A 240,197-nucleotide genomic window follows, 5' to 3' on the forward strand; every position below is an offset into this window, starting at 1 on the left:
TGGGAGAGATAGGGATAGAGGTAGGAAGACAGTCGCATGACCGCAGTCACAAGAGGTAGGGAGAGAAGTAGGAGAGAGACATGGAGAGAGATAGGGAGAGCAGTAGGAGAGAGATAGGGAGAAGGACAGAGGTAGGTGATGGGAAACGGGAGAGGTAGGAGAGATGGGGGGAGAGCTAGGGAGACAGTCTCACGGCCGAAGCCATAAGCAATAGGGAGAGAGGTAGGAGAGAGATAGGAAGAGAGATAGATAGAGGTAGGGAGAGAGTCACATGGTTGCAATTGTGAGACATAGGATGTAGGAGAGAGGTCGGAGAGGTAGGGAGATAGCTACACGATTGCAGCGGCCATGAGAGTTAGGGAGCATCTGTGTATGTGAGAGGTCAAGAGAGAGGTAAGCGTGAAGAGAGGTAGGTGAAGGGAAAGGGAAGAGAGAGGAGGGAACGAAGGAGAGTTAGGAGAGAGAGGTAAGAGGGAGAATAGAAAGGAAGAAAGGGAAGAGAGAGGAGAGACGAGACGATGGAATGGAGAGAAGGAAAGAGAGGTAGGTAAGAGGGAGAACCGAATGGATGAATGGAGGAGAGGACTAGAGAAGAGGCAATGGAATGGAGGGAAGGAAATAGAAATAGTTAGGAGGGAGAACACAATGGGAGAATAGAAGAGAGGAGGCGATGAAATGGAGTGAAGAAAAGAAATTGAGGCCATGGATACATTTTTTTTTTTAAATGAGATGATTTATAAAGAAAATGTTACAAAAATGTATCTTTATTATTTTTAATAGAATAAGTAATATATAATTATATATTATATTATTGCTATATTTTTATATTATTTTTATATAATAAATCATACATTATAATAGTTGTGTCCTTAAAACTTATAAATACATAAAATTTTTTTTAAAACAAACTTTATATTTATATTTATATTATAAAATCAAGATAGTTTATAAATATTTTTTTAAAATTACATCTTTATTATTTAAATATGATAGCTTTCACTCTTTGATTGTTTTCATTAGATTTTTAATTTTTACCATTTGGGGTTTTTAGTGTCTTCTTTACGGCAATCTGGTGGTTTTGTGTTTAATTTCCATAGTTATTTCTTAATGATTAGTATATAATTTTAGTTTAAGACTTTTTATATTTTTGTATATTTATATATATGTTTTTTAAAGATATCTTAGCATATAGATGTGTCTTTTTAGATTCTTTTTCATTTTTTGGTTCTTCCTTTTTTTGTCACTAATTAAATAATGACTATGCAAAAGTTTTTTCATTCTTCTAATCTTAAGGGTGCATAGTGTTATATATATATTTATTTATTTATTTTTCTATATATATATATATTTATTTATTTATTTATATTTATTTGTAAAGCTTAAATTCCTTCCTATTAGATTCAAACGTCTTTTTTTTCTTTCTTCGTTAATCTCAAGGTTTATTCTAGATTTATATATATATATATATATATATATATATAGTTATAGTTATAGTTATAGTTATTTAGATGCGGTTTTGATTTTGTATAGTTAGGCTTGTTTATATATATCTTGATATTATTTTAGTCTTGTAGATTAATTTTTGCTTGTTGGTTTCTCTAATTTTTTCTTGTATATGTGTTCTTCTTTACAAGCTTTTATAAGTTCAGTATTTCTATGTAAATAAATAAATAAATGTTATGTTAGATATATTTGTGTATACATTTAAATATATATATATATGGGGGGGTTGTAATTTTATATTCCATAGCCATGATTAAACATGAGCATGTCACATATTGGACATTCAAAACACATACTAAACAAGATATATGTCGTTATATTGGAAATTACATAGATGACACTACACTATTCAACAACTTGTACATCAAATTAAAAAACAAAAGGGCATTGGATAAGGTTCATTTGATGCTAAATAGGATTGGGCATACCTATTAATATTTATTTGCAAAGTCGGATCACATGCCAAGACAAAAACCAAACAGGTATACACTAGACATAACATAGTAAATAGTGAATTTGTTACACTTAATTGTGACACTTGGGAGATGCATTACAAACCTTCCTTCCCAAGGTAACATATATTATTCTAACAAAGTGTTATTTTGGATGGTGGCAGGTTAGTATCTATCCTTCAATTAGTTATGACAAATTTCAGAAAGTTCAACGATTATAATGGGGTATTTATATCATAGTAGCATTATTCTGATTGATATTTAGATCTTTGGAAATTTATGTAAATACAGTACTAGAAAAGGAAATTTACCAATCGATTGAAATATTGCATGAAAATTTGAAGTATTGTATTATTATACAAAATAATGCTTACAATTTGATTTGCATTGAATCTTTAAGTTGAATTAAAGTTCAATAGTATAGAGAATTGGTTTGCATAGGTATTGTAAACGCACACACACACACATACGTACACACACACACACACACACACACACACACACACACACACACACACACACACACATACACATACATATACATATACATATGCATGCACATATACATCTCTCTCTCTCTCTCTCTCTCTCTCTCTCTCTCTCTCTCTCTCTCTACACACACACACACACACACATATACGTATACATACATACATAGGTGCTTGTGTTCTTAAATGGCAAAGGTAAGTATCCAAGTATAAGTGATTGAAAAAAGAAAAAAGGTCTAGTATATATCTAGAAATAGTTGAGAGGGTCTTGTCACCTTGTTCAATAGAAAAGTAACATATCATAGGTGTTTTGTAAAAAAAGGCATTTTATTTGGAAAAATATTACACTGAATTGAAAGAGAACTCATTAAGGTGAACAAAATCATGCTCAAACTCTAACTTTACTCAAACATGAGGATATGATATCTGCCACCATCAAACACAAACAATAACAAGGTACTCTATGATGGGAAGCAGGTATCATGGGTCCTAGCTACTTGTTATCGATGTCTAAAATAAACATAGAGTAATCAAAGCAACAAGTTTTTTAAATTTACTAAGGGAATTATAAGAAGGATACCATAATACCACCTTAAATCTTCAAGAAAAAAATATCCAATAATGAATAAGTGTGTTAAGGTTAGAGATATCCATTAGAAATTTCAAAGGACGTGAACATGATTACAAGGTATAATACATGTGTCGAATTGTAGTGATGCCCATTGGAACATGAGTAATTAAAATGTGATTACCCTCATCCAATATATGAAAATCAGCATGCTATCATATAATAAAGAATAACAATTTAACAAACATCGTGATAAGACATTCCCACAAGGAAATTCAATAGTTAGTTCGATTGGAAAAGCAATTATCATATTTTAAAATTGTAAATGCCAAATAATTTCAAATCAACACTAAAGACCAAAGGGCGCAGGTGCTAATGCTGCAAGACGAAGAGCAAAGAGTGATGAGAACGATGAAGACAAAGGAAAAGGCAGAACAAGAGGTGCAAAAGGGCCTAAAAGAGTACATGCAATACGACAATTTGAAAAAAGATATCCATTGGATATTGCTATTCATAGCACTACAAAATTAAGGACCCAAAGTTATGTTGATTTGAATTTCAAAGAGCCCACTTTCCAAGCCCATTTTTGAAATACTCTAGCACTCATTGAAAAATGGGCTTAGAAAGTGGGTCTAGTACCAAAGGTGTTGCATTTACAAATTAAACTAATGAAGAGTATGATCATGTACACTACATTTAGAGAGTGAGCAAAGAGTGGTGGTGGTCATGTATGGCCGACTTACTCTAATCATGACGATTAATGTTAAAGATTAAGATAATCTTAATCCATGCTATGTCCATCATTCACTTCGTACTAGTATTTTAATAAAAGCTCACCAGCCCTCCTTGTTTTTCATTTTCTCATGTACCAATAGCATGATTGCATGGCCCAGATTGTCTCTAAACAACTACCTATCACGCCTTTACTAGTTTGGTTGATGAGGCTACATACTGAAGGGATCGAATATCAATTTACTATTTAAATACAAGTATGCCAAGTTCAATGCAAGGCACATCATGCACATGGCCATTCCTTACGATGACACTACAAAGGCAATCCTTTGGAAGGATTCGCCATACCCCTTATCAATATTGTTTCTAGCATGTGTCCTATATACCAAGAAGAATGGGTTATCATTGAGTGTTTTTGAAAAGGCTACATTCAAGGCGCTAGATGAGTTTCTTATTGACTAAATGCAGCCAATCCCACAGATCGATGCTTATCGCGGAATGGTCTAATTGTAGGGAGGGTGGTAGCTCAATGAGGTCACTGTTATGATTACATCCCGAGGAGGGTAATTGCCATATTGAGCACACAGGTAATATAGCTATACTTAATATGGAGAAATGCATACACATGATTGAAGTCCATGCACAGATGATAGCAAACAACTGTATAGAACTTCATTTGATTAGGACCTGCAATTCAAAGTCCCTCGAGGCGACTTCATTTTTGTTTTTAGGTATTTGTAAACCATCCATCACGTGCTCTATAGGGACATCTCAAAATCAAAGATGTTTAAGTGTGAGGTGACAAGATGTATGGGCATGTCACAATACCTCGATCGAGGTATCGTGGCATGCATGCAGAATACCTCGATCGAGGTAGCTAAACCCTAATTTTTCTTATAAAAGGAGAGCGACCCCCCTCATTCCGCATACCTCGATCGAGCTCCTCCTCATCCACCGATTTCGGATTTGCGGGACGTGGACGGAAGTGCACGAGCGACGGAGAGCCACCAACGGACATCGACGGAGATGGACGGAGCCGGAGCGGGAGAGTCCAGGTAGGGTTTTTTTTATGTAGCATTTTCTTTTTGGTAAAATTTAATTAAATTTTAGTTTATAAGAAAAATTATAAAAAATTTCTAAATTTCAAATGCATTTTAATGTTTTTTTGAAATTTATGAATTACGACATTTTTTTGTGACATGTGACTGCATTGTGCTTGCTTTATATACCCTCTAGACAAAGTACATTGTTATAAAATAAAAGTAGCCTAAAGGGGTGTGATGGAATGTAATGTTTAGTGCTTCTTCGATTCCCCAGAATCACCTTGAGGAAAGGCCTACTTCATGATGTTGTTCTTGAGGGAAGGTGTTGAGAGATCACGCTCAACACCATGTGATCATGTGTGCATAGGACCATCATGTGATCATATGTGCACAGCACTAACCTAATAGAGTGCTATAAAGGAAATGGTTAGATGCCCTAACCCTAACCCTAGCCCTAAATGGGTTTGTATATATTCTACATTTTCAACTAAATCTAGTGTACAATTATTAGTAATTTTGTGGTGTGCTTATTAGTTGTGCCCTCTCTCCTCATATCCACTCTTCTCCTCTCCCCTTCATTGCTCTCACTAAACGTGGCAATGAGCATCCATCTCTATTCCAGATTGACTGCACTCAGCTTGGAACTGTTACATCCCGTTTTAATTTGATACAGGATGCAGTGCCACACCCGCATATGTTACCCTATGCTCGTCGTGAGGAGGCGAAGCGTCGGCGATATGAGGTGGGATCTTCAGGAGGGACCGTTACGGATGCATGGAGTGATGGTGATAGTAGCCCTCTGCCATTACCTCATGAAGCTGTGGAGGAGGAGGTGTTTGATGATATGGTGCGGGATTTATATGTCCTACCTGGGCAAGTTGAGTAGAGGTTCCATGTTCATGTCATTCCTCAATAGCATTGATGTCCACATGTAGAGGTGAGGGAACGTCAAGAATGTCCTTTCAACAAATAAGTAAATTGTGAAGATCACAATAAGATAGAGAAAGAAGGCAACACCAATTTCCCCTACACTTTTTTTGACTAGATGGATATGCAAATAAGAGAAGCCCGATTGATTGAACGAGTCAGCATTCAAGGGGAGCTTCCAAGGGTACCTCGGTCAACATAGAAAAACTCCAAAGACTGTAGAGTTTGTACAAAAGGCCGCTAGGCATGCTATTGCGATGTCAAGCCATCTCATTTATAGTTGGAGCAATTCGATCGAGAAATGACAATTTTAGGCTAGAGGCTTGTTCCCCTTGAGGAGGAGCAAAAAGCAATTATCAAAGAAAATGCCAAGCTAAAACATGCATTGGCAGATTTTGAGAGGTGCAATTGTAATTCTGAAGAACTATCAATCAAATTGTAGAGCGCCATGGGAGATGAATGTTGATGCTTTTGATCTCTCACTTGACGAACTCGTAACTGCTTGGTTTATGACCTAACCCGACGCTATGCTCGGTGAAGATGCTCGCTCTTATAGTCCTAAGGACAGTGTGCTCGAGTGCAAAACAATGCCAACATATAAAACACTAGGAGGTTGGGGTTAGCTATGGGAGAAGAACCGTGTGATGGCAAGAGAACTCCGAGTTAGAAACACACTTAAACAATGAAGTATACACAACAGTATTGAACATAATAGAGAACCAATTGCTCGTTCACTTCTATTGCATCACACTGGGTCTATTGTAGACTGATTGTGGCCATGGCATCAATGGCAAACAACTAAGTACATTATAATACATGTAGGGATATAGTATCTATGGACAAATTAAAGCTTCATGCTTAACAGCGACTACTAGTCCACAAGGACACAAGCAAGGACAACTGAGGGGAGATGTTAGCCTTGGGGTTAGGCTAACAAGCATGTGCTCACTGAGGGTCGAAAGCGGTGGTGTTGGTTGAGCACCCATTTTGTAGGATAGGTGCAGTTGATCACGGCAACACACCCAATCGAAGAATGGAGGTTGGTGCAGAGGGGAAAACAAGAGAGCAGTGTGCCGAGTTCTCTTCCATTCACCTTAGTTGCTAGGATAGGGAGTGTTCTTAGCAAGCCTAGGTGGCTTGGTTGTATCAAGAGAGTGTGATGGTTAAAGCCTCATGGTTGTCGATGACGCCTTCAATGGATGGCAGGTCGGGGATGAATTGGCTATCAAGATGGATTGGCCTCATTTGCTATTGAAGTGCAAGGAGGGAAACGTGGTGGCTTTGCTTCATAACATGGCCCCCTCGGTGGCCACAAGAATATATGTTGTTGATATCAACAGGGGGTCAATGAGCTATATACCAATGTCTAGGCTTTGGCTACTATATCTTAGGATGGAACATCAATATCTAGTGTTGTTACAAAATTAGTGTGGTACCTCTGGACCTGGCTAACCCGCTCCTACCACTTCACACTCAAATCCTTGCATAAGTTGTGGATATTATCGCGCATTGTCTTAGCATCCGTTATGTGGCTACTAATTAAATGCTCGAGCTCCCACCAAATTTTGATGTAGTAGATGGGTAGCTTGACCATAGTAGTAGGCAAAGTACCCATGCAAGAATCAACCTACGATCAGTCTTAAAAATATTGTGCTCCCTCTGAGCGCACTCCTTGATAGAATGGTTGAACTCTCTGATCGCTTGGTTTTATACCGAGATGTTATGAGAATTGGAATTATCCCATTAATTTAATCGTTCAGTATTTAGTTTAGTGAGATCTAGCATTTTTGTCGCACAGCTGATGCATGTGTGCTTCTACATGGTTGGATATACGACTGTGGTGGTTGTATGAGTATGTAGCATTGTGTGCACCACTTACGCGATGATGGTATGTGTAGCATGTGTGCACCATATCCATAAGATTTTATTCATGTGTAGCATCAAGTGCACCATGAGATGGTATGTGTCGCATGTGTGCACCATTCATCTATGATTTATTGATTTCGCATTACTATAATACTGAAAGGTTGATTGATTGTGGTGATTAATTCCAAGGTTATCTTATGTTTGTAATATTTCATTACTATTGATTGGCAAATTCAGGGGAAGAGTAATTGATCGAGCGATGGCATCTGGCAAGCATGATCCGCCATATTTTGGGCACGTAGGCGCAACTCCAGTGATGCGGGGATGAATAAGGCTTATGCCTAATTTTTTATATTACAAAAGCTTATGTACATATTTGAATTTTGGATTATTAGTGGCTTGGCTGTGTATAAACTAAAGTTAGAAAAAGCTTTATTTTTAGAAAAAGCCAGCTATTCTAGAAGTTGGATGGGCTTTTTGTAAAATTTGGTATGGAGGAAAGCACAGAGATTTTTTGTATGATTTTTGCTCAAAAGCTTTTTGGTGAATATACATAAATACATAGGAGGTGGAAGGAGAGCACCACACCTATGGGGGGAGATTGTACCCAGCAGGCTTGTTCTGTCTCTTCCGTTTGTGAGTTTTGAGAGTTTGTGCATATTTTCGGAGAGTGTTGCTGTGTTTTTCAAGGATTTGCAGGTTCTGTGAGATTTTCTCGTTGCAGTGGTATCAGAGCTAGGTTTCATCATCCATAGCACGGGAAGCACACGCACCTCGCGTCCTCAAATAAGAAACCGCACCATGCATCAGATTGCGGACACTGTATTGCGGACACTGTGCACAAGAGCACAATGAAGCAGCAAAAGCAAACAATGCAGAATGGCTCACAGGCAGGAGAACATGTGGAAAAAAAAATCACAACAAAAGAAGTTATTTGTACTTAGACAGCAGGTCAAAGATTGTGAATGCACACCCATGCTTGCTCTAAGCGTACGACAAAGGCAGCGACCAAGGTGTAGTCCTTGGCATACCTAGCACTGAAGGCACCATTGGCTACGTGCGAGGAAGCCTTGGGAGATTGCTCTTAAAAACTTCCTAGGAGGTCCTCCATCCCAGTACTATTCTAGCTTAAGTCCCCTTAACAATTGGTGACTATCCACTAGATCAAGTCACTTTTTGTTGCTCTATTCTTTGAAGTTCCTAGCCATAAAGATATCCTTCAAGGCAATAGTGCAAACAAGGGAGCAACCCAACAGATTTTGGAAGAGGAGAATCTCAAAAAAACAAAAAACAAAACAAAAGCAAGTGTTCACAAGAGCAGGAGGCAGTCTACAAGTGCTATCGGACACAAGCTTTGCTTTGTACCTTACAACGTGGATTCACTTGTTGGAATCGTGTGAGTTTGAGAGCTCACAGAGATACTATTCGACAAATAGCCACTTTCAAAGCTTGGAAACCGAATTGAGATAAGTCTTCTGTTTGTGTGTATTTCCTTTCATAGTGATTTCTTCTTTGCACCGTGCACATACTTAACTATGTCTGGAAGGCGTATTCCATCAGAGATAGGTTATCCTCAAGATCTACATCATGATGAGGATGTGGAAAATGATCACCATCAGTTAAGAAGAAGCTCAACACTGATGACACTTACTAAGGAAGAATAGCGAGAACGCTATCAGCATGAGAAGCAACAACGTCAAGAGATTGAAGATGCTCTATGCCAAGTGATGACAACTTGGAAGCCACCAATATCGATTGAGGACGAGGAACCTATGCATGCATCAGATTCACTAGATGCATGGAACCATCATGCACGGGACCTTGAGCAAGAACTCGAGTACATGCGCAACATGTGCGACACACATAAAGCCAATAAAGAATGCGCAAATCGAGTGTTAAAAGAGATGACTGAAGTCACAAAGAAGCGTATGAAGGATAGAGATGATGAAAAAGTGAAAGCAGCAAATCATCAGACACCAGTGATAGTGAGCCTGGAAGAAGTAAGACAATACATCAAAGGAAGAAGAAGCGACATGTGAAGACTTCACTGCAATGACATCATGACACTACTCCTTCACATGAGTCCAGCGATGAAGACAACGTGGGAAAGGCCATCTTGAAAGCACTCAAGCTTCATGATAAGAAGAAGTCTAGTAAGATTAATTGCAAAACTTTTTCTTTTCCAAAATATGATGGTAAAAGAGATGGACAAGCTTTACTTGCGTGGATTAGTTCTTTCAATCAATACTTTTTGGGAGAGTGGTATGAAGAGATCGAGAAGGTAAAACTTGCTGCTATGAGTCACATGACAAGCACTGCACAATTATGGTGGAGTGTGGTTGCCAAAAGCACTCATGTTCCAAAGACATGGGAAGCATTTAAAGATAAAATCAAGAAGCACTTCCTACCTACACAGTTTGAAGAGGATACTCGTAGGCAATGGCAAAGATTGAGGCAGTTAGATGATGAGAGTGTGGATGCATACAACGAGAAATATATTTCCTCTCTACTTCAATTGCAAACCATTGAGAAAGTGTCCCGAAAGGAGCAATGTCGTACCTTTGTTGAGGGTTTATGCCGTACTATTCGTGCTGATGTTCGTATGCTTTGACCATCTACAGCTTCTGATGCTATGGATTTGGCATTAGAGTCAGAAAGAAAGTAGGGAAGAAGCTTTGCTACTTGCACCCCTCGAGCAAAGAAGCATACTTCATACTTTAAGTAGGAGGGTGTAAGTGGAAAAGTTAGCAGATATGATGGTAAGTCTAATTGGAAACATACTAAGTCACGTATTAATCAAAGAACCAAAGAACTTGTCACATGTTATGAATGCAAAGAGAAGGGACACTACTCTTATGAATGTCCAAAGAATCCACTTGCTACACACAAGATAGGTACCCAAGCAAAGAATGCTACCAACAATAATGGAGGCAATGGAGGGAGAACCAATGGATGTACCAACGGTGATAGTCAGCGCAACAACTCCACACGGATCAACTACATTGATGATGGATCCCATGATAAATATTTCAAGCAAGAGGGCGAGGATTAGGACAACGACACTGAAGATGCCGACTACACCCCTTCAGGTAAGTGTTATTCAGGTAAAAGTGCATCTTATTTTTGTACTTCTTTGTTACATATGATTGCACTATTGCACGAAAAAGAACATAGTGTCTAATTTGATGATGGAAGCACCCATGATTTCATTTTACAACGTTTAGTTGAAAAGTTAGGGCTCGCAACCATCAAAACAAAATATAAAGTCAAATCAGCTTTTCAAGGATCGAATTATAATTGTTTGCAAATGGTTAAGGATCTTGAGGTGACTTTAAGGCCATTAGTTGAGAGCTGTGATTTCTTAGTGGCTCCTTTACATGAGCAAGATCTCATTCTAGGGATGCCCTAGCACGCCAATCATAATGCCAAACTTGATTATCTCGAACGCACCATTATTATGACTCAAGGCACTAAGACTATGACTCTAGAATGTGACAAGAATGTTCCCTCTTAGCCTATATTGTCACATACCCAAGCTAAAAGAGCTTTGCACAAACGTGAGAAGACATATCTGGTTATGGTCAATAAGATTGAGGCTAGTCTTGAGACTAAGAAAACTAAGCAAGAGCCTTTGGATCCTTTTCTAGCTACCTACGATGACTGCTTTATGGAAGACTTACCCCCTGGCCTAGCTCAATCTAGACCTGAGGATCATAAGATTGACCTTATCCCAGGTAGCGCACCACCATGTAAATCACCATATAGACACAATCCTACTGAGCAGCAAGAGATTCTATTCCAAATAGAAGATCCTTTGGCTAGAGGCCTAATTTGACCTAGTAGCTCACCATTTGGGGACCTGTTCTTCTTGTCAAGAAGAAAAATGGAACTTTTCAAATGTGCATCAATTATCGTGCCTTAAATAAAATCACAGTGAAAAATCGATACCCCATTCCGAGAGTTGATGATCTACTCAACAAGTTGAAAGGATCCACAATCTTTAGTAAGATCGATCTTAAGTCATGATATCATCAAGTGAGAGTGATCGAGCCCAATATTTTCAAGACTGCTTTTAGAACCCAAACTGTTCACTATGAATTTCTTATTATGCCTTTTGGATTGACCAATGCACCTGCCACATTTAGTCAGATGATGAATCGTATCTTCCTACCCTATCAAGACTTTGTGGTAGTTTTCTTTGATGATATCATGATTTATAGCAAGCGTCGAGAGGAATATGAGAAACACTTGGATCATATTCTCTCTCTTACATGAGAACCAACTGTATGCCAACCTAGAGAAAAGTTCTTTTTCCCAGCTTGAAATTGAATATCTTAGACACATTGTTTCATTTGAAGGCATTCAAGTAGATCCCAAGAAGGTAGAAGTGATAGTAAACTGGCCATAGCCTAAAGATATCCATGAGTTAGGATCTTTTCTAGGTTTGTGTAGTTTCTATCACAAATTTGTTAGAAAATTTGCACACAAGGCACATCCATTGATCGAACTACTACGTAAGACTCGTGCTTTTTAACGACTTAATGGTGCAATGACACACACACTAGTTTTGACCACGCTAGACTTTACAAGACCCTTCTTTGTCATGGTCACACTGATGCTAGTGGACAGGGTTTTGGGGCTGCGCTCATGCAAGATAACCATCCAATTGCATTCGAGTCACATAAATTAAAACCAGCAGAGCTAAACTATTCCATGTATGATAAAGAATTAGCCACTGTGGTGCATGCCCTTGAACTCTGGAAACACTATCTTATGGGTTCCGAGCTACTCATTGAGACTGATCACCAGATTCTTAGACATCTCCTTACTCAGCTGGTGATCTCGGATCGGCACATTAAATGGGCTGCCTTTATTGACATCTTTAAATCGATGATCCAATATCAACCAGGCAAAGACAATGTAGTTGCCGATGCACTAAGCCATTGACCTAGCATAAATAATATCTCAATCATCGAGGGAGACCCTTTCGAGCCTATGAAGGCAGACTATCCTACTGATCAAGACTTTTCAAAATTTTGGTATAAGATTAAGCAAGCTAATAGCACCCCTATGGCCTCATATTCCATTCATAATGACTATTTATTCTACAAAAAGCGCTTGTGTGTCACTGCACCATTTTGACACGGTACTAGAAGAGGTACATCAGCCACCCCACATGGGACATAGACGCATCACTGCTACGTATTAGACTATAATTCAAGATTTTTTTTTGCTTAAGCTTAAAGTTGATGTTGCAACTTATGCTGCACAATGTCTTATTTGTCGAAAAGTCGAGAGCTACAAGGGCAAATATCAAGGTTTACTTATGCCTTTACCAATTCCTAATGGCCCATGGGAGCAGATTTCTATGGACTTTATTACTGGTGGATTTCCTACGACTAGCTCAAGTTTTGATATGATTTGGACTATCATTGATAGATTTAGCAAGCAGGCTTACTTTATTCCTTGTAAGAATACCTTGACTGCAGTTCAAGCTGCTCATTTGTTAATCAAGCACATCTTTATACACCATGGCCTTCCAAAAGTAATCATGTCAGACTGAGATAGTAAATTTTGTAGTAACTTCTAGACTGCACTCTTTGACAATCTTGGTACGAAGTTAGATTTTTCCACTGCTTTTCATCCCGAATCTAATGGCCAAACCGAGGTCACACAAAATACTATTTGTGACATGTTACATGCTTACATGTCTAGTCAGCCAGGCAAATAGGACAAATTTATACACATATTACAATTTGCCTACAACAACATTAAGCACTCTGCTACAGGTAAATCTCCATTCCAAATTGTCTATGGAAAGACCATTCCTACTCCATTGACCCCCTTAAGCACCAAGTAGAGGCTGCTGATCGATTTACTGAAGATTTCTCTAGCATTTTGGCTACTGTAAAAAAGAATATCGAGCATGCTCAAGCTGTGTATACTACACGTGTAAACAAGGGTAGAAAGAAAGTTTTATTTGTTGAAGGTGACCTAGTCATGTTACGTATTAAGAAGCGCACACTTAAGAGTATTGAGACACACACTGTAGTTAAGTTTACTCCTAAATCCTATTGTCCCTTTAAAGTTTTGGAGCGCATTAATGACAATGCCTATCGGCTCGAATTACCACCCGATTGGAAAATCCATAATTCTTTTCATGTGCACCTCTTGAAACCTTTCCATGGAGACCCACCAGTTCGACCTCTTTTAGATGATGCACCGTTGCTTCAAGGAGAGACCCAGCTCTTAGAGCCAGACTAGATCATTGATAAACAAATCACTTAAATGAGATGTGGAAACTCGTATCCTATTTATCTAGTTACATTTAAGAACCACCCCATTGAGGATGCTAAGTGGATGCCCGAGCAATATTTTCGCCAATACCCTGATTTATTGACTACTTTTTTGTCATGCAATTGAGGGCAATTGCGATTTCAAGTAAGAGGGATGTTACGAGAATCAGAATTATCCCATTAATTTAATCCTTCACTATTTAGTTTAGTGAGATCTAGCATTTTTATCGCGCAGCTGATGCATGTGTGCTCGCTGTTCCATAGTGATGCATGGTGCTCCTACATGGCTGGATATACGGCTGTGGCAGCTGTACGAGTGTGTAGCATTGTGTGTACCATTTATGCAATGACAATATGTGTAGCATGTGTGCACCATCCGTACAATTTTATTCATGTGTAGCATTAGGTGCACCATGAGATGGTATGTGTCGCATGTGTGCACCATTCATCTGTGATTTATTGATTTCGCATTACTATAATACAGAAAGGTTGATTGATTGTGGTGATTAATTCCAAGGTTATCTTATGTTTGTAATATTTCATTACTATTGATCATGTGAATTCAGGGAAAAAGTAATTGATCGGGCGATGGCATCTGGCAAGCATAATCCGCCATATTTTGGGCATGTAGGTGCAACTCTAGTGATGCGGTGATAAATAAGGCTTATGCCTAATTTTTGATATTACAAAAGCTTATGTACATATTTAAAATTTGGATTATTAGTGGCTTGGCTAAGTGTATGAACTAAAGTTAAAGAAAGCTTTATTTTTAGCAGCTATTCTAGAAGGTGGATGGGCTTTTTGTAAAATCGTGTATGGAGGAAAGCACATAGGTTTTTTGTATGGTTTTTGCTCGGAAGCTTTTTGGTAAAATATGCATAAATACATGGGAGGTTGAAGGAGAGCACCACACCTATGGGGGGAGATTGTACCCAATAGGCTTGTTCTATCTCTTTCGTTTGTGAGTTTGTGCATAATTTCAAAGAGTGTTGCTATGTTTTTCAAGAATTTGCAAGTTCCATGAGCGTTTCACGTCGCACGAGATGATTGGCTGTATAGGTTTTAAAACCTCTTGGTGCATAGAGTGTGAGGGAGCAAAAATTTTGGCTGCTTCAATTTGAAGATCAACCCCATAATGGATGGGCATCTCCTCCCTAACCAAAATGCGATGCAAAACTTTCATGGTGGGAACTGCAAAGGGTAGATCCTCAACTGGCACAATGGGCTCGACTTTTGCCATTTGCTCCATCTGCAACTCTTTGTCTACCATCTCTGCTACCAAAAATGGGACCTGCTAAAATTGGAGTTTGTTCGTGTTACCTACTCAATACTCACTGCTCAGCCTATGGAGAGCAGCATAAGAAGAGTTTGTGCTATGATCCCTTCTACTCCCTTTGTTTGTGAGGCACCTCCCCCCACCATGGAGTTCTGGCCTAAGGTGCCCACTTGCTCGCTTGGAATAGAAGGACAAAGCCGATTTGGCCATTAGCACCGTCATTATCTGGTGGTTGTCAGCATGCATGAAGAAGGCTTTAGCAATATTGAAACGAAGAATGTCACCTATCCTAAGTAACTAACAAACGAGGAATACGATTTACCAACAATAGTGATCTTCAACTCCAATGCCCATCCTAATACATCCCATTTGTGCCACACTGCTCTACTAATCTTAACCACCCATCTTCTTCCCCCCTTAACACTTACCTCAATTTTCCTCATCCCTCCACTTCTTCTGTCTCCACAACCCTCCTCCTCGCAACCCTCTACAAGCACACAATGGAGCCACCTCTAGGACAATCTCAAGATTATCCCATTGAGTTCATTCCTGAGTAGGTCCACACCATACTCTACCCAACCTTCATCCAAGTGGAACCCCTTCCACACGACTCAATCTTAGCTAAGATGGACCACTTACCAATTGAAGGGCAGGATCAAATCAAAGAAATGCCTCTCGAAGGCCCCAAGTGGTATTGGGTGCTGCACAAGTGCAAACTATTTGAAGACATTACGAATCTTAGTGTGTGGAAGGGCAACCTACAAAGCTTTGACTTAAAGGATGTGGACATTATGGAAGTTCGGTCCCTGACCACTTTTATAGAGAAGATCTTTCGAAAGTGGTAAGCCACAAATACACCAAATACTAGAGGCAGATACACAGATCCCAATCCCATCAATGACACAGATTTGGGAGTAGATCTAGCTTGGAGGATTCCTTTCTTAAAGCAGCCAAAATATTGGTAGATGTATTATAATGCCTACAAGGACCATCGTATCCACCCAACCTATATGCCTTTTCGCTGCCGCTGTCATTGGAAATGGGGTCTATTTCGATTGATCCAAGAGAGAGACCCTAATGTGGTCTATAATTTCCCATGCTTTGACTTTTCATCGAAGGGGGACACTACATATGGTTTCACCTATCAAATGAAAAATTTTATTGACATGTGTGTAGAGGTTCCAAATCGTGCAGTCATCACATCAATCCACTTTTTTGATTGCTAACCATTTTGCTCTGCAACATCACCAAATGAGCTCCCATCATTGAAGAACAATAGTTAAAGATCTGCCACGAGTTAGTCTTTGATCCAGATGAAGGACCCTCCTACAAGCAAGTAATCCACATGTACCTCCAAAAGCACAAGCTTTTCATGCTCATCACATACAAACTTTTGAGGACATGCATGACACTTATTTCTGGGAGCCCTATTTTTCCATTTTGAAGATCTCCCAGTGACTACTTGACCAACATTCCCTTGTCCAAGCAACACAATCTTCTAGCCTACTTAGGACATCTTGATCCAAGGATGGATCAACTACAGAAAGGGGGGCATGTTAACACATGGGTTAACATCGTCACATTGTGTATCTTCCTGCAAACTCTTATAAGTAAGTGCAATGTGCTCATGAATCTTGTTAGAAGATGCCTTGGAGCCTTAGCGGCCCAAGAGAAATATAATTCGAGGAATAAGATAGTAGCATGATAGGTTGCCCTTCCCTTTAAATGGTGACTTATGTAAAAGGCCAAAAGTCAAACTTTGGTCTTCCGTTGTTATGAGTGTTGTCTACGCTCTTCTTGCTCTTGCCTTTGTGAATGCCTCTTAACCCCCCTTCCCCTATTTTGCTTTGTTCTCCCCACTCCCCTCCCTCTTCTTCTCCCTCTGCCTCTCCCTCTCCCTCTCCCTCTCCCTCTTCCATCTCCCCTCTCCCTTTCCCCCTTCTTCTCATGAGAATTCACATTGCAACAACTCTGACGGCCTGTATGTGCTTGCATTGCTTCCACAAGGAGTCACAGAGTAGGAGGCTCCATCGACATTCCTCCAAGGTCCCCATGCCAGAGGCTACACATTTTTGGCACCATTGCCAGGGAATTAGAGGTATGCTCTTGCTTGCATGTGCTTATTCTGTTATCTCCCATTGAATTAGAGGCTAGGTGAAAAGTGGTTGGTTTTGGTATTTTGAGAGAGGAATGAGCTGAGAAAAATAGAAAAGCGAGTGAGAAGGAATGTAGGTAGTCATTTCAAGATAGTCTTTTATGCTTTTGAGGTTTTCAAGGTGTACCAATCTAGGAAAAGGTAGAAAAGCTGAAACGTGATGATTGGGTGTGTGTTTTAAGGTCTTGGGAATGACAAGTAGTCCCTTTTTGGAAGAAAACACTCTATTTTTCTCTAAACATGCTTGTTTTTGTTGTTTTTTGTTCTTTCTTGTTGCTTCATGTTTGTAAGTAGGTAGAGTAGCTTGAAAAGTACTCCCTAAGCACTCCAAACACTGCACAGAAGCCATAGAAGCTCTCAAAATTCTAGAATTTTCATAGGTAATAGAGTATGGGAGAGACATGTTGGGTTATCCTAACCCACTATGGGAGCTATGCAAACACGAACGGTCCACAGCTGTACGAGGCTCCTACTCCATGCTAATCCTTGTGGGATCTATGCAAGCACAAACAGTCTAGATGTGTAAGAGGCTCCATCAACATTCCTCCAAGATCCCAATGACATGTGACCACACAACTAAGAAGGGTTGGGTTGTGGTTGTCATATATAAATAAATAAGAAAATATCTTAATTTTATTATATCTTGAAATTTTAAAATTATGATATATGATTTATTATATTAGAAATAAAATAGTATTGTGAGCTCAAGATATAATTTTATGACATATCATTAATTCATACTACAAAGATAAAGATATAATTTTAAAGTCTTTTTAAATAAAATATCTTATTTTTAAAGAAAGTTTAAATATATAGTTAAAATTTTTATATTATTAATATATATAGGTTTAAAGAACGTGTCTGACTTTAAAGAAGGAAGAGTAGATTAATAGCAAGGAGACTAAGCTAACTTCACATTTTGAAGTGATTCAAAGCATTAATGAATTGCTTAACAAAGTAATATTGACTACATTTATACAAAAAACATGGAAGGCCCATTGGACCAAACAAGGTAGCACCACCACTCAGCTCCCCTATAAGAAAGATTTAAAGTGACACTAAAATAAAATCTTCTAATAACTTGTAAAAGAGAAAGACTGAAGGAGTAGATAGGGAGGAGAGGAGAGAAAAAAGCAAGTGGAGGTAAATACGGGGAGGGGAAGACGAGTGAATGAACCAAGGTATACATATACATTGACATTCCATGGGCACCGTCAAATAGGAAATAAACCATTAAGTATAATTATAGTAGTCTAAGCCACTTTTAAAAAGGCCAACTTGACTGAATACTCATTAAAAAGGGCTACCTACATGATTACCAAAAACGTCACCATGAATCCATAGTCCCTTAGGGGGATAAAAAACCAATGATCTCCCCATAGTTTCTTAGCAGGGCCAACAAGGTGAGAACCACCATAGCTTGGTTTTTAAAAATAAAATAAACAAATTAACACTCTCACTCAAGGTCCTATCAAGGGGCATACTGCCCTGGACCAACGGTGTTAAGGTCTAGTCCGGTGGGGTAAAGGGACTAGTAGTGCCTTTAAAATGTCAGCAACACCCCCAATAGGGAGGCAGGTGCCACCTACTTTCCTCATAGAAGAGGATGATATGTCAAGCTCATTTTATGGACGAACAATGCCTTAGTACCGGCCCTTGCACGACCTTTGGCTCCCATAGTACTCTATGGTTACACAAATTTTTTTAAAAAGAAAAGGAAAAAGAAAGCTCCGTATTACTACTTGATGGCCACGATAGCTTTGAACTTGAATTCCAATTTCATGAAGGCCATTTCCTCCATGGATTAGTGCTAAAAAGTTAGCCCTCCATAGTGCCGTCCCCCTTACTGTAGTTGAAGTCATGCACGTTTCCTCACATATTCCTACTTACAATGAAGCTACAACATGAGGACCCCACCATAGCCTAGTTATGAAAATATACAGAAGGTCCACTTGACTAACGAAACAAGAGTGCACAAGTGCACGTGGCCGTTGCTTCTTAGTATACTGATAAAACAAGCACTTATGTATCATGCAAAGAGAAAGCAAACGATCTTTAAGAAGATGTTGAGCTATTAAAAAGTATTTTTATAAGATGATCTCCATAAATGGCAAATTGAAACACTAAGTTAGATAATTTGATGTGGAAATTCACCAAGGGGTTTCAAAGCTCCACTAGGGTTTTAAAATTGGACATGGAGAGGTAAAGGGGCCATTCTTGTGTACCTTATCTTTTTCATAGTGTAAGGGGTTGTGCTTATGGATTTTCAATCTATTTCAAAATGTAAGGCCATCGCATGAATGCTGATAGAGAGAGACTATAAAATTTCCCAAAAGTTTGAGGGGTAAAATTTAACTTGGTGGAAAACCTAAATACCCAATACTAAAGGCATTGGTGGGCCAATACTATGCCATAACTTAACTTTTCAAAAGAGTTTAACACCTAAGGGTGTTTACACACAGTTGGCATGCCCAAGGCTCATGGGTGGGCAAGATGTTGAGATTCATTGGAGTGGCCAAAGTGTGTAAATGCCCTAAGCATAGTTCCCCTTTTTCATGCCTCTTTATTAATCTCTCCTAATCGCTCCTCGATTCATTTTAATTAATTAGAGCGGCGATAGTGTGTCTCTAAGCATATTTCCCTTTTTCATTTAAGCCCTCCTAATCTATCCAAATCGCTCCTCGATTCATTTCAATTCATTAATTAGTTCTTGCTATTGCTTGACTAAATTAACATAAGCTTAACATTCACATTTAGCTTTCATAATTCAATTAACCTACTCCCTCCGCTCCGTCCTTGCTATGTCCCTCCATGCCCTCCTACCTTTGCTTCCTCTCGCCTCTCCTTCAGCTCTCCCTCTCCCTCTCCCTCAGCTCCTCCCCTCATTCCTCGCCTCTTCCTCCACGGAGCCCTCCTCTCTCCCTACACTCCCTCCAATCAGCCCTGCTCTTTCCGTCCCTCTCTCCCCCCTCTTCCTCTGCTCAACCCTTCCCTCTCCCTCCCCCTCTTTAATTTTTGCGGTGCCTTGTTAATGTTCATGGGTGGGGGTGGTGGCAAGTGGGTAAGTGACATAATTTGTCACAATCTGGCGCTGTTCTTTGCGCTTTGCTTCACTACTCGAAAGCTCGATAGCTGTGGCGGACTACCTCGGATCGCTTTGAGAAGACTAAGACTCCCTCCCCCCTCATACTTTGCTGAGGTATGCATACGAAGCTTTTGGATGAGTGCAAATTTCAGAATTTAATGGACTACCTTGATCGACTACCGATTAATTAAAATTAATTGCTCCCTATTCCTACTGGGTCTAATAGGTCTTTCCATGGACAATTTTCAAGGCAAATGAATAACTTGTTGGTTTTGCAACATCAAGTAGGTCTCCACTTTCGATCTTTTATCGTTCTTGTCCGGAAATCCAAGAAGTAATTCGAGCTCCGACATGAATTCGAAAGAGGAAGCTGAGGGTGAGGGTACTTCGCGAGCTTCCAAACGGAGGCTTGACGCTGCAGAAGGGGACGACGATGAAGACGAGAGCATGGCGGGCACCGTTCTTCACGTCTCTTTGCACGTACCCCAGTTCAACTCGACCAGAAAAACAAATTTTGCTGGGCTGTGGAGGACATGCAGGTGCGTTGCTGTTCAAATTCTACGTCTGCATTTCTGCTGGCCGTGGAGGTCATGCAGGTGCGATGGACTCTGAGCATGCTCCATCGCAAGATACGTAAATTGCATAAGCTGATTCTCCTATCTGATTCTACTTCTAAAGGACACCCAGGGCTTTGTGTCTTATTAAGCTAATATCCAAGCCTAAGCTTTTCGTACGACTTTCACAGCAAAATTTCCAAGCGTTTCCCCGGAATGGCTAAATAAGAATCCCTGCCTACTTCAAATTGCTCCCATCTCTGAGTGCGAAGTCAATAGATCCACTCATCTACAACGCAGCATTAGAAACTACCAATACTTCACACAGAAGAACATCAATCTGAAGGAGTTCTCGTATCCTACATTTACGCCAACTGCTGAATGACAATGAGCCCCAAAAGACGTCAATGGAAGAAGGAAATTGTCAATTTAGTTGAGATGAGTGGAAAGTCTTAGCTTTCTTGTTACATCTTTTTGATGTATGGCACTGCCACCTCCTATACGTAATAGGGTCTCTTTGTGTCTCCGCATCTCCTTCAAATAGAGACCAATGCAAACCTGGTCGTGAAAGTTGATCACCCGAGAGACAAACCTGTGCCCCTCTTGAAAGAGACATTGGTACTGTCCTCGGGTCTCATAGTAGACTGGGCAAAATACAGAAAGAAAAAGAGAGGAAAGAAAGATGTATTACCTTCTTTGGGAGGCCTCGCGGGCCTATGAGACAAAGTACAATATCAGAGTAACTCATACTCATACAAGCCACTATGGGCTGAGGCAAAGGTCTTACTAAGACCCTTTGTTGCTGAGTACTATACTAAAGTAAAATCCTTAAATTCAAAACTCAAGGCTGGAAGCTAATACTCAATCTTAGAGTCAGAATACATAGCCAAGTGCCATGGTGTAACATAGGGAAGGAACTAAGCAGCAAAGGGGCCTGCAAACAGGGCCTGGAAGAGGGCTGGCTGTCGTGCAGCAAAGGCCCTACATGAGGGCCTTATATAGGCCAGGTTATGGCCTGCCTGGGTCGGCCAAACAGCCGACTACAGGGCAGCTTATGGGGCTGCTGCCCAGGTTGGTGCATGGGGCTGAGTCGGCCCTGGCTGGTCAGTGGAAATGCCCTAGGGCCAGGGCTATAAAAGGGCCTCATATCCCCCCCCATTCCTCACTCACTCCAGCCACTGAAATCTACCAAAAGACAGTACATACAAGAGTCTTGTGAGGAGAGTTTTACAGCAGGGTGTACCTCAGATTTGAGGGGTGTTTTGTGCTCACCTTCCACAGCTAGTACTCTCAGTTTCTCTCTCTCTTGCTGTCTACATAGATCTCCATCTGTGAGTGTTTCGTGAAGTATTTCTGAGTGTACTTTGAGCTGAAGGTCAAAGAGATCTGTGAGTGTTTTGTGAAGTATTTCTGAGTGTACTTTGGGCTGAAGGTCGAAGAGAGGTGTGAGAGATTCTATCCTCCTATTTCCAACAAGGTGTGCAGCCTATTTAAGGCCCCATTGGAGGGGCACAAGGGCCTGCTGTTAGCCCTGATTATGGGCAGCAATGGACAAGCCAGTAAGGGGTTTTATAGGTCCCAAAGGGCTGGTCTGGTTGGGCAGTCCCCAGACTGAGTCGGCAAGCAAGCAGACTCGGTTGATGGTACGGGGGGCCCCAGCAGTTCCAGGGGGCATGCAGCCCTATATAAGGCCCCCATCGGGGGGCACATAAATCCTCTGCAGACTGCAGAACAGCCCACCAGAAGTGCACAGTAGGCACTAGAGGAGGCAGCAGCAAGGCAGGGAATCCAGCTCCTTTTCCAGCCCTCATACGTGCATCAGAGCACCAGAGAAGGTGGAGAGAGAGGCTTCAGAAAGGTACATCAAAGGCGCTGCCAGATCCAGCAGCCCTTAGTTATTGAGCAGAGTTTAAATATGAGCAGATCACATAGGGCAGAAAGGGTGCTGGCAGCCCAAGAGTTTGGGGCTCCTCCCATAGCCACTGAAAGCCTCATTGAGAGGTGCGCAGCAGCAGGAGTGAGCAAGAGATTAGGGCAACAATTTGTGGCCTTAGTTCCAGCAGTAGTGGGCACCCTGCTGTCCACGTAGTGCATGGTTTGTGAGTGCAGCTTTTGTAATACATTGTGGTTCCTCTCTTTGGACATTCTTATTCAGTTACTGGTTGCCTACCACTTAATTAGTCCACTCATATTATATTTGTTTTTTAGCATTGTCACCTCCCGCATCTTTATCTAAATTTCTTATCACATCTAATAATATTCATTATCATATGATTATTCGTAATAGTATTTGTTGAGAACAAATAATAATAATAGTTAATTCTTACTACCATAGCCACTTTCCTTGGGATAATTGCAAAATAGTGACCATGATCCGGGCTTGCATGGGCATCCTCCAATATGTGTGGGATCTCAGGGGGTTTGACACATCTCCGAAGAATGCCATCTCCGCCCATTTATTCTAGGTTTGAGCGTGGTTTAAATATGTATGTGTGCACATCCCTAGTACATGGAATTCCTAGAGGACACTATAGCGAAGGAGGCCAGATTGGAGAAAGGGGATAGAATTGGCAGAGGGGAGAGAGAGGAAGGGGGAGAAGGAGTGAGAAGTGAGGAAAGGGGTGGAGGGAGAGAAGGGTGAGGGGAAGAGAGAGAGAGAGAGAGATTGGGAGAGAGTGTAGGCATCACGTACTAGGAAGGAGGAGGGAGTAGATAGGATTAGATGTCACATAAAAAAGTGTACAATGAGTGGTGGATGAGGACTTATATAGTTTCTCCACATTTTCCACCTAAAAGGCCTCTAAAGGGCCTCTAAAATAGCCCTTCCCCCCCCTTCATTACAGCCATCCCTTCCCATAGAATTTTGCCCTCAAAATTTTACATCCTGATTTCTGGCTGTCCAAAAAAAGTGCAGCAAATAGCAACTACTAATCAGCCTGGTAGGAGATAGGGGTAGTCCTGGATGATGATTTCTGGCTGCCATGAATTCTCATCCTCAGGGAGTCACTGCCACTTGATGAGATACTCTATGTAGACCTTGTTTCAGATCACATGGTCTCTGAAACCCATGATGCGCTCCGGGACAAAGAGGATGTGACCCTCCTCATCCATAGGTGGTAGCTCAGGAAGAACTTGGACAGGCTGTCTTACATGCGGCTTCAGCAAGGACACATGGGAAACATTATGAATCTAGGGTAGCTGCAACTCATATGCCACCTGTTAGAGACTCACTGTTCCCACCTGTGAGCCCCCGTTTTGTGGGGACAAGGGGCAGTGAGGGTAAGGAGGGATGGGAAAGAGAGACTCAGCAAACAGCAGAGATTTGGGGGGGGCTCCATGCCTTCCTAGATGCAATGGACTGGCTGCACAGGGCACCCTTTTATAGGGGCCTGTGGCAGGGCCAGTCGGCCCAACCAGGGCCACCGACCAGGGCCGACCCTGGTCGGTTTTCCAGACTGATCTGGTCGGTTCCCAGTCAGGGAACCGACCCTGCTGGTCGGCCATACCAACAGGCCTGGGCAGTGCCTATAAAAGGCCCACACTTCCCTTCATTTTGGCATCTAGTGCAGGACAGAAAGCCTCTGTTTTAGGCTGTGCTGTGCACTCAGATTTGGCATCTTCTGACAGAGAGAATTCCTTCAGTTTGTCTCAGCACTTGGCTGAGTTTTGTATTGCTCCCCTGGAGCCAGTTTTCTGCCCACCATCCGGTGGATGAATATATTCTCTCTCTGTCTAAGTTTTCTCTGAGTGAGTATTGTATCTGTGATCAGTTTTCTGAGTTGAGTGTTGCTAGAGCGGGAGAGATCTTGGCTGGAGGTTAGAGTGATTCTTTCCTTCTGTTTTCTAACACCACCTCTCCAACTTTGTGGATGATCTTGTAGGGACCGTAATACCTGTGAGCAAGCTTCGTGTTGGCGTTACCTTTCAGCGAGGCATAACTGTTCTTATGGAGGCATAAATGCACATAATCTCCTTCTTCAAAAGATAGATACCTCTTGTGTTCATCTGCATACTTCTTCTGCTTGGCTTGGGCATCCTGCATATTCTTCTTAGCCAATTGCAGAAGGGCATCCATTCTTTCCAAGTCACTTCTTGCTTGCTGATTTTTCACAGCCATGTCTGAAAGGAAAGGCGGCATCCCAACCTTGCATCCATACATTGCTTCCTAAGGGCTCATGCCAATAGAAAGATGCTTGGTACTGTTGTAACAAAATTCAGCAAAGCCAACCATTTATCCCGGGACTTCTATGTATCATGACAAAAGTGCCTCAAGTATTCCTCCACCCACTTGTTCACCCTTTCTGACTGTCCATCCCTGTCAGGGTGGTAAGCAGTGCTAGGCGTGAGGAGAGTACCCACTGCTGTGAATAATTCCTATCAAAAGTGACCCATAAATTTTGCATCTCTGTCATTGAAAATTTCCTCAGGGAAGCCATGATGCTTAAAAACATGGTCAATAAATTGCGAAGCAACCTGTGATGTTGAATACCGGGTCTTAGTGGGTATGAAGCGAGCCTGTTTTGTCATTCTATCCACCACCACATAAATGCTATCCCATCCCCTCTCTGTAGAAGGCAACCTTGTGATGAAATCCATAGCTATGAGTCCATTTGCCTTTTGGAATAGGTAATGGCTGTAAAGGTCCTGCGGGTAGCTGGCTGTCCACCTTATTCTCTTGGCAAGGCAAACATTCAATGACATATTTAACCACTCCGCCACATGCCATCCCAGATGAAGCTCTGTTTGATCTTTTCATGTGTCTGAGTGATATCCACATGTCTTGCCGTAGGAGATGAGTGCATTTCATGCAAAACCAACATTCCACACTTTGAGTCTGGCACAAGATAAATTCTGTCCTTCAGTACAACAGCCCATTATGCAGCTTAAATTCAGCATGCCCTTGGCTTGAAGGCTCTTGTAACTCTAAAACTATGGGAGCTGCCTTTGAATTCTGCACATATTCTTCCTGAATCCCATGAATCACAGATGGTGGAAATGGCAGATAAACTACAAGCCCACATTCTAGACAAGGCATTGACAACCACATTTCTTTCCCCTTCCTGTACTCAATGTCGAAATCATAGGACTGAACTGCAGCCAACCACCTCTTCTGCTTCCTGGCGTAAGAAAGTACTTGAGTGTCCTATGATCTGTCTTAACCCTAGTGCCATTTCTCGAAAGCATGTAGGATAGCCAACATTTCCAGATCATAAACATGATAGTTCAATTCCTTGGCCTTAAATTTCCTGCTCTCAAAAGCTGTAACTCCATGCTCGTCTTAGAACAGGCCCATGCCTTTGCCACTTGCATCTGTCTCTACAATGAAGGGCCGTGAGAAATCCGTGCATACAAGTACATGTGCATTACTCAAGGCATCTTTGAGGTCCTCAAAACTGAGTTGTGGGCATCCCATTTAAACAAATCAATGAGAGGGGCTGCCCTCTTGGCAAAAGGTTCAACAAATCTCTGTAAAAAGAAGCAAGACCCCAAAAGCCTTTGAGCTGGGTGGGATTCTGTGGCTGTGGCCACTCTCTTATGCATTTGACCTTGGCTGGATCCACTTGAATTCCATCCCTGCCCACAATATGACCAAGATACTTAACCTCTTCTGCCATGCAGTTGCTGGCTTTAACATAAAGCTGATGCAACCTCAAAATTTCCAGCACCTGCTTGACATGTTGGATGTGTTCCTGCTTATCCTTGCTGTAATTGAGGATGTCGTCAAAAAATACCAGCACACATTTGTAAAGAAGAGGCTACAAAATCTTGTTCATGAGTGCCTGGAAAGTACCTGGTGCATTGGTCAATCCAAAAGGCATCACTTTGAACTCATATAAACCTCTCTCTGTGCAAAAGGCTATCTTGTGCTCATTTCCTTCTTTCATTCTGATTTGATGGTAGCGTGACTCTTAGTGAAAAATTGAGCACACTTGAGTTCATCCAACAGGTAGTCTATCTTGGGGATTGAAACCTGTTCTTGATAGTGGCCTTATTCAAGTCTCTGTAGTCAAAGCACATGTGATATGAACCGTCTTTCTTCTTTACCTGGATATTGGGGATGCAAAAGGAGAAGTGCTATGAGAAATAAAATTCTTCTCAAGTAATTCTCTGTCACATGCACCCCTACACTTGGGTGCAAGGTGACACATTGGCTACATCGACAAGTGTATTATAATTCCCAGATAGGAGATTTTGTCGTATGCTGTGACCCCTTTGTGAGCCCTTGTCCAGGGACAGTCAGGCGCAAACTACGTAGGTCAGTCTCTCAGCCTTAGGTCAAGTCAGTAGTCAGTTCTTGTTCACTAGTACCCACTGGAGAATAGTAGGTTAAGTGTTTCCATCTTATAGTTTAGGTCTTAGCCTAGGTTCGGAGTCCCTTTAGGGTCCCCAAAGGCTGGACAGGTAAGCAGGGAAGGCAGCCTGCAAAGGCTGCCCAAAAACTCCCCTGGCAAATGAGCGAGGGAGGGCTTTTTGTAGGCTGGTTGTAGGCCAGCCAGTCTGTTTACAGACTGGGTTGGCTCAGTCCAGCGCTATAAAAGAGCCCCTTGGCTGCCCTGTTTTCTCATTCAGTTTGCTCCTGCCTTCAGTCCTCCTACAGCTCCACTTCAGCCGCCTGTGCAGCCCCTGAGATCCTCAGATCTGGCCCTGCTCTAGCCTCAGTCCCTTGGCCATCAGTTCAGCCTGATCTGAAGGTGACCACGCAACACAACAGTCGGAGGTTTGGACCAGCAAACAGAGAGAGGTTTGGACACTGTTTCCTCAGCTTTCTCAGCTCTCTTTTACAGTTTACACAGCTCACTCTCAGCTCTATATTTCCGTCATCTCTCAGTTCTCTCGTAGGATCTATCACTTCTAGCTTTTCACTCTCTCACCTACGCAGTAACCCTGCATTCCGCTAGACAGCACAAGCCTCTTCCTTGCCTTGCAGAAGCGTCCTACATCGTCAATGTGGATAGCATCAAGGTCTTGGTATTGGTCGGCGTTGCCTCTCAGGTCTTTGGGTATGCTATATGTGTGCACAGTGAGCTCTTCAGAAGCATGCACCGTGCTCTCTTGAAGAGTGTTCTTTGTATTTCTCAGTTCTCCAAGTATAAAGCAAATTCTCCCTTGATTGGGGGAGGGGGCTCTCAGTGGGTATAGGGACCCAATCGGTTGTCGACTCTACTCTCTCTCTACCCTCATCTCCTTCCTCTCTCTATGGTAAACAATGCTCATTCCTCGCTAAAGGTTTAAAGAAGGTCTTGCTGTGAATTACACGATCAGATAACCGTTGCATGTTACATTGGTGTCAGAGCTTCGGTCTGTATCCAGCTTGACTACCGCGAGTGTATGGTTGTGCTGAGATCCGGAAAGGACACACAATCAAGCACCATGGAAGGGTTAGGAAAAGATTCCAACTGTGAAGACTTTGAAGAGGAGAAAGACTACCAACAAGATACGCTTCCGCCAAATGCTCAAGAAGTGATGGCGAACCTTCTAGAGCAGAATCGGGTCCTGCTGTAGCAACTCGAAGAACATTATCCCAGCTGGAAGAAAGCAGAAGACAGCTGGACCAGACAAAACAACGTCTGGAGGAAAAAGAAGCAAAAAAGCCGCTGGAAGAAAGAAGAACCACCGATTTTGAAAAATTGCTCTTGTTGATGCGTGAGGAACGCAAAAATGAGGAGGCACTGCGACGCGTAGAGCTCGCCCCTAGGGTTTCTAACCCCGAGTTGGGCCAAACTCCTAGCCCAACTCGGGGGTTAGGTTCAGCTAGGGAGTTCTAAGAAATAGCCAATATGGATTGGCCTACCCTCTCCTCCAAATCCCCCTCAACTCCATCAACCTCAACTATCGGGACTCGGTACTCTACAGTTGCAGCCATGACACCATCTCCGTATGCATGCAATTACCAGCAAGAAGGGTCCAAACGACCTATGATTGGACAACATGAACATATTTATTATTTGCAGCAAGCAGTCAGAGAGTTAAGGCTTGAGCTAGCTGAAGTAAAAGCTCGACTTCAAGTTCTAGAGGGACTTGGCAAGCAGGCAATAATTGCTGAGGTTGTGGACTCATGTAAGAATTCTCCTCCTCCTCAACTAGTCTCTATAGTCAAAGATATGGTCCATACTGAAGTACAATCAATCAAGAAAGAAGTGATTGAGGAGTTTGACACAAGGCAAACAAGAGTGATATCCAAGAAGAGATCAAGGAACATGAGGCTAGACGTGATAGTGCATTGAAGATTAGAGTAGGGGGGCTCCCTGAAGGATGGTTCAAAGATGATGACTCTTTCAATGAGACTTTTGTGAAGATCCACACTTTTCAAAAATGCAAATGTGTGCAATGCGTGCAGAATTTGAATTCCGATTGGCCCTCCAATGGGGAAGAGCACCCTTGTGAGAGTACTTGTTTCTTTTTCGACCTACATGCAAGGTGGGAGAGAGATGACGGATGAATGCAATGCGGTAGAGAGAATGCAACGTGAGATTCACAATGAAAGGGTGATACCCTTTCATTAATGTCCCTTGAGATCACTCAAGTTCCATCTTCCCATTTACACCTACCCTTAGCCTATGACCCATGCACCTACCATTCAATGCACTCTAATGCACCCTTTCCCTTTCCTATTGCCCCTAGGACCTAGACACGTGTGTGCACATCTTTATTACTAATCATTGGCCAATGTTACATAGTTTTGGCGGTACTCTTTACACCGCTTGATCGATCATAAATACAAACATATAACCGCACCATCAAATTGGCGCCTAACAATAATAAGGTTCTAATGACTATTAATTAACTAAATAATCATTTCTCTTGTCATGACACTCCCACCTGCTTGAATAAGCAGAAGTCCTCTTCTGGATTATTGCTTGTCTCTTTCTCTTACGTGCACTTTCTCTTGTTACTTCTGCCATTGCATTGCCTCTTTGTAATCTGCGAGTATCTGTGGAAAATCTGTAAAGAACTCTTCTTCCATCCATTGTGCATCACTAGCTGGCTGGTTTTTAAACTTGAGTAAATACATATATCTCTTCTTTCCACGAGTACTCTTCTCTTTATGGTACACGATCTGTTCCGGAGTAAGAACTTCAGTCCCATCTTCAAGTTCAGGTTCTTCTTGATGCTGAGTATCCAAAAACGCAGAAGTATCGCCATGGTATCTCTTCAAATTGCTCACATGAAAGATGTTCTTCATATGCCAGTGGGCTGGTAACTTCAGCTCATACGCTCTGGATCCTTCTTTTGGATATAAAGCTGCTGAAATCTGAAATGGACCATAGAACTTCGGTGCTAGCTTGACATGTTTTGTACTTCCTCTCACTGGCTTGATTCTTCTTTTATCAATCTTCAATAAAACCCAATCATCCTCCTTGTAATAAACTTCTTTTCTGTTTTTATTGGCTGCCTTGGATTGTTGAACCTGGGCCTTCTTAATATGTTCTTTTACTTGCTCAATAACCTGTGACATATCCTCAGCAAACTGGTTAGCAGCAAAAATTCGCTCCCCGAAGTGTGTTATTGGAGTGGGTAAACATTGCCCATAGATGATTTCAAATGGGGCTTTCTTGGTGGAAGTATGTACAGTGTTATTATAAGCAAACTCTAACATGGGTAAGAACTCTGGCCACCTTCTAGGTTGGTCATGGACATAAGCTCGAAGTAAAGTAATTATGGTCTGATTGGCATTCACTTTGTCCATCTCCTTGAGGATGGAAGGCTGTAGTAAATTTCAGTTTGGTTCCGAGATTCTCTAATAGGGCTGTGCAAAAGTTGCTAATGAAACGGCCATCATTATCGGACACAATGGATTTTGGTAACCCATGTAACCTAAAGATATCCCTAATGAATAACCTTGCTGTTTCAGGAGCCGACAACTCTTTTTTACAGGGAATAAAATGAGCTTGTTTACTCAGCCTATCTATAACAGTGAAAATCTGCTCAAATTGACCAACCTTGGGGAAACCGGACACAAAATCCATTGTGATGTGTTCCCACCTTTCCGAGGGAATAGGCAAAGGTTGCAAAAGACCAGCAGTCTTACTTGTGTCAGATTTAATGCGCTGACATACGTTATATTGTTGAACAAAGGTCGAAACTTCTTTGCGAAGTTTAGGCCAATGGAAGTATCTCTCAATATTGTCAGTGGTCCCTCTAATGCCTCTATGTCCAGAATATGGGCTCGCATGTAACTCACTCATGACTAGATACCGAAATGTTTTGGGTACACATATGGCACGTCCCAAAAATAAGTATCCATCCACGATGGAATAAGCCTCTAAATCCTCGACCTCATTACGCTGAATCTTCCCATAAATGTCAGCGAAGTCCTCATCTAAAGGATAAGCTTCAACCATTGCTCCTAATGATTTCTCCTTAATCACAGAAACGTGATTAACTTGGGGCCGTCTACTCAAAGCATCAGCTACTAAATTCTCCTTTCCTGGCTGATATTCGATATTTGGTTGCCCAAAAGATTGAATATATTCAGCCCATTTGATTTGCCTTGAAGAGACAATGGGTTGAGAAAACAAGTGCTTGATACTTTGATGGTCAGTCTTAATCTTGAAAGGAGAACCATATAAATAATGCTTCCATAACTTGAGCATGAATGACTGCCAATAACTCCTTCTCATACGTGATATATTTCAATTCAGCCCCTTGAAGTTTTCTACTCTCATAAGCAATGGGATGCCCTCCTTGCATCAACACTGCCCCAATCGAGGTACCACTCGCATCCGTACATACAACAAAGAACTCTTTGTCCATGTCCGGAAGTGTTAACACTGTTGCAGTCACCAATGTTCTCTTAAGCTCCTCAAAAGCTACTTGATGAACCTGTCCCCACTCATACAAGGAATGCTTCTTCAACAAATCTGTTAGTGGGGAAGCAAGACGTGCAAAATTCTTAATGAATCTGCGATAATAACTACACATCCCTAGGAAGGATCTCAGCGCATGTATGTTTTTGGGTATTGGCCACTCAATTATGGCCTTGACCTTTTTAGGGTCAACCCGAATTCCCTCAGCAGACACAATGTGTCCCAAATACTCTATTTCTGACTTGAAGAACTCACTCTTCTTGGTATTTAGGAACAATTGATCCTTCCTTAGGAGCTCCATCACCTTAGCAAGGTGATCCTTATGCTCTTCCTCATTCTGGCTGAATACTAAAATGTCGTCAAAAAAGACTATGACAAATTTTCCCAAGTAGGGTCGTAAAACCCTTCTCATCAGCCTACTAAAAGTGGTTGGAGCATTAGTTAGGCCAAAAGGCATGACTAAAAACTCATAATGTCCAGTGAGAGTGCGAAAAGCAGTCTTATGTTCATCCCCATCTTTCATACGAAGTTGATGATAACCAGATTTCAAATCCAATTCGCTAAAAACTTTAGCACCTTTAAGCATATCCAATAAATCATCCACTCTTGGAATCGGATTACCGGTTCTTAATCGTAAGTTTATTCAAAGCATGGTAATGTATACACATACGATATGATGCATCCTTCTTCTTAACCAATAATACAGGTGCTCCAAATGGAGAACTGCTTGGTCGAATCAGGCCTTTTTGTAAAGTATCGCTCAAAATGACGAATCCAATTGAGGATTTTGTCAGCCTCCCTTGCCCCATCATATTTGGGGAACTCAATTCTCTCTCGCGGTTGGAATTTGGACCTCCTAGAAGGATTACTCAACTCTTCATCCCCGAAGTTTAAAGTCCTCTTAGTCCCTAATCTTGTCATAATGGACTGCTCAATCATATTGCTAAGCTGGAAAACCAGCTTATCAACAGGAGTCTCCTCTCTTCCTCTTGCGCTTGGATTATAATCCATGTGTACTGGGTTTTGAGTTGAAGGCGTGAACTCATCCCCTTGTTCTTGGCTGGTGTCATTTCTTCTTTCATTACGAAAGGAGAACTCCCTATCAAGAGGTTCTTGAAGGAGAGACTGCTGTAAATCTATTTGTGGGTTACCATACTCAAGATGTGTATAACTCTCACCTAATCCATCCTCTTCAAGAGGGAGTGAAGGTGTTCTTTCTCTCTCTCCTTGGGGTAATGGAGGAAAAGGAATAAGTTCATTGTTATATGTCCCTTCCCCTTCCATTCTTTCCTTTTAGTAATACAAGAGAGAAAATGTCTTACTGTAATTTAAAAAAAAAAGGTTTATTTTACAGCAAAAGTCAAGTGTTGTAGAGTTGGTGGTACTTATCCGACTCCTGCTTCGTTTGTGTTGAGAAGACACTTAAAATGACCTCCTTTCCCTTCTCTTTCAAGCTTTTGTTCTTGTATTTCTGCTGTAAACTGGTACGCTCTGTTTGGGCTACTTGTTTTGAGCGGATTGGAACTCTAGATACTGTTATAGGGGGTACTTGATGGGTAGATCACTCCCTTAAGATCTTATTCCGATCCGACTTTCCGTTGGGGAGAACAGTTGATCCCTTTTCCTCACGGTTTAAGGATTTTAAGGGTACATTCACATTGGGGGGGGGGGGGATTCACCCTGTGAGGACACCCCGTTCACCGTTGAAGACCAGAAATTTTTAGAAAAATCCCTTGTCTCAGAACCTCGAGATCGGTCAGTCGTGATCCTTTTCCGCAACCTCTCTTGCGACTTCCATCGTCCGCAATTGTCGCCCTCTTCTCGTCCCGCTTGTGGATCGTTACCGCTCTGATACCAAATGTGAAGATCCACACTTTTCGAAAATGCAAATGTGTGCAATGCGTGCAGAATTTGAATGCCGATCGGCCCTCCAATGGGGAAGAGCACCTTCGTGAGAGTACTTGTTTCTTTTTCCACCTACATGCAAGGTGGGAGAGAGATGACAGATGAATGCAATGCGGTAGAGAGAATGCAACGTGAGATTCACAATGAAAGGGTGATACCCTTTCATTAATGTCCCTTGAGATCACTCAAGTTCCATCTTCCCATTTACACCTACCCTTAGCCTATGACCCATGCACCTACCATTCAATGCACTCTAATGCACCCTTTCCCTTTCCTATTGCCCCTAGGACCTAGACACGTGTGTGCACATCTTTATTACTAATCATTGGCCAATGTTACATAGTTTTGGCGGTACTATTTACACCGCTTGATTGATCATAAATACAAACATATAACCGCACCATCAAATTGGTGCCTAACAATAATAAGGTTCTAATGACTATTAATTAACTAATAAATAATCATTTCTCTTGTCATGACAACTTTAGCACATGCCAAAGTAGCCATGCCTAATATTGAATGGAAGGTTGATGATGATAATGATGATGATGATGATGACGGGGCAACTTATATTTGGCATTCCAAAGGACATGCTATTCTTACACTCAAGTCGCGATATTTACGGATCAAAGCCTCTTCGACAATCTTACAAGTTGCAAGGGACTAAGATATGGATAGCTGAGGAACTTACGCGTGCTGAATTGAAGAACAAGGCAATGGAATTAGCTAAAGTGAGGGCTGCTAGGAAGGATGGAAAATGGGTAGTTTATCGTGAAGGCATAGCACTTATCAAAGAGTTTAAATCAAAACCAAAAGACTCTCAGTCTTAAACTGATGTATGGCTGATTACTTCTTCAGACTATGATGTAGGTATTCTAAATAATTGGGTTTGCTTTTGCACTCCCTGGGATCTACCAAGTGCCCTCCCTAAAGCAGATGTACTAGACGGTTTTTTGCTGTCCCATAGACGTGTCGGTCTTCCGTGGACATTAATAGACTTTCTTTCTTTCTTTCTTTCTCTCTATGGTAAACAACGCTAATTCCTCGCTAAAGGTTTAAAGAAGGTCTTGCTGTGAATTACACGATCAGATTACTGTTGCATGTTACATGTCACAAGCTAAGCTAGGGGACTTATGAATGTATTTTAGAATGCTGGTTGATCAGCTTATTCGTCTACTCTTTAAATTTATGCATTGCAAATGTTAACACCTTCACCAAAATTATAAGCCTTGGTTTTATGTAATCATACTTTGAATCTTGGATCATTTCAACGCTACACATAGATACATACTACATATGTGTGTACATGCATGGCTTTGTTTTTTTAAATGATTATAATTCTCTAGCTTTTAATAAAATCAATTTAAAAGACCATGAGGAACTAGACTTGGACCTTCAAAATTCAAATATGTGAAAAGTTTTTGGTAAATTTTCTTGTCCTTAAACATTTGTTGAAAAGCTATATGCCGTTCTTTAGTGTTAAGCGTAGCTAGCTTTTGGGCTGGCCTACGATAAAGAATATGTTTAAAGATTTCATCGATGTTATGATAGTTATATTTGACATCTGGTTTACTTTGCAGTGCAGTGGCTTGGTGTGGAAAGTCCAATCTTATTGCATGCGCTACGGAGGTTTGTGCAAAAGATCGAAGGTGAATTGATATATCTATTAGTGATGATCATTAAGTTAAGAGTAGTATGGTGGCGCTTGGTTTTACATGAAATGCAAGGGGTAATGCATGTTTTGGAGAAGGATGAATAAGACCTTGTTTGTGTGCATTTTATGTATACACACACACATGCACACGCAATCATGTATACATATACATACATACATGAGAGAGAGAGAGAGAGAGAGAGAGAGAGAGAGAGAGAGAGAGAGAGAGCCAACTTTGAACTGAGAAGAAATCTCCCCAAGCGTAATCTGTGCATCAACCCTTTGTCTGAGCTGTTGTGTCGTTGGCTCTGTGTCACGATCATGGCGGAGCCTCGTGGTGTGGTAGCCCGCATGGTCTGGCTAGAAGAACTCAGTGATTGAGCTCTGAGAAGAGTCTATCAAGCAGGTCTGCTCTTGTCTCACTGCCTCGTGAATAAAGGTGGCTAAGCGTCTCTGGTCTAGAAACGAGAGAAAGCGGGACAATATCCCAAAGCTGTCTCTGAAGAGGCAATAGAAGCGTCCTCGGATACTAGGCATTTGAAAATGAAATGCTCCTCTGACTCAATCTCTTGGATGTCACATAATGTGCATATGCATCTCTCCCTGTGCAAACCCTCAGGCTTGCCACTCTCGATGCGAAGTCCATGTGAAGAGACCCGAAACTGCCCAATATTGATCCTCAGTGAGTGGGATAGGTGGATCTGCGTATATCCTGGTGGGTCTATAAAACCCTATGTAAACAATGATCGCTGTAGAAGCTTAGCTTCACTGGAAGCTCGCTCGGTCCCAACCAGGTCCTGAATGTGTGTTGCTGCAAAAGATCCTCTCGACATGATAGGCACGTGTTGCCACCACAGCCACTTCTGCTACTTCTGGTTCATCTACCATTACTCCCAATGTTAAGATGAATGATGAGGGCAGCATGGATGCCTATTTGACACCGGTCAGACTTCAGAGAGCAGCTCATCAATGTTGATGAGATTGTACCAGACTCACAGGTCGTGTCTACCACACTTGATAGGCTTCCTGACTTGTATCAGGGGTTTTCTACAACACTTTGACTAGTGGCCATGGGTAACCCCAACCACTATTCTTTTGATCAACTTGTTTCCCTACTCTTGCAGGAGGAGCAGAGTCGCCAAAACAGGTATGCTTCCACTCATGCAGATCAAGCCTTTGCTATTGATCACAAGAGCAAAGGAAAAGGGGGGAAAATTACAGCAAGCCCAAACCTACATCTGGTTCCTCATCCTCTTCCTCTCCTGTTGATGGGAAGAATACGAAACGCTGCAATTATTGCAGGAAACCAGGTCATGATATCTCTGAGTGCCAAAAGCGTATTGCTTCCGACAGGAAGAAGCAGGGACTGCTAGGACAGCAAGGTCTTGTTGTCACAAATACTCCAGCTGCTAATGTCACAAATACAGCCAATCTTGCTCATGATGAGTGGGCATTTATTGTGGAGTGTCATTATAATCCTACTCTGCATATTCAGCTTTTGCAGCCTCAGATTCTGCCTCAGATTGGTACTTTGATAGTGGTGCTTCCATGCATCACTGAATGCAAAAATCCATTCTCTACCAAGGCAATCCAATGCTTGAAACAAGAGAAGACATCTGACTTCAGCTTCATGGGATATATCCAAGTGAACCTGGTGAAATCATCTATAAAAGTAACAAAGTAATAGTACCCCCCAAGTGATGCTTTCCGCATCGGTCCGCACACATCACTATGTACGAGATGCAACTTCTTGGATGCACGAAGGGTCTTGTCCTAGAGAAATGGAATCCTATGTATTTTGCCCAAAAAGCAGCCCTCGCATACATGTTTTTAAAGTGCATGCATGGGTGGAAGATCTACAACCATGTCATGTGAATGCATCTTCACCAAAATGTTGAAGTTGAGATGTCCCAATCTCTCATGCCATAGATGTGATAGATTCAGCCACGGCATTAGCTTCTATAGCAGCCTGTTGTGCATATATGTCAAGATGATATAGCCCTCTATCAAGTGTTCCAGTAAGTACAATATAGTTGTCATACCAATATATTCCTGGATGAATCCAGGAACATTCCCAAACTCATCCTCTACAAACACGACATAGTGCAGTTTCAATCTCACGATAGTCACTCATAAGATTGAAAACCATAAACTCCATCACGCATAGCAAGGACTAGCTACTATGACATCCCCATTGACGTCATCAGCGCCCAACAGTGGGTGTAGACCATAGTATAAAAATATGCTCTCACATATACAAATCCACACACCCACACATACTTGAGCATCCATTTACATAAGGTCTTCGTACTGAGATTCTGACAGCACTCCGGAGGTGAAGGGCAGACTCAGCCATGACGAAGGCTGGCACTAAAGGAAAAGGCTAATCAAAAAGTAGTCCAAAATCTCTTCATGCAAGCTATAACTGTTTGTGAAGTCTAAACGATTTCATTTTAGTCTCTCCCAAACGAGAATCTAAATCTAGTTGATAGGGCAACGCACCATTTAAGATAGAAAGAATTATTGCAATACCAGCAGGCCACAACTTGGACGAAAACTTCACAAGGTGAAATTTGCATGTCCGCTAATACGGCAGAAGCATAAACCTGGATGAATCCAGGAACATTCTCAAACTCGTTCTCTACAAACACAACATAGTGCAGTTTCAATGTCATGATAGTCACTCATAAGATTGAAAACCATAAACTCCATCACGCATTGAGGGACTAGCTACTATGACATCCCCACTGACGTCATTAGCGCCTAACAGTGGGTGTAGACCATAGTATAAAAATATGCTCTCACACATACAAATCCACACACCCACACATACTTAAGCATCCATTTATACAAAGTCTTCGTACTGAGTTTCTGTCGACACTCCGGAGGTGAAGGGCAGACTCAGCCATGACGAAGGCTAGCACAATGATAACCATCAAAAAGAACTCTGAAGCCATCTGTGGAGATAGCTGAGATAGAAATCAGATTCTTTTCTATACCTAAAACATATAAAACTTCCACAAGTGGAATGGTATCACCTGACACTGTAGTGACAAGCACTTGACCAATCCCTTTCACGGGATATGCTGCATTATTTGCACAAGTGATAGTGCCCCCCTTTGGAACACCACTCATGTGTGAAAGAAGAGTGGGAAGAAACTCTTGACCTTCCACACTGGCATGGGGGGCGAGTACTTGTCCCGGGAATTTTCTGATTTTTTAGCAGCCCGGGGTATCATTCATTAGTGCACAGTGGCCTACACTCCGCAACAAAATGGACTTGCTGAGCGCAAGAATAGAACATAAACGAAATGGGCAAGTGCATGCTTAAGGGAAGTCTTTGCTCAGTAAATTCTGGTTGAATTCGATTATGTGTGCCAACTATGTGCTCAACTGAGCACCCACTCGGGCATTGAAGACCATTATTGTGTATGAAGCATGGGCAGATCGTAAGCTTGCCATTTCTCACATGCGGGTGTTTGGGTCTCTTGCGTATGGGCATGTACCCTCTCAATTGAGGCATAAGCTTGATGATAAGGCTGTCAAATGCATTTTCATTGGCTACAGCTCACAAAGCAAAGGTTACAAGTTGTTTCGGCCTAGCACATGCAAGGTGATTGTCAGTAGGGACGTGGTTTTAATGAGCATGCCCCTTTACCTTGGCTGGACTCTTCCCAACAAATAGTGGCTCATAATATCCTCTGTTCACCCTGCACCTATTTGAACCTTGCTTGAGACTCTCTCATAGAGTGTCATGGTTGCCTAGATGATCTTTGTTCTCATAACCCACGCTTTCAAACATCTGATGAGGCGGGCTCTCGGCACCATGTCAAATCTTTGTAGGAGTCCACAAAGTAGCAATAAACCCTCTAGCACTTTGTCAAAGCTTTGCAGGAATCCACAAAGCAGCAGTAAACCCTCTATTTTCATGCTGTAGTCGCCTCAGCGACACCTCTAAGTGTGAGTAGGTGGTCTGAAGTCCCGTGATCTCACCAAAAGCCCACCTGTCCCTTTGCCCTGAGTTCGAAAGCTTTGCAAATTGGCTAACCTTTGTGTCGAGCACTGATGCATAAATCTTGGATATGACATGCCCAATCATAATGGTCTTGTAGTTTTCGGTCTCATGGGATCCCTTGCCTTGTGAATGGGAGTGATGCTGTTGACGGTCCATGTGTGAGGAAAACTGGTGCAAACAGCTTCGTTAAAAAGCTTTTCCAAGAATGGGGCCATAGTATCTATTCCATATGCAATGAATTTACTACATAGACCCTCATAATGTTTGGCTCGGCAATTGTGAAGCTTCAGGGCTGCGTGCTTAACACCATTGACTGTGAAAAGTGTGCAAGATGTAGGATGTGGTGAGTGCGAGGGATTGGGTGCTGGCTGGTTATGGACAATATATAGCGTGTGTGCATAAGAGTGGCCGAGAGTGGTATCCAGGATCGTGTGGCGAGGGAGAGAAGGAGCACACCGACACACAAGCAGGATGAACGCAAGAGTGTGGGGATAAAAAATATGTGTGTACCTCCCCTAGCACACAGTCAACCTTTTATATGAAAGGATAAGGTTACAACACTAAGTACACCGTACTTAGTGTACTTTAACAAATAAAAGTACTAACTGTACTTAAGTGTACTAACTGTACTGTACTTGGGTGGCCATAGTGCCTTTACCCCAACAACCTCCCACTTAAAGGCAATATGCCCTCAAGTAAAAAATAAATGAGGCTCAACCTATACCCATCAAGTGTCGGCAATGTGCAAACCGCTCTGCAGGCAAGCCTTTTGTCAACAAATCTGCTGGATTATCATCTGTGTGAATCTTGACAAGCTGAATCAGCTTATCATCTATTACCTCCCTGATGAAGTGATACTTCACATCAATGTGCTTTGTCTTTGCATGAAAGACAGGATTGTGTGCCAACTGAATAGCACTCTGATTGTCACAATGCAACAATGGAATATCACCTGTAATGCCCAAGTCTCCCACTAGCCGAGATAACCATAAGGCCTCCTTGCATGCCTCTGTGGCTGCAATATATTCAGCTTCCGTGGTAGACAAGGCGATGCACTGCTGCATCCTTGACATCCATGACACTGCACCTCCAGTGAATGTATAAACATAACCGGTAGTAGACTTCCGGTTATCTGGATGACCAGCAAAATCTGAATCCACATAACCATGCACCTTTGCATCTCGCTTGCCAAAGCATATGCACAACTCCTGTGTGCCCTTCAGGTATCTCATGATACCTTTCACTGCATTCCAATGCTTCTTGCCTCTTAAGGTCATCAAGCTCCTTACGAGCTTTACCAGCAATAAGCATGTCATCCACATATAAAATGAGAATGATTAAGCTGCCATTTGCAGCCCTTTTGGTATATAAGCAGTGATCGTCATCACTTCTCCTGAAACCTTGGGACTTCATGAAGGTATCAACTTTTTTATACCATTCCCTTGGTGCCTGTTTCAGCCCGTAAAGGCTCTTTTTAAGCTTGCATACAAGTGACTCCTTGCCCTTGACTGCAAATCCTTCTGGCTGCTGCATGTAGATCTCCTCATGAAGATCACCGTGAAGAAAGGCTGTCTTCACATCCATTTGGCATAATTCCAAATTCTCACATGCAACCAAAGCAAGTACAATCCTGAGTGTGGTCATCTTAACCACTGGAGAAAAGATCTCATCAAAATCGACACCATACTCCTGCTTAAAGCCCTTGGCAACCAACCTGGCTTTATACCTTGGCTTAGCTCCAAGTGTGACTTTCAATCTATACACCCACTTGCATGGCAGTACTTTCATGCCCTTAGGCAACTGCACCAATTCCCAAGTACCATTTTTATGGAGACTGTCCATTTCAGACTTCATGGCTAGTTCCCACAGCCTTTTATCATGCATTTGCACGGCTTCCTTGTAACAGGAAGGTTGTCCACAGTCTGTAAGCATAATAAAATCTGCTCTTGGAACAAATCTGTCTGGTGGTTTCATTTGTCGAGTGGACCTTCGGACCCATTGGTCTTGCTGTCCAACTTGCTGCTCACCTAAAACAGGTGGCTGTTCCAGTAGATCAGGCTGCAGAATTATGCCTGGGAGGTCTTCCAAAGGTGGCATGTCCCGTAGTACATCTTCCGCCACTGCAGGCTGTCCATTTGGACCTGCTGCAGCATCATGCATCGGCTGATCACGCTGCTGTTGTGGCTGATTTGCAGCCTGCCTGAATTGTACAGGATGTCCCGAGTCATCAATGTCAACCTCTGAAGCATCAGAAGGCTTATCTGCTGCCTTAAACATACATGACTCATCAAATAAGACATCATTGCTGCGTATTAGCTTCTTATTCACAGGATCCCATAGGCGGTAACCCATCTCACCACTGTCACCATATCCAAGAAAAATGCATTTAAGAGACTTAGGATCAAGCTTGCTGCGATCTTCTCTGCGTATATGCACGTACGTAGTGCAGCCAAAGACCCTCCAGTGCTTATAGGAAGGAGGTTTTCCTGTCCAAAGCTCCTCTGGCACTCTGCCATCTAGTCTTTTATTTGGTGACCTATTGATGAGGTGTACTGCTGTTTTTACAGCTTCAGCCCAAAATCCATGAGGTAAAGCAGCATGTGACATCATAGAGCGGGACTTTTCATGTATGGTTCTATTCATACGCTCTGCAGTGCCATTTTGCGCTGGACTGTAAGGAGCAGTGAGTTCTCTTTTAATACCTCTAGCATCACAAAATGCATTGTATGCATTAGACATATACTCCCCACCGTTATCTGACCGCAAAGCCTTCAGTTTTCTGCATGTTTGGTTCTCAACCATAGCAAGCCATTTCTGGAACACTGGAAAGACATCACTCTTCAATCGAAGAGGATACACCCACACCTTCCTTGTGGAATCATCTATAAATGTGACAAAGTACCGTGCACCTCCAAGTGAAGGACTAGGCATCTCACACACGTCTGTATGCACAAGCTCAAGTTGAGCATCTTTATGTCCTAATCTCCTTTTATGAGGATACTGTAGCTGTCTACCATATATGCAGTGCTCACAAAACTTTAAATCAGAAAATTTAAGAGACGGTAAGTAGCCAAGGCGAGCCAATTGCTCCATTCCACTTATGCTCATATGTCCCATCCGGCTATGCCACATAGAAATATTCGGCAGCTCGGTGGCATGAATATCAGCATGATTACATACTTTAGCATGGAGAGTATACATTGTGTCAACCTTAGAGCCTTTGGCAACAACCAGGGCACCTTTGGTGACCTTCCAGAAACCATGACCAAAGCTGGTCACAAAACCTTCGTCATCCAACATGCCAGTAGAAATCAGATTTTTCTTGACTTCGGGTACATGCCTGACATTGTGAAGCATAAGCTGAGTACCATCAGCAAATACAAGCGTGACATCTCCAACACCGACAATACTGCATGCATGATTATCCCCTAGTAAAACGACTCCATTACTGCCTGCTGCATACCTTACAAACAATTCTTTGTAAGGTGTAACATGGAATGAGGCACCCGAGTCAATGATCCAAGAGTACATGTCTGCAAAATCTCCTGCATGGAGAGAATGAGCATCCAAAGTAGAGAGAAATAGAACCTCTCCCTCACTGTCATAACCGTGTGTAGAATGAAGCTCTTCAATCTTCACACTGCTCTTGCCATTGCTTACTGGTACAATTGCCTTTGCATCTGACGCATCAGTGTTTTTGGCTTTGTCTCTCTTATCATTTTTCAGTTTAAACCACTGCTTTTTGGTATGTCCCTTTTTGCCACAGTAGTAGCACTCAACATCTTTGTTGGAGCGGGACTTGCTCCTCCCTTTTCCCCTTTCTTGAGATTTGCCTCTTTGCTGACTTCTCCCCCTTGCATTTAAGGCATTGTTAGGCTTTACTGCATCTTGAGCTTTCAGCTTCTGCTCTTCTTGCAAAATCAGCCCTGTGATATCTGAAAAACTTATGAAAGTGTTTGCATTTGTTACAGCTGTGGTGAATGTATCCCAACTTTCAGGAAGAGAGATCAAGAGTGCCATACCCTTGGTTTCCTCATCCACCACATACTTTTGATTTGCAAGTTGAGTGACAATTGAATTAAACTCATTGAGATGTGCATCCATGGAGGTCCCTTCCTTCATCTTCAGATTGAAGAACTTGCGCAACCAATATATCTTTGTGGCTACACTTTGCTGCTCATATGTGTCCTGTAGCTTTTTCCACACACCCCAGGCTGTTTTTTCACCATCCACATTCCAAACAACACTCTCATGGAGTGACAATTCAATTATGGACTTTGCTGACAGATCAGCTAGTGCCCAAGCATCATCAGTTGTGCCAGTGGGCTTCACACCTTTGTGTATAATAGGAGCATGAAACTGCCTGAGAATTAGCACATTCAGGACCATCTTTTTCCACATTGGGTAGTTAGCAGCACCGTGCAACTTTTTAATATTGAGAAGAGAAGATTCCGAGGATGAAGCCATTACAATCAGCAAGAAATATAACCCACACTTGGGTGCCTGACTCCCTGCAAACCAAGTGCACACAGGCACTTGTACTGTGCTCAAAAAATTAAATTCCTGCAACGGAAAAACAGGACCTGCACCTGCAACTTTTCTCCCACTTAATCAGAGAATTTTGACTGTTTACTGCTTGCTGCAGATTCAGAACAGCAGAACTGTATGCATCAATAAATGCTCTGTTGTACAATCCAGCAGTACCCTGATTTTCAACAGCATCTGCCCTGCTATTACAGTAAAAAAAAAACCCGCAGTAGTTTGTGCACTCTGTACTTCAGTAAATTGACTGTTTTCAGTCCAGTAGTTGACACAAAACAGTACCTGACTGTACTTTTTAGTACAGAATCAGAAATTGACTGTTTAACTGCTCAAAACTGTCAACATCAAGCTTCCAGTTGCCCCTAAAACTGTGTAACACAGTGTAGAACAAGAATTAGGCAAAAGCCCCTTGACTGGAAGCTAAAATTCAGAGAATTTAGTGCATGTACCGCTTCACTGATCACTGTAAGGCATTCAGTTGCTTCCCCACCACTGATATGCATTCCAATTGCAAAATCCCCAATTTATCTTGCAAAATCAGTGCTCAATTCTACAATGTAGTAATTAGTGTCATCTTCCATTGTCCCGTAGGTCACAAAATGCATCCAAATCCTGCAAGAATCAACTCCAAACAGGAGGATAAATGCAAACACATGCGTATACAAGCCAATGCTTGGCTGTGGCTACAAAAGCCCCTTGATTCTGCAGTTCAATGTTGAGATTTTCTCTCACACAGTAGGCATAAACAGTAGATCTACGTACTGAGAGTGCATTTGACCAACAATGCTCACGATGAGCTCAGAAATTGCACCTGTACACAAATCTCTTGAAACGACAATGATATCAACGCCCAAATGGGCAAAGGCGGGGGCTACTACGAGTTGAAAAACCTCACGCCTGAGGTGCGATGTGGGAGGGCGACTGAACTGGGACAGAAAAGAACTGAAGGCTGAAGAAACCAAAGCAGAAGCGGATGAAGCGGGCTGCTCTACGATGTGTTGCGCATCGTGATCGTCTCCGAGCTCTCCGGCGATGGCGATGGCGATGGGAGTACAAGCACTTGTGGCGCTGGTGGCGGAGCTGCTGGCGCCGCCTGGCTGGCGACGCTGGTGGCGCCGCTTCTGGTGGCTTGGCTGCTGGCGTCGCCGGTGGCTTGGCTGCTGGCGACGGATAGCCTCGACGGCTGATGGCGCTGGCAGCGCTAGCAGCTGCTGGAGCAGCTTGCTGCTGCTCCTGGCGTGATGCAGTAGCAAATGCTGCTGCTGCTTCTCCTTCTCTGTCTGCTGCTGCTGCTCCAACTGAAAGCAACAGATCGATGCTGCTGCTGGCACTGTTGCTGGACGGACGGGAGAAGAAGGTAGGCTGGCTCTGATACCACTTGTGGCGAGGGAGAGAAGGAGCACACCGACACACAAGCAGGATGAACGCAAGAGTGTGGGGATAAAAAATATGTGTGTACCTCCCCTAGCACACAGTCAACCTTTTATATGAAAGGATAAGGTTACAACACTAAGTACACCGTACTTAGTGTACTTTAACAAATAAAAGTACTAACTATACTTAAGTGTACTAACTGTACTGTACTTGGGTGGCCATAGTGCCTTTACCCCAACAGATCGCACAAGAAACTTTCATTGAAGTCCTTAGAGTTGTTACTAAATAGAATGTTTATTAATTCCTCATTTTGGCGAATGAAAACTTGCTTCTTCCGGTGTGCTAGATGATGGTACTGTCGTATCGTGCGTCGGAACACGATGTGTAGTCTTGAATGTGAATTGTTGGCGTAAAGCCTTACACTCCTCATCATAACAACAATTATAGGGTACTGAGCCATAAGAGAGGTCATATTAATGAGGGGGGGTTTGAAAATGACCCATGGGACCAAATAGAACTTGATACCACTAGATGTCCCCTCTCTGGGGTGTTAGTTATTAGTTGATCTCTGTGCTCCGTGTACCTCGTGCATACAAGTGCAAAGTTTTCTTCTGTTTCAAGCATATTCAGATGACATAGGGTGCAAGTCCTTTTAGTTACTTCAATGTGCATCCATCCCCCACAGGCTATCCTCAGACTATGTCATGTAGTCCTCATAAGGGTGATTGCATGTCTCGCACGTTGTGACATTGGTGTCTTGATATGCATTTGGGCTTCCAATTTGCAAGTGAGGTATGAATTCCAATACTCAGGATTTATGTGCTTAACGTAGTATTCAAATCTCTATCTATGTTTTGATGTCCTCCACTTGTTATGAAGACCCTTAAAAAATGCATTATAGAAGCCAGTCTCACCAAATCCATGTCCCTTGTTGCTATTTACAAGTAGTTTGCTACACCCCATGTCGGAAACTGTTTCCTCTCATCTTAGGATATACTCTTGTGTGTCTTTTTGGGGTTTGGACCCCACTTCCCATGGTTTCAAATGCATTCGTCATGATATGAACATGAATGTTGATGTCAATGTGATGTGTTAACTCTTAATTTTTGGTAGATTTTTATTTGCATGCAATATCTAATTTTTTAGTGTAATGCAGCTCGTCTTCAAAATATGCTTTTTGGATTCCAATCCATATCGTCAATCCAGAACGCCCTACTGAACATGCTGTGTTCAATGTGATCGCTGGTACGGACTTTGCATTGTTTCGAGAGAGTCATTTGTTTGCATTTCGATGTATGGAATATTTTTTCTATAAATGTGGTAAAAGGATTTCTAATCTTCGATGTATGGAAATCTTTTTCTATAAATGTGGTAAAAGGATTTCTAATCAGAATAGAAATGGTTAAGCCGAAATCATTAGTCACTGTAGGCTATCTCATGGGCTATCCATAGATGCCACTTCTACCTTGGTATGAGCCTTGTAGGCCTAGTTATAGTCAGTTAGGACTATTGGTACAGTTAGTTTATGTACCATCTAGGTCAGTTAGGACACTTAGTCTGGTTAGGGCAGTTAGCCTTAGGGTTTTGTTATGTTGGCTCTCCCTTGAGCCTCCACACTTCAGTTTTGCAGCAATCTATTACAGCATCTTGTTTTTCTCCATTGTGTTTCAACTTTCCATTGCTTCCAACACCCAACAGTGGTATCAGAGCAGGTTGGGAATCCATTCCCTCAGCCATTGACAGCTTTCCCAAGCAGTTTGGCAGCCTTTGGAGCTCTCATTCTTGCTGGTCTTGCTGGTTTTCACACTCCCATGAGCGTTTGAGACCTTTCCAAGCACTTCTGTCGTGAAAAACCTCCCCGAGGCAGCCCGTAGTGTAGTGAATGTACTGAAATTCTGACAAACCGGATAGAAGTACGGAATTTTCTCACAGATGTACAGATTTCCATACAATTTTTGACGCATGTATGGATTTCCGTACAATTTTTGACGCATGCACCTCCCCCCCCCCCTTCCGGCCGGGGACAGGTTTGAAATTTCGTACAAATGCTGTAAATGCTTGCATGTGGTCGTTTTTTGCTGCAGCAGGCTGAAAAATGCACTGAAAAATAGTTCCCTCGCGAGAGTTGCTTCAAAGTGCGGTCTTCTCGCGACAAAATGTTCGCGCCAGCATTTCGGAGCTACCTCGAGCTACGTGTCAGTATTTTGGAGCTGCCTCGAGCTGCGTGCCAGCATTTCAGAACTGCCTCGAGTTGCGTGCCAGTATTTTGGAGTTGCCTCGAACTGCGTGCCGGCGTTTGGAGCCATATGGAGCTGCTGAATTGATCCGGAGACTTCTCTTTTAGCCATTCCCTCCTCATTTGGCATCCCTTTGCCTCAGGCTGCGAGCTTCTTTCCATTGGATCTCTTTCTCTCCATTTCTACGTGCTCTCCTCCTCGTGGGAGCACTTCTTTTGCTGTAATTCTCATTTCCAGCCCTCATTTGCTCGCTTTCAGAGCCTGTCACTGCTGTTCATCATTGGGTAAGCCGTTGTTGCATTGGCTTTTTTCAATTTCTGCTTCATTTGCATTTTGGAAAGGCCTCGTGTTGCCTTTGGGGATTTTTCTTGCAACAGGTACACCTTGGGACAGCAGAGTCTTTTGTAGACATAAGCTTTGAAGCTTGGGTAGTATTTTGGCACTTGATTCGGAGAGGTTGCCTTTCTCTCATTTGCTTTACCAGATGGTGCATTTGCCTTGTATTTCAGCACCATGTCTGGTGGCAAAGATGATTTGTTTGGGCTGATTGGGGCTAATGACAAGCCTGATGGCACCAATTACCCCATGTGGTCATACATGATGGAACATGTTTTGGTTGCTAAGAATCTATGGCATATTGTTTCAGGTTTTGAGCCTAGGCCCACACGCACTGTTACTGGTGCTACACCTGTAGCCTCTGCTTCTTCAGGTGATGGTTTTGCAGGTATGGTTCTACTGCTATAGCCAGGACTCCTGCACCTGTGCTTTGCCTCCTTCAGAGGAGCAAATTCAGTGGGATGGTCGTGATGCCAAAGCATATGCCTTGATTGCTCTTTCAGTGAAACGGGCTATTATTCCTTACATTCGGTCTTGCAAGACAGCTAAGCAAGCATGGGATCAGCTTGCATCTTTGTATCAGGTGCGGAATGAGGCGAGGGTTGCCTATCTCCACAAGCAGTTGAAAGATTTAAAGCTTGATGAGGGTGGTAACATGGATGCCTATCTCACTAATGTGAAGGATTTGAAAGAGCAGTTGGCCAACATTGATGAGATTATGCTTGTCTCTCAGCTGGTTTCTAATACCCTTGATGGGTAGCCTGATTCATATCAAGGCTTTGCTACTACATTGAGGTTGGTTGCAGGGGGTGATGCCAATCATTTCTCATTTGACCAACTTGTTGCTCTTCTTCTTCAGGAGAAGCAAAGTCATGTGAATCGCAATGCTACTATGGCTAGTGATCAAGCATTTGCTACCCATCATAAACACAAAGGTAAAGGCAAGGTTTCAACTGGAAAGCCCTCTCATTCCCATGCTGATCATTCACATGGTGCCTCTTCTTCAGGGGATAACAAAAAGTAGAAGAGATGTAACTATTGTAGGAACCGTGGGCATGATATTTCTGAATGCAGGAAGCGTATAGCATCTGAAAAGAAAAAGGAAGAGTCTGGTCTTGCAGTATCTGGTTCTTCTAGTGCAGAACATCGACATGAGTCCGCTAATTTCGCACAAGACCACCATTGGGCTTTCTTGGTTACATGTCAGTATAATCCTAATGTTCATGATGCTTGTATGGCAGTTTCAGATGTTTCTTTGATAGTGGTGCTAGCAAGCACATCACTTCTTGCAGGAAGTTATTCAGCTCATTGGAGCTTACATCTAAGGGGGGTAGTGTCACATGTGCCAATAATGCATCATATACCATGAAAGTCATTGGGCAAGTTGCTCTTACTTCTATCTCTGGTGGTATTGTCACTCTAGAGCATGTGCTTTATGTTCCAGGCATTCGGAAGAACCTCATTTCTATTTCAGCCATTGCTACATGTGGCTTTCAGGTTATTTTTGATGGTGTGAGGTGTGCAGTGTATGATGTTACACATGCCTCTACCCTGGTTTTGACTGGCACATTGTCTAGCGGTCTTTACAGACTTGATGCTTATGACAGATGTTCAGATGATGATGCTGCACTTGCCGATTTACATGCCTTTGCTATTGATTCTACCACAGCAGATACTCATTTGTGGCATGAGGGGTTTGGACATCTCAATTTTGGAGCCCTGGTGAAGTTATATAAGGAAGATATGGTCGTGTATCTTCCCAAAATGCATATGCCTACCAAACATGTTTGTGAACCATGCTTACTTGGTAAGATGCATTGTGCTGCGTTTCCCAAGGATGGGAGAGTTGGTGCTTCACGTAAGCTTTATTTGGTTCATAGTGATGTTTGTGGACCCATGAAGGTTGCAGCTCTTGGGGGGTTCTACTATTTTGTTACTTTTTTTGATGATTTCACCAGGTACACTTGGATTTTCGCATTGAAATCCAAGTCTGATGTTTCTTTATGCTTCAAGCACTTTATTGCCTTGGATGAGAATGAGAGTGGGCTGCACATTGCTCACATTAATACAGACAGGGGGGTGAATACATGTCGAAGGAGTTTGCTGTTTTTTTGGCTTCCCGTGGCATTAATCATCGATGCACGGAGCCTTATACTCCTCAACATAATCCCGTGGCTGAGTGGAAGGATAGATCAACGATGGAAATGGCTAGATGCATGTTGAAAGGCAAACATTTTCCTAATAAGTTGTGGTTGGATGCGGTCATGTGTGCAAATTACATCTTGAATAGATGTCCTACAAAGGCATTGCAGACTATGACACCTTATGAGGCTTGGACGGGTTGTAAGCCTTGCATTTCCCACCTGAGGACTTTTGGATGCTTAGGTTATGCTCATGTGCCTTCACAGAGACGCACTAAGTTGGATAATAAAGCTATTAAATGCATTTTTCTTGGGTATAGTTCAGAGAGCAGGGGCTATAAGCTATATCAGCTCCGCACGGGCAAGTGTTTTGTCAGTCGGGATGTTGTGTTTGATGAATCTTCCACTAAGCCTTTGCTGGACTGTAAAAGAAAGCTTGTTGTTGATGCCCCAGACATATTTGATAGCTTAATGCCTTTGTTTCCATCCGATGCTCGGGATGATGTTCCATCTGAGGTTGTCCCTCCTCCATCTATTGGTCATTTACAGCCCCATGTGCATGCAGAAATTCAGCCTGATATGCCTATCATTGATCAGGATCATTTGCACCGGGCTCTTGACTAGGAAAGAGCAGAAATTTAGGAGCCTAAAAAGGTACCCCGTTGGTTCCTTGACACATTAAAAGACAGCAAACAAGACACTCCTCTGCCAGCCCGTATGAGAGCAGCTGTCCGGAAAGAGCATGCTAGTTTTGTTGATTATGCTTTGGTTGCTACAGCATGCCATGAAGCGCCATTATGTCCTCAAGATGCCTTTCAGAATGATTGTTGGATGAAGGCCATGCAAGCTGAATTGGATTCTATCCATCAAAATGACACTTGGGAGTTGTGTGATTTGCCTTATGGCAAGAATGCCATTGGAACTAAGTGGGTTTACAAGATCAAACGGAAAGCTGATGGTTTAGTGGACCGTTACAAAGCCTGTCTTGTTGCTAAGGGCTATGCTCAGCAGCATGGCATTGACTTTGAGGAGACTTTTGCTCCCACTTCCAGGATCACTACCATTCGCATTGTTATTGCCTTTGCTGCCCACTTTCATTGGCAGATACATCAGCTTGATATTAAGACAGCTTTCCTTCATGGGCATTTGCAGGAAGAGGTCTATGTTTCCCAACCTCCTGGGTTTGAGGTTGAAGGTTCTGAAAGCAAGGTATGCCGCTTGAAAAAGGCCCTCTATGGATTGAAGCAGGCACCTCGGGCTTGGTATTCGAGAATTCATTCTCACTTGCTCACACTTGGCTTTCAGAACAGCCCTACAGAGGCTACCCTTTACATCCGCAAGCGTGGGACAGATTTGCTGATTTTAGTTCTTTATGCGGATGACATGCTTGTAATTGGGACGCATGCTCAGCAAATTGCAGAATTTAAAGTTGATTTGCAGTAGACATTTGCTATGTTTGATCTTGGTCTTCTACACTACTATCTGGGCATTCAATTTGCTAGCAGTGAGGGGGGCATATTGATGTCACAATCCAAGTACATTGGACAGATTTTGTAGCGTTTTCAGTTTGAGGATTGCAAGCCAGTATCCACACCATTAGAGACTGGTTTTCACTTCTCTTCTGAGGATGGCAGTGGTACATGTGATGTCACTCTCTATCATTAGGCAGTTGGTTGTTTATGCGAGACCTGATCTCGGTATGCTGTCTCACAGTTGAGTAGATATATGCACAGCCCATCCATCTATGCACCATTGGCATGCCGTGAAGCGTGTTTTCAGATATCTTAAAGGCACTCAGCATTTAAGCCTTCTTTATGGGACTGATACTTCACTTGTTATGCATGGGTTCACTGATAGTGATTGGGCTGGTTGTTCTGACACTCGTGTGTCACATAGTGGCAATTGCTGCAACTGCTTTATGCTTGGTACTTCATGTGTTTCTTGGTTCAGCGAGAAGCAGAGTACAGTTGCTACTTCTAGCTGTGAAGCTGAGTACAGAGCAGCTTTTACAGCTACAGTGGAGTGTGTTTGGCTTCGGAAGTTACTTGCAAATCTTTGTGCATGTCAGACTGCTCCTACCATCATCTTCACTGATAGTCAGAGTGCATTGGCTGTCGCACTGAATCTAGTTTTCCATGCTCGCACAAAGCACATTGAGGTTCACTATCACTATGTCAGAGAGTGATTATCACCATGTGATATTGAGTTGTCTTATGTTCCCACTGAAGACAACTTAGCATATCTTTTTACAAAGGCTCTATCTCGACCTAAGTTTGAGGCTTTTCGGCAAGCTTTAAACTTAGTACCTTTTGTAACTTGATCTGTTGTACTCTGTACAGTCATAGGTTGGTATATCCTACGGGACGAACATGTGCAACCATGACACTAGATATTTAGGTATCCTGAGCCATGTCCAGGATACTTCAGCCCATACCATGGAGGGGGGTTTGTAGGCTATCTCATGGGCTATCCATAGATGCCACTTATACCTTGGTATGAGCCTTGTAGGCCTAGTTATAGTCAGTCAGGACTATTGGTACAGTTAGTTTATGTACCATCTAGGTTAGCTAGGACACTTAGTCCAGTTAGGGTAGTTAGCCCTAGGGTTTTGTTATGTTGGCTCTCCCTTGAGCCTCCACACTTCAGTTTTGCAGCAATCTATTAGAGCATCTCGTTTTTCTCCATTGTGCTTCCATTGCTTCCAACACCCAACAGTCACTACATGCCTATTGCAAGCTTGTTGGAAAATATCTAATCATGTACATCTCCGAACTTTTCTACTATGTTAGAATAAGGAGCGGAAAATGAATCACTTGTGAGATCACTAGATCCTACTCAGGATGTGCACACATGCATGTAAATGTAAACCACACTCAGATTTGGAATAGACAGCAAGGTATAGCAACCAATGACTGAGTAAGAGTCACCAAAGATAGGACCCAAATGTAGATACAAAAGGTGCTTCACAAAGCACATTGTGGACAGTGGGTACTGCCCCCTGCCCACTAATGCTTGTACTGAGGCCATACACGGTTTCCCAATCTACTGCTGTGTTCCTGCTCTTCAATACCTATCAACGAGGTCTAAGGAGCCCCAAAATGCCCATGACTCCTACTTTCCCGCACACCTGTGTTGTGCTCACCTGATGAGGTCTACACAAGTACTGAAGTTAGCTGCTGCTTGTGCCTCTGTTGCTTTCTGTTGTTACTATCCTTTCCTAGTGGGCCCTGCTGCACTTCTGAGGGCTAGAGCACTGCCTTGTTTCCTAGAAAAAACAGATGTAGAATGCTTGTTGTAGCCAACATTCCCGCAGGGACAGAATATTGCGCAGGGACTAGACCATTCTCACTTTGATAAACTTGTGCACACAAGCATTCATGGCGTTATTCACATATACAAATCTCATGAAGTAGAATAGCCAAAACATAATATAGACAAAGTAGGGAAACCCTCTTACAACTGTTGTTCTCAAACCACCACCATCTTTGTAGCCTTGTGCTTTCTAGATGTAGATTGTTGGTTCTTTGTCAACCTGTGTGCTCCAATGTAGCTTTAGCAGGCTGGAAAGATCCTGCTTGTCCAACTCTTTTGCCTGCCCTTCTTCCAGCTGAAGATCTACTGCTGCAGAGAGTGTTCTCTGAGACCCTGGCCTCCCTTCTGCTTTGGATGCAGCCCAAACCTGAGGCAGAAGGTGATGATCACAGGCCTCCCTGCTGCTCTGGATGCAGCCGAAATCTAGGGCACATAATGGTATCTGGGGTTTCAACAATGTGGCCCTTTTATAGGGAAAATGCCCTGCTGATCTGGCCACCCAAATTTGGGCACACGCGACCAGACCCGCAGACTGTGCGGATCCAGTATGTAACTGCTGACTAGTCTCCAAATGTCAATTGACTGGAATGCCATGTGGCAGGTGCCTACTGTCCCGACCACCTCCTGTGCTGACCTGACTACTGTCTGCAGTCTGCTGACTTGTCCTTTTCAGACTGCATGTGTGGGCCTGATCAGCTGTAGTACTGACCAGACCCGCTGTCTGACGACCTTATCTTGGGCCTATGAACACCCCCTCTCACTGATATGCCGTGGGACAAACACCCACATGTTGATGCAGACGCTCTGATAGAGAAGCTCTCAAGAACAAGTTGGGGATGTCCTCAATCTTCTGTGTGGAACCCGCAGCTCCTGTTCCTCCGGAGCTCGCCTCCAGGTCGAGCTCCACCAAGTTGAGCCATCTTAAAACACAGGTACAATCCAGGTAGCACACCAACCATCCATGGTACCACCCTCCTCAAGCTATCCTGGTTCTATTATCTGGTTCATCCATCTGTCCCCCTTAGAACTCAAGGAGTGCCTCACGTGCAAGCTTGGTAACTCTACAAAGATTGGAGGAGAGGGTGCTACGGAGTCCTTGGGTGGTGGAGAGGATGCAAATTGCAGTGTAGAGATTCATGAGGCCAGATTGGAGTAGACGTTTCATGCCAGGGTGCCATTCTGGACTCAGAGCGGAGATCGGGTTACTAGAGGCTTCTTGACCCAGGCACTCGAGGGAGGACATCAGGTGATTGAAGAGGGCAGATGACACCATTGCAGCTAGCCCATAGGATGAGGCACATATGGCCACAGACTTTTGCGTGGCACTACTTCACGACCTCAGAGATACTTGGCAGCAAGTGAGGAGGTTTAGAGGAGTACAAGATATGAAGGAGATGAGTATTGGTCTTATGAGGCTTTCATTGCCGATGAGCTCGAGAGAGCGATCATAGCGATCTTTTTTGAGTCTCATTACGAGCTTATGAGCTCAGGCATTCTCACAGCTTTTCAAGACATCATGGAGACTAAGGATATGCCACATAGACTTTTAGAGGGGTTGATTTACCTAATTCTTAAGGGCAGCGGGTACATGCTTGAGATTCACAGTGGAGGCCCATTAGCTTGCTCTGGATATGCTTACGAGATCCTAGCTAAGGCCATCATCCTAAGACTCGCCCCTTTCTTACTAGACATTATTCAGCCCACCCAGACAAGCTTTGTGTAGGACCACAACATTTTAGATACCTCTTTACTTTTTGGGAGGCCACAACTTTTTCATGGTTCTGCCGCCAAGAGGATTTATTGGTTTTGTTTCTTGATTTTAAGAAGGCCTCATGATAGGGCCAACTAGGTTTTGCTTGCTACTATGTGGTACATAACCTCTTGCTTTCCAGATCTTGGGTGAAGTGACTCATCAAGAACTTCATCTGTACAGGAGGGGATGGTCACCTAGCTAGGGCGAAGGTGGCTTTGACTTTATAGACTTCATGGGAACCGGCTAGAGGTGGGAGGCCCTTGGCAGCCAAGTACTAGGTGGATTTTTTCTAGGATAAGGGCTACTCGCTTGGGTAGGAGCTTAGAGGTGAGATTTGGAGCGAGCTTTTTTTTCACCCGAGTAAACTTATTGGGGTAATGATTCACCATTTGTGTGTCCTCTTGGCGCATCTCAAAGAACTGACTTTGTAGTCTTTTCAGGTACTGAGGTGGCAGGAACCGTGTTCTGATATCTTTTACGAACTCCGTCCACCCACAATAAGGTGTCCCCTTGTCTACATCATAGTGGTCCCGTCGTCCTCTGGGGGCACAACTGAAAAATAACTATCGAATTGTTTTAGCCATGAACTCAATGCTAAAGGTTCAGTCTTACCATCATACCGAAGAAAATCGAGCTTCCCAGGAAAAGAAGCTTTGACGGGCTGCTGGGCTCTCTCCCTTCCTTCATCTACATGTGGGCGGAGTAGAGAAATGAGAAGCCGGTCTCGTACTTCTCTCTCCTCCCGAGCGGTGCACTCTGTAAGCTCCCTGGCTTCACGAGCCTTTGTCTCTCTTAGACGATCCTTGTGATTGCACTCTTCTTTATGCTCTCTTGTGCTCTTGGGCCTCGCGCTCTTTGCATTCCTTGGCTCCTGGGAACTTCGATCTCGGATTCCTTGGCTTCCAGAGCCCCACGATTGCATTCTTCTTTGGCTCTGGAGCTGCTCTCTCGCGCTCTCTAGCGGCCTGTTCACGATCATCCTGCATCTCCTGGAGCTGAACCATGCGGATAAAGAGACTCTCGGACAGTTGTTGCTGCATTTGCATCATGGCCATGGGCGTCTATGGGATTCTATGGTGGTGAGGCTTGGGAAGTGGACCCCTCTTCCCCACTGGTGTTGGACTTGTCACTAGAACTCATGGTGTCTTTTCTGGACCTCGTCTGGACAATAAAAATGGCTGTCCCTAAACTGAACCTACCTACTCTCAAGAAAGAAAATCTGAAGCTCTGATACCAATGTAACTGGAAGAAAGCTTAACTCACTCTTTCTTGTGCTCACTACTACCTGAATTAACAGAATAATGCACCCAAAACACATGTGGAACTGTGGAGTGAGTGTGAGTCTGAGGGATGCATATAATGGGCCTCTGAAGAGGGAAATAGACAATCAATAAATATATGCCCAATACAACTAAAATAATAGATACTGTAGAGGGAACAACCCTCACTGCAAAAAGGACCAAAGAATACTGTATAGAGGGTATAACTCTCACTGGGCTGCTATGGGGCAGTCCATCTTTGCTGTTGTACTAGATTGAACCGGGCTGAGGAAACCTGTGAACTGAAGGAATAAAGGAGTTACTCTGATGCAGACCCTTGCTATTGCTGGCTGGAGCTGAACCCACCGGGCCTGTAGGTGCCAGGGATGGGGCAGACCTGGTGCTCCCTGATGCTGCCCCATTTTGCTGTTGATCCCTGCTACTAATTTGTGAGAACCGCTATCCCAAACCAATCTTGGAAGTGGATGAAGAATGAGGCCCATGGGGGCTGCTTACATAGGATTTTAGGGCAGACTAGCTGACCCCAGGTCGTCTGCTCAACGCCAACTATTGACCAAGTCGGAAAAAAGCCAAACGTTGATCAAAAGTCAAAGCGTTGACTTATAAGCAAAAAGACAACTCCGGGTTGTTGACCTGTGCTGTTTTCTGAGGCTGCCTGGCGGTATTTAATGGTGTTGCAGCTTATAGGCAGCATGCCACAGGGTGTGGATGCCCGTTACACAACTATCGTGTTATAGAAATGAGAGCGTGGGTACTTGTTATTATATTGAGCTTGAGTTCCTCTAAGGGAACTATTCTTGAGTTTAAGATTGCTTCCATTGTTGTGTTCAAATGCATTGTGGTTTCTCTCACATGGTATTAAAGCCAAGTGAGTTCACCTGAGAAGAGGTTTGTGGAAGACATCTTGGAGAAGCTATCTAAGATTGACCGAGACCTCTAGATCGTCTGTCTCAGCACAACTGATTGGTGCTGGGGGGGTTGATCCACCTTTGCCAAGTATTGATGAAGACTTCCTAGGGCAAGCATTACTTGTTTGGAGAAGGGATGTATGACTAGCTTATGGAATTTAGTTTGCAATTGTATTCAATCTTCCTTTTATCTAAGAGAAATATGATGGATATTGGATGTAAGAGAGTATGGCTATTCTTATTTTCATCTAGAGAAAATATAACTACTTCCAAATTGTATTGGACTGATACTAACTTAGAATATGCCTAATGGCTATGGTTGCTTGGGAATTTTCCATCTCTCACCCATTTAAAAGAAGACATTTGACTGTCTTGATGTTTATACACCTAACCAAGGAATTAAGACAAATCTCCTAGGCCTACTTGCCGCTTATACATTTTAGGTCTTGCTCTTGGTTAGCTTATCTATCAAGGAAAAAGCAAGGCTCTTAATGTACAAGGTGTGATCAAGACCGTGGGTATCCTACTTGTAACATTTTTCCTACAATTATCATGGGACTTGTTTGAATTTTATTTCAAATTGGGAAAAGATAAGTCCCTTTATCAACAAAAAAATGATGCTATTCTCATAGAGTGGAGACCCAAGGAAAATATTAAAAAGAAAATCCTATGGGTTCAAGCGAAAAGGGAGGCAAGGCTCTTTTCCTCTCTGCCCGTGGAAGAAAGAGCTTTCAATTCATCTCTAAGCATGCAGACATGTTACTCTCTGAACAAAAGGCAATTTATTCATTGGTTTGTAAATGATGTTTACAAAACAAATGAATGGCTTTAACTGGGAGACTATATTGGTTAGCGAAACCCAAGGAAAGTTTTTGTAGAACGAACGTTCTTAGGAAAATGGGGCATTTTTCAATAAGTTCCAAAATTTAGCCAAGCTTGCTAGAATAGAATACAACGTCCAATAGACCTTAATTCTAAGAATATTTAGGGTCAGTTAGAATGAGATGCAACTGCTGGTCCTTAAGATACAAGTCTATCAATGAATTTTGAAAATCCTACAATCAGCAAATGACATGTGGCACAAATCAGCATGGGAACGCCAGCTCAGGCTACCATAGGGCACCTAGAATACCAGACACATTCCACCTCCACCAAAGAGCATCTCACATGGACTCAGTAGAGAGATGAGTGCATGAAAAATAAAATAGATACCACAAAACTGATCTTGGGACCCTACCCAATGAAGAAAAGACACAAGGACAGAGTGGACCTAGTGGTATTTTCAGTACAAAGAGAAAGAGAACTCTTGAAGCTCTGACAACCATTTTGCAAATATCCCCCCAAGATTAGGCTTGCGAACTAGATATGCTAATACAAACTGAGAGGTAAGGAAGAAGAATGGTTGAGTCAATAAATAAGAGCGAAACTTTCTGATTGAAAACACCAAAGAGAGAGCTTGCTGCTCCATTTCTTCATACCTTGTTTTAACCTCTGTAAGCTGTCAGCTGGCATAATAGATGGGTTACATTCTTCTTGCATCTCCTTTCTGTAGCAATACAGCACCAACTAAATGCAAAGATGCACTTGGATTTACATAGAAGTCTTGGGACCAATCAGGGGGCTTCAATATTGGGACCTTACTCATGGCTTCCTTAAGTTGCTAAAAAGACACTTGTTGCTCCACACCCCATTGGAAAGAAACTCCTTTTATTGTTAACAAGTTCATGGGATGCACTATCTCTGTGAAATCATCTTATAAGCGTTGATAATACTTGCTCTTTCCTAGAATTTTGCGAACACCAGTCACACTGTCAGGATTTGGCAGCTTCCTCCAAAATGCTGGGCGGTGCTGTCTGCACGCTGGGGCATACACGTTCAGGATCCCAATCCTGGACTCTCCCGTCCGAACTCCCATCCAAATTGCCCGTCCTGGAATGAGCTCGCTCTGATCGTAGACCTCTGGAGCCAAAGACTGTGAGACTCAAATGCAGACCCCTTCGCTTCGTCCTACTGCGGGGGATCACTCCTCTGGACCTCTCTCTGGGAGAAGGTGATGGCGTCAACTGATGTTTGAGGCTGAAAACATGTGCTCCCGAATCAAAAGTATGTCCACCACTATCCGCCCTACCACTGCCCTCTGCAGCTTCTGTCGGAGTATCAGGTACTGCGGCTGGCTACGAACACGGTCGTGGAGCCCGTGCACGTTTCAACTCACTATGGTCTAGCTCATGAGGACGGGTGTGTCGAGAACAAGGCTCTCCTGTGAGTGGGTGCATGTTCCTGAAAGACTGCCTTGTGTGACTTTGCCGGGGGTTTGGAGGGCGAATAGTCCGTGTCTGTGCAGCGACGTACTAGGGTGGATACCGGCTCAATACCGATCTTCCATTCGCACTTCATCATGAAGGAGGCTTCCATCTCGAACAGCTCCGCACACTTCTGGAGGGGCCAGAAGTATGCCTGCTCCACCTTTGCCTCTACGCGGCAATCTGATAACTCCTACCGCCAAACCACACACCGGCTCCTTGTGCGTGAAGCTCAGCTGAAAGTTCACCTCCGTGCCATGGGCGTGCCAGTCCTTGTGGCCCCATCCACTCGTCCATCATGCGTGATATCTGATCTCCCATAATGGCATCAAACACCTCTAGGGACCACTTCTCCAACCTTGTGGAGACAAACTGGAATCTCTAAACGGGGTGTGTTTGAGATCCCACTGCACTGATCAAACCCCCCTTCCGGGGTTGAAGGACCATGAGCGTTACCTTCAGTCCTAGAGGATATGAGTCCAGGATCTCCAGATAGTTTCAGGGTCCTAACCTCCAGAACTCCCGGGGACACCCAGACTGGTGGAGGTTGGGAGTTGCTGAGCGGGAGGACGAGCCCCGTCCTTTAGGATCCCTCCTTGAACAGACTGACTGCTGCGATGAGGAAGCAGAACGGGGTGTCATCTTTTCCTTGCCTTTGGCAGGGGTGTTGAGGCTGAAGAACCTGCTGAGGAGGTGGAGAGGGGGGCGGCCGGGGAAGGGGGGTATGGGCGCGGGGGGTGGGTGGTGAGAGTGATCATAGCAAGGGGGATTGGGGAGGGGGGAATTTTGGAGGGGGAGGGGGAGGTGGAAAGAAAGCGAGGGAGAAGTCTGGAGGGGGAGGGGGAGGAGGAGGAGGAGGAGGAGGAGGAGGGATAAGGACGACCGCAAGCCTCCCCTGTTGATCAGGCTCGTCGGGGCTCTGGGTTCGCTCCTCCGAAGTCACTGTCAAGCTAGCGTCCGCGGCTTCTGCCATCGCCGCATCAGGAGCTCGAGGGACTCGCTGCTGCTGCAAGGGTGAGTGTGGATGTTGAACCTCTGAAGCAGGAGGATTATCTGGATGGGCGGTGGCCGTTGCCACCGCTGGGGGAGGTGGCTCCTGCTGTTCGTCCTTGGAGGCCTCTTGATCAACCTTGTCCCTCTCTCTGCGATTGGCCCTCTGCCTGCGACGCTTGTGGGCCTGTTTGCTTGGTTTCTTTTTCTTTTTAACTTGGGTCCAGTCCCCTTCTGAGGGGGTAACCCATGGGGTCTTAGACTCCTATTGCTCCTGCCTGAGAGGGCGTTGGATTCGGGCCTGTTGACTCTGCCTTCTCTGCAGGGGTGGGGGGGGAGGCACTCGGCCATGGCCACGGGGGCAATCTCTGGCAAGGTGACCCATCAGTTTGCAACGGAGACACTGGCCTGGTAACCCCGAAATCTCCACTCGTTGGCGAAGTGTACCCCCCTCAAGGGTCTCTAGAAGAATCGACTCTGGGCTCTCAACCACCAGTCTAATCCTGGGGACCCCGTCATTTGCTACCAATGCTGCGGACGAAATGAGCGGATACTCGAGCACTGTGCCAAATGCTCGACCAATGGATGGAAGGATGGCTCTGTACTCCTTTGGGAGCCCTGGGAAGCACGAAGCGTAACCGGGAAGCGGAGAACATGGTGTGTCGTGTCCATGTCCTCCACTGTAAAGCCATGGTACCACGGAAAAAGGTACACAAGATGCGGGCCAAGGAGGATGGGGCTTTGCTTCATTAGTGTCAAGGCTGTATCGGGGGAGCTCAGCTGGATGAGGAAAACGCCTCTCCCATAAATGGTGACCTCTTGAATGTGGTCGCCCTCTAGTGCCAAGCTTGCCTGGGTCCACTCTCGCACCTGTCGCCTTGTGGGTGTGAGGCCCACAATTCTGCCCACAATTGCCTTGTTCTAAAGTCCCAATTGCCTTGTTCTGAAGGGAACTGCTTGCTATACCTGCTGTTTGTTGGCTGGAGAAAGGACCTTAACGGCTGTGGGATTCGAGGGTGTTGCCATAGAGCCCCTCTGGCGAGACCAAAGGTCGCTACCAAGATCCTCTTCCTTCTGACAAACACGAATGCTCCTGTTGCTGGTGAAGAAAGGAGGGAAAGGGGGGAGGTGGGCGAGGGGAAAGGACAATGCGGGAGAGCGGAGGCAAATAGGGCGGAAGAAAGGGAGAAGCGGAGGGGGGTGGATGAAGAAGCATTGGGAGGGGGTCAGGGAGAGGGCGAAAGGGAGGTGGAGGGGGAAGGAAGCCCGAGGGGGCGGAGAGAAGGCGGGAGGGGGGTGCAAAAAGGGGGGGAGGTGGGGATGAAGGAGTGAAGGGGCGGGAGGGCAGTGAAGAGAAGGCGGGGGAGGGAAGGAGGAGGCGAGCGGGAGGTGGAGCAGAGGGCGGAAGGGGAGATGCAGGCGGAAGGGAAGGCGTCGGGAGGAGGGTGGAGAGGCAACGGGGCCGAGCAGTGGCCTAGGCGGAGGGGAGGCGAGGCGGAGGCAGGGGTGAGGCGACGAGGAGGCGGAGGGGAGGTAGAGTGGTGATGGCGATGGCGGATAGCAGGAGCAGCCAGGTCCGGGCGCCCTCTGCTCTATGATCTAATAGTGTCTACTTACGAGCCCTTGCTATAGCAACGGGCTCTTGAATCCAAGCGTTAGTAGGCCGTTTCTACTCCTCTCTTTATAAAGCTGGCAACTGCTTAGGAATATCAACCTCCTTTCTTAGAATCTCCCGTCTCTTGGCACTAGCGATAGAATGATAGAAATCACTAATACTTTCACAATTTAGGGAGAGGGCACTGCCCCTGCTTATGAGAAACCAAAATTTGCAAGGCTGCCTCTGTGAGACCCTCCTCTGCATAAAAGGCTTCCAGAATCTTGATATTCATAAAGCGTCCTCTCAAGTGGGGCTCAGAAACCGTCAAAACCACTGGAAAATGATTAGAGGTGGAAACAGTCGGAGTAATGCACACCGAGCCACCTCTATGCAATGCCCAATCATCAACATAAATTCTATCAATGTGTGCATGAATAGGCATCTACATTCTCCCATTTGACCAAGTGATTGAGAGGGAGTGTGAAAGGCATCATCAAACGGCACATCTTTGCTACTAACCGAAAAAGAGAGGCATCCTAGGATGCTCTCTCTAGAGAGTGAATCCCCTTTATTGTTGGGGGCATAAAGATTGAGAAAACTAACCTTACATTCAAGTTCCTCCCTAATGCCCAAAGCAGACAACCAAAAGGTGTGTTCAGAAAGCAGTTTACTTGACTTTGCACAATCTTTGGCATTCAATTTGTGTCCGTGGATAAAGAGAATGTGAATAGCTCCTCGAGAGACACCCCTATGGAGCTGATTATGAATCACCTACTTGCGGCGGTGATGATGCATACCACTTAAACCCTCTATGTTTCACTTGACAATCCTCAGTGGCAGGAGGAAGCAAGGTGGAACACCTTACCTAACCTAGTGGCGGAAACCCTCTCCTGGGAAAGAGACCTTCTGCCATAAGTAGAAAGAGGAAGAAGTCCATTGGAGATGCCCTGTCAAAAAGAATACCAAACAAAAAGTAAAGGGCACAAACCCCTCATCACCAAAATCCTGGCTAAAAACGAGTTCCTTTGAAACAAGTCTGGCATTGTGGTGCGCAAGATAAATAATAACTTACTTCCTTCCCTCTATCAATAGCAACTTACTTCCTTTCTTCTATCAATGAATGGAGAAGTAGCCGAGGAAGGGATCTAGTCGGATGAAGGATCAGGACCAAGAGGAAGATGTTCAAGGACACCAACAGTGGCTCTATTTAGGACTGGATTGGGAGAAACATGGCCACAATCTGACAAGAAATGGGAGCATCACTAGTCACGACAAAGACTGGAGAAGCCTCAATAGGGGCAAGGTCTGGGGCTAGAGAGGGCCCCTCTTGATCTGCAGGTGCTGGAGGAGCAGTAGCTGTAACCGGAACCTGATGTGTGTCTCTGGGTAAGCCTACACTAGCCACTGGCTATGAAGTCACGACCAAACCTTGAATGTTTGAGGTGCCAATAGGTGCAAGATCTGGTATGTGAGAAGGCCCCTCCTAATCTGAGTGTGGCGATGGGGCCCTGACTCCAACTTGAACTCAGCAAGGGCAGCCGGTGCAGGATGGTAGAGCTGGGGTCGGACGACAAGTCCTTTCTTGCTCTTAGGGCCAATCTCTAGCAAAATGCCTGAAGACCCTCATATCAGACACTGGTCTTGCCTACCCGCGATCCCAACTTGCTGCTGGAAAGAGAGCCATCTGAGCGCTGAGCATGATATGATCATCAGAAATGTTAAGGTCAGAGCCAATGACCCTAACTCTAGGAACCCCATCCGATCTAATCGCCTCTGTTGTTGAAGAGGGTAATCCAGGGAGTGGGGGGATCTCGGTGACCACTCCAAAAGTAGCTCCGATCATGGCAAGGAGCTGATGATACACATGGGACATATGTGGAATTTGATGAAGAGAAATTTCGTCTACTTGTCCTCCTCTACTGGGTTGAATCCAAGAGAGGAGGGCTTGAGGAAGATCTTCGTGGAATGAAGTGCCAAAGGGCTGGCATTGAGCACATTGCTCGTAGCTCCAAGAGTGTCAAAAGCCACTTGAAAGAATCCTTGTCCCAATAATCAAATGTCCGTGAGGTGCAGGGTGATATCCTCATGTAAGGCTCCAAGCATTAAGTCCCTAGTCTGTGATCTCGAGGGGTGGGACCCATGAATGCGTGCGAAGAGTGTGGTGGAGCTCTCAAACTCCACATCCGTTTTCAACTGCAACAGCTCGTCTTTTGAAAAGATACATGTTCTCGCGGCCGGTGGAAGTGGACGAGGATTGACTAAATAGGTTGCCATTGGTCAATCAGTGGTGAGGGGCTGAGTCAAACGTTGAAAATGTGTCTGTCGTTCAGAGAAGATAGTGTGGAGAGGGTAGGGCAGGAACTGAGGGGAGGGCTGAGAGCTGAGAGGGAGGTCTGAAGGGGGAGGGCTGAGAGGGGAGGTCTGAAGGGGGAGAGGGAGAGGCTGAGAGGGTGAAGGGAAGGCAGGGGATCTAAGGGAGTAGCAATGGAAGGAGATGCTGAGTTAGGGGCTGAGGGAGACGGACTAATAAGGGAGGGGAAGGGGCTGAGAAGAGATGGAAGGAGAGGCTGGGTAGGGTCCAAGAGGGTGAAAGAGAGGGGCAGAGAGGGGAGAGTAGACACAGAGGGGGTGAAAGGGAACTGAAGTTGCTGAAACTGCCTCGGTCAGGAGCTCTGCAAAGAATTGGAGCCTCAAAGTTGAGGCTAGAATCGAACACTGCAGGAGCCAAAAGGGAGCTGGAAATTGAAATGAAGTGTAAATTGTAGCCAGCATTTTAGGGCTTCTAGCAGCCCATTGTATGTCCCAACACAGAAGAATGAACCTTGAGCTTCTGGCCTGGCTCAGAAGCAGTAAAATATCACAAATGACAGGAAATCAGTCGACACTGAAGACAGCAGAAGCATGGCCTGATGTACTGCTTTCTGTATGGCCAGTGTATGGATTGGACCTCAATAAATGCGCTGAAAGGGATGTACCAACAGAGGCGAATCAATTGAGGAGGAAAGCTGAGGTGCAGCCCTGTGTACGGCCCAAGGTACAGATTTCTGTACGACCTGGTGTACAGCCAGTGTACTGATTGCTGTACGGCCAATGTATGGCCTGAGGACCTCACCAAAAGTGTGATTTCTGCCCTGAGGAACCAGCTAGGAAGAGAGAAGGTGTCATGGGAAGTAAACATGGTGTTGCGTTCACTCTTCCTTACAATCATTGTATCTTCCTTGAAGAAGCCTGTTAGTTAAAGACTGAGCTCACTTGGACTCTTGAATTGTGATGTAAAGTCTTTGTTTGCTTGTGGCTTCTTTGTCATTACTTGACAGTAGAAGTTTGTTCAAGAGTGATAACATTCAATGTTTCTTCTAATGGCTACGTAAATCTTACTGCCTTTCCATGCTTCATTTATGGAGAGTAAAAAACTTCCACGAATGTGATTGTTGCCTTGTTTTCCAGATTCCCCATGTGATTTGGTACAATTTCTGGAATGGTCTCCTATTTCTTGTCCACGGGCATTGTTAATCGGCACTTCTTCTGGAAGAGTGACTGTCTGGACACAGCCAACACAAGTAAGCTTTGTTTTTTCTGTGCTGATTGATTGTTTGTATCAAAACAGGGAAACGTTGAAGTTTTACTTATGTAAATGAAGGGATGACCTGGCTCATAAAGTTTATTTTGCCTCGGAAGTCTGTATTATGATGGTATTCTGATAGAGTCTCTCTCTTTGCTGCTATATGTGTATGCCTTTGGTTGGAGGGAGGATTTCTGAGGTTTGACATAGGTTCTGTTCTTGCTTTGTTTAGACTGCATCTTCGGTCATTACCACTTTTCTGGATTTGTGGGAGCTTCCAAGATAACAGTAGAGGCCTTTGTAGGTTGTGATACTTGAATTATAGCATGGGTTGTGTGGAATTTTTACTGCTTTTTGGAAATTTTCATTGTCTGACAGCTGAGTGGTGTCAGCGAGAATTTTCATTGTCTGACAGCTGAGTGTTGTCAGCGAGAATAAGATAAGTACATGTAATGATGGACACCTCGTGTGGCTAAGTGGATTAGAGGTTAAGTAGATATCTCAAATCCGGCATAAAGCTTCTTCCTGAATCTAGTGAAATGGATCTTAACTTTGGACTTTGCAAATATAAAAGGCCAAATGAGTCATGTACAGGATTTTTTTGGAATGGATGAGTCCTATTGGTAGATCTGTTCTCTTGTTGAATTCTCTCGTAGGCCTTAGGAATGTAACATGCATCATTGAGTTTGAAAAATGCGACTCACTATGAGGCACTTGACACTGCATTTTGTAGTAATATGGCAGTTCTTGTATTTAAGCGATTGGCTATATTTTTGTCTGATCTATTAGGATGTAATTTGATGATAGGATGTTGTGTATCTATGACGTATTGGGATCCTGTTAATGTAATTTGATGATAGGATGTTGTGTATCCATGACGTATTGGGAGATTAACAGGACCTGTCTTACTGAAGTGTTTGGGCATAGGTCACTTGTCAAAATGCCATGTTAAGGCTTAGAGAGCTTGCAATAGGTAACCGCCTTTCTAGGAAGCATTTCTTACCTGCCAAGAAATGAATGCCAAGGACTCATCCAGTATTTCGGATAAAGCCCCACGTTGCACATATGCTCTTGCTGAGACAAGGTATGGATCATTGGAGCATTAAGGGACTCTTAGACTGATTCTTGATGGTGGTGAAAAAGGGGTTAATATTTGGTGATCATGGTGGTGAGACTAGCAGACAGTGTGCCAGCAATCGAGATACTAACTTTATGTGAAGATAACTGTATGTCGGGCGACTGATCATCATTGAGCTCATGAAACGTTGATGAATATCTCATGGATGACCAATGAGCAGAAAGGGAGAGATTTAGATACACTGCTAACGTGCTACACTCTTGGAACATGGCTGAGCAGCTATGGAGCTAGAACTCCAACAATATGATTCCACTATGGATATGGTTAACATTGAGCGAGAGATGCAACTGAAATGAGCCATGGACTCAAGCAATGCATAGATCCTCCTTGAAGAAGGAAAGGGAAGTCCTGCAGAGGAGGATCTAGCCGAATGTGAAGACTGAGTTCTTGGAGAGTTCCCTAGTGACGTGCTACACTCTTGGAACATGGCCGAGCAGCTATGGAGCTAGAACTCCAACAATATGATTCCACTATGGATATGGTTAACATTGAGCGAGAGATGCAACCGAAACGAGCCATGGACTCAAGCATTGCATAGATCCTCCCTGAAGAAGGAAAGGGAAGTCCTGCAGAGGAGGATCTAGCCGAATGTGAAGACTGAGTTCTTGGAGAGTTCCCTAGTGACGAGTTGACTCAAAACTTGAGCTTGATGAGGATGTAGTTGCCTTGTTAAGAACGACAAGGAGAAGACTCCAAAGGAGCCTAAGGGACCGGACGAGTATAAATTTTAGGCAAGGAAGATCATGTCTTACCTTTGCCAACCCATGAGGAGGTTGATGTTGTAGGTAAAGCTCAAGAAGATTGGCTCCTCAAAGCGTACCAAGGTAGGAGGAGGCCTTGGATTAGAACCTACTCATGAAGAGGAAAGAAGCAAGGGCAGAGACCTCATACAACCTTCTAACGACAAGAAATAATGTCCATAGGGTAAGGAGAACCCAAACATGCAATTAAACTCACCCATGAGGGAGTAAAGGTGACAAGACCCCATAAAACAGCAGCTCTTAGCATATGGCTGACTATAGCGCCCAGGCAGTAAGGACGACCTCCCTCAAGAGCGAGGGCAGCTTTGCCCCTGAGTATAATCAACACCTAGGACATGCATGGCATAGAAAGAATGTTGCACTTGAGGATCAAAGTCGAATTCCAAAACTTTGTGTGTTTGGAAGATGAAGATCCTTTCAGCTACCTTCAGAGTTTTTATAGAATGTTGGAATAAATGGATGCAATATTACGGAAGAATACTTGAGCTACTTCCCATGCACACCTTTGAATAAGGTGGCATAGCAATGGTTTTATTAATATCTAGAAAGTTATTTCCGCAACTAGGATCAAATGAAGGACACTTTCGGGAGGAGATACATGAAGGATCTACATGGAACATGTTAGGGCTTGGTTGAACAACATGTTAGGGCTTGATTGAACTACATAAAGAAGAAGAAGGAGTCTGCTCAGGATTCAGTTACAAATGAGGGTACTAATTCATGATCTTAACATTAAATCTAATGACATACTATGCACACTTGGCTGCTACATGGATTAAAACTCGAACCTCTGATTAATGGAGATATTGAACCCCCACAAGGATTTACGAGGAAGTGCTATACCAGGCTATTGCACTCGAAAAAGATAGACCCCTTTTAAAGGCCAAAACAACCTCCAAGGAAATGGGAAACGACGAGGAAAGTGATGCTTATACCTCGCTATGAGCCAAGGATAGCTTGGCAGCTTAGCTACACGAGACTTGTTGAGCTCGGCATTAGAGGGATTGGTGTAGTAAATGTACCAAACTTGGACATATTGAAACAAAGTGTTGTGCTAAGTATTGCCATGCGTGTTGAGCTAGGCGACAATGGTGAGGAGTTTTGGTACCTAAAGAAGAGGAAATTGCTACTAATGAAGTCCCTTGAGATAAGAAGGGGAGTAGTAGGGGTCCTGTATGATTGGCCAAATTAGGACCGAAACCCATAGAACGGTATTGAGAAGGGAATGATCCTGGTAAGATGAAGGCACCAAGTAGGAGGAGACCTTGGATTCGAATCTGCCCACGAGGAGGAAAGAAGAAACAGCAAGGATCTCATGCAGTTGTCTAAGGATGAGAAATAATGATGAGAGGGTGAGAAGGTTTTTGAGCAAGCAATTAAAATTGCCCACGAGTGAGTAAATAGTGACAAGACCCTACAAAAAAGTACCTCATAACATATGAAGAGCGCCATAGCAGTGTTGGAGATATAATAGCCATAGTGTGTGAGATGTGTTGTACTAGGAGATCTAGTACTAGTTCATGTGTGAGTGCCACGTGTCACTATGAGACTTATCTCATATGCACTTGGTGCTAGTGTGTGAGTGTGTGGCCTATATAAGGCTTGTACTTCACTTCTTTCATTTAGTGATGATGTTGAATGAATGAAAGCCTTCCATGGTTTCTACATTTGTGTATCATTTCATCACTCCCTAGCCTCTCTCTCTCTCTCTCTCTCACACACACACACACGCACCATGTTTCTAACATGGTATCAGAGCAGGTCAGCCCTGCCCTAATCCAAATCTCCAGCCCTAACCCTAATTTGTGTATGCAGTCTCCTTCTCTCAGCCTCCTCAATCTTGCATCATTCTTCTTCCTCCTTTTAGCTGCTCCTACCCAACTAGGGTTACTGCACAGCCGCCCCCTTCTCCATAGCTTGCTGCCTCCATTGCCACCTCTTTCCTCATAGCTAGATGCCTTCATTCGAGTCCCTCTAGAGCAGTAGGCGGCCCTATTCCTTGCTGGTCGGCAGTTTCTGCAAGGTCACACCTGCACGTGTGGTTTCCAAGTCTGGCTTGGAGCTCGTCATTGCCGATTGCCTGCATAACCGCCTTCAATAGAGGCATTTTCGAGCTGCTTCGAGGCCTTCAACACATCTACATCAGCTGTCTTCTGCATCAGATACCTGCTACAGCATTCGGAGCTGTTCTAGGGAGCTGCCTCTTACTTCAGAGACCTACTTTTGCATTTCAGAGTGCCCTGGTGAGCTGTTTTGAGGTGTTTGAACCTGCTGCAGCACTCAGTTCTACATTATTTGTTGCTCCTTGACCACTAGGCATTTATATCTGCTCTTTTGCACACGAGGAGATTGCTATTGTGTTTTGAAGCTCGAGACCAGCCCATTCCTTTGCTGGTTCTTCATCTCAGCCTGCTGCCCACCTTCATCATGGTCGTTGCCATCATGACTTCGTTGTCTTCTAGTTCCTTGCTCGTGGAGACATTCAAGGGAGAAGGTTTTCCCACATGGCACACCAAGATGCAGCTCCTCCTTATGAGTGAAGGAGTTTGGGATGATGTTGAGGACGACAAAGTTGAGTTACTTGATCAGCAACAACACAAGCTTTGGAAGCAGCAGAATGCAAAAGCCATTGTCCTCACTGATCTTTGCTTGGCCGACTCTCTCATCCATCATGTGGACGTCAAGTCAACAACTAAGGAGATTTGGGATCGCCTTGAGACGTTCTTCGGTAAAATCACCAACTCCAAGTCTTTTTGAAGCTCAAGTTCTATGATTCGAAAATGGAAGAGAGTGATGAGTTGAGTGATCATCTAGCAAGGTTTCAAGCTCTTGTTCAACAACTTTCGAGTTTGAAAAGCGCGCTTGATGATGAAGATAAGATGGCTATCCTTATGAAGAGTATGCACGGGATATCCCGCTTTGAGCAAACTCTTGAAGTTCTATGCCTTGCTACGATCACGTTTGATGATATGGTGGCTCTACTCATTGAGAAGGACCGTTGTAATAAGGAAGCCACTCTTGCCTCTCCTGGTGATCAAGCATTTGCTTCTACGCAAATGGAAGACCAACAAGAATATTATTTGCAAGTTTTGCAAGAGGAAATGACATATTGAGGCTCATTGCTTCAAGAAGGAACATGAAAAAGAGAAGCACCATGCCAATCTTCTTGCTGAAGAAAGAACATGCTGAACCTGAAGAGCCCCCTGACGGGATACATGCAGCCACAATTGAGGTTCACGGCCTCTCTCTTGAGGACCCCTATGATACGGATTGGGCTTTCTAGGCCCTATATACGATCTGTTTTTGTGTTGAGTCAATAAAGGTTCTCAGCCATGAGTTGTCCATCTAAAGTGAATGTATTTGGAGTCAATAAGAGGAACTTTGCCGTGGGTTGTCCCAAAAAAATGAATGTATTGTCTTTTACTTTGGTATGATGGTATTGACCACCTAGTTCATAGTAAGGGGGGTTGACGAGTGATGATCTACCCTTGCTGACCGGTAAGCTGACTGAGAAGTCACTATCACACGGGAGGTGTTGGATAGTTGGACTTGCTCTTTGCAAAATTGTGGTGGAGGGGGGATTGGTCTACTCCTTGTGTGTTGGGTTTCACACTCTTTACTCTGAAGGGTGTTGGATATATCATAGCCGAAGAGTGTGTCACATGTGATGTGTGATGCATTGTACTAGGAGATCTAGTACTAGTTCATGTGTGAGTGTGCCACGTGTCATTATGGGACTTATCCCATATGCACTTGGTGCTAGTGTGTGAGTGTGTAGCTTGTAAGGCTTGTACTTCACTTGTCTCATTTAGTGATGATGATGAATGAATGGAAGCCTTCCATGGTTTCTATATTTGTGTATCATTTCTTCACTCCCTAGCCTATCTCTCTCTCTCTCTCACTCACACCATGTTTCTAACAAGCAGCAAGGATGAGCTGCAATCATGGGAAGGACAATTTTCCCTCCTTTACAATCAATCCTTGGGACATTCACATATAATCATATAGATCTGAATACCATCTGAAGCTCCTCCATAGAAGCGAACCTTGATGTAGGTTGTGGGTGGGTGCTCACTGAGGTAAGTTCGGCACGATAATTGGGAATCAATGACACGAGAAAAAGAAAGAGACTTTAGCCATCATGAAGGAGCTTAGATAGTATGACTTCGTCACTCCATTTCAAATGGCAACCAAACTTTGCTAGAGTAGTGATGTCTACGGGGAGAAAGTACCCATCAAATGCCACATCGAATTGAGCATTCTATAAATAGTTGCATTTTGCAACATGATTTCTTTCAGCTTTTAACCAAAGCGTCAAAACTTTGCTTTGGAGCTTAGCCTTAGCTTAGGAATATTGAGCTAAAGCAATTCGACATATGACATTGAGATTTCCAATGCCTAATAGTTTTTGATGGCTTTGCTTCTACTTGTGTCTTCATTGTAATCTCAACTTTAGCATGAGAATACTTTCAAGCTACTTTGCTTTCACTTAGACCGGCCAAACGTAGAGTCCTAGTCTCGAATGGTGCTGCATTATTAATATACACGAATTTCCAAGATATCATTTGCTCTATATGTCTGTCCTTTTCCAAAAGGATCTCTTTGTTGCTTTCCATAGCAAGAAGCATGATAAACTCTTTTGACCTATTACATACGTTTACAAAGGATAAAAGCGATGGGTGCCACTTTGGCACCATTATTTTAAGCTGTCCTCAGCTGCTTTCCCATGTGTGATGCATGCCTGCACTCGCGTTGTCACACTCTTTGACGAGGTGAGCGTATCGACGCATGCATGTGTGTTGATGCATTTTTATTGGGCACATTTTGTGAGTGTCACATAGAAGGCGTTGAAACTCTAGCTTTATGTGTAGCCACATGCACCTTCACTCTCTTACATCCTTGCGAATAGATTTAGGGTTTAATGAGTATTTGTGGATTCATCGTGTGGACTGATTAGTTAATGTTTGTGCACTATAGCCAGTGTTTGGTAATTCTATCGTAGTAATATTCTTTGTGCTTGTATTGATGTGTGCATTTATGGGAGGGCATCACTAGTGTAATGATCCTACCTTGTGTTGGGAGAGAATAACACCAAAAGGGGAAATGTATTGAGAATGCACTAGGTGTGTTACCAAAATGAGAAATATATCCTCTACAAAGTAAGCTAACCCTAATACAAACCCTAGGGGAAAAATCTTCGAAGTGGAGGGAAAGGCGTCCCAAGGGTGCACACTACACCTCCATTGTTGACATTCTTGAACATACCGTTTGACATTAGAATCTTGCTTGACCAAGGCTAACTTTCGTTGACCAAGGCTAACTCTCTGTGGAACTCGATGCTCTTGCTCTACATGTGTCACCTTCAGAAAGCTCCCAAAGATGAGGTTAAAAAAAAACGAAGAAATTGCAACTTGCTTGGCAAGTGAGAGGAGAGGCGAATGAACACACGGGTGTCATGTGGCGATTTAGGTGTGCATAGGGACTAGAGCAAAGAAGGCGGCCGCACACGCTTGCCATGTGGCTGTGCATCTCCCACCAGAATTTAAATCGCGGTGTGAACCCTTAGGGATTGAACCTAGGACCACTTTTATGCACCAATAGTGATACTCTCCTTTGCCATGTAAATTATAATCTAAGACTATTCCTTCATTTTGTACATCCTTCATCACTTGATAGGAACTCCACTTGCCATTAGGTGCAATCATTTTGTGCTGCAGCAATGCAAGGTTACCCTTCTTGTGTGTGCGCCGCGTGCGTTTCTTTGCTTGTTTTATAAAAATTTCACTTTTTAAGATTGGATATTTTCTAGTCTAATGAAGGTATGTATATATTATCCAGTCTAATAAAGGTATGTATGTATGTGTATATGTATATGTATGTATGTATGTATGTACGTATATTGACAATTTTGTATGCATCTCATGCGGGGAGAAAGTAAGCTCAAAATTGAGCTTTGGGATAGTATGGCCACCTTTTTGACCCAGGAAGCACTGGAAATATGTTGAATTATGCACATGCTCCGAAAAGTTTCATTTTCAGTGAAAATGTTTGTTGTAACTGAGTGTGCAATGGTGGGTCTCTTTTGGATGCTCAGGCAAAGTGCGGCTGAACCAAATCAAAACACATATCCAACAGCAGATTTCCCGTCTTTCGGACGAGGCTGCCAACAAAGTGTATATTTGATACTATCCACACTAGGTTTAGAAGAGACAGTGTCAAACCTCGTTTCCCTAGAGTAATTGCAAGTATGTTCTGTATATCTCGGGATTTTATGCCAAGACAAATATGAAGGGGTCCGGTAGTGTTAGCTTTTAGATTAGAAGACTATACTTAGTCTGGCCTCATTGAGTATTCATGTGAGGTTGTTTGGACAATTGTCGAAACACTTTTTGTATTTGCAAACAAGCTGTCTGTTGTTCTCTGCAATGAGCCATAAGTCTATTTGACATATACAACTCCTTTTCAAGAATGCTTCACTCTTCATCCAGGTGGTGAGAGCAAAATGACAGAGTGGTTGCTACTCACTCTGATGGTAGTTAATTTTTACAACAGGAGCAAAGACTATGCATAATATGCACTTTCTCTTTCTTTAAAGATTGCTCAACGTTGGGTCATTCTTAGCAACCTCTAGCTTTGTACAGACTTGAGAGTACGTGCATGCATGCTTAACACTTCATTTTGTTCTCCTTATGTATCTCTTCAATATATGTTTTCTCTTTGTTCCCTGCTTGGGGTAACAATTTTTGCAATCATTATCATGCTATTGACAAGGGCAGCGACATTTTTGCTGAAAGAAATTGTGTGCGCATGGAATGGTGGCAATGTTTTAAGTTAGAATGACATTATATGATTATTGATCTGAATAATTCAATCCATAAAATATTTCTTTTTGCATGTTTGCAATTTGGTGTTTCTTAGTACCTCTTAGATTTTAAATATCCTCTTTGCTAGGCCAGGGCGGGTACAATGTTGCACGTGCAATGAATCGCTGGAGTTGTGGATATGAATGGCGGCAAGACCAAACAATTAACATCAAATGGCTTGCTGGAGTATCTCCTGTAAGCTTTCTCCATCGCACAATGTATTTCTAAATTGGAAATTTAATTTCATTTCTATGCGGAATTTTATTGTATACAAAAAAGACGTATTTTGTTATTCCATGGGACACTGTTTCAGGATGATTTTCTGTTCGTGGTGCTTATTTCAGTCCTTTCACGGTCTTTACTGTATAGCAAGTATACTCTTCCTGTGGATGAAAAGGTTACTGCTTTGATGTTTTCAAATGCTTCTTTACATGCCGGCTTCACCTAGTCCACTCTGTTTTCCGTAAAGTGGGTGACCTGTTTAACCAGGTTGTGGAACTATGTGCATATTTGGATTAAAATTCCATATACTTGAAGGTTATTGTTATGCTCTGCTCCTTCATGGCACTCCCATCAGACCTCCATTTGTGAACAGTAAGGGGAGGCAGGTGAAATTAAGGGCTTAGATTGGCCACAAAAGGCAGGATATATGGAAATCTTGAATACTTTGCGTGAACAGAGGATATATTGTTGCTTCGTGGCCTTCAAAAAAGCATTTGACACTTAACTCTATTGAATTCCGGTGGCTACTTAGTTGCAAGAAATCATACCTACATGGGGAGCATGAGAACCAGAATTCCAGCATAAGGAAGCCAAACACATTGTAAATTGGGAGATGGAAGATTTGATTGCTTAAGAGTCAATCTACAGCACACAAAGCGAAACATGGTTTGCAGTCTCTACAGCCTTAAGTCTGATCAAAATGGTAGCTTAAATCAATTAAGCATTCAGTTAAACTTCCTTTGACCTATGCCTAACCTCAATACGTCATTCTAGAGGATAAAATACAATCATATTTATGATTTTAAGCAATCATCTTCTTGCAACTTGATTTCTTTGAGAGTGAAAAATGTGGTGTGATGCAGATGAGTTGCGACGGGAACATGACATGACAAATCTTGATGATGCAGTAGTTGTTCAGATGTATGGGGATAGGTATTATAAAATTCGAGTCCACAGCAAGGGGACCTCTAAGTTCTCACTCCCAAACGGGACCCAAATCCTGGTCATGTGCGACGTACGACATCTGGAGCCTATACATCGTCTCTGGCCCTCCCCTTATGAAGTTTCAGTATGGAATCCCTCACAGTTCCTGCATCAACGGAAAGGCTGGGATGGGTCTGTAGGCCTTCTTCTCCCGGTTCTAGTGATGCCCTATGGGCCCTGGTATGTGCCTTGTAGGCATAGTTATAGGCACTTTAGTGTTTAAGTGCCTTTTATGCCACATAGGACATTTAGTCCTATGTGACACCTAGGACACTCAGTCCTAGGGTCTACCTTCAAGTACCTTGTACTTTCATTTCTCTAATTCAGTAGACGTGACGGCTAATCACTTGAGTCTTGTACTTGCTCCCACGCTCATCGCCCCTACAGTGGTATCAGAGCGCTATTGGACCTGTTCCCCTACCTCTGGATCTGCATTGCTCACAGCCTTTAACAGCTTCAGTTGCGCTCCATCCCTACAGTCCGTACGACTATACGGACTTACGTATGGATCACATACAGATCTTGCGCTTTGCTGTCCAGCTACGCTTCTTGTTGCTTTGCCCGTCGCTTCTTCCTACGTATCTGTGCCGTACAACAACACCTACGCAGTACAACTGTACGTGCACCGTACAACGATACATGTGCAGTAACTCCTCCGTACAAGGTACTTGTGTCGTACATCCTTCGTACAGATGTACTTGCATCGTACCTGCTCCGTACTCGTCTTCCATACAGGTGTACTTGCACCGTACCTGCTCCGTACTTGTTTCGTACGACTTCCGTACGGTTATACATGCAGATCAGCCGTACACATGCACTTGCAGAACAACTGACTGTACAGCTTGTACTTGGTCCGGGTGTTCCGTACAATTTCACACGTGCGAATCTATCTACAGACATTTGCAATTTGGGGCTTTTGCAGGACATTGGTAAATTTGGGGCTTTCGGTTGTTCTCACTTCCTTTGGTTGCAATTTCTTGCAAGACATTGGAGCTTTGGGATTTGGTATGCAATTTCTTGTTTAGATTGCAATACATTGGGTCAGATTGCAGGACATTGAGTCACATTTGCAGGACATTGGGTCAGATTGCAATACATTGGGTCACATTTGCAAAAATCTCAGCAAAATTTGGAGCTTTTCTATATTTGCCCTCTTTTTGGCCTCTTTGCCCTCATTAAATTTGGGGCTTTTGCCAGATTTGCTATTTTTGCAGTGAACATTGCCTGACATAGTCACATTTGGGTCAAATTTGCATTTGCCCTTTGATTTGGGCTGGAAATTTGTAACATTTACTTGCAGACATTTGCTGTCATTTTTGGACAGCCAGTTCTTTGCAGTGATAGCCTTGAGGCTTTTGTGTTTTTAGGTCTTTTCTTTTCAGGGTATCCCACTTGCAATGGCTGGCAACAATCATGATCTATTTGGCATTCTTCGTGAAGATGATAAGTTGGATGGCACCAACTATCTGATGTGGTCTTATCTCATGAAACATAATCTTGTTGCAAGGCATTTTTGGAATATTGTTTTTGGGATTGATCTGTGCCACAGGGGCGTGAAATTCTAAGTACTTTAATGTACTACAAGACCGTGACAACCTTGGTTTTAAAAGTCCAAGCATGGGCTTAATAATGTGTAATTAAACGCGGCATGGTGCCTAGCACATAAGCGTAATTAATCCCTAGGCCCAAAGGCATTCCAAGGAATTAAAAGAGTGGTTGTTGGGAAATGATGAGGTGGCATTTTTAATGGGCCCTCCTAGAGGGCCATGTACCTTCAGTGGCCCCCCTAGAGTTCCAGGTGGCTCTAGTGCCTTCTACATGCTCCTTTGCCATTCCTGGACCTTCCTGGGCCTTCTAAACTTCACATGTGTGGTTTTCTCTCTCATCTTCTCCCTTTGTTGAGATTTTGGACTGGTTTTTCAGCCTCCTTCAGCTGAATTCCGTTTTTCTTCATAACTCCTCACTCGTTTGGATTCCTCGACTTCCGTTTGGCCCGATGGCTTCCCCTCTACCTCCCGTTCGTAGTGATATGCTTTTCCCTTCGTGCGTTTGGTAGAACGGGCAGAGCTGAGCACTTCTTTTGCTGGTCGAATTTGCAAAAGTGGTTTTTTCTGGATCTTTTTGCTTGGTTGAATTTGCAAAAGTGGTTTTTTCTGGACCTTTTTGCTTCTACCGCCTCCTGGGCCTCTCCTCTTGCAAAGCTACAGCTTTCTGTTGAATTTCGAGTGGCCCCACACGCTGGTTGACTGGTTTTTCTCAGTTTTGGAGGACTTTCTGGCGATGAAACTTCTCCAAAACCTTCTTAATGCATTCATCTCTGAAGCATGCTTCTTTTGAGCCCAATAACTCCCATTTCTTCGCGACAAAAGTGCTTCTTTTCACATTTTTCAGTGGAATTCTTGCAGGTCGGCTCTTGTAAATGCTCTTTCTTCATGCCTTTGCACTTCTCTTTGGCCGAGAATGCAATTGGGCATTGGCTACTATGTCCTCTTGGCGATTGAGGACTTGGTTCGAGTTTTCAGGGCTTGGTGAGTTGTGATTTTGCTGCTGCAATTTATTTTTGCCATAAGCTATTAGTTGGCCTCGTGTGCCGCCTCTTTCTTGGCTCACAGGTGCCGAGGCAGTGCTACATGAGTCATTCTTTGGTTGGTTACTTTGCTGATTTTATTTTGGAGCTTTGAAAAGCTTTGTGAATGCCATCTGGAAACCACTCAAAGAGAGTGCAGCTGGGGTGCAGTGTGATTGCATCTGGACAGCCAATGGAATTGCACTCGGAAAAGAGAATGCCTTTATGTGATGGTGTTCTATGCTTGAAAGCCTTGCAAAGGCTTAGTGAATTGGGGCTGCATGCTCAGTTGCAGGGAAGGTCTCCCAGATGCTTCATTGTGAAATATAAAGAAATACCGAAAGGGGCGCCACGGTGTTTGGGGCCAATCGGGTGCACTTGTCTATGTTTGTTGAGCAGGGGCATTCTAGCCTCCATCCCTTTTTTAGTGGTTTTGTTTGTGAACAAATGGGTAAATGCCAAATGGTGATCATGCAATGGTTAATGGTTGTGATATATGCTTTGGGAGCTGTAAATAAGTGATGAAGTGATTAAAGGTTTAGTTCAACTGCCCTCTGAGTGATTAGAGGCCGGTTTCAGTCTAATGGTAGAAAAGGACTTGGGTTGTGTGATGAGATTGGAGATGTTGAGGTACCTTGCAGTTCCAGCAACATCAATCCTTCAAGACAACGATTGGCTTGCAAGAGGTACCCACATGCTCTTACTTTCCTTTAAAAGTAGTGCATTTTCTCTGAAAAACCAAAGAGCAGCTTGATAGCATGGAGATAGAGCAAGGTAGCAAATGTTGGCTCCTGAAAGATCTAGAAGACTTTAAGAAGGATATAGGAACTATGTCGTTTGACATACAAGTATTGTGTCCCTGTATTCAAACTCTTAGAAGCTTTTGGGCAACTAGCTACAAGGCCTATCTGATGAAACATGTACTTAAGTCTAAGTGCATTTCATTAAGCATGGATCATACTTATTGTTGTTCCTTTGCTTGAATGACGATTCTTGTATTACTTTCCATCCAATGCTGAATGAAAAATGAGAATGAGTACACTACACAACAAACGCATGAAAATCTCTGAAGTACATTACAACTATAGGAAGTCGATGTCTTCAACACTCATGAAAGTCCATCATGAGACATTTACTTTGACAGAGAGTAGATGAATCATACATCTACTTTGGATGCATCTCTTCTAGGCCTAAAATTTATAATAAAACTAGCTCCGAAGGGAAGACCAACTTGAGGACATGCAGCCCTAGGATGGCTGCAGAGTCAGTCTTCCAAGCCCAGTTCCAACAACTACAGACAAAACCCTCCTGTTCTATTCTTTGGTACATCATCCTACAAGATGACGGATGGAATGGATTCAACCACCTACCCCTGTTTCAAAGGAAGCAGCCCATCTCACATGGAATAGTGTTGGCAAAGTATGTAGGAACCCCTCTGCATACGGGCACCTTCTTCAAGACATCAATGACGGGGATCACGGTCATCAATATGAACAGTCAAAGCCAGGATGGTATGGGCTTCCTTGGATGTCACTTTCGTGGTTCATGCAGGTAGCGGCAAAGGGAGATCAAGACAGTTTGATCAATTGGTCTTACTCACAAGGTCTCCTACATATCAACATTCCTGGATGGAGCCATATGTTGCGTCTGACTCATTAGGAGATCCATTACGTTATTTAGCGATGCGATGTGGACGTTTTACATTGATTCAACCTGGATCTCCTTGCCGGGAAATTGAGTTTTATTGTTTCAATTTGAGAGATGCACTAGGCCTCATGGGGGGCTTTTCAGCTTACAACCTTTTGGAGATTGATGTCACATTGATCACCACATCTTTCTAGGGGAGTTTGTAAGATTTCCATGAACTTCATACTACTTGGAACTCTGAGGCTCTTCTTTTATAGACTTGGCCTAGCAAAAAGCTAAACCTGCTTTCTAAAAGCTACTTTGTACAAAAAGCTGGCTTTTCTGCTCTTGCCCATCTTTAGGGCACTTTTAATGGCCTTTTTAACCCCAATGGTCCCTTCATTAAATGGGGCGCCACTTTCTAGGAGCTCTTGGTGGTTTTTGCCTTGTGGGACCTACTTGCCCCATTAATTATGGCCCTTTTTGCACTCTTCCAAGTCCATCATATCAATTAAACAAACACCAACACTTTAACCTATTAAAGGTTAGTCAAACGAATGCATTCTAGTTCGAGTTCTTAGACTAATCCTAGTCGCCTAATCCTAGTCCCTTGTGGGCGTCTCCATAGTCCTCTTACCTAGGAGCAGTTTTTTTGGGCCAGTCTTCATGATGGCCTAGTTATCCAAGGCACGTCTTAAATGAGGGTAGGGAGCCCTAGCTCGATTGGAGCGGCAGTGGTTTTTAGGCACACTTTCAGGACCCCCCAATGAAAGGATTACTATTTGACACATTGGTGAGGCCGACAACCATGTACGTAGGTATGGGATGTGACCTGACATCGACGCTTCAAGATATTGCAGGTGACAATGGGATCTAGGATGATTCAGAGCAAGCGTTTAAACCCTTGCCAAATCATACATTTGCTATGACACTGCTTGAGATCTTCGAGACGGTTACTTATTTGAATAGGGTATGGGCCTTACCTACAGGGAGGCTACCTAAGGTGGCATTGGAGTCATCCATGCGACTGAGAGTGGAGCTCGCATGTCCTACTATGCACACATTTCAAAATGGTTTGAGAGATAGGGCATTCAAATGGATGATCTCTCCCCCTTTCAGTATAGCTTGGATGCTCCTGATCCCTTGGTTCCACGAGATGAGATCAACCATATCATACGGTTAGATTTACTTCAGCTTTATACGTCACGGACTTGGGGAGGGGACCAGGAGTTCCCCACCAAGAGTTGATTCTATCGCGACCATTTCTTGAGAGTGTCGGAGGATGGAGTGATCATCAGGCCCTAGTATTTGGAGGACAGGCTAGTTTCTCATGCTGTTGGGATTGCCATTGGATAGATGCAGATCTTGTTCCATCAGCTAATGATGGAGACAGGGAGAGCCGCAGGTACACCTAGGGAGCAACGGGTCTGCAAACTATGCACTTTAGGGGAGATAGAGACGGAGGAGCATTTCTTATGTATCTACTAGGTTAACTTTGAGATGCGAGGACGCTATCACTGCCTCTTCTAGGAGGGCCATGGCTTCGAACCTCTCTCCCGATCGATTCACTTCGAGGACCAGGTTTGCGTTGGTCTCTACCTGATGGAGATGAGACATCATAGAGGGATCTTTCTATGTACATCACAAAGCAGGAGAGGGCTACTCAACAGGAGACATGAGTAGATCGAGCTTAGCAACCCGTCATAGATTTCTACACATTCGTCTCAGCTCCTGGGCATGTTGGTGTAGAGGAGGAGGAGATCGATGACATGAGGACAGTATGGACCAATGAGACAAGACAACGACATGGAGAGATGCATCAAGAGATGCAAGAGCCACACACGATGCAGTGGCGGCTGAGAGCACACACGATGGGGAATCAGCCCATCATAGTTCTATTTAGAGGAGACTGCCTGGCCCACCGATATAGAGATCTCGGCGGAAACCACGCCATCCACCACAGCATGAGATGACCAAACAGACAGATCCAAGATATTTTCGCAGCTCATGGGAGAGCCACCATGGCACTTGCCTATATCTTCTGACTCCTACTTTGAGTTTGAGTATAGCTATCAATCCCACTTTCGGAATTTGAGTTTGTGTTTTGTAATTTCTGATTTTAGTCTACAGCAAAGGGTCTTATTGAGCCCTTTGCCTCACCCCACACCGGCTTGTATGAGCATGAGTCACTTTGTTACTGTACTTCTGCTCATAGATGTGTGAGGTCTCCTGAAGACGTTACTACATCTTCTCTCTCCCCCCCCCCCCCCCCCCCCTTCTCTCTCTCTCTCTCTCTCTCCCCACCTTGCTCATTGTCACTCTTCTCTTTGTCTCATATACACCTATGTAGGGGTAGTCTTTGCAGGGCCGGGTTTCACGATGACTCATGCAGCTAAAGCATGACTCACGTGAGGGTAGGGAGTTCTAGCTCGAGTAGAGTGGCAATGCTTTCAGGCACATTTCCAGGGCCCCTCAATGGAGGGATAGCTATTTGACACACTTGTGAGGCCAACCGCCATATATGTAGCACCTTTTGGGGGAGCGACCTATCGGCGACCGATTGGCGGGATACGGGTGACTATGGGGTCTAGGATGATTCGGAGTAGGCCCTTGGTCCCACATCACATCATACAAGCAGAGGTCGCTTTGACACCACCTCAGCTTGATGCCATCTTCCAAATAGTGACATATCTTCATACGGTATGGGCCAAGCCTAGTTGGAGCCTACAGGTATGTGAGCATATTTAGATGGTTTGACAGTCAGGGTATTCATATGGACCGCCTTCCCCCTCTCAGTACAGCTTGGATGCCACGTTCCTTCAGATCCCTCGAGATAAGATTAACCGTAGCATACCATTGGATCTACTCTAGCTCTATACATCACGGACTTGGGATGGGAACCATGTCACCTTTTACGGTTAGACAAAACCTTAGAAATAGCTTATAATTTATTATAAAATAAAACCTTGGCTATCTGAATATGGGAGAAGGAAACTTAGGGTTGAAATGGGAGGCTTTGTAAGGAGCCAAGAAGCTGGAAAAGGAAATCAATTTGAGTAGACAAGCTTACCCTAATTGGTTGAAGTTTTTGTGCAGAAAAGTAGGCGGCTGTCAAGGCCAAGATGGGCGACCAGATATGCAGTGATTTGGCGACCAGCAGGGTGCTGTTTTGGACTGGGTAGGTGGCTGATTTGCTGGGCGGCAGATCAGGAACAGATGTGCAGGAGATAGGCGGCAAATCAGGCCAGTTTTGGTGACTGAAAAAGACTGCTAGGCTGGCGGCAAGATGGGGAAGGACAGGCGGCTTGGAAAGGCTGATGAACAGCAAGGGTAGGAGAGTGGGTGGAAATAAGGTTGAGGCTGGTTGGAAGGGAGGCTTCCCCCACTTGTGATTTGTTGCCCTGTAGCTTTTGGAAAAACTTATTGGGATTTTTTTGAGCTTCTCAAAATGCTCAAACTGTTTTCTCTTAAAAACCTTCTCCTCTTCGTTCTTACTAGCTGCTTTTATGCTCTTTCCTTGTTTCTTTCCCTGCTGTGCTTACTGATTTCCATGATTTGTTGGCTGTTTTGCATTCCTCATCATACCAGATGTTGTGAGGTGTGAGGCATTTGGAAATCTTGTTTAAGCTCTAGGCTATTTGTAGATGCCCGTTCAAAGCCTCCAAATTTATGTCCTAGGGGAATGGTAGGTTAGGTGAATCGATATATTTTAGTGAAACAGGGTCTAGAGGGGATGGACATAATTGCATGGTGTGGTTGACCACACTAGGCTCTCAATCAAATGCCCACGCGAGATCCACCCATAGGTCTGCCATAGGCCTAGTTGAAACCCTGCCTGGTAGAAGTGGGGTGGCACGATAATTGATTTTGTAAGGATGCTTGTTTGTGTCACCTCCATGGACTTACCTTTGCAAGTAGGCCATGTCGTGGAGTTGGTCACTTTGTATGGGCATTTGAGCTGTAGTTTTGGTGACATCTCTTTTGCAGGCATTATCTCAGTTATACTCAACAAAGATAGATGAGTATTCATGCCAATATCAACAAAGATATTATATATGAATAAATGGGTTAATGCTTTTTGATTCATGTCAGGTTGTGGCCATTAAAATTGTCTTAAAGTATTTATCAACGTGGCAAGCACGATCACTATCTATGATGGTTCCAGTTGATCTAAAATGTGAAACCTATATTGCTCTAGCTATGTTCTATATTGTCTAATGTTTGCATTCAACTTGTTTGAAAAGAGTTGACGTATGCACTAACGGCACTTGAAAAATGTTCTTAATGTGTCCTTGTGTTGTGGTTTGCAGTATCGTTGGACTTCTACCTCGGCCAGTTTGTTGTCAAAGTCATCTTTCGAAGAGAGATTTATTTCTCACCAACCTCGTGCATCAGGTAACATTGCTTTTCCAACTGTTTGCCTGTTTTTATCCTTCATAACAATGAAAAGGAATGCAATGACAATAAACCTGTTTTTTTGAGTAGAAATAATTGCTATGTAATGATAGCTGTCTGTGAGGTTTCTCTTTGGCTCAGCCCCTCGGAGATTGCTTTATAAAATTTTGGGCTCATTGCCTAAAACAACCTTACTTCAGTTGCATGCCCACATTCATGTGTACTGGGTTTTCAGTTGAAGGTGTAAACTCATCACCTTGTTCTTGGCTAGTCTCATTTCTTCTTTCATTACGAAAGGAGAACTCCCTATCAAGAGGTTCTTGAAGGAGAGACTGCTGTAAATGTATTTGTGGGTTATCATACTCAAGATGCGTATAACTCTCACCTAATCCATCCTCTTCAAGAGGGGGTGAAGGTGTTCTTTCTCTCTCTCCTTGGGGTAATGGAGGAAAAGGAATAAGTTCATTGTTATATGTCCCTTCCCCTTCCATTCTTTCCTTTTAGTAATACAAGAGAGAAAATGTCTTATTGTAATTAAAAAAAAAAAGAGGTTTATTTTACAGCAAAAGTCAAGTGTTGTAGAGTTGGTGGTACTTATCCGACTCCCGCTTGGTTTGTGTTGAGAAGACACTTAAAATGACCTCCTTTCCCTTCTCTTTCAAGCTTTTGTTCTTGTATTTCTGCTGTAAACTGGTACGCTTCGTTTGGGCTACTTGTTTTGAGCGGATTGGAGCTCTAGATACCGTTATAGGGGGTACTTGATGGGTGGATCACCCCCCTTAAAATCTTATTCCGAACCGACTTTCCGTTGGGGAGAACGGGGGATCCCTTTTCCTCACGGTTTAAGGATTTTAAGGGTACATTCACGTGGGGGGGGGGATTCACCTGTTGAGGACACCCCGTTCACCGTTCAAGACCAGAAATTTTCAGAAAAATGCCTTGTCTCAGAACCTCGGAGATCGGTCGGTCGTGCTCCTCTTCGGCAACTTCTCTTGCGACTTCCGTCGTCCACAACTGTCGCCCTCTTCTCGTCCCGCTTGTGGATCGTCACCGCTCTGATACCAAATGTGAAGATCCACACTTTTCGAAAATCCAAATGTGTGCAATGCATGCAGAATTTGAATGCCGATTGGCCCTCCAATGGGGAAGAGCGCCCTCGTGAGAGTACTTGTTTCTTTTTCGATCTACATGCAAGGTGCGAGAGAGATGACGGATGAATTCAATGTGGTAGAGAGAATGCTACATGAGATTTCCAATGAAAGGGTGATACCCTTTCATTAATGTCCCTTGAGATCACTCAAGTTTCATCTTCCCATTTACACCTACCCTTATCCTATGACCCATATACCTACCATTCAATGCACTCTAATGCACCCTTTCCCTTTCCTATTGCCCCTAGGACCTAGACACGTGTGTGCACATCTTTATTACTAATCATTGGCCAATGTTACATAGTTTTGACGGTACTATTTGCACCGCTTGATTGATCATAAATACAAACATATAACCGCACCATCAAATTGGCGCCTAACAATAATAAGGTTCTAATGACTATTAATTAACTAAATAATCATTTCTCTTGTCATGACACTCCCTCCTGCTTGAATGAGCAGAAGTCCTCGTTTGGATTATTGCTTGTCTCTTCCTCTTACGTGCACTTTCTCTTGTTACCTCTGCCATTGCATCGCCTCTTTGTAATCTGCGAGTATTTGTGGAAAATTTGTAAAGAACTCTTCTTCCATTCATTGTGCATCCTTAGCTGGCTGGTTTTTAAACTTCAGTAAATCCATATATCTCTTCTTTCCACGAGTACTCTCCTCTTTATGGTACACGATCTGTTCCGGAGTAAGAACTTCAGTCCCATCTTCAAGTTCAGGTTCTTCTTGATGCTGAGTATCCAAAAACACAAAAGTATCGCCATGGTATCTCTTCAAATTGCTCACATGAAAGATGTTCTTCATACGCCAGTGGGCTGGTAACTTCAGCTCATACGCTCTGGATCCTTCTTCTGGATATAAAGCTGCTGAAGTCTGAAATGGACCATAAAACTTCGGTGCTAGCTTGACATGTTTTGTACTTCCTCTCACTGACTTGATTCTTCTTTTATCAATCTTCAATAAAACCCAATCACATGGCTACACATATGGCACGTCCCGGAAATAAGTATCCATCCACGATGGAATAAGCCTCTAAATCTCCGACCTCATTACGTCGAATCTTCCCATAAATGTGAGCGAAGTGCTTGAATATATTCAGCCCATTTGGTTGCCCAAAAGATTGAATATATTGAGCCCATTTGATTTGCCTTGAAGAGACAATAGGTTGAGAAAACAAGTGCTTGATACTTTGATGGTCAGTCTTAATCTTGAAAGCAGAACCATATAAATAGTGCTTCCATAACTTTAGAGCATGAATGACTGCCAATAACTCCTTCTCATATGTGATATATTTCAATTCAGCCCCTTGAAGTTTTCTACTCTCATAAGCAATGGGATGCCCTCCTTGCATCAACACTGCCCCAATCGAGGTACCAGTCGCATCCGTACAGACAACAAAGAACTCTTTGTCCATGTCCGGAAGTGTTAACACTGTTGCAGTCACGAATGTTCTGTTAAGCTCCTCAAAAGCTACTTGGTGAACCTCTCCCCACTCATACAAGGAATGCTTCTTCAACAAATCTGTTAGTGGGGAAGCAAGACGTGCAAAATTCTTAATGAATCTGCGATAATAACTACACATCCCTAGGAAGGATCTCAGCTCATGTATGTTTTTGGGTATTGGCCATTCAATTATGGCCTTGACCTTTTTAGGGTCAACCCGAATTCCCTCAGCAGACACAATGTGTCCCAAATACTCTATTTCTGTCTTGAAGAACTCACTCTTCTTGGTATTTAGGAACAATCGATCCTTCCTTAGGAGCTCCATCACCTTAGCAAGGTCATCCTTATGCTCTTCCTCATTCTGGCTGAACACTAAAATGTCGTCAAAAAAGACTATGACAAATTTTCCCAAGTAGGGTCGCAAAACCCTTCTCATTAGCCTACTAGGAGTGGCTAGAGCATTAGTTAGGCCAAAAGGCATGACCAAAAACTCATAATGTCCAGTGAGAGTGCGAAAAGCAGTCTTATGTTCATCCCCAGCTTTCATACGAAGTTGATGATAACTAGATTTCAAATCCAATTTGCTAAAAACTTTAGCACCTTTAAGCATATCCAATAAATCATCCACTCTTGGAATCGGATAATGGTTCTTAATCGTAAGTTTATTTAAAGCAAGGTAATCTATACACATACGATATGATTCATCCTTCTTGTTAACCAATAATACAGGTGCTCCAAATGGAGAAGTGCTTGGTCGAATCAGGCCTTTTTGCAACAGATCTTCAATTTGTTTTTCTACCTCCTCCATTTCTATCCTGTTCATCCTGTATGGGGCTCTACATGGAGGAGAAGCTCCTGGCTCTAAGTCTATGGCATGATCATCTTCTCTCTCCATAGGCAATTCGAATGAGTCATCTCTTGAAAATCGATCCTCATAAGCTCTAAGGAACTCATTTCTCTTCCGATCTTCTTTTGAGATATGAAGATCTCGTGAATCCCGTATATACACAAGATTACAATCTACCCCTCTTTTTACCAATCTTTTCGCTTGGGTAGGAGTAATCAATGGAATTGTATACATGTCTTGATCCCCTACGATCCTTATGTACAAAGCAACAATGATGAGTATGAGGATGAATAGTAGGGTTAAAATCATACCACCATGGTTTACCTAGAATCATGTCAACGTCTTGTAAAGGGGCTACTAGAAAATCCCTTCGATCTCTATATTTTTGTATACGAAAAGGAATATTCCGTACTATGGATGTGTCTTCTTCATTGTGTTCCCTAAAAGCTCCTGAAAGCGACATGTTTTTTATAGGTTCTGGTTTAAGATGGAGTAATTTTGCCAATCTATCACTTACTAAGTCATAATTACATCCATCATCTAGGAGAACCACTATTCTCTGTGCATTCACGAATCCATACACCTTAAAAAGATCATGAGGCCCAAAGGTATTGGCTGAATGGACAATAGTCACAGTAGATTTCGAGGGTGACAAGGTAGAAGCCTCACCCTCCTGCTTGGATCCCTTGGCTTTCCCTTTCACTGAATTCGTCTTGGCAATCTTAGCCAAGAGAACGGGACACTTATGCCATACGTGCCCTGGCTTATGTTTCTTACACCCGAAACATTTTCCTTCCTTCATCAACTTCCTCTTCTCCTCGTCAGTCATAGAAGGAAATGGCACCCATCCAGGACGTGATTGGCTATTCACGTTCCTTACAAGAGCTTTACCCTTCCCTTTTTTATTCTTAAACCGGTTTGGTTTCCTAAAAGTGGGTATATTGTTGGTCTTAGATGATGACCCATACTCCTTATTGAAGGGTTTACGAGGATTCAATTTTCTCTCGGCTATTTCAGACAACTTAGTGAGGTCCTTAAGCGTGGTCGGGTTAAACATTTTAACCTCGTACCTTACTTTTGGGCTTAAAGCTGCTAAATACTTCTTTCTCCTATCTTCCTCACTCTTTTCGAGTAACTCTAGAGAGAGTTTCCAAAATCTGGCTGTAAAATCTGCATTACTCTCATTATCGAATTGCCTAAACCTCTCCCAAGGAAAGGTTAGGTTCTCTTCATGCCTCGGTTGTTAGAATTATAGATATAATTCAGCAGTGACCAATGTAATTTAATAAGCTAGTTAGGGGCACTTTTCCCTCTTTAAGAGGTTTTTTCCCCTAACCGCAGTTAGTTCACTAACTATGGTTAGTGACTACTAAGGTTTTGTCACTACGACAAAACCTTATCTCTCACTCATTGAGTTGTACTCTACACACTCTTCTATTGCAACTCAGCTTTCGGCTTCCAAGCTTTCAGCTCTCACTCTCTTGCTGTCTCTCACTGCCCATTTTCTCACATTTGGTATCAGAGCATTTGATCCCGCTCCCTGCTTCTTCCGTGTTCAGCTCCAGCCTATAGCTTGCCGTACTGCTCCAGCTGCATCCGTACCTTCCGTTCATGCAGACTCGAAATTCGTACCGTACCTGCTCGTCGTACATCGCGTACCGTACCTATCATAACTTACCTGCGTAAGTACCGTAACATCCGTACATCGCGTCCGTATCGTACCGTACCTGTCGTACCATACCGTCCGTACAGCTCGCAGAGGTTGTCCGTACATCACGTCCGTACTTTGCCGTACCAGTCGTACAGCTCGCTGTCTTCGTCCGTACCAGCACATGCGTCATCCGTACTGTCAGCCGTATAGTACTTCCTTACTGTCAGCCGTACAGTACTTCCGTACAGCAGGTAGTCCTTTGATTTCGTACAGCAGAACCTCGCAGGTGATCTTTGGCAGGCGCATTTTGCAGACAGCCATTGTTTGGCTCAGTTTTTTGGGAGTACATTTGGGGCATTTTGTTTGTTGCAGACACTGCAATCATTTTGTAGCTTCGGAGCTACACTTGGAGCAAACATTGCAGATTTGGTCTGAAATTTGGGGCTTTCTGCTGAAATTGCAAAATTTGGGGCTTTCAGTACTTCTGCCCCTATCTGGTTGCAATTTAAAGCTCGAAATTTGGGGCTTTCAGTTCTGCAGTACAATTTCTTGAAGAAATTTGGGGATTTTGTAATTACACTGCAATCTCGCAGTGAAATTTGGGGCTTTTGCAAACAGAGCGCAATTCTTGCAACATTTTGGGCTTTTGATCAATTTGCCCCTTTCCGGTTGCAATTTCAGGCCTATTTTGGGGCTTTTGTGTTGGGAGAGCAATTTCTGGAGTTTTCAGTTCATACTGCCTTTCTTGGAGTGTTTTGCAGCACTTTTGGCATTTTGGAGAGTTTTTGATGCTTGGACAGATTTCTGACAGTGCAAGTACAGAAATCTGAGTTGCATTTACAGCAAGTACTTGGCTGTGTTTTTTTTTTGGGAGTTGTGCATTTCATTCCCAGTAAGGGAATTCAGTTTTGTATCTACTTAAATCTCTTTCTCAGATATGGCCCAGCAAAATCAGAATGACTTCCAGTTCGGTGGTCTTTCACAGGAAGACAAGTTGGATGGTACCAACTACTCCCTCTGGAGTTTTATGGTACGCAATATTCTGATTTCTCGCAATTTATGGGATTATGTGAATGGGGGTGAGATCCGACCAGCAGGTATGGCACCTAATACCCCTCCTCAGCAAGGAGGTGGAAGAGGTCGTGCACAAGGGGCAGCTGCAGAACAAGTTGTTGGTGCAGCTATAGCCACTACTGCAGAGCAGAAGAGATGGGATTCACGGGATGCCTTAGCTTTGTCATGCATCTCTCTTTCAGTGAAAAGATTTATCATTCCGCATATCCGGTCGAGTAAGACCTCCAAGGCAGCGTGGGATATTTTAGAAAGCATGTATGCAGCCCGGAATGATGCAAGGGTATCTTTCTTGAAAAGAGAGTTAAGTAATACACATATGGAAGAGGGTGACTCCATGTCAGTCCACCTCACAAAGCTTCAGGATCTCAGAGAGCAATTGTTAAATATAGATGAAATTATTCCTGATTCAGAGATGATTACAACCACTCTGAATTCTCTTCCTGAGTCTTATCTCAGCTTTCATACCTCGCTGAACTTATCATTGAGGGGGGGTGCAAATCCTCTCACTTTTCATGAGTTGATAGGACTTCTGCTTCAGGAAGAGCAGACCAGGAAAAACTTGGCTTCACGTGCAGGTGAACAAGCCATGCTCTCAAAGTTTAAATAAAAAACAAAGGGACAGGCAAAGACATCAGTAAATCAGCCTTCCAGTGGGTCAGGACAGCCTTCACAAAAGGCTAAAAATGATGCAAGTAAGCCCAAGAAGAAGGGTTTTTGTCACTACTGCAAAAAGCCAGGTCATCACATTGCAGAATGCAGGAAAAGGCTTGCAAAAGAGAAGAAAAACAGCTCCGGTATGGCTGTTTCAGATTCAGCTCCTCATGCATCTGACAGTGGGGATGCTGCAGCCAACTTTGTTGGACAGGATTATGCCTTTTTATCTTGCATTTCAGATTCTAGGCTGGCTGCTCCAGATGCTCGGGATAGTACAGCCACTTGCAGTGATGATACATATGCATTTTTGACTTGCAGTTATGACTCTTCTACGGATGCATTTGCTTTCAGTGTCAATGAAACACTGAACACTTGGTATTTTGACAGCGGTGCATCCAAGCACATCACTTCTAGGAAGTGTCTTTTTACTTCCTTGCATCCACCTCCCGTTGGTAAGAAAGTCACTTGTGCCAACAACTCATCATATTTAGTGCGTGGCACAGGAGATGTTGAGCTCACTGCCATTGATGGCTCAATTTTCAGACTTTCAGATGTCTTATATGTGCCTGGTATAACCAAAAATCTTCTTTCAGTGTCCACTCTTAACAGAGCTGGATTTCAGGTCATCTTTGAGGATGACAAATGTGCTGTCCGAGACAGGGAAGATGACTATGCCTTAAGGTTATCTGGTACTCTGTTGCGTGGGCTTTTTCAGCTGGATCTTTTTGAGAAAAGAGCAGCCCATGCTCTTGAGTTTCTACCCCTACAGCTGCCATGCAGAATGCAGAATTATGGCATGCCCGATATGGCCACATGCATTACAACAGCTTGATGACACTTCAGAAGTATTCCATTGTCTTGCATTGCCACCTCTTGAGATACCTCCACCACATGCCTGTGAAGGGTGCATTTTGGGCAAGATGCATTGATTTCCCTTCAAGAAGGATGGTTTAGTTAAAGCTGTCCGCAAATTACCGCTTATACACAGTGATGTCTGTGGTCCCATGAGGACTTCATCATTGGGCGGTCATCTCTACTTCGTTACATTTATTGATGATTACTCCAATTTCACTTGGGTTTTTGGGCTGAAACGCAAATCAGAAGTATTCACGGTGTTTAAACACTTTTCAGCCATGGTTGAAAATGAAACGGGACTCAAGATACAGACATTGCGCACAGATAGAGGTGGGGAATACTTGTCTGCAGAATTTGATGCTTTTCTGAAAGGCAAAGGTATTGTGCATCAGCTCACAGTCACAGGCTGACCCCTCAGCAAAATGGCAAAGCTGAGAGGAAAAATAGAACTCTCATGGAGATGGACAAATGTATGCCGAAAAGCAAACACATGCCTCACAAATTCTGGCTTAAGGGTTTGATGTGTGCCAATTACATTTTGAATCGGGCTCCCACTAAGGCTTTAAAAACAAAAACTCCTTATGAGGTCTGGAATGATAGAAAGCCTTTAGTGGATCAGTTCCGAGTCTTTGGATGCCTTGCTTATGCTCATGTGCCAGTTGAATTTAGACACAAGTTGTCAGATAAAGCCATCAAGTGCATATTTGTTGGGTACAGTGCAGAAAGCAAGGGGTACCGTCTCTACAATCCTGCTACACGCAAGATCAAGATCTAATATTTTCTGAAAATTCAGCTCACACTCAGGCTAAATTTCAAATGCCTTCGTCTTCAGAGGATGTCTTTGAGGGGTTGCTACCCATTGCCTTGGGTTCCCCTGCTGATTTTTCTGATGCAAATCAGAATTTACAGCAACCTCCAAATGCTTTAGTTCCGCCACAGGATGTCTTGGCCCCTCCACAGGCAGTGGAACATGCAAGAAATTGCAGACATACATGCAGCAAAAACAGTCCCAAACTGGCTGTTACAGACTCTCAGGGAGAGTAAAATTGATGCTCCGTTACTTGGCAGGACTCGCAGTGCAGCAAGGCACATGGAAGGTGCTAATTCAGTGGAATCAGCATATGCAGGTACTCTTCTTGATGAGGAGGAACCTGCCACATTCGAAGAGGCAAAGGACAATGTGCATTGGATGAATGCCATGCACGATGAGTTGCAGTCCATTGCAAAAAATCAGACTTGGGATGTGGGTAAACATGCCATTGGCACACGATGGGTTTTCAAGGTCAAACGGAAGCCAGATGGCTCCATTGACAGATGTAAGGCAATGCTGGTTGCTAAAGGCTATGCTCAGAAAAAGGGCATAGATTATGAGGAGACATTCGCTCCTACATCCCGGATGACCACCATCCGATCAGTTATTGCAATGGCTGCACATTTTGAGTGGAATGTTCATTAGTTGGACATAAAAACAGCCTTCTTAAATGGGGACTTGCTGGAAGAGGTGTATGTCAAACAACCTCCGGGCTTTGAAATTACAGCAAATGCACTTCAAGTATGCAAGCTCAACAAAGCTTTATATGGGCTGAAACAGGCCCCTCGTGCATGGTATGCCAAGATCCATGCCTTTTTGACCAGCAAGGGGCTGCACAATAGTCCTACTGAGAGCACCCTCTACATCAAGATGGATGGGGGGGAAATTTTAGTCATCCTTCTTTATGTCGATGACTTACTGCTCACAGGGTCCAATGAAGACAAAATTGCAGATTTCAAAGCTGATTTGCAGACCAACTTTGACATGTCAGATTTGGGGCTGCTTCACTTTTATTTGGGGATCCAGTTCTCTCATGAGAGACGTGGCACTGTTATGTCTCAATCCAAGTATGTTCAAAAACTCTTGGACAGATTTAACATGCATGATTGTAAGCCCATAGCCACTCCCATGGAGCCGGGGCTGAAACTCACAATGCATGATGCAGGAGAATTAGTTGATGCCACACTTTACAGTCAGGCTGTTGGATGCCTCATATATCTCTGCAACACTAGACTTGATATTCAGTTTGCAGTATCTCAAGTGAGCAGGTACATGCACATCCCAAAAACTATGCATTGGCAGGCAGTTAAGCGCATCTTCCGTTATTTGCAGGGCACGAAGTCTTTTGGCTTGCTATTTCCCAGGGGGGGTGACTTGCAGATGCATGCCCACAGTGATTCAGATTGGGCTGGTGATTATGACACTAGGCAGTCCACTAGTGGCAATTGTTTCTTTTTGGGTAAATCTTGCATTTCCTGGCTGAGCAAGAAACAATCTACAGTGGCTACCTCATCATGTGAAGCTGAGTACAGGGCAGCTTTCAGAGCAACAGTTGAATGTGTCTGGCTGCGACGTCTATTTGCTGATCTTCATCTGTCTTTGGATGGTCCTTCTCCAATTCTCATTGATAGTCAGAGTGCCATTGCAGTGGCAAAGAATCTAGTGTTTCATGCTCGCACGAAGCACATTGAGGTTCACTATCACTACGTTAGAGAGAAGTTGCATGCAGGAGAGATCAGTATGATCTTTGTGTCCACACATGACAACGTTGCAGATATTTTCACCAAAGCACTACCACGTGAAAAGTTTGAGGCATTTCGCAGTGCCCTGAACTTATATCCGTTTGGTGATTGATCAGCCTTGTACATGACATTGGCACTGCAGGGGGATGTTAGAATTATAGATATAATTCAGCAGTGACCAATGTAATTTAATAAGCTAGTTAGGGGCACTTTTCCCTCTTTAAGAGGTTTTTCCCCCTAACCGTAGTTAGTTCACTAACTATGGTTAGTGACTACTAAGGTTTTGTCACTAGGACAAAACCTTATCTCACTCATTGAGTTGTACTCTACACACTCTTCTATTGCAACTCAGCTTTCAGCTTCCAAGCTTTCATCTCTCACTCTTTTGCTCTCTCTCACTGTCCATTTTCTCACATCGGTGGCATGAAAGTGGCTTTCAAATGCTCCACGAATTTAGCCCATTCATGAATAGGCTCTTTTCCTGTCTGTGACAAGGACCACCACATTAGAGCATGCTTCTATAGATGCAATGTGGCAAGAGCAAGCTTATCTTGCTCGGTCTTGTGTTGATGGCCAAAGTATAGCTCAAAATGGCGAATCCAATTGAGGATTTTGTCAGCCTTCTTTGCCCCATCATATTTGGGGAACTCAATTCTCTCTCGTGCTTGGAATTTGGACCTCTTAGAAGGGGTACTCAACTCTTCATCCCCGAAGTTTAAAGTCCTCTTAGTCCCTAATGACAGTGATACTCTCTCATCCTCAGTGTCGGAATCAATGGAAGAATTAGACGGGGGGGAGGAGTTCTCAGAGGAGGAAGTTTACATGATGGGGGTGTCTCCGACCCCGCCACCTGCAGAAACGGTAACAGCTAGTCCTCAATAGCTTGAATCTATGCTTTCCCCAGACCTCACTCCAAGTGAGAAAGATGAGTTCCTAGAAATGTTCAAAGATTTCCCTGACCTCTTCGCAACTAGCTACCACCACCTTCTCCATGTGATTGCCATAGAGCACAAGATAGAGCTGAAGCCTGATGCGAAGCCTGTGGCTCAGAAGTATCGGAGATTAGGGCCCCTACAGATCGATGCTTTGTGCGCAAAGCATACAAATTATATGATTCCGTCAACCGCAAGGTCATTATCTCTAGAGATGTAATCTTTGATGAAATGTGTGCAATGCATGCATAATTTGAATGCCGATTGGCCCTCCAATGGGGAAGAGCGCCCTCGTGAGAGTACTTGTTTCTTTTTCGACCTACATGCAAGGTGGGAGAGAGATGACGGATGATTGCAATGTGGTAGAGAGAATGCTACATGAGATTTCCAATGAAAGGGTGATACCCTTTCATTAATGTCCCTTGAGATCACTGAAGTTCCATCTTCCCATTTACACCTACCCTTATCCTATGACCCATGCACCTACCATTCAATGCATTCTAATGCACCCTTTCCCTTTCCTATTGCCCCTAGGACCTAGACACGTGTATGCACATCTTTATTACTAATCATTGGTCAATGTTACATAGTTTTGGAGGTACTATTTACACCGCTTGATCGATCATAAATTCAAACATATAACCGCACCATCAAATTGGCGCCTAACAATAATAAGGTTCTAATGACTATTAATTAACTAAATAATCATTTCTCTTGTCATGACAGATGCTTGTTAGGCTTCATAGCGCTTAGGAAAATAACCCTTCCTAGTACCTGCAACAATTAATTAAAGCGCACCACCATGGCACCTATTATTTGTTAGCGCTTTGCATGCAAATAATACACTGTGGACTAATTCTAGTCACGGTGGGCGTCCCCATTGAACACGTGCACACATAACAAATATATAAATATATTTATTATTTGGTTGACCGGAGTCAACGCTCTTGATCATAATTAAGGGTCTTTGACCAAGGGTTGAGGCGCCTTAACTATAGCCAAGTCTCTCCAACCGAAGTTGGCACATCTTGGGTAACCGCAGTTAACCTTCTTGGTATAAACCAAGTCTTCCTGATCGAAATCAGGCTCACTTGACCGAAGTGAAGTATCTTTGACCGTAGTCATTTCTTTGACCAATAGAAAAACTCTTTTGACCATAATTAACCTAGATGGAGAACTCTTTAATTATGATCGCATTATCACATCTAGCTTCGTGTTCTTTAATCTCTGCTTGAATATCAGACTTACTTGCTTTGGTGTCGACTTCCACAGTCACTTGCTTCTTAGCAGTTTGTACTTCAATGTGAACAAGACCTTTGACTGTAGAGACTAGCTGCGGAGTAGGGGGGGAAATCCTTACAAGATTTTACAGCCTCTTCAATCATTGCCTGCTTATCAGGCCCTTCTAGAATATCAAGTCGAGCCTTTACTTTTACCAGTTCCAATCGTAGCTCTCTCACTACCTACTGCGGATAAACAATCAGATCTTGTTGCCCAAGGATGGGTCGTTTTGAGCCTTCTTGTTGGTAATTTTGTGCATATATAGAGGGTGTCATGGCTGCAACTGTAGAGTACCGAGTCCTGATGGAGGTCGAAGGGGGACTTGGAGAGGGTAGGCCAATCCACAATTGGCTGTCTATTGAACCCCCTAGCTTAACCTAACTCCCGGGTTGGGTTGGGGATTTAGCCCAACTCAAGGTTAGGGTTAGCGTGTTTGTTGCTAGCTGAGGTAACTGCTGGCTGAGGCAAAGGGCTGACAGGCTGCGCGGAGAGGTACGGACGGAGAGGTATGGGGAGGTACGTGTTGTTGATGGAGAGGTACGGGCTGCTGATGGGTTGTACGGAGAGGTACGGGCTGCTGATGGGCTGGTACGGGCTACTGACGGAGAGGTGCGGGCTGTTGTACGGAGGGTTACGGACCTGCTGTACGGGGGGGAGAGAGAGAGAGAGAGAGATGTATTAACGTCTACGGGAGGCCTCGTGGGCCTATGAGAAAGAAAGAAAGAAAGAAAGTTTAAAGTCTTCGGGAGACCGTGAAGGTCTATGAGACTAAAGATAACTGATACAATGAGCATAACGGTGGTGGTCTCAAAACGGGCCAACCAACCGTTTCTACAAAAAAGAGGTTATGAAGGACTATGTGTCTAGTCCTGATACAAAAAATATGTGTCTACCTCCAGATGATACAAAGAAGAAGAAGGGGGGGGGCACAGAAAAGTGGGGCAGAGGGGGGAGATACAGTAGTATACATGTGCAGGTGGTGATCGTCAGAGACCAATCATAGAGGGGCTGTCAAATGGGAAGTCAGAAAAAACCCTGCGATAGATAATTGGCCTCTGACGTCACTCGGCCTAGTCGAGCTCGATCGTCGGGGGCGGCGGGTGGCCCTGTGGATGAGGGCAACGGTAACCCCAGTGGGGCGGGCCGAGAGCAGAGACGAGATGTCATGGACCTGGATGTGTGAGTCTGTCCGCTGACGCAGCTGTCGTGACTTTGGCTCTCGCTCACGTCCGCGTCGTCGGCTAGACTGAGAAGAGGTATCCTGTGGCTGAAAGAAGTCAGTGATAGGCCGCTGGGTGTCCTCACGCTGTGTGTGCTGCTCGTGTCGCCGTGCTCGGAGAGAAGTATCTCGGTAGCGGGTGATCTCATGTAAGAAAGCGGCAAGGCACCGCTAATTCGGGAATTGTAGCATGTGTGGGAGGGAGCCGAATCCGTTGCGGAAGAGGCAGTGGTATCGGCCTCGAATGGCATAATAGATAGGACATCTGAAAGCAAAATGCTCCTCCGACTCGATCTCCTGTAAGTTGCAAAGTGGGCAAAGGCGGTCCTCTCGTGGGATACCCTCTGCGCGTCCACTCTCGATCGGTAATCGGTGTGACGAGACCCTAAACTGAGCGAGGGAGATCCGGAGCGTATGTGGTAGATGAAGTTGTGTGTAACCCGGAGGTGTGATGAAGCCCTCCTGTGAGATCTGGAGGCAGTGTCGGCGGTAGAAGTTGAGCTTCACAGGAAGCTCGGAGTGAAGAAACCATGTCCGCCAGGTGTGGAGCTGGAGCAGATTCGCCCGAATGAGCCGGTTGACCTCTTGGTCAGTGGGGGAGAGAGGAGATGGTGGAGCATCGAGGCTGTACTGAAAAGGAGGCAACCGGTCTAAGTCGAGGCCCAGCCGGGTGAACCAATTGGAAAGACGACTATACCAGCATCGCTGGTCCCCATCAACGGATAAGGCCATAGAGGAGGATAGGGCTAACCAAGGTAGGCGGAGGCGACCGTCAGCGGAGGAGCCAAAATCCCTGACTCTGTGGAGGTAGGTGATAGCTTGAAAAGCCGCATCAAGCTGTAGGGGTGAGGCGCCGAACTCTGCTAGAATGATCTGGTGTGGTACCGATGGTTTGCTACGGATCATCCGAGCAAACATCAGTATCTGCAGGCGCTCAACTCGACTCCCCACCAAGGGCTACCATACATGCCTGCTGGGCGGACCAAAGAAAAAAAAAGGAGAGACTTGGTCCGCGGGTCCTGGAAGTGGGAGTGGTAGCACTGTCGCTCCAGCCTGGCAAGAGCGGCTTATCCCCAGTTGATCCTGGCCTACATGGCCGGGCGCATCGTGAAGATCGGGCCTGAGAAGACAACGCCCGAGTATGTGTAGGAGTCAACTATCTCAACAAGGTCGCCGGCGAAGGGGAACTGCTCTCGGTGCATAGTGGGTCTGGAAGTGTTGAAGATCATCACCTTGGTTTTCCCAAGGTTGACCTTTAAGTCATGTGTATCACAGAAGGCCTGAAGTCCATCCAAGTGTCGCTGAAGACCAGTAGCAGAAGAGGATAGTAGTACTACATCGTCTGCGTATAGGAGAATCTGGATGGCAGTCTCCGCAAGAGAGCAGCCTGCACCTCCGAGTGTCCTGATGGTGGTCTCGAGCTCGTTGATGTAGAGGTCAAATAGAGTCGGTGACAAGGGACATCCTTGTTTGACTCCGATAGTGCTCGTGATCTCTGGGGTCCAGCTGGTGCCAATCCTGACGTGCCCCGTCACCCGCTTTAGAGAGCTACTACTGCCTAGATAATCGCCGAGTCGTAGCCTAACTCCTGCAGACGTCTGATGAGTCGGGCGCGGGGAACGGTGTCGAATGCCTTGCGGAAATCCACAAAGCAACAATATACTCTCTGTCTCCTGTGTCTGGCCTCCTCAATGATCCCTCTAAGTGTAAAAATGTGATCGTAAGTCGAGTGATCCGTTCTGAAGCCGGCCTGTCCGGATGCCCTGAGCCCCTGTATCTCTGCGCGAGCACTGACCTCGCCTTCTAACACTGATGCATAGATCTTGGACATAACATGTCCAACCATGATGGTCCTGTAATTCCCTGGATCCATGGGATCTCCTGCTTTGTGGATGGGTGTGATAGTGTTTAGGGTCCAGGCTCTGGGGAACCCGTGACAGACAGCTTCATTGAACAGCGTTGCCAGGATGGGGGCTAGAGTTTTGATGCCATAGGCAACAAACTCTGTGCATAGGCCCTCATGATCCTTAGCTCGACCGTTATGAAGCTTATGTGCTGCGTGGGTGACTCCCTGGGTTGTGAAGAGGATACAAGAATTGGGGCGGGGGGTGGCTAAGAGGTCGGGAGGGGGCTGATCAGGGATATCATAGAGTGTGCCTGCGTAGGTGTGCCAGAGGGAAGTGTCCGTGAGGGGGGAGGGGGATCGGCGTTCTAGGAATTTCCTCCAGAAATCCTTGGAGTTGCTACTAAACAGAATGTTCAGTAGCGTATCCTCATTCTGGCGCAGGAAGGCTAGCTTCTTGCGACGGACTAGTCGACGATAATCCCTGGTGAGACGTGGGTTGGCCCTAGCGTTTCGCTGGGTTCTGAGTCGGAGTGTGCGGCGTAATGCTTTGCACTCGTCATCATACCATCTGTTGCAAGGGGTAGAGCCAGCGGGTGGAGGGCGGGTGGACCGGGCGGTGGAAGGAAAGATGTGGCGGGCTGCATTGTGAAGGGAGTGGGTGATAAGGGTGGCTCAGTGATCTAGAGAGGGTATGGTGCCTATGTGTCTGAGGAGGGAGGCTAGGTGGGCTGAGTAATCAGGTGAGAGGTTATGATCGAAGTGTATATTATGATAGGTAGTATAGTGCGGGGTGTGGCTGGGAGGGGCTCGGGACGCAAGTATATGAAAGAAAAGGTAAGTGTGATCGGCTCCTGGGGGTGAGGGTGTAGTGCGGAAGTCAGTGATCTATGGGGCTAAAGCAGGAGATCCCAAAATATAGTCGACGACACTGGCTCCTCCGCCATGTGGGAAACATGTGAAACCAGAGGAGGCAGGCCACCGATCTAGTCCATTGTAGATGACCAGATCATGTATACGTCCAAGGTCCAAAAGAGCCTGCCCATACCCAATAACGGGAGCGCGACTGTCAGCCGAGGAGCGAGGGAAGCCCGAGTCCTCTGTGTCCATCTCAGGTAATAGGACCGGATCTGAGTGGAAATCCAGGAGTGATGTCTGACGTGCACCTGTCCTTGCGTTGAAATCCCCGACTAGGAGGACCTCTCCGCGTCTGGAGAACTCCACAATGTCTGAGTAGAGATCTAGATGGGGGGATACCCCCGTATCCTCGCGAAGCATCCGTGCGAAATGTGACGTCTCAGGAGGAAAATAGCAGACTGCAATAAAGAGGTCGCGTGTGGAGGGGCATCGGAATCGGAGCCATAGGTAATGGGCATGGGCATCCCATCTAACCACGGATGTCAAGCTCGTGAGCGCTGAGCGAAGGAGTACTGCAACTCCGCCTGACCCTCGGACCCCCCCGGTATATCTGGTCTCCTCACGGAATACTGACTCCCAGGTATAGCCATTGACCAAGGGGAGAGGGCGCTCGGGGCTCTCATGTGTCTCTGTATAGAAAGCGATGTCGCGTCCAGTGTATGACTCTGAGAAGTTCCCAGGGTCATACGAGAGGGTACCATTACAGTTCCATACGGTGCATGCCAAGGGTACTGTGTGCTGAGTCTGAGTCTCATAGACCATGTCTCCCTATTGGGGGGGGGAGTCTGCTACCATGTCTGGAGTACCTGGTGGGGCTCGGCGGCGGGGGCCAACTAACAGGCGGCCATCTCGGACGACAGCCCACTTCCCCTCCTGACGGGCTACATCTCGCTGCTGAAGCAGGGTGCGCCGCTCTTCCACCTGCATAGGTGTGAGATCCTCATCCATGAAGATAGTAGGGTGGTCCCATAGTGTAGCACGCTGCCTGAGAGCTGCAAGTCGAGCCTGAGTATCCCTGAATCGGATGATGAGTGGCTGTGGGCGCGTGGGATCCCGTCCTGTGTGCCATGCATGCTCGATCCCATGCTCGACGAGGCCAAGGGTAGAGGTCACAAAAGCAGTCGTGTCCGCTAAGGGGGTGAGTGAATCTGGGCGGGGGATACCTCGTACTCGGATGTTGAGAGCCTTACTGGCCCTCTGTTCCTGCTCGGCGATGGTGGCTGAGACTGCTGCTTTGGGTGCCCGTCTCGCAACGTCCACCCATTTGGTAGTCTCCGCAATAGCAGTCTGGATAGTAGCGATCCGCTCCTCTACCTCTGGTGTAGTGCGCGGGGCCGCTGTGACTGTAGCAGTGAGAGAGACAACCTCCTGACGGAAAAGAGTGATCTCCTGGCGCATGCTCTGAATAAGCTGGTCTTGTGCTACGGTGTGATCCCGTAGTCGATGTAGCTCCGCAAAGATGTAATCTATCGTCTCAGGTGGGACCCGGGGGGGTGCGAACTGGGACATGGCGTATGGCTGTGGAGGCGTGGGCGATAGGCTAGCTGTATATGGCAGAGGAGTGGAGAAAGGCTGCTGGGTGAGGGGAAGGGGGGACATAAGAGTGGTGGAGACAGAAGGAAGCTGTGTGGGGGGTGAGGGACTGTGACCCTCTCCTGTGGGGGGCAGGTTGAGTGGTACAGTGGTGGGGGGGGCAGTGATTGGAGTAGAGATGATGGCTACGGGAGAAGGAACTGCATTGGTGTCCATTGCACCCTATGTTTTCAGGGCTGGTTGGCTGTCAATTGCTAATCCACTCGTGGAGATGCGCTTTGTGATCTCTCCCACAATTGGCTTCGGAGACTGTTCGGGTTTGTGGGCCATTGTAGGACTTGTTCAAGTGCACGATTTCCAGGGGAGGCAGATCTTGTGCAGCATTGCTGTAGGGATGCGTAGGCCTGCGCAAGGCCAGTGGCAAGCCAATGCTTGCAGCAGACAAGGGCCCTCAGACCACGGGAAGGCTGCGGGAGGGTGTGGGGCAGAGGCTACGGGAGGGGGGGTGGTGCAGAGGTTGCGGGAGGGGGGGGAGTAGAGTGGAGCTACGGGAGGGGGGGGGCAGAGTGGAGCTACGGGAGGGGGGCAGAGTAGAGCTACAGGAGAGGGGGGGGCTGAGCGACGAGGGAGGGGGAGGCTGAGCGACGAGGGGGAGGGGGCTGAGCGACGGGGGGGGGGGGGGGCTGAGCGACGAGGGGGGGGGAGGGGGCTGAGTGGCGAGGGGGGGGGGGCTGAGCGGCGAGAGAGGGGGAGGCTGAGCGACAAGGGAGGGTGCTGAGCGGCGGTGAGGGGGAGGGGGCTGAGCGGCGGTGAGGGGGAGGGGGCTGAGCGGCGGTGAGGGGAGGGGGCTGAGCGGCGAGGGGAGGAGAGACGACGAGGGGAGGAGCGAGGGGAGCGGCGAGGGAGGGGAGCGACGAGCGAGGGGAGCGGCGAGGGAGAGCGACGAGGGGGGGCGGCGAGGGAGGGAGCGACGAGGGAGAACGGCGAGGGGGCGGCGAGGGGGCGTCGAGGGAGGGTAGTGGGAGGGAGGGTAGCGGGAGGGAGGGTAGCAGCGGGAGGGAGGGTAGAGGGAGAGCGGCGAGGGGGCGTCGAGGGAGGGGGCGGCGAGGGGGCGTCGAGGGAGGGTAGCGGGAGGGAGGGTAGCTGCGGGAGGGAGGGGGCGGCGAGGGAGGGTAGCGGGAGGGAGGGTAGCAGCGGGAGGGAGGGGGCGGCGAGAGAGAGAGAGAGAGACGGGGGGTAGAGGCGGGGGTAGGGAGCGGGTAGAGGAGAGGGGTGTAGAGGCGGGGGGGAGGGTAGTGGCGAAGGAGGGGTAGAGGCGGGGGGAGGGTGTAGAGGCGGGGGAGAGAAAATGCAGAACCCAAAAGGTAACTCATACAAGCCACTAAGGGCTGAAGCAAAGGGCTCACTAAGGCCCTTGCTGAAAGCTAAAGTGCAAAGCTAGTGAACAACATAGTAACCATGGCAACCTCTGTCTCCCTGATGTGCAGTCTCCATATGATCTAACCTGGTGTAGATATGTGATGCTCTGAAAGGTTGCATCTAGCTGGAGTGGAGAAGCACCAAGCTCGGCCTGAATGATGTGATGTGGCTTGAATGATGTGATGTGGTACAGACGGTTTCCCCCGGATCATCCGTGAGAGCATGAGGATCTACAAGCGCTCCACCCGTGTCAACTCTATCTCTGACATGTCAGGCCCCCAACAAGGGCTGTCATACATACCGGCTGGTCAGACCAAGGAGTCGAAGAGAAGAGCCTTGGTCCGAGGGTCCTGGAAGTGGGAGTGAAAGCACTGTCTCTCTAGCCGAGCCAGTGAGGCGTATCCCCTGCTCAGTCTGGCGTGCATCGCTAGTCTCATCGTGAAGATCGGGCAGGAGAAGATGACCCCTAAGTAAGTGTATGAGGATACGATCTCAACTGGTGACCCACCCAAAGTAAAAGTAAACTGCTTCCGTTGCATGTTTGCTCGAGAGGTGTTAAAGATCATGACCTTGGTCTTGCCAGGGTTGACCTCCAAATCATGGGATAAACAAAAATCCTGCAGTGCATCCAGGTGTCGCTGGAGCCCCTCGGGTGTGGACGACAAGAGTATGGCACTCCCAGAAAAAACATGAAGAATCTGCAATCCTAAATTCGTGTATAGTCTCTGCAAAGCACCTCTGGTGGTTCAATGCTTGGTGGTTTATCAGTTCATTGGGAAAGGCTTCTATCAAGCGTCAATTAAGAATATGGCGAGAGGGAGTGGTTGGTAATTACAGAGGTAATCTGGTGTATGCCATACCTTGGAGTGCGGATTTCACTCCTGAGGGGGATTTATAATCAGAATGCCCAGTATGGATTCAATTTCCTAACATTAATGAGCTTCTCGTCGTTGAGCTGGAGAAGATTGCCTCGCTCCTTGGGAGAGTGTTATACGTGCCACCAGTTTAGGTAAAAAAATCTTCCCTCGAGAGTTTGTCCCTTGTGGGATAGGAGGAAGGACCCTCCTGAAGGCTTGGAGTTGCTACTTCCAAATGGGTGGAATGCGTTTGTGGAAGTGCGCTTTAGTAACTTTCTTGAAGCCTGTTATTTGTGTAGATCATTATGCCACTTTGTGCAGGATTTTCCAACTTGACATGCAGAAGTATATGATGTTTGGATGCAAGAGAAAACGAGGAAGGACAGTCTGCATGAAGGAGTTCTGGTCATGTCGAACACCATTGCTCAGGGAAATGCTTCATAATCAACTTCTAAGGGAATACATGGAAGAGCGAGCAGTAGATCTTCCGAGAACTAAATGTGAGCAAACTAATAAAGATGGTAGCAAAGGCAATGGTAATCAATTACCAAGAGAGGGAAGGATCTTGTTTCTGGATTGGTGGAAAGTGCTCTTGATAGAGCCCAGGCAAATGAGAAGAGCCTCGAGCTAGTGAAGGTGGTATGGCGGAGAGGTCTAAAAAAGTGGAGTCTATTCGTGTTGCCAAAAACAAGGCTTAGAAGGGTAGCTTTGTGAATATTAGAGGCATATGTCCGGCTTGGAAGAAAATATATGTTAAAAAGCTTGTTCGTCAAAAGAATCCATCGGTGCTGGTTTTGCAGGAGCTTAAAGTAGGTAAAGCGGGGCTTGATGATTGGATGGTGCTGTGTTACCACCATGTGTTTTGCAATTGTCCGTTCAATGGTAGAGGAGGTATGGCTCTCTTGGTGTCGGCAAAGTACTTTGTTGTTTCTATTGTAAAGGACAATGCAAGTGAATACTTGGTGGTCGAGTTAGAAACTCAAGGCCATAAGTTCTTTGTTGCTTCTATGTATGCCCCGAGTCTTCCTCACAAAGGCTTCCAATGAAGCTGAGTTTCTACAGAGATTACTGTCTTCGCATTTCGGAGGAGGGATTCATCACATCACCGGGGTACACTGAGCTTCATATGCCTCACTCACTACGGATCTGCATCGGACCATTTCGGGTATCATCACACCGCATCCGCATAGAGAGCCGCAGAGCAGAGGGGATTCCTAGGGAGCATCGCTTATGCATATTGTGCGACTGTTAGGAGGTTGAGTCGGAGGAGCATTTTATTTTCAGGTGCCCAGTGTACTACGAGATCCGAGGTTGCTACCACTGCCTCTTCAGAGACCGGCTCCGGGCTCCTTTCCAGATTCCTCGCCTACCCAGATCAGACCAAGTACTTGCCCAGGCCACATATATCCAGGTAACCTAGTGGCTCTGTGATGAGATGTGAGGAGCTCTCATATCTGTGTCTGTCGAGCTGTCTCTCGACGCGGTGGAGGGCGTGGTCTCCTCGATCTCTGTATCCGATGGGCTACGTGGAGGGTGACGCCTCGTCTTTGGCGGTCACCTCTGAGGAGGGTTGAAATAGATTGGACCTCGATAGTGCGTGCTCTGGTCCCTCTCCATGTCACATGTGGAGTGCGTGTCTCTCGTCTGGCAGCATCGTGGTGGAGACTCCCACTGCTGGCATCGTGGTGTCGACTTCACTGCTAGTCCATGATGCTCTCATCTCATCAAGCTCCTCTTCCTCAGCCTCACCGGTGGCTGACTCAGTTGCATAGAGAGAGAGAAAGAAAGAAAGAAAGAAAGAAAGTTTATCAAAGTCTTTGGAAGACCAATGGGTCTATGAGACTGTGAAAAAACTGGTACAAACAAGTTGTGGTGGTGGAGCTATTAAACAAGCATCCACACCAATGCAAAATGCAAAAAATGCAGAATGGTAGTACTAAGTCCTAAGTACAACATAGTCATGTCGGTAGTCGACTGTATATCAATCTCATCATTATCATCATCATCAGGACATCGAGGTGGATGAGGCAATGGGGGCATGAAGTTTAATAAGCATTAGGTTTACGGAAGAGATTCCAGAAATCTTTTGAGACCCAGATGGCAGTTTATGCTTTGGTACTTGATGAGCACATAAGTGTAGCTTTGCTTTCTAAGTTATTGTTTTAACTTTTCTTTTCTTAGTTACTCATAAATTTGTCTAAACTTGCTTACTAACTCCCTTCTTTCCTTTGCTCTTTTACTTGTTTTAGATGTTCTTTTTCAATGAAAAGACTTCTATAAAGTACCAGCTTGGAAAACGGATAGAAGTGTACTTCAACATTAAGATTAGGCATCTCTCTTGCTTGTGTGAGTCTAATGGTTGATATTAATTAGGTCGCCATGTATAGATTGAATGTCCTAAGAATATGGTTATGAACTGCACATTTTTATGAAGGTTTTGCCAGGTTTAAAGGCATGCAGACTTGTGGATTTTTAACAAGAAAATGGCATGAATTTGTGCAGCTCGATGGCCCAATTTTCTTTGTATTTGCTCGATATTTACTTCAGGATCCATCCAGCTGCATTGGTGTCAGTGGCCTCCATCACAATTATCATCACCAGAAAAATGGTTTTCTACGAGCAAAGGTGTCCTGGGGGCGGGACCAAGTGGTATGCTATCCGCTGATGCAATTGTAAGTGAGACAGGTGCGTTACATGTTGCTGGAGTTCCTATTGGAAATCCATCAACTGTTGTCATATGGGAGATCAGTCCATTCTATGGGGATAATAGTCAAGGGAACAACCATCAAAGCCCATCGAAATTTGGGATGGGCAATCACTCATCGCCTTCAGTGTTTAATGCTGCTTCCTGCCCGGGAATTGCTCCACTGCCTGCATTTTTACTAACTTGGCATGAAGGTTTAGGCTTTGATTTGAAGCAGGGTTCAGACCCTTCTAACATAGATGGGAAAACATATGCTGATGTAAGACCTCGGCAACCCCATATAGATATCGAAAATGAAGATGGCCCAATCCTGCAGTGCTCACCGGTATCTAATTTGTCTGCATATGTGGCTCCTGAAACAACAACAGCTGGATGGGGTTCAGGAGTTGGTGCTGTTGCTTTTGATCCATCAAAAGGAGGTTCAGTCTTGGTGCTCTTGATAACGGAGGGTAGGTCATTTGGTTTTTCCTTTCGTCTTTACCAAATCCTGAATTTCAGTATATTCAACCTTTCCTAGTTTCACCTTAGCTATTTTTAAAAAAGCGTATAATATTTCTAACAGCATCCCAACAGCATATTTCTAAGCATGTATGCTGTTGTATCAAGAAAGGTTTGCGCTCTTTTTTTGAAAAAAGTAGACTGGGCTGAAACTCTATGTTTTTTGATAAGCATCAGACAAGCCTTTGCAAATGGATTATATTTGCTTGTTGGAAGAAAATCTAGTGAATGAGCAGATAGTTTGATCTTCTCATTATGTCATAACCGTCAGTTGACTTTCTGTATGTTGTGCTTGACGGTGCAATTTGCTTCGTTCCGAATTTATAAAGATTTATTTTGTGCTTCTAACTGGTCCTCCAAGTATCTTATTAAAATGATTGCAAGCTGATTACAGGCCATTATTTTTCACCGACTTATCCTGATGAGAGGTCTTCCATCACGGGATTTAGAGTGCAACGCTGGGAGAGTTCACAGCAAAAAGTGGCTATACATCCACTGTTTGAACCTGCTGCCACAAGCTATTCTGGTTCATCACCTCCCACAACAACAATGTGGAAGGCCACTGCAGAGAAATTCATCCCAGCTATTAAAAGTTTCACAGGGGAAGAAACAGCTGCAGGCGATTCTGGTGCTAGTAACGAATCACGTTGGCAGTTGGCAGCAGATCGACCAAGCACTGTTAGACCTCGTTCAAAGCTGACGTTTTCAGCCCATGGAGCAGAATTGTCTGCAGCTACTCCTTTTGGAGATGTTCATATTTACTGTGGTTCTAGTCTTACTCCTATGGACAGCTATTGTATTAGAATGGGCCTTTTGTGTGCTGCTCCCGCCTTTTCACCAACTGGGTGCTGTTTGAGTACAGTTTGGCATGACCGTAAGAGGGATTGCAGTGCCTTGAAAATAATTCGGGTTAATCCACCAGCAGTTCCTGGTGTGCAAGCAACCAGCACTTCTACTACAGCTTGGGAACGTGGCTTAGCTGATAGGTAGACTCTTCACTTGCTTTCAATATTTAGTTATAGTTACAGAAGAATACTGATAACAAATTTGGGTTCAAAGCAAAGATGTGTTAATTGGAATTGAATCTGGAATGAATGCAATGGCAATATCCCTTTAAGATTTTCCAAGGGGTTAATGATTTATCATTTCTAAACCCCTTTAAGATTGTCGAAGGGGTTTCAAAGGGTTAATAATTAGTCATTTATGAACCCCAAAGTAACAAACGTCATCATTTGAACAAACAAGCATTTGGAGCATCCTCATGGTACAAGCTTTATGAGGTCTCAGGTCAAGGAGAGCCTACATTGGCTTGGTTTAGACCTGTTCCATCTTCGTCTTCAATGCTAGGGTTGGTTGCCTTGATTTGTGCTAGAGTCTCACTGTACGTATCCTCCTCATTTTGAGCTAGCCTTCAGGGAAGCCTCCTATTCTGATCTTCAATGGCTTTGTACTCCTTAATCTCAGACTGGATGTCCGTTTTTTGCAGCCCATAGCTGAAACTAACCCCTAGGGTCGTGCTGGGGGTGGGAAGAGACCGGGGACCTGAGTGGAGAGACTGCACAAGGACTTGAGCGGGGAATTAAGCTAGGCGGAGCTCGGGAGAAAGAAAGAAAGAAAGAAATTTTATTAGAGTCTTCGGAAGACCGATGGGTCTATGAGACTGAAAGAAAACCTGATACAAATCACAGTAAGGGTGGAGCTACTGAAGTCTGAAATGAGCATCATCACCCGTGCTGAACCCTAAGTCTGATCATACATAATCAAATACATCTGGATGTAACCACCGTGACTCCCATGGGATGTATCCCGGCTCTAAACAATGACGGGAGGTCCCCCAGAGTGATTTGTGTCCCCCCTCGATGTCTTGTGTGTCGTGCTGCGGTCGTCGGGTTGGGGTCTGTGTCACGGGGCTAAGCAGGGAAGAGGGGCTGAAAGGAGAGGCTAAGCGGGGAAGGGGGGGGGGGGGAGAGGCTCGGCCATGACCTGAGTGGGGCTGAGGGGGCAACATGAGTGAAGCAAGATGCAGCCTGCAACAGAGAAGATGTACTTGAAGAGGCGAAATCCACACATGAGGGTTTCGAAGCTGTATACTAGCAAAATTGACCCGTTCTTTGCAGTTGCAGTCTCCAAGAAGAAGCTTAGTAAATCTAGAGGCATTTGAAAGATTCTGTAGCAAAAAGGAGCGGGTGATTTCACACATAATCTGGAGCAGTTTTCATTAATTTGCAGATTTTTGCATTGTGTAAACAGCTTGGGGTTTAGATTGACCATTTATGCCAAAATCTGCTGAAGAAATGCACAGAAATGCTTTTGTATGTCGGGATGGCTCAGATTTTACAGAAATTGCACTGCAGTGTTGAAATTTGGTGAAAATCAGGCTGGAATTGCTGATTTGGGTTTCCTTGTAGTGTTTGCTGGACAATGAAAGTTGCATAGAGCATATAATTTCTGTATTTCTGCAGGCGAAATTCATAGCATGCAATGTGCTTTTCTACCCCACTTTGCCACCCTTTGTGCTTTCATTTAGAGTGCAAATACTCGGACATCCCGTTCTCCATGACTAACAAGTTGTCTTGCACATTCCTGGAGTCCAGTCCGGGTTGCAAAACTCGGTCAAGTCTGCAGAAGTTTATAAAGTCTAATTTTGGGGTATTTGCGTTTATGCAGGGTATTGCACCTAATCTCAGCAAGAGATTGCCACCTAGTGCTGTGTGTTTAAGATTTCCAGGTTTGTGCCTTAGATTTGGAACATTATTGTGATCAAATAGTGAAATTTTAACCACACCACAAACTCAACTTGTGGAACAAAACACAGCTGCTAGAGTCAATTCGCACCTTGGAAACAAGCCTGGAACTGGCTGGAAACATCAATCGCAGTACTCTGGAGCAAATCGCAGATGGGGTTAGACCTCGTATGGAAGCTGGAAACTTCAGACCCCCCCCCTTCCCCAAATCCCCTGGCACAATATAGATATCTTGTAGAAAGCGAATCAGGTGGGAGTAGAGTCTGGGTACAATTCTCAATAGAATTGAGAGCATAATGGCCCTTATTTTATAGACTAGGCCAACCACCTAGAGAGCATGTGCTTTCTAAAAGTTGGGCCTGCTTTTCTTGCGTAAATTAGGTGCTTTTCTTTAGAAAGTCGAGCTTTCTCCAAAATTTTGGGCTTTTCCCCGCAAGCAAGCGCTTTTCTCCATTGCTTTTGGCTCAATTGGGCCCTACGTTAATTGGGATGCCACTTGTCCTGTGCTTTTTCCGTTGAATAATGGGGGAATTCAGCACTCTCAAAAAACCTGCCCCTTGCACAAACAATATCCAACAGTTTAACCTATTAGACGTTAGCCAAATGCATGCATTCTAGTTCTTGGACGAACCTTGTCCCTTGTGGGCGTCCCCACATTGTTATTTAACCAATGCAACACAAAGGAAAATAGAACTTGTAGGTTGTTGACCGGCATCGTCGGGCTCCCACCCGTACCCCCTAGGGGGACGGGGCCTATGAGACTCAGGTTTCCGAAACCCTAGATTGCACCATTTGGAACTGTAATGGTACCTTATGGTCAGACCTAGTGAACTTCTCGGAGTCTTATACAGGACGAGACATAGTCTTTTACACGGAGACACACCAGAGCCCAGAGCGTCCACTACCGATAGTCAGTGACTACACATGGGAGTCAGCCTTCAGGGATGAGACGAGGGATACAGGAGGAGTTCGAGGATGAGGCGAGGTCGCAGTATTGTATAGGTCTTCCCTCGCTGGAGCCATCTCCATTGAGAGGAAGGACGCACACTCCCGATTTATGTGGATCCGGATCCGACGCACAAACACCCGTGACCTTTTCATAGCAATATGCTACTTCCCACTTTGCCAAAGTGGCACGAGAGGAGGGTGAGACATCGCCATATGCACCCTTACATCAGGATATCCTAGACATTTCAGCCCACGGGGAAGTTCTCCTTGTTGGGGACTTTAACGCCAGGACAAGCACGTGCCAGGCACCACTCTTGGACTTCCGAGACGACTCTATCATGCTACCAGACATGGACCTAGACGGAGCAGGTATGACCATGACCTCATCGGACCGACACGGGCCTGTTACACCATATGGACACGCGCTCCTTGATCTGGGCAGGAGGATGCATGATCTCATCATCTACAATGGGCTTGACCTATGGCCCTCCTCAGGTGGCTTTACTTGCTTCCCACACGGGGGGGGGCACTAGTGTAGTAGATTACATCATGGGATCCCCTACCTTCACTTCATGTATCACCAACTTCACCGTAGCATCACTCCCTCTAGGAGCTGATCACACATACCTATTCTTCACTATTGCCACCCCACGCTTAGCCACACCACACACACCATAGGAAGCACGACACCTACCACTACATACACTTTGATCACAGCCTCTCACTGGCCTACTCTGGACGCCTAAACAGACTCCTAACCTACATTGATCACATACCACTCATAGAGGACCGTGCTGCCCTGATTAGTCGCACACTCCACGAGGCTGTCCTCCAAATCTTTCCCCACACCACACGGTCCACTAGACCACCACCTCTTGGTTCTGTACCTTGCAACAATTGGTACGATGCGGAGTGCAAGGCTTATCGCCGACAGCTCCGACTTGAAACCAAATGTCACGTCTCGAACACACCAGAGACGGTACACAAGTACCGACGTCTCGTACGTCGGAAGAAGCAGGAATTTCTTCGTCGAAATGAGGAGCTGTTGCACATCTTGTACAGCAACAACTCTAAGGATTTTTGGCAGAGATTCCTTGAGCGTAGGTCTCCATCACCCCTCAGCGACACGAGAGTCTAGCACACATATGCACACCATCTTTATGATGTTCCACACCAGCCTACTCCAGATCTCATACACACACTTCGTCCCACCACTTGCTCGTTGCTCACCAGAGGGGGAGTTAAGGACGCAACATTGAAACTGCACAATGGCCGAGCTAAGGATCACGAGGGGCTATGCACTGAGTTTATCGCATATGGGATCGACATGTTAGCCCTGATTCTAGCAAAGCTATTCAATGACACTGTTTGCCTTGGCTTCCTCCGCACGTGGATACTCAACACCATCACCCCCATCCACAAGGCAGGGGATCCCATGGACCCGAGTAACTACAGGACTATCATGATTGGACATGTGATGTCCAAGATCTATACAGCTGTATTGGATGCGTCGGTCAGCCTGTTCGCAGGGATGAGAGGGCTCAGAGCAGAGGGTCAGGCCGGTTTAATGCGAGACCATGGGACTATGGATCACATACTCACACTCAGGAGTGTCATTGAGGAGGCCAAATCACGGAAGGAGAGGGTATATTGCTGCTTTGTGGATTTCCGCAAAGCCTTTGACACAGTACCTCGAGCTCGTCTCATCACACACCTACAGACACTAGGATTTGATCAGGAGATCATCTGGGCAGTCATGGCGCTATATGAGAGTGTCTCAGGTCGAGTTCGTACATGCGCAGGTTGGACCGATGAGATCTTGAGTACCATAGGAGTCAAATAGGGTTGTCCCTTATCACCGACCCTGTTTGGCCTCTACATCGATGAGCTTGAGACTTTCATGGGGGCTTTCAGAGGGACCGGTTGCTCACTTGTGGGGATCATCATCAGGATTCTTCTTTATGCAGATGACGTGGCACTCTTGTCGCCTACACCCGAGGGGCTCCAGTGACACCTGGATGCACTGCAGGCTTTTTGTTTATCCCATGATTTGGAGGTCAACCTTGGCAAGACCAAGGTCATGATCTTTAACACCTCTCGAGCAAACATGCAACGGAAGCAGTTTACTTTTACTTTCGGTGGGTCACCAGTTGAGATCGTATCCTCATACACTTACTTAGGGGTCATCTTCTTCGGCCCGATCTTCACGATCAGACTAGCGATGCAGGCCAGACTGAGGAGGGGATACGCCTCACTAGCTCGGCTAGATAGACAATGCTTCCACTCCCTTTTCCAGGACCCTCGAACCAAGGCTCTTCTCTTCGACTCCTTGGTCCGACCAGCCGGTATGTATGGCCGCCCTTGTTGGGGGCTTGACATGTTAGAGATAGAGTGGACACGCGTGGAGCGCCTGCAAATCCTCATGCTCACACGGATGATCGGGGGGAAACCGTCTATACCACATCACATCATTCAGGCCGAGTTTGGTGCTTCTCCACTCCATCTAGATGCAGCCTTTCAGACCATTATATATCTACACCGGGTTAGATCATATGGGGACTGCGCATTAGGGAGACAGAGGTTGCCATGGTTGGCTCTCGATTCCTCCATGAGGTTGGCAGCAGAGGGAGACGAGCGATGCTGGTATGCACGGACTCACAGATGGTTTGTGAGACTAGGGTTCCACATCGATAGGATACCTCCTTTTCAGTATAGTTTAGATTACTGTCTTCATATTTCGGAGGAGGTTTTCATCACACCACCGGGGTACACTGAGCTTCATATGCCTCACTCACTACGGATCTCCATCGGACAGTTTCGGGTATCATCACACCGCCTCCGCATAGAGAGCAGCACAGCAGAGGGGATTCCTAGGGAGCATCTCTTATGCATATTGTGCGACTGTCGAGAGGTCAAGTCGGAGGAGCATTTTATTTTCAGGTGCCCAGTGTACTACGAGCTCCGAGGTCGCTACCACTGCTTCTTCAGAGACAGCTCTGGGCTCCTTCCCAGATTCCTCGCCTACCCAGATCAGAGATGCCTCACGGCCTTCATTCATGAGGGGGTCTGACACAGAGAGTACTTACTTAGGCGACGGGGCTTGGCCACATCATCAGACACCTCTCAGAGCAGGATCATAGAGTTCTTCCCATCGAGTGACATTGATCGTCCAGTCTCTAGCTGCAGACGTGACAGAGACCCCGACCCGACGACCGTAGCACGACACACGAGACATCAAGGGGACACACAAATCACTCTGGGGGACCTCCCGTCATTGTTTAGACTCGGGATACGTCCCACGGGAGTCACGGTGGCTTTGGTCTTGCGTTGAGGCTCGTCTAGGAGACCAAGACGTACAACACCCCTTGACGGGCACCAGCGTCCCATCATTGGCTATGCACCAGCTAGGGCGACATGACATATGGAGGATTCCGCTCCGCTCCAGGTCCTTTTCTTTTCATTGTTACATCCAGATGTATTTGATTTGATTATGTATGATTAGACTTAGGATTCAGCATGGGTGATGATGCTCGTTTCAGTAGCTCCATCCTTATTGTGATTTGTATCAGGTTTTCTTTCAGTCTCATAGACCCATCGGTCTTCCAAAGACTCTAATAAAATTTCTCTCTTTCTTTCTAGTTAATCGAGGTCAACTTTCTTTGATTGAAGTAAATCTCAAAGATTTCTCTTTATTTCTTGGGAGAAGCTACAAACTTGTGACAACTATTGGTAAGGAAACCGCTTGAGTGACCGAGGCGAGACTTGTCGTACGCGTTAGGGTTGCAGAGAGAATCACTTGATGGTTAAACAAAGTATGCTGATAGTCTCTTGCAAACATTTAGAATGTTGGATTGCTTGAATAGCAAGCTAAGTAAGAATGACGCTATTGGAAAGTTCAATGGTGGTCTCTTATACAAATTTGATGGGCAGCCTTATCTTTAATGTTAACCAGCTCGGACAATTCCTATTGTACAAATTGTCTAGCTAGTTTATGCACAGCCTGATGCTCACACAATCAAATGTAGCTAATGCAGTTTCTTTTGCATTATGCTAGAGTGCCTTTGGGATTCATAGGTTCACAGATTAATAGGAGATATAGATGCCCATGCGTGGCCAATCTTCATCATTTGGCATGGCATGCGTTTCATGGGTTAGTAAGAGACACTCATGGATCTCTCTTTCATCCAAAGAAGCTGAATATAAAGCTGCATATGGAGCCACTATGGAATGCATGTGGTTAAGGACATTAATGTAGAAGGTTTGGATGGCATTCGTTTCATGGCTTAGTAAGAGACACTTATGGATCTCTTTTTCATCCAACCGGAGAGCAAGCTCAAATGCGGGACTACATCATGCTATGCATGAGGGGGGGGGGGGAAACAGCTCAAAAGCAACTAATAAAAAACCAAGGCGGAGGCTGAAAATGCCATCTCAACCTTAAGGGAGACTCAGAGAAGAAAGGAGATCCTCTCCAAACTCTGAGAAAAGCAAGTCTCTTGGCAGTGGCTGCTCTGGAGGATCCCTGCATGCTCGACCAGATGGGCATCAGAGTCTGTACTGTGCCGGTCCAAATACTACCCATAGCCTGGTAAGGGTGAACCTGGGTACCCTCCATCGATTGTGTACACCTGGCTCTCCAAATATGCCAAGCTGTAATGCTAGCTAGAATCTCCCATGATGTGTCTACTGAGGCATGAGCAGCTCTGAAAGGAGTGAAGGGAACATCCTAGAGGGAACAAGACTCCACTGAGTGTCACGCTGGATTTGGATCATGTCCCTCGAAGAACACTTGAGGACCATTAAGAGATACTAGGTCATATAGAAAGGTGCTGTATGAAAGATAATGTAAATCCTAGCAACACCTTTTTAGAGAGAGAGAGAGAGAGAGAGAGAGGGGGGGGGGGAGAGGTAGGGAAGGGGGAGGTGAGAGGGAGGTAAGTAGGTAGAGGGGGAGAGGAGGTGGGGAGGGAGAGGTTGAGAGGGGGAGGCGGGGAATGGAGGCGGTGGAGGGGCTCTGAGGGCTGAGAGAGTGAGGGAAGGGCTGAGGGGGAGGGGCTGAAGGGAGAGGGCAGCTAGAGGGGGAGGAGCAGCAGCTGCTTCATTTGGTATGGGTTTCTATGTCCACATGGGATGAATTCGTGCACTTATGTACTCTTGAGACATTGCCTTGAGTACTTGAGCCCTACCATTGAGAGGAAAAATGAAGGGCACGATGCATGGTAATGTGGTTAGTGAACTATGTTTTGGCCATTCAAAGCAATTTGAAGCCTTTTGGGAACACTTCATACGTTACTTGTAAAAAATCCCTAAAAACTTACTTAATACCACTGCAACTCCTTTCGCCTAGCGTTCCACGACTCCTTTGATGCCTCACCTGTCTGAGCCCCTCTTGAGTCTCTGCCCTCTCTCTAACTCCCTACCTTGTCTTAGCCCTCTCTTAGCGCCCCTTGCCCTCCTAGCCCTCTCTCAACCCCTTGCTCTCTCTCAATTCTCCTTAACCCTCTGTTAGCCTTTTATGGATTGTGTGGAGGCAATGGACCAAAAAAACGAAGCAAGAGAGCCAAAAACGATCTGTAGGCTGTTATTGCAGCAGCACTTAAGTGCAAGTGAAAGTAGAACTGAAGTGATGGGACGTCACTTTGAGACTAACCCTAAAACCCTAGGCCGATCAACCCATTGGGCAAGATTAAGTTATAAGGGTTGACTTCATCCAATGAACTAATGGTGCTAGTGTGCTAGCACATTAACTAACACTAGCTTACAAGGCCATACCAGGGGCTAACCTATCACCCTTGCCCTTTCTCAGCCTTATCTCATTCTCTTACAGCCCCCTCTTTATTCTCACATCCCTCCCACTCAGCCCTGTCTCATTTCCTTTTCCTCCTCTTTCTTAATCTTCTATCTCCCAAACCCTTATAGGCTCCTCTATCCTCTCAAACCCCATCTTAGGCTTATAAGTTCGTAGCCCACTTTCTCTATTTCAGTCTATGGTCCACTTGTTTCAAAATTCACCATGCCCAGACCACCATGACTTTTTATGGTGGCATGTGGATATTTTAGGCCATCTATGTGTTTCCTATACTTCTCTACATGGAAATTGGAATGTCAGTATTTTCCCTCCCCCCTCCCCCTCCCCCATTTTTAAAGGGACAAAGAAAATGTAACCAATCTAATGCACATATTAAAATACAAAAAATGAAGTTGTTTCGAAGCTTACACCTAAGCGCCTCAAATGCTGTGCATCTAAAGACTTGTGCAACCATAGCCCATTCATCGTGAAACATACTCTTGTGTCTTGCATCTCCACTCTCTTGCTCCTCTAGTGCACTTTTAAATCTGACGTTTTCATTGTACATATTGTCAATGAATATGTTTCTCAGCTCATACCACTCAGCTTAATATATAATGGCTAGCCTGCAATCTTTGCTAGCTTGATAATGACACTTCTGTGCCCTTTGTAAGACCTTGTGCCGTTGAGGTCTTTATCTCTTATAGGTCCATCCACTTCTTGACCCTAGTTCATTTTGATCTCGGGGTAACCTTGTTAAAGTCTTCGAAAAACTTAGGACTTGCCATATGACAAGTACCCCACCAAATCACGAGTTGATTTATAGATCATACACCTAGTATGATAAAAAAACGTTTCCAAGTCATTTTGTTACTCAAGGGTGTCTACATGTGTGCGTACAATGCTTGTATCACACTTACTCCAAGAATATTTCTACATCTCTAAACTTGTGAGCATTTCTAAACGTTTTGCATTATTCTTTATATCATTCGTTTTTTTTTTTGGGGGGGGGGTTCAAAAGGAGCAACAAATGACCTTCGAGTTGATAGAATAAACCATCTATCTATTTATTCTTTTTGGCTGCTTCTGCATACACTTACACGAATTCATGACCACTCAAAAATAATTGAATGAGTAAAGGTTTTTGGGCACAACTTTGTGGTTGATGTTGACTCTATTTGCGCTGTTTGTTATTGAGCATTATTTGTGATCTGATTAGAGTTATTGAGCATTATTTGTGATCTAATTAGAGTGTCCATGTCCTTTTGAGATTATCTTGGAAGATCTTTTATGGGGGGAGATGTGCTGCTAATTATGGGCTCTTTTGTTGTGTTGATGTTGTCCTAGGTTTTGGTGGAGCCTAATTTCAGAGGTGGACTGGTGGGATTCAATTGGTTGTACTCAAAGTGCAGTTGAAGATGGCCTTGGTGAGCTATTTTAAGTCAACGTATTATTTCTTATTTTACCAAGTTGTGATCCCTACCATATGCTGAGATTAGCACCTTCACTACTGCACAAATAGCTTAACGTTTCCTTTCCAAAGGTATACATGAATGTATTTTTGTGCATGCAAATGTTTGCAGGCTCTGATTGTGGAGGTTCTTTAAGTTCTAGAGTCTTTGTTGTATTCCTCTGCCTTGCACTTTAGCGGAAGTGTGCATACAAGGAATGTTTGTTGAATTTGGTTTTTGCAATGATAACTTTACCCTGGCTTGGCATAAGCTGCTGTGAAGATGTTTTCCCCAAATAAACTCAAAAAGTGTTGTTGTATAGTCCATAAAGTTGTTGAAGAGTTATCATGGACATGAAAGTGCCTTGTACATTTGAAATAAGGTCGCTGAATGGAGATAACTTATGTGTGTATATCACATGGTTAAACAACGTCCAATTCAGCCTCAAATAAAATAAAACAATGGAAAGTAGCATTTGTTGGAGCTATAATATAACTTAGATAAACTAAGAAAGAAGAGACTCCGTGGGTCTTTAGAAACCCAGTATAGCTGCTTATGCTTGGCAGCACTGATGACGACATAAGTGTTGCTTTGCTTGCTAAGTATGTCTTCCTTTTGTTTTTCATAAAATCTTTTGTTTACCTCTTTTTTCTTCTCTTTCATTTTCTCTTTTATTTTTTGTGTAGATTTTTGATCTTTAGAATCTAAATTTGTATGATTGGACTTATTCTACTCTTCCAAAGGTATATATAAGAAAGATGAGACAACTCAATAAAGTTGCGGATGCTATTTGCAGTCGTGTGACAGGTAACATGCTAAAATGTTAGTTGACATGGCAAGCATGGTGTGACTCAACCATAGGTTGAGTTAGTAGGTGTGTGCGCTCTTAACGGTAGTTAATGGTCGAGTTAGGGTTTTATCTTGTTGACACCCTTTTCACACTCACTCCATTTTGAATTTGATGAGTTTTTCATCCAGCTACTTGCATTCTTGCTCGCATGCCTCCGTTCACTTTCAGCTCTGTTTGTCCATCTGATTCAGGATGATAAGATAACTCATGTTGAGCTTAGTGTCCAATTTCTTGAACACTAGACGCTTTTGGGATCCAGGTCACTAATGATCTCAACTGGTAACCCACTACCCACACGGCATCTTGCCCATGGCTGCATGGCAATCCAACAATAAAGGCCATGGAGATACTTTCCCATTTCATATCTAGGATGTCAAATGGATGCAGCTAGCCACCTTTTCTCAACTATTTTGCCTTTTTGACTTGGCTTTGCTTCCATTCTTGGCCCTAACATTCTATATCAGTCCGCATGTGCGGCCAATAAAAATCTTGCTTGACTAAAGCCAACATCCGTTGAATACGAGGGTGTCCCACACAAGGGGTGTTACGACATTCAAAAATGACTTTCTTCCTCATATCCTTGACATCTAACAAGCATACTAGCTTTTCGGAATAAGACATCATTCCGCATAGAATACTTATCTTAGATTTCTTTCCGCTCAGGCCATCTTGTCATTCAGCCACGTAGATCCGATGCATTATATAAGTAACCTAGTGATGTGCTGTCAACACACTGCAATCTTGAAGCAATAAAGATAATGCCTCTATTTCTTTAAAGCATGCGCAAGGGCATAAAGCTCTTTCTCATGTGTAGGATACGTGACCTATACCAAAATCAGCTTTTGGCTTACAAAAGCTACAAGTCTTAGCTCCTTAAACAGTGCTGCTCCAATGGCACGATCACAAGCATCTATCTCAACCCCAAATGGCTTGCTCGGATCTACAAATAAGCAACATTGGCACAATGGTTACTGCAGATCCTCAAAGCATGGATCTAGATCATTTTTCCAGACCGTGGTCTCGTAATTAAACTTTCTTTTTTTTTAAATCTTTCAAAAAATAAGACTGGTACCATGATGACAACATGATGATAAACTTTCCAGATACGAACAAAAAATGGCATTCATCATTTGTTGGAAATTAGCAGGTATATTAGTGGGCTCAAAGGACAGCACCAAGAACTCATAATGGTTGTATCGTGTACAGAAACTTGTCTTAGCGACATCTTCCTCCCTAATGGGCCAAATTGAGGTATCGGTATGAGAGGGTGCACCACAAAATTATAATTGGTGTTGTGACGAAGGCAAGAGGGTCCCATAATGCACTCGACTATATTGTGACCAATTGAATGAGGGTAGCATGTTTCACTTTTTAAACCTGGCCATCTGTGTAGTTTGTTATAGAGGAGTAGGTCGTGATTGGTGCACATATCTAGCAGATGTCTCCTATACTTTGTGATGGGAATTTATGATGTGTGTCCTTTGATCTATGGTTGAATTGACGAGTTGTAGGTTGGATAGTTCTAAAACATCAATGCATCTCTGATTCGGGCAATGAAGTCCCCCATGAATAGTACCTCCCCTAGTTGTCTATAGCTCTGGATGTTGTCATAAAGTACCAAGAAAGGTGAGACTTGCCCTCTACCTAAGTTTATCCCGGCATAGTTATATGTGTGTCAGCATGCTACAACCTATACGTATGTGATTTGGTGTCTCATAAATTGGATCCATATATATCGGTCATGTTTATCCATACTAGTTGACTATGATCTGTGTCTGTAAGTGGTATCAAAATAGAATTGCCACTCCTCGTGAGCCTTCCACACATCCATCTATGCGAGCCTTTGACCTGAAAGTGGAGTGCAATGTATACCCTTGTACTATGGGTAATACTCTCTTTAGTCTTTCGTGTGTCTTAGTGATAATTATGAGATCTTATCCCGAAAAGATTCATGGAGCAGCCCTATTATTACCATTTTACCTTGTTCTTTGTATAGCATAAATGTGACGGGCTGACCGCATTGAATCCAACAATCTTCTCCTGTGAGACCGTACTGAATGTAACCTCTCTTCTATTCGTCTCACCATCTTCTGTATCCACTCAACCAAGAACTTAAGGATCTATTCTTGAGCAAGGGAAAAATAGCTTAATCAAATAATCCATGCATTATCCCAGACCATGACACAATTGATGGATCTTAACCAATGTGCCCCAAGGAAGAAAATCATTTAAAAAGCAAGAAGTAGGGGTAAATTAGCAAAGCCATCCTTTTCCCATCTATTTAAAATTGAGAGTTGACCATCTATGCATCACTCACAGTGTCCCATAACCAAGATTCAGTCTATCATCTAATGGCGGAGGACCTGTTGACTAGACTTGGCCGAGGACATGACCGGTACCACAACATGACCGGACCTACTGTGGTACGGGACGGGACCAGGACCTCCTTTTGTGTGGGATTGGAGCACGACCTCATATGGTATAAGATTGGACCAAGTTACCTGTGGTACATGACAGAGAAGCGATGTGGACATATCTAGCCCACCGCCAGCAATCATCTCGCCGTCCAGTCCCAAGGAGAGCACAACAGCCACAGCGCCGTCTAGCCCCAGGGAGAGGACAACATCCACCAATACATCCAGGCCAAAGAGGTCCTCCTCCAGTGAAGAGGTATAGGTTTAAACCAGGCACCGTGGTACTTCAAGAGATACGGAAGCACCAAAAGTCTGTGGAGCTCCTCATCCCAAAGGCAAGCTTTGCAAGGGTAGTGCGCGAGGTCATATAGGACCTCAACCAAAGCGCAATGTCTAGGTGGTACAGGAGAGGGATAGTAAAGGCCCCTCGGCATATTTTGGTAGATGCCCGTCAAGGAGTCACTGCCGATGTAGAAGCCAAATTATCATAAGAGATATCGTGGGTGAGCGGTATCCTGGAGAGGGAGGACCATCCACCAATGGGGAGGGAGAAGTATCATAGCAGTCAATGGAGGGACTGCCAGAGATGAGAGACGGGAGGTATCATTGTGGTGATGCCTAATGGAATGTGGAGTGCTCTGAATGCAAGAGGATTTGTGACTAATATGTAATCCCTTTCAGTGTCTTCCAAGTAATAAAGAAATACCGAAGGCCAATCTGTGTCCTTGGTCTTGATCAAAAGCAATCTAGCTCCCAATTTGTATTTGAAATATTTGTTGAGTTTTATTAATGTGAAAGCATTGGGTGGTTAATTGTCTTTTCTTTACTACCCTCTTGTTGGCCTTGAGGCTAGTGTCACTCCATCTGTTCTTCTTGTAAGCTGTCGTGCCCTTCGAGGAGTATCTGGCTACTGTAGGCTGCCTCAGGCTGTTGGGCACTTTGTGGGGAGGCCTAAGGTGGCCCCTGAGTAAACGGCACTGTGGTCCAACTAATAGTGCCTTGAATATGTTAGAATTATTATTATATTCTAGCAGTGACCAATGCAATGTAATAAGTAGGTTAGGGACACTTTTCCCTCTTTAGAGGTTTTTTCCCTTGACCCCAGTTAGTTCACTAACTACAGTTAGTGAAGGATAAGGTTTTGTCACCTAGACAAAACCTTTCCCTTGCTTTTGTATTACTTCATCTATTGCAACTTACGTTCAACACTCTCTTGCTCTCTCTCTTTTCCTTCATTTGGTATCAGAGCAGAGTCTGCTTGACCTTCTTCCTGCTCAACAGCCCCTTGCCTCCAGCTCTCATCCGTACAGCCCGTCCGTACAATCTGTACGGATTGATTCCGTACAGCCGTATAGCAGCCCATGCTTCAGTTGTCAAGCTCAGGAAGCTCCTACTCCCGTACAGCCATGCATTCCATACCTTGTCCGTATAGGTGCTGTGCATCGCCCGTACAGTTCGTCGTACAGTTGCGCCTTTAGTCCGTACTGCCGTACAGCTGCGCCAACAGAGTCGTGGCAGCCGTACAGCCGGCATTTCGTACATATGCTCCAGGACCGTACTGCGTTCCGTCGTACGAATCAGCGTCGTATTCCGTACATGCAGCTGGCCGTACAGTACCTGCACTAGCCCATACATATGCGCCTTCGTACATCCGTCGTACTGTTCCGTACATCTATTGTCAGCGCACGGTACAGGTATCCATACACTATACAGATTCCGTACACACTCTTGCATTCAGCACATTTGCAGGAGTCCGTACTTCCTTTGGTGCATTTACAGGTTTTCTGAGCAGGTATCTTTGTTTGCAGAGAAATTGGGACCTCTGGATGATTTGCAGGCACATTGCAAGTTTGGGGCTTTTGTTCATTTTTTGGCACACATTGCAAGCAAATTGCAAAGATTGGCTAAGAAATTGGGGCTTTTGCACGAGATACTATTTGGGTGAAATTTGGCTCAATTTCAGCTCAAAATTTGGGGCTTTTAGTTTTGCACTACAATTTCTTGCGTCTTTGGGGCTTTTAGGCAATTTGCCCTCTTGTGGATGCAATTTCCCTGAAGAAATTGGGGCTTTTGGCATTCGGATGCAATTTGGCAGTGTAAAAGCATTTTGAGGGTTTTGCAGGCAGTTTTGGAGAGCATTTGCAGGATAGTTGAAGTGCACTTTGAGCCTTTGACAGGCTGTGACAATATTTGTCACTGTGGGCAGATTTGTCTTTGCAGATTTTACTTGTGCATTTTATATCCCAGGAAGGGATTTCACTTGATCAGTCTGCTGTTTTTTTTTGAGATTATGTGGTGAATATGGCTCAGAACAACTCCAATGAAGTGTTCGGGGTTCTCACATAGGAAGATAAGTTGGATGGCACCAACTACTCCTTGTGGAGTTTCATGGTTCGCAATATCTTGGTTGGCAGATATCTTTGGGATTATGTCAATGGAGATGAAGCAAGACTAGATACAACAACTACACCTGTCACTCCTACAGCTAGAGGCAGGGGTAGAGGAACAAATGCAGCACAAGTAGTTGGAGCAGCCGTTCCAGGAGCTCCCACAGTAGAGCAGAAAAGATGGGACTTTAGAGATGCACAAGCTCTTTCAGTAATTTCTCTTTCTGTCTATACCTCATATTCGGTCATGCAAGACATCTATGGCAGCTTGGGAGATACTAGAAAGTATGTTTGCAGCAAGAAATGATGCCAAGGTTTCCTTTCTGAAGCGAGAACTTTCCCATACGCATATGGAGGAGGAAAATTCCATGAATTCTCACCTCACAAGGCTTCAGGACCTTAGGGAACAATTGCTGAATATTGATGAAGTCATTCCGGATTCAGAGATGATCACGACCACTCTGAACTCTCTTCTTGAGTCCTATCTCGGTTTCCACACCTCGCCGAATTTGTCATTGAGGGGGGGCAGCAATCCTCTCTCCTTTCATGAGTTGGTAGGACTTCTGTTGCAGGAGGAACAAACTCGCAGAAATATGGCAACCCGGGCTGGCGAGCATGCTATGCTCTCCAAGTTCAAGTCCAAGGGTAAAGGGCAGTAAAAGCCACATGCCAATTAGCCCACACATCAGCATAAAGCTGATTTTGGACAGCCTTCTTATAAGGCAAAGGGTGACACAAATAAGCAGAAAAAGAAGGGCATCTGTCATTATTGCAAGAAGCCAGGTCATTATATTGGAGAGTGCAAGAGGCACATAGCCAAAGAGAAGAAAATGGATTCCGGTATGGCTGTGTCAAATGCATCAGTTCCACATTCTCATGATGGAGGAGATGTTGCAGCCAACTTTGTTGAAGAGCACTGTGCCTTTCTGTCTTACACTTCAGATTTTTCAGTGGGTAGTTCTGATATTATAGGCACTAATAATGATGACCCGTATGCTTTCTTGACTTGCAGTTATGATCCTTAAAAGGATGCATGCTCTTTTAGCGTTGATGAGACACTTCATACTTGGTATTTTGACAGTGGTGCTTCAAAGCACATCACTTCCAGAGTCTGTTTGTATCTTTGCATTCTCCACCCACAAAAAAGAAGGCAACTTGTGCGAATAATTCTTCTTATTTAGTGTGTGGAGTGGGAGACATTATTCAAAAATTGATGCCTTTCTAACCAGCAAGGGGCTGCACAATAGTCCAACTGAGAGCACCCTCTACATCAAGAAGGATGGGGGGGATATTTTGGTCATCATTCTTTATGTAGATGACATGCTGCTTACCGGATCAAATGAGGAAGTAATTGCAGATTTCAAAGTCCAATTGAAAGCTACATTTGATATGTCAAAGACTTGGGCTTGTTACATTTCTTTTTGGGGATCCAGTTTATTCAAGAGAAACATGGCATTGTTATGTCTCAGTCCAAGTATGTTCAAGAGCTCTTGGACAGATTCAACATGCATGATTGCAAGCCTATGTCTACTCCCATGGAGCCGGGGTTGAAGCTTACAATGCATGATGCAGGTGAATCAATTGATGTCACACTCTATAGCCAGGCTGTCGGATGCCTCATTTATCTCTGCAATACACGACCTGATATTAAGTTTTCAGTTTCTCAGGTGAGTAGGTATATGCACAGCCCAAAGATTATGCATTGGCAGGCTGAAAAACGCATCGTCCGTTACTTGCAAGGTACAAAGTCTTTTGGCTTGATGTTTCCTAGGGGGGGTGACTTGCAAATGCATGCTTACAGTGACTCAGATTGGGATGGAGACTATGATACTAGGCAGTCCACCAGTGGGAATTGTTTCTTTCTAGGACATGCTTGCATTTCTTGGTTGAGCAAGAAACAATCTACAGTGGTCGGAGGGTCCTTCTTCGATTCTCACTGATAGTCAGAGTGCTATAGCAGTGGCAAAGAATCTTGTGTTTCATGCTCGCACGAAGCACATTGAGGTTCACTATCACTATGTCAAAGAGAAGTTGCATGCAGGAGAGATCAGTATGATCTCTGTGTCAACACATGACAATGTATCATTTCCTTGAACATGACATTGGCACTGCAGGGGGGTGTTAGAATTATTATTATATTCTAGCAGCGACCAATGCAATGTAATAAGTAGGTTAGGGGCACTTTTCCCTCTTTAGAGTTTTTTCCCCTTGACCCCAGTTAGTTCACTAACTAGGGTTAGTGAAGGATAAGGTTTTGTCACTTAGACAAAACCTTTCCCCTGCTTTTGTTTTATTTACTTCATCTATTGCAACTTACGTTCAACACTCTCTTGCTCTCTCTCTTTTCCTTCAGAATAGGCTGCTATTTCAGGAACTTAACGAAGGCAAGGGGCTAGGAGGAGAAGGGGCTGATTCGTGTTTTTTTTTTTCCCCGGGGGGGGGGGGGATGGAGTAAGGGGCGACTGAGGAAGTCTAAAGAGTCCCATAAGACTAAAACCCCGCATTGGGGAAGTAGAGGTGTCTAGCACCCCCCAAGGGGTCTAATGGAAACTAAACTGAAAAACACTTATATAGAATGTCTGCTGGTCTTGAAGGAATCGTGTCAATGATGCTAAATGAGGAAATGTGACTGTCCCACCATCTGCCATACGGAAATGAGCTCTTTGTGGGCCCAATTGGGGTCCCATTGGGAGTCTTGGTGTTGTATTGTTGGCATCGAATGCCATCATGAACTCGCTTCGCACAGTGATGCTGCTATGAAGGTGCTGTGATGGGACGCGAGTTTGTAGGCTCTGTGCAAGTCTCTAGCAGGTTTGGAGCCTTTTGAGAATATAGGACTAGCTTTGTCCTTTCTATGCACTGCTGTAAGCGCATGTGATCCTGTCTACAATGGTAGAGGCCCTGTTCGTCCTCGTAATCTTTGACCAAAAAATGAGTTGTAGCCTGAAAATGGTGTCATCTCATCAAGCGTGGAGCTTTGAGTCGAGAATAATTCGGGGGGTGTGTGCAAAATAAAGACGCAGCTCTTCGTGTTTGTTTCTCGGGAGAACTGACCTTGACAACAACCCTTGGTCTGGCAAGAAGGGCTCACATGGCAGCACCTTCAAACCCCACTTTGGTTAAGATTAAGCTCTCTCCACAAGACAAGCAGCAGGTCAAGTTTGAAGTAGAGCCTTTGAAACCGGCCTCTAATCACTCAGAGGGTAGTGGAACTAAACCTTTAATCACTTCAGCACTTATTTACAGCTCACAAAGCATATATCACAACCATTAACCATTGCATGATCACCATTTGGCATTTACACATTTGTTCACAAACAAAACCACTGAAAAAGGGATGGAGGCTAGAATGCCCCTGCTCAACAAACATAGACAAGTGCACCCGATTGGCCCCAAACACCGTGGCGCCCCTTTCGGAATTTTTTTATATTTCACAGTGAAATGATTACAATTTGCATCTGGGAGACCTTCCGTGCAACTGAGCACGCAGCCCCAATTCACTAAGCCTTCGCAAGGCTTTCAAGCATAGAACACCATCAGATAAGTGCACTTAACCCATAGGCTCAACCCAAAGGCATTCTCTTTTCTGAGTGCAATTCCATTGGCTATCCAGATGCAATCACACTGCACCCCAGCTGCACTCTCTTTGAGTGGTTTCCAGATGGCATTCACAAAGCTTTTCAAAGCTCCAAAATAAAATCAGCAAAGTACCCAACCAAAGAATGACTCATGTAGCACTGCTTGGGCACCTGTGAGCCAAGAAAGAGGCGGCATGCGAAACCAACCAATAGCTTATGGCAAAAAGAAATTGCAGCAGCAAAATCACAACTCACCAAGTCCTGAAAACTCGAACTAAGTCCTCAATCGCCAAGAGGACGTAGTAGCCAATGCCTAATTGCATTCTCAGCCAAAGAGGAGTGCAAAGGCATGAAGAAAGAGCATTTACAAGAGCCGACCAGCAAGAATTCCACTGAAAAATGTGAAAAGAAGCACTTCTGTCGTGAAGAAGTGGGAGTTCTTGGGCTCAAAAGAAGCGTGCTTCAGAGAGGAATGCATTGAGAAGGTTTTGGAGAAGTTTCATCGCCGAAAAGTCCTCCAAAACTGAGAAAAACCAGTCAACCAGCGGGTGGGACCACTCGAAATTCAACAGAAAGCTGTAGCTTTGCAAGAGGAGAGGCCCAGGAGGCGGTAGAAGCAAAAAGGTCCAGAAGAAGCCACTTTTGCAAATTCGACCAGCAAAAGAAGTGCTCAGCTCTGCCCGTTCTACCAAACGCACGGAGGGAAAAGCATATCACTACGAACGGGAGGCAGAGGGGAAGCCATCGGGCTAAACGGAAGTTGAGGAATCCAAATGGGTGAGGAGTTATCAAGAAAAACGGAATTCAGTTGAAGGAGGCTGAAAAACCAGTCCAAAAATCTCAACAAAGGGAGAAGATGAGAGAGAAAACCACACATGTGAAGTTTAGAAGGCCCAGGAAGGTCCAAGAATGGCAAAGGAGCATGTAGAAGGCACTAGAGCCACCTGGAACTCTAGGGGGGGCCACTGAAGGTACATGGCCCTCTAGGGGCCCATTAAAAATGCCACATCATCATTTTCCAACAACCACTCTTTTAATTCCTTGGAATGCCTTTGGGCCTAGGGATTAATTACGCTTATGTGCTAGGCACCATGCTGCGTTTAATTACACATTATTAAGCCCACGCTTGGACTTTTAAAACCAAAGTTGTCACGGTCTTGTAGTACATTAAAGTACTTAGAATTTCACCCCCCCGTGACATACCCCTCTCTTGAAACAACAAAGCACAGTTTGCTGCTCCAAAACACAGGAGTGAGCATGAAATATAGCATGAAAGAGTATACAAGAAATCCGCAGCTTTAGTATACAGAGACAGTGAAAATATGGCTAGGAGAGACACGCATCCCTCCATATACACTGCTCAAAATCTATGTGATCCTCGACGATCAATAGTCAAGATGCATCAATATCATGTAGTCTCACTGCAGAAATACTGTCAGCTCAGAATCTCGGATGAAACACACGGTGTCATCAAGCGATCTCATGAAATCACGGTGAGCCCGTCTGTACGGAGGGAGTGGAGGTGCTACCCCCCTCTCGAACACCAGGTAATGCTCCAGACGCTCTGCTGAACTACCTGTAGGAGCCCAGACCGCAGTCGGCTCTAATTGGAAAGCATCAAGGTAAAGCTGCAATATCCTAGGTGAATCTGCCAGTTCACCTTCCTCCATCCATTTCGCATCAAGTGATGGGTAATTTTGAAACTTTACCAAGTAGCGACGGATAATTTTACCCTTGAGCTTTCTATCTCTGTGTGCCAAAATCGGCTCTGGGACCAGAAGTTCATCCAGTTCTTTCACAGTGAAATGATTACAAGTTGCATCTGGGAGACCTTCCTTGCAATTGAGCACGCAACCCCAATTCACTAAGCCTTCGCAAGGCTTTCAAGCATAGAACACCATCACATAAGTGCACCTAACCCATAGGGTCAACCCAAAGGCATTCTCTTTTTCGAGTGCAATTCCATTGGCTGTCCAGATGCAATCACACTGCACCCCAGCTGCACTCTCTTTGAGTGGTTTCTAGATGGCATTCACAAAGCTTTTCAAAGCTCCAAAGTAAAATCAGCAAAGCACCCAACCAAAGAATGACTCATGTAGCACTGCTTGGGCACCTGTGAGCCAAGAAAGAGGCGGCACATGGAGCCAACCAATAGCTTATGGCAAAAAGAAATTGCAGCAGCAAAATCACAACTCACCAAGCCCTGAAAACTCGAACTAAGTCCTCAATCGCCAAGAGGACGTAGTAGCCAATGCCTAATTGCATTCTCAGCCAAAGAGTGTAAAGACATGAAGAAAGAGCATTTACAAGAGCCGACCAGCAAGAATTCCATTGAAAAATGTGAAAAGAAGCACTTCTGTGGCGAAGAAGTGGGAGTTCTTGGGCTCAAAAGAAGCGTGCTTCAGAGAGGAATGCATTGAGAAGGTTTTGGAGAAGTTTCATCGCCGGAAAGTCCTCCAAAACTGAGAAAAACCAGTCAACCAGCGCGTGGGACCACGTGAAATTCAACAGAAAGCTGTAGCTTTGTAAGTGGAGAGGCCCAGGAGGCGGTAGAAGTAGAAAGGTCCATAAAAAGCCACTTTTGCAAATTCGACCAGCAAAAGAAGTGCTCAGCTCTGCCCGTTCTACCAAACGCATGGAGGGAAAAGCATATCACTGCGAAGGGGAGGCAGAGGGGCTAAACGGAAGTCGAGGAATCCAGATGGGTGAGGAGTTATGAAGAAAAACGGAATTCAGCTGAAGGAGGCTGAAAAACCAGTCCAAAATCTCAACAAAGGGAGAAGACGAGAGAGAAAACCACACGTGAAGTTTAGAAGGCCCAAGAAGGTCCAGGAATGGCAAAGGAGCATGTAGAAGGCACTAGAGCCACCTAGAACTCTAGGGGGGGCCACTGAAAGTACATGGCCCTCTAGGGGGCCCTTTAAAAATGCCACATCATCATTTTCCAACAACTACTCTTTTAATTCCTTGGAATGCCTTTGGGCCTAGGGGTTAATTATTATGTGCTAGGCACCATGCCGCGTTTAATTACACATTATTAAGCCCACACTTGGACTTTTAAAACCAAAGTTGTTACTATCAGCCTCAATCCTTTCTTTTTGGCTCTTGAGCTTTTCGTGCATTGGATTATGTATCCCATATGGAGCTTGCTCTAACGGTTTTTCTTTAATACTTAATAGAAGTTGTCATGGTCTTGTTGTACATTAAAGTACTTGGAATTTCACGCCCCCGTGACATGCTTTGCAGGACAGGGCCTTGGTGGGTCGCATTGTTGGGCTCACCTCGTCAAGGAAATAGGTCAGGGATTGGCTTCAGGCGAGCTTAGCCCTAGGGTCTGTTGACCCCATCCAAGAGGTCATTATCTATGGGAGAGGAGTCTTCCTCATGCAGCTGAACTCCCTCGACACCATGGCCTCCCTTGTCGAGCAGAGCCCTATCCTACTAGGCCCTCATGTCGTCTATCTCCTTCCTTGGTACCATGGCTTCATAGTCGAGGACATGGATTCGACTCATCACGTGCCACGATTCCTAGTGACGCTCCGCTTTTCGGGGCCTTCGAAGGAGAAGAGATCTATTCTTCCTTCCATAGGGAATTGTTTGGGGGGGGGGGTCGCATCCCAGATGCATTGATGCAGGAGGAGGTGCAGCAGGTCATATCGGAGATTTGACAGCAGCCATTGGACACCCCGAAGGGTGGCTGGGCATCCTAGACAGCCGAGGCGATTCAGAGGAGCAGTGAGGAGCTCTGCACCTAGGCTGTCCGCCGTCGTTTTTCCCTTCAGGAGAGAGAGAGAGAGATTTGAGGCGTGACTTAGCCTCCATTGAGCGTCTCAGGGAACAGGACACGGAGTCCTAGTGGCTTGCTGACAGAGATGAGTGTGCACATCTGGAGCTTCAGGACACGGAGTTGAGGAGGGCTGAGTATTCTTACCATTCCGCTCGTGTCCGTTGGGTACAGCACGGGGATAGGATGAGCCGCCAGTTCTTTCAGGCCACAGGGCCTAGGTCGGCAGGTGCCCAGTTGCAGAAACTGAGAGACGCTAGCGGCAGGATGGTTTCGGACCCTCATGAGATTATGGAGTAGGCTTCGGATTTCTATCCACAGCTGTTTCAGGCTGAGGAGTCCCGCCAGGTGTGAGAGGCCCATGAGGTGGTATGGGAGCATGTCCCAGCTGTGGTCTCTCAGGGTATGAGCAGCTAGTTGGATTCTCCCTTCACAGATGAAGAGCTTCGGGAAGCTCTCAGGGCACTTCCGACTCAGAAGTGCCCAGGGGAGGATGGGCTGTCCCTGGTCTTCTTCAGAAGCTTTTGGACCTTTGTGCACCTCTCTTCGGCTGGCCTTTCAAGAGATCTTTGACTCAAGAGCACTCCCACTGTCCCTAAGCAGAGGCTGGATTTGTTTGATCCCGAAGGGAGGGGACCACTCGGACCTTCGACAGTGGAGACCGATCACTCTGCTAGACAGTGCATACAAGATCTTAGCCAAGGTCTTGAGTTTGCGGCTACGACCCCATCTAGTCGACATCATCCACGACTTGCAGACAGGTTTTGTGCAGGAGCGTAGCATCCTTGACAACATCTTTACCTTTTGGGGGGCGTTGGATTGAGGCAGGGACGAGGCGCAACCCCTTGCGCTCCTACTAGTGGATTTTGAGAAGGCCTACAATCGGGTAGAGTGGTCCTTCTTGGAGGGCACGATACAGAAATTAGGCTTCTCAGAGAGGTGGATCAGAGGGGTCTCCGGCTTGTATGCAGGGAGCTCCAGTCAGATGTTGATTGGTGGGTTCACTGGGGAGGCCTTCCCGCTCACCCGCTCCATGAAACAGGCCTCCCACTGGCTCCCTTCCTCTTTTTCTTTGTCGTGGAGGTGTTGGGCTATTTCATGAGGTCGCAGACGGTTGGCCTCAAAGGGATGAGGCTACCGATCAGACAGGAGGAGGAGCTTTTGGACTTGGAGTTCGTAGATGATATGGCCTTGTATGTGGAGGGTTCAGAGGAGAGCGTGGATGCGGTTAGGGGGCTCTTGAGGTTTATTGCACCGCCTTAGGGGCAAGGATCAACTGGGGCAAATGAGTCGGTTTTCTTTGAGTGATGACTGAGGAGTCCTAGGAGATTCTTCGGTGGGGTGCATTGGTAGGCTTTAGGTGGATTCCGAGTGGCCAGTCGACGAGGTAGTACTTGGGATGTCGTGTGGGCATTGACATCTCCGCAGAGCAGTAGATAACCCCGGTCCTTGAGAGCGTGAGGCACAAGCTTCTTTATTAGAGCTCTGCCAAACTCTCTTTGGCAGGCTGGGTCTTGGTGGCGAACCAGGTCCTGTTGGCCACAGTCTGGTATACAGCCTCTTGCTGGTGTTTTCACAGGGATTGCATGGGACAGTTGAGACGCTTGGTGTGTAACTTCCTTTGGGCAGGATCAGATGGCACTCGCAACACCAAAGCTAGAGTTGCGTGGCAGACAGTGATACTATCACAGGCACAGGGAGGCTTGGGTATTATAGATCCAGAGATGCAGACAGAGCCCTGTTGGGCAAGTTGATAGTTAGGGGTCTCACTCCAAGCATGGAGCCTTGGAAACTTCTCCTGCAGCGCGGTCTCTTGAGCAACACCCCCCGCACAGGTGGTCAGTGGCAGCCGTCCCACAGGTGGATCTTTTCGGAGGCCCCTCTCATGGGGAAGGGCTCACCCCCGATGAGGAGTCTCTTGAGGGTCTGGTTGCGGATCTCAACAGGTCTCATCCGAGTTAGCCCCTGGTACGCGGAGGAGTTTGCACGCTAGTCGCTTATCTCGCACCCGGAGGTCAAAGACGAGGATAGTTTGATGCTAGGGCAGCGGCTACACATTGGCTGGGCACAGTGGGACAGCAGCCCTGCTTGCTCCCTGCTGCGGACATGGTCTAGACTCCTTGCAAAGGCAGAGACACGATTGGAGGTCCTTTCTCATCTGAGAGGGGCCGGCCAGAGGATGGTGGAGATAGAGGCAGCTATTCCGGACTCTTGGAGGGTGGGACTGCAGGTTTTCACTCCGGCACACTGGCTAGGACAGCTCTCTAGGACGGGTGTACCTCTGAGGATTCAGCTATGCCCACAGCCGCCAGCTCCCACGAGCGTGCAGTTCTATGATGTGGGACTGGGCAAAATACTGCAGCCTTGGATCACAGGGGATCAGGAGATGAACGGAGTATTAGGCCAAGTGGGTTGGCAGAGGGTCAGAGTAGTGGGACGTTTGGGCAAGGAGTGGTTGATGGACCCTTCTTGCATCACAGACCTAGATGTCCCCCGCTGGAGACTATGGTTATGGGAAGGATGCCCTCTCAGCGAGATACAGTGGGAGCCCGGAGAGTGGTTATGGTCAGTCAGAGTTGGTCTCTCAGAGAGTACAGTCGGAGCTATGGAGACTATTCCTCACTGCTTATGGAGCTGCCTAGTAGCTCAGAGGATCTGGCTCGGAGCGCTTTGGATTGTGGCACAGCTTCAGAGCATGCAGAGAGATTTCACGTGGGGTATGGCAACTTGGCTTACAGAGGGGGGGCACGGTCTCGCCAGCTTACTGGATACAGGGTCGGAGCATTCATAGCATTGAACTTCACTTGGCTACTCCCCCCCCCCCCCCCTTCTCACCATCCCCCTCAGTGGGGAGAGAGGATAGTGTCTGGGAGACGGTGGCCAGCATCAGTGCTTGGAACATCTAGGTGGCCCGTTGCAGTTGGGTTATGGGCCAGCACCATGTTCCTCTGACGGCTATGCTGGTTGCCATTTGGCAGGATATCATTTATTCGTTGTGGTCCATTTGGGAGCGCGGCGTTCCAGGTTCTCGAGCTACCGACGATAGCCGGGCACGTTTCTGCAAGGCTTGGCCTGCAGGTGTATTTTATGAGCTCATGCCGCGAGGGATTCGCTGGCTGTATAGTCCACCACAGTGGTTGTTAGCCCCTGTTACAGAGAATCCCTAGGCAATGAGCTGGGATCTCTAGCAACATCAGCCCGTTTTTGTTTTTGGCCACGATTGGCACCTTTCCGGTTTTGCTAATTTGTATGGTCGGATTTTAAGCATTAATAGAAGTTCCTTTTCTCTGTAAAAAATATAAAGTGTATGACAAGTGTGCGAACTGAAATGCCCGTAGCAATAACTGCAGAGCTACTTCTGAAGGTGCATTTACTGCTTCGATACCAGGTAAGATTCGGAGCTGAATGGGTATGCCTTGCTACGTTGATGGCCAAACAATTTGAGTTGCCACAAAGTTGATGCCACCCCATAAAACATGATTCCTTATCTAGTAACCCACACTATAGTTATGGTATAAGGTTCATTGATGCAGCCGACACAGGTTTGGATCATTTTTACTACATCTGTGGGGATGACTGACATCTTTTGGCCCATATTTTAAAAAGATTTGTGTGTAAGTTAGATTCAGTGTAATAGGGTAGAACTGCAAAGGGGAGGTGGCTAGCGATGGCTGTTTAAGTGTTTGCGAGATTCCCCATGGCAAAATTCATGTTTTTTACCACAGAACGAGTAAAGGTCACGTGGAAGTGCAATGCATTTTGTGGAAATTGGACGTCACTAATGTGTTTGAATTTCAATGTAGTTGTTATTCATAAGGTTTACGGCTACAAAGAACTTGAACTTTACATGAATATATATGACATGAATTTGTGAGATAAGGAGTTTATCGTATCTGCTTGGTCCTACTATATGGCACTGAGTTATTTTATTGGAAATCTGTTGTTACTTGTTATTTTTTTAAAAATGTTACTTTTGCCTTGGTTGTTTGCATCAGTTACATTCCAGAAGGTGATTGCAGTATTGGATGCAGATTTTCATTCATTGCCATCACTTGTACATCGACAGCATTATGGTCCTGTATGTGGATGCAATCTTCACTTGAAATGCTTGTGTTCCTAATGTTTGTGAAGTTTTGTGTGGAACAAAATAACAATCAGAAAAGAGCTCCTTTCATTCTTCCTTTGAAATAGGTTGGAACTTTTGAGAATGCGCTGGAGACATAGGTATTCCTTGAGAAGGGTTCTAGGTACAAAAGGGTTTACGCTTATGCATGTCATCTTTTTTGCACGATTGGGAGCTATATATCTTGTACTGCTTCTAATCTGAGACCTTGGGACCTACATTTGGTTTACTGTTTGGTTTTACAATCACACAACCAGTGATCCTTTTGATTTTCCTGAATTAGAAGGCCATTTAAAAGAAAAAATTAAGTCATACACTTTTGTGGTATGACCATATAATGGAGACGACCTCCATACCCCTTACCTATACGTGGAAAGAGCATAAAATCTTAGTCACCAAAGGGTTTAAGGTTATGCATGCCATTGTTTGTGCATGATTGGGAGCATATATCTTGTACTGCATCTATGCTGAGACCTTAGACCTACATTTCATAGAGTTTGATTTTAACCAGTATGATCCTTTTTTTTTTGGTGAATTAGGAAGGTCATTTAAAGGGGGAAATGAAGTCTTTTACTTTTCTGCTATGTCCAACTAATGGAGATGACCTCCATATCGCTTATCTATACTTGGAAAGAGCGTTAAAATCATCTCTCTCCCCCCTTCCCTCCCCCTCCCCCTCTCCCCCTCCCAAAAAAAAGTGCCCCTTCTCATCAAGTTATGTACACACAGAAATGATAGATTTAGTTGGCAAAAGTTCCTGTGATGATTTGCTTCAGGATGTCTAAAGCTCTGAGGAAAGGCTCGACTAAGGAGTTGCAGCCAGAGAGCTACCAATAGCCTCCTGTCTGCCCAAGACCATAATGATACCTGAGGAGTAAGGTTTCTTACTGTGCAACCCTGTCCCATCTCTATAGAATCGCGGAAAGAATGTATGAGAATTGGTCTCTCTTCTTGATCTTGGATACCCTAAACCCAGTAGATGCCCATGTGTCCCTTGGGAAGATTCAATCACTCCCGCTCCCTTGAGTCTGGCATTTCTTTTCCACCTTTTGGAATCCTTCTAGCTCCATGAAGCTCTGTCCAAGGCTGGAGAACCCAAGGGAACTCTGCTTTGCATCCATCTAAAAGTGGTGATATCAGCTGTTATGAGCCCTCCTCTCCCTGTGACTCTGATTGTGAACTAATGCCGATTGTTCCTAATCTTCCTTTGCTAGGTGTTTTAATCCTTGACCCTTGTCTTCCTCAAGGTGGACCGTTCTCTGTTCAATTGTTCCCCCCCACTCTCCACACCTACTTTTCTTCAGGATGACTTTATTTGATACAGTATCTAAACTTGTATGATTGTCTTCTATCCATCCACAGTGGCTGCACTGTGGGGCTGTCTTCTATCCATCCACAATGGCTGCACTGTGGGGCTTTCATGTTACCGTACCATCTCACCACCTTGGAAACAATTAATTGTTGGTGCCCTGACTACTTGATTTCTGGGTGCAGTGTGGGGCTTTCGTGTTACTGTACCATCTCACCACCTTGGAAACAGTTTATTGTTGCTGCACTGACTTCTTGATATCTGAGTGCAACACTTGGACTAGTGCCCAACCTACCTACACATAAAGCAAGCATGAGCAAAGTTAGTTGCATAAGGTACTTGCGCCATATATATTGAATTGAATGAAACACATTTTGAAACAAAATTGTCGAAATCCCCTACCTATTAGAAAACTCTAGATAGGGCCCCGTTGAGTCTTGGACTCGAAATAGTTGGCTATAGTTTAGCTCCCCTTTGTCCCGTGCTTTTCCCTCTATCCTTTGACACCTCTCCATTCGGAGTGTGTATGTAAACACCTTTATACAAATGTTCTTTACCTTTCACATCGTTATCATGGGGATGCCAAAACCTCCAATCCCTAACCTTTGATGGAATGCTTTGTGGCGGCATGTGTCATGTGGGTCCTCTCTCTCTCTCTCTCTCTCTCTCTCTCCACCCTGATGTTCTGGTGATGATAATGATGATGATGATGTTGATATTGATATGTAGTCGACCACCGACATGACTATGTTGTACTTAGTACTGCATTGGTGTGGATGCTCGTTTAGTAGCTCCACCCTCACAACTCATTTGTGCCTCCACCCATCCGTCTTCGGAAGACTTTAATAAACTCTCTCTCTCTCTCTCTCTCTCTCTCTCTCTCTCTCTCTCTCTCTCTCGTAGGGGACCGCCAAAGCTAGAGACGAGGGATCACGATCGACGTAGCCGACGGGTACTGAGATCGAGGCGACCGCGGCCACCACCTAGACGCGAGATAGCCCGACAGTTATAGATTCGCGACATCTTCATGGCCCAGCGGAGAGACTTGACCTGGCTTGATCTGGACACTCCTAACTCTTGATTCAGATTCTGATTTTGTCTCTATTCTATTCTATTTAGACACTAGATTAGTACTTGGCAGGGGATTTAGCTCACCCCCTTGCCCCAGCCCATAGAGGCTTGTATGAGATCTTTTTTGTATCACTCTGTCCCATTGACCCACGAGGTCTTCCGAGGACGTTAATCTCTCTCTCTCTCTCTCTCTCTCTCTCTCTCTGTGTGTGTGCGTGTGTGTGTGTGTGCATTGGCCTCTTTCTGCTTGAGATGCACCGACACAGGGAGACTCTACTATGATAGATTAGAGAGTAGCAGGAGGCGACCAGACCACAGAATACAGAGGTTGGCCGGGCACAGCAACGCGTCACAGACTTTTATGCATTTGAGTCAGCTCCAAGACATAGTGGGGTGGAGGAGGAGGAACTAGCTGATGTGTGGGCAATTGGGATCACCGAGAGAAGGACGCAGAGACCACCCCTGACACGGAGAGCTACTACATCACACTCTTTTGAGATCCAACCTATCAGAGCTTTCCTCAAGGGAGACCGCCTGAGACGAGGGGTCACTTTGAACATAGCCCAGCGGGTTCAGATATCGAGGAGACCACGCCCTCCCCCGTCGCCTGAGTGTGAGACAACCCAATAGATGCAGATCCGAGATATTTTCGTCGTCAGCACGATCGGTTTTTGAGTCCAAACTCTGAGCCTACTTTAATTAGTATTTCGTAGTAGTAGTAGTAGTAGTATTTGGTTTATACTTGATTTTGCTCGAGCTAGTGAAGCGCGCCCTTTGCTCTAGCCCGTTGAGGCCTATATGAGTTTTCCTTTTCGGTGTACTTTGTACTTTGTCCCCTAGGCCCGTGAGGCCTCTCGGGGACGTTAGTACAACTTTTCTTTTTCTTTTTCTTCTCTCTCTCTCATATTACTCAGAAGAGGGCCTTAGCGAGCCCTCTACTTCAGCCCATAGTGGCTTGTATGGGTTATCTTTGTGATTGTACTTTGTCTCATAGGCTCGTGAGGCCTCTCGAAGATGGTAATACATCTTTCTTTCTTTCTTTCTTTTCTCTTAGACGAGCTCATCTTGTCTCTCCTTAGTCGTTGGATGGAGTTGGACCCACCGAGAAGAGAAATGGGTCCAGTCACTCAGATGGATACCTGATCGACTGGTAGATGACTAGGGGCTTTCCCTCGCACAACTACTACACCCATTGACGATGCGACCTTGATGGAAGCGTGTCCCAAAGCATGGGATTGCAGGCACGTTCCGCTTCCATCAGCTTCCAAGTCTCTTCTCTTTGACTCTTGTGGGTTTGTATGGCAGTCCTTGTTGTGGGCCTGACCTATCAGAGGAAGACCGGGTCCCAATAGAGGTATTTTGTACACACACACACACACACACACACACACACACACACACACACACACACACAGAGGGGGGGGGGGAGGGAGGGAGGGAGACTTGAGAGTTAACCTTGGCAAGACCAAGGTTATTATCTTCAACACCTCATGAGCTGTACTCCATCGACACAGCCTCACTTATTGAGGAGAAAGAAAGAAAGAAATAAAGTTTATTAAAGGCTTCGAAAGACCGATGGGTCTATGAGACTGCGAAAAAACCTGAATACAATGAGCTGTGGTGGTGGAGCTACTAAACAAGCATCCACACCAATGCAGAATGCAATAAAATGCAAAATGGCAGTATTAAGTCCTGAGTACAACATAGTCATATCCCAACTATATATATATATATATATATATCTCAGCATCATCGTCATCAATAGGACATCGGGATGGATGACGCTGTGGAAGCGGAGGTACGAGGTCAACAATAGAATGCCATCGCCCAATCAAGGGTGCAGTCCTGGTACGTCTCTTGGTCGTAGCTCTGCGTCTAACCAAGGCCACTGTGACCCCTGTCAGTCGGGCTCCGACCCTAAACAAAGAGGGGATGTCCCCAAGTGTGATCTGTGAGTCAACCCTCTGTCTGAACTGTCGGGTCACAGGCTCCGTGTCGCGGTCATGTCGAGGTCTCGCCTCATGGGGGTCTATGTGATTTGGCTGAAAGAACTTCGTGATAGAGCTCTGAGAGGTATCAGTCAAGGGAGAAGTCTGCTCCTGTCTCTATGCTCGGAGTATCCTATCTCGATGTCTGAGCATCTCATGAATGAAACCAGCCAAACATCGCTAGTCTGGGTAGGAGAGGACACGAGCCAATATCCCATAATTATCTCTGAAGAGGCAGTAGAAACGCCCTCAGATCTTATAGTAAATAGGATACCTAAAGATGAAATGCCCCTCTGTCTCAACCTCCTGCATGTCACACAGTGTGTATATGCGCCTCTCCCTAGGTAACCGCTCTGCTCGGCCGCTCTCGATACGAAGTCCGTGTGAAGAGACCCGGAATTGCCCAAGTGAGATCCTCAGCGAGTGGGGTAGGTGAATCTGCATGTATCCTGGTGGATCAATGAAACCCTCCGCTGTGATATGTAAGAAGTGATCTCTGTAGAAGCCCAGCTTCAATGGAAGATCACTCGGGCCCAACCAAGTCCGGAATGTGTGTAGCTGTAGTAGATCCTCAGGGATAACCTGGTTGACCTCGTGTGATAAGAGGGGAGAGAAAGGAGCCTCCATGCTGTACTGGAAAGGGGGTAGTCTGTCCATGTGGAGCCCTAGTCGTGCAAACCATCTCTCTATGCGTGCATACCAACACCTCTGATCTCCCCCTGCTGCATGTGCCATAGAAGAGGACAGTGCTAGCCATGGTATCCTGCTACGCGCGGATGTGGAATCCCCATACTCCCTGACTCGGTACAGATATGTAATGACCTAAAATGCAGCATCTAGCTGTAATGGGGGTGACCCAAACTCTGCCCGAATGATCTGGTGCGGGACGGATGGCTTACCACGGATCATTTGTGATAACATGAGAACCTATAGCCGCTCCACCCTGGCCAACTTTGTATCCGACAAATCTGGCCCCCAACATGGGCTGCCATGCATCCCTGTAGGGCGGACCAAGGAGTCAAAAAGCAACCCTTTGGTCCGTGGATCTTGAAAATGAGAGCAGAAGCACTGTCTCTCAAGTCTAGCCAATGAAGTGTATCCTCTGCTCAGTCGCGCCTACATCGTGGGTCTCATGGAGAAGGTGGGTCCAGAAAAGACGACCCCTTGATAAGTGTATGATGAAACTACCTCGATAGGGGACTCCTCAAAAGTGAAATGCTCATTGCGGATGACGACTCTGGATGTATTGAACATCATAACCTTGGTTTTACCCAAGTTGACCTTCAAATCATGAGACTCACAAAAGGACTGTAGTGCGTCAAGGTGTCTCTGAGCTCCTCTGCTGAGGATGACAAGAGAGCCACGTCATCTGCATAAAGTCATATCCGGATCAGCGTGTCTGCGAGAGAGCAACCTACCCCACCCTGTGCCTACATCATTGTCTCGAGCTCGTCGATGTAGAGGCCAAACAAAGTAGGTGATAATGGGCACCCTTGTTTGACCTTGATAGTGCTCATGATCTCGTCTGTCCATCTAGTCCGGACTCTGCGTGAAACTCGCTCATAAAGTGCCATGATAGCCCAAATGATCTCCTGGTCGTAACACAAATCCTATAGGCGTCGTAAGAGATGGGCTCTCAGAACGGTGTCAAATGCTTTGCGGAAGTCCACAAAGGCCATCTATCAAGACCATTATAGATAATGAGATCATGCATCCTGCAGAGGTCTAATAGGGCCTGCCCATAGGATGTGAGCGGTCCTCGTTTGTCAGCCGAAACTTATAGCATACCTGCCTCCTCAAGGTCAATGTCTGGCAGTAGAGTGGAATCATCCTTGAAGTCAAGGATTGGTACCTAACGAGTGCCTGTTCTTGTGTTGAAGTCCCCAAATAGGAGGACTTCCCCGCAGCCAGAGAAATCAACGATGGACTGATAAAGAGCAACAAATGGGGATGTCTCATCCTGCCCTCGAATATCTCTAGCAAAGCGGGAGGTCTCGGGGGGGAAATAGCAAACTGCAATAAACAGATCCCGGCTGTCCATGTGCCGAATCCGGATCCAGAGAAACTTGGAATGTGTATCTCTCTGCTCCATTGAGATGGTTCCCAAAAGTGTGGATCTGTAAAGGACTATGACTCCTCCTGATCCTCGAACCCCTCCTGTATCCCTTGTCTCATCTTTGTAGGCAGACTCCCATGTATACCCGCTGACTGCTGGTAGTGGCGCTCTAGACTCTGATGTGTCTCTGTGTAAAAGAATGTCGTGACTTGTATAGGATTCTGAGAAGTTCCTTGGTTCTGACCATAAGGTACCATTACAGTTACAGATGGTACAAGATAGGGTCTCGGATGTCTGAGTCTCATAGGCCCCGCCTCCCTATATGGGAGGAGAGGTGGGTGCCCGATGGGGGCTTGTAAGGAATTGTCCATCTCATACTACTGCCCACTTCCCGTCTTTGCGGACCTCATCCCGCAGCTGCAACAAGAAACGCCTCTCCTCAACCTATAGTGGAGTGAGGTCCTCATCCATGGAGATCGTTGGTTGGTCTCGTAAGGCTGACCTACGACGTAAAGCCGAAAGTCGTGCCTAGGCATCATGGAACCGGATGATAAGGGGTTGCTCTCGGTTGGGGTCCCTCCCAACCCGCCATGCTCTCTCAATCCTGTGCTCAGTCACCCCTAGGGTAGTGGTCACAAAGACCTGTGGATCTGTCATCAGGGTAGCCTCAGTGCGGGGAATCCCACGTACTCTGATGTTGAGAGCCTTGCTGGCTCTCTGCTGCTGCTCTAGGAGGGTAGCGGAAACGGTTATCCTTGCAGACTCCCGTTTGGCTACGTCGGCCCATCTGGACGTCTCCTCGATGGCAGATTGCATGCTCGCAATCCGTGCCTCCACGATTGGGGTGCTCCCTGGGACTATACGTACAGCAGTGACCTCCTGTCGGAGCTATGAGATCTCCTGTCTGAGCCCCTGAATAAGATCCGGATAGCCTGAGACTGCTCCTGTATGAGTCGTGCTTGCTCCTGGGTGAAGCGTGTTTGCTCCTGAGCGAAGCGTAACAACTCCCTATCGCGCTCTTGGATGCTCTGGACCTCCATCAGCAAATACTCCCAAGGCTCTGATGGGTCAGCTCGTCCGTGCTCTAACGGGTACTGATAGGACTGTGGCCTGAAAGTGTGAGGAAGAGACTGGAGGGTGGGTGATGACTGGGTAAGATGAATGTGGTATGGGGATGATGAGGCAATCCCAGCAGGGTGAGGGAGTGTGGGCTGACTAAGAGGCAGAGGGGAGAGAAAGGTTGAGTACTGCGGAACAGTGTACGACCCCTCCAAAGTAGGTGTCATAATCGGGGAGAGAACTGTAGCGGAGAAGAAGGGAGAGATGGAAGAGATGGTGTCAGTGACAACCCCTCTATCCTAGGGGAGGATGGGGCAATCGATGTCATGGGTAGGGGTATATTAGAGCCAATAGCTGTAACAGTAGAGGCTATGGGCAGAAGTGGAGCTGGAACTGGAACTAGAACTGGAGCTGACACTGAGGCTGAGTATGAGGATGTAGCTGATGCAGCTGAAATCGAAGCTGAGACTTGAGCTGGAGCTGGAGATGAAGCTGAGGCTGTGGCTGAAGCTGAGGCGGAAGTGGGCCCCGCCTTTGCTTTGCTGTCCACTCCAAGTCCACTGTGGTTGTATCGTGTGTTCACATCTTCGAGTTTCAGCTGTGTCTGTTTTTTCTTGGCGGCTTTATCCTTATCCTTGCCACCTTTTCCCGTTTCGTTTTGATTGATCTGCGTTCGGTGCAGGTCTTGTTGCAAGAGCGGGAGCATGATGAGCTCCCTCCCCATGATGGGAGGTACCCCGAGGGGGGCTGAAAAGAGGCTGAGGGGTGGCGGGGGGGCTAGTAGGGAAGGGGGGGGTGGCTGAGTGGTAGAGGGAGTAGCTGAGGGGTCGCAAGGGGGGAGGGGTGGGTGAGGGATGGCAGGGAGCTGAGTGGTAGCGGGTGGCTGGAGTGGAGGAGGCGGGGTGGAAGGGGAGGAGGGGGCGCATAAGAGGGACCTGCAGCAGGCGGGAGGGAGCTGCAGCAGGCGGGGGGAGCAGCAGCAGGCGGCGGGTGGCTGAGTGGAGGAGGTGGAGTAGAAGGGGAGGAGGAGGCTGCGCAGAGGGAGCTGCAGCAGTCGGGGCAGCAGACGCGGAGCAGGAGGGGAGGAGGCGGCGCAGCGAGGAGGAAGAGGGCAGAGGAGGGAGCTGAGGGGAGGAGGCAGCGGGCGGAGGAGGGAGCTGCGTGGAGGGGGCTGGGTGGAGGGGGGAGCTGAGGGCGGAGGAGGGAGCTGCAGGGAGCTAGCAGTGTGGAGCTGCAGAGCGGAGCAGGGCGGAGCTGTAGAGCGGGAGGGGAGGCTAGCGGGTGGAGCTGCGAGGCAGGGCGGAGCAGCCAGGCAGCGGGAGGAGCAGGGGAAGAGAGGGTCGAGATAGTGCAATTATTTACCTATCTAGAGGCAGTCTTCACAGGGCCATTTTTCACGATGACTCATGCAGCCAAAGTATGAATCACACGAGGGCAGGGAACATTGGCTCGGTTAGAAAGAAATAAAGAAAGAAAAGTGTATTAACGTCTGCAGGAGGCCTGGTGGCCTATGGGACAAAGCACAAAAGGCTGAAGCATAGAGTGTGCTAGGGCCCTTACCGAGTGCTATGCTAAAACTAAGCTATATAGCTCAAAATGTCAAAACTGAAACTAGAAACTGGAGCTGAGAAAGTTGGGGCTCAGTATCCAAAACCCAGCACTATGGTGGCTCTGCTGTGGTCTGTAAAGATATCTCAGATCTGCTTTTGTCGGGTTATCTCTCGTTGTGTGTTGGGGGGGGGGGAGAGGGAGGGCGTGTGGTCTCCTCGAGCTCTGTATCCGACAAGCTGGGGCTAAGTATCCGAAACCTGACATTGTGGTGGCTCTCCAGTGGGCTGCAAAGATATCCTGCATCTGCATCTGTCGGGCTGTATGTATGCGGCACCCTTTTGGGGGAGTGACCTATCATCGATCAAGTGGTGGAGATTCGAGAGGCCACAGGTGATTGCGAGATCTAGGATGATTTGGAGTAAGCCCTCGGCTCCACATTAGATCATATAGGCAGAGTTTGCTATGATACTAGACATTGCATATCTCCACAAGGTGTGAGCCTTGCCTAGCTTGAGACTGGTGATGGTGGCACTTGAGTCATCTAGACAACTAGCTGAGAGCGGTGTTCGCATGCCCATTGTCTTGATATGCATGCATATCCAGATGGTTTGATAGTTGGGGTATTCAGATGGACCGCCTAGCCCCCTTCCAGACAACTCTGATGCCCCATCCCTCCAAATCTCACGAGATGAGATCAATCGTATCATATGGTTAGACCTACTCTAGCTCTACACAATGCGGACTTGGGGAGGGGACCAGGAGTTTCTCGCGAAAATCTAATTTTACTGCAACCATTTTTTGAGAGCATAGAGGATGGGGTGACTATCAGACCCCAATATGTGGAGGACATACGAGTCTCACACGCACCGAGGATTGCCATCGGATAGATGCGGGGTTGTCCCATGTATACATGATCTTACTGTCCCTTCCCCCCTACTTGGATGTGACCAATCCTATTTGGCATTCAACATCTCGATTACCGTGCCAGCCATAGAACGAAAACCGGTTCCCACCCATGTTTGGATACACTTTGTGCAATGAAGGGGATAGGGCTGAATTGGTGAAAGGCCAGAGATGGCAGGAGAGGGTGAAGAGGAGAGGGAGAAGTAGAAAGAAGGGGTAGAGGGAGAGGAAGAGAGAGAGGTAGATTGAGGGGAAGAGAGAGATAGAGAAAGAAAGAAAGAAAGAAAGAAAGATATATTAACGTCCTTGGAAGACCTCACGGGTACATCTAGATACCCAGAGAGTTGAGGGAGCGCTCAAGGCAGCTCAGCCCCAATTATTTAGATGCATGACTAAATACTAATTGTATCTTAGAAAAATGCTTGAATAACATCAGTTTCAGATTGAGAGTCTTTGGGTTTAGATTTGAAATCTCGAATCGAAGCCTGTCCATTCCGGTAGACTGCCCATTTACCTTCCTTGTGTGCTTCCTTCACTTTTGTGAGTTCGACGTGTCTTTGTTTGAGCTGGCTTGGAGTGAGCTCCTCAGATATCCAAATTCTTGTGCCCTTTAGCTTGCGTGTTTGTCTAAGAATCTTGATTCTTGCTACCCTCTCATTGAAGTGTACATGTGCTTGTGTTCCTTTTTGAGTAACATCGCTTATGTTGTCTTCATCTCAATCGATTTGTGATATTTCTTTCTTGAGGCATAATATCCTGTCTTCTATAAGACCCTCCTCACCACCTCCAATGCATCCATCTTACAACCCCCCGATGCGCAATATCATTTTATTTTGTACTCTGGTTTGCTGCTCTTTAACCTCCATGTATAAATCAGCTTTGTTGACTTTGTTATTGACATTTGTAGTCATCTCCTGCTTGATAGAACTTTAGTTGTGATCAATTTCTTCACTGTGGATACCAGCAGAGGTTTTGGTGGAGATGAAGTCCATTTGTGCAACACTTCTTGAATAAACACTTGCTTGCCTGTCCCTTCCATATCATTCCATATCATTGTTTTTCCTTTCTAGAGCTACAATTCTAAGCTTGAGCTCACGTATTTCCTGTTGTAAATAGTAGATGTGCTCTTGCGGGTTTGTCATGCTTACAAGCTTTCTGTGCTGCAAATATGTCTTTCCATATGGAGAGGGCGTCTTTGAGAAGATGTACGGGAGGGGAGATGAAGCTGCAATATCAGAATAGGAGGGCTTACTTGGGGTCGAAGCGAAGGTCTTCATCTTGGGGAACTCCATGTTGCTGGCCTGTGTAAGGTGAGAAGCCCCTTTGCTGATATTAACCCCCAGGCTGGGCCAGGGGTTCATCCCAGCGTGGAGTTGTCCTTCCCCCTAGGGACTCTGTAACCCCGGCAGCTAGGGTTACAATGGCAGGGTTGGCTAGGGATGGTGGCAGTGGCTGGTTAGGGTTGGCAAGGGATGGCGTTGGCAACGACGGAAGGCTACGACGGCATGTGCAGACCAAAGGCTACGATGTGATGTGCAGACAGGCTAGGACGAGAGGCGTGCAGACAGTCTATGACAGGAGAGAGCTATGATGGGACTAAACATCAAAGACTAGGGTATGCTCATGTGCATCCCACAGGGCAATAACTTGTAAAGGAATGCTCGTCCTTGAGAATGCTCCCCACCAAGTAGACTCTGTGATCGGCATGTCATCTGTGTCTATCGACTCTGCTAGAATGGCTGCCTCTATTTGTTGTATCTTGACTGCACTCCCTCTGAGGTGGCCAACTACTAAGAGTCTCTGATCCTCTGGAAGTCTCCTAAAGGCATGCTAGGCGCCTACTGTAGAAGCAGGTCCCCTCTCCCATCTAGACCACTGTATATAGTGCGACACTCCAAGTGGCCTGTCATGGTCATCCAATATGGAGTCATTCCACATGACTGGTTTCCTGTGAATTTCTTCACGAGAGCTGGGTGGAACTCTGCGAAGAGTGTTTCTGAAGATGCACCAAGCTTTCAGAATAGCAGCCATGAGAGGGGAAGGGGGAGATTTGAGATGGGCTGAAGTAAAGATCCATCTGATGCTGTCCATCCAATCTCCCCCATGAGATGGAGTACAGGCCTGCAAAGAGTGATGTCGAACTCTCTTGCTTTGCGTCTTTTTCAAGCTCATGTAACTCGTCTTTTAAGAAAATCACTGTTTTCGCGGCCGGTGGGAGTGGATGGAGATTGGTTGAAGGCAGAACCATCGCCAATCAAGGTGAGTGAGGCTGACTCGAACAAGAAGAAGTTCCTTCCGCACTAAGTTGCCCGGGAAGGAAGGAGGAGGGTGGGCTGAGGAGGAGGGGGGCTGAGGAGGAGAGGGAGGAGGGGGCCGAGGAGAGGAAGAGGAGGAAGAGAGGGAGGATGCTGAGAGGGAGGGCTGGCGGGAAGGAGGAGGCAGCCGAGAGGAGGCGGCGGGCGAGGGCTGCCGGGAGGAAGGAGGCAGCTGGGAGGAGGAGGCGGGGAGGGAGGAGGTGGGGAGGGGCTGCCGGGAGGAGAGACATCCGGGAGGAGGAGGCAGAGAGGAAGGAGGCGGAAGGGGGAGAGGAGGCGGGGAGGGAGGAGGTGGGGAGGGGCTGCCGGGAGGAGAGACATCCGGGAGGAGGAGGCAGAGAGGAAGGAGGCGGAAGGGGGAGAGGAGGCGGGGAGGGAGGAGGCGGAGAGGAGGGAGGAGGCGGAGAGGGGGGAGGCGGAGAGGAGGGAAACGGGAGGGAGGCGGGGGGAGGGGAGAGGAGGTGCGGAGGGAGAGGCCGGGAGAGGGAGGTGGGGAAGGGAGGCGGGGGAAGGGAGGGCTGAGAGAGGGAGGGGCTGAGGGGGAGGGGCTGACAGAGGGAGGGGTGGGACTGAGGGGAGAGGGCAGCTAGAGGGGAAGGAGCAGTAGTGGTTTGCAACGGTCTTTTTGAGGGAGTGGTTCTTCCAAGTTTCACCCTGATTTGATGGTAACCAGACCTCATATCTATCTTCGTGAAAAACTGAGCACCCTTGAGTTCATCCAACAGGTCATCTAACGAGGGGATTGGAAACCTGTTCTTGTTAGTAGCCTGATGTTGATCCCTATAATCAATGCACATGCGGTACGATCCATCCTCCTTCACCAGAAGCACAGGGGAGGCAAAAGGAGAAGTGCTATGAGAGATGAAGTTCTTCTCAAGCAATTCCCGCACCTGTGCTGCCACTTCATCCTACTCAACCTTTGAGAGACAGTATGGGGCTTTGTTTATGGGCTCACTGCCAGGCTCTAGGACAATGGCATGATCCACAGCCCTCTTGGGAGGCCATTGGGATGGCATATCAGGAAATACATCAGCAAACTCCGATAGCAACTGCTGCATATCACAATCCTCAACATGGGGAATGCTAACCCCCCTGAGATACTGACACATTCAATGCGTAGAGGGCATGCTCCTTCCTGATCTCTCTGGCCAACTGCCTTGCTGAAATGACCTGCAATTTAGGAGTGGCAATGTTATGCTTTGCTACAGTTCTACCCTTGGGCACAAAGCTGAGTGATAGGGCATTTAAATCCATGCTGATTTTACCCAAATATTTTAGCCAATCGCAGCCCAGGACAGCATCTATTGGGCCCATATCCAGTGCCAAGAGATCCCCAGCAAATTCATAATCCTCAGAGAGCTTGATCCTTGCATCTTGGCAACAAAATTTACTGACCAAATGCTATCCATTTGCCACGTCTACTCTCAGCCCATAATAAATCTCGGTAGCAATCAGTCCCACCTTTTGTAAGGTCTTAGAATTGATGAAACTATTAGTGCTACTGTCGTCCACATAAATTGTTTTCTGCGCATCCCAATGGATCTCCTCCTCGTCCACAAGAGCATTTCCATTTGCATCCTCTCACGCAAGGAAAGGCATAGCAACCTGATGCTCCACATGAAAGACTTTAGGTCAACAGCCTCGCATGTTACATGTGGGCTGAGTGCCATCGGATTGTATACCATGCATATTATGTTCATTAGCACCATCGGGATCAAAGGGAAAATCAGCCCCCTTTGTGGCTCTAACATCTAGAGCTTCTTCCACGACCTGTGCACCCTCTGAATCATCATGAGTGGCATCCAAAGTCTCAGAAGTATCCCATTAAATCCTCATCATATGATATCTCAATAATCATGCTGAGTTTTGCAGCACCACTATTACACGTTTTGCAAACTTCCCAATGCTCAAGAGTCCACTTCTCACCACCCTTAAAGCATAAGTTTACCCGCTTTCTGCTGTCCATAATAGCCCTAGTGTGTTGTTTAAATTCTGTTTTTTCATTTCCAACACTTGGCTTAGCTTCTGGCTTAGGATCAATTGACCTGTATGGCTTAGCATATGGCATCTTGTTGTCTGGAATAGTGGGAAACCTCGGAAATGGTGCTGCTGCTGATTTTCTTCCATGCCAATCAGTCACCTTAGGCTTCTTCTCAGCCTCATTTGCATTCCCATATGCGCTGCCCGTTGTCATCTTATACTTACTGGCATATTTGGGCTCAAATACCTCTTTCAATTGGGCTGCACGCTCAATTGTTTGAGGGTTATGTGCCTTCACATCTGTAGCAAGAGAAGGACTCAATCCCTGGATGAAACGCAGCAACTTCCCTCTCTCAGATACGTCCTGTACAAACAAGGAAAGTCTCAAGAAATGCTGCAAGTACTCTTGGACAGTACCAGCTTGAGAAAATGCATAGAATTCAGCCAGATATTGCTCAAGTGTGAGCGGGGATACAAATGTGGTGATCATCAACTCCTTGAACTCTTTCCATGTGGCTGTCCTCTGAGGCAAGTCCCTCATATAATGCCACCAAGTATGTACATAGTCCTGCATGTGCATACCCGAAAAGATTATGTGACCCTCATCTTGCTTTGGGTAGAAGCGGAAATAATCTTCCAACTTCGTAAGCCACTCCTCCAGCTCATTGGGTGTGCGAGTGTCCCGTTTGAACTTATGCATTGTGAGTTTGTCCTTGATATTCTTGGTTGCATAATTCTTGTGTGTGTAACCTCCGAAAGTGCGGGCATCATCACGCTTGAGGTTCACATAATCGGAGAAAGGACATCTCAAGTTTGATGGCCTTAGGTAGGGCCTTATATGAACGCAAAGAATCTGCCACATGTTTGTTAAGACACTCGTGTCTTACGATAAGACACTTAAGATACTTAAGACACGTGTCTTACCTTAAGACACCTTTAGACACTCTTGTTTTTTTAAGTGGGTTGGATGTAACAACAAACATTGAGTTTGACTTAACCATGCTATCATTGATGGTGACTTCGGATCCAGCAGTGGCAGTGACCTCGCAGATTCGGATTAGGATGAATCTTGAGAGTCAAAAGTTTCCTTTCAATTATATGTATCGAGATGCATATTGCATTCATGTCACATGTGATTGACATAGTGTTGCCATGATATTTATGTGTATTGATTAATGATGTTGTTTAATCTTTAAAATTGTGAGTCATGACTTGCAAGCTCTTGAGTCGTGACTCTTAACTTGCAAGCTCTTGAGTAGTGAGTCTTGCATTGATACTTCTTGCATTGTTTAAGTGTAGCTTATTGTACTTCTAGATTCAAGCAGCTAGCTATGCTAGCAAGTTGTACACTTGTATATTTGTACATATATTAATTAAATATTTATTATTACAATGACGTGTCTTACGTGTCTTATCTTTAAGACACTTTAGACACTTGTGTCTGAAGCGCGTCTAACGTGTCGTGTCTTAATGTGTCTTACAACCATGATCTGCCAGCATGTCATCAAAAATGGATTGCTGCCCACTACTAACCCCCTGCTGCGTAGTAGTTGCTGCCATCTAATGCACTGACTACGTCTGGGTATATGTGCTCGCTGGCGGAGCGATAGGTGGATGAACCCCCTGGCTGGATCTCTCTGCCAAATGCATCTCTCTGAAATGATGGGACACCAAAGGGCCGAGAAGAGGACTGGCCTCTCTCCCAAGGGTGTGGCTTGCTTTTTAAACCCAAGCCAGCTCCAGGCATACTTGATGGTGCGATGAAAGGAGCACTAATCGGATGCACACCAACAGGTTGGCCCAAAAGAGACGGCTCAGCCTCCATAGATGCAGAAAGCTATGAGCCAAAAGATGGCCTGACATCTTGCAAGAAGGTGCTTTGTGGCACAAAAAATGCATCATCTAGGTCCAGATAATCCCCATGCTTGGGTACATGCAATGGTCTAGAAGACTGATGCTCATAGGCACGGCGGGCATCTGCCATAAAACCCCTACGTGGAGCAAACAACACATCTTGACTGTCTGAGTGGTCCCCTTGCTGGGGTGCGGGCTGCTTACCCTTATCCTGCATAGCAATGGCAGATGTGATCTGTTGACCAATCTGTTGTTCCAACTGGGCAAGAGCAGTATCCTACATAGCCATGGCTGTGATAAGCTGCTGGCTGAGCTCGTCCTATCTGGCAAAAAGCACCTTGGAGCATAGAGGAGAGAGCATCCAAAAATTATGTTTGCGCTGCTTGCACTTCCCAGGATGCAGGAGAGAGAGGCTGAGTGGAAGGACCCTCTGTACCACTAGTGGATGCAACCACTGTGGCAGGCACTGCTCATAATGCCTCATCACTATCATGCAATATATCACGAGGGGCAATGCTTCGGTGGCATGGTGACTGGCCCTAGAGAGAGGAGCTCGAATGTAGGTAAGGAGAAATGAATAACAATTCCCTGCTGTAATGAGCACCTTAGATAGTGTGTGGAACCAAGAAAAGGTCATTGAAGAAGCTTCGAAACGGGGCTCGAATGAGCCTATGAAAAACGCCTAAAAGAGGCTTGAAAATTTTGAGTTTTTGCCTCTCTTTTTTTTTTTTGGGGGGGGGGGGCTAAGTCACCTAGGACACTTAGGACTCCGAACCTAATATTGGTAAGACAGTTAGGACACTGACTTAGTCTAATCCAACCTAACCTACTAACTAAACCCTAGCTAGGTTAACCTAACTGACCAACTAACCTAACCTAGCTAACCAGACCTAACCCAACCAACCTAACCTAACCATGGCTAACTTAATCTAGGAAAACATGAAGGCTAAGGTTTTTGGCAAGGCTAGAGGGGCGGCGGCGGCAGCGTGACGAGGGCGACGGGGCGGCGTTAGGGTTCGACATACGGCAACGTGGGCATGGCATGGCGACGACAAGACTGCGGCTCACTAAACAGGGGCTAACGGAATGGGAGCCATGAAGGCTCAAGGGCTGGGTCATAACGTTGGCGTTAGTGTAGCAGCTGCTGGGAATCTAAGTGAAGAGTGAAGTGGAGAAGCAAAGGTGCCAGGATCAGAGCTCTGATACCAAAGCAATGAAGCGGATAGGGCTGAATTGGTGAAGGCTAGAGATGGCAAGAGAGGGTGAAGAGGAGAGGGGAGAAGTAGAGGAAGGGGTAGAGGGAGAGGAAGAGAGAGGAAGAGAGAGAGGTAGAGTGAGGGGAAGAGAGAGATAGAGAGAGATTGGGAGAGAGAGTAGGAAGCACGTAGGAGGAAGGAGGAGGGAGTAGATAGGATTATCAAAAGGTACATAGTAGGGGGTGGATGGGGACTTATATAGTCCCTCCACAATTGCCACCTAAAGGGCCTCTAACTTGGCCCTTTTCCCCCCTTCATTACACTTTGACGATACTCTTGATGTTGTTTACATGAGCCACATGTAGCTCGCTTGGAGATGATGCAGATCTTACCCATGCCTCGGACTCTCTAGTGTCGGTGGTTCAGGATGCCGCCATCGGATCTTTCCCCACGACTCAACCCACAGCAGTCCCCTAGCTACGAAGATGCCCTAGAACCCATGGTTTGATGATGAGTGCCAAGAGATGAGAGTTTACCTCATCTGAGAGCAAGCCTTGCGACAGCTTATGACACTTGAGGCACATCGAATGTCATGTGGCCTGATAGTTGGAAGAGAGAGGCTTTCCTTTCACATAGGATGGATGAGGTGATCTGATGATTTTGTGGAGGGGATCTAACTTTGCATGAGGGATTGTCTCTGAGAGGAAGCTACCCATTTTTATCATAGATCCGGATGTCTAGCACACGTATGCGACGTTGCTTTACGACGTTTGATCTAGGCACCATCCGATATTGTCTTCTTTGCCCATGCCCACCACATCCATCTTATTAGCCACATAGAATGTCTGAGCTGCTCTGCGATGGCCCCACAACCAGAAAGCTCAGTACCATGAGGGGTTGTGGACCAAGTACTTTGCACATGGGCAGAGGCTTTGGCTCCAAGCTTAGCACCGTATGAGAGCACGTATGGATTGAAGCAAGGATGCTCTCTCTCATCGATGCTTTTTGGGCTCTATTTTGATGAAATCGTGACTTTCATTGACCGCCTAGGAGGGGAGGGATCCTTGCTTGCTGATCTAATGATATAGATACTATTGTACACAGATGACATAGTCCTCATCTCCTCTTTGCAGCAGACCTGCAAAGACACTTAGAGGCCCTAGAGGTGATATGCAGGGAGAGAGACCTGACAGTCAACCTTGGCAAGGCCAAGGTTATGATCTTCAATGCCTCGCGGGCAATACTTCATCAATCCCGTTTCACTTACCAAGGGAGGCAGTGGAGTCATACACCTATCTAGGGGCAATCCTCACGAGATTAGTGTTCACGATGACTCATGCAGCATGACACACACAAGAGTAGGGAGCTCTAGCTTGACTAGAATGACAGTGCTTTCAGACACACTTCCAAGGACCCTTGCTATTTGATACACTTTTACGGCCGACAACCATGTATGCAGCACCCTTCTGGAGGGAGCAGCTTATCGGTGATTGATTGGTGTAGATTTGAAAGGATACACATGACTGTGGGGCCTAGGATGATTGGGAGTAAGCCCTCGATCCCTCATCAAATCATACATGCATAGTTCACGATGACATCACTTCAGATTGATGCCATCTTCCAAAGGGTGACATATCTCCATAGGGGGTGTACTGAGATTGGCATTAAAGTCATCCAGATGACTAGCTGAGGGGTTAGCATAGTTTGGTATGCACACATATCCAGATGGTTTATATTCAGGCTTTTCAGATGGATGGCCTTCCCCCTTCCATGCCTTGTCCCTCCAAATCCGGCGAGATGAGATTAGCTGTATCATACAATTTGATCTACTCTAGCTCAATACATCACGGACGTTGGGGGGAGGGAGTGGGGGGCAGGAGCTCCCAAGATCCAGTTCTACCACGACCATTTCTTGAGAGTATCAGAGGATGGATTGATTACCATACCTCAGTTTCTGGAGGACAGATGGGTCTTGCACGCATTGAGGATTGCCATCGGATAGATACGGATCTTGTCTCATCAGGCATACCTAGAGCGCAACGGGTTTACGGATTATGCGCACTAGCAAAAGTGGGGACAAAGGAGCACTTCCTATGTACTTGCTGTGCCTACTATGAGATCTAGGGACGGTATCATTGTTTTCAAGAAAGGAACGGTTTTGGGTCACTCTCTCAGTTACTCCACTTCCATGACCAAGTTTGCATCAGCCTTTGTTTGATGGAGATGCGGTGACACAGAGAGGCCTGGAGGGGACACTATGCTACACTAGACAAGAGAGCGACATGTCACATACTTCTATGCATTCGAGTTAGAGCCATGACATAGAGGAGTAGAAGGGTAGATAGCCGACATGAGGGCAGTATGGATCAGTGGGAAGAGACGACGCGAAGCAGTAGAGCTAGAGACAGAGACCACACTCGATGCAAAGGTTTACCAAGGCACGCTTGATGGATGTCAATCCCCATTGAGCTCTACTTAGAGGAGACCTGCCTGAGACGAGGTATTGCTCTTGATATTGCCTCTAGATACTGAGATCACGACAGAGCCCCCCCCCCCCCCCCCCGGGACGGTCTTGAGCCATAGCGAAAGGCAACTCTACAAACTTAGATAGGAGACATCTTCACGTTTCACCGAAGAGACACCTTGGTACCTAGAGATGTATTCCTAGCGCTAGTTTTGAGTACTTGAGTTTTTGAGTTTTTGAGTTTTTGAGATTATTAGCATAGCACTCGGCAAGGGCCTTAGCGCGCCCTTTGTCTCAGCCCAGAGTGGCTTGTATGAGTTACTTTGTATTCTTTTTTTTTTTTCAAAAAAGAGACTTCTATTAAGTAAGAAAGAAACCCGCTAGAGCAAGCTCTGTGCGGAAATACACCATGCTAAGCATGTAATAAAAAACACCTCAGAGGAATGAGGTAGAAAGAAACCAAGGCTGAGGCTGAAAATGCCATCTCAACCCTGTAGAAGTCTCAGCAAAGAAGGGAGAGTCTCTCCAATCTCTGAGAAAAGTAACTCTACAGGAGGAGGCTGCTCGAGATGATCCCTGCATGGTCGCCCAAATGGCCATCAGAGTGTGTATCGTATCTGTCCAAGTACTGGCCAAGGTCTGAGAAGGGTGAACCTGAGAACCCTCCAAAGCCTCACTGCATCTGGCTCTCTAAATGTGCCATGCTGCAATGATAGCTAGGATCTCCCATGGAGAGTCGACCGAGGAGTGAGCAGCCCTGAAAAGAGTGGCCGGAACATCCTCTAGAGAGTACGACTCCACAAGGTGTCGTCGGATGTGAAGAGCCCAAGAGGAATCAAGTCTCTCAAAAAATACCTGGGGCCCTGAAAGAGTAAGCCAAGCCACTGATCCCCAGGTCATATAGAAAGGTAGGCGAACAAAAGTGCTGAAAAGTCTTGCAATCCCCTTCCATATGATTCTCGCCTGTCTGCAATCCCAAAGGCAGTGCTGTATTGTCTCCAAAGCAGAAAGGAAGTGAGGGCAAGAAGGGTCAGCTCCGAACTTGGACCTCCAATGGTTCACTACTATCCCACCATGAATAGAAAGCCAAAAGAAGAGAGTGATTTTTCTATTCCGGTGGGATTTCCAGAGTCTCTGCCAAAAAAATTTCTGCAAGTCAGCAGGAATCTGAAAGTTCTCCCAATGATGAGCTCTGGTGGGCCTCCAACCCCTACAGCTGACCTGGAATTTCCTGGCATTACTGACGAAAGAAGGGGATGCCCTTCTCTCGGTGCCCTTCATCTATCCATTCCCATTTCCCAGGGTCCCACTGCAAAAACTTAATTGGGACACCTCCATAGAGCCACAGCCTCCATGAGCCAAGGGCGAGGAGAAGCGGGTCAGGATCCAAGTACCACTGTGAAAGAGAGCCATGCTCCATGAAGCCCACTATCCTGACTAGCTGAAACGGTACCTCCAACAAGATATCGTCTATGGATCTAGACAGCTTGCGCCCCGAAGAAACATCAAATACTAAGGCATCCTCATGTGGGTCAAGAAAAGCAATCACCTGTAAAGGAACTCCCAATCTGGAAAATGCCCCCATCCAGGTGGAGCAAGTAATAGGCATGTCATATGTGTCCACCTAATCCAAGGGCAAGGCTGCATCAATCTGTTGGACTCTCCCTGCACTCCCTCTGAGATTAAGAACCATCTGGGCCTGTTGGTCTGCAGGAAGCTTCTTGAAGGCTTTCCATGCTCCCACTGTAGATGCAGGGCCCCTCTCCCATCTTGGCCACTGCATGTAAGGAGAAGCTCCAAGTGGTCTGCCAAGCTCTGGAGGAATCTTGCAAAGAGTACTCCTGAAGCTGGCCCATGCTTTCAGGATAGCAACCATAAGAGGGGAAGAGGGAGACCTGAGGTCGGCTGTGGTGAAAACCCATGTAGTACTGTGTCCAATCCTCTCCTGAAGTGGGCGTGCGAGACTGTATGCATCTGATAAAAAAATCCTTTCAAGGCTCTTGCCCTGGCATAAGCCCTCTCACAACGAACTTGCAGAGTAAAGCTCTGCATTGTAGATCTGGGTCGATGATATTCAAACCCCCTTCTCTTGTAGGAAGAATCAAGGTCTCCCAAGCTACCCTGGCTGTAACATCAGTTGTGCCATCTAGACCACTCCATAAAAAGTTTCGTACAGGCCTCTTAAGCTGAGTGATACAATCCCTAGAGTGGCACCAACAAGAGCATACAAACCATGCTATGGCTAGAAGAACCTAGTTAACCACCACCCCCCTGGAGGCCAAGTCAAGTTTGGCTGAGCTCCAGAAAAGGAGCTTTCTTCTGATGCTTTCCAACACCGGAGCAAACTGTTGTGAAGGAGAGATGCCCACCCCAACCTGGCAGCCCAAATATTTGAAGGAGACGCCCCTCTATACCCAAGTGAAGCCAATATCATTACCCCAATCCGGGGTGTCATCCTCGCAAATCCAAAAACCACTGGATTTATGCCAATTAATGTGTGCACCTGCAGCCGTGCAAAACAAATCCAAGGCTGTCTGGAAGGAAGTGAGTGTCATGAGGGAGGCATCCAAAAAAACAGCCGACTATCCAGGAGCTCTTCTTCCCGGCGGATAGGAAGCCTCATCCCATAAATATCAGCTTGAGATCTAATGTAGATACTCAAAGCTTCCACCACAAACAGAAAAAGAAACGGGGCAAGAGGACATCCCTGGCGGACGGATCTGGAAATCTGAAACCTGTCCCCTCTTACCTCCCCAATGAGCAAGTGGCTATGGGCTTATCTGTATAGAGAGGATACTCCTCTAATCCATGCATCTGAAAATCCAAAGCGAGATAGAGTACCCTCTAAAAAATCCCAGTCTAATCTGTCGTAAGCTTTCTCATAGTCCAAGAGTAGAATGGCCAATCTCTAGCGGCTCTGCATGGCCCATTCTGAGGCCTCCCAAAATGAGAAAATATTATAAAAAATACTTCTGCCATGCACAAACCCTGTCTGTGTGTCATGAATCAAATCTGGAAGAAAAACCTGTAGCCGTAGACTAATGGATTTCGCCAGAATCTTGTAAAAAGTGCCCAATAGAGTGAGACCATCTGTAAGTGAGTCCGGCATCTCACCAGAGTCCCACACGCCGTGCAGGGCTGATGTAATGTGATCACCAATCTGCTCCCAAAAAGTAATAAAAAAGGAGGCGGTAAGTCCATCTGAACCTGGGCACTTGCCCTTGTGAAGGGCAAGTAATGCAGTCTTGAATTCTGCATTGGTGAAAGGTGCATCCAAAGAAACATACATCTCATCCTTCACCAATACAGGGATACACTGCCAAATAACCTATCTGGCATCATCAATGGCCTGTGTGCCTGGATCTGCAGTAGAAGGGATGCCAAAAATTCTGAAGCTACACGTGTGACAGCATCAGGATCTGACTGTAAACACGCTGTCTGAGTCAACAAGCTGCGAAAACTATCTCTACTATGTCTGGGCCCATGAGTAGAGAAAAAGTGTTTGTTGACCCTGCCACCCATGTGAATCCAAAAGGATTCCCGTGCATGAAAGGCATATTCTGCTCTCTGATCCAACAATGTCTGCAAATGAGCCCTTGCTGCAGCAAGGTGCTCCTGAATTGAAGCATCTGTGGGCCTCTTCTGCTCTTCCCTGTGAAGGGACGCTAACTGCTGGCTTATACCAATCTCACATGTGAGAATCTCACGTCTCCTAGAATCAGCGACTGTATGATAATAGTCACTAATTGCGGATAAGGCTGTAGCTACTTGAGATGGGTGGACAGCTCCACCCTGTATGTGAGAAACCCAAATCTGTAAAATATCCTCCGTGAGGCTCTCCTCTGTATAAAAACCATCCGGAATCTTGACATTGGCAGAGCGTCCTCACCGATGAGGCTCAAGAATCTGCAACACCACTGGAAAATGATCTGAGGTGGAAACCCCAGTAGAAATGCATACAGATCCTCCTCTGTCAAGCGCCCAATTGTCTACATAAAATCTGTCAATCCGTGCATGAATGGGCATGTGTATTCTCCTGTTCGACCATGAGTACAGGAGTGACTGTGGCATAATATGAAAGGCATCATCCAACCAAGTTTCCTTGCCACTGAATTGAAAGAGGAAGGCATCCTAGGCTGCCCTCTCCAAAGAATTAATTCCACCCTGTCTGCCTCACTTTTTGTCTGAAGGCAACTCTACCATGTTGAAGTCGCCACCAATGATCCATGAATCTGCAAGGGGGGCCCAAGAGAGTAACTCCTTCCAAAAGGAGATCTGCTCCCCTTTGTTGTTGGGAGCATAAAGATTGAGAAGACCAATCTTACGCCCTCCAATCAAAATAATGATCCATTGAGCTCTAGAAGGGGAGATAATACCATGACCAGCAGCCAAGGCGAGAATAGAAAGAGAGACCGAAATGCAAGTATCTCCCCTTGTGCCCATGGCAGGCGACCAGAAGGTATGTCCTGAAAGCAGTTTGTCAGAAGGAATCCCAATGACCGGGATCCCTAAGGAGGAGGGCACAAACTCCTCATCATCCATGCAAGTCGCCGAATCTGCCAGTGCCGAAAAAGAATTCCTGATAAGCAAGTCTGGCCGAGGAGTGCGAAGAAGACCTGCACTCATGGAAGATGGAGGAGAAGGACCTGCCAGGCCTCTATCAACAGAACTGGAGCTGGGGGTTGAGGAGGCCTGTGGCTGGGGTGAAGAGGAATCAGGAGCCCTCATCTGCGCCTGCACTTTCTCGGTTGTCTTGACTATGGCAAGAACACTCTGCGGGGAAGAAGTACCTGTAGCCCCCTCGTGGCCAGAAACCAAAGTGACTGGGGCTGGTGGATCTAAAGGCCCCTCCTGATGTAGAATTGTAGTGTCTGGGGCTGGAGCAACATCCACCTTTGGAGTCTGGAAGGCGTCTGTCTGAACAGGATCAAAAGTATCCTCCTGAGGTAAGGGAGCCGCTCTGATAGCTCTCCATCGTGGTACTAGGTGTGCTGCGGGCATTGGGCGCCCTGCTGCCCCTGGTGGGTCCTGGGGTGCGCGAAGCAGGGCACCCTATTGCTCTTGGTGGTCCTGGAGTGCGTGGTACAAGGTGCTGGGGAGGTGCAGTCGTGGTAGCACGTGGAGGAGCCACACCAGAAGACCTCTTGGGTCTTTTTCTCTTCCTTGGGCAGTCTCTAGCAAAGTGCCCAAGGGTCCTGCAAATCCTGCACTGGTCCTGTCTACCTGAAATCTCGACTCTCTGTCGAAAGAGAGAGCAGTTTGGACGCTGAAGCATAATGTGGTCATCTGAGATGTTAGGGTCAGAGACAATGACCCTAACACGAGGCACCCTGTCTGCACTGACTGCCTCTGCTGAGGAAGAAGGCACGCCAGGAAGGGAGGGGATCTCAGTGACCACTCCAAATGTGGCTTCGATAGTGGCAAGCAGTTGATGGTAGGCCTGAGGAAGACCAGGAAATCTAATGAACAGTGATGTGACCTGCTTGTCCTCCTCGACGGGATCGAAGCCCAAGGTGTAGGGTAAAAGAAAGATTCTCCTCAAACCCAAAGCCAAGGGATTAGCTTTGAGAACAAGGGCTGTGGACTCGTGGGAGTCGAAAACCACTTGGAAGAGTCCACGTCCCAAAAGTTGAATATCCCTAAGGTGTGGGGCGAGGTCTCCTGGTAACGCCGCCAGCATCCAGTCTCTAGCTTGTGATTTGGAAGGGTGTGACCCAAAGATCTGGGCGAAAAGTGATGTGGAGCCCTCTAGTTCCACATCTTTCTTGAGCTGCTACAACTTGTCTTTTGAAAAAATGACGGTTCTCGCGGCCGGTGGAGGTGGACGAAGATTGGCTGAATGGGGATCCATTCGCCAATCGATGTGAAAAGGCCGATTCCAACACTGAAAAAGCTCCGTCCGTGAAACTACTGCCCAGGACGCCCTGAATGCGGGCGCAAGAAGAAGGAGAAAGAGAGGGTAGGAGATAGGGGAAGGGAAGGAGAGGATAGACTAAAGGGGGAGACGGAGGTAGGCTGAGGGGGAGGCATGGGGAGCTGAGTTAGGAAGGAAGGGGGCGGGGAAGGGAGGAGGTTTTTTTTTTAAATAATAATAAATAAATTTTTTATTTTTATTTTTTTTTTGGGCGGGGGGGTGGGTCTCCTTGGGGGGGAGAGCAGCGGGGGGGGGGAGAGGGAGGGGGAGGGAGGGGAGCGGGGGGGCTGGCGGAGGAGAAGGGGGCAGCGGGGAGGGAGGAGGGGGAGAGTAGCGGGGGGGGAGAGGGAGGGCAAGGGAGGGGGGCGGGGGGCCAGGAGATGTGCCAGGACCGCACCTCTGAGTGGCCGACAACACTCTATTGCTGACTTCATGCCTCCACTGCCTCATCCATCCTAATATCTTGCTATTGCCGATGACGATGCTAAGATTGATATACAGTCGACCATCGACATGACTATGTTGTACTTAGGACTTAGTACTGCCATTCTGCATTTTTGCATTTTGCATTGGTATGGATGCTTGTTTAGTAGCTCCACTACCACAGCTTGTTGTATCAGGATTTTCATAGTCTCATAGACCCATCGGTCTTCCGAAGACTTTAATAAACTTTCTTTCTCTCTTTATAAATGTGATGAGATCAAGTTGGAGGAGCAGTTTGCTTTCAGGTGCTTTGTGTACTATGAGATTCAAGATTGTCATTACCATCTCTTCACAGATGGTTTCTGACCCCTCTCTAGCTTCCTTTCTTACCCAAATCAGAGATACCGCGCTGCCTTCAGCCATGAGATCATAGCGCACATAGATCACTTGCTCAGGAAACATAGACAGGGTCGAGGCCCTCAGCCAAACTCTACTTAGAGCTTTGGCACTAACTTTTTGCAGCCAGATCATATGGTAGTCGTTGACGCCGAGATTTCTACAGCCAACAACACGATAGACTCAACAACGGATTGACGCACTGATCATACTTGGGGATGTTCTCTTATCTTTACTAGACTGGGGCCATGACCGATGGGGGTTGCGATGGCTCTTGTCAGACACAAAGCCGCACAGAGACCATAGCTTACCGCACACGTGAAGGGTGAATGTAAAATTCTTCTGGAGCCAAGCGACAAGGGGTTAGCCTTGAGCATAGTGCTCATGGCCTCAAGAGAATTGAAAGCCATCTGGCACAAGCCACGTCCCAATAATCAAACATCGGAAAGACGGGGTGCGAGGTCTTTATGTACGGCCGCAAACATCCAGTCCTTGGCCTTGAAAAAGCGTGGTGGAGCTTTCAAGATCTACATCCTTTCTGAGCTGCTACAACTCCATCTTTTTAAAAATAACAGTTTTGGCGGCTAGTGGAAGCGGTTGAGGATTGACTGTATTGGGATCCAGGTGGAAGGCTGACTCAAGCACTAATGAATCTCCATCCATCAAGGCCAAGGCTGAAAAGAGCAGGGTGAGATGAGACAGGTAGAGAAGGGGCTGAGGGAAGGATGAGGGAGCTTGAGGGTAGGTATGAGAGGGGAGAGAGGAGTTTGGGGGGGCTGAGAAGTGAGGGGGAAAGGCCTTTTACCGAATAGGAAAAGGGAGGTGAGAGGTGGGGGCAGAGGCAGGGGTAGCTGGGAGGGGGCAGCAGGGGGAGGGGAGACGGGGAGGAGCAGTAGCTTCGTTGCTTGTGTGGCCAAGTTTGGTGATTTCAAGAAAGCCTTTGATACAATATCTCACAAAAATTATGGTATAGGATAGAAGAGTTGCAAATACCTCAAGAACCGAGAGATGCCCCCAGTGGCAAAGCCATTGGTGATGTATGCTTGTTTTAATAAAAAACACCATATGCAATCTTGCCTTCTTTGCAGCTAGATGGTCCATGGTATGAACTCCTTTCACCTTTCTTGGGCTCTTAGGGCATTCATATAATGTCAGTCCTTATCTCTCCTACCCTAAATTTCACCCAGCTCGCTCTATTCTAATGAGTTCATCCTGCCTCATTAACCTTTAAGGCTAGCATTTTGATTGATAGAGATGTCTGTGCAGCTCGTACCCCAGCAATGGGGAACCAGATTGCAAGGCGGTGTCTAGGGACAATAACATCCACTCCTATCAATCTCAGTCGCTTGAAATAAGTGCTCTTGTAGCATCAAATTGTCTACTTAATTGCCTATGGGGCTCTCCATAGCTCGTGCTGAAGAATCAAGGGCTGAGGCTATTGTGCGTATGTCGTGGATTCCATGTATGTTCCAGCTTGCTACTGTTTAAGCCATGATGAGATTGGGAGGTCATTGAACAAGTCCCTCCTAGAGTTGGAGGCTTGTGAGGAATGCTATGATCTTTTGGATTTTTTGGGGGCAAGGCGAGTAGTCCCACATTGAAGATGTCTTCCACAATGTTGCAAAGTATAATCAAAACTTGTATAATATTGATACAAGATTAATGTAAGTTTCCTTGATGTAGACAGTAAATGGGTGATAAATAGGGTGCTTACTTATTTGCTGCATTGGCACTACTTTGTGTGTTCTGATGGGAATTGGATGCACAGCCCATTCAGTAGTGACCTGTAAGATGAGCTTATTGAGTATTAATTTATGTAGGTTTGGTTGATTCATAGTCAAGGGAAACCCATGAAATGTTTCAAGAAAAAAGATTACTAGGTGACTCGAAACATTTACTAGGTGACTCGAAACATTTTAATACCCATACATGCATTAAAACGAATTATTAATTACAAAAATTGTATCTGTTTGGGTAAACTGTCTCAAAAAGTGAAACTTGGAAGTGTTTACAGGGTGAAACATATCTTGAAAATGGCAGCGTGCCAATAGCTTCTTATGACTTTGATGATTTTCATTGACTCTTGTATATCCATGCTTGTTTTGTTGTTGATTTGAAGAATATCCTGTATGAGGTTAGCTTTTACATTTAGTGGCTTTTGATAAGCACTTAAATCCTTTACAAAAAGATATAAACATTTGCACTATGTTAAACTAATGTGAATTCAGGCTGAATCCTTACAGTGTCTGACTGCTCAAATTAAACTTCAGGCATTGGATCGTATCAAATGTCGAATGTTAGAGGGTGTGGATGGTTCAGATGTAAGAGCTGTTGTGCTTGACATGCAAGCCAGATTATTGCTCGAAATGCTGGGTAAGGGAATCGAAGCAGCCCTTATTAATCCAGCAACATTTATCTCTGAGCCGTGGATGGCATCTAGTGAGACATTGACACAACTCGTACACGATGCAATGGCTGTTGAACCTGCACTGAGAGAATATATACAGGTGAGTGTTAATTATCTCCCTGAATAAGGCTTCAGTTGAATTATTTGATCATAGTTTGCCATTTTTTTGGTAAAGAAAAAATTCAATTCAGTGCTTGCTAGCTGCTATCCAGTAAGATTTCTACATACCCGATTTTGTGTTCCCCAAGTCCTTTGTTTGTTTTTGGAAAGGACAACTTCCGTGTTGGAACTGCAGCTATCACAAACAAAACGTGAACTTCAGCAGATAGGTTCCCTAAACTATGTATGATCAGCATGTTCAATCACACTCAACATGATCAAAGCTAGAATGAATCCCTCACTATAAAGTTATTGACTACAAAGCCTGGTTCAGAAGATCAATCTTATCTTGAGAGATCACTTTTTAAAATCCCACACTTGTTTTCCTTACTGCTTCTGTTGTTAAAGGCCAAGCATGAAAATTATAGATAAATCCTCCACTGCCATTGTCAAAGCGTTGACTTGTTCTTTAATTCCACCTCACTCCACATTGTCCGCCCCACATTTGGGGATAACACAACAGGTATTTGCCTGGCCGTCACAAGGGGCATCTGTATTATTAAAAGAGAAGGTTTATGCCTTTTATATCAGGAAAGGTTTTTGTCTTCTGATTTTAAATAATGATGATTTGCCAGATATTTTGAAACACCGTGGTGGCGCTCGAGGTCCAGGCTATCTTAGCTCTCCTGACAGGAGACTGCCAGAGACACAAGGCGTCATTGACATAGCCCATCGGATACAGTGTTCAACGAGACCATATCCTCCGCCACACACAGCGAGAGATAGCTCGATAGATGCAGTTCCGATATATATTTGAAGCCCACTTGAGAGCCACCACGGTGCCGGGTTTTGGAGTTTGCGTTTCACTGTTCAGTTTTCAGTTTTGTTCGAGTTTTGTTTTGATCTCTTGAGCAAGGGCCCTAGCGCGCCCTTCGCTTCAGCCCATTGAGGCTTGTATGAGTTTCCTCTCTTGGTGTACTTTGTCCCATAGGCCCGCGAGGCCTCCCTAGGATGTTAAGCTCTCTCAGGGAGAGCAGCACGTATACCCAGAGAGCAGTGGACCTGTGTGCTATGCACACTAGGAGAGATTGAGATAGAGGAGCACTTTCTCTGCACTTGCCGAGCCTACTACGAGATCTGGGAGCGATTCCACTGCCTCTATCAGGATGAGAGTGGGTCCGGCCCTCTGTCACGATTGATCCACTTCCATGGCCAGGCCTATATTGGGCTCTATTTGCTTGAGATGCGCCGACACAGGGAGACCCTGCTATGATAGATCAGGGAGCAGCAGGAGGTGATCAGACCGTAGGATACAGAGGTTCCCTAGACACAACGGCATGTCGTAGATTTTTATGCATTTGAGTCAGCTCCAGGACACAGTGGGGTGGAGGATGAGGAGCTAGCTGATATGCAAGCAATATTGATTGCTGAGAGAGGATTGCAGAGGCTAACCGTGACATAGAGAGCGACCAGAGCACACTTGATTGAGGTCTCACCTATCATAGCTTTCCTCAGAGGAGACCGCCCGAGACGAGGGGTCACTCTGAACATAGCTCAATGGGTTCAAAGATTGAGGAGACCATGTCCCCTCCGCCACCACCACATGAGACAGCCTGACAGATGCAGATCTGAGACATTTTTGCCGCTCATAGACGAGCCACCACAGTGTTGAGTTTCGTATTCTGAGTTCCAGTTCCAAGTCTCATCCTACTTCAAATAGTACATGATGTGATATGATATGATACAACATGTTTTGTACTTGATTTGGCTTGAGCTATTGATCTCTTTATTTCAGCATGGTTCTGAGCAAGGGCCTTAACGCGCCCTTTGCTCCAGCCCTTGTGGCTTGTATGAGTTTTTTCCCATTTTGGTGTATTCTGCACTTTGTCCCATAGGCCTGCGAGGCCTTCTGCGGACGTTAATATATCTCTATTTCCTCTGTCTGTCTGTCTGTCTGTCTGTCTCTCTCTCTCTCTCTCTCTGTGCCCCACAAGGGAGATAGAAGATGAGTAGCATGTATTCCTAAGATGCAGAGCTTACACACACATCAGAGAAATGAGGGCAGCATAAATAACTTCAAAAATCTGCTAGTGCAGCCAGGCAAAAATCTTGGAAGGTACTTGAAAGAGTTTCGTGGAACATCGCAACTACTAGGGCGAGCACACAAGCTAGCCCAACAAGTATTCATTCTATAATGAGTTAGTAATGTTTTTTCTCAATGGCTCTTATGGATCTTTGGAAAGACCAAGGTTATGATCTTTAACACCTCACACCCAGTGCTTCACCGACATAGCTTCACTTACTGATGTGAGCCAGTGAAGATAGTGCAGTCCTACACATACTTGGGAGTAGTCTTCATGGTTCCCATCTTCATGATGACTCAGGCAGCCAAGGCATGACTCACATGGGGGCAGAGTGCTTTGGCCCGATTAGAGAGACAGTGCTTCTAGGCACACTTTCTGAATCCACCAACAAAGGGCTGGCTTTTTGACACTAGTGTGTGGCTGACCACCATATATGCAGCACCCCTTTGGGGGAGTGATCTTCCAATGACAGAGTGGAGGAGATTTGAGCGGCTACATGTGACTATGGGGTCTAGGATGATTCGGAGTAAGCCCTCAGTACCGCATGAGGTAGTATAGGAGAGTTTACCATGACACCTCTCTAGGTTGATGCCATCTTTCAAAGAGAGAGATTTATCCACAAAGTTTGGGACTTATCTCAATAGATGAAACCAGACCAAAAACCCTAAAACAATTCTGTATTTAACTTTGAAACCCTAAAACGAATTGGTGATCAGCCTTGAAATGCTAAAACGAATTTGTAATCAGCCTTGAAACCCTAAAAAATGAATCACTCCTGGTAGAAAAGCAGCCTGGATCTTTGATTCACAGTAGATATTACCCTGATAGATTTCAAATTTCATAGAGTACAAGGGGAAACAACTTTTGATAGCTTCATTTGATGAGGAACAGCAGAGCAGATTTCTTTTGAGAATCAAAACGAACTGAGAGAGGGAAAGAAAGAACAGAGAACACACACACTAGGGCCCGGAAATAAGGGTTGGACCCCCTCGAAGGTCTTTATTGCAATAGAATAAACTTTGTACAACTAGCTCATAAAAAAGTATTAGGCTGAGTACAACTCTTGAATGATCTGGGAGCCCTGAGGCTCTTCTTTTATAGACTTGGGCTAGCAAAAAACTAGACTTGCTTTTAATAGCTACGTTTTACAAAAGTAGACTTTCTTGCTGTCACCAGAGCTGTTAGTGCAGAAAAATCATGGTTCATGGAGAATTTGCATTGACTATCGTGCATTGATTAAGATAAGCATCAAAAACTGATTCCCCATTCCAAGAATAGATGATATCTTGGATAGATTAGAGTGATCAGCTGTCTCCATCCGTGTAAATCTTAAGAGTGAGTATCACCAAATATGCATTCGTCCAGAGGATGTGTCCAAGACAACTTTCAAGACGAGAGCTTTGGGTTGTATGAGTTCTTGGTTATGCCATTTGGGCTTACGCATGCTCCAACCACTTTTAACCGACAATGGCCAGAATCTTTTGGGAGCACAGATCTTTTTGGGCACTTTGGTTGATGACATGATAGTGTACTCAAAAGATGAGACAAAGCATAAGCAGCATGTGGCACTAGTATTTGCAGAACTCACCAAACAAAGGCTGATCATAAATGCCAACAAGAGTGAATTCTTTATGCTTGAGATTCATTTTCTGGGACACATTGTCTCTAAAGATGGAGTGTGCATGGATCCCGCTAAGATTGAAGCAATTTGCAATTGGCCATAGTTGAAAATTTGGCATGAAGTACGAAGCTTCTTGGGCTTACGCTGGTATTACAAGCGGCTCACACGTCCCTTTGCTGAAATTGCTTCAACTCTCCATGCAATGCAGAAGAAGGAAGCATCTTTCATATGGGCTGAACATCAAATTGCAGCATTTGGGATGCTAAATGAAAAGCTTACTTTGGATCCAGTATTGATCCTACAAGATCTCCGAATAGCTTTTGCTGTCCAAGCAGATGCATGTGGAAAGAATGGCCTTGGAGCAGTCATTATGCAAGAAGGATGGGTAGTGGCTTATGAGAGTAGGATTTTCAGGATGATGAAAGCCATCTAGGCATTTATGAGAAAGAATTGCTGGCTGTAATGCATGCCCTTGCTACATGGAAGCACTATTTACTTGGGGCTGAATTCACAGTGCAGACATATCATCTTTCTTTGAGATATTTCCTCACTTAGACAAAGTTATCTGAAAGCATGCGCTGGGCCAATTTCTTATCCATATTTCACTTTTAAATAGTGCATGTGGAGGGTATGATGCATGGTCGCCTTTGTGTCACAAAGTAGTTGAGGTCAAAGGTTATGATAGAAAGTATGCTCCACCATATGCACAGAGGCATTGATGCCACGGTGAAGGCAGTGGAGCACTTTTTCTATTGGCCAGCTTTGAGATGGGATGTGGATGCCTTTGCGAGAACATGCATCATCTGCCATAAGGTCAAGTTTGACCGGCAGAAAACAACCAGATTGTTGCAGCCATTGCCAATCCCAGATAGACCGTGGAAGAGCATATCCATGGATTTTATATTTGATCTTCCTAGGACACTTACGGGGAATGATGGCCTTTGGACTATTATATGTTGGTTCAGCAAGCAGGCGCATTTCATCCCGGTGAGTAAGAAAATTACAGCGGATCATATGGCAAGGTTGTTCATGCAAGACATCTTTAAATATCATGGGAGGCCTCAATCTATTATGAGTGACAAAGATCCACGCATGACGAGTCTGTTTTGGAGAGGGCTCTTTGAGAGTATGGGACTACATTAAAGTTATCATCTTCTTTTCATCCTCAAACGGATGGGCAGCTAATTCCACTATACTTGACTTGCTGAAATGTTATGTGTCTGAGCATAAGATACAATGGGAGCAGTATTTTCCCTTAGTGGAGTTTTCTTACAACAATATCGTGCATACTTCCACCGGGAAATCTCTATTTGAAATAGTAGAAAGAGGGAGGAAAGTCCCACCTATCTTGCATACTAAAGATAAGATTTTTGAGGCTGCTAAGTATGTTGAGAGTATGGATGTGGCATATTAGAAGGTGAAGCAAGCTCTCTACCATCGTGAACTAGTGTTTAAAGAAGGTCATTGGGTTCTTGAAGAGGCAAGGCTGAAAAAGAAGAGGGGCAAAGGCTGATTGTTCCCCAAGTTGAGTATGTGATACTAGGGGTCTTTTCAAATTTCAGAAAAGATAAGCGATGTAGCTTTCAAATTGGAGCTACCAGAGAACTAGAGGATTCACAACGCTTTCCATGTGAGTCTCCTTAAGCCCTTCCAGGGGGATGTATGCCTTTTGAGATGAACCAGAGGTTGAGGAGCTGGATGAGATCCTAGTTCGAGCAGATTTGGACACATAAGGAAAGGAAGATCAGAGGAGAGTTTCCCATCGCTACATGGTGAGATTTTGGAATTATTCACCATTGCATGCAAAGTGGCTAGAAGAGGATGATCTTGCAGATAGACCTCAGTTGTTACAGCTCTACTTTGAAGCATTTCAGCTTGAGCCAACTTTGGTTGTGGCCCCTTCAAGCTCAGCAGAGCATAGGTCTGGAGCATTACCTAATGCTCAAGAGGGGTAGGTCCTGTGTTGCTTTTATATAGAGTGTAAACTTCCTCCACTCTCATTTGCTCTCCCTCTCTCCCTCAATAGATACACTAGGGTGTTGCCGCTGCTGCTGCTCCCCGCTCCCTCCTGCTGCCCGCCTTGCTGCTCCCTCCCTCCCCTCCATGCTGCTTCCTCCCTCCCCCCTACCCTCGTCTCCCCTCCTCCTCTTCCGCTGCTGCAGCCCCCCCTGCGCGCTGCCTCCTCCCCCCTGCGCGCTGCCTCCCCCTTGCGCGCTACTGCCTCCCCTCTGCGCGCTGCCTCCTCCCTCCCCTCCCCCTTGCCTGCTGCTCCCCCCTGCAGCCTGCTGCAGCAAACCCCCCCCCCCCCCCGCCTCCCCCTTGCGTGCTACCTCCTCCCCCCTGCGCGCTGCCTCTTCCCTCCCCTCCCCCCTGCGCTGCTGCTCCCCCCTGCGCTGCTGCCAGCCCCCCCCTGCGCTGCTTCAGCCCCCCCTCGCTGCTGCCAGCCCCTTCCCCTCCCTCTCCTCCACTCCTCCTCTCCTCTTTCCTCCCCTCCTCTTCCTTCTTCCTCTCCCTTTGCTGCCCCCTCTTCTTCCTCTCCTCTACTTGCTGACTCCTCCTCTCCTTGCTCCTTCCTCTCTCTCTCTCCTTCCTTTCACCCTCTCCCCTCATCTGGAGTACCCCTATTTTTGTTAGGGGTCTCCTGGGCTTCAGGAAAGCGGACGGAGTTCTTTTTTTGTAATGAATCTTTTTTTTTCTCTCTTAGATGCAAATGTATACACATGCACTTGCTAACATACATGCACGCCAATGGTTGCAAATTTATCACCATTTAGATATGTATGCTAAAAGTATCTCAATGTTTTCAGTCACTGATCACGTTTGACTGATTATATTTTTGCGAATTGCAGTTTCATGTTGATGCTGTCTTGGACCTTGCGTCGCACTTCCTCACTCGTCTCCGGCGTTATGCTAGTTTTTGTCGAACTCTAGCAACGCATGCTGCTGGCAATACACCTCCAAATGTTGCCAACACTCGGCTTCCAACTTCAACTTCAAGTGCAAGTGGATCAACCCCAGCTCCATCTCAAGGTAACTCCGATGCTCAAAGAATCGCCTTTTATAATTAAATTAATTGTGCTCTCTCCACCCTCAGGTTTGCCCCCAGTATCTAGATAAGTTTGATGTAAAGCAATCCAGTGAATATAAATTAACTCACAAAGGTTGCCAGTCTTCTTCCTTGGTCAATGTGACCGAGACTGTTTATGCATCTCAGGCTCACAAGCTGCATCAGGAAGCAGCAACAGTACAACATCTGTGCAGGCTTGGGTCCAGGGAGCAATAGCAAAGGTCAACAACAGTTCAGAAGGCGCAGTGTCATTAACTTCGTCTGTCGTGACAGGAACTGTGACACCATTACAGCTGACTGTCAGCCAGGCAGCATTTCCAGGGATGCCAGCTGTAAGGCTAATTGGCGACTGTAATTTTCTTCATAGACTTTGTCAACTTCTATTGTTCTGCCTCATCTTCCGGAGACGGCAGTTACCACGCTATGTAGCTACACCAAAGAATCTCGATGGTAATTCTCCTCAGCTCTTCGGAGACTATATTTTGCTCTGATATAACACCTAGATGAATCCATTGTAGTGTCAAGCATGAGAGCTAGTGGATTCTTTCTTTCAGGTATGGATGGCCCAGATGAGCTTGGAGGTGGACGCTCTTCACGTTCTGGAAGCGGAAATGCTGGTCAAGGGTATACATCAGATGAGGTTACAATCACACTTGAACATTGTAGTGCTTGAAAAGTGAAATTTGTGGAGTAATTAATAATGCCATGTGCCCATCATGAATTGCGCAAGTGGAGTTGAAACGTTGCTGCCAATAGGTAATTGGTGTGACATACCCAGGCAGTCACTGGCTATCCTATGCCATTCATGGATCTAAATAGCTTGATGTCTTTTGTCTGTCTGTTGTAGAAGGCTAGATCATTGAGAAGCTGTTCATTGTCTGTCTGTTGTAGAAGGCTTGTTCATTCATCTTTGGCAGGGCAGTCTCCAGGCCCTACTGAGCCCTTAATCGATCTGAAAAGATCTCTTTCCTATAGTCTCTGTAGTAGATAAATAATGCTGGAGCATGTCCTGGTCTGCAGATTACTAGAGGAAGGTGTAGACTTCATTTTCCTGTTTTTATTCTTGTCATTGTGCAAGCCTTTCTACAGTGAAGCATCTTTCCTTTTGGCTGTTTGCAGCTGGGGTATACTTTCTCTGAAAAGTAGGCTTTGTTCAAGGAATATCATTGACTTCTAGGTATTGAGGGTGTGCTCAACTGAGTCTTTGGGCCAGAGGTTGGCAAGAGTTACTGGATTATCTTGGCAATACATCCAATTACAGCTGTTCCATGAGTATTGTTCAAAGTATAAGGCCTTCTCTTCCTTGGCTCGGGCAGTGTGTGGATCTTGACAGACAACCTTAAGCAGTCATATGCTCAGCACTGCTTCAAACTGATTCTTTCCTACAAAATGAAATGCTAGGCTCAAATGAACGTTTTAGACCAAAAGAAGAAAATTTATAAGCTTGGCAGACTTAGCAAACATCACCTGGAAAAATGCATAAACAAGTCCATTTCAAAGTATTTTTTGTTGATTATTACTTATTATGAGTGATACAGCAGGCAAGCATTTTTCGTTTGTTGATGCAATGGACAAAACAAAGACTGTAGCATCTATTTGGTTGGAGCTGTGTACAGAATAAATTGAATTAGGAAGTGTTTTCAGGCATGTGAATTGATTGTACCAAAAGCAGATTGTTAGGGCCACTCTAGGAGACTGAGGAAGGTGTACACTCCAGGATGGGCAAGAACGTTCATTTTGGTATCTGTATGGAGAGAGTCGTTTTTAAAAGAGGCTGTATACATAAATTTTATGGCCCTCATGAGCTTGTCAAGATAAGTGTATCACAAACATCATTTTCGGTTTGCTTTAATTTTTTGATATACTTTGGGAGAATCATGATCCATCGCTAACCAGATCTGGTAAGCCCCGGACCCTAGTAGGGTTACAACTTCAAGCGAGAGTTCAAACAAGTCCGAACAAACCACAGGATGGCTTGCACACAACCCATAAGGGTTGAAACTAGCAGCTCACCTCCCAGCTGTAGGCTTAGTATGTTGAGTAACCCCTGAGCTAGAGGTGTAGACCACCACAGAGAGCCAGCCAGCCTTGAAGTTGAGACATGCGTCCCATACCAAATGCTCTTTCCTCTAGCTACCACTCCCAGGCCAGCAGGTCTACATCCGGAGGAGCACACTCCTTGGACCCCTGCTATCTTTAGCTGTGAGACTATACTTTAGCATCTATAAGTATAGGTCAGGGCTCATTATCAGGGCCCCTGCTATCTTTAGCTGTGAGACTATACTTTAGCATGCATGTGTAAAGTAACTTTATTTCGTTGCCACGCGTTGCTAAGTATTGCTCAGCCATGCCACGTCTTTAGCAGGCCAGCTCAATCCATAGGATATAGACCTCAATTATGCAAGCTCTGGTCACAACCCAGGCTATTTCTAACCCGAGGTTAGACCACGCTCTAACCTTAGATCTAATCCTAGATGCCAAGTAATCAGGCCTAGGTTTTGGTTACGCCTATACCCTAACTACTAACTAGTCATGGATGTAACATTCTCCTTTCCTTAAACTAGATGTAAGTCAAGGTAGGAGAGTTGATTCTTAGACTATACATCTCAATCGTTCATTTGATTCCAAATGGTATTATCTGTGGTGTGTCCTTTCAAAGGAATTTTGGAATCAAAACATTTACCACGCATGGTAAATGGAGAAGTATCAGCTCGAGAGTCTTCTGGTAAAATCAAAGGCTGATTGTAACCAATTCTGATCCAAGGCTTTGAGTAAGTTATATTCAATATCCAATTGAATGTTCAAATTCTGATTCAGCATGAAACAGAATTAGCGTTGTAATTTTTCATTGTCATGCCTAGGTATAGAAATTCTTCTTTCAGATTTTGGATTCTACATAGTAGCTGTAAGGTAGTATCTGAATTGTAATCCCTCAGAATTTATTTGAATACACGTAGGTACAATAGAAGAATTTAGTGCTCCTGGCAGATGATGAAACAAGTTACATCTCTATATAATTTTCTTTTTACAGAAAGTTGAATGTGGCTGGCTTACCAAAAATCATTAGTAATTACTAGTCATCTTACCCAATATTGTTTGGGTAACAACAGTCCATTGGGTTTGTCTTCTCAGTCACACTCTCCAATGGAGAAAGCAAGATATTACAAAGTATCAAGCTACTGAAGTTCTCAGCTAGAACTTCTTTGGCTCTCAGTGAATTTATCAGCTTTACTAGTGCCCACCACATTTTGAACCTTACACCAATTATTAAAGGCAAGCCCATTGTTAAGGGTTCTGAATACCTTGCCACATAGGAATTCTTCCACAATAGTATTTATAGTGTCCCATACAACTACAAACCACCCCTCAAGATGACCTATCTGTTGGAGATATCATAGCCAAAGAGTGTGGTGATGTGATGTGTTAGCGTGTATACTAGGTGATCTAGTACTAGTTCATGTGTGAGTCATGTGTGAGTGACACGTGTCATTATGGGACTTATCCCACATGCACTAGGTGCGAGTGTGTGTGTGTGTGTAGCCTATATAAAGGCTTGTACTTCACTTGTCATGAAATACTTGATGAATGAATGAAAGCCTTTGTCATGTCTTCATTTGAGCATCATTTCCTCACACCCTAACCTTCTCTCTCACCCTCTTCACTAGAGGAGGGGTAAAGGATGCCGTAATGAAACTTCATAATGGCTGAGCGAAGGATCATGAGGGGTTATGCACTGAGTTCATTGCATATGGGATTAACCTCCTAGCCCCGATCTTAGCAAAGCTTTTAAATGAAGCTGTTTGTTTGGGATTTCCACACACTTGGACCATTAACACTATCTCACCCATCCACAAGGCAAGGGATCCCATGAGCCCGGAGAACTAGAGGGCCATTATGATTGGACATGTCATGTCCAAGATTTATGCATGAGTACTTGACTCCGAGGTTAGCAGACTTGCAGAGTCTCGAGGACTTAGAGCAGTAGGACAAGCCGGATTCCGGCGTGATCATGGAACCATGGACCACATTCTTACGCTCATATCTATCATCGAGGAGGCAAGGTCACAGAAGCAAAGGGTTTATTGTTTCTTTGTGGATTTCCGCAAGGCATTTGACACGGTTCCAAGAGCCTACCTCATACGGCGCCTACAGGACTTGGGCTACGACCAGGAGATCATTTGGGCTGTCATGGCACTTTACGAGAGAGTTTCATGCAAAGTTCGAGCACCGGATGGACAGACGAGATCATGAGTACCATCGGGGTCAAATAAGGGTGTCCTTTGTCGCCTACCTTGTTTGGCCTCTACATTGACGAGCTTGAGACAGTAATGCAGACACAGGGGGGTGTAGGTTGCTCTCTTGCGGGCACGTTGATCTAGATATTGCTCTACGCAGATGACGTGGCTCTCTCGTCTTCCTCAGCAGAGGGGCTCCAGAGACACCTAGATGCACTACAGTCCTTTTGTGAGTCTCATGATTTGAAGGTCAACCTGGGTAAAACCAAGGTCATGATCTTCAATACATCTCGAGCCATCATGCGTCAGGAGCAGTTCACATTTGAGGGGTCACCTGTTGAGATAGTTCTATCATACACTTATCTCGGGGTTATCTTCTCCGAACCCAGCTTCACTATGAGACCCGCGATGCAGGCACGCTTGAGCAGAGGGTATGCTTCATTGGCTAGACTAGAGAGGCAGTGCTTCCGCTCACACTTTCAGGATCCACGCACCAAGGGGTTGCTTTTTGACTTCTTGGTTAGGATGTACGGAAGCCCTTGTTGGGGATCGCACTTGTCGGATATAGAGTGGGCCCGTGTGGAGCGGTTACAGGTTCTCATGTTCTCCTCCTTGCAGCCATTTGCTTCTGTTTTTGCCTCCTCCATAGCCAGCCGCCTCTTCATTCCTTGCTGTTTTCGTAGCCACCTTCATTTAAGCCCTCTTGGAGCTGTAACTAGGCTCTTGGCAGCCTCCCTGCTAGCTGGTCGGCAACTCCTGCAAGGCGCACCTGCCCAAGTGGTTCAACAAAGCTGTTTTGGAGGTTTTCATCGCCAAGAACAGCCTTTCCATTGCTGCTGCAGCAGAGCCGACCACCTGCGCACATTCTTGGCAGAAGTTCGAGGTCTTTGAAGGCTTTTTTGAGCTATTCTGAGGTTGCTGCTGCAATTCCGACCTGTTTCTGAGGCTGTTGCTGCATAGCGGCCCCTAACAAAGCAATTTCGAGACTGATTCTTGGATTCCAGCTCATCTACAGCTGCGATTTTTCATTGTAGTGGCCTGCTACAACATTCGGAGCTGTTGCAGGGAGCCGCCTTTCACTTCAAAGACCTGCTGTTGCATTTTGGTACCCCACACACTTGCTACAGCACCTCAGTGTACCTTGGAGCTGTTTTGCTGAGCAGCTTCACAAATTTCGAGGCATAAATCGTTGAAGACAGAGCTGGCAATGACTGTAATGCATAGGGCCGTGTGTCGCGCAATTGGTTACACACACATTAGCAATCTTTGGCTAATCAGTCCATACTTCAATGGAGGTAATATTCATGACATGCTCATGAGCCTACCTTTCATGTATCATGATTATCCGAACTGGGCAAGGCAAGGCAACCCCTGCAAACAACCTCGCAATGCATGGCATGATACACGGAGTCAGATGCGAGGCTGCTCTCAGATTCGGGTTCACATTTGGAGCATCTCAAGGCATTTATATCTGTTCTTTTGCACACAAGGAGATTGCTCTTAAAGACCATGACCAGCCTATTTATTTGCTGGTTCTTCATCTTAGCTTGCTGCCCGCCTTCACACAAATTTTTGCCATCATGACTTCGTTGTCTTCTACTTCCTTGCTCGTGGAGAAGTTTAAGGGGGAGGGTTTTCCCACATGGCAAACCAAAATGCAGCTGCTCCTTATGAGTGAAGGAGTTTGGGAGGATGTTGAGGATGACCAGATTGAGCTACTTGATCAACAACACCAAAGGATAGCATAATGCTAAGGCCATTGCCGTCATTGGTCTTTGCGTAGCCGACTCTCACATCCATCATGTGGATTTCAAGTCGACAGCTAAGCAGATTTGGAGTCGGCTCGAGACCTTGTTTGGTAATAAAATCACCAACTCTAAAGTCTTTCTAAAGCTCAAGTTTTATGATCTTAAAACGGAAGAGAGTGATGAGTTGAGTGATGATCTAGCCTGGTTTCAATCTCTTATTCAACAACTCTCAAGTTTGAAAAGTGTACCTACTGATGAAGATAAGATGGCTATTCTTATGAAGAGTATGCATGGAATTTCTCGCTTTGAGCACACTCTTTTAAGTCCTTCATCTTGCCACTACCACGTTTGATGATATGGTGGCACTCCTCGTTAAGCCCGCCCCTTCCTCTCCCTCTCCTCTCCCTCTCAGCCCCCTCCCTGCCCCTCCCTGCCCCTCCCTCTCCCTCTCCTCTCCCTCTCAGCCTGCCGCAGCCTCCTCTCAGCCCGCCCCCTTCCTGCCCCTCAGCCCGCCCCCTTCCTGCCTCTCCTTCCTCTCCCTCTCCTCTCCCTAGCCTGCCCCCTCCTTCCCTCTCAGCCTGCCCCCTCCCCTTCAGCCTCTCCCCTTTACCCCTCCCCTCCTCGCCCCTTCCCCCGCTCCCTCCTCGCCCCTTCCCTGTTTTCTACCCCCTATCTCCCGCAGCATTTTTTGGAGCGGAAGGAGCCTCCAAATTGTCAGAGTCGGCCTCCTCACCTCGATTGGCGATGGATACTCCGTCAGCCAATCCTACTCCACCTCCACCAACTATTACCTTTTCTAAAGACGAGTTGCAGCAGCTCAAGAAGGATGTAGAGATTGAATGCTCTACCACGTTGCTAGCACGCATCTTCAGGTCTCACCCCTCCAGATCCCAAGCCAGAGACTGGATGCTTGCGGCTCTCCCCCCAAACCTCACTCCACGATTGTTAGATGTTCGTCTTCTGGGACGAGGTTTTTTCCAGGTTGTTTTTGACACTCCAGAGGCTGCGAGCACTGTGCTCAAAGCTGAGTTTTTACACCTAGGACACAGGAAGATCTTCTTTGAAGCCTTTCATATTGGTTTCGACCCAGTGGAGGCAGATAAGGAAATCTTTTCGCTCTTTATCAGATTTCCCAGGCTTCCCCAGGTTTAACATCGACTTCTTTCTGTTATTGGGGAGCATTTTGGCGCAGTTGCTGAGATCCCACCCCTCCCTAGGTTGCCATTGACTACAGCAGAGGCAACCAAGGCTGATGGGGTACCTAGAGTTAGGGTCCTCTGTAAGGATCCTAACCTCCAGCGCCCGGATGGTTCCTTTTTTCGCCAGAGAGTAGAGATTTCAGGTAGATAGGACCAATGCAGGATATGCAGGACTATTGGACACTTTGCCATGGATTGCCCTAGGAAGAAGAAAAGGCCCAAGAAGCCCTCTGGTACAGCTACCACCCCATGGCCTCGACAGGGGGGACAGGGGGATGGTACAGGTCCAGCACTTGCTCCTCGGCCTCGACAGAGGGGTGGTACAGGTCCAGCACCTGCTCCTCGACCTTCGCATGGCGGTCCTCCTCAGGATGGTGGTGATATAGGTCCAGCACCTGCTCATCGGCCTCGACAGGGGAGTGGTACAGGTCCATCACCTGCTCCTCGACCCCCACATACCTCAGGGGCACGCGATGCTCTCCAGTGGGTTCCGGCACGTGTGCAGATCCCTCCTTCAGTTCACGAGGGTACATTAGTGGACTCTGCTTCACCTCGAGCTGTCTCTCCAGTCTCACCTCACACAGTCCGAGACACTGAAGCTTCGACCTCCTCCCCGGTTGCAGCTTTCTCCCTAGATCCAGCAGTGCCAAACGCTCTTCTTGAGGCAGTAGAGGTCTCCGCGGCTGGGCAGACACAGGATAGAGAGCAGGCCTCACTTCCTCCCTTGGATAGGGGGAAGGGGATGGTTTACACTATTGATCCTCTTCCCTCGGAAGGGATCCTTCGCACTCCGGTGTCTGGCTTGCTTCACAGGAACTCGTTTTCAGCCTTGGCAGATGGTTCAGATTTCCCAGAGGAGGAGTTTGTGCCCACTACTTTTGGGGAGCCAGTGATTGGGTTTCATGTTGACAGGGCTTCTTCTTCAGGTGGCAGGGTTCTTTCCCCTGTTGATTTTCCGCCACTTGGTTCCATCCCTCCCTCCTCGAGCAGGAGGTCTTTCCCTGTTGAGGGGTTTGTTTCCGCCACTAGGTCGGGCAAGGTGTTCCAGTCTACATCCTCCCGTCGATGAGGATTATTAGTTGGAACATAGAGGGCCTAGGTGGTGTCCCACATCGCCGCCGTAGACAGCTGATCCGGGATCAGCTTCATCCAGGTGTTACTGGGGGTTCCATTGATATCTTATTTATTCAAGAGCACAAACTGGATTCTAGAGAGTGTGCCAAGTCATGCAAGTTGCTTTCTGGCCATACTTTTTGGTCGCCTGCCTTGGGCACCAAGGGGGGCACTTCTATTTCAGTTTCGTAGTCGGTTCTCCCCTTAGTTGTTGGACACGGAGTCATTATTCCCTCTAGAGCTTAGTGGATTATTCTTTTGATTGGAGGGCGTAAGGTTGGTTTCCTTAACCTGTATGCCTCCAACATTAGAGGGGAACGTGTCCTTATGTGGAAGAATTTGCTCTCCTGGGCTCCCATTGTGGATTCATGGGTGATTGGAGGTGACTTTAACATGGTCGAGTTACCGTCAAACAAAAAAGGAGGTAGAGAAGGCGGACTTCACTCTTTGGAGAGAGCAGCTTGGGATGCCTTCCTTTTTCACTTCTGTGGCAGAGATACTTGGTGGGATGATGCCTTTCTTATTCAGCCACAGTCTCTCCTGTTCTCTTCGTCGAACAGGAGGCAGCAGATGCCTATTTATGCACGCATTGACAAGTTCTATGTAGATGATTGGGCACTAGACAGAGGTGGATCGGTATGCATTGCTGCTGGGGTTTCCACTTCAGACCACTTTCCTATTGTGCTGGCTATCTCAGAGCCTCACTTGAGAGGACGGTCTGTCAGCATCAGGATTCCAGATGCCTTTTACACAGAGAAGGACCTTACAGAGGCAGCCTGCAGATATGGGTTTCTCATGTCCAGGGTGGGCAGCCATATCCATCACATGTAGCCGCTGCCCTTTCTGGTATTAGCAACTTCTACCGCTCAGTTGCTTGTACCAGGAGACGAGATATTCTCAGACGTGAGATTGGTGTTCGCCAGCAGTTGGCAGCTTTGCAGAGGGAAGAGCAGAAACGGCCTTCAGATGCTTGGATTCAGGAGCGTCTTGCTGCAGCAAGGGCTCATGAGCAGTTATTGCTTGATCAGAGAGCAGAGTATGCCTTTCATGCACGGGAGTCCGTCTGGATTCAGATGGGTGGTAGAGTCAATAAACACTTTTTCTCTACTCTTGGCCCTAGACATAGTAGAGAGAGTGTATCCCAGCTTATTGACTCACATGGGGTTTTATAGACAGAGCCTGATGATGTCTTACGCATAGCTTCAGATTTCTATGCCACCCTTCCTACTGCTGATCCTGAGACACATGATAGAGAGGATGCTAGACAGGCTATTTGGCAGAGCATCCCTGTGTTGGTGAATCCGGGTATGCATGTTCTACTCGATGCACCTTTCACCAACATAGAGTTCAGGACTGCACTTTCAGCCCTTCACAAGGGCAAGTGCCCAGGTTCGGATGGCCTCACCCCGTCTTTTTTCATTGCATTCTGGGATATGATTGGAGACTATATTACTTCAGCCCTGCAGGCCATTTGGGACTCTGGCGAGATGCCTAGGTCGCTTACAGAGGGTCTTATCCACCTTATCCCAAAAGGAGGTTGCAGAAATTTAGTGTCCCAGTGGAGGCCTATCACACTTTTGGGGACTTGTTACAAGATTCTAGCCAAGGCTATCAGCCTCCGATTGCAGCCCCTTCTCCCTGATCTTATTCATGACACTCAGACCGGATTTGTGCATGGTAGAAGCATTTTTTATAACATTTTCTCTTTCTGGGAAGCTTCAGAGTGGGCCATGCAGAGTGGCCAGAATCTAGCCATTCTATTTTTGGATTTTGAGAAAGCTTATGACAGAGTAGATTGGGGTTTTTTGGAGGGCACCCTTGTACGCTTTGGCTTTACTGATGCTTGGATCAGAGGTGTTTCATCTTTGTACAGATCAGCCCACAGCCAGGTACTTATTGGTGGGGTAAGGGGTGAGAGATTTCAGATTTCGAGATCAGTCCGTCAGGGATGCCCCCTTGCTCCTTTCCTTTTTTTGTTCGTGGCCGAAGCTATGAGTATCTATGTTAGATCTCAAGCTGACATCTTTGGGCTGAGACTTCCCATCAGAAGGGAAGAGGAGCTACTTGACAGTGAGTTGGCAGACGACACAGCAGTTTACTTGGATGCCACTCCACAGACGCTCACTTCTTTCAGGACGCATTGGATATATTTTGCTTGGCGGCAGGAGCGCATATAAATTGGCATAAATCCAATGGCTTTTGGATCAGTGATGAGGACACTCCAGTTTGGGGACTTGACATAGGATTCACTTGGGTTCAGAGGGGTGAGCCTATCAGGTATTTGGGCTGCCAGGTCAGCTGGGATATTTCTACCACGCAGTAGTTTGCTCCCGTTTTGGAGAGCATCAGGAGGAAGCTTCTTTTTTGGAGCTCAGCCAAGCTGGATCTTGCCTCTACAGTTGTGGTGGTCAACCAGGTCCTCTTGGCCACGGCCTGGTTTGTTTGTTCATGCTGGTGCCGTTCTAGGGACTGCATCATTCAGCTCAGAAGACCAATCAGAAACTTTCTTTGGAGTGGGCTTGATGGCACAGCAGCAGATGCCTTAGCCAGGGTGGCTTGGGAGACCCTCATCCTCCCTACACAGGAAGGGGGTCTCAATATTATTGATCCAGATTTACAGTGCAGAGCTTTACTTTGCAAGATGGTGGTGCGGGGACTTATGCCAGGGCAGGAACCGTGGAAGGACTTTCTTATTAGCAGCGTACAGAGGTGCACACCTTCTTCAAGAGGAGACTGGATGAGCAGTGTTAGGTGGATCTTCACTACAGCACACCTCAGATCACCTTCGTCCCCTCTCATGGTTGCCATTCTGAAAGCTTGGGCCAGTTTCAGAAGCACTCTTTTTCTCGGGAAGAGATTGATAGGCAACCCATCATGTGGAATGACAGTATTTTAGATGATCATGGCAGACCACTGGGTGCCTCACTCTACATGCAGTGGTCCAGGTGGGAGAGGGGACCTGCATCATCTATGGGGTCTTGGAAAGCTTTCCGTAGGCTTCCAGAGGAGACCAAATCAAGGTTGACAGGACATCTCAGAGGGAGTGCAGGGAGGATCTTGCAAATTGAGGCAGCCCTTCCAAAGGTTTGGGTAGACACAGATGATATGCCACTCACTTCCTCCACTTGGGCAGGTTCTTTTACGAGAGGCGGTGTTCCACTTCAGGTTTTGGCCTTTCGAGATGCACAGGAGGATGCTTTAGTTTTTAGTGTCCAGGATGGTGGCAGATTGCTCAGGTCCACAGAGGACATCTTGCTTGAGTCTGCTTTTCAGCCTATCAGGGTTGTAGGTCTTTTGGTGCAGGGATCAGATTCAGAGTGGTTCCTAGACGCAGACCCCTGGCTACTCTCCACCGGGTCTTGGAGGCTCTAGATCTTTGGGGGAGTTCCCATCAAGTATTTGCAGTGGGACCCCGGAGAGTGGGAGTGGGTTGACGCAGGGCATCGAGAGAAGAGCATCCCCTTCTTTCGTTACACGGTCAGTAATGCCAGGAGATATCAGCTCAGTAGTAGAGGTTGGAGACCTTCCAGAGTTCCTCATTGGGAGACATTTGATATCACTGCGGATCTGCAGAGGTGCTTTTGGGAGAGACTCTGGAAATCCCACAGGAATAGAAAGATCACTATCTTCTTTTGGCTTTCTATCCATGGTGGGATTGCAGTGAACCTTTGGAGGTCCAGGTTCGGAGCCGACCCTACTTGCCCTCGATGCCTCTCTGCTTCGGAGACTATTCAGCATTGCTTATGGGATTGCAGACAGGCAAGGATGATTTGGATGGGGGTAGCCAGGACTTTCAGTCACTTTGCCCACTCCCCATTTTTTATGACATGGGGCTCAGTGGCTTGGCTTTCTCTCACAGGGCCTCAGGTATTCTATGAGAGATTTGACTCCTCTCGGGCCATTTCGGTTCGACGTCATCGGACTGAGTCCTGTTCGTTGGATGTGGTACCACACCTTCCTTTTACAGCTGTACATGCCTCTGTGGATACTCCTTGGGCGATTCTAGCGAGCATAGCATTCTGGCATATCTGGAGAGCTAGATGCACAGAGGCTTTGGAGGGTACTCAGGTTCATCCCTCGCACACATTGGCTAGTATCTGGACAGACACCGTACATACTTTGATGGCCGTATGGACAGGTATGCAGGGAGACTCCCGTGCAGCCTCAGCTAGGAGGGCTTCTTTCTTCAATGAATGGAAGGATTCTCCTTTCTTCTCTAAGACTACTACAGGGTTGAGGTGGCACTTTCAGCCTTAGCCTTGGTTGTTTTCCACCTCACTCTGAGGGGGTTGTTTATTTATCCTCATGATTTCATGATGTATTCCGATTTGCGCTTGCTCTCGCGGGTTTTTTCTCTTACTTAATAGAAGTCTCTTTCTTGAAAAAAAAAAAAAGGGACCAACAAGAACATTATTTGCAAGTTTTGCAAGAGGAAAGGACACATCGAAGCCCATTTCTTCAAGAAGAAAGAACAGGAACAAGAGAAGCATCATGCCAATCTTCTGGCTGAAGAACAAGTTGAACCTGAAGAGCCCCCGAAGGAGATACATGCGGCTATAGTAGAGGTTCATGGCCTCTCTCTTGATGACGAGGATTCATTTGACCAAGATTGGGCTTTCTAGGCTCCTATGCTATGTGTGTTTGTGTTGAGTCAGGTGTGTGTGAGAGAGAGAGACGAGAGGGTTTGTCCGCCTGCTGTACAGCCTCCCCAGGATCCCGTACAGGATCGCGACCTGTCCGTACAGACATACGGATGCCGTACGACCACTGCACAGCCGTACGATTACTCCGTCCCCTCCCTACGCAGCAGTCCTCAGTATCTCCGCCCCTTTTCCATCGTCACTTCCGCACCTTTTCTGAAACTTCCTTTGTATGTCCGTACCCTCCAGTCCCCTTCCGTACAGCCTAGCATTCCTGCCCACTTTTCCCTTCTCGTACAGTTTCTGCTCGCCCCCACAGCATCCCCGTACCGTTTAGCCTGTTCCGTACACCTGCACGATCCGTACAGTACGTACAGACCGTACAATATGTACTCTTACCCTCTACTTTGTCCGTACTCTCTGCCCGTACAAACCCCACCGTACAGCTCTGTTTTTTCTGCAATTCCATTAATCTTGCCTTGCTCCCCTCCATGGAAGACCAGCTTAAAAGCTACTCCCGCAAGGACTCGACCCGGGACTCTAAAAGACAGCAGGTTGATTTCTCTTTTGCAGCCTCCGTGGACGCTCACTATGTCTTCGACATGCTTAAAGATGAATTTCATCACAGTCGAAAGGAGTGGGCCAAACCTCCCCCTGCTCTCAAATATAAGTTAAAGCTGCCCTCCTTGGTCGCTCCTCTTCGAAAGTTCTCTCAACAAGCAGTTATCATTTTCTTCCCAGGAAAGTTACCGTCAACAAATGATGTGGCTCAATGGGTTCAGGCTTTGTTGGGAGATTGCTTTGTTGAAGGTGTATACTTTGCCTCTCGAGGTTTTTATGAAGTGCACTTCTCGGATGCCTCATATCGTCAGCAGATATTGGAGATGTCACCTCTTTTCTATGGCAGACAAATGGTGCATGTCATGCCATGGTCGCCAAATAAGGATTATCACAGTCTCATTCGACATCACTGCCCTGTATGGGTTGAGGTAGTGGATTTTCCGGATTATATGAGGGCTGAGTTACCAAGTTTAGCAGCTACTTTGGGGCAAGTTGTATGCCCACCCCGTCCTTCGTGCAATCGAAATCGGTTTTGTATTCTTTGGGATACAGATCACCCGACCCCTCCTTCCATTGCGGTAGAAGTGGAGGATGTTCCCCTGGGTGAAAAATATTTTGACTTGAAATGGGGAGTATTTGCAGGTGCTTGTTTTACATGTCATAAGTTTGGCCACCTGGCCTCACAGTGTCCGGCAGTCCTGCATCAGCTCCCACCCACAGCCATTGCTCCAGAAAATACCTCCCCCCCCACTTATGGCCCGGGGCCTAAGGCTATGCCAACCAAGCTGGGTGATGTGGCATCTAAATCAGTCCCTCCCAAAGAAAATGTGGTTCAGGTTTCAGCCAAGCAAAAGATAAAGGAAAAGGCAAAATTTCAGAATCTCTTGCCTCCTCCCAGGGTGCCTGGCAGCAACCCAAAAAGGTATTTGCGCTCAAACCACGACCGTTACAATCTCGTCATTGGGATGCCTCAACTTCCACCCCCGGTCAGACCTCTACCCCAGCTGATAGCCTCGCTTCTCAACTGTGGGTTGATGTGTTAAAGAGGGGCATCCCTGTATGTGACAATGATGAGGATTCTAGAGCCAATGATCCAGGAGGCCAGGTGGATGTTGACGTCATGGCTGAGGCCTGACAGCTTATACCTCTGCTATGCTTTTTGGTTTGACTGTACATATCTCTCATGTCAACTTCAATTACTTGCATTACATACAATGTTCAAGGTCTTTGCAATGTCAATAAGTGGAGACTTTTCTGGCATTATGTACATAGAATGCACCCCGATGTAATTTCTTTACAGGAACACAACCAACACTTCTTGGCTGGCCAGCAAGGTCACTATGCTGGGTATGACATCTTTTATGCTGGTACAATGCACTTTTCGGGAGTCTGCATGTTGGTGAAACATGATATGCAGCCCATGGTTGCTTACAATGACCCCCAGGGTCGATGGATGGTGATCAAATGCACTTGTCATGCTGATCTCTATGAAATAGCATCTGTCTATGCCTCTCAAACTTCAGCGACAAGAGCTCGAATGTGGGCCTCCCTCAAACAATATCCATGGCTGTCTAATGCCTTTTTGTGTGGAGACTTTAATAACTCGCCTGCCACTCAAGACAATACCACTCATTGTTCTCATATGATCCCCACTGAGCTTCAACATTGGGAAGATATGCTTTCTTTCTTGCATGCAGAAGATCTATGGCTCTCAACAAGGGACAGAGATACGGGTTATACATACCATCACAATGCCCTTACTCATTACTGGGCTCGACTTGACAGATGGTATTTGTTGCATGCTCAGCAGTATGCCAGTTTTACATGTGCATTATGGGTTGATCATTCCCTCTTGCTATCTGATCACTTCCCAGTATGCTTGACTTTATCTATGGCACGTTTGACAGATGATATGCCTTTTTTTGGTCGTCGCCTACTTCATGTTAATAGTGCTTATCTACTTCATCAACAATTTCAAAACATGGTGAAAGTGGCTGTCCGCCCCCTCCTCTCACATGCTCAGGAGGACATGGATTTTGCTTGGATCAGTCTTGCTCATCGCTTGCAGGCTGTTATTCAAGACTATGGACGGAGTTACATGGGAGACCTCAGGCTCAAGCTGAAATGGGCTCAATCTCACAAGCAACAAATGGATATAATCAGCTCTTATAGGCAGCTCACCTCCTCTGAACAGGATTCTTGTGCTTATGCGGCTCACATCATCCATCAAAATGATCTTCGTAAATTAAAGAAGTGGCAAATCCGAGCTCGCATGAAACCCCTTTTGGACAAGGGCTGCTCCTCCAAAGCCTTCTTTAAAAGCCTACATGCAGACAGGCGAAAGGAGGATATTTGCAGGATCAGGAAAGATGATGGCACCTGGACTACCTCCAAATCAGAATTGGAATTGCAATGCTCCAGTCACTTCTAGCATCTCTTTTCTCCTTAGATTGATCATTCCGTGCAAGTGAATGCAGCCAGGTCTCAATTCCTTACGCATGTTCAGCCCATATTGTCTCGAGAACAGGCTCATGCATTAGAGCAGCCCTTTAAGCTTAATGAACTGGATGATGCTTTGAGTCATTTACGTAAAGGCAGCTCTCCTGGTTGGGATGGATTGACTGTTGAATTCTTCCGTGCATTTTGGGATGATCTGAAACACACACTTCTTCTTATGATCAATCATGCTTGGGCAGAACAATCTCTTCCTCTCCTTGGAAACATGGCCTTGTCAAATTGATCCCCAAAAAAAGGTTATCTGAGACAATGGCTGATTGGCGGCCCATATCTCTTATGCCAGTCATTTACAAACTCATTGCCAAAATGATTGTCCTCAGGGTTCGATTCATTTTGCATGCAGGACTTCATCCCAGGCAATATGGGTTTGTTCCCAGAAGGCAGATTACTGACAATATCTCCAATGCTTTGCTTGCAATTGAGTATGCTAAATATTTCAAACAAGATGTTCTCATCCTACAAGTAGACATTGCAAAAGCATTTGATACTGTCCATTGGGATTTTATCTCTCAGACTATGCATAAATTAGGATTTGGCCCTCGGCTGGTTCACATTATTTACTGGCTCTACTCTCATGCCACTGCGCAGTGTTTGCTTGCTGGTGGGTTGTCAAGAACCTAGACTATGACCCGCTCAGATTGTTGCATATGGACCATCTTGCAGATACAGGGCAGCTTCATGGCTTGCAAATTCCAGGGGCACAGCCATTTCTTGCACAGGCATATGCTGATGACTCATATTTCATGCCCAGGCATTCTCAAAGTGACCTCTCTCACTTGATGCATACTTTGAACAATTTTGGCATAGCTGCTAGACTGCATATTAACTTTCAGAAATCAAATCTTCTAGCTTTGAAAGAAGCTGATTGGCATGCACTTCGCTGGCCAGGTCACATTATTTCTTCCCATACTATTGTGAGGCACTTAGGGTATCCCATTGGCTGGAATATTACCCCGCAACAACAGCTCAAATGGGTGCTTCAAAAGATCAACAAGAAGCTGGAATACTGGCATCTATCCACTTGGCCTCTACACGTTCGACTTCGGATAGTACAATCCATCATTATTGCATATGTGCAATTTTATTTGCCTCTTCTTTCCTGGTCTCATAAGCATTTGGCTTCCTATATGTCCCAGGCCATGGAGATATTTTGGAAAAGCAAATCTCACAAAAAGGCTTTGCGACTACTTCCAATGCAGTCTGTTTGTTCACCTAAGACTCATGGGGGGCTGAATATTCTCAATCTTCAGTTTCATATGTTGGCAAGAAAGAGCACTATGATTGCTGATTTTTTTCAGCAAAAACAGCCATGGGCCATAATGTTAGCAGCCATGTGTGGAAACATGACGTCCCATACATATGGGCACTGGATTACGGATCAGTGGGAAGCAGTCATGACCACATTTCAGGGGAAAATTCCTGGTTGTCCTCTTTCTACTGCTTTCATTCATGATTGGAAGAGAATTCTCTCTTATGCTAAATGGACAGGTGTTTCTTCTCATCATGGCAATTCCTTTCGCTTGAAAAGCATCCATTGGAGCAAGGTGTTTGAATCGCCCCTCGCTTTACAGGCACCCATTAAAGCGTATAATCTAATGAAATTGGGCATAAGATCTGTTGGAGATGTTGTGGATCAACAAGGTTACATGCTTTCATTTCCACAAGCTTGCAGGACATTCCCTTTGGGTCTATATCATAGATCCATTTGGAGAACACTTACAACTATGTTGCAGCCATTTGCTCCTGTTCCTCCACTGTGTTTGCACAGGACAGATTATTGGACTGGAATCTGATCTCTCCATCTCTTGCTATCTGTTCGCTTTCAATGCACAATTTAACCTCCTCGATGGTCTACAGATTTCTTCTTCCATTTCCATGGATTGATAAGCATGCCAACACTCTTTGGAATTTGGATAGGCCTTTATCCTGGTGGCAATCACAACTCAAGAAAATTTGGAAAGCCAAATTGCCATTGAAACAAAGGCTTTTCTTCTGGAGATGTATAGTGGGAGCTTTTTCCATTGGGGTGAAATTGGCAGCACGTCGCATTGCTTCCCCTTCCTGCCTCCGTTGCTCTCATCACCGTGAGACAGTTCCTCATCTATTATGGTCTTGCTCGCATTCCCGGATATTGATCACTCATGTCTCTCATTTGCTGCGGCTTCGGTTTCCCTCCATCAGACTCGGGAAACTCTTCTGGATGTTTGGATGCTTCTCATCTTAGATGTCTCCATTCCTCCTTTTCTTTCACTGGACTCGCTTTTGGGTACTATGGACCATTTGGACACAGAGATTGCATTCTAGGATGGGACAACAGTTTCCTCAGGCATATGCTTTCTTCAGAATGTCCCTCAAGCAATCTCTATATGATAGTTATGCTACGAGGGACTTGGATGCTACTAGCCTTGAAGTGTTTTCTGACTATTTTTGAGTTCTCCCATTAGGCTCTATATCGGAGTCTAATGTCATGTACATTGATCTCATGTTAATAATATAGTTACTAGTTTTACAAAAAAAAAAAAAAAAGTTTGTGTTGAGTCAAATAACGGTTCTCAACCTTGAGTTGTCCCTCTAAAGTGAATGTCTTTGGAGCCAATAAGAGGTACTCTGCTGTGGGTTGTCTCCCAAAAATGAATGTATTGTCTTTTACTTTGGTATTGACCACCCAGTTCAGAGTAAGAGGGGGTGACGAGTGATGGTCTACCCTTGCCGGTTGACTGAGAAGTCGCCATCACACGGGAGGTGTTGGATAGTTGGACTTGCTCTTTGCAGTATTGCAGTGGAGGGGGGATCGGTCTGCTCTTTGCGTGTTGGGTCTCACACTCTTTGCTCTGAAGGGGGGTGTTGGAGATATTATAGCCAAAGGGTGTGGTGATATGACGTGTTAGCGTGTAGTACTAAGTGATCTAGTACTGGTTCATGTGTGAGTCATGTTTGAGTGCCACGTGTCATTATGGGACTTATCCCATATGCACTAGGTGCTAGTGTGAGTGTGTAGCCTATATAAAGGCTTGTACTTCGATTGTCATGATATACTTGATGAATGAATAAAAGCCTTTGTCATGTCTTTATTTGAGCATCATTTCCTCACACCCTTACCTTCTCTCTCTCTCTCTCTCTCTCTCTCTCTCTCTCTCCCCACCATGTTTCTAACATGATCTGGATCAGCGAGTGTAGAATTTAGTAGGATCCAAGTTCAAATCAAGGTCCACAAAGGTCCTTTTGAGGATCCTTTGAATATATTGCTAGATGCTAAAAAATCATTTCAATTTTTTTGTCTCCCTCCCTTAAAGATGAACATAAGGGATCTCATACGTGTATCTTAATACCATGCCCAGAAGGGAGAGGTGTGGGTGGAAACTCGGCCAAGTATGCAACTTGACTTTGTCATGTCTCATATACATGAGTAGCTCTATCCATAACAACTCTTAGTAAAGTTTTTTTCTCTCCCTCCCTTAAAGATAAACATAAGGGATCTCATACATGTATCTTAATACCATGGCTAGAAGGGAGAGGTGTGGGTGGAAACTCAGCCAAGTACGCAGCTTGACTTTGTCATGTCTCATATACATGAGTAGCTTTAAGTCTTAGTAAAGTTACCTTTAAGCCACTAGAAGGGATCCTTTACCTAGGAATCCACTTCTTTTCTTGCTTTATTCAAAGGGAAAGTATACCCACAAGACGGGTTCTCTTAATCCTATATGTAGCAAGAGTTATTAATATCCAAATAGAGGATACACTTATTTATTGCTCAATGGCACTCAGTGTTCTAGTCCTATACATTATCTATAGCACTAGTTGAATTGAGTTATCTAAGTGGATATCCAGTACAGGATAACTCTATCAATTGAAAAGGGTTACTTTAATGACATAGCCGTGTCATCAGGTAATGGTCTTAGCCTTAGTTAATCCAACTAGACAACATTCAATGGGTTTTATAAACATCGGATTAGCCAACCACACACTTTTCTGGTCTGCATCACTAAAGTGATGCAACCTGCCATTTTCATGGCCGTTTAGTCAATTCATGACTAGTCAATCACTTCTTAGCCTAAAGTCCCATTTATACGTTTTAAATAAAGAGAATTTAAAACTTTACTTTTCGAAAAAAGATATAATTTTAGGACCCATAAATTTCTTAAAATAATTCATGGTGGTGGCAAACATATGTATGACAAAAAGTAATGATCCATTATAACTAATTATCCTTTAAGTGGAAAATTTTATAATTACATCAATTATTCTCCACCCAATAATCAACATGGTGGTTCAAATCAAAATAAGACCTCAATTCCCAGGTTTCTTAGTCGCAGGCTTAGGCTAGCCAATTAATGAACTCATTATGTGAGTCATCATCGTAAATTCTATTGTCCCATCCTATAACGGGGACATTCCACGAATGGAGGCTTTGAGTTCCTCTTGTAAAGCCTTGATTTGGACTTTTGCCTACAATCATCCTTAGTGTAAATCAAATCTCAATCCCGTAAATCATGAAATCAGCTTTTCTTCAAGCATAGAGATGCTTATCCATCTATCTCCTTAGCCCACTTCCAGTAGCTTCTACTAGGACCATGTGTGTCCCATCTTGAGATGAACACACGCTAAGGAAACTACACTTTCCTCTATGGCAACCGGACTAGGCAAAGCTTGAAGCTAGCTATGATACCAAATGATGCATCCCCTAACCAGGTTTGGTAAGCCCCAGATGCTATAGGGTTATAACTTCAAGCTAGAGTCCAAAGAAGTCCAAACAAACCACGTTATACACCCGCAAACAACCCATAAGGGTTGGTGTCACCAAATTGGTACTTCTCTCAAGACATAAAGAGGAATCTTTATTGCATTGACAATGGTCAAGAAAGTTGACTCTGGTTAACTAGAATAAGCTTTGTTTTACTTTTGCTTTGCATTAGTAAAAGAGAACTATGGAGACGCTCACATGGGACTAGGATTAGTCCAAGAATAGGAATGCATGCATTTTGCTAACCTCTAATGGGTTAAAGTGTTGGAACTTGTTTGTGCAATGTGTAGGACCTAAGAGAGTGCAAAAAGGATCCAAGAGTGGGAAGAAAGGCACAAAAGCCAGGTCCCATGAGGCCAAAAGCATGGACAAGGGGACGCCTCTTTAAAAGGAGGGCCCACTAGATTAAAAAAGGCACCAAAAGCACCAGATTTAAAAAGAAAGCCTAAAAGCTTGGTTTTTTTTGTAAAAGTAGCTTTTAGAAAGCAGGCCGTAGCTTTTTGCTAGGCCTAGTCTAAAGCAAGGAGGAATAGAAGAAATTGTAAAGATCCACAGTAGAGTGTCCATAAAGCCGAGAAGTACGGGCATGATGTAATGACCATGTTAAAAGCTATACAAGGAAAACGGGCACGAAGATAAGTCCCAATCTGGAAAGAAAGTCACAAGCAAGTGGGCAAGTCCAAAGCAGATAACGGTTGTCTCCCTCGGATGCAAACAAGATGGACAATGTGACGAAGTATTGCGCCTGGCAGCCAAGAAAGAACCCACTGGCAAAGCACCAACCAAACATTACCATAAGAAAAGCCGTTGTCTAAGCGGGAGCTTACTATTCCAAATACGGCCAAGACAAACCTTCCACAAGCAAGTGGTTTGTCAAGTTGCCAGGTAGAAAGACCCCTTTCATTAATCCATGGCTGTGGTAGAAGAAGATGATAAGCTTTCTTGGCAGTGAGATCCACAAAGGAGAAAGTAGAATGACCCGGAATGCCTCGATCAAATCTCCAGTCCAGAAGTGAAAGGTCAGTAAACAAACGGGAACTGGCTGGAAAGGAAGCAGCATGGTAGTGAGAATACGCCAGATAGACCTGTGATGCATACCCAAAGAGAAATGTGTCCTGGCCTGTGGAAAAGAAAGAGTAAGGCCCTTGCCATCCACCACATCATCCACTGTGGAGATACCCAGTCGATGTAGAAAGTAGGCCCTCCTAGGCTGAAGATGAGCCAATGGACACGCACTCTCACTTTCCCTCACTTTTACACACACACACACACTTTTTGTGTGGTGAAATCCATGTATTTTTGTATTACAAGAGGCTGTCCCCAAAGTGGAGACCAGCATATACAAGATCAGAAAATTTCATTGTAAGAAAAGTAGACAATGTAATCTATATGACGAACTGACAGACAATCATAAAAGGATTGCCTGAGAACTCAGCTATCCACAGCATAGAAAAGAGGGAATAAAGAAACGGGAAGGAAGGGAAGGGGTCACTGCACTCACACACACAAAGCAACACACAGTGAGAAAAAACAGCGATGAAAACAAGCTCGAAAAGGCTGGGAGAGAGGAAAAGCATTCGCAGCAGGAGATGGAGGGACTAGGAACCAATTGCGACTATTGCAAAGGGGTAGTAGATGCGGGGCACAAGGATTGAAAGGCCCATGGAGCATGGTACAAGGTCGCAACAACCAGTCGGGTCTCCAAAAGGAGGCGCAGTAGATGGAAACATCTTGCAGCAGAAGTATACAGGTTGCAGGAAGGGCGCACAGAGGGCAGAAATGCAGAAGAAGGTCGTGGGGGTAGGGCAGCAGCCTCAGCCTCCATAGCTCAGCCTGCAGCCTCCTCTCTCCACACACACCACACACTTTTTTTTTTTTTGTGAGAAGAAATAATTTATTGCTATGAAATAATTACATTCATAGTTACTCCAAAAGCAGAGTAACTACTACTCAACTGAAATTTTCAGTATAAGCCATATATACATCATGATCGATCAAATGAGTCTTAGAACGATTGCCGCAGAGATCGTTTGAAAAAAATAGGAAAAGCTGTTGCCGAAGAGGGACTTTATAATGCCAAAGGAGATGCAGCCGCTTTCTCCACCACTTCGATGGGCGATCCATATGCCAAACAAAATTGGCTCTGTCAGAAACCCAAGGCGGAGGTAACAACACTTTATACAGAGAAGGCACTGTGATATGTGAGAGCTTCAAAGGACGGGCTGAAGAAGAGGAAGAATGGAGAGTCCAATCCTCAAGCCTATCCTGAAGTTCCAAACAAGGTACCGGCAAGAAAGGTTGAAGCATTTCTAAAATTTTATGCCATAAAGGATGATAATGAGCTCCCAAACCATACTTGCGAGCAGCCGCAGATAAAGATAAAAGAGTGCCATCATTTTAAAGTACATCCGCCACAGAAGAAATACCTTTGAAAGATATAAAATAAGAACGCCTAGGTTTTTGTATAGCCAAAGGAGGGTGGAATACTTTGGACCAATAAATATTCTCAGCCCTCAAGGAATTTCCCGACAAAGAATCCCTGCCATTCCATTCCAAGTGGGAGAAAATATGCTTCCAATCAAGAAGCAAACGAGAGACAAAAGGGTAGCCTGTGATCTTGCCTTGAATAGAGCCAAATAGAAAATCCCACTGTGTAGGCTGCCAATGCCCAAAAGCAGAAGTATCAATATGCAACAAAAGAGAGCGGATCATGAAAGCCCAAGGCTGATCCCCTTGCATAAACTGCAACATCATTTTCCCCCTGTGAGCAAGTATATGCATTTGAATATTGAGTATGTTCAAACCCTCGTGCATCTTTGGAGAACAGATACGATGCCTAGAGAGTAATCTGAGACTTTGAACACCAGAAAATCTCCATGATAGTAGACATAAAGGAAACCAGATCTGCCTTAGTAAACATGATGAGGGGTAGATAGAATTGTATGTATGCTATCAAAATGGATTGCGTTATTCGCAAACGAACATGTAATGGCCAAGTTGCAAGCTTCCAATATTCAAGTTTTGCCCTCAACTTTTTGAGCACCCACTTAGTTTGTTAAGAATGAGTGAGCCCCCAACCTAGAGGATAGCCAAGATGTCGAATCAATTGAGAAGTTGGAACAATTTCCCCAGGCCACAAAAGACTATGCCAGTCTTTAGCATGCAATGGCAATAGCTTGGATTTTCAAAAATTCATATGAAGACCAGCAGCTAAGCCATATGTAGAAAGAGCCTGCATAATCAATATATTTTGCATTTTCTATTCCAACATAGGCATTAGCAATGTTGTCTGTGATATGCCTACGAGAAACAAAACCATATTGCGCAAGATGCAACCCATCATGCAAATAGCCTTTTATCCGATCAACAATCATTTTGGTAGTAAATTTGTAAATGACTGGCATAAGCATGATAGGTCTCCAATCAGCCAAAGATTCACAGATTTGCTTTTTGGAAGGAGTTTAACAAGACCTCTCTTCCATGTGTTTGGCATTTTCTAATTTTCTGATTTTCTTCTAGCCACAGCATGGTGTGTATGCTCTTGTTGGTGCCACTCTAGGGATTGTATCAATCAGCTTAAGAAGCCCGTACGAAACTTTTTATGGAGTGGTCTAGATGGCACAACTGATGTTACAGCGAGGGTGGCTTGGGAGACCTTGATTCTTCCTACAAGAGAAGGGGGTTTGAATATCATCGACCCAGATCTACAGTGCAGAGCCCTACTCTGCAAGGTCGTTGTGAGAGGACTTATGCCAGGGCAAGAGCCTTGGAAGGATTTCTTTATCAGATGCATACAGTCTCGCACGCCCACCTCTGGAGAGGATTAGACACACAGTACCAGATGGGTTTTCACCACAGCGCACCTCAGATCTCCCTCTTCCCCTCTTATGGTTGCTATCCTGAAAGCATGGGCTAGCTTCAGGAGTACTCTTCTCAGGATTCCCCTTCCACCCGTGAAGAGATTGAAAGGCAGCTTGGTAAGCCTTCAGGAAGCAAAGTGTTACAATTTTAGTGTGGGACGCTCCTGCGAATGCTCCCTCCCCTCCCCTGCTCCCGTCTACCCCCCCCTCGCGCTGTGCGGCCCCCTCTCCCCTCCCCCTCCTCTCTCTCCGGCTGCGCCCCTCCGCCCCCCTCTCTTCCTTCTTCGCCCGCCATCCCCCCCCCCCTCTCCTTCCGTCTCCACCCCTCCGTCCTCTCCCCGCCTCCCCTCCCTCGCGTTGCACTACCACCCCCCCGCCCCTTCCTCCCCCTCCCCGCTGTTGCGCAACGCTCCCCCCCCCTTTCCCTCCCTCCTCGCCTTTCTTCCCCGCCCCCTCTCGCACTGCGCTGCCACACCCCCCTCTCCTTCCTCCTCTTCCCCGCCTTGCGCTGCGCTGCCCCCCCCCTCCCTCCTCCTTTCCTTCCCCCTCCGCCATTCGCTCCCTCTCCACCACCTCTCCTCCCCCCGCTTCCCCGTACTTCTCCATCCCTCCCTCTTTCCTCCCCCGCCTCCGCCCCACTCCCCCCTCCCTCGTCTCTGCCATCTCCTTCCCTGCCTTTTGGAGCGTTCGCAATTTGTCGGTGCGGTATGGCGGCCGTGAGCCCAGAACCGGTGGCCCAGACGAACCCCCCTTCCATCAGCCTACTACATAACACTGACAGAGCATCAGGTCTCCTTGGTGAAGCAGGCCGCCACGGACTTCTTCCAGACGTCCGTTTATGGGAGAGTCATTGGCTACGCCCCTTCATGAGCAGACATCAGGGACTGGTTGCAGTCCACCCTCTACCTTGAGGACAGCCACATTGAGGAGGTCGCACTCATGGGACGTGGTATCTTCTGGCTCAAGCTCTCCTCCTCACAGGCTGCGAGCGATATGGTCAGACGGTCTTCTACTTCTGTGGGTGGGAAGATCATCCTTATGGTCCCATGGTACAGGGGTTTCAGTGTAGCGGACTTCGATGCCCGCTTCCGCATTCCTCGCCATCCAGCTACCCTCATTTTCCCAAGCCTCGCAATCGAGCTTCGCCCGATCATCAAGGACCTGGGGGCGCACTTTGGCTGGCTCATGCAGGACACCTTCGTTGATGCGGTGGCAGCCCAAGGGGTGCCACATGTCAAAGTGGCAATCCTAGATCCACAGAGTATCCCCTCGGAGTTCGAGATTGAGACGGACACAAGTGTGGTGACGCAGCGCATTATGGACACTGGTCGCCCAGACCAGTGTCTGAGATGCCACGGCTTCGGGCACCAGGCGCTCTCCTACCCTCGCTTTACGAGGACAGATCCTCAGATGGCCCCCATCCAGGCAACTCAGGATCCCCCCCGCCAGGCATCAACACCCCCTCCCGAAGGGGAAGGCTGGACTGAGGTCAAAAGAAAACGGAAAGGAAACAAAACAGGACCAAAAAAGCCTTCCCATCTACAGCAAGAGACCCCTGTGGTGACCAATCAGCAGTAGCCCGGCAAGGGGAAGGAGAAAGGGAAGGAGGAGATCAGCCAGCCTCCCCCTCATCCTTCACCCCGCCCCCCCCTCCCCCCTGCTTCTCGGTCCCCCTACCTCCCCCCCCTCCAGGATCCCGCCCAGCACCTTTGGTTTCAGCCCCCCTCTCTCCCTCGAGCATAATCCCGAGGGAACCCCCCCTTCCGCCTGCGGCCCCGAAGCCAGCACAGACCTCCTCCGCGCCTATCCCTCTTGGCGCGGTGGAGGGGAGAGGCCCTTCCCCGCAAATGGCCAGCACTACTCCAGCTTGTTCAACAGCCAGCACCCCTCTTTCTGATTCAGACTCCTCATCCTCGTCCCCACACCCAAGGGCAGCTCCTAGAGCTCTACCTTTGGAGTTTTACCGAGCAGGACCTTGGGATTATTTGGATGCAGCGGGTATTGGCTCCTTCCCTGCATGCCTAGACATCAGCATCTTCTTCCTCCGAAAGGGGGCGGAGGGTAAGCTGTCCGTCCTTGCCCCCCATGATGGTCCTAGCTATTCCTTCACTATCACCAATGACGGGAATGAGCAATGGACGAATGAAAATGTTTGGGAGACGATTCGAGATCAGTCCCAGGAGCAGGTGCAGGACTGGATCGGTAGCAGAGCAGCGGAGCTTCTTCAGCAACAGTGGAAGGAGGGTGACGTTCGTCTGAGATGGCGCCACAGCGCCAAACGATTCCGCCTTTTGGTCATCATTCGACCGCCTCTGGAGTGGATGTACGCAGAAGGGCTGCGCCCGTGGAGGACCTCAGAGGTAGCGGGCTTCTACAGTATTTCCCTGGCGGAGACTTCGAGTTGGTTAGAGAGAGCTTACCACCATGGGACGAAGGGCCTCTCCCCTCTGTTGAAGGTTTTAGAGGATGGGTCCGATGATCCGGCCTCTCCTTCGAAACCCTCACAGAAGCGCCTTCGTCTGCACACTGGACATCCTCCGACCACCTCGACATCGACCGCAAGCAGACAGCTGTTTGTGGCCCATCTCCCCTCTTCATGAGTATACGCATTATCTCTTGGAACGTCAACGGGTTCCGCTCATCAGGAACCCGCGGCCCCAAGAAGATGGTGCTCAGACAGGAGCTCCAGCCAGCCTTGGTGGGAAGGGTAGATGTGCTCCTATTGTAGGAACACAAGCTTTCGGCTTCTCAGACCAGCAAGTGTGGGAAGGTCCTCACAGGACGCTCCCACACCTACTGGGAACCTTCGATTGGCGAGCAGGGGAGGAGCGGGGGTGTCTGTACCTCCATCGACGCTTCTCTAGTTCAGCATGTGTGTGGTTTTGGAACCCTGATCCCAGGGCGAGCGCTTTGGGTGGGCTTGAATATTGAGGGATCCCGCATCGGCATCCTCAATATCTATGCCCCGACCGACCTTAGATGGAGAGCCGCTTTCTGGAGCTCTTTGACAGACTTATTGCCAGAGATGGATTCTTGGATTGTAGGAGGGGACTTCAATAACCTTGAGACTTTAGAGGATCAGCAGGGACGGGGCCCAGAGTTCCTCGGTATAGCTCAGGCGGAGCAGGTAGATTGGGACTCCTTGTTCGCTGTGGGAGGTCGGGACAGCTAGAGGGAGCCTTCCTTTTGCAAATGGACAGGGAGTCTGAACTTCTCTTGGGGTTACAGGAGGGAGGGAGGCAGACTTCTGGAGCGGTTGGACTGTTTCTATGTCAGCGATTGGGCGCTAGGCAGAGGTGGAGAGTTACGAGTGGTTCCAAGGACGACCCTCTTTGACCAGCCTTCCTTTTGCAAATGGACAGGGAGTCTGAACTTCTCTTGGGGTTACAGGAGGGAGGGAGGCAGACTTCTGGAGCGGTCGGACTGTTTCTATGTCAGCGATTGGGCGCTAGGCAGAGGTGGAGAGTTAGGAGTGGTTCCAGGGACGACCCTCTTTGACCATGCCCCAGTCATCCTAGTCCTGGACTCAGCCTCTCACTCCTTACCTCCACGCTTGTGCCGGATCCTAGACTCCATCTACTCCAGAGCAGCGGTTCAAAGCAGGATAGTGGACCTGTGGGAGCAGGATTGGGACCCCATGGGGAATATGGCAGCTCAGGTAGCTCAGGTTCTTGCCGAGTCTAGTCTCATATGTCAGTAGGAGGCGATTCAAGTCAGGCAGCAGTGGTGGGCGAAGGAGAGGGGTCTCAGATGAGATCTTGCCTCGATACAGGGGATGCAGCAGTCTTCTCCAGGCTCTGAGGAGCTCAGACGACAGGAGGTTAGAGCCCGAGCCATGCTAGAGGAGATCACCCAGCGACGCTCAGAGTTCTCGTTTCATGCTTCCAAGTCCTTTTGGACTAGGAAAGGCGACAGGATGTGCAGAGAGTTCTTAAGGACTCATGGCCAGAGGTCAGCAGGGGAACAGCTCCGATCTCTTAGAGCGTAGGATGGTAGTGTCAGGACAGATCTAGACGAGGTCCGGGACTTGGCGACAGATTTCTACAGATCCTTGTTCCAGCAAGAGCCCCCAAACCCTCGTGCCCGCCACTGCAGGGAGGAGGTGTGGAGATATACACCGTCGCTCGTGCAACCTAGCATGAGTGAAACCCTTCTCGCCCCTTTCACCGTGGCAGAGATGCAGGATGCGATGAGCGCTATTGATGGACAGAAATGCCCAGGTGAGGATGGGCTCCCTAGAGCTTTCTTCACCACCTTTGGGGAGCAGGTCCACCAGCCCTTGCTCGTAGCCTTCCAGCATATCTTCTCTAGTGGACAGATGCCAGAGAGGCTTGATTTGCCTCATCCCCAAAGGGGGGGACCGTCAGGAGATCAGACAGTGGCGCCCTATCACCCTCCTCCCGACTGCCTACAAAATCCTCGCCAAGATGATCAGTAGCCGCATCCGCCCCCTGCTACATGACTTGATCCATGACACCCAGACTGGTTTTCTCCAAGATTGCAGCATTTTGGATAACATTTTCACATTCTCAGAGGCGACGGAGTGGGCCCAGCACAGTGGCCAGCACCTTGCCATACTCCTTCTTGACTTTGAGAAGGCGTACGACAAGGTAGACTGGTCCTTCTTGGAAGGTACACTCTCTCGGTTCGGTTTTCCGGACGAGTGGATCAGAGGTATTACTAGTCTCTACAGGTCGGCCTCCAACCGGGTTATCATCAGCGGCAGGATGGGGGAGAGATTCACCCTCGAGCGCTCGGTGCGTCAGGGCTGCCCACTTGCACCCTACCTCTTCCTATTTTTTGCGGAGGCCATGACTCACTTCCTACGAGTCCGTACCACTGGTCTTCGAGGGATGCGCCTCCCTATTCGGGACGATGCAGAACTTTTGGACTCCGAGTATGCAGACGACACGGCCTTGTATGTGCAGGATGATATCGAGTCACTAGAGCGAGTGAGACTGTCTTTAGAGGTTTTTTGCCTAGCCGCTGGGGCGAAAATCAACTGGCGTAAGTCAGTTGGTTTTCTTACGGATCCGGGAGCCTGCTCACAGTGGGGTATTTTCCTGGGGTCTCGCTGGATCCCTAGAGGACAGACGACACGTTACTTGGGATTCCAGGTAGGTCTGGATATCACGCCGGCTCAGCAGTTCTTACCGGTCCTAGTCTCCATACGACGGAAGCTAGCCTTTTGGAGCACGGCTCGGCTATCTTTGGCAGGCAAGGCCCTTGTGGTCAACCAGGTCCTTCTTGCCACCGCTTGGTACGTGGCATCTTGCTGGTGTTTCTCGAGATTGTGTGTAGCCTAGCTGAGGAGACTGGTGCGGAACTTTCTTTGGTCTGGCTCAGATGGTTCCGGCACCACCAGAGCCCGGGTCGCCTGGCAGACGGTCATTCTCCCCCATACAGAGGGCGGTCTTGGCATCATAGATCCAGAACTGCAGAGTCAGGCATTACTTGGCAAGTTAGTCATCCGCGGTCTGACCCCAGGAGGGCAGACGTGGAAGCTCTTGCTTCAGCATGGTCTCAGCGCGTGTACCTCCCAAAGAGGGGGTGATTGGCAGCCGTCTATCCGGTGGATTTTCACTTCTGCCCCACTGACTCAGCCCCGTTCTCCCTTCCTCCGTAGCCTCGTCTCGGTCTAGAGGAAGCTGCAGCACAGCCTCTCTCAGGTTCCCCCCAGCTGCCGAGAGGAGATAGACAGACAGCCCCTAATCTAGAGCAGCCAGGTGACTGATGATACATGTCGCTTTGGGCGCGTGGGCCTGCGCGCTCGCTCCGGGTTTGGAGGGACGTCTATAGCCAGTTGAGCCCAGGCGAGCTGGCAGCAGCAGTAGGTACGGCACGTGGGATCCAGATGCGACGAGCGGAGATTGATGCTGCCATCCCTGCAGGTTGGAGGATTCCCATGATCACCAGACAGCTCCTCCTGGGAGATGAGAGGTGGCTAGGGCAGTTCACACCCCGTGGCATTTCTTTGGTGGTTGCAGGCCTTTTCTCGGACTCCTCGATTCACTTCTTCTCCGTCGCTGATGATAGCCGTCACCAGAGCAGAGAGGCCGTGATCGAACCCCAGCTTCACTGGCAGCGCCTTCGCATCATAGGGCTGCAAGGGAAAACGTGGCATATAGATCCCCTGATTATGCAGGACCGGGACTAGAGACTCTGGATTTGGGAGGGCCGCTCCTTGATAGAGGTGGAGTGGGACCCAGGGGAGTGGCGCTGGCCACCACTGGAGACCTCAGAGAACCCTACCCCCTTCTTCTCATACAGTGCGCGTATTGGTAGGCGTGCTCTTGGGGCTCTCCAGCACAGGCTACCCACACAGGCACATAGTTGGTATGCCCAAGGGATATCTCTGGTTTTTCTTCGTACATTCTGGAAGACTCTTTGGGCAAGCTGGCGGCCGAGGAAGATCTCTTACTTTCTTTGGATGGTGGCCCACAAGGGGCTACCAGTTGGCAGCTGGCTGAGGTAGATGGGGCAGGAGGGGCACTGCCAGATGTGTTTTCAGGAGAAGTCCCTGAAGCACTGCCTCTGGAGTTGCTCGCATGCTCAGACAGTGTGGAGAGTCATGGGGATCTTAGCGAGGGCTGCACCCGAGCTAGGACCGGTCACTTGGGGAGCCGTTTGCTGGTGCAGCACCGAGATGGGACATCACTTGGCTTATGAGTTCTGTAGGCAGGATCCAGTTTTCTTCATCACGCAGGCCACCTGGGCATACATGGACAGCTTCCCTTGGCATCTGACAGAGACAGATGCAGGAGCGATGACTCAGCACCCAGTTTGGGAGATCATAGGGAGTATTGTAGGCTGGCATATCTGGACTTTCAGATGCGCGCAAACCTTAGGAGATCAGGCTTCTTCTGCTACCCAAACCCTAGCGGACATTTGGAGCACGATCATTCACACGCTCAAGGGTCAGTGGGATCAGATTTAGGGGGAGTCCCGGGCAGGGAAGGAGAAGAGACGGCGCTTCCTTCGGGACTGGGACCATCGAGAGCTGTTCTTCCAGCACTCTGCTCAGAGTCTTCTGTGGCATTACTCCCCCCCACCGTGGCTGTTTGTCCACACTCCGATGATTATGCCCTGAGAGGCTTGTAATTAGTATTTTGTTACCACGGGATGTATCCGTTTTGTGATTGCAGCCCGCTGGCCTTTAGGCCCTCTTGTATTCTCGTTTTCAAGCAATATAAGTAGCACTACTTTTTGCGCAAAAAAAAAAAGCCTTCAGGAAGCTTCCTGCAGATCAACAGGCCCAATTGGTTCTTAATCTCAGAGGGAGTGCAGGGAGAGTCCAACAGATTGATGCAGCCTTGCCCTTGGATTGGGTGGACACAGATGATATGCCTATTACTTGCTCCACCTGGATGGGGGTTTTTCTAGATTAGGCTGTCCAAATCCACAGATGATATCTTGTTGGAGGTACCGTTTCAGCCAGTCAAGATAGTGGGCTTCATGGAGCATGGCTCTCTCTCACATTGGTACTTGGATCTTGACCCGCTTCTCATCGCCCTGGGCTCATGGAGGCTGTGGCTCTATGGAGGTGTCCCAATTAAGTTTTTGTAGTGGGACCCTGGGGAATGGGAATGGATAGAGGAAGGGCACGGAGAGAAGGGCATGCCCTTCTTTCGTTACACGGTCAATAATGCCAGGAAATTCCAGCTCAGCTATAGGGGTTAGAGGCCTACCAGAGCTCATCATTGGGAGAACTTTCAGATTTTTGCTGACTTGCAGAAATTTTTTTGGCAAAGGCTCTGGAAATCCCACCGGAATAGAAAAATCACTCTTCTTTTGGCTTTCTATTCATGGTGGGATAGCAGTGAAATAATGGAGATCTAGGTTTGGAGTTGATCCTTCTTGCCCTCATTGCCTTTCTGCTTTGGAGACAATACAGCACTGCCTTTGGGATTGCAGACAGGCGAGAATCATATGGAAGGGTATTGCAAGACTTTTCAGCACTTTTGTTCGCCTACCCTTCTTCATGACCTGGGGATTAGTGGCTTGGCTCACTCTTTCAGGGCCCTAGGTCTTCTTTGAGAGACTTGACTCCTCTTAGGCTCTTCACATCCGACGACATCTTGTGGAGTCGTGCTCTCTAGAGGATGTTCCGGCCACTCTCTTCAGAGCTGCTCATTCCTCGGTTGACTCTCCATGGGAGATCTTAGCTAGCATTGCAGCATGGCACATTTGGAGAGCAAGATGCACTGAGGTTGTGGAGGGTTCTCAGGTTCACCCTTCTCATATCTTGGCCAGTACTTGGACAGATACGGTACTCACTCTGATGGCCATTTGGGCGACCATGCAAGGATCATCTCAAGCAACCTCCTCCAGGAGAGTTACTTTTCTCAGAGATTGGAGAGACTCTCCCTTCTTTGCTGAGACTTCTACAGGGTTGACTTGGCATTTTCAGCCTCAGCCTTGGTTTCTTTCTACCTCATTCCTCTGAGGTGTTTTCATTACATGCTTAGCATGTTGTATTTCCGCACAGAGCTTGCTCTAGCGAGTTTCTTTCTTAATAGAAGTCTCCTTTTTGTCAAAAAAAAAAAAAAAGAATTCACCATATGCAGCAAAGTATGCTTCAAAAGAGGCCAACATTCTTAAAAAAACTCAACTGTAAGACCATCCCATCTTGGAGATTTCCATTTACCACAAGATTGGATTGCATCTGACAATTCCCTTCTAGTAAAAGGTTCCTCCAATTCCAAAGCTTGAGTAGTGGAGATAATAGGAGAAACATGCTGTAAAAGTAAATTTCTTGCAGACAAAACCTGCTGTGAGGGAAGATCCCACCTCACCTCACCCCCCCGCCTCGCTCCGCTCCGCTCACCTCACCTCCCCCTCTCTTTCTCCTCCTTTTTCCCCCGCTTCCCCATTCCTCCCCCCTTCCTTTTCCTTCCCCTTCCCCACCTCAGGAGTTCGTAGTTAGTCAAGCGATATGGCGGCTACGTGCCCGGAACTGGCACATTGACAGAGCACCAGGTCTCCTTGGTGAAGCAGGCCGCCACAGGCTTCTCCCAGACATCAGTTTATGGGAGGGTCATTGGCTACTCCCCTTCACGAGCAGACATCAGGGACTGGTTGCAGTCCACCCTCTACCTCGAGGACAGTCACATTGAGGAGGTTGCACTCATGGGACGTGGCATTTTCTAGCTTAAGCTCTCCTCAGCACAGGCTGCGAGCGACATGGTTAGGCGATCCCCTACTTCTGTGGGTGGGAAGATCATCCTCATGGTCCCTTGGTACAGGGGATTCAGTGTAGCGGACTTCGATGCCTGCTTTCGTATTCCTCGACACCCAGTTACCCTTATCTTCCCAGGTTCCGCAACCGAGCTTCGCCCGATCATCAAGGACCTGGGGGCGCACTTTGGTTGGCCTATGCAGGACACCTACATTGATGCGGCGGCAGCCCAAGGGGTGCCACGTGTCAAAGTGGCAGTCCTTGATCCACAGAGCATCCCCTCGGAGTTCGAGATAGAGATAGACACAGGTGTGGTGACGCAGCGCATTCTGGTCACTGGTCGCCCAAACTAGTGTCTGAGATGCCACAGCTTCGAGCACCAGGCTCGCTCATGTCCTCGCTTCACGGGTACAGAACCTCAGAAGCCCCCCGTTCAGGCAGCTCAGGATACTCCGCTCCAGTCAGCGACATCCCCTCCCGAAGGGGAAGGCTGGACGGAAGTCAAACGAAAACGGAAGGGCAACAAAGCAGGCCCCAAAAACCTTCCCAGCCACAGCAAGAGCCCCCTCAGATGATCCCTACTCATCAGCAGCCCTGTAAGGGGAAGGAGAAGGGGAAGGAGGTGGTCAGCCAGCCTCCCCCTCATCCCTCATCCCGCCCTCCTCCCCCTCCCCCCTCCTCGTGGGACTACTTGGATGCAGCGGGTATTGGCTCCTTTCCCGCATGCCTAGACATCAGCATCTTCTTCCTCCGCAAGGGGACGGAGGGTAAGGTGTCCATTCTGGCTCCGCACGATGGTCCTAGCTATTCCTTCACTATCTCCAGTGAAGGGAATGAGCAATGGACGAATGAAAATGTTTGGGAGACGATACGAGACCAAACCCAGGAGCAGGTGCAAGACTGGATTGGTAGCAGAGCAGCGGAGCTTCTTCAGCAGCAGTGGCAGGAGGGTGATGTTCGTCTGCGTTGGCGCCACAGCGCCAAACGTTTTCGACTCCTGGTCATTATTAGACCACCGCTGGAGTGGGCCTACGCGGAAGGGCTTCGCCCCTGGAGGACTTCAGAGGTTGCGGGCTTCTACAGCATTTCCTTGGCAGAGGCGTCGAGCTGGTTAGAGAGAGCTTACCACCACGGGACGAAGGGCCTTTCCTTTCTGCTGAAGGTTTTAGAGGATGCGTCCGATGATCCGACCTCTCCTTCGAAACCTTCACAGAAGCGCCTTCGTCTCCACACAGGACATCCTACGACCACTTCGACTTCGACCGCAAGCAGACAGCTATTTGTGGCCCACCTTCCCTCCTCATGAGTTTACGCATTATCTCTTGGAACGTTAACGGGTTCCACTCATCAGGCACCCGTGGCCCCAGGAAGATGGTGCTCAGACAGGAGCTCCAGCCAGCTTTGGTGGGAAAGGTAGATGTGCTCCTACTACAAGAACACAAGCTTTCGGCTTCACAGACCAGTATTTGTGGGAAGGTCCTCACAGGACGCTCCCACACCTACTGGGAACCTTCGATTGGCGAGCAGGGGAGAAGCGGGGGTGTCTGTACCTCCATCGACGCTTCTCTAGTTCAGCATGTGTTTGGTTTTGGCACTTTGATCCCAGGACGTGCGCTTTGGGTGGGCCTGCATATTGAGGGATCCCGCATTGGCATCCTCAATATCTACGCCCTGACTGATCTCAGATGTAGATCCGTTTTTTGGAGATCCTTGACAGACCTGTTGCCAGAGATGGACTCTTGGATTGTAGGAGGGGACTTCAACAACCTTGAGACCTTAGAGGATCAGCAGGGACAGGGCCCAGAGTTCCTCGGTATAGCTCAGGCAAAGCAGGCAGATTGGGACTCCTTCCTCTTTGCAGTGGGAGGTCGGGACAGTTGGAGGGAGCCTTCCTTTCGCAGATGGCCTGGGAGTCCGGACTTCTCTTGGGGTTACAGGAGGGAGGGAGGCAGACTCCTGGAGCGGCTGGACCGTTTCTATGTTAGTGATTGGGCGCTTGGCAGAGGAGGAGAGTTAGGAGTGGTTCTAGGGACGATACTTTCAGACCATGCCCCAGTCATCCTAGTCCTGGACTCGGCCTCTCAGTCCTCACCTCCACGTTCATGCCGGATCCCAGATTCCATCTACACCAGAGCAGCGGTTCACAGCAGGATAGTGGACCTTTGGGAGCAGGAGTGGGACCCTACTAGGGATATGGCAGCACAGGTAGCTCAGGCGCTTGCTGAGTCTAGCCGCATTTGCCAGCAAGAGGCAATTCAGGTCAGACAGCGGTGTTGGGCGCGAGAGAGGGGTCTCAGACGTGATCTCGCCTCGATTCAGAGGATGCAGCAGTCTTCTCCAGGCTCTGAGGAGCTCAGACAGCAGGAGGTTCGGGCCCGAGCCATGCTAGAGGAGATCACCCAGCGTCGCTCAGAGTTTTCATTTCATGCTTCCAAGTCCTTCTGGGCTAGGAAAGGCGACAGGATGTGCAGAGAGTTCTTCAGGACTCATGGATAGAGGTCAGCAGGGGAACAGCTCCGTTCTCTTAGGGCGCAAGATGGTAGTGTCAGGACAGATCCAGATGAGGTCCGGGCCTTGGCGACAGATTTCTATAGATCATTATTCCAGCAGGAGCCCCCAGACCCTCGTGGCCGCAGTTGCAGGGAGGAGGTGTGGAGATCTACACCGAGACTCGTGCAGCCCAGCATAAGCGACACCCTTCTCGCACCTTTCACTGTTGCGGAGATGCAGGATGCGGTGAGTGCTATTGATGGGCAGAAATGCCCAGGTGAGGATGGCCTCTCTAGAGCTTTCTTCACCACCTTCTGGGAGCAGATCCACCGGCCCTTGCTCGCAGCCTTCCAGCACATCTTCTCCAGTGGGCAGATGCCAGAGAGCCTTGCGACAGGCCTGATTTACCTCATCCCCAAAGGGGGGGACCGCCAGGAGATCAGACAGTGGCGCCCAATCACCCTCCTCCCGACCGCCTACAAAATCCTCGCCAAGATGATCAGCAGTCGCATCCGCCCCCTGCTACACGACTTGATTCATCACACCCAGACTGGTTTTGTCCAAGATCGCAGCATCTTGAACAACATCTTCACTTTCTCAGAGGCGACGGAATGGGCCCAGCACAGTGGCCAGCACCTTGCCATACTCCTTCTCGACTTTGAGAAGGCGTACGACAGGGTAGACTGGTCCTTCTTGGAAGGTACACTCGCTCGGTTCGGTTTCCCGAACGAGTGGATCAGAGGTATTGCTAGCCTTTACAGATCGGCCTCCAGTCGGGTTATCATTAGCGGCAGGATGGGGGAGAGATTCACACTCAAGCGCTCAGTGCGTTAGGGCTGTCCATTAGCGCCCTACCTCTTCCTATTTTTTGCGGAGGCCATGACACACTTCCTTCGAGCTCGTACCACTGGTCTTCGCGGGATGCGTCTCCCTATTCGAGAGGATGCCGAGCTGCTGGACTCCGAGTATGCAGACGACACAGCCCCATATGTGCAGGATGATGTCGAGTCACTGGAGCGAGTGAGACTGTCCCTAGAGATTTTTTGCCTTGCGGCTGGGGCGAAAATCAACTGGCATAAGTCAGTTGGTTTTCTTACGGATCCGGGAGCCAACTCACAGTGGGGTATTTTCCTGGGGTTTCGTTGGATCCCTAGAGGACAGACGACACGTTACCTGGGATTCCAGGTAGGCTTGGACATCACACCGGCTCAGCAGTTCTTGCCGGTCCTAGCCTCCATACGACGGAAGCTTGCTTTCTGGAGCACGGCTCGGCTTTCCTTGGCAGACAGGGCCCTTGTGGTCAACCAGGTCCTTCTTGCCACTGCTTGGTATGTGGCCTCTTGCTGGTGTTTCTCGAGGTTTTGTGTAGCCCAGCTGAGGAGACTGGTGCGGAACTTCCTATGGTCTGGTTCAGACGGTTCCGGCACCACCAGAGCTAGGGTCGCCTGGTAGACGGTCATTCTCCCCCAGGCGGAGGGCGGCTCAGCATCATAGATCCAGAGCTGCAGAGTCAGGCACTTCTTGGCAAGCTAGTCATCCGCGGTCTGACCCCAGGAGGACAGACGTGGAAGCTCTTGCTACAGCATGGTCTCAGTGGGTGTACTCCCTAGAGAGGGGGTGTTTGGCAGCCTTCTATCCGATGGATCTTCACTTCAGCTCCTTTGACTCAGCCCCGTTCCCCCTTCCTCCGTAGCCTTATTTCCGTCTGGAGGAAGTTGCGACACAGCCTTTCCCAGGTTCCCCCTAGCTGCCGAGAGGAGACAGATAGACAGCCCTTGATCTGGAGCAGCCAGGTGACAAATGATACAGGTCGCCAGCTTGGAGAGAGATCCCATATCCCTTGGGCGCTTTGGGCGCGTGGGCTCGCGCGCTCGTTCCGGGTTTGGAGGGACGTCTACAGTCAAATGAGCCCAAGCGAGCTGGCAGCAGCAGTAGGCACGGCACGTGGGATCCAGGCTCGACGAGCGGAGATTGATGCTGCCATCCCTGCAGGTTGGAGAATCCCCACAGGCACCGGACAGCTCTTCCCGGGAGATGAGAGGTGGCTAGGACAATTCACTCCACGAGGCATTCCTTTGGTGGTGGCAGGCCTCTTCTCGGACTCTTCGGTACACTTCTTCTCCATCACTGATGACAGTCGCCTACAGAGCAGAGAGGCCGTGATCGACCCCCAGCTTCCCTGGCAGCGCCTTCGCATTATAGGGCTGCAAGGGAAGACTTGGCATATAGACCCCCTGATTATGTAGGACCAGGATTGGAGACTCTGGATATGGGAGGGCCGTTCCTTGTCAGAGGTGGAGTGGGACCCAGGGGAGTGGCGTTGGCCACCATCGGAGACCTCAGAGAACCCTACCCCCTTCTTTTCTTACAGTGCACGCACGGGTCGGCGTGCTCTTGGGGCTCTCCAGCGTGGGCTACCCACACAGGCACATAGGTGGTATGCCCAGGGGATATCCTTGGTCTTTCTTCGCACTTTCTGGAAGACTCTTTGGGCTAGCTGGCGTCCGAGGAAGATCTCCTACTTCCTTTGGATGGTGACACACAAGGGGCTTCCAGTTGGTAGCCGGCTGAGACAGATGGGGCAGGAGGGGCATTGCCAGATGTGTTTTCAGGAGGAGTCGTCCCTGAAGCATTGCCTTTGGAGCTGCTCGCATGCGCAGACGGTTTGGAAGGGAATCATGGGGATCTTAGCTAGGGCTACACCCAAGCTAGGACCGATCACTTGGGGAGCCGTTTGTTGGTGCAGCACTGAGCCGGGACATCACTTGGCCTATGAGTTCTCTAGACAGGATCCCGTCTTTTTCATCACGCAGGCCACTTGGGCATACATGGACAGTTTCCCATGGCATCTGACAGAGACAGATGCAGGAGCGATGCCTTGGCACCCAGTTTGGGAGATCATAGGGAGCATCACAGGCTGGCATATCTGGAATTCCAGATGCGCGCAGACTGTAGGAGCTCAGACTACTTCTACTACCCAGACCCTAGCAGATATCTGGAGCACGATCATTCACACGCTCAAGGGTCAGTGGGATCAGATTCAGGGAGAGTCCCGGGCAGTGAAGGAAAAGAGACGACGTTTCCTTCGCGACTGGGACCACCCGGAGTTATTCTTCCAGCACTCCACTCGGAGTCTTCAGTGGCATTACGCCCCTCCACCGTGGCTGTTTGTCCACTCTCCAATGATTATGCCCTAAGAGGCTTGTATTTAGCATTTTGACTTCTCGGGCTGAATCCGTTTTGTGATTACAGCCCGCTGGCCTTCAGGCCTTCTTGTACTCTCGCTTTCAAGTAATATAACTAGCACTACTTTTTGCGCAAAAAAAAAGATTGAGATGCATATACAGAAGCAAATTCAAACACCTCGCCTTGAATGATGCATTGAAGAATAATCCGTCTGCCTTGATTGTCATTTAAAGCAATAACTGGCTGAAGCTCATGCTTAAGCAAAATGACTACACCTGAGAAAGAGTGCTCCCCAGCATAAAAGATATCATAGCCGCAGTAATGACCTGTCTTTCTTGCATAGACATGTTGATTGTGTTCTTGTAATGCCACTATATCAGGCTGAAATCGATTGATATACAGCCACACAGATTTCCATTTCTTACTGTCGCACATCCCCTGAACATTTAATGTAAAGCATTTGATACGAGCAAGCATATTTACAGATATTTATAGGAAAAAACAGTTATGTACAGCAGCAACCTTCAGGATGCCAACCCTGCATTTCTACCTTAGAGTCAGGGCCTCTTCCTTGAGAAGAAACATCCGCCTGAGGAGTAGACAGCAACGCAGCAACCTCTTCTTCAGGGAAGAGGGTTCTGCTCGCTGTCACTGCAGCCCATGTGATTCCAATTCCTGAGTTGACCTTTGGAGAGTTTCCACTAGAAGATGCACCATTCCAAGTGCGAGGGGGTGGAGGTCGTCGAACAGAAATAATTTTTCTTGGACTTTGCCATCCATCAATTGGAGTTTTTGGTCCTTTTGCTGAGGGTAGAATAGCAGGAAGCGAAGGTGAAGAAGCACTCCCATTTGAAACAACTGGGGCTTTGCCTTTATCCCAATTCACGAAAAACTGTCTATTACCTTTATTTTTATTCCCAATAGATGCAGAAGCATCCTTATTGGGCATCTGAGGTGTGGCATAAATATTCTCGAGCTTGTTCTGGGTTTCCTTGGCTGAAGTAGTGAGGTCAAGTGGATGAACCAGTTTGTTAGCCAGCCTCACACCAATAAGCGCCATTGCTTTGTCATCCTGTTCATCGCTAGCTGAGAGTGGTGGTGATGTTTCTTCACCACAAGGACAAGGCTCCATAGTGTCAATCTGAGTTAGCAAAGCTAAAGGATAACCAGCAAATGAAGAGGCTGGTCTAGGGCTCTGAAATGGATCAGTAGCTTGAGAAATGTGTGAATAAACGTGTTAAGCTGCTGGTGGATGACCTCGAAGGTTCCAAAATGCAAACCCTAATGTAAAAGCAGCAAGAATATGCCTTGAAATGTAGAATGAACCCGAATCAAAGAGCAGCAAGTAGATGTCCCAAAATGCAAAAATGAGCCAAGAGATGTGCACTAGTGGGCGTGGAAACCACTCCAAGTGCTGTAGCAGGTCTGAAATCCAAGTACTTGTAGGGGCACCAAATGCAATGATATATCTCGAAATTTCTGAAGCGCCTCAGCAAACCAGCTCCAAACTACACCGAGATGCTGCAGTAGACGCGTAGATGTACTAAAAATGCAACATCAGATCTAAAACTGATGTAGCATGCCTCTAGAGTATTCCGAAATGTTGCAGCAGGTCACCAATCCAAAAATCAGCTGTTCTAGATGAGCTGGAGGCTAGGAGCAGCCCCGAAAAAAGCTTCTGGTATAGGCGGTTCTACAGTAGCAGCTTCAAAACAGGTTGAAAAGCCTCCAAAAGACCATGAACTTCTGCCAACAATGATGGTAGGTGATTGGCTCTGCTGCAGCGGCCTGGAAACCCTAAAAACAGTGATGAAAGAGCTCCAAAATGATTCGTGTGCATGTGCCTCTTGAAGGAAATGCCGACCAGTAGCACGTGTGCATGCACTTGTGGAACAGGGTACTGACCAGCTGTCCGAGGGGCTAGGCACAGCTCCAAGAGCTCCCGATTGGTGGCGGCAGGCTATGGAGAAGCAAGACTGATGTAAATAGCTGCAAGAAGAGGCGAGATAAGGCGGCTGGCTGTGGAGGTAGTAAACAGGCAGAAACGGAGGCAAGGTGAGGCAGACCTGAGGCGGCTGCCAAAGGGAAGAGGCTGAGCAGAGTTAGGGTTAGGATTAGGGCAGAGATGATGTGGCAGAACGGCTATGGCAGATTGACCTGCTCTGATACCATGTTAGAAACGTGGTGAGATTGAGAGAGAGAGAGAGAGAGAGAGGCTAGGGAGAAAGGAAACGATACTCAAATGAAGACATGATAGAAAGGCTTTCATTCATTCATCAAGTATGACATGACAAGTGAAGTACAAGCCTTATATAGGCTACACACTTGCACCAAGTGCATATGGAATAAGTCCATAGTGACACGTGGCACTCACGCGTGAACTAGTCGTAGATCGCTAGTACTACACACCAATACATCACATCAACGCACTCTTTGGCTATGATATCTCCAACATACATCAAGGTGCCGAACTATGACAGCCCACTGGCTCTTATGAAATACCTGAGGCCTAGAAAGTGAAAGCCAAGCACTGAATCCCAAGTAACAGAAAGTTTGGAGGAGGGAAACAGTTATGTTATCCCAGTCCAAATGATCCTGGCTTTGTCTCCACTCCCATGACTTCACAGTAAGTAATGCCAGAAATTTTCAGATTACTGCAAGAGGTTGGAGACCTTCCCAATTACTGCAGGAGGTTGGAGGGATTGCAATGAACAACTGTATGAGTATTTCTGGAGCTGATTCCTCTAGTGCTTGGTGCTTATCAGCTGATGAGTCTATTCAGCACTGCCTTCCCTTTAAGTGGTTGTCTGTTACAATCCACTCCCACTCGCCTAGATCCCATTGAAGAAACTCTATGGGGACACCCCCAAAACGTCAAAGCCTTTAAATACCAAGATGAATATCGTTCAGATGAGGGTCTACATACTAGCCAAAAGCAAAATAACCTGCTCAACAAAGCCCACTACTCTGATTGGCTCTAGATGCACATCGAAAACCATATCAGAATCAGAACATCTGACCAATGTCCCTTCAGACTGCATATTGAATGCTAAATTGTCCTCTACAAGAGACCCATGACTTGAAGAGAGACTCCTGTGCTTGAGAAAGCACCCATCCACCTGATAGGCCTATGCTGTCCCCCATCTGTAGAAGTTCATCCCAATGTGTCACCTTTGTCCCACAAGAGACCTATGACTTGAAGAGGGACTTGTGTGCGTGAGAATGCGCCAATCCACCTGATAGGCATCTTTAGAAGTTCACCCCAAAGGTCCGAGCAGTCCTACTACTACTACCTCTGAGGTGACTAGTCAACTGAAGTCTGAGTTATTCAAGAAGGTCCTCGAAACTTTCCAAGAGCCCAAAGAAGAAGCAGGACCTCTCTTCCACCTGGACGGGTGTGTACACCCAAAGGCACCAAGAGGTCTACCAAGCTCATCCAAAATAGAATTATTCCGCATAATTGGCTTCCATCTTGCAGAACAAGGGGAACCCTCCATAATGAATTCTTGAAGCTCCAGCAAGATCTGACAACAGTAGCCGTAAGAGGTGAAGGCATTCTGAAGTCTGCAGAAGAAAAGATCTACGTAATGCTCTTCTCCAGAATATAAGTTAAGCTGACTGATTATCACAATATATTTTGTCAGCTTTCTTTCATCAAAGTAGAGTTCAGCTTAAATACAGCCTGTTTTGGAAGACGCATCTCTAGTTGCATAGCTTTATCCCAAAAAGGTATTTTGATATAAATTCATTAGTTATTGAGTTCGTAATTAAAGATAATTATACTAAAAACAAAGAAGATACGTGTTGCTATGTTCAATTGGTTTATGGTTTCTGCAATTCTTTATAAAAGTAATCATACATTTTTTAGTTCTTGGTTTGGGCTGTAACCTTTTTTTCCTGGCTCCCCCCTGTATGATGTTGAACTCTGTTTGTACAGGTTAAGTTCTTGTTTCTTGTGTCAGTAAATTTGTGCAAAAAGACTTCTCCACTTGCTCACCCCATGCCAAAGAGCCAAGTTGGGTCACCAAGCCCGAGTGTGCGCTTGCACTATCCAGATGGCCACTATTCAGTTGCTCCAGAAGTTGTGGAGGCCTCCCTGGGCCAACATATTCAGGTCCCCCCTCATCTGAGATTGCTGTGTTGATGTCTGTGTGCATTTGTGTGGACGGACTTCTCTACCTGCATTCACTGTGTACTCCTGCAAGAGTACTGTGGCTGTTTTACTTGTGTGTGGTGGTGTGTTCGTGTGTGTGTGGGGGGGGGGGGGGGGGCGGGGGGATATCTTGGGCGGATTTTGGGAATGGCCACAATCTCGATGTCAACTGAGCTTAAATGGCTTTCTGGTTCAGAGCTTGCCCCGTCCACGAGGTGCAGATTCTGCTGGTTTGCTCATGAGGGAGCTTGAACTGCATCCACCTGCAGAAGATTGGGGAAAACGTAACCTTTTTGGTGGGCCTTGGGCTGGTACCCTAGAGATGCATTCACCGTCAGATGAGAGTAGAAATCTGTGTGCCTCATCTGCCCATATGTCCTCCATGATGGAAAGCCTTGCAGGAGATCCACATCCCGAATTATGGCCCAGAAAGCGTCGATATGCTGAACGGGATACAGCTTTTGGATTAAAGACTGGAGTAGGCATGGGAGGCTTTCTTGGTTTTATGGGATCCAGAAGGGATACTATAACTGCAGCATGGAAAAATGCTGCACAAGGAGTTTGGCACAAGGTCTCTCTCTCTCTCTCTCTCTCTCTCTCTCACACACACACACACACACACTGCATGCATCATTTTGTTTACCTGTTCTTACCCACACATGCATCCTTGCCTTGTTAGGAAGCATGACTGAAATATCCCCGGCTAATGGGTCTTAGCGAAACAGCATTTTGCTTGGATCATCTGAACATTGAGCTATGTTGCAACCTGTTACTGGAGCATATGTGTGGGCATTGGCCTTGACTTGTGAAAGCCATTTATCCATTTATCTTGGCTCCATGCATGCACAGCAGTTCGTTTAATTGTTCTTACACATGTATTCATCCTTGCCTTGTTGGGAAGCATGACTTAAATATCCATGTCTAGTGGGTCTTAGTAAACAACGTTTTGACACCCATCTACATGTTTTAGTACATGGTTCTCATTTATTGGTTTCGTGGCTCAAATAGTACACAGTGTGAGTGGCTCTCTCGCGCTCTCTCTCAAATAGCAAGCCCTTTGCTTCAGCCCACAGCGGCTCGTATGGGTTATCTTTGTGATTGTACTTTGTCGCATAGGGCCGCAAGGCCTCCCAAAGGCGGTAATACGTATCTCTCTCTCTCTCTCTCTCTCTCTCTCTCTCTCTCTCTCTCGTCGAGTACTAACCAGTTTCCATACTGTTGCATTCTGGAAGTTCTTGTATATCTGCAGTCGCACAGTCCATCCAGAACTAACCAGTTTCCGTACTGTTGTATTCGGGAAGTTCTTGTGTATCTACTAGCACACAACTTGTCCAGAAACAATGAAATCCCAGTTCACCTGAGATTTGTAGGCTCCACAGGCATGCATTGCACTCTCTAGTAGCCAATTCTCTCTGGTTAACAGGTTTGATTTTTTAAAGGTGACATGTTGAAATGATATTTTTCCTCCTCTTTTTGTAATGTGTAGTGTATCCGCTGTGGAAGGCAAACTGGATCTCTTGCAACAGCAAGCATGAACACATCCAGCAGTCCTTCTGTGGATGCATGGTGGACAGGAAGATGGACATTTGCATGTCCCATTTGTGGAGGTTCATGGATTCAGATCGTATAGAGGTGTGCCATAATTGATCAACAGTTGACTTCCTCAGAACCACCATCTATTTAGAATTCTCAATGTTTTGGAAATGTTTACGTTAAGTTGTGAATTGCATCAGCACTGAAAGGAAACTGGTGTTCTTGTAACACCAAGCGCAGATGCTTCTAGTGGTTCTTTTAAAGTATGTGTGATGGACAGGATTGCCTCTGCATGTCCTGTTTGTAGAGGGTCCTTTATTTGGACTGTAAGTGGCTGTGCATTCGGGGCACGTCTCGCGGCTGGAAAATATTTTGTATATAAATTTGAGCTGTCTGAATAGACGAAGTTCTATACAGAAATATGAATGCAGCATCATTTTTTCGATGTTCTTAATCTTAAAGGACATAACTTGTCACAATGCCTCTTAGCATAATTGGCTAAGAGTAGCCATTTCTGGGATCCTTTCCCCTTCTAACATATGGCTAGGTATTTTGTAAACCTCAATGTGGAATAGAGTATCAGTGCCCTCTCTTAGAACAACCATCCATTTTAAACTTCCATTCTTTCAAAATGTTTAATCTAAATTTTGAATATGCATTTAAACTGAAAGGAAAACTGGTGCTCTTGCAACATGCTTCTAGCGGTTCTTCTATGCATGAATGATGGACAGATCTCCTCCTGTGGCTGATAGGGGCAGTTAAATAGAGAAACAGCAGTAGTGATTCTTAAGGACTGACATCTCTTGCATTTGTAGAAGCTGCAGAGTCGCTGGTGTACAAGTTTGTATGAACATTGACAAGGACCTGCAAATGATTTACCTGCAAACGAAATCACAAGTAGGTTCGAGGTTATGAGATTGAGTACCTTTTTTTATTTGTACATGCAGTCTTAATTCTTAAGTGGGGTGGCTCTGAAATCCCAATGGCATGAATCCCAATGGGCCAAGCAAGTGTGCTTCTTTCTCACAATCTTACAGCGTAAGGTTAATGCCATTGAAGAAAGAAGCAAGAAACCACACTAGTGGGCCAAATACCTCATGCTCTTTGTCCAAGATGAATTTGCACACAATCATTTTGTCTTGGATTGGTTTTCCACTTGTCTTACTTGCTTGTAAATCAAGTAAAAACCTACAACATTCATAGGAGATTACAAAAGATGATAAATTGACTCCTTGGTTTCCTCACATCATGCACATGTACCTAGAACCAAATGTGAAGATATTACTAACCTTTAGTACTGTGCATTAACTTTTGTTGAAAGCAAATGCACAAGTTGCAACTTACATACAAATGCCACCGATCTTCAACAGGAAGCCCTCGAGTTTTGAGGGCAATGTGATCAATTGCTTTCCAAAATCATTCAGGTTGAGGGTTGTGAATGATGATTTGTTTAAGTGATGTTAAACAGTGACTAGATGTATCTTGAACAAGCTCATAAAAGGCTAACCAAATGAAAAACATGTTTATGTAAATAAATAAGAGAACATATTATGATTTTTGTTGCCAATTGTCCTATCATAAACTTAATTATATGTAAAATCTTAGTAGTTGCTTCAATAACAAAGGAGCTTTATGATGTGCTAGTGAGCTTGACCCAACAATTGACGTAAGTTTAAAATTAAGCTAAACAAGACAATTCAATTTCCATTGGTCTGAAGTTCGTCTGAAGTTCACTCTTGATCTTCACTATGTTAAGCACATTAAATGTCAAGTTTAAATGTGTTTTTCCTTGCCAAATGGTTTGTTTCCATGTTAACTCATAATGTATACTTGTTTTGGAGAGATTTTAAATGAGTAGCTATGTTGTATTGTTTCGAGTTTATGTTGTAGCAAGAATTTTCCTCAACGTTGATACAGTTTTCTCACAAAAGTTCTCAATGTACCTATTTGAGTTATTGAACTCACAAGCATTGTTAGCATCACGCAAGCAACTCATACAGCAAAGCCCAACTAAGCATCTCAAGATCTATAAGCACTCTTGAGGATCTCTCCATGGATCTAGTCATGAGCAAATGTAGTCAACCAATGTGGTTTTAAAGAGGCCTTCAGGCTTGGCCCCTATGTCTTCATCAATGAGATCTTTCCATGGATCTAGTCATGATCAAATGTAGTTGACTAATGTAGTTTTAAAGGAACTTTTAGATGTGGCCCATATGTCCTCCTCAATGAGAAATGCCAACATGAAGCCATGTACTCGATACTTGTACTAGCTAGCTGTAACAAGGCTTAGTTTAGCAACAACTAACATTTTTTCTACCAAAGACAAAAGGATGGTGGTGCAGAGGAGCTATTGGAGAAGTATTGCAAAGCAAATAACTCGAAAGATGAGCTCAACATGAAAAAGAACAGGTTGGTGGCTAGCTGAATGGTTCTAGCACTGCCTCCTTGCTTCGTTGCTCCCTCCCGCCATAGCCTCTCCTTCCCCTCATCTCCTATCGCTAAAACCCAATATGATTCTTTCCCATAACAAAATAGATAGAAAAACATGAAATTCTCACCATCCTGTGCATGATGGAAGTCATGCAAAAGCTTCCTTAATCTTGCAAAAGTCATGCAAAATGAGAGTCTTGCTTCTTACTGAGCCAAGAGATACAAGTTGAACCCAAAGAGAAGCAATAGCCAGAAGTGGATCTTCTATCATCAATGTCTCGTCATGATAGAAATAATCAAACGTAGATTGAAAGCTCAAAGCTGAATTTACAATCACTTATCCCATAGAGCTTGGCGACAGAGCATGGGAAAAGAGAAGAGAGAAGCACCACACATAGCACTAGCGCTCGAAAATAAGGGCTAGAGGACCCTGAAGGTCTTTATTGCAATTGAAAATACTTTGTACAATTGATTCTGAGAAGAAAATGAAGCTAAGTATCCTAGGGCCTTTCTTTGATAGACTAGGCCTAGCAAAAAGCTAGGGCCTGCTTTCTACTTTTACAAAAAATCAAGCCTTTTAGGCTTCCTTTTTAAATTTGGTGCTCTTGGCGCCTTTTTGTATGCTTTCTAGAAGCTACTTTTACAAAAAATCAAGCCTTTTAGGCTTCCTTTTTAAATCTAGTGCTCTTAGCGCCTTTTTTATCTCGAGGGCCCTCCTTTTAAAGAGGTGCCCCCTTGTCCATGCTTTTAGACCTCATGGGACTTGCACTTTGTGCTTTTCTCCCCACTCTTGGGTCCTTTTTGCACTCTCTTAGGTTCTACACATTTTAGAGGTTAGCAAAATGCATGCATTCCTAGTTCTTAGACTAATCCTAGCCTTGGGAGTTCCCATAGTTCTCTTTTACCAATGCAAAGCAAAAGTAAAACAAAGCTTTTTCTAGTTAACTAAAGTCAACTTTCTTGACCATCATCAATGCAATAAAGATTCATCTTTATGTCTTGGGAGTTGGTGACAATCGCCTGCCTCCTCCTCCCTACCCCTTCGTTCACCTTCACCCCCGCTTTTTTCCCTCTTTTCTTCGTGCCGCCTCTTCCCATCTTGTAGGTTGCTTCAACTTGTTTCCTTGTAGCTTGTTAACAGGTCACAATTGGACTAGGAGAGTGTTTTTGGTTGTTTGTGCTGGTTCTTGGGAGGTTCTTAGCTCTCTTGTAGCTCATTTCTGCGCTCGTGCTTGGCTCGTGGAGGTTTGCTAGTTGTCTCTTGGTTCATGAGTGCTTGGTGTAGTTTTTTCTTATTGCTTCTTGTGTGCATTGCAGCTTTCTTTGTGGCCCAATTCCTTGCTGAGCCTCATCACCTTTTTGTGGCATGTTTTTCTTAGCAATGGCTATAGGCCTTCACCTCAGCCCTCTACTGGAAGCCTTTTTGGCTCGCTTGGTCTCCTTTCCAGTGAGTTTTGCAAGCTTGGAGCTGCCTCTTCTGCCCAATCCCTTGGCTAGTCCCTCTATGGGAACATTGGTCCTCTTTCCCATCTTTCTTTCCCTTTTTTCAAACCCCTCCCCTTCTTTTTTCGCGATGCAGAGTTTTATTATTTTCAGCCTCGGAGAAAAGCTTGGTGGTGACCTTTGTATGGCAAGAAGGGTTAAGAACAAACAAAAGATTAAGAATCCAATTCAACCACTTTAGGATAGAGCCTTGTTGGACAAAGTTGTTGGACTCACACCTTCAAGGAGCCAGGTGTAGGATTGGATCCAGGCAAGCTTAGCAATAGATGGGGAAAATATTCAAGAGGCCATTACCTACAGGAGGGGAATCTTCATTCTCTAGTTGAACTCCCCTAACATCACCCTGGCCCTAGTGGAGCAAAGTCCCATTTTCTTTGGCCTGCACCTTGTTTATTTCATCCCTTGGTACCATGGGTTCACAATTGATTACATGGACGCAACAAATCATGGGCCTCATTTTTCGTGACACTCTGCTTCCTAGGGCTTTTGAGGGAGTACCGACCCATTCTTCCCTCCATTGGGGGAGCTTTTAGAAGAGGGCTAGAACCTTTACCAGCCTCAATCATAGCAAATGATGGGATCCCTCGACTTAGTTCATTATAGAGTGTCCTGAGACCCTTTTGGAGGAGATCTTCCTTGAGACGCTTGACAGAAAAGAATTCAAACAGAGGATTGAGGTTTCTAGTTTACCAAATTAGTGCCTGTGTTTTCAAATAGATGAGTCACTTGGCACTTCCTTGTCCCAAGGGGCAATGTTGGGCTCCCTCTTCTACACGATCTCGTTAGGGGAAGCAGAGGCAGTTTCGTGCCAACAGATCCTATTGTCCATCCAGGCAGCAACAAGAGTCCTAGACCCCCTGGATGGAGCCTTTAAAGGGGGTTTCAACTAGGGTGGAGAGAAAGAAGCCTGACCGCAAGAGGGCCGCAAAGAACTGCAAAGGGAGTAGGCGAGTGGATCCCACTCGAGATGTCCACGAAATCTTGACGGTGAGATATTCTTTGATCTCCTGATAGAGGAACGGCCTAGAGTACTTAGGCTTCTGCTCGCACGCCTGAACTCTCTCTACCGTTGCAATCAATGTCACCACCCACCCTCCCTCTTGCTAGCAATTCCTCCTGTTTGATCCTCCCGCCCTTCCTCCCCAAAGCCCCAATGTCCTCCCATTCCTAAGCCTTCGGGGAAAGGCAAGGCTAGGACTTCTTCCTTTCAATCTCAGGCTTCCTCCACTCAATCCTAGTCCCCAGCACAAGATGAGGCTAATTGCACTTTTTCTCAACTTCTAGGTCCGATCCCTTGTCCAAGTTAGCCCCTCTTGAGCAAGTTCTAGAGCCTTGAACCTTGGAACTACCGTGAGATCCCAAAGGATTACCCCCATGCCTTGAAGGTGACAGTTCTAATCCTGTAGCCCTACAAGGGGGGTTCCCCGGGGCAATTCATACCTCCTCTCATCTTGTTTGGGGTTTCAACTGTGCTTCTATGAGAGAGAAGTGGACCTCGGTGCATTTTTATCTCATGATGAGGGACCAAATATTCCATACGTGGAGTGACTGGGAGCCCAAGGTAGGGAGTGTGGATTCCCCCAAACAGACAGGGACTCAGTCTGGTAATAGGTGTGCTCCAAGTGGGGCCAGAGGTTAAGCTTACACAAGTTACACACTGGATGCTACAATAGTATGCTATCTAGCTTGGGATAGAGCTTCATGTTACATTGGGCCTAGAAGGTAGGCATTAAGATTGCCCTGCGCATCGTCACACGAACGATGACTAGTCTTCCAAATGCCCGTCAAAATCACAGACATCCGCAGTTGTCATTCAGGCTCCCATCCACACAAGGGGCTTGTTTTCCAACTCTCTCTCCTCCCCATGAGGTGGACCATGGTGAGTTGCAACATGAATGGGCTCCACGATCATGTGTGACAGGTAGCCACATCAGCTGTTGATACTTCGCCAAGAGTTGCAGAGGGTTGTGGTAGGTCAGGAAGTCAATGCTCAATTGAATTCAGGAGCATATGTTTTTAGCATTTGATATTTGACATGTCACCACCTTCTTCCTTGATGGAATAAGGTTTGGTCCCCCCCATACTAGGCAACAGTTGAGGTTTATATTTCTGTTTTTGAATCTATCTTGTGAGCTCCCAAACATATCCTCTACATTGCAGATCAGCCCCATTGACAATGTGGAATCATCTCCAACACTATCTATGCAACCGTGTAAACTACCATCTACCCACATCTACTCCAACCAACGGCCCATGGGCAAGCCTCCATGCACCACCATCTATAAGAAATAGGAAATCTTATGTGGCCTAAGGTTGGTCCAAAGATATGACAAGTTAAACTCTAAGGGAACCTGCTGCTCAACCAAATTATGCTCTCTCAAGAGGGTTCAAGATATTGCCTCCAACTGAAGACGTTAGCCTATGTGAGTCATGTTAGAGAAAAAGAGCACCTGTTCCACCTTATTTAAGTGCACTAGATTGAACAACCGAGAACCGCTCATCGAGAATCTCTTGAAAAGGTCAATTCTCCCCAAGCCAAAGGCACTACCTTGCCCTTTCCTATCCTTCCAAGACTTGCACTAGTCGATGGTCCAATCCTTGCCCAAGTGACCAACAACCCTGACCCTCTACCAATCGAATGAGACAAAAACTCATGGTCCTCAAGGTATCTTATCATATGGGGCTAAAAACATCAGTAGGATCCACGGGACTGACGCAAAAAAGTGAATCCTGAGAGGCACAACAATTCTAAAAAATTGTGCATACCAATGATGGGGGGTTGAGGCACTGCACAATCCCTCCCACCATGACTTGGGGATGATCGCATTGATCATTCTAGTGCTTTCCCCCCTCATATGAGAAAGTGCCTACCCTCATGACTCTACCTCCATGGGCAGGTAGCTCTAAGTCCTAAAATACCAAGCTTGGCCACTATCCCAGTATGCCCAACCAATGTGTGTCCACTTCCCAAGCATGAGCCCTCATGATCTTGAACCTCCAGGTGCCAAATGAGTGGCTACCACTTAAAAATCTCTGAGCACGTGGGCATGGCTTAAATTAGTCCTCTAAAGAATCAGTGCCCAACCTTGTAAAGGTTCCTCATCAAGATGGAGCCCTTCCTTGTGAGGGGATGCTTGAGAAAATTCACCTATGGGACTACTGCTATTGTCCTCCTATACGAGGGTGTGTTCCTAAGAAGCAAGAGCTTCAAGGGCTTGAAGCTTGGGATGGGACCTAGTGCCCAAAAGAGTTCTAGTCTGTATCTCCATCTCCTAGCTCTAGTGTTCTTAATACCATACGAACCCCCTATAAGAAATTATGCATAGGGCGCCAACTACTGTGAAAACAATAGAAAGAGGCTATATACCATGCCATCGCCAGGAGGCCTATTTGGCCATGAGAGCCCAATCTACTAGAGAAAGTCTGTCCCAACTCTAGTACAGAGCTTGCGCCTCACTCTCTCCAACACTAAGGTAATTTGCCGCTTTATTGAAATATCAATGCCAACTCGACAGCTTAAGTATCTCACTGTATGCCCTTGTGGAATACATTGAAATCCAAGCACAACCCCCAAATTGTGGACCTCTTGGACCTCCTCATTTTCCTTGAGGAAGTCTACTTGTTGGAGTCTCTTTCGACAACCTAAGATTCGATGTGGCTATTAGACAACTGCCTCTAGAAGGCAGTGCATTGCTGTCTGCAAGCAGGAGTGTACATTTTTGGTGGCCAACACATAGAGGAGGATCCAGTAAGACTTCACTTGGGATAGTTACTTGTATAAAAGAGGGGGTTCATGCCTTCTCCATTGACCCAACCTCCCTAGCCTACAAGATCTAAGGCTAATGAGTCTTCAAGATCGAGGCACAGGATGCGATGCCTCCTTCCTACCTGCGTCCTTTGCCTTTACTAGAGGATAGTGTTTGGGAGAAGGTGTCCAAAATCATACTTGCAACATCTAGGTTGCTTCTTGCGATTATGTGGAGGCCATCGGGTTCCCCCAGCAGCCACCCTCATTGCCATCTTGCAAGATATCACCTCCACCTTGCGTACCATTTAGGACTGCTTCAGGTTCTAGAGCGGACACCAAAAGGCAGGATTGTTTCTGCAAGGTTTGGCCTATAGGAATCGTTTATGTCATCACCGCAAGAGGTATTCGATGGATGTATAAACCTCCAACTTGGTTGTTAGCTTTGTTTTTTATAGATTCTTTGGAAATAGACTAGTTTCTATCTTATAGCCAAGTTGTCTTTTCTTTATTTCCCCATGATTAGCACCTCCCGGGTTGCTGATTTGTATGGTTGTTTGTTCAAGCATTAAGTTCTTTTCTCTAGAAAAATAAAAGTGAGAAGTGTTGTAGCAAAGAAGTATCCTATGAATCCCCTTACTAGAGCAAGTCCATCTAGTTGAGAGCCTTGGTTTGATGTGGACATCCTCACACAAGTTAAGAACATGATGTGTAATCCAAAAAGCAATCAATTTAAGCCAATTGATTGGCTCTCAATGTGTAACTTAAGGTCTTTATGGCTTTTGTGTTGTGCATTTTTAGAGGGCCAAAATATCATCTACTTTCTCTCCATCCACCAAATCCATTCTAGAGAGGAGAGTTATTGGCTAAAAGTTCCAAGGCAATGAAAATGACTCATTGCCTTCTAAATCTTAGATGCTAAGATGCAACTATGATGTGCAGAGCTAGAAGGTACAATACTAAACCCCTTGTAATGATCACACTCGTACAAATCAAGCAATATAATGTTCATATCACTTTAATTTTAAAAATCAAAATCTCATCGAAGTGGATTATACTTCACGTGATTACATGCTTCCTTTAGGCCCATTTTATTGGAGAATCCCCAGAAGGCTCAGATCTTGTTCCATACTCTTGTGCTATTTTAAGCAATCATTTGGAGAGTGGGTTGACTTCTACTGGTATGGTAATAAATAAGACATATCCTCTTGGAAGAGGTCTATCAAACAAAGTAGAAAAATCTACAATGATCAATGTCGATAGGATCATCAACCCCACTTAATGGTGTAAGGTATTTTTGTAGAGTGGGATAGACCACCTTGATAACAGCCTATGTGGACTTGACCATTTAGTCGAGTGGGATGGATTTTGATATCAGGATCGAGGGGGTGTTTGGGAGGTCCTTAGCCTAAGTAGCATGGGGGTCTAGCAGGGTGGCAACCCCCATAGTGACCTAGAGATAGTGGTCTCTGTTAGCCCTCAACCTGATGGTATGACTTGTACGATCTATAGTTGTCTTAACAATGCAACTTCTAAAGGATATATAGTCAACGAGTCTAATTGATCTGCATGGTGCATTATATAATAGTGGCTCTCATTTTCTTAAGATAATCCAATATTCTAATCTCTCACTTGTTACAAACAATTAATATTTTGAACATTGATGTGATCATTGAATTTGTGGCAGCTTACATTCAATGCTTTGCAACCAACCTTGCTTTATAGCATTTTACTAATGCTTCAAACTTATAGGCACCTTTTCAAGCCTATATCTTTCTTCCCTAGTGGCAAAGGCACAAGTTCCCATGTTTCGTTGCGTACTAATGCATCCATCTCCTCATCCATGGTAGTTTCCCACTCAAGTTGTCCAAATGCCTCTCGGAAACATGTAGGTTCCTCATGCTACACTTGAGAAACCATATATGCATAGTGCATCCTCATGTACCCCACATCAACTTGTCAACTGGGTATCTCACCCGTTCCAACCGTCTAGATTGTAATGCATTTTTTCTTCCATTCTTGCATGTGCTAGCACATTATTTTCTACTTGTGTTGTGCTTGGTGTCATGACATGAGGCAAGCTGAGCTCCTCATCAGGGCTTTCCTCACTTGAGCTCTCTTTAATTGGCTTCTTTCTTTGCCTTATTTCAAACTTTTTTTTTGTGTCTCTCAATCTCCATGCATTAACACTTGTGATTTTCAATTGCTCTTGTGGTCATGGCACATCCTCAACATGTTGTCTACAATAAGTACGCACATCCTAGGGCTGATTTTCCTCGTAATCCTCAACCTCTATATGTTTTAGTCATACCAAGACTTGAACTCACTGAAGTTCACATCTCTACTCACATAAACCCTCTTGTTGAGTGGGTCATAGCAAGTGTAACCCTTCATCTCTACAAGGTGTCTAAGAAAGATGCATTTGACTGCTTAGGCTCAATCTTTCTCCTTACTTGTGATCTATAGGAGATTAAATTAAAAGATCACTTTGCTTATAGATGCCATGTGTACCATGTGAGATTTGAGGTCGGCACATGATCTTTGCAGAGTTGGATACAAACATCCCTCCAGCCTCTTAGTTTACCCGAATCAAAGCTATTTGATGACCTTCATTCATGAGGCCGTATGATATAGAGACCAGTTGCTTAGAGCACATAGACGAGATCAAGGTACTAAGTCAGAATCCACCTAGAGCATAGACGAGATCAAGGTACCCAGTCAGACTCCACCACCTAGAGCATGATCGTTGAGTCTTTTTAGTAGGATAGCATGGACCAACAGTCTCCAACGAAACATCATAGTCGATGCCAAGAGCAAGAGACATGATAGACATGTCACCATGTAGATGCACAAATAAGGCTTGGAGATATGACCTCCATGTTCACGAGATAACCAACACAACCAATGGGGGTGACAATCGTGTCACTTGTTTGATGGAAGGTCATGGCTAGGAGACCATAGTAGACCATGCAAGCCACCCAAGTTCAATGAATAGATGTCGCCAAACACCCACCATCACTAGAGCCTCTCTACCAAGACACTCTTCTCCATTTTGAGCTGCTTAGTGGACTTCGTTTCTCATATAGCATACAAAGGACCACCACAGTTCCCATCCTCTCCATGGGCTTAGATAGTTTGTACTAGTGTTTTTGTGTTTCTGTTTGTCTTGGGGTATTGTCTTGGGGTATATGCTTGTTTAGAGGCTCCACCCACTTTGCTCATAGTATTTGGGTTTTTTCAATCTCATAGGCCCTTCAGTATTTAAAAAAATAATAATAAACTCTAACTCTCTCTCTCTCTCTCTCTCTCTCTCTCTCTCTCTCTCTCTCTCTCCCCTCAAGAGATCCCCTTCGGAACGTCCCTTAGCTTGCTCCTTCTATCATGCACCATTGCAGGACCTCAAGCTATGGCCCATTTTGGCTAATAAGACTTGCCCCTGCAGGATCTACCTCCTCTAGGCTATTCTAGCCTCTAGTAGCCTTTAGGCTACCCACTAGTGACCAACATTGTTACGCTAGATTCCCTTTCTTCATTGGATTCTATTCCAAAGATGTGATTTCGGAGCCTACTTACACTAAAGTGCGACTCACTAGAATCCTAACTAGGATTCCCCCACACTCCCAACTGCGAGGTGAACCTTTTCAATCCCCTCTAGTAGCAACCCTTGCACTCCCACTCCCACCACAGGAATTAGATTCATAAAGTTGGGAGCTATACAAGGCAAAGGTGACATCTGTCCCCTCTAAAATCAATAAACTCTTGCTAGAAAAAGTGAGAGAATCCATGTTGGATGAGATGGTCTCCATCAGCGCAAGAGAGTAGCCCTAAAAGTAAAGAAGCATACCATTAATGGAATTCCACTGACCAAATTGTCAATTTTGGTCATTTCTTGATGGAGCTGAATGTATTTCGTTCTATCCTAACATAATGAAGGGTATATCTATCATTTTATTATTGTCTATACTTGGGATGCATTCTTTCATGGCTACAAGATGATAATAGGTGTGAAATGGTATGGTATCATGAAGATAATGGATGATGCTCCTTTTTTTAATGTCATCTCACGAGATGAAAAGGCCAAGGAAGTTCATGACTTCAGTCTGAAGACATGCCTTGGGTCCTACGTGGATGGAATTGGCATCCAACGGGATGCCTTTGAGAATAGAGGGCTATGGAAAATAGTGGATCGTCAAGTATCCATTATTAAGGCACTTCACCTACTAGAGATCCAAAGAACTCAAGAAAGGAGAGTAAGGGAAGCTAGGCTTCAGTGCCTTGGAGTTTTTAAAACATGAGAACATCCTTATTTTGCCAGGCACATGTACTAGCAAATGCATCCAAAGAACTTCATGTAAGCCAATGTTAGCTTCCTATCATAAATCTTCCTAACTGGTGACATATCATGAATGATAGCAGTGGGTGTCTTGGTTATAATATGTGCTACAATGTGCACGGCCCCAATAGTTCATCGAATTTCATGGACATATCCTTCCCACCATTGTTGGATCTTAAGCACTTCACATATGTGCCAAACTCCTTCTTGGCTATTGTCCTAAACTCAAGAAATTTATCCAAGGCCTCACTTTTATGCTTCGAAAAATACACCCAAGTCATGTGAGCATGATCATCTTAGAATATAATGTAAAATTTGGCACCCCCAAGTCACATTCTCTGGCATGGTCCCGAAATATCAATATGCACAATGTCCAAAGGTCTAATGCTCAATCTCCCCCTCTTTAGAAATGGGAGTCTACTTTGATTTTCAAATTGGCATGCCTCACAAACATGCTAAAAATTAATAAGCCCAAATTTAGGAAGACCGCACACTATGTCTCTAGTCTGCATGTGCTTCAACTTCTATAAATTCACATGGCTAATTCTTCTATGCCATAACTCCACATCACAATTTTTTTCATGTCCTTTTTCAACACTTGTGTAATAAGTGTTTTGCATCCAATGCATTTCTTCCTTCCATGACTATTAATCTACCCGGTGTGTCATTCTTAAACTGCTCATTAAAGCATCCATACTTATTAAAACTCACTTGCATATCCTACTCAATTATCGGTCCAACGCAAGCTATATTCTTTGTTATGGTTAGCACATAAAGTACATCTCCCAACTTATTGTGACATTCATCTCTTGTGGGCAACGGTACATCCCCAATATGTGTAATGGGATGCATAGTGTCATCTCTTGTGGCTACAAATTCTTCACTCAACATAGACCGCTTATGCTCAAATCATTCCTCATGGTGTGTCATATGATTAGTAGCACTTGAATCTATGAACCGATCATCGTCACTCGATGGCTATGACGTGCTCCCTATCACATGCTTCATTGCAAATTGATGTCTTCTTGATCCTCTATCATAATATTGGTCCTTGTGTCCTTTAACATATAGGCTGATAATAGCATTCATACTGCACATGTCCATACCCACATCCATAACACTGTATATCCTATTGTGTAAGCCTTATATGCGGCCTCTACCTCTACCACAAGGTGGTGCTCTCCTCATGTCTCTAGGCATGAAACTACCTCACCTCTGGGCATCCTTGACCAGCTCTACTAAATCCAAATTAACACACTGCCAAAATGAGGCTGTTTCTAATGTCATAAGATGAATAAGGTAGGTTTTTGGAGCTTTCTCTTGCTACTTTCCAACAATTTTTGTGATAGTTTTAGCTTCGGTCTTGCCATCCATGAACTAAATTTGGCCTTGCCTCTCTCATAGATGCAGATTTTGCTACACTTAAGTGTCTCAAGTAGTTTAGAAGAAGGTATCACAAGACCATAGTGACTGCAATGGAGAGTAAAGTTGAAATGGAAGACAACAAGTTTCACTGACTGTGGCCATGTAATGATGGAGTAGCAAGTATTGAACCTATAGAGACACTTGAGAGTGTTTTTTTGTAAGTGTACCTTCCTCAAATTGCACACATCTTGGATTCCTCTAGACACTTTTGAATTAATGCAAGGAATGCATTAGACAAAGACCGTGCTCGGCATCCCACTCATCACAACATGATCTCCATGAGACTGTAGGAGATGGTGCAGAAAGCAATTCGAGATTCAAGCGGACAAAGTTATATTCTATCCTACCCCTTGTGCTTCATATGCTTAGGAATTTAGAATCTATGATTTATACCACACTGGTGGGCATACATTATGTAGCAGCGTTGTACTCAACTTTTGTGAGCATTTGCAACTAGCATGCCTTGCATAAGACTTTAGCTAGCGTGATTGACATGGCTTGTTCTTCTCCATCCTAGAGAAGAGGCATTCCAACAGTGCCTTTTGTACAAGACGTCCATTCTTTTCTATCTTAACCTGGGTCAAATGCAAACGTTTCCCTTGCCAGCCTTCAAGACAGGTTACTATACAAACCTATAAAAATGATACTTTTTGTCTTTCCTAGCTAGCCTTCAAGATAGGTTACAACATTACAAATTTACCAAAATGATACTTCTTACACAACGAAGAGATTTGCAAGCCAATATTCCAAACAATTATTGAGGCTTTGATAGCACACTATAACTACTATATGTGTGTGTGTGTGTGTGTGTGTGTGTGTGTGTGCGTTTGTGCATGCGCGCGCGCGCGCGCGTGTGTGTGTGTGTGTGTGTGTGTGTGTGTGTGTGTGTGTGTGTGTGTGTGTGTGTGTGTGTGTGTGTGTGCATCCACGAGTGTGTGGTTAGGGGGGGGAGACACACAAGAACTAGCTTCTTCTCCATCAAATCTTCATCTCCATTGTTGTCCTTCTCTTTATGTTTAACATGTCTCTTATTCCCTTATAATGCAAAAGGTATGTTTACACATAAACTCATATTTTTAACATCAATTGCATGGCCTAATTGTCTTAAATATAGTAGCATGTCAAGTACAATAGGATGATAGTAGGAGGCTTTGGCTTGCTTGAACTGGCCTTTCAGATAGGCCTAACAATATCACACCCTATATCACCTTTGAGTACCCAATTTTCTTGCATGAAGCTTACGTATGAGACCCAAAATCTCTCCACCCTTTGTTTTCTAATGATGAATATACATACTATTGTTGGTTTGCTTCATCATACCATTAAATTTTCACATATATGAAAATTCTTGAGTAAACTCACATTCGAGAACACATATATGTGCATAGTGCTCCAAAGAAAAGAAAGCCAGCCCACAGCTATTTTTATTTGAGGTTTTACCCGTGACCTGCTAAAGTCTCGAGTTGTTTAGTGTTGTTCCATTTTTATGTCTAGTTTGCATAGATCCTATGCTATGCCTCAAATCATTTTCTACACCATACTATTTCACCTCAATATTTCTTGATGCTTTGTATTTTGCTTTTTTTTATGTTAAAGTTACAATTAGTCGTTTCTTGCTTTTCCATGACATGGTCATTAAATCAAGATCAGAGGATATTCACTCACATTTCAAACCATTATATCATGTACCTTTGAAATATGTGGATACTCTTTTGGCTACATGGAGATGATCCTTCTTGAGATTTTGCATACATCGATTGAGAACACCAATTGAATAAGAAATGTCTAGCCTAGTGATTGTCAAGTAGGTAGATAAAGAAGAGTCAAAGCGAAAGAGCATATAGAGCTCAATATACCTATTGGATCAAAGCATTGGTTTATACTATTGAGGTTGTATCTAAAGAGATATGTCACAAGCTAATAATTTAACAATTGAGTTTATGCAAACCAGATCACCAACTAAATAAGAATAATCTAGCCTTGTGATTGTCAAGTAGATCCATAAAGAGGCTCCAAGAAGCTCGACTATGTATAACTGTTGGCAAGCAATAGGCTTATTTTCTTTTGGAGATATATCAATGACCTTGTTCGACTCTGTATAAGAGTGCTATATTCATCATCCTAGCACGTTCCCATTTTGATCTTTAACTACTTCTCTAAAAGATGTCGATTCTTCAAATTCCATGACTTTGGCCATAAATTCGATGATTATTCTATAAGTCCATCTTTCTAATCCTTTTCGTTCACAACCAGAGTTGTGAAACTTTGCATTAAGAATTTATACATCTGCGTTCCTTGTTCCCATGCAAGCATGTCATTTTGGTGCTCCTTTTACTTAATCCTCTTCCCTGACCCTTGCCAAGTATCCTCTTTTTTTACTCTTCCATTTCAAACCCTAGATTCACCTCCTTTCCATGCTCTACAAGTGCTTATGTAGGAATGCATCATGATGAGTCATCCCCCATAGCCATGATTGCTAGAGCTCAAAGCATGGCTTTGATTACTTACAAAATTCAAACATTTCATATCCATTAGCAGTAGTAGTACTAGCATCATTTTCTATAGCTTGCAATTATTCACGGTCATCCACCTTTTGCTCTCAAGGCTTGAAGGGGAGGAGAAGGAGAAGAAGCAAGATTATGTGCAATCCTGGGTTAGCAAGTGGGATGCATATTTTTATCCCTCATACACCATTGTTTAGAGTATCATGCCTCAGATCGGCGGTCATCACAAATAGGACAAGCATGGTACCCACTTATTCTCAGGCCTACATGCATAAGAGAGAGCATTAGTACCATGCATCTTAAGATTAAATAGGGAATTACTCTTACCTAAGCACTCTCGATATCCACGGAAGTCATGCATGGTCCAGATTCCTCTTATCGAACCATTTGGATTCTATTGAGAAGCTCTAGAGATATCCAAGACATGAATTGTCACTCCATAAGGTTTGCATCTCCTCTATTAATGGTTCCATGTACATGCCCATATTCTTTTCCTTGAGCCTTTTGCAAATATTACCCTAGCATATCGCTAAATATGTCATTAAAATATAAGATCAAATGTTGATTTGCAACATTCCTTCATAGGTGGGACATTTGTTGTGTATGGCTCAACCAATTACAATGCATAAAAGGTGCTCTATTTTTTGAATTCTCATGTTGTGATTAATTACTCTTTGGTATAGTGAGGCTATGCAATACCATCACCTTTACATACAAAGGTGAGAGTCATGGCATCAAAATCTACACAAATTCATCCATAGATTGCATCTCAAACTATGTGGTAGCATGTTGATCATGTGTTGCCCATTGGTAGCCTCAACTTTCAACCCATGATCAATTTTGGTGCCTGCAAGTTTCACTTTCTACAAGTTGTTGCTGTCGATGCTTGTGGTTACTCTCATGCCCAATGAAATATGAAAAGTATTTTCATCATGTTGCCTCTTTGCCTTATTATTTTAGAATTAGGAACCCATAACATGTGCTATGGAAATCAACTTTGGTTGTGCATCCTAGTATTATTACTACTCATCAATAAAAGTGTTATCCTCAACATCATCTTAGAATGGTATCTTAAGCTCACATCGTAGAGTAGGATCTTTACCTTCTTTTCATGGGATCTTGAAAATGTAACACGTTTTGGAAGTCCATATTATTTCTTAATCTTAACAACTTGATCTAATCTGGTCCAAACTAAAATAAAGTGGAAATGAATTTTGCATGATGTACATGAAGGAAAAGTGGAAATGAATTTATGATTTGCAAAAGAAAATCATAAACAATTTTGAATTAGCCAAAAGAATTTATGATTAGTCAAAATAATTCTTATGAGCCTTTTGACTACAACCTATTCTAGCTAATTCTTAGCTGTCAAGAAAATCATAAACAATAGACCTATATAAGACCTCATAAGTTCATCCTCAAACATTATATCATCCTTGCATTTATGTACAAGGATGTCCTTCCCCCTTGAGCATCGCAATCATCATTTGGATTCCCACAATATTACTTATAGGTTTCAAAAATTCTAAAATAATAGACGTACTGTAATCTTAAACTCATCTCTATCCCATTCTGTTATCATATACTATCACAAGGAATGTCAAACGAACCCACATGGGACTGCTTTTGCATTAAAAAAAATTGAGCTGTTAAGGAAAATGTCACTGTTACATATGTACACTAAGGCAGGGGCTTCTAAATAATTTGGGCTTGTAACCATCTATGCGAAATTATGGGTAGGTAGGGACTTGCAACCAACTGTATGAAATAGACAAGGACCATGTATTAGAAAGATTCATTGTGCCACATGAGACAAGTCTATTTGGAGATTGGGAGCAACTACTCTATAACATTGTTGTTTAATCCAAAAGTATACAATATTAAGTAGTCCTGTTAGAAATTTATTTATTCATTTGATTGGATATAAATGTATATAATGTTCTATGGAGTAGACTTGGCTATTGGAGGTTTCAACATAAGTTGCCCTCTATGGGGGATGATAAAGAAGATGGTTTGGGGCAAGATGCATGATGGATTTGACAAGCTTCTAGGGATACTTTGGGTATGACCTTTTTATAGTGGGGTAACTATACCTACTATGGTGGCCTGATGGCTCTTCCCATCATCAAAATGAAATGGTTACCAATGAATTGTTGGGGTGTCTAGTGTCGAAAGTTGGGTAGAGGTAAGGGAGTGGGTGTGGGTGTGGGTGTGTGTATTTAAGAAGGGGAAGGGGAGTAGATGGGGAAGTAGATGGAGTTTAATATAGATGAGATGATGATACAACAAAGAGCCTCATTGCTTTCTTGAGGCCTTGTCCTCTTTCTACTTCTTTCTTCTTCTTTTTGCCAACCTTGTCAAGTCATCCAATGAATTTTTGGGTTTTCTAGTGTGAAAAGATGAGATAAAACTTGATAAATTATTGGGGTGTCTAGTGTGAAAAGATGGGAAGGGGCCAGGGGATGGGTGGGTGTGTGTGTGTATTTAGGAAGGGGAGGAGATGGGGGTGTTAATGGAGTCTAGTAACGATGAGATGATGATAAAACAAAAAGGTTTTCTTAAGGCCTTGTCCTCTTTCTTATTCTTTTGTTTATGCTTTTTGCTTCTTCTCACCCACCTTGTTATTGTGGCCTTATGGCTCTTCCCACCATCCAAATCGGTGCTAGAAAATTGGTGTATTTTGCACAGACTAAAATGATAAAATTTGGCTAAATTTTTAAATGTCTATAGAATTAGTGACCAAGACTTTGAATACATAATTGATTGACTGGGAGAGTGTCCCATATTTTGATTGGTTTGGGAAAAAAGGTTTTTTGTGTTTTGGTGATCCATCTTTATTTTGAATTGCCAAACAACACCCAACCCCATATGGGGGTGACCAAGACACCTTGAGGTCTCGAGCTGCCTTTGGGGCTCAATCGGCCCCAACATCTACCCACATAATTTTTGCCATGTGGTCTACATGCTACTGCTAGCTAGGGGGGGAAAAAGTTTTTCACAAGCCCTGAGCCAAATGAAATGCTAATGGTGGGAGAGAAGTTTTTTTATTGCGCTCAAAAAGGGGAAAATTAATCGAGAAAACATAAGTTTTTCACTGGTAGTGATCTAGATGAAATGGTAATGCTAGGAAAAGCAAGAGGGAGTAGATGGGGGTGTTAAATGATGACAGTCCATTTTATAAATGATGATCTGAGATACAACAAAGAGCTTTCTTGAGGACTTGTTCTTCTTCTTCTTGCTTTCTTTCTTTCTTCTTCTTGTACTTGTTCATCATCTTCTCCTTCTTCTTCTCAGTTGGAAATGGCATCCTTTGTCAAATGGACCACATTACTTATAATGAGCACATGGGTCATGTTACATACATCTAACGCTACCAAAAGTCTTTTGCAGGCACTCATTGGGTAAGTATGACTCTTCGAAAATCCATACATCCACAGACACTGAGAAGGAGAACATGGACACCACCGTTGGGCATGCCCACGGATCATGGACTTATTACTTGGAGAGTGTTTCGAGGGGTGTTTACAGACGTGCACCACCTGCGGCGGCGGGCATGCCAAGATGACCTGCCCACGTCTCGGCAAGATTGCCGACACTTATGGTGAAAAGGTGGGTAGTGGGGAAGGGGAAGGGGAAGGGGGAGTAGATGGGGGAGCAGATGGGGGCGTTAAATGATGAGACTCCATGTTATAACAAAAGACAAACAAAGAGTATTTGCAAAGGCCTTATTTTTCTTATTGAATAGTTTTCTTCTTGATCATCTTCTTCACCTTCAAGCTTTTGGCTATGGCAATGGCTTCCGCTGCCTCTCATCTCCTCCATAACTCTCCCCCGCAATACCTCGCCATCCTCGCCCTTGCCTTCCTTGGCCTCCTCTCCGCCCTTCGTTCCATCTCCTCCTTCCTCTCCTGGCTCTGGCTCTACTTCCTTCGCCCCTCCAAACCCCTCTCCCGTTACGGTAAATGGGCCCTCGTCACCGGTGGTACCGATGGCATCGGCCGTGCCTTCTGCTTCCAGCTCGCTCGCCGCCGCCTCAACCTCATCCTCGTCGGTCGTACCCAGAGCAAGCTCGAGGACCTCGCTTCCCAGCTCAAAACGAAGTACAACATCCAGGTGCAGTTTGTTGTGCTCGATTTCACGGACCCCGACATGAATGCTGGGCTCTCCCGCGTTGCCGAGTTGGTCGCAGGCGCCGACGTCGGAGTCCTCGTTAACAACGCCGGCCTCTCTTATCCTTACGCTCGTTTCTTCCACGAGGTGGATGAAGAACTCACCAGGAATCTGATTCGCATGAACGTCGAAGCCATCACTCGAATGGTGCAGATCGTGCTTCCTGGAATGCTTAAGAGGAAGAAAGGTGCCATTATCAACATTGGTTCTGGATCTGCTTCCATTCTTCCCTCCGATCCTTTGTACGCTTTGTACGCCGGCACCAAAGGGTACTTTGTTTTTCTTTTTCTGTTTCTTTGTTTGGCTGCAGTTTCAGAGGACATGCGTTTCATGGGCATGGTTTTGGGCATGGTTGCTTCGTCCATAGAGTGCAGAGAGTAAGATAGTACGCACATTGCAGCACACGGCTGCAGAGGTGGTGCTCCTTTTGTCATGGCGCTAAATTGAAGCTTTCTAAAAGTGTTAAGTGCGCATGGACAGGTTTATTGAGAAATTTTCAAGGACATTGTATATCGAGTATAAGCACAGTGGAATCGATGTGCAGTGCCAGGTGGGCTCATACTTTCACCCCCTCGCTGAAACTGCGTTATGGCGAACGTGAGGTTTGCATATTTTCTTGAAGCTCAACGGAAGCATCTGACGATATGACTGAATTATTTGTGTGTCGCAGGCCCCATTGCATGTCGCAACAAAGCTAGCCTCTATCAGGAGACCTTCCTTCTTCTGTCCTTCTCCAGAAAGCTATGCTAGGAGTGCTGTTAGATGGATTGGATACGAGCCCTTATGCACGCCTTACTGGACACATTCAATATTGTGGTGGCTGGCGGATTTAGTGCCAGAGTCTCTCTTTGATGCTGTTCGCCTCAGAGCTTGCATGGACGTGCGAAGACGAGGTCAGCAAAAAGAGGCTCGTAAGAAAGCTTGACGATGATGGGATAAGATCGTCTGATCCATAGAGATAAATGGGTTTTGTCAAGAATCACTTTCTCTTTGGCACTTCCATGGAGATAAATGGGTCTTGACAAGAATCGCTTTCTCTTTGGCCCTTGTCTTTCTGTGAAAAGAGAGAGCACCTTTGCAATTCACATGCTCTATTTCATTCGGAGTACTTTGTCGAACTTGGAGTGATATTTACACACTAGGGAACGTGTGAACCGTGCATGTGAGTTTAAGGCAGGCTTCTGAGTAAGCACCCTCTTTAGATTTTGTATCCGTGTAGGTTTTTGAATAGTTTTCTTTCATACAAAATTGTGGTCTTGCTTGCTTATTAGTTTTGTTTCTGATCGTGATCCCTTTATTTTTTCCTTGTTTGGTTTTGTGATCCTGATCCTTTTTTTTTCCCCCTTTTTTAAGAGTGCACGCCTGCCTTTGCGGTCAATTCTTTGGGCGAGTGTACCCATTCTTTTTTGTCAGCAGTCTTCAGTCCATCGTCAAATACATTATAATTTTTACGAGCATAATTTTTGGAAAATTTGTTCATCTTTCTTTGTTGAGGCAATGTAGATGATAGGAGTAAGCTTGGCACTGTAACAAATTTTGTCGTTCAAAATGAGTTTTCCAACTGGTATTCAGATGCAACTTTTTAACTCACGATAATAGTCATGCCTGTCATGCTATATCATGGCCTGATTTTAAGCGTTCGATTTGGGAAATGGTGTTCAATTAGAAAGTACTACTACGAAACATTAACGTTGTTCTAGAGGTCAAGTTTCCACATTGGCATTTAATTAAGGATTTGCAGCAATAACTTGTTTGTGGGATCCGATTCTAATTCAAAACCTTGCCTAATATTAGACTTCTGAAGAGTGGCACGTGGTAGCCTTTAATCTGATTCTTTGTGAAGACAAACTCATAAGTGTCAAATAAAAAGATGAGTCTTCTTTGATGATTAGTGTGAATGAGTGCATGATGATGTTAAAATCTACAAAGTCCAAGAATTCACTTGAGATTTACACTTTTAGCTCTCTTGCATTTTCATAATCTTACCTTTAACAATAGTATCAGTAATGTAGCTTGCATACATTCAAATTGCATGCATATTATAGAAGATGGCACACATTTCCCTCTTCCATTAGTTGAACTAACATACCCTAGTTTTGGGATAGACATTTGTATGTGAGCATGCTACCTTCTTATAACTCACCTCCTCTCCAACTTAAGCATGTACTCTTTCATTTTTGCTTCTGGCTTCTTGCTCCTTGTGTTATCCTTTTCTTTTTCTTTTCCATCAAGTTAATATATTATGATTTAAATACAGTTTAGGTTTAACTTCCCAATGTGCTCTCTAGCTCATTTGTTGTTGACTAGCATTGTCTTAGTTTGCAAGTTTAAGTATCTCACCAATTTCATGTAAGGTTTTATATAGAATTTTATTAGGTGGTATTTCTTCCCTTTCTCACTTTTGTGCCTCACCTTTGTGCCCAAATCATTTGTTATCTATTGGTATTTGTCTTATTTTAGAGAGTTGTTCCCTTTCTCAGTTTTTTCTTTTTTTAGTTTCCACTGTTTTTTGTTTCTTGTCTTGTAAATGCTATTTGCAGTTAATAGCAAGGTGTTCTATTTCTTCATTTATGTAAACTTCTTCCCTTTAATTTGCATAAGAGGTGTGAGGTGTTGTTTAGTTTGGATGAGACTATGTTTACTGTGAATGTGTCCCCTACACAGTTTATCTTTTGACCCCTTGGCCAAGGTCATCGATGTGCTTATACATCCTACTAAAACAAGTTTGTCTACTTTCTTGGTCTTCATAAATCTTTTGATACCTAGGTAGTTGAGGCAACAAATCTTGGATATGGAAGACCTCTACAATTTGTCATCCTATTTATTCATGCCATCTTTTATAATATGCACACATCTTCAACTTATAGGAGTTCATAGTCAACACCAACATGGCTACTTGCACTGCTACAATCAAGAGTGATCAAGTCGTGTGTAAGAATGGGACCTCTTCATCTTGAATTTGCCAAAAGTAGCTCTTTGACTTACCTCCCTCCTTGGTAAAGAGTGATCAAGTTGCGTGTAAGAATGGGACCTCTTCATCTTGAATTTGCCAAAAGTAGCTCTTTGACTTACCCTCCCTCCTTGGTACGGACAACATGAAGGAAGTATTTTTGAAAATATTGATCAAGTTTGATATTCAAATATAAAATTTCTCTCTCTGAAGTCTATTTTAGATCCCTTAGTCTACTTGCATGATCTTGAGGAAGAAGTGGCTTCTCAATGACATTACTATTCTTAATCTATATGTGGCCCTAATAGAATGCCCATCTTTGACTTTTGCTCTTCCCAAAATTTTCCAATGCCCAGTGTTTGAAATAAAATCCATCATGTATATGAGAGACTCTCGTGTTTTAGTCCACTTTAATGTACCTATGAGTCTTAACCTCTAATCCCTTCTTATGGATGTGTTTTTTAAGAGGGCTCTTAACAAAGGATTCAGTCATACCCCTTCCAA

The 240,197-nt window shown here is 45.7% G+C and overlaps 2 protein-coding genes across 2 annotated transcripts; both read left to right on the plus strand.

Annotated features, from left to right (window-relative positions):
• Positions 1 to 20,693: 20,693 nt before the first annotated feature.
• On the plus strand, positions 20,694 to 217,226 carry SFR6 (sensitive to freezing 6). Its single transcript, XM_087375370.1, has 17 exons — positions 20,694 to 20,930; positions 35,239 to 35,307; positions 46,400 to 46,488; positions 65,548 to 65,660; positions 74,518 to 74,619; positions 84,133 to 84,217; positions 106,956 to 107,606; positions 108,050 to 108,641; positions 118,483 to 118,562; positions 135,595 to 135,677; positions 164,472 to 164,708; positions 171,262 to 171,442; positions 171,627 to 171,929; positions 172,034 to 172,119; positions 214,885 to 215,061; positions 215,297 to 215,671; positions 216,587 to 217,226. The coding sequence occupies exons 1-17, from the start codon at positions 20,743 to 20,745 to the stop codon at positions 216,728 to 216,730; spliced, it is 3,555 nt and encodes a 1,184-aa protein (XP_087231496.1). The 5' UTR covers positions 20,694 to 20,742; the 3' UTR covers positions 216,731 to 217,226.
• A 19,042-nt stretch (positions 217,227 to 236,268) lies between these two features.
• KCR1 (beta-ketoacyl reductase 1) lies at positions 236,269 to 237,842 on the plus strand. The gene is made up of 3 exons (XM_087382265.1): positions 236,269 to 237,012; positions 237,224 to 237,293; positions 237,414 to 237,842. The coding sequence occupies exons 1-3, from the start codon at positions 236,360 to 236,362 to the stop codon at positions 237,666 to 237,668; spliced, it is 978 nt and encodes a 325-aa protein (XP_087238391.1). The 5' UTR covers positions 236,269 to 236,359; the 3' UTR covers positions 237,669 to 237,842.
• The last annotated feature ends 2,355 nt before the right edge of the window (positions 237,843 to 240,197 follow it).

The sequence above is a fragment of the Dipteris shenzhenensis genome, chromosome 1, assembly GCF_047967505.1.
Source record: "Dipteris shenzhenensis isolate YYH24624 ecotype China chromosome 1, Dip_SZ_1.0, whole genome shotgun sequence".
In the NCBI taxonomy this organism is placed as follows: Eukaryota; Viridiplantae; Streptophyta; class Polypodiopsida; order Gleicheniales; family Dipteridaceae; genus Dipteris; species Dipteris shenzhenensis.

Coding starts and splice junctions, on each gene's coding strand:
- SFR6 (XM_087375370.1), top strand. CDS start 20,743: ATGAATTCGAAAGAGGAAGCTGAGGGTGAGGGTACTTCGCGAGCTTCC. Junction 74,620..84,132: donor GGCTTGCTGGAGTATCTCCT/GTAAGCTTTCTC, acceptor TGTGGTTTGCAG/TATCGTTGGACTTCTACCTC. Junction 164,709..171,261: donor CACTGAGAGAATATATACAG/GTGAGTGTTAAT, acceptor TGCGAATTGCAG/TTTCATGTTGATGCTGTCTT.
- KCR1 (XM_087382265.1), top strand. CDS start 236,360: ATGGCAATGGCTTCCGCTGCCTCTCATCTCCTCCATAACTCTCCCCCG. Junction 237,013..237,223: donor TTGTACGCCGGCACCAAAGG/GTACTTTGTTTT, acceptor GCGCATGGACAG/GTTTATTGAGAAATTTTCAA. Junction 237,294..237,413: donor GAATCGATGTGCAGTGCCAG/GTGGGCTCATAC, acceptor TGTGTGTCGCAG/GCCCCATTGCATGTCGCAAC.